This window comes from Gossypium arboreum, chromosome 8 (assembly GCF_025698485.1).
Source record: "Gossypium arboreum isolate Shixiya-1 chromosome 8, ASM2569848v2, whole genome shotgun sequence".
NCBI classification, from domain to species: domain Eukaryota; kingdom Viridiplantae; phylum Streptophyta; class Magnoliopsida; order Malvales; family Malvaceae; genus Gossypium; species Gossypium arboreum.
In genome coordinates this window covers 85,547,840-85,836,197 of record NC_069077.1, presented here as the reverse complement: position 1 = coordinate 85,836,197, position 288,358 = coordinate 85,547,840, and the positions used below count along the sequence as shown (strand labels likewise).

The window sequence follows — 288,358 nt, the reverse complement described above, 5'->3', positions numbered from 1 at the left end:
TTGTTCCCAAAGCCTATTGTAATTTCTTCCAAAACCTCAAGGTAAACCTTGGGCCTCTGTCTGAAATAATCGACAAGGGCACTCTATGAAGTATCACAATTTCGAAAATGTGCAAGTCAGCTAGTTTATCAAGTGAGAAGTCTGTACGTATTAGGATAAAGTAAGCCGACTTCGTCAGTCAATCAACCGCAATCCACATGGTATTTTTCTTCTTTGGGGTTACTGACAAACCCGTCACAAAGTCTATAGTAATCCGATTCCACTTCCACTCAAGGATCATAATAGGCTGACAAAAACTTGAAGGTACTTGGTGTTCGGCTTTCACTTGCTGACAAACTAGACATTTAGAAACAAACTCAGAAATATCTTTTTTCATCCCCGACCACCAGTACATTTTCTTCAAGTCGTTATACATTTTCACACTACCCAAGTGGATAGACAAACAACCACTATGTGCCTCTCGTAAAATCTTTTGAATGAGCTCATTATCCTTGGGTACACAAATTTTGTCTCAGTACATCATACAACCGTCAGTACCAATACCAAACTCTGATTCATTTCCCGCCTCACACTGAGCCATTTTAGCTTGCAAGTCCCTATCACCTTTCTAAGCCTCACAAATGTCTTAAAGCAACATCAGTCTAGCCTTTAACTCTGTTAAAATCGAACCATCCTCTGACAAGGCCAATTGGGCGTTCATTGCTCTCAAAGCAAATAAGGATTTCCTACTCAATGCATCAGCGATCACGCTCGCCTTTCCCAAATGGTAGTCGATAATCAACTCATAATTCTTTATCAGCTCTAGCCACCTTCGTTGTCATAGATTCAACTCTTTCTGAGTCATCAAATACTTGAGGCTTTTTATGGTCTGTGAACACTCGGCATCTTTCACCATACAAATGGTGTCTCCAAATTTTTAAAGTGAACACGATAGCTGCTAGCTCCAAATCACGAGTCTGGTAATTCTTTTCGTATGGCTTTAGCTGTCTTGAGGCATAGGCTATCACCTTGCCTTCTTGCATGAGCGCATACCCTAAACCATTCAAGGATGCATCATTAAACACCACAAATTCTTTTCCTGGTTCTGGTTGCACTAAAACTAGGGCTTTGGTCAACAAAGCCTTTAGTTTCTCGAAATTATGTTGGTACCTCTCTGACCATTCAAACTTGACATCCTTTTGTAACAACCTTGTCATCGGAGTAGCTATTATCAAGAACCCATTTACAAATCTTTTGTAGTATCCAGCCAAGCCCAGAAAGCTTCGAACCTCTGTCACATTCCTCAGTAGTTTCCACTCAACGATAGCTGAGATCTTACTCAGATCAACTCTGATATCGTCACCCGACACAATGTGTCCCAAGAATCTGACCTCTCGTAGCCAAAATTCGCTCTTACTGAACTTGGCGTATAACTACTTATCTCTCAAGGTTTGTAGAACTGTTCTCAAATACTCAGCATGCTCACTCTCATCACGCGAATAAATCAATATGTCATCGACAAAAACCACCGTGAACTTATCTAAATACTGCCAGAAAATAGGATTCATCAAATCTATAAACACAGTAGGGGAATTTGTTAAACCGAAGGGCATAACAAGAAACTTATAGTGCCCATACCTCGTCCTAAATGCGGTTTTCGGTACATCTTGATCCTTAACCGTTAACTGGTAGTAGCCAGACCTTAAGTCGATATTAGAAAACACAGTGCCTCCCTTCAACTGATCAAACAAATCATCGATCCTTGGCAAGGGATACTTGTTCTTCACAGTCACCTTGTTGAGTTGTCGGCAGTCTATGCACAATCTCATCAATCTGTCCTTCTTCTCACAAAAAGTACCGGAGCACCCCACGGTGAATAGCTCGGTCTCACAAAAACTTTATCTGTTAACTCTTGTAATTGAGTCTTCAACTCCTTCAACTCTGTAGGAGCCATTCTATACGGAGCAATTAAAATGGGTGTCGTACCAGGGACTAACTCGGTACCAAACCCAACTTCTTTAATAGGAGCCAATCCGGGCAACTCTTCCGGAAACACATCCAGATACTCACATAGCATCGTCACCGTCTCAATTTTCACTTCAGACTCTTTGGTGTTCAACACAAATGCTAAGTAGGACTCATACCCTTTTCTCAAATATTTCTCGGTAGTCAAAGTCAAGATCAGTACTGGTGAGTTATCCAGTTCACCTGATTCAACCCAAATAATATCCCCATTCTCACATTTCAATTCAATGAACTTGCTACCACAATTCACTATCACATCATAAGTAGGCAACCAATCCATGCCAAGAATTAGATCAAATTCATCAAATGGTAGTAGATGAGGTTAGCCGAAAAACAATGACCTCTAATCATCAAAGGACAACCTCTACACACTTTATCAACTATCACATGCCTACCTAATGGGTTTGTCATTTTTATCACAAATTTGGTAGACTCAACAGACATATTCGTACTGGGTACTAATTTCATGCAAACATAGGAATGAGTAGAACCCGGATCAATCAAAGCAATAACAGAAATATCGTGGAGAGAAAAATTACCCATAATTACATCTGGTGAAGATGCCTCTTCGCGAGCGCGAATGGCATAAGTCCTTACAGGCACTCGGCCCCCGGACCTCACAGCTGAATCTCTAAGAGCTCCTCTACTGCTAGCCCACTGCCTGGGTTCTTCTGTGGTCTACCCCTCGTAGGAGCATTACTCGCCCTCACATCTTGATTTTTCTCTTTCTCATCTAATTCAAGGCAGTCTCGAATGAAGTGGTCCAAAGATCCACATTTAAAGCAACCTCTTTCATTCCCTTGGCACTCGCTGAAATGACGTCTTCCACACTACGAACACTCCGGCTTATTTGGCTGAGCACTATCGATACTCACGATAGAAGTGGTCTGGGCCTTAGAAGTCGTATTCTGCTTATTTTTACTCTTATTTGAGAATCCCACTGACGCATTCGATCGGGTAGGAAACTCTCTCGATCTCTTGGATGAGGTCTGTTGTGATTTCCCCATTTGTCTTTTCCTTGAGTCTCGGGACTCAATGTCAGCTCTTCTCTTCTCTTTGGCCAATTCCTCGGCCTTACATGCTCTCTCCACAGGTACTACAAATTCCCTCAATTCTAAAATGCCACTAATAGACAGATATCTTTATTTAGACCATCTTCAACCTCTTGCACATGATGGATTCTGTAGATACAAACTCTCGTGCATATTTTCTGAGTCTCACAAACTCATGCTCGTATTCAGTCACCATCCTACAACCTTGCTTCAGCTCTAAAAACTCTTTCCTTTTCTGGTCTATAAACTTTTGGCTAATACACTTCTTTTGGAACTCTTCCTGAAAATATTCCCATGTTATCCGCTCTCTTAGTACGATTGACACGAGAGTATTCCACCATTGATAAGCTGAATCTCGTAGGAGTGACATTATGCACTTCATACACTCCTCCGGCGTGGTCGATAATTTATCGAATACTCTAATGGTATTTTTCAACCAAAACTCGTCCCTTTCAGGGTCATCATCAATATTTGCCCGAAATTCTTCAGCCCCATGTTTACGGATTCTGTCTACTAGAGGTTTCTCTCTCTTAGCCATCTCTGCTCCTTGAGGAGCTATATGAATGGGTTGAGGAATTGGGGGAGGTGGGGGTGGTGGAGTATTCGGATTCGCACGAATGAACTCCGAATACCACGCGTCCATCATGTGGAGGTAAGCTTTCTTAACTCCTCTGCCCTGACTCATTGTCACGGGTCCAGTATCTACTAGCGTGGTCCCTTCAGCGGGAGTCGGTGCATTACTCTCTACATCATCCACCGTAGCTACGTAAGGATCCATTTACTATATAAATAAAAACACAATTTATCTCGTCAGAAGTCGTCACACTATCAATATACAGTTATGGCATGTATAGTTAGACTCATACTCAAGCTAGGTTAGTCCTAGAATAGATAAAACTATAGCTCTAATACCATTAAATGTAAGACCCCTTACCTGAGTCCGAGGCCGAGACTGGGCACTAGGCATTACCATACTTAATCACATACATACAATCGTTTCTGAGTCACCAAGACTTGATCAAATTTAAAGCTCTTTCAAACTTTATTTAAACTCCTAAATGTAGGCCTACGAGGCCTCAAACTTTCATTGGAATCCATTTGGAACCAACTCGGTTCCTTAAACAGACTAAATAAAAATAACTCTTGAAACAGGGCACATGCCCGTGTAGAAGGGCAACACGCCCGTGTGGTCATTATAACATGGTCGTGCTAATGGCCTGAGTGACACACATGGCCTAGGAATCTAGGGATACACTCGTGCCCTATACACGTGTGAACTAAATTCTAAATTCGAACCTACAGGGCACGACCTGACACACTCCCGTGTCTTTGGCTCGTGTCCCTCCCACAGTCATGACACGCCCGTGTCTAGAAACCGTGACATTCTGTTTCTAACGTCAGCACCCAATTTGGGGCACAAGACCAAGGCACACGCTCGTGGTTAGAGGCCGTGTCCTCCACACGGCTGAGACCCACGGTGGTGTCTCTGCCCGTGCGTTTACTACTATCCATTCTAACATGCAAATTTTATGTGCAGGGGACATACGGCCGAACGACACACCCATGAGGCTGACCGTGTGTCATACACGGCCTAGACACACGCTCGTGTGCACAATATAAGGCTATCTACCAAGCCTTTGCCACCCTGAAACAAAATCTTAAATCAACCAACGCATCAAAGATTAACTTAATATGATTTCTCAACCAAACAACCATAGTTAAGACCTATATACATTACATATATTCAACTATGCCAACAATTTAAAATTCATGAAAGGCTAGCTTGCATTCACATAATAACTTCAATGTTAGCCATTTTCCATGGCCTTATACAAAATAAATCAAATACGAAAGTAAGCTAACATATTTGGCCAATTAACAATGACACAAAACTCAAAAGTCAGAGTCTTATACATGCCATAATCAAAATAAAAGATCTAACTATACCAAGTGCTTCGATTGATAGTGTGATCGATGCCTCCGAAGTCCGTTGATCTACGAGCTAATTAGGCAGCACTATAAGAAAATGGAAAGAAATGGGGTAAGCATAAAGCTTAGTAAGTTGCATGAAAATAAACAACAACTACTTATCATAAAGCAATATGCTCATAACCTTTCATAGTTTATTCATGAGTACCATAATTAAATGTAAGTACAACTTACTCATCACCATCCAATACAACTCATATTGCATCATTGAGCCCATATCTTATACATTTCAATTAGGTACCTGTACCACTCATCACATGATCATAATTTTTTTAATTTTGATATAAATCATAAATTTTTTATTGAACCATTTGGAATACTGTCGTATACTCAATAGCTCTAACATGAGTTAAGATGCTGACGCCATGTCCTAGACATGGTCTTACACTAGCTTTCATATAGTGAAGCCGATACCATGTCCTAGGAAAGTCTTACACTGGTTCTCATCTATCGGTGTCGATGCCATGTTCTAGACAAGTCTTACACTGACACACCACAAGCTGATTTTAGTTTAGTTAATTAGTTTAGATAAACAAACCCCTTAATTTTTAGGCTAGATAATAAAAAAGGAAGTAATTACTAGTACTCTTGGTTCCTTTGGGTTTGATAATCCGGTTTTGCTAAAGCTATACTACTGTTCGATAGGTACACTTGCCTTCATCGTGATAATAGTTAGTTTTAAGAATGATTAATTATAAATCTTTAAAACCTGTCGCGAATATCACATATCAAGTTTTTGGCGCCGTTGTCGGGGAACTAAGATATTAGGAACACTCGATTTTTATTACTTTAGCCATTTTACTTTATTTGCAATTTAAATTTTTATTTTCTTTTCTAATTTTTCTTTTATTCGTTCCTGGCAAGTTTTTATAGTGTATGACTAGAAGAAACCCGTCAGGACCATTACTGTTTGATAGTGAGATCGATCGCACAGTTCACAGAAATTGAAGAGAAATAATGCGAAGCTTACGATACACAGAGGGAGAGCAAGAGGATGATACTTCAATCATAAGTGAGGAGATGGCTGAAAACCAGGAAAATCTGTTACCTCCTGCGATTGCCACTGATCCAGTAAATTAGAATCCTTCTCTGCATACTATGTATGATTATGCTAAACCTTCTTTAACAGGAACTGAATCGAGCATAGTTAGGCCTGCTGTTGCTGTGAATAATTTTGAACTGAAACCTAACACCATTCAAATGATCCAACAGTTTGTTCAGTTTGATGGTTTGCAGGACGAGGACCCAAACGCTCATTTGGCGAATTTCTTAGAATTTTGCGACACATTTAAAATCAATGGCGTTTCTGATGATGTCATTCACCTTCGGTTATTCCCTTTTTCATTGAGAAACAAAGCTAAATAGTGGTTGAACTCGTTACCACGAGGGTCAATCACTAGAATAAATGACCGAAAAGTTTTTATTAAAGTATTTTTCACCAGCTAAAACGGCTAAATCACGTAATGATATCTCTTCTTTTGTACAGATGGATTTAGAAACACTCTACGATGCATGGGAGAGATACAACGACCTTTTGCGAAGATGCCCTCACCATGGGTTACCACTCTGGCTACAGGTTCAAACGTTTCACAATGGCCTGAATCCTTTAAATAGATAGATGATTGGCACAGCTGCTGGTGGAACTATCAATAATAAGACACCTGAGGATGCTTATGAATTTATAGAAGAGATGTCACTAAATAATTATCAATGGCAAGTCATGAGGACAAAACCAACAAAAACAGCCGGCGTTTTTAACATCGATTTGATCACCATGCTCTCTAATCAGGTAGAACTTTTGAATAAAAAAATTGACGGTTTTCTTGGTTCTTCACAGATTCACCCAGTAATGCAGTGCGAAGCAAGTGGAGGTGGATCAAGCAATTCAGAATACCCATCCTATGGCCACAACATGGAGAACGAGCAGTTAAATTACATGGGTAATAATCCTCAATCTGAAAATAATCCTTATAGTAATTCTTACAATGCAGGTTGGAGGAACCACTCAAATTTCTCATGGGGAGGCCAACGGAATCAGAGACCACCACCTCCAGGCTTCCAACAACCACCCTACCAACAAGAGAAAAAGCCGAACCTTGGGGAGATGCTAACAAAATTCATCTCGGTGTTAGAAACTCATTTTTAGAATACCGAGACAACAGTTAAGAATCAACAAGTTTCGATCCAAGGGCTTGAAACTCAGATAGGATAGCTCGCCAAATTAATATCTAAATGACCACAAGGTATCCTGCCGAGTAACACTGAATATAACCCAAGGGAACAACTCAACGCAATTATCATCCAAGACAAAGAAGGGTTAGTGGAACCTGAACTAGAACCGAGACAAGAAATTATGGTAAGTAAAAGCAGAGGTGAGGAAGACCACAGTGAACAAACACCGGTAAGTAAAGAGTATAGACCTTGTGTGCCATATCCCAATGCAACAAGAAAAGACCACACAGATGAACAATTCGGTAAATTCCTTAAATTATTAAAGAAATTAAATATTAACTTACCGTTTATTGAAGCTCTTTCACAGATGCCAAACGCAGTCAAATTCTTAAAGGAGATTTTAACAAATAAGCGGAAGTTGGATGAAGCGTCACATGTGGAGCTAAATGCGGTTTGCTCAGCCATACTACAGAATAAGCTGGCCAACAAATTAAAAGATCCAGGGAGATTTACAATTTAATTGGTAGCTTAGATGTTAATAATGCTTTGGTTGATTTAGGGGCTAGTATCAATGTCAAGCCTTACAAAATGTTTAAGCAACTAGGTCTTGGGAAACCCAAACAAACTAGGATAAGTATTCAATTAATCGATAAAACAATTAGATTTCCTAGGGGTATTATTGAAGATGTACTCGTTAAAATTGACAAATTTATATTCCTAATTGATTTTGTTGTTTTAGACATAGAAGAGGATAGTAATGTTCCTTTAATTTTAGGGAGGCCTTCTTTAGCAACTGCTAGAACAATAATTGATGTTGGCACAGGTGAACTCACACTTCGTGTGGGAGATGAAACAATCACCCTTCAAGCTCGTAATTCGAGTAACACATCAAAAATTGAAGGTGGTGGTATAAATCATCCTACTAAAACTAACCATGTGGTGCAACTTACTCTGCAGGAAATAGGTTCGAAGAACATACATGAGCCATGTTCAAGCAATAACAAAGGACCTATCTATGAAGAACGAAGGCTACAAATCGATAAGCTATATGAATGGCGGAAACATACACTGAAAACACACGATAAACCAAAACCACGCCATGACAAGCTAAATTTTTCCCCAAATCAACTTAAGGTTGGAGACAAAGTGCTATTAGACGCAACAGACCCTCGTATTACCACTTCTGAACTGAATGAAAAAATCCCTGTTACGGTACTTAGCATTTTTCCATATGGTACAGTCGAGGTAATTCATCCGAAATTCGGCACGTTCAAGGTAAATAGTACTCGTCTTAAACCTTATGTTGATAAAACTGATAGTAGGGATGAGGAGTGTAAACTCCTCGAACCACCATGACCACACAACAAGAGAGGTAAGTCGAACTTAGACTATAAATAAGCGCTTCTCGAGAGGCAACCCAAGCACTAACAGTATTGATTTCTTTAAAAATTTAGTTTTTAACATCTATCCACTAACTGAGTCCTTGAAACATAGGTTTTCTAATCCACACGGCCAGGCACACGGGCGTACCTTAGGCTGTGCTCACACCACGGGAGGAGACACGATCGTGCAAAAATAGGGCAAAATTTTTCCCCAACACGAGATGCAATAAGTTGCCACGGCCGTGCGACGTGGCCATGGGTGGGTCTGTCAAAACAACACGGGTGTGCGACATGTTTGTGTCGAGAAACCGTGGTTGAAACAAAAAATTTAGCAAGAGCTTGTCGCCCACCACCCGTGCTCAAGACTGATAAAACAACATGGGGGTACACCTATACACACAGACGTGGGAGAAGCGAATGAAGTAGAACACGGTCGTGCGACACGGTCGTGTCCATCGACACGCCCAAAGAACACAGGCGTGTGACAAATTTTAGACGCACGCAAATTCAAAATTGCAAAACACACGGGCTAAAATAAGGGCACACGGGCATGCCCCATGGTCGTGTGCCCCAAAATCTATATAAACCCCTCACTATTCATCACCTCCTTCGCTAAAATCCCTAACCCTAGCCGCTGCAACTTCACAAGCCCTACTTGCCATGCCCGTGCGTCGACCATAGCACCACGTTCGACGACCAAAAGCTCTTCCCTCTTGCATTTGTTTACTATTTCCTCTCTATTCTCTTCAAATATTTTACTTATTTCATGATCATTTTTGTTTTATTTGATTATTTTGAGTAAATGTTCATAGTTATAATAATACTTATGCTCTTTGTTAGAAATTTTCCATTTTAGTCAATACATTAGGATACATTAATCCATTTCTTTTGTGTTTCCATGGATTTCATATTTTCGTTTGCATGACTCTCATAGTTCTATTCATAATAATAACTTGATATATCTGCTTTGGTTGTTTTAGTCTAGTACGTGAGCCCCATGAAATATTCTTATTCAGTTTTAGCACACGTACATTCTTGGGGAGTATTTAACTTCGACTTTTCATTGTAGGTATACAATGTCAACCTCACGTGGTGAGAAAACTGCTGTCCCCACCTCGAAGAAAAGGAAAGGAGCAGTGTCATCCTTGAGTCCTACAGCGGAGATTTGGCACCCGTTCCTCCAGTTTCCCTCGGGACCCCAGGAGGAACTATTTCAGATATTACGGATCCGACCTCTAGGTGTGGCTACTGCATTGACCGGATCGCACTTGAACAAATTCAAATGGCTGACGTGGTCCGAACCTTCCTGACGACTGAACCGTGGGGGCTCTTCTTTGAAATCATCAAGCCGACATACCTTGAGCTCACAATGGAACTCTACTCGACCTTCTATCTTCAGGTCGTCATGACAAAGTTCGACGATCCTAGAACGGTCCAGTTTCGCCTTGGTGGTCTAGTGCGCCAGTTGAGCATACCAGAGTTTGGAATTGTGCTAGGGCTGTAAACGAAGGAGTTCATGGACGATAATGAACTCGACACACTCCATCGCCACATCCACTACTCTCCCTCAAAGTGCTGGAAGGACTTCGTCCCTACCTCAACCACCTATGATCCTAGCTACTCTAAGGCATCAGCCCTCGCCCCATCCCTGCAATACCTACAAGCCATCTTAGCCCACACTCTGACAGGGCGACGAGAGAGCACAAGCATCATCAACACTCACGATGCCTATATCCTGTGGAGCATGACGAACGAACACATCTTCAACCTTGCCTATTTCATTGTCCTCACCATCCGCCATTAGACGGAGCGCCATAGGAGAGGAGTCATCTCTATCGGGCCCTATGTGACTCAATTGGCTCAGCACTTTAGGTCCTCAACATAGCGGCACAATCATCCTCCCTCACTCTCATCAGCCAGATGTCCCCATAAGGCATCTTGAGCATGCTACATATGAGGATGATCGAGAAACGACGTGGAACCTACCCACCTCAGTACCGCCTAGTCCAATTCACCAAGAAGGAGGATCCAGAGGACATTACTGATGATGTCCCTCCATGTCATGAGGACCCACCATCTCAGCCACCACCTATCCCTCGTCCAGTTCATGCGGCAGCTTCATACTCTGACATCTCTGAGTGCCTTACTCGATTTGAGCAGCAGTGTTTTTAGTGTTTTGATCACATTGATGCTACTCTTCATCAGACTTGTCAGCACCTTCACATCTCATCACCACCACCACCTCACGAACCATCCAGCAATGATGATGTTTAAAGACTTTTAATTTTTTATTTTTATTTCCACTTTTATCTTTAGTTATCTTCTTTAAGTACTTTTTATTTTATTTTCCTTTAATATTATTTTAATTTTAGGTTCTATAATTTTTAGTTTCGGCTATTTCATTACGAGTAATTACGCTTCCTAATATTTTCTAAAGAGTTCTTGATTTTATCACAGTTATAAATAACTCCAAAGCTCATCATCACTTAGGAACTAAAAACTCCACTAGAAAAGGTTCTCCACGACTGCCATGTCCTGCTCGACCACGACCATAGCTACTACTAGATATAATATTCTTTTGGTGCAGAACTTATGGACTAATGAAACTCTACCACCACCGGAGTATCCTCCTCCACTCTCATCATTGCCTTGGCCGATTATTCTCCATAAATCCAATTCAAGGAGTTCATTCATCATTCAGGAAGTTTCACTGATCTCCCTATCTTATGGTTATATATCTATATTTTTCAATATATCTATCTTTGTACATTGAGGGCAATGTACATCTTAAATGTGGGGGGTCTTTTATATCATTATCAGAAATCCCTGAATTTTGTCTTATTCTCATGTGATCTTCTCATACCACTATTAGAATGAATTTTGATTAAGTTATGATTTTTATTGATATGTCTTGAATTAAAACATAGGCATTTATGCATTGATCGTTTAAACTTTAAGACATTAGGGAATCAAGCATGATAAGTTGATTTTTGAGAATTAAAAATTTTTAGGTTGTTTCCCCAAGTTTAGATATGATCTTGAGTTGAAATTCTCAAGTTCAAACATCAAAAAGCCATAATTTTTGTGAGATCTTGAGCCTTTAAGTATATGTTATTTCTTTCATGCTCACTTTTATTATGAGTGCGTCAGTATTGATTTGTTATTCTAGAACTTGCTTGATTATGCATGTCAAGACCACACCATTTGATTTAATATGTCGAGATGATAAAGGCACTTAGGTGTAACCTACTCACTCCACAAAAGCCTACCTTCATAATTAACCCTTACTGAACCCCTTTGAGCCTAACAAGCCATCAATTGATTTACCCTCAATATTAACCCATAACCCATTATTGTTGAAATCCCCTAATTTGATCTCTATTTTTGTCGAGATTTGATTTGAATCAATTGTGTAACACCCCTTACCCATGTTCTTAGCCGGAACAAGGTACGGAATATTACAGATCACGAAAACATGAATTCACACATTTACCTGATCTTACGTAATTAATTCCTCTAGCTTGAACAAAAATAGATAAGATTAACAGATATACATAAGTACAAGTAAATTATCAAATTTTAAAAATTAATATTTTAAAACAAATTAATTATGACACATAACAAAATAATTCAGCCCTCTATACATGCCATAATTCAAAAATAGTGTTTAAAAAATACCAAAAAGTATTGATAGTGTGGATGGGTCTCCGACGATCTCCAAATCTCAAGCTGGCTTAGTAATTCTATAAGACAAGAAAAAGGAAAGAAGGTAAGCATATAGCTTAGTAAGTAAGTACGAAATTGATATTCAATTTATCAAAGTAAAACAATCATACTAGTATATAATCACATATTCAAGACAGGCTATTTTCTGGAGTCCCGGTTTAAAAAAATCATATCTCCAGCTAAAAAACTTGAAATCCAATTCCATAAATTTTCCCTGAAACTAGACTCATATGTCTACTTACTAATTTTTTTTCTAGAATTTTTGGTCCAGTCAATTAGTACAGTTTATTAGTTAAAGTCTCCCCTGTTTCAGGGTTCGACTACTCTGACCCCTGTGCACTACGAACCAAATTTCTCCCTGTACAGAATTCCAACGACCATGTCGTTTGTTTCCCTTAAAAATAGACTCAATAAGGAATCCATGCATGTAAATTATGATGCTTAATAATTTTGGACAATTTATGGTGAATTTCTAAAGTTAGAACAGGGGATCTCAAATTCATTCAGACACTGTTTCACAAGAATTCAAATATCACACAATATAGAATTCTTTTTCTTCCTATGTTTCTTTTATGTGAAAATATACTCATTAAGCTTTATTTTAATATATCATTTTCATTTTTATTCACCTTCCACAATTTTTGATAAATTTTTAAAATCATGTAACTGCTGCTGTCCAACACTGTTTTATTTCTAACATTCACTCTTGCATAATTTCACCTAGTCCTTTTTGTTATACCAAAATTCACTCAATTATCGAGCACATAGCTCCTAACTTTTCATAAACATAAATTTTCACATATCCATCTTATAATAACTTTCACATATTATCACTTTATCGATTTTCCCCGTTGAACTCAACAGAAAAATAACAAATATACCATTGTTTACACATATTTCCCCTTTCCACACTTATAGCCGATGCTATCTGATACGCATAGTAGCCTGTACTTAGTACTACACATGAGACCAATAATCCGGTACACGTAGTAGTCTGCACTTAGTACTACACACGTGACCTCACCATCTAATACACGTAGTAGCCTACACTTAGTACTACACACATGATCGAAGTCATTGAGTACCCATAGTAGCCTGCACTTAGTACTACAAATGCGACTTAACAGTATGGTACACGTAGTAGCCTGCACTTAGTACTACACACGTGTATTCACAATGGGTCATTCGTATTGTTCCTGTTCTGAGGGTTCAACCGGAAAATCTTTCTTTTTTCACCGTTAACACTTATTCATAATCTAATTAAATTTGCAAGTTTCCATCATTTAATCATTCTATGGACAGTCACCAATTCATATGATAACAACATAAAATAACATAAAAAATTGATAAATTATTCATGTACAAACTTACCTCGATGCAAACTTTAGAAATGTTATAATTTAGTCCGAAAGCTTTTCTTTTCCCCGATCACGATCGATTCTACGGCTTTCTTGATCTATAACAACATATTTACCTCATTTAACACTCATACTCTTTATTTCAATCCAAAAATCACATTATGGAAAAATTACATTTTTTCCCTCTAACTTTTACAAAATTACAATTTTGCCCCTAGGCTCGGAAATTTAATTTCAGCCCTTATTCTTATTTTTTATGCAATGCTAAACATTTTTATCTTCTATGGAAACATCAAATTCCTACTCTAACATGTACTTATGAACATTAGGTATTTTTACCGATTAAGCCCTTTTACTTGTTTTCACTCAAAACCGAGTAGCACAAGTTGTCTAACATAATTTAAAACCTCATATTCTATCATAAAAAACCAAAACACAGAAATTTCACCTATGGGTATTTTTCCAAATATGAACCCTAGGCTGAATTATTCCTAACATAAGCTAAATCGAGCTACCGGGATTTCAAAAACATAAAAATCATTAAAAACGGGGCTTAAAATCACTTAGTATGAAGCTTGAAAATTGAAGAAATCCTAGCTATGGAGGAGAGCAAAATTCGGCAGCAACTAATTGAGAAGATGACCATTCTTGTGTTATTTTTCCCATTTTATTTCATTTAATATGCAAATGACCAAAATGCCCTTACTACTAAACTTTCCAAAAATTCCATCCATGTCCAATTTTTGTCCATAAACTTAGAAATTGGTCAAATTGCTTTTTAAGACCACCTAATTAATATTCCAAAGCAATTTCATACTAAAAACTTCTAGAGCAAAAGTTTTGCAAATTATTCGATTTAGTCCGTAATCTCAACTTAAGCACTTAATGCATAGAATTTCATCACAAAATTTTCACTCAATCATGAAATCATATCATAAACCTCAAAATAATTATAAAAAAATTATTTCTATCTCGGATTTGCGGTTACGAAACCACTATTTCGATTAGGCCCTAATTCGGGTTGTCACAATTCTCCCCCCTTTAGGGATTTTTGTCCCCGAAAATCTTACCGGTAAAGAGGTTCGGGTACTGTTTCCTCATAGCTTCCTCAAGTTCCCACGTAGCCTCTTCTATTCCATGTCTGTGCCACAATACTTTCACTAAGGCCATACCATTCCACCAATATATTTTCTTTAAGTCGTTGTACATTTTCGTACAACCAGGATGAACTTGCAAACAACCATTGTGTGCCTCATGTAAAATCTTCTGAATCAACTCAGCATCTTTCGGTACACATACTCGATCACGGAAAATTAAGCAATCCTCTAATCTGATTCGAAAATCTAAGTTACAATCCAATTCACAATGAGCTCGCTTGGCTCGTAATTCACTGTCATTCTTCTGAGCTTCACAAATTTGCTGAAGAAATAGTGGCCTAACTCTTAATTCGGCCAAAATCAAACCATCATCAGACATAGCCAAATCTGTACCCATAGCTCTCAAAGCAAACAAAGATTTTCTACTTAGGGCATCTGTAACTACATTCGCTTTCCCGGGATGATAATCATTTATTAATTCATAATCCTTTAATAATTCAAGCCATCTCCGTTGTCGTAAATTCAAATCTTTTTGATTCATCAAATATTTCAAACTTTTGTGATCAAGAAAGATTCGGCATTTCTCATCAGATAAATAATGACGCCAAATCTTCAAAGCAAAGACAATGGCAGCCAACTCTAAATCATGTGTCGGGTAATTCTTCTCGTGCAATTTCAACTGTCTTGAGGCATAAGCTACTACTTTACCTTCTTGCATTAAAACACAACCAAGACCAATTGATGACGATCATTATAGATCACAAATTCTTTCCCGACTGGGTTGCACTAACACCGTGCTTTGGTCAACCGCTCTTTCAACTTCTCAAAACTTTGTTGACACTCTTCAGTCCAATTAAACTTAACATTCTTTTGCAACAGCTTAGTCATAGGAGAGGCGATCATCGAAAATCCCTCGACAAAGCGTCGATAATATCCAGCTAAGCCCAAAAAGCTTCTAACCTTAGATACATCCTTCGGCGGTTTGCAATTAACAATTGCCGAAACTTTGCTCGGATCAACCCGAATACCATCACCCGAAACTACATGTCCCAAAAATTCGACTTCATAAAGCCAAAATTCACTTTTACTGAATTTAGCAAACAATTTCTTTTCTCTTAAAATCTGTAATACCATTCTTAAATGTTCAGCATGCTCGGACTCGTTTCGAGACAAAATCAGGATATCATCTATGAACACAACCACAAACCTATCCAAGTATGGCCAAAAGATTCGATTCATCAAATCCGTAAAGATAGCTGGAGCATTGGTTTAACCGAAAGGCATCACAAGGAATTCGTAGTGTCCATACCTCATTCTGAAAGCGGTTTTTGGCACATTCGACTCTTTAACTCTCAACTAATAGTAACCGGATCTCAAATCAATCTTTGAAAACACTGTTGCCCCTTTTAACTGGTCAAACAAATCATCGATTCTCGGCAACAGATACCTGTTCTTTATGGTCACCTTGTTGAGCTATTGATAGTCAATATAAAGTCTCATGGATCCATCATTTTTCTTTACAAACAACAGGGGGCACCCCGGAGAGAGAAACTCGGTCTTACAAGCCCCTTATTTGTTAACTCTTGCAACTAAGCTTTTCATTCTTTCAATTCAGTCAGAGCCATTCTGTATGGAGAGATCAAAATTGGTGCAGTTCCAAGTAATAAATCAATAGCAAACTCTACCTCTCTGATCTAAGGCAACCCTAAGAATTCTTCTGGAAATACATCCGGGAACTCGTAGACTACCGGTGCTGATTCAAGTTTCGACTCAGACAATTTAGTATTTAATACATAAGCAAGATAAGCTTCACACCCTTTTCGCATATATCATTGAAAGGTATATATACTGAAATCACCATAGGCAATTTATTTGATTCATTTGCTTCCACCCGAAGAATTTCACCATTTTCACATTTCAACTCAAGAGTTTTCTGTCTGCAATTTACTCTGGCATCATGTAGTATCAACCAATCCATACTCAAAATGATATCAAACTCATCAAATGGTAGCAACATTAGATTAGCCAGAAAACAGTGACCTTGAATCATCAAAGGGCAATTTTTGCAAACCTTATCTACTAACACATATTTGCCTAAAGGGTTTGACACTTTAATCACAAATTCAGTAGATTCTACAGGCAAGCTCTTACTAGATACCAAATTCACACAAACATAAGAATGAGTAGATCCCAGATCAATCAATGCAACGACAATAGTATCATAAAGAGAAAATGTACCAGTGATCACATCAGGAGATGACGCCTCTTCTCGAGCACGTATGGTATAAGCTGTAGCAGGTACTCTAGCTTCCAGTCTCCTAGTTGATTCCTTTGTCACACTTCCACTGCTAGCTCCATTTCCAGTATTTCTCGGAGGTCTACCTCTATTAGCAGCAGTAGTTTGTCTGGCACTCTGAAATTTTTCTTCTTCAACCCTTTTTGGGTAATCTTTAATATAATGTTATCGGGAACCACATTTGAAACAAGCCCGGCTAATCATCCAACACTCCCCGAAAAATCGTCCACCAACTCTTTCAACTCTAAAATCCCAACTAGTAGCTTGATGTCTTCATTTAGCCCATCCTCGAACCTCTTACACATAATTGCTTCGGTGGACACACACTCCTGGGCAGACTTGCTGAGTCTGACAAATTCATGTTCATATTCTGCCATAGACATTCTACCTTGTTTCAGCTCAAGGAACTCTTTCCATTTTTGATCAATGAACCGCTGGCTTATATACTTCTTTCTAAACTCCTTTTGGAAGAAATCCCATGTAACCATTTCTTTCGGAACCACAGATACCAATGTCTTCCACCAATGATATGCCGAATCCCTTAGTAATGATATAGCACATTTCAAATATTCTTCGGGAGTGCAAGAAAGCTCATCGAATACCCTGATAGAATTTTCAAGTCGAAACACTGCTTTCTCAGGATCATCATCTATATTAGCCCTAAATTCTTCAGCCCCTTGCTTTCAAATTTTATCAACTGGGGGTTTGCTCAATCTTACCATTTTGGCACCTTGAGGAACTACGGGAACTGGTTGAGGAATAGGAGGTGGTGGAGGAGGCTGAGCGTTCGGATTTTCCCGAACAAATTCTGTGTACCAATTACTCATCATATGGAGAAAGGCTTCCCGGGCCCCATCTCCCTGATCATGTGTCTCATGCTTGCTCTCAACTGGCGCAGTCCCTTGTGCGAGAGCCGGCGCATTACTTTCTACATCATCAACTACAGCTCGATCGGGATCCATTTACTATATAAAAACACGATTTAAATTGTCAGGAGTCATCACTCTATCATAATAATTATAGTATGTATAGATAGACTTCCACACACAGTAAGTAAATTTGAGAACTGCCTAAACCTTAGCTCTGATACCAATAAATATAACACTCCTTACGCATGTTCTAAGCCGGAACAGGGTACGGAATATTATAGATCACGAAAACATGAATTCACACATTTACCTGATCTTACGTAATTAATTCCTCTAGCTTGAACAAAAGTAGATAACATTAACATATATACATAAGTACAAGTAAATTATCAAATTTTGAAAAGTAATATTTTAAAACAAATTAATTATGACACATAACAAAATAATTCAGCCCTCTATACATGCCATAATTCCAAAATAGTGTTTACAAAATACCAAAAAGTATTGATAGTGTGGATGGGTCTCCGACGATCTCCAAATCTCAAGCTGGCTTAGTAATTCTATAAGACAAGAAAAAGGAAAGAAGGTAAGCATATAGACTAGTAAGTAAGTACGAAATTGGTATTCAATTTATCAAAGTAAAACAATCATACTAGTATATAATCACATATTCAGGCAGGTTGTTTTCTGGAGTCCCGGTTTAAAAAAATATCATATCTCTAGCTAAAAAACTCAAAATCTAATTCTGTAAATTTTACCTAAAACTAGACTCATATGTCTACTTACTAATGTTTTTCTAGAATTTTTGGTCAAGTCAATTACTACATTTTATTAGTTAAAGTCTCCCCTGTTTCAGGGTTTGACTACTCTGACCCCTATGCACTACGAACCAAATTTCTCCCTGTACAGAATTCCAACGACCATGCCGTTTGTTTCCCTTAAAAATAGACTCAATAAGGAATCTATGCATGTCAATTATGACTATTAATATTTTTTTACAATTTATGGTGAATTTCTAAATTTAGAACAGGGGATATCAAATTCATTCAGAACCTGTTTCACAAGAATTCAAATATCACACAATATAGAATTCTTTAGCTTCCCCTGTTTCATTTATTGAAAATAGACTCATTAAGCTTTATTTTCATATATCATTTGTATTTTTATTCAACTTCCATAATTTTTGGTTAATTTTTAAAATCATGTAACTGTTGCTGTCCAACACTATTTTATTTCTAACATTCACTCTTGCATAATTTCACCTAGTCCTTTTTGTTATACCAGAATTCACTCAATTATCGAGCACATAGCTCTTAAATTTTCAGAAACATAAATTTACACATATTCACCTTATAATAACTTTCACATATTATCACTTTATCGATTTTCCCCGTTGAACTCAACAGAAAAATAACAAATGTACCATTATTTACACATATTTCCCCTTTCCACACTTATAGCCGAAGCTATCTGATACACATAGTAGCCTGGACTTAGTACTGCATATGCAACCAACAATCCAGTACACGTAGTAGCCTGCACTTAGTACTACACACGTGACCTCACCATCTGATACACGTAGTAGCCTGCACTTAGTACTACACACGTGATCGAAGTCATTGAGTACGCATAGTAGCCTGCACTTAGTACTACACATGCGACTTAACAGTATGGTACACGTAGTAGCCTGCACTTAGTACTACACACGTGTATTCACAATGGGTCATTCGTATTGTTCCTGTTCTGAGGGTTCAGCCAAAAAATCTTTCTTTTTTCACAGTTAACACTTATTCATAATCTAATTAAATTTGCAAGTTTCCATCATTTAATCATTCTATGGACAGTCACCAATTCATATGATAACAACATAAAATAACATAAAAAAAATTGATAAATTATTCATGTACAAACTTACCTCGGTGCGAACTCTAGAAGTGTTATAATTTAGTCCAAAAGCTTTTCTTTTCCCCGATCACGATCGATTCTACGTCTTTCTTGATCTATAACAACACATTTACCTCATTTAACACTCATACTCTTTATTTCAATCCAAAAATCACATTATGGAAAAATTACGTTTTTGCCCCCTAACTTTTAAAAATTACGATTTTTCCCCTAGGCTCTGAAATTTAATTTCAGCCCTTATTCTTATGTTTCATTACATGCTAAACGTTTTTCTCTTCTATGGAAACATCAAATTCCCACTCTAACATGTACTTATGAACATTAGGTATTTTTACCGATTAAGCCCTTTTACTCGTTTTCACTCAAAACCGAGTAGCACAAGTTGTCTAACATAATTTAAAACCTCATATTCTATCATAAAACACCAAAATACACAAATTTCACCTATGGGTATTTTTCCAAATATGAACCCTATGTTGAATTATTCCTAACATAAGCTAAATCTAGCTACCGGGATTTCAAAAACATAAAAATCATTAAAAACGGGGCTTGAAATCACTTACTATGAAGCTTGAAAATTGAAGAAACCCTAGCTATAAAGGAGAGAAAAATTCGGCAGCAACTAATTGAGAAGATGACCATTCTTGTGTTATTTTTCCCATTTTATTTCATTTAATATACAAATGACCAAAATGCCTTTACTACTAAACTTTCCAAAAATTCCATCCATGTCCAATTTTTGTCCATAAACTTAGAAATTGGTAAAATTGTTATTTAAGACCTCCTAATTAATATTCCAAAGCTATTTCATACTAAAAACTTCTAGAACAAAAGTTTTATAAATTATTCGATTTAGGCCCTAATCTCAACTTAAGTGCTTAATGCATAGAATTTCATCACGAAATTTTCACTCAATCATGAAATCATATCATAAACCTCAAAATAATTATAAAAAAATTATTTCTATCTCAGATTTGTGGTCACGAAACCACTATTCTGATTAGGCGCTAATTCGGGTTGTCACAATTCTCCCTCCTTTAGGGATTTTAGGCCCCAAAAATCTTACCTGTAAAGAGGTTCGGGTACTGTTTCCTCATAGCTTCCTTAGGTTCCCACGTAGCCTCTTCTATTCCATGTCTATGCCACAATACTTTCACTAAGGCTATACTTTTATTTCTCAACTGTTTAATTTCCCGAGCCAAAATCATTATTGGTTCCTCCTCATAGGTAATATCCGGTCGAATTTCAATTTCTGTTAGAGGAATCACATGTGAAGGATCAGAACGGTAACGTCACAGCATCGACACATGAAACACATTATGAATCTTTTCCGACGCAGTTGGCAAGGCTAGCCGATAAGCCACTGGTCCAACTCTTTCAATAACCTTATAAGGCCCAATGAAACGCGGACTCAACTTGCCTTTTCAAGCCAAACCTTAAAATTTTCTTCCACGGAGATACCTTTAGAAAAACTTTATCACCCATTTGGGAATCGATCTCTTTTCTCTTCAAATCCGCATATGACTTTTGTTGATCTGAAGCAGCTTTCAGACAATCACAAATCACTTTCACTTTCTCTTTAGTTTCTCTAATCAAGTCAACTCTTTGAATCTGTTTCTCATTGAGCTCGGTCCAATACAAAGGAGTCCGAAACTTGCGACCATACAATGCTTCGTACGGTGCCATCTGTATGCTCGATTGAAAATTGTTGTTGAAGAAATATTTGACCAAGGGTAAATATTTCTCCCAACTGCCCTGAAATTCTAAAACACAATATCGGAGCATATCCTCGAGTACCTGAATTACTCCTTCGGATTGACCGTCAGTTTGTGGATGAAATGCGGTACTGAAATTTAATTTCGTACCCAAAGCTTCTTGCAACTTTTTCCAAAACCTCGAAGTAAATCTCAGATCTCTATCCGAAATAATAGACATAGGTACTCCGTGTAATTTCACAATTTCAGAAATATATAATTTAGCCAACTTATCAAGAGAATAATCCGTACGTACCGGAATAAAATGAGCTGATTTAGTCAGTCTGTCAATTATTACCCATATGACATTTTTCTTTTTCGGAGTCAGAGGCAACCCTGTCACAAAATCCATCATAGTTCTATCCCATTTCTACTCGGGAATCATCACTAGTTGAAGTAAACCTGAAGGTACTTGGTGTTCAGCTTTCACTTGCTAACAAATCAAGCATTTTGCTACAAACTTAGAGATATCTCTCTTCATACCATTCCACCAATATATTTTGCTACAAACTTGTTGTACATTTTCGTACTACCAGTATGAACTTGCAAACAACCACTGTGTGCCTCATGTAAAATCTTCTGAATCAACTTAGCATCTTTCGGTGTACATACTCGATCACGGAACATTAAGCAATCCTCTGGTCCGATTCAAAAATCTGAGTTACAATCCAATTCACACTGAGCTCGCTTGGCTCGCAATTCACTGTCATTCTTCTGAGCTTCACAAATTTGCTGGTCACAAAGCGGTTTTTGGCATCACAAGGAATTCGTAGTGTCCATACCTCATTCTGAAAGCGGTTTTTGGCACATCCAACTTTTTAACTCTCAACTGATAGTAACCGGATCTCAAATCAATCTTCGAAAACACTGTCGCCCCTTTTAACTGTCAAACAAATCATCGATTCTTGGCAACAGTTACCTGTTCTTTATGGTCACCTTGTTGAGCTGTCGATAGTCAATACAAAGTCTCATGGATCCATCCTTTTTCTTTACAAACAAGACTGGGGTACCCCAGGGAGAGAAACTCGGTCTCACAAACCCCTTATTTGTTAACTCTTGCAACTGAGCTTTTAATTCTTTCAATTCAGTCGGAGCCATTCTGTATGGAGAGATCAAAATTGGTGTAATTCTAGGTAATAAATTAATAACAAACTCTACCTCTCTGATCCGAAGCAACCCCGGCAATTCTTCTGGAAATACATCCGGGAACTCGCAGACTGTCGGTACTGATTAAAGCTTCGATTCAGACATTTTAGTATTTAATACATAAGCAAGATAAGCTTCACACCCTTTTCGCATATATCGCTGAGCAAACATATACGAAATCACCATAGGCAATTTATTTGATTCATTTGTTTCCACCCAAATAATTTCACCATTTTCACATTTCAACTCAAGAGTTTTATGTCTGCAATTTACTCTGGCATCATGTAGTATCAACCAATCCATACCCAAAATGACATCAAACTCGTCTAATGGTAGCAACATTAGATTAGCCGGAAAACAAAGGACCTTGAATCATCAAAGGGCAATTTTGCAAACCTTATCTACTAACACATATTTGCCTAAAGGGTATGATACTTTAATCACAAATTCAGAGATTCTACAGCAAGCTCTTACTAGATACCAAATTCACACAAACATAAGAATCAGAGATCCGGATCAATCAATGCAATGACAATAGTATCATAAGAGAAAATGTACCATGATCACATCAGAGATGACGCCTCTTCTCGAGCACGTATGGTATAAGTCAGAAGTGTACTCTAGCTTCCAGCCTCCTAGTTGATTCCTTTGTCACACTTCCACCGCTAGCTCCATTTCCAGATTTCTGGAGGTCTACCTCTATTAGCAATGAGTCCGTCTGCACTCAAAATTTTTCTTCTTCAACCCTTTTGGGCAATCCTTAATATAATGTTCTCGAACCACATTTGAAACTACCTGCCTAATCGTCCAACACCGCTGAAATGTTTTTTACCTCGGTCTTTGACACTCGGTCTATTAGATCTCACATTACCTAGACTCGCCATTGAAGTAGCTTGAGCTTTAGAACCCGAATATAATCTCCGGGATCCCAATACTGAATGTCCAGTTGAAACAGTTAACCGAGGATTCATTTCTTTAGACTTCTTTGACTGAGATTTGAATGACTTACTCATTGGCCTCTTTCTTGCTTCTCTAGCTTCATTCACAGCTTTTCTCTCCTTGTTGCTCAGCTCTTTAGCTTTACAAGCTCGATCGACCAACACCACCAACTCTTTCAACTCTAAAATCCCAACTAGTAGCTTGATGACTTCATTTAGCCCATCCTCGAACCTCTTACACATAATAGCTTCGGTGGACACACACTCCTAGGCATACTTGCTGAGCCTGACAAATTCACGTTCATATTCTGCCACAGACATTCTACCTTGTTTCAGCTCAAGGAACTCTTTCCGTTTTTTATCAACGAACCGCTAGCTTATATACTTCTTTCCAAACTCCTCTTGGAAGAAATCCCATGTAACCCTTTCTTTCGAAACCACAAATACCAATGTCTACCACCAATCATATGCCGAATCCCTTAGTAATGATGTAGCACATTTCAAACATTCTTCGGGAGTGTAAGAAAGCTCATCGAATACCCTGATAGAATTTTCACGCCAGAACTCTGCTTTCTCAGGATCATCATCTATATTAGCCCTAAATACTTCAGCCCCTTGCTTTCGAATTTTATCAACTGGGGGTTTGCTCAATCTTACCATTTCAGCACCTTGAGGAACTATGGGAACTGATTGAGGAATAGGAGGGGGTGGAGGAGGCTGAGCGTTTGGATTTGCCCGAACAAATTCTGTGTACCAATTACTCACCATATAGAGAAAGGCTTCCCGGGCCCCATCTCCCTGATCATGTGTCTCACAAGGAATTCGTAGTGTCCATACCTCATTCTGAAAGCGGTTTTTGGCACATCCAACTTTTTAACTCTCAACTGATAGTAACCGGATCTCAAATCAATCTTCGAAAACACTGTCGCCCCTTTTAACTGTCAAACAAATCATCGATTCTTGGCAACAGTTGCCTGTTCTTTATGGTCACCTTGTTGAGCTGTCGATAGTCAATACAAAGTCTCATGGATCCATCCTTTTTCTTTACAAACAAGACTGGGGTACCCCAGGGAGAGAAACTCGGTCTCACAAACCCCTTATTTGTTAACTCTTGCAACTGAGCTTTTAATTCTTTCAATTCAGTCGGAGCCATTCTGTATGGAGAGATCAAAATTGGTGTAATTCTAGGTAATAAATTAATAACAAACTCTACCTCTCTGATCCGAAGCAACCCCGACAATTCTTCTGGAAATACATCCGGGAACTCGCAGACTGTCGGTACTGATTAAAGCTTCGATTCAGACATTTTAGTATTTAATACATAAGCAAGATAAGCTTCACACCCTTTTCGCATATATCGCTGAGCAAACATATACGAAATCACCATAGGCAATTTATTTGATTCATTTGTTTCCACCCAAATAATTTCACCATTTTCACATTTCAACTCAAGAGTTTATGTCTGCAATTTACTCTGGCATCATGTAGTATCAACCAATCCATACCCAAAATGACATCAAACTCGTCTAATGGTAGCAACATTAGATTAGCCGAAAAACAGTGACCTTGAATCATCAAAGGGCAATTTTTGCAAACCTTATCTACTAACACATATTTGCCTAAAGGGTATGATACTTTAATCACAAATTCAGTAGATTCTACAGGCAAGCTCTTACTAGATACCAAATTCACACAAACATAAGAATCAGTAGATCCGGGATCAATCAATGCAATGACAATAGTATCATAAGAGAAAATGTACCAGTGATCACATCAGGAGATGACGCCTCTTCTCGAACACGTATGGTATAAGCTGTAGCAGGTACTCTAGCTTCCAGTCTCCTAGTTGATTCCTTTGTCACACTTCCACTGCTAGCTCCATTTCCAGTATTTCTCGGAGGTCTACCTCTATTAGCAACAGTAGTCTGTCTGGCACTCTGAAATTTTTCTTTTTCAACCCTTTTTGGGCAATCCTTAATATAATGTTCTCGGGAACCACATTTGAAACTACCCTGTCTAATCGTCCAACACTGCCTGAAATGTTTTTTACCTCAGTGCTGACACTCGGGTCTATTAGATCTCACATTACCTAGACTCGCCATTGAAGTAGCTTGAGCTTTAGAACCCGAATATAATCTCCCAGGATCCCAATACGAATGTCCAGTTGAAACAGTTAACCGAGGATTCATTTCTTTAGACTTCTTTGACTGAGATTTGAATGACTTACTCATTGGCCTCTTTCTTGCTTCTCTGGCTTCATTCACAGCTTTTCTCTCCTTGTTGCTCAGCTCTTTAGCTTTACAAGCTCGATCGACCAACACCACCAACTCTTTCAACTCTAAAATCCCAACTAGTAGCTTGATGACTTCATTTAGCCCATCCTCGAACCTCTTACACATAATAGCTTCGGTGGACACACACTCCTAGGCATACTTGCTGAGCCTGACAAATTCACGTTCATATTCTGCCACAGACATTCTACCTTGTTTCAGCTCAAGGAACTCTTTCCGTTTTTTATCAACGAACCACTAGCTTATATACTTCTTTCCAAACTCCTCTTGGAAGAAATCCCATGTAACCCTTTCTTTCGAAACCACAAATACCAATGTCTACCACCAATGATATGTCGAATCCCTTAGTAATGATGTAGCACATTTCAAACATTCTTCGGGAGTGTAAGAAAGCTCATCGAATACCCTGATAGAATTTTCACGCCAGAACTCTGCTTTCTCAGGATCATCATCTATATTAGCCCTAAATACTTCAGCCCCTTGCTTTCGAATTTTATCAACTGGGGGTTTGCTCAATCTTACCATTTCAGCACCTTGAGGAACTATGGGAACTGATTGAGGAATAGGAGGGGGTGGAGGAGGCTGAGCGTTTGGATTTGCCCGAACAAATTCTGTGTACCAATTACTCACCATATAGAGAAAGGCTTCCCGGGCCCCATCTCCCTGATCATGTGTCTCATGCCTGCTCTCAACTGGAGCAGTCCCTTGTGCTAGAGCCGGCGCATTACTTTCTACATTATCAGCTACAGCTCAGTCGGGATCCATTTACTATATAAAAACACGATTTAAATTGTCAGGTGTCATCACACTATCATAATAATTATGGATGTATAGATAGACTTCCACACACAGTACGTAAATTCGAGAACTGCCTAAACCTCGGTTCTGATACCAATAAATGTAACACCCCTTACCCATGTTCTAAGCCGAAACAGGGTACGGAATATTACAGATCACGAAAACATGAATTCACACATTTACCTGATCTAACGTAATTAATTCCTCTAGCTTGAACAAAAGTAGATAACATTAACAGATATACATAAGTACAAGTAAATTATCAAATTTTGAAAAGTAATATTTTAAAACAAATTAATTATGACACATAACAAAATAATTCAGCCCTCTATACATGCCATAATTCCAAAATAGTGTTTACAAAATACCAAAAAGTATTGATAGTGTGGATGGGTCTCCGACGATCTCCAATTCTCGAGCTGGCTTAGTAATTCTATAAGACAAGAAAAAGAACAGAAGGTAAGCAAATAGCTTAGTAAGTAAGTACGAAATTGGTATTCAATTTATCAAAGTAAAACAATCATACTAGTATATAATCACATATTCAGGATAGGCTATTTTTTGGAGTCTCAGTTTAAAAAAATATCATATCTCGAGCTAAAAAACTCAAAATCCAATTTCGTAAATTTTCCCTGAAACTAGACTCGTATATCTAATTTCTAATTTTTTACTAGAATTTTTGGTCCAGTAAATTAGTACAGTCTTGTAGTTAAAGTCTCCCCTATTTTAGGGTTCGACTACTCTGACCCCTGTGCACTACGAACCAAATTTCTTCCTGTACAGAATCCCAACGACCATGCAATTTGTTTCACTTAAAAAGAGACTCAATGAGGAATCCATGCATATAAAGTATGACTCTTAATAATTTTGTACAATTTATGGTGAATTTCTAAATTCAGAACAGGGGATCTCAAATTCATTTAGACCCTGTTTCACAAGAATTCAAATATCACACAATATAGAATTCGTTTGCTTCCCCTGTTTCTTTTATTTGAAAATAGACTCATTAAGCTTTATTTCCTTATATCATTTGCATTTTTATTAAACTTTCACGATTTGTGGTAAATTTTTAAAATCATGTAACTGCTGCTGTCCAACACTGTTTTATTTCTAACATTCACTCTTGCATAATTTCACCTAATCCTTTTTGTTATACCAGAATTCACTCAATTATCGAGCACATAGCTCCCAACTTTTCATAAACATAAATTTCCACATAACCACCTTATAATAACTTTCACTTATTATCACTTTTATCGATTTTCCCCATTAAACTCAATAGAAAAATAACCAATAGACCATTGTTTACACATATTTCCCCTTTCCACACTTATAGCCGAAGCGATCTGATACGTATAGTAGCCTGCACTTAGTACTACACATGCAACCAATAATCTGGTACACGTAGTAGCCTGCACTTAGTACTACACACGTGACCTCACCATCTGATACACGTAGTAGCCTGCACTTAGTACTACAGACGTGATCGAAGTCATTGAGTATGCATAGTAGCCTGCACTTAGTACTACACATGCGACTTAACAGTATGGTACACGTAGTAGCCTGCACTTAGTACTACACACGTGTATTCACAATGGGTCTTCGTATTGTTCCTGTTCCGAGGGTTTAACCGGAAAATTTTTCCTTTTTCACCGTTAACACTTATTCATAATCTAATTAAATTTGCAAGTTTCCATCATTTAATCATTCTATGGACAGTCACCAATTCATATGATAACAACATAAAATAACATAAAAAAAATTGATAAATTATTCATGTACAAACTTACCTCGGTGCAAACTTTAGAAATGTTATAATTTAGTCCGAAAGCTTTTCTTTTCCCTAATCACGATTGATTCTATGTCTTTCTTGATCTATAAAAATACACTTAGCTCATTTAACACTCATACTATTTATTTCAATCCAAAAATCACTTTATGGAAAAATTACGTTTTTGCCCCCTAACTTTTACAAAATTATGATTTTACCCCTAGGCTCGAAAATTTAATTTCAGCCCTTATTCTTATGTTTTATTACATGCTAAACATTTTTCTCTTCTATGGAAATATCAAATTCTCACTCTAACATGTACTTATGAACATTAGGTATTTTTACCGTTTTAGCCCTTTTACTCGTTTTCACTCAAAATCGAGTAGCACAAGTTGTCTAACATAATTTAAAACCTCATATTCTATCATAAAACACCAAAATACACAAATTTCACCTATGGGTATTTTTCCAAATATGAACCCTAGGTTGAATTATTCCTAACATAAGCTAAATCGAGCTACCGGGATTTCAAAAACATAAAAATCATTAAAAACGGGGCTTGAAATCACTTACTATGAACCTTGAAAATTGAAGAAACCCTAGCTATGGAGGAGAGCAAAGGTCGACAGCAACTAATTGAGAAGGTGACCATTTTTGTGTTATTTTTCCCATTTTATTTCATTTAATATACAAATGACCAGAATGTCCTTACTACTAAACTTTCTAAAAATTCCATCCATGTCCAATTTTTGTCCATAAACTTAGAAATTGGTCAAATTTCTATTTAAGACCTCCTAATTAATATTCCAAAGCAATTTCATACTAAAAACTTCTAGAACAAAAGTTTTGCAAATTATTCGATTTAGTCCCTAATCTCAACTTAAGCACTTAATGCATAGAATTTCATCACAAAATTTTTACTCAATCATGAAATCATATCATAAACCTCAAAATAATTATAAAACAATTATTTCTATCTCGGATTTGTGGTCACGAAACCACTATTCCGATTAGGCCGTAATTCGGGTTGTCACAAATTGCTTAGCTATGTTTTATTCTTCGTTGCAACAATTAAGTTCTATGTTATTTGACTTATTCTTAAAAAAAACAAAACTTACATACATATTAGAAGTAATTCATCATTTTTGAGCTTGAGTGTTAATTCCAAATTCTGAGAAGAAGCTCACTGGTATTCAACTGATAATTAGTTATTTTTTCTAGTTAGGTGATTTCTTTAATTCAATCTCGATTCTAACCTTTTCTTTCAAGCTTGTGACCACACCCCTTAACCAAACCAGGTTACAACCCTCTAAAGACCTTTTTGATTGATGTATCATCTCAATATATAGTGGTGGAAATTTGATTTTCATGCAAGCCTATGGTAATGACTTTTCATATTGACTAATAAGTGCTTTATTTGATACCCTTAAACACCTCGAGTTATTTGAGTGAATATTTAGTGAGAATGTTAAACTCTGTGATATTTTGATCAAAGGTGATTAATTAGATGAGGGGGGACACCTATGTTTTCATGATAAAATGCTCAACTTGGAATATTTGAAACTTTGATGTACTTTTAGTTGAATTTCAATGTATGATTACTTATGGATTATTTTGAGATATTATTGATAGGGATTATAAATTGAGAAGAATTTATTTTTATTGTGAGTTGAGGATTTTGCTTGAGGACAAGCAAACGCTTAATTGTGGGAGTATTTGATAAACCGTAATCTATACATATTTTTATCCCATGCTTAGGACATTTATAGATGGTTTCTCCTTAGATTTGGTGAATTCAATGCTCCTAACTCTTTAATTTCATGTTTTATACTTAGGTGAGCATAGGAGAGTAAAAAGAGTGAAAAACGGCCCAAAAACGAAGAAAATGGACCCACATGGGAAATCAACACTGCTTGGGCTTTCTCAGACGGGTAAGCCACACGGCCGTGTCCATTTGGTAGGATCAAAGCCCGACTTACACGGGTAGACTACACGTCCGTGCCTATTTAACAACCTTGACCATGGGCTGGAGCAATCGCACACAGGCGTGTCCCTGTCAAGCCCAAGTATAATCCTATTCGGAAAAGTCCACTTTTGAGGGCTCTTAGGCATTCTAAAGCCTATTTAAACACCTGAGGAGGCACTTAGAACAGAAACACGGAGTAAGAGGCAAGGAATTACTCAAGGGAAGCCGATTGATCCATCTCAGAAGTCGGATTCATCGTCAAGACTGAAGATCTCCCTTCAATTTCCATTCAGGGGTTTTGGGTTTTCTTTATGTTTTGTTATCTTTATTCTTTTGAGATGTTTTCTTTCATAAGTATGAACTGAACCCCCTAAATACCTAAGGGGAATGAAACCTAAGACAAATCTTGTTATTATTATCTGAATTGTATGATAAATATTTAACTTGTTCTTAATTATGTGTTCTTAATTCTTGTTTTAATATTCTAGGATATTGAATCAAGTTAATGCTCTTATTCAGAGGAGGAAAAGACCCTATCTAAGAGTAAATTTGTCGTAATTAAGTGGAGTTGATTGCACACCTAGAGACAGGGTGATAAGATTTTGTCGGATTAGGGTGAAACCTAATAAAGGGATCCATAGATCGAGTTAATACAACACTAGGGCATTAATTAGAAAGAGATTTCAATTAATCAACCTAGGGTTAGACGTTATTAGTCTCGAGAGAGATAATAGTATAACTTAGGGATTTCTACAGATCAAGTCAAATGAATAAATCGTCTGATTCAGAGTCAAATAACAAGTGAAGTCTAGGTGGATTTTTCCTTGGGTATTGTCTTAATAAATCGAATTTTCCCAAAAGCTTTTCCCAATTTCTCTCTGTTCATCCTTAGTTTAGTTAATTAGTTTAGATAAACAAACCCCTTAATTTTTAGGCTAGATAATAAAAAGGAAGTAATTACTAGTACTCTTGGTTCCTTTGGGTTCGACAATCTGGTCTTGCTAAAGCTATACTACTATTCGATAGGTACACTTGCCTTCATCGTGATAATAGTTAGTTTCAAGAATGATTAATTATAAATCTTTAAAACCTGTCGTGAATATCACGTATCAAATCCATATGTATCAAAAAGATATTTTGTAGATATATAAGTGTGTATTCGGCATATAACTTAAATATGTATGTGATTATTAACCTTTGATTTATGAATTTATGTATATATAAGTATATGTGTATTTGGTATGATAAAGATGTTTTGGCTTAGCCATTGAATGATAGTTTGTTAATATAAGTGTTCATTCGGTCATTCTACGCTTATGCATATGAAGCTATATTTTAATTTATGAGTATAGGTATATTTGTATACATGTACGTGGTCACTAAATAATTGTGCTTTGAAACCGAAAGATGCTTTGGTAATATATATATATATATATATATGTATGTATACAGCCATAAATAAGTATATGTGAAAGTATAAAATAAGTGTTAAGTCATAAGATTGAAGTTTAATTTGACCATTATAGTATAATTTTGGTATAGTTAAATTTATGAATTAAGTCCTTGAATTGTTTATTTGCTTATGACTTCTTAAGCTATAAAAGCTTACTCTGCATGTTTTGTTTTATAGATTATGGATCCAAGTTACGAGCTCGGGAATCATCAAAGGAGCTTATCACACTATCGACAATCTTCGGTATCTTTGAAGTGAACTTTCGAACTATGTCATGTATACTGGGTTTTACTTTTGAAATGTTTGATTTTGGTTAATGTAACCATGAGCCATGCGAAAATGGCTTAATAATTTTTTAGGCTCAAATTTAATGCTTCGTTTTGGTGATAGTTGTGTTTAGTTGCGATTTTGGTGATTTAGCCTGTTATATTTTCATGTGAACCATAGTCGCATATAATGTTAATGGTTGTGTGGATATTTGGCCTTGGTTTGAGCTTATATTGGGAGTGTGTCTAAGGTATATGATGTTTGTGAAGCTTGTTTATGTGTCTCTGCCGTATGACGTATAATGGTTATAAAATGAACTGTTGTATATCATATGTTAGTTAGATAAAAATCAAGATACGTACATGGATATTTATATAGGGTGTTCTTTAATTGACAATAATAGTGATATGTATAATTCATGATTGGTTGATATGGTCTAAGTTTATTTGGTTATAATGTTATACGTCAAATATGGAAGGTATTTGTGATATGTGCTTCATAAATTAAATGTGTTTGATGACTTTGGATATGATAAGATTTGTTTTGACCATAGTATATTTACAAGTATGTTTTAAGCTTGCTATGATATTTGTGATGGAATGATTAGGCTATAGTGCATGCATAGATAGACATGTATGTGAATTGGTTCCTAAGAGTATTCGGCTATATTCTAATGTGAATAGGATTTATTTAGGCTTAGGTAATATATGATATGTTTATATTTGAGAATGTTTTACTAATCTTGGCTTAATATTGAAATAAAATAATTACGATATGTATATATATTTTAATTGGTATTAGTTATTTAAATTCAGTGGCTATAGTAATGAATAAGCGTATATACATGTGTGCATAAGTCATGGTTATTAATATAATGAATTGGCCAAGTAGCGACAAGTTGGATATGTTTTTTAGACTTATATTTATATACTACTTTGTGGTTCGGCAAATGTGATTAAAATAGGTCACAATGTGCCACTTGTAAGCTCGTGTGGTATTTACGGTTAAGTAATATGTATCACAAGCTTTAATAATATTTAATAAATGAAGTGGACATTGTGATATATGTTATTTATATAAAGCAAAGTGACGTATAAAATTATTAATTAAAGTTGGTGTGTATAAATTATAAGTTAATAGATTAATTCGTATGTAAACCATTCGTATATTTTAATATTAAATTTACATATATGATTTGAGTATAAAATGGATTATATTTAGTTTCTATGATTAATTATTTGTACTATATTAGTAGTAATTTGAATAATTAGATAAATGTTATGATCGAGACATGTTAATTTGGTTTTTTTTTCAAATAATTTTATTAGATGGTTCACTTTGTAATGAAAGTCTGTTTGAATTGTCCTATGATCGGTAATACCTCGTAACCCTATTTCGACGACAGATTCGGGTTAGGGGTGTTATATTACTACCTATAGTAGTTTTAGAATATACTATCCATAACAGTTTTAGTTTAAAACAAATCACAGTTCAGAATACTTACAGGATCGGCGTCGAAGACTCGGTGCACCACTTATTCAGGAAAAACATTTCAAATCATTTGGAAATCAATCAATTTTTTGAAAGCCCATTTTTAATAAAACCCATAATCCAAAACCGAGTTTTGTAACCTGGCTCTGATACCACTAAATGTAACACTCCAAACCCGCCCTAGACATTATGGTCGTATCTGGCAATGTCACACAATAGTGTTTTTGAAACCTCGTTATTACGATGAAAGCATTCTATGTTATTATCTTTAGTAAACCTTTGTTAGAACTTAGGAAGTCGTCTTTATTCATTTAAAACATTTGTTTTGAAACATCCCTCGTTACGGAAGCTTTAATAAAACAGTCTAAGTGATCATAAGTTTAGAAAATATTTTAACTTTTTGAAAACCGAACTTCCTATGACCAGTAGGTATAAATCCATAAAATAAAATAAATAAATAAATAACCCAAATTTAAAACTCAAGTCTCAGATGGTCCTTAAATTACAACCCAAATAATCAATAATAATTAAATTATAAATCGTAAATTGAAAACCATGAAGCCCAAAAATTACTGTTGACACCGCTGAGTCCTCTGTCGCACCTATCCGTCTAAGTCTGGGGATTACATGTGTACATTAAACAAAAAGGGTGAGTTTACGTAAACTCAGTGTGTAATCCTGCAGAAATAAACAAACAATCAGTATTCATAGTGCACAATTGAATAGTTTGGGTCTTAGCCTATCTCAGTACAGTGTCAAAAATGCAGTAGCGCCTTAGCCCATTACAATGTCGATGCGATATGCTTATGCAAGAGCAAAATCCTACCCATCCAGCCTCTACACACCATCTTTGTCTAACCCTACACTCCATGTGGGGATACAATCAACCCACCCATCCCTACGCTCCAAGTAGTACTGAATACGACACAAAACAGTAATTTGCAGCTGAGCTGCCAGTAAATTAGGCTTAAAGCCTTTCAGTACACTTCCTCCGAATAACAACCCGCAACCCAATGGAATGCAACATATAATGGATGATATGCTATTATGCAATTTCATTACATATATTCAGTTCAGATATTAACATGCTCAGTAAAGATATCATTCAGTCAATTTCACACATTTAGGGGTCTAAGTAGTGTTTACCGACCTTACAGTAGGTTCACTGTCGACTTGGGCGACCCGTGCAACCATAAAAACATTTCGGTAAAAATGGGCTCACACGACCATATGATCTGCCCGTGTGGGCCCACATGCCTGTATGGCCCACTCGGCCCAAATTGGCCTTGGCCGTGTATCCATTTTTAATGTAACCCATGCTAGTTAAATATTCATATATGTTTTCACTATTTACTTATATGTTCATTCAAAGCTATCTACTTAAGTCATTGTCACTAATTTATTTATATCTTGAGCTACAAAATTCCAAATTAAGATCTGCTTGATGTTTTTGAAACAAGACTCAAATACCTTTCTACCATAAAATTTTCAGAATTTATAGTTTATCAAATAAGTACAGTAAAATCTTCAAATTTATCCCTATTCTACTATTTGACAACTTCAACCTTTCCTTACTAAAAAATATTTATCTCTTAGTACGAAATTTGGATGATGTTTCCATTTGTTTCTCTTGAAAATAGACTCATTAAGGATTTAAACATATAAATTTAAGGCCCTAATTAATTTTTTTATAATTTTGATGATTTTCCAAATTTCAGATCAGGGAACCCAAAATCATTCTGACCTTGTCTCACAAAATCTATTATATCTCATAATTTACAATTTCATTGCTTACACTGTTTCTTCCATGAAAAACTAGACTCAATATTTTATTCAACATCTAACTCAATTTCTATTATTCTTGATTATTTTTCAAAAGTTAGACTACTGCTGCTGTCCAAAACTATTTTAGTGCAAAATGTTGATTTCCAAGTTTATAACACCTTTATTTCCTTTCTCTACAATTTTTTTCGCATAATTTTCTCTTATTTCTCTTATTTCTCGACAGCAAGCAATTTTGGATTTTCACCAAATCTCATTTTCTGCATTTCGGGTACACACCTGGTATCGTTTCTAATGCATAAGCACTCCTAAGCCTCCAGAACCTAAAAATCGATCAACATATCTCTAGATTAATCACTTAATTCATTTTTTATCAACCAATTTCGGAAGGAACTCGACTAAAAACCTAACAAAACCCTTACCTCGCTTAAGTAACTATGACTTCGCACAATCACAGCGTCGATTCAAAACCACCAGCCCCTTGATTAACTCCTAAACACCAAAAAGGATCCCCCTTTTAGAGATTGACCAAGAACAATTAACAATAGACAAAATCGTTACTTATTGAACATGCGCAACTAACGATGAACACCTGAATCAATTGGAAAAAAAAAAAAGAAAGTGACGAAGGGGAAAAAATAATGGAAATTTTGGCAGCAACTAAAGGAAAAAATCAGCAGATGAGAGAAAAAGAAGAAGAAGAAGAAAACGTCAGAAAAAGTTAGGGGAATTGGAGAGAAAACCAAAACTCTATTATTATTTTTTTTGCAACAAAAAGATAATCAGCCATCACAGAGAATTGAACTCAAGACCTCCAACACTCCAACACTTCACTTAACCATTAGACCAGCAGGCCCATTTTGATATAAACTTACCAACAATTAAACATAAGCCCTTTGCACAAGGTTAAGGCTTTATTTATAAAAAAACCAAAATTTTCCCAAGTAAGGCTTGAACTTAGGACCTCTTACACACACCCAAAACACTTAACCACTAAAGCAGACAAATATTTGTGTCTCACACATAGACAAAATCAAAAATTAAAATTTTGGGGCGTTACAGATCTTGTTTATTATAAATCTTTTTTGAGTTGATTTTGAGTGCTTGTTGTCCTTCTGAGGCAGGGAGTTTGCAATAGTTTGATTAGTGTGAAATCCACTTGTGAATTATCTTCATGAACTCAAGGGTGTTTGGGTTTTGTAAATTGACTACATATTGCAATGATTTGATGTGAATGAAAATTGCTTCTTTTTGAACATATTGGTAACCCTACTCTTCCACCCATATTAATATCATCCATAAACAGCCAAATTGTTCTGCAATGGTTCATACACTTCAAATAACTCTTACAACTTAACATATCAAAGGAACAACCTCCTTTATGCATACAAAACAAAACACCAGCTTTGAAAACTTCTTCTGCTAGCCAATAATCACAAACTATACCCGTAACATACATTCCAATTTATGTAGCAACAACGAAAGATAGGGTTTCTCAACAGGTATAATCTAAAAATGAAAATAAAATCACAGTTCCTTTGCTGATTCCTACACCTAAATAGATTCATTATTGAGGATAAAAAAGGCTCCCATGTCATCTAGAACATTGTCAAGATATGTTCTTAATAGCAGAACAAAGCAATCAAAGAGGGGGAACACTTACACGTTACACCTAATATCAAACAAACAATGTTCCTATGCCTAAATGAAGATTACAATGAGAAAACTAGGATTTGGAGCAAATTTCATTAAAGAAAAGAACAAAGCTACATTTAGTCCAAAAAAAGAGGCAAAAGCTATAGCAAATTAGGATGCACTATTGTTATCACTCAATAATAAAGTAGGTTGTATATAATTTGTATAATATATTATTATTAATTCATATTTTATTAATAATTATAGTAAAAATGTTATTAAATTAATGTTATTTTATAAAATTGTATGTAATAATAATTGTGTTAAGATATGATAAAATTATTTTATTTTTATTTTTATTAAATTATATTTAATAATAATCTTATTAAAATTTAATAACAATAATAATAACTTGTACCTAAAAAAGTTTTGCTAAGGGTACGTTGGTAATTTAAGCCTTTTTCCTTATGTTATTACAATATCCTTCTATTCAATCAACCACAAGAATACTATTATAGCTCTATCCCATTCCATTAAACCAAACAATTGAATTACTGATTACAGCTTTATTTTATTACAACTCTATTCCATTACAGCCCTATTCTATCCACCCCAACCAAACGTGGTGTAAGTGATGGAAAACTTTAGTAGGATGCAACCAAATGTGCCATGATGACACATGACATGGATATGTTAAGGCATAGGACTTGGGAGTTGAAATAAACCTGTACTGGGTAGATATCCTCGGGATATTGTAATGGCCACATAAGCTTTCAACCAAATGAGGTTCCAATATGGCGAGCCCTCTTTCAGCTCACTACTTTGGAACTCCGGGTAAGGCATGCTATATATGGGCAAGGTGAATTTCTTATGGGTGATCTCTCCTTTTAAGTGGAGCAAGCTTGGTTATATATAATAATTGTCTCCCTAGTCGAGAGATCTATTATAGAGTGACATTTCCCAGATATTTGTTTGACATAGTTGATTGAGTGATATCATGCTGTCTTTTGTAGAGAGATTTCTTTTCAATATTAGAAAATTTTCTTCTTTTTGTGGTTATTGAAGAAATGCTTAGGTGTGTGTAACTTGAATCACATGTAACACCTATTCGTTTTTGCTTTTTTGATATGTATTTAATATGATATGCCTTATTGAAGCCTGGAACAGTGTGACTTTTGTCCCTCCATGTGTTGTTGGTTGATTTGAGGGCCATTTTTTATCCTTTTGATTTTTTAAGAGGCATTTCATTTTAGCGCCTATAAGTACGGTCATTTTATTTTTGAATTTTCAAGTTCTTTGGGAGTTTCTTGTGTTAATTATTTTTGGTTAAGTATTTTTACTTTTACTTCTACCTCATTTTATGGTTAGATTGTAGTGATTAGTTATTAAGTTTGTATGTTATAGCTTGTAAAGGTAGAGAAAATTGTGGAAGAGAAAGAATCAGTCATTCTCCCAACATTGTTTTTTATAGGAAATTTGGTGTTCTTATAGTAGGCAATTCATGGGATTGTATCACTGAAGGAGAAACAATGGTGGTGCTAGGGCTTCTAGGCATTAGGTTGCTACACCATAACTATACTTTCCTTGTCCTCTCTAGGGGTAGGAGAAAATGGGAAAGGGTTCTTTTTACCTTTACTTGTTTCAAGACTAGGTTCCATCTTCCTTCGCGTTTCTAATTTATCACGACATTGGTTGAGTATGGAATCACTCAAATCTAATTGTTGAGAACTTCATGGTGTATCTTGCTTGCATTCTTCTTTTATTATAGGAGAAGGGGCAAGGTATCTAGCCTAGACTGTTTTCAAACTTTGTATTGGCTTCAATATTCGAGCAAGCAACAGTTTGGAAATGTGTTATTTGTGGCGCATCTCCATATTCCTCCAATTGAATTTGTATAAAATTTCTTATATCTTGATCGATAAAAGTACTTTTTTATAACAAATGCTGCAGAAGATGGTTTCTTATTTACCATGGGGTGGATGTGACCTTTGTCTAAATTTTGTAGCTATAAAAACAATTTATATGGAAAGACTATACGAGATCAATATTGTCGTAATAAAATTGGGAGCCTTTTAAAGGTAGGGAGCTTGTTGACTTTGAATAACTTTTGGTTGTACCAAGGGAAGTTCTAATGGGAACTTATGGCCAATAGTTGTTAAATATAACTTCGGCTAGATAATGATTGGTGAACCACTTGAGCCTCAAGGTTATGTGTGTCAGTCTGTAGAAAGTTATGTAGCATTGAGACATAATTGTGATTCTTTAGACATTACACAAGGATATCATCAAATGGTGTGATAGTTGGCAATGTTAGAGCCTTCAGTGAAGATGAGGTTGGTGTCTGTAATCGATGTCTTTTCTTATTATTAAGGTTTAAGTAGGAAATTTCTTGATAATGAAAGATTCTTTGGATCCTTGTGAGTGATGGGTTCTATGTGTTGGTCTAAAAGTTGACTTTTTATTTATGTTCTTTTTGTATTTGTAGTGAGTTCACCATCTATGCCAAAAGATAAGATAGACCACTCCATGATGATCTAGAAAAGTGGACCTGAGCAAATTTGTTTTCTCCAGATCATGCTCTCAAGAGGCCTAATATTGATTCTTGCAGTGAGAACCAACGTGAGAATTTTTATCTTTTCACATCCTCATTTAGGGGTATAGCATTTCATGAAAGGGTGAATCTTCTTGAATATCTACTTTTGCTACTAGCTTGGGTTTTGAAGAGAAGAAATAGTTGCTTTAGGGGTGATGATAATGCTTCCCTGATGAGGTTTTTCCCTTAGGGAGAGGATTTACGTCCTAAATAGTTTCCGCTAAATGTGGATAAGGTAGGCGTAATTGTAACAACCCAATTTTGATGAAATCGGAACAGTGGTTTTGTAACATCCCAAATTTAGCTCCAGAAAATTTAGAAATATATCATTAGGGAATTGACCTAATGGCTAGTCATTAATTGTAAAAGCTTGAAAGTTGGTTGGAGGTCCCAAATTCAAGTCTCAACTCTTACAAAATAAATTATTTTTTTTTTGCAAATTCCCTTGTTTTTTTTTTTTTGTGTGTTGGCATCCAAGCTTAGTAAACCTAGGTATAAATACATGCTTTTATCAAAATAATCAGCCTTTTAACCTATTTTCTTTTGCCTTAGCCGTCCCTAACCCCCTCCCCCTCTCTTCACCTTTATTTTTTTTCTTTTCCCTTTTTCCTCCATTGTTGTCGTTGCCTACACCTCCCCTTTTATCATCTTCTTCTTCTTCATTTTCCATCAAGATTGTGTACCATATCCTTTACTATATTGCTTCAATTTTTCCTCAATTAAATCAACCCCAAATCTGGAATTTTGAACTCCAAGATTGATCTCAAACATCACCTAGAAAGTGCCATTGTCGTTTCTCTCGACTAGCTTGTGTAAGGTCTCTTCTCTCTTCAATTTATTAATTGGTCTTGTCCATAAAAAACCTAAATTTCCATATCTATAATTTAGGTATTTTAAATGTTTTTAAATGTATTTTTCCAGATTTTAATGAGTTTTCAAATCATTTTAAAATTCAGCCCCAATTTCGGCCACCATGTGCGGTGGTGCATGCACATATGTGTAGAATAAGGGGTTGTTTTGTTTCTTGAATCTTGCCCAATTAATTCCAACCTTGATTTGAGTTCTTGAACCCTCCTAATCATCTATTAAACCCATGTCAATTAGGGAAAATTGATCGTTTGGGCATTTGAATCTCATAAATTGGGAAGCGTAAGTGCGGTTAAGTGTAAAATTAATTGTCGCTTCGACATAGTTGTAGGGTAAATATTATGGATTGATTAAATGAAAGAATTGAATAATTATTAGCTACTGATTTTCCAGTATATTATGGAATTAGGTGCTAATCCAAATGCCTCGAGTCAACCGTAAAGCCGAAGAACTATCATACGTACGGTTCGCATTGATACAAGGTAAGAAATCGAACTAGTTGAATTCATAAAATAGTTATTAGTCTGAAAATTGGTTTGAATCCAAAAGCGGGTAAATGGGAGTTGATTAAGTGTTAAATTGATTTAGTTTATACTGAATTTTGGTTTAGGATCGTATAAAGGTTTAGTAAGGAAAATCTGCGAGAAAGCAAAAAAGAAAATAAGGTATGGGTCCTAAACTTGTAAACTTTGTTTGATAATGATAAATGCTATGTTATATTTGATAATTAGCTTGCTGATTGGTTTGGCATAGTAGCCAAAATATTATTTTTGCCAGTGGCCGAACCAGGTACGTTTCGAACCTTAAGAGATTGGTATGTTGGCAAATTGCTAGTTTAACTGTATGAATGTGTAACTGAGATTTTTATGCATAGTTATATTATGTGGTATGAGAATGTTTGATGGTATGGTATGAATTGTTGAAATATTAGTTTTATGCATGAAATATTTACTATGATATATATATATATATATATATATACGTGAGGTTGCTAATGATGCACAATGAAATTCGTAAAGCATGTGAATTGAACGATATTGATAAATATCGTCTTATTTTCTCTACCTGCTAGTCGATCTAACATTTTATTCATTAAAGTACGTTGCCTTTGGTCAACTTGCTATAGTCAATATAGATTCTCCTACCCCTGACAATTGTTGTCGAGATTAACTCATTACATTCATTCTCGACAATCATGATTCCCCCTTTATTTGGTACACATTGTACCTGACTTACCTAAGAACTATCTAAGATGGGGTAGATAATTCCCACATCTAACCATTTGATCACCTCCTTCCGTACCACTTCTTTCATGATAGGGTTAAGTCTCATTTTCCCATCAATTCTACCTCGATCATCTTCGTATAAAATAATCTTATGCATATAGAAAGAAGGGCTTATACCTCGTATGTCACCTATGGTCCAACTAATTACCTTTTTAAATTTCTTTAAAACAATAATCAATTGCTCCTCTTAATGTTCTTTCAATTCTGCTGAAACAATCACAGGCAAAGTAGAACTGTTACCTAAATAAATGTATTTTAAATGGGACAGAAGTACCTTTAGTTTAAGCTTAGGCGGTTCCTCGATTGACAAAAGTACCTAAATAAATGTATTTTGAATTGCAGTGGTTGAACATAACTCATCGGATTGGCTTCCATGAAATCTATACATTCATTACCTTTTTCATCTTCCAAGGGTTCAAACCTTAAAGTGTTCTCCAACGTGTCTTCTTCAGAATTACTCTTGCATTCCATAGAAAATAAGGTTTCTAATTCCTCTATTACTGAACATTCCTCTGTAGGATTAAGAAATTTCATGGCCTTCAAAACGTTAAATGTTTCCTTATCGTCTTGAACTTGCATGGTAAGTTCTTCTTTTTTCTTATCTATCAATGTTCTTCCCATGGCTAACAAAGGTCTCCCTAGGATGATCAAAACTTCTTTATCTCCTTCAAAGTCTAACACAATAAATTTAGCAGGAAAAATTAACTTATCAACTCTTACCAAAACATCCTCGATCTCTCCCTCAGGATACACTAACGAACGATCCACAAGTTGAAGTGTCACAGTAGTAGGTCTTACTTCACTAATTCCCAATAGTTTGAAAATAGATTTGGGCATCAAGTTGATGCTTGCTTTAAGGTCGCACAAAACTTTCCAGTAGTAAGATTTTACAATGTTACAAGGTATCATAAAGCTTTTAGGGTCTTTCAGTTTCGAAGGTAGCTTGTTCTGTAAGAACACACTGCACTTTTTCACTAAAGCAGTACTCTCATACTCACAAAGTTGTTTCTTCTTGGACAGAATATCCTTCATAAATTTCACATAGTTGGGCATCTCTTCTAAAGCCTTCACCAACGGAATGTTGATGTGTAATTTTTTTAAAACATACAAGAACTTATTGAAATGTAACTCTTTTTTTTTTTGCTTATTCTGCTAAAGTCTTTGAGGATATAGAACTTTAGGTTGATACAAACAAATTTTCTAAGGAGGTAAATCTGCAAAAAAAGGTGTTAGCTTTTTAGAATTTACTAGGTTAGGGTTTACCTCATCAGATTTTTCAGCATCCAATTTTTTCAGTGTAGGAACTTCAATTGTTGGTTGACTTTAGTCCTTCTCAGTATGCTCATATTCAATCATAACTTCCATAGGTCCTAAAATCTTACCACTTCGTAATGAAGCCAATTTGTAATGCTTCTTACCAGAATTCCTTGGATTTTTTGTATCACTTAACAAGGCTCATTGCTGTCTACTACGAAGCTCAATAGCTAACTAACCTATTTGGTTCTCTAGATTTTTCAATGTTGTTGCTTGACTTTTAATCAAGGCGTCATTTTTCATCATGTACGCCTTCAACAAGTCCTCAAAAATGTTTAATGACTCAGCTTGAGGTGGTTTTAGAGCTTGTTGATTAAACCCTTGAAATTGGTTGGGTGTATATTGAATACGAGTGTTTGGTCCATTCCTTGGTTACTCTAGGAAAAGTTCAGATGATTCCGCCATGATGAATTGTAGAAATTGAACTATGGTCCTTGTCCACTTCTCTTTTGATACTGATTCCTTACATAACAAACAAACTTAGGGTTAAAAGGAAAATTCTTGAAAGAATGACCATCCCTACAGTATATGCAAGAAACAACATCATACTAACTTGATGATTGAGCTGCAAAATTATTCAAACCATTAGTGGTAAACTATTTTAACATTGAGAACATAGAGGATGCCTGGGTAGAAAGTAAAGCCAGTGCGTCCACGTCATGCACTTCAGCTACTCGTCTTATGAAAACTACTCGATTTGTTTGCCATTGTTAATTATTTCTAGTGATCCTTTCATGATCTAGTAAGTCATTATAAGACTTACACAAAACCGCACCATACACAAAAGCATCAACCATTAATCTTGTATGTGCATTGAGACCGTTATAAAATGTCTCCAACTGAATACAATGAAGAACCCCATGATGAGGACACTTACGAATCAAATCTTTGAATCTTTCCCACACCTCGTATAAGGACTCGTCATCCAATTGTTGAAAAGTATTTATCTCATGTTGTAACTTTGCATTCTTGCTCGGTGGAAAATACTTTACCAAAAACCTTTCTGTTGATTCTTGCCTTGTAGCTATTGAACTTGGTGGCAATGAATTCAACCATGCTCGTGATCTATCTTGTAATGAGTACGGAAATAGCTTCAACCTTAATGTATCTTGAGTCAAATCGCTTATCTTAAATGAATCACCCACCTCAATGAATAATCGATGGTGAAGATGTGGATCTTTTGTGGGCATACCACTAAACTGGCCCACTGTTTGGAGCATTTGAAACATCACTAGTTTCAATTCGAATTGGGGTGGCTTGATATCCGACCTCCTAATTCCCAAATTTAATTTATTGAAGAGTGGCACATTGTATTATCTTATGGCACGTTCCCAATCATCAACAATAAGAAATGGGTTGTGCATATGATTGATTCCATTACCTTATCATCATTTTGATTTCCATGGTCCATCTCGACTTGTCTTTGAGCAAATCTTTCACGTCTTCTCTATTTGAATGTCCGTTCAATTTTTAAGTCTGCAAGTAATAGATCAGTGATTCAATCTATGCTCATAAACACATGATAAATAAATCACAAATAAAAAATAAAAAATAAAAAATAAATTAGTAAAGTTAGAAATTAAATGAAAATAAAACTAGAAAAATAATTTTACAATGAAAGGCAACAGTCCTCGACAATGGCGCCAAAAACTTGTAACGTAGTTTGTGCAAGTGTACACAATCGTTCAAGTGATAAGTAAGTAAAATGAGTTATTGTTTCCAAAAGGACTATGTATGTTAATCAATTATTTGTAAAATTATAAATTCACAATTTGGTATAAAAATACAATAATTTGAATGGTGATGTTTAGACTAAGTGAAATTAACTAGATGCAAAGAGTGATCCCTAATGCAATTTTATTCTACATGCAGTTTAACTAAATGTAGGAATGAATGACTTTAGCAACAAAAACAATCAACATTAAATTGGCTAGGATAATTATATTAATCAATTGAATTTACTTTATCATGCTTAACAATGTTCAGAAATACTTCCATGGCAACTCGATCTTTCATGAGTTTGGAAACAAAATTAAGTCCTATCGGATATTTTACTTAGTGAAATATGCATTTTACTGATCATATTAGATTGAGGGTTTCAGAGCATTTATGTGAGGTTACAGGGACTGTAACACCCCAAACCCATCCCAGACGTTATGGTCGGATCCGACGTGTCATATTGAAGTTTTTAAGAAAATCCATGCCTCTTTCAACGTCCTTCTTAGTGTTTTAAAAGATAGTCTTTGCTAAGTTAATAAACTGAATGGAAGCTGTGCACCAGGTAGGTATCCAAAACAGAGGAGGTGAGCCATGAAGGCTGCCTAAGTACCAAGCTCTTGATTGGATCCAATCCTAGACATGCCCACAACCATTGCCACACTTTGGTGCTAGGTTAGGTTTTGAGAAAAACGAGTTGGAATTCATTTAAGTAGATATTTTTGATAAACCGATTAATTGTATCATTGCGTTATTTTGAAAACAATTATCATTTTGGAAACGTGCCCTAGGTTTAACTCATATTGTTATCAGAAAAATATAGGGTATAAAATAAAATAATCCCAGAAAAATAATTAAAATGGCCTTATTACAACCCAAAACCAAATAATAATATTAGTAAGATAAAACTTATAAAGAAATAAATCGGCTACTTATTGCAATTAAAAGAAACAGAAACAGTAGTGTGGCCATCTCCGAGTCCCTCGCAGCTCCAAACCATCTAAGCTTAGGGATTACCTACACAGTTAGAAACGGGGTGAGTTTACGAAAATTCAGTGTATAATCCCAATAACAAACAAACTGTGAAAACACAGTATCAGTACAATCTGGGCCAAAGCCCTATTTAGTCTTGACATATACTGGGCCAAGCCTTTATTGTAAACGGTATGGCCCTTAGGCCCATTTCAATATCACATGTAATGTCAATGGATGTATGCAAGCCCATTTCAATATCACATGAAATACCAATGAATGTATGCAAGCCCATTTGGGGAGACTACTCGACCCACCATCCGCTACTCTCCACCCGTACCAACCAAGCTCTCCATGTGGGGAATAACTCAACCCACCCAACCAAAATCTCCACTGGCAACATAGCTGCTTTATCATATAACTGGAGGCCTAGCCTATTTTAATAATTGGGGCAAAGCCCTTTCGATAAATCAAGGCGAGCCCTTTTCCGTAAACCAAGCAGAGCCCTTTTAGCACTTCCTCCATCAATATAACCCATATCCCATGCAATATGTCATGTACGCAGAATGTCATGCCCATATTTGAATCAAACAATCACAGTCAAGTCACTCATATCACCAACATATATTCACAATCATATCCGTCAACCACACAGTCCAAGTCAGTCACTTGCCCGCAAGGGCAAAACAGTCATTTTTCATATTATAAGGGTATTTTCATAATTTTACCAAATATCAGGGATTTCATTGTTCATTACAATTGTCAATATTTTCGAGTGTTTAAACAATGATCTTTAACCCACTTTATCAAATTCGGGCTTTTGGGCCCAAAACCCCGAATGGGCCCTACGAATGCTAATTTAGCCCACTCAGCCTGCTTAACCAAATTTTACAACAGTACTAACTGTGTTAACATGCAACTTTCCAGTTTCCATTTTCTATCAGTTTTACCCAAATGGGCCCGAAAGCCCATTGGGCCCAATTTCAGCCCATTAAGGCCCAACTTACCATCGTGCACAAAATTGTGCTCTTACCTGCTCCATCGATCCAAACACCGATCATATCGTATCTATCGCATCTTTAAGCAAAGGCAAAATCACAAGTTCCCAAAATGCTGAAATTTTAGCATTTCGGCTTTTATGCGAATATTAATCTAAGCTACTGTGAGGGTTATTACACACCTGTTATGGGTTGAAGTTGAAACGTTTCCAAAATCAATCACCTACGATAACCACCACCTATCACTCAAACTTAACTAATCCAATATAAATATATGTAAATCCTAAGCACATCAGTCATACGGAATATAAGGGCATATTTGTCATTTTACCATACAGGGGTATTACGATCACTTTACCCTACAGGGGCTTTACGGTCTTTTTACCTATTAGGGGTATTTTAGTCATTTCATCCAGCAAGGGTGTTTTGGTAAATCTACAAACCAAGCGTATTTCAGTAATTTTGTAAACCAATGGTATTTCTATAATTTTTAGAAAGTCAAGGGTATTTCTGTAATTTTGTAAATCAGGGTATTTTGGTAATTTTACAAATTGAGGGTATTTCGGTAATTTCACAAACCAGTGGTATTTTGGTTATTTTACAAACTAGGGATATTTTGGTAATTCTACCTTATAGGGGTATTTTAGTAATTTCACAATCGAGGGTAAAACGATAATTTTGTAAATCGAGGGTAAAACAGTAATTCTGTAAATCAAGGGAAAAACAATAATTCTATAAATTGAGGGTACTTTGGTAATTTTACAAGTCGAGGGCATTTTTGTAATTTGTAAACTAAAGTATTCTAAACATGGATAACAATACAAATGGCCCTAAAGCCCATTCTCAGCCCAAATGGGCCCACACGCTCGTGTGGCCCTTTTAGCCCAAATCTAGCAACAAATATGATATTCACCTAGCCTAGTCCAATATTTACTACACAATCAAACAACTTATCCAATTGGGCCTGTAGGCCCATTGGGCCCACAAGACCCCTTTCGGCCCATCGTAGCCCGAAGTAGCCATCCTATAGCTAGAGTAGTGAGAAATACACACCTAATAGGAGACTGGAGTTAATCCACGCTTTGAGCACTCTTAGTCAACGCCCAACCTAAACGAGCACGCCATACGGCGAAAGGGATCATCCAAGAAAGGTACCTTTACTTTCCTCATGGTTCCCTCTATTTAAAGCTAGCTTCGCATCCACTCTTATGTTAGCTTCCCGATGTGGGATCCCTCCAACATCAGAGTTTAAATTCAACACCAACTCTTGCCGCCCCCTGTTAGCAAAATAAATGCTCATTGCTTGCCATGAGATTCGAACCCATGCCTCCCCTCAGATGTTCCACACGCTACTTGCCACTAAGCCACAAGGCTTTTTGTGTCATATTTTATCCCCAATTAATTATAAGGTCTAAAGGCCAAAGCCCAGATTCCCTTAAAAAAACCAAAATAAATTGCAAGAGCCAAGGCTTGAACCCAGGCTCCCATACAACCTTAATGACGCCACAACCACTAGACTACAAGCTTCCTTGTGTCATTTATTTAACACAATAATTTAAAAGCCCTCATCCAAGCATCCAGGTTTTTTTTCTCTTAATACCAAAATTTTTGATAAAGCCCAAGTTTGAACCCAAGATTTCTCTAACACTTCTCAGGGCCATTAACCACCAAAGCATACATTTAATTATGTCACTTCATTGCATAATTAAATACCTATATACAACCTCCTTACGGACCCACACTCAAGGCCCAATACTTCTAGGCCCAAATTCAGGGTGTTATAGGGACATTTACGTTTGCAACAATTTAATCACATAAACCTAAAAACTATGTAAGATAATAGAGCTAAGTGAAGATATTATGAACCTTAACTTAGTCGGGTTTAAGGATCTAAATTGAGCATGCAGTTTTCAATTTTGTGTCTACTAGTTGTCATCTAGTTAGGATCGCTAAGCTAATCTGAATGCACCCAATCACATATGAATGAAATACATCATGATATTAATTGAAAACATGATTGACTGAGGCCCAAAGATATTAAACATGAATATTGAATTAATATAATCATCCTAGCAAATATGATTTAAAATACCATAGCTGATGTCAAATACAATAAACTTAAAGCAAACCTAATTAAAATAAATAACAAGAGGAAAGGTAAACTCTATTCAATTCAGCAGCCTTTTGGATCTATTCTGACTGATGTGCTCCTCTATTCTGATTGACGCTTTTTTTGCTGAAGGTTTCAAGGTGGCCGGCCAAAGAATGCTTTTGGCAAAGCTTATGTTGGCTAAAGGATGGAAAGGGAGATGGTGGCTATGCAAGGGAAAGGAAAAGGGAAATGAGAGAGAATGATGAATGAGAGAATGAATTAGAGATAAGTGTTGAGGGATGTTTTGAGAAGTGAGATTTGTATGGTATTTATAGGTGAAGGTAAGGGGTAGTTTTGCTAAAAACAAAATTTAAACTCCTTTATTTTCTTTCACATATGATCGGGCATAATTCATGGAAAAGGGGATGACTTAGTCTCCTCATTTTGAATTCAAACCAAGTCTATTAATAGCCATAGGGTGGACGGTTTCAATAGTAAAGTTGTTGGGCTAATTTCTGATTATTTTCCAACTATAAAGACCTCCAATTAAATACCCCAATGCTTGCTTTTGGGCAACCATATACTTGTGCTACAATTGGGCTTTAATTACCCCTTGTTGGATGGTTTCCTAGTCCAATAATTAATTAGACATGTCCATCTTTTAGTACATCTTTTACAGGGTCAAATTATCAACCTCATGACCTAGTTTGCATGGTCTTGCCATCCGCATGAACTGATTTGTGCATATGCATATTTCATTCATATTAATCACATGTTTAATGGTCCTCCTACATAGTGAAAAATTACATATTAATAAATTAACATGAAATGATATAAAATATGTACAAAAATCATGTAATTAAGCAAGCGGGCGCATTCCATTATATGTGTGTAAGATAATGGTGGTTTGATATCATATTTCCAAGTTTGTTGGAGTAGGATTTAGATAAGTAAAAAGGTATTGTGAAAAGAGTTCATGCCTAAGGGGTAGTGCACCCTTTTATTTGTAGCACTATGCAAGTTAAGTTACAACGTAAGTTGGTTAGGAACCAACTAGATGTAAATTAGGGTACTCAATTAGGTTTCTCAAAAGTTATAAACCCTTGGAAAAGACCATTCAATAAAGATGTGACACATGTCAGGTTCCACTATGAGAACATAGGTCATAAACATGTATTATGATATGGACTTAAGAAAAAGAAGAGTTTCCTCTTTTCTTTATTCCATTTAAGAAAATAAATATATTGTTGTGATTTCCTTGAAGGTGAGTATACTTCTCTCTTCTTAAGCTAAAACTATGTATTTGAGTTCATTCAGAAGGTTGTTTCATATCCTAGATAAGCATTATAGTCTTACATGTTACCTCTAAAAAAGTAAGTTTGTTTTATGTGATTGAATAGTAAAATGAAGAAATATAGCTTTGCATGGGGATCATCCATGGTTGAGATGATGATATATATTATTTGAATAAGTTTTAATGGTGTTTCTATGTTTTATATGCAGTTGTGGCTGTAGTTACTTGTTGGAAGTTGAATCTAGAGTTCAAGATACTATTTAAGGTGGTCAGGTGAGTCTTGATACTGACTCTTGCATAGGTATTGTTCATACCATGATATCTATGGCATATTGATTGAATGGGATCTTGAAGGATGTAGTATGATATGGATGATTTATGAGTAATGTAGAGTGAATTATGGTTGTATCTAAATGTCTGGACTGTATAATATAAGATGTCTGTTATGTTGGTTGGATATTAGTAGATCTAGATGATTATGCTTAGTTTGTTTCGATGCATGAAGAGTCTATGTCTATTCTCTGCAAAGTTGTCTAAATGGGGTCCATCAAGATTCTAAATATGAACTCTGAAGGAAAAGTCCATGTCCATGGCACCATCTGAAAGGAATTAAAGGATGGTGATTACCCAAGGGGGTTCTCTACGTGTCCCAAGACAATGATGGGCAAACCTCATGTATTGTGAGTTTAGGCAAATCCATGTCATAAACATGATAATAAAGAATAAGCCTTTGTGGCGAATTATGAAAGAGTAAGCCTTGTGGTGAATTATGAAAGAATAAGCCTTTGTGGTGAATTATTAAAGAATAAGCCTTTGTGGCGAATTATGAAAGAATAAGCGTTTGTGGCGAATTATAAAATAATAATCCTTTGTGGAAAATTACGAAAGAATAATCCTTTGTGGCGAACTATGAAAGATTAGCTTTTGTGACGGACTCCGTATGAAGCGATGTGGCGTATCCCACATGACCTTTAATCATGAACAGAAAGACTAGAATAAGCTAGAGTGTTTGATTATTTCAAGGTAAGGACCAAGTAAATTTAAGAAACAATTGAAGATGATAGTTTGAAGAAATAATGATATGGATGAGCTTTCATTTGAAAGAACAAAACTAAATAATGGTTGCGTTTGATAAATTGAAGAATGGCATTTGTCTGTAAATAATAATAGAAAGAGTAGTAGAAGATAACGCTAGGTATGAAAAACAATTTTGAGCAATGGTTTACAAAGAATACAGGTAAGGATCCATGACCAAGATAAGTTGAAGGAGATTCCTGAGAAAATGAAGTTATTAATATATGATGGATTCAGACTAGGATATAACAGATAGAAGGAATGAAAATTTTTTACAATGTATGTGACACTCATTGTGAGGATGATGAAAGAAGAGAAGCTAACAGTGATGAACTATCTGGAACATTATGGAAACGACGACTAAGGTACAAGAGATTATTTTTCACAGAGTTCTTATGAATTTATAGGAGTTACACTTTATGTTTTAGGCTAAATGAGAGTGTGTGCCAGGAGGGACGATGCTAAGACTACACCGAACGAAATGGTGTATTGGGTTATTATGTAAGATCCCAAACCCATATCTGTCGCCGGAGTAGGGTTACAAGGTATTATCGATCAATTCACAACATATAGCATATATTTATCAAACATAAATCATTAATTCTCATTAATCATTCAATACAATCACATTGTCCCTTATAAGGGCTTACAAAACCTTAAACATGCTTTAGAAGTAGTTCAGGACTAAACTAATAACATATGAAAATTTTTGAATACTTAGAAAAAATTTAGTCATACGGGGTCACACGCCCGTGTGAACAGGCCGTGTGCTTCACACGACTCTAGACACGCCAGTGTCTCAGGCCGTGTGGAAATAGGGCATACATACTGACTTGTATCACACGGCCGAGGACACGATCGTGTGCCTGGCCATGTGAAAATTGGAGAGTATACTGACTTATGCAACACGGCCAAGTCACACGCCCGTGTGCTAGGCCGTGTGCCAATTAGGGGGTATATTGACTTTATAACACCCTAATTTTGGGCCTAGTCGGAACAGTGGTTTCGGGACCACAAATCCGACGATGAAAATTTTATTTTTTATTATATTTTTATGGTCTACAATTTCACTGAATAATTTCATGAAAATTTCGTTCGAAAATTTTGACATTCGGGCACTTAATTTAGTCAAAAGGACTAAATCGTAAAAAAGTGCAAAAGTTGAGTTCTACGTACTAGAGGTGTCCAATTGTTATGAAATTTTAAATTGAGGGTCCTTAAATGGTAATTAGTCCATTGGTTAATTGCTGGACAAAAATAGACATGAAATGGGTGTAATAAAATATTTTTAAATTAGGGGTATTTTGGTAAACTAATACTTAAAAGAATTAAAAAGGGAAATAAGCCAAATTAGATATCATCTTCTTCATTCAACCATTTCAACCAGCAGCAGCCATAATTAAGGTTTGTTCAAACTCCCAAGCTCGATTGTAAGTGCTCCTTAGCCCCGTTTTTAACGTTCTTTACATTTTTGAAATCTCGGTAACTTGGTTAAGCTTATTCTAGCAATAATTTAACCTAGGGTTTATATTTGGAAAAATACCCATAGGTGAAATGTGTTTATTTTGATATTTTATGGTAGAATATGAAGCTTAAAATTGTGTTAAACAACTTTTACTAAGCGATTTTACGTGAAAACGAGTAAAACGACATAATTGATAAAAATACCTAATGTTCATAAGTACAGGTTAGAGTGTGAATTTGATGTTGCTATAGAAGAGAAAAATGATCAGCATGTCATAAAACATAAGAAAATAGGATGAAGTTTAATTTACAAGCCTTGGGGCAAAAATGTAATTTTGACAAAGTTTAGGGGCAAAATTGTAATTTTTTCAAATGATTTTTGGGACAATTTGAATAATGTGAGTCCTAATTAGGCTATATTTGTAATGATAGAGCAAGGAAAATTGAAATTTGGGCTAAAATCGGTAAAATACCAAGTTTTGGACAAAATGTTAAAAATGGTCATTTTCGTATACGAGGTAAGTTCGTGTGTTAATAATAATGCAATACCGTACTTGAATTGTAATTTTCTATTGTTATGACCTAAATTGTATGATTTAATATGTTTAGGAGAAGTTGATGGATGGTGTGTATAATATGGAAAATGTGATGCTTGTTGTGTCATGTGAAATTGAATGGCAAATTATTGTTACATGAATTGAATGTTAAATTACTATTACATGGGTTGTACCTGATGAGATTTTGACAAGTTTGTACGTAAATAATTTATCTATTCTTTTTATTTTATTATATTTTGTTATCATATGAAATGTGGCTGCCTATAGAATGATTATTTGTTGTAAATTGCGAATTGAAAAAGGACTATGAATAAATTTGTAACATGTTGGAAAGTGAGGAATTTCCCGATTGAGCCTTCGGAATAGAAACGATACGAATGATCTATTGTGAGGTCACGTGTGTAGTACTAAGTGCAAGCTACTACGTGTACCGAATAATTGGTCGCATGTGTAGTACTAAGTGCAGGCTCCTATGCGTACCCGATAACTTTGATCACGTGTGTAGTACTAAGTGCAGGCTACTACGTGTACTGGATAATTGGTCGCATGTGTAATACTAAGTGCAGGCTACTACATGTACCTGATAATTGGTTGCATGTGTAGTATTAAGTGCAGGATACTATGCGTACCAGATAGCCTTTTCTACAAGTGTGAAAATATGTGCAGGCAACTGAGTATCAGTTATTATTCCGAAGAGTTCAACGGGAAAATCGATTAAGTAAAAATACATGTGAACATGATTATATGATGAATAAGTGCAGGTATATTTTTATGAAAATTATGAGCAATGTGCTCGATATTTGAGTGAACTTCGATAAGACAAAATGGATTAAGTGAAATTATGTAAGAGTGAATTTTAGTAGTAAAACAGTATTGGACAGCAGCAGTTACGTGACTTTGAAAATTCACCAAAAATTGTGTAAGTTGAATTAAATTAAAAAAATTCATGGAATTAAATATTAATGAGCCTATTTTCATATAAAAGAAACAGGGGGAGCAAAAGAGTTCTATATTATGTGATATTCTAATTTTTGTGAGATAGTGTCAGAATGAATTCGAGATCCCCTGTTTTGACTTTGAAAAATCGTTAAAAATTGTAAACAAATAATTATGAGTTATAATTTATATGAATAGAATCACAAATGAGTATAATTTTAGGAGGAATGAATGGGAACATCATCTGAGTCCCAAAATATGAGATAAATAATTTTTAGTGAAGAGAGGTCAGAACTGTTGGACAGCAAAACAGAGGAAACTTTAATGAATAAACTGTACTAATTTGATTAACCAAAATTTCTGTAAATTTTATGCGAGAAATTTATATAAGTCTAGTTTCAAGGAAAATTAACGAAACTAAATTTGGAGTTTTGTAGCTCTAGATATGAATGATTTAGTAACTGTAACTCGATAAAATAGCTTAACCTGAACATGTGTAATTGTACAATTAACCTGAACATGTGTTTTATCTTGAAAAACATGTTAGTAATTGCTTATTAATTTCATATGGACTTTCTAAGTGTAAAGCTTACCCAGCCTCTCCATTTATTTAGTATTGGCAGGTCGGCTCGGTGTTGGAGATTGTTAGAGGCAAAATCACACTATCAAACTATCATTTTTGGGAGAATTAATTCAAATATTAGAAATATCAAGTGAGTGACATGTATAGGAAGTTGGTTTGTGATATGTATTATTATTATGACTTTGACCACACGTATTAGTCTGCATTGAGTTATCGTATATGATCATGAGATGTGGTCCTTATCCATTATGGTTTATAAGTTTAATTAATCATGCCATGTCCTATGTTTTGATGTGATTATATAGTTAGCTTTGTTTGTTATGCATGATTGGTAATACATCAGGTAAGTTAAATGCAGGCCAGTGGATCATGAATTAAATGGAAATGAGTAATGTTGCCTTGAATATGGATGTTTAATGGACAAATTGGTAACTACATTATGAAGGTATAAAATGAGAATAAGATTTAGCATGTCTAGTTCTAGTTAATGTAAGAATGTATATTATATACAGGATGGTAAGCAAATATGTTTAAAGTGAATGACATGTTATTGCATGATTATGGATGTGTAAGTGCTCATTTATGCCACTTTATATGTCTTTAAATATGAGTCTATGCAAGTGTTCGAAAAGTTTTGAATTAAATTAAATTTTATGGCTCGATTTTCGTCTATGTGTATGGTTAAGTCTGGTAATGCCTCGTGCCCTGTTTCTGCCTTGGATACGGGTAAGGGGTGTTATAGACGGTCGTGTGTGAGACTATGTGGAGTATACTGATTTCAATTCAATTTCAACACCAGGGGACACATGGCCGTGCAACATGACCATGTGTCACACACAGCTAAGACAAACGCCCATGTCTCTACCCATGTGGACAAAAATAGGCCATTTACCAAGCTATTTTGCCACCCATTTTGCACATACCTATACAAGATTAATTGGTACCATTTTAAGACATAAATATGCAGCCAAAAGTCATCAACCAATACACAATCATACTATATCCATTTTAACCAATTCAATACTCAATTCAATGCCATTTACCTATTCAAATACCTATTAATTCAACTTGCCTTACTATACATAATTCACATATATATATTTCATTTAGTTAAACCATTCCAAAGATACATTATCAAGCACCAATTCACAAGCATTTAACTTCCCAAATTATCAACTTCAATGACACAATATAAGTCAATTTGCCAACTCAAAATAGAACCATTTGCACATATATAAACATCATCAAGTTCATCATCCTATGCCAACTCGAATGGCTAAATACATGTCCCTCAAATGTACCAAAATGACACAAGCCTATACATGCCATATACCATATTTACATAACTCAAAAGTACCAAATATATGTCTGATTGTGCGATGAAGTCTCTAACGATCCACAGATCCGAGTATAGCTTCATAAAACTATAAAACATTGAACATTAAACAAAGTAAGCTATAAAGCTTAGTAAGCTCATATGTAAACATGAAATAATCACAACATTCATTAACATTTCAAAATGGATAACATAATGAACATTTAAAGCTTCAATCAATAAGCTAACATAAAGTTTAACCATATCATAACTCATAAAACCTCAACTTCTTCTATCTCGTTACATGTATAGTTTTTAGTACATACCTATACCGATACATATCTATTTATCACCAACTCCCTTGCCAAATCACTTTGAGCTTACAAATGCTTATGATACAATACTTTGATTTTTTGATGCAATAGTCCAACTATAGTCTTACACATTCGTTGCCAAGGCCCTGCCGTTGTAACACCCCTAACTCGTGGCCGACGCCGGTGTCGGACACGAGGGGTTAACGGCCAAACCCTCTCAAGATACCAACCAATTTGACATTACCAGTCAGGCTGGAAAACTGCGTCCCCGTCGCCTTAAAAATCATATCTCGAGTTTCAAAACTCGGAAACTGGTTTCGTAAATTTTCCCTGAATTTAGACTCATATACCCATCCATGGATTTATTTCTAGAATTTTTGGTCGGGCCAATTGGTACAGTTTATTAGTTAAAGTCACCCATGTTACAGGGATCGACTGCTCTGACCTCCGCGCGTTACAACTTGAATATCTTTCTGTACAGGGCTTTAATACTGGTGCCGTTTGTTTCTAATGAAACTAGACTCAAAATGGAATCTGTACATATAAGGCATGACTCCTAATTCTTTCTGGATAATTTATGGTAAATTTTCAAAGTCACGACAGGGGACCCAGAAATCGTTCTGGCCCTGTCTCACGAGAACTTTAATATCTCCCAGTATACTGCTCATATGGTCGTTTCGTTTTGTCCATATAAAAATAGATTCATCAAGGATCAGTTCCATAATTTACTCACTATTTAATTCTACTTATACTATTTTTAGTGATTTTTCAATCTCATCTCACTGCTGCTGTCCGCGACAGTTACTGCAGTAGACTATGCCAATTTCATGAATCTTTCCTTGGCCTTAATCATCCATCATACATGACACAAATTGTGGCCACCTTATCAAAATTAGAGTTTCTAAGACTCGTGGCTATAGGTTCTAGCATCCCACTCGACGACCACATAGGCCATTTTCACATGGCTTAAAGTTTACAACCCACAATTCGACAAAATATAATAGCCTATACATGCCAAATGTTCTTCAACAACAAAAAAAGTAATACCACAAGATTTCAGCGGTGTGATGACTTCAACGACGGTTCCGAGCACACAACAAGACGAGTCCCAGTGACCTAAAATGGGTGACAAGAAAACACTGAGTGAGTTTACAACTCAGTAAGTCATAAGCATTTATCAATCCACTAATAAAGTCACTACAACATGTACAAAAAACGAGGCTAGGTACTCATCCATATCGAATCTATACCATAATACCTCGGACCTTTCGGTCCAATCTCGCATCAAGTCATACATCCACATTTCATATTCTACACAACAAGATAATCAAGCATTTTTACACATTAACTCATTTTCCAGCACAACCATACGATTTCAATCATCACATAGATTTAAGGCTTACCAATTCAACCCCAAGCATGGACGTATTTTCTATTCATCATGAGCTCGAGGTACTTACCCGATCCGCTGTCCGTGATCAACTCGATAATATCGCACACTCAGTGCCAATAGTGATGCAAAAGCATATAATAAGTCCGCACACTTAGTGCTATATAATCAGCTCGCACACATAGTGCTATATAATCAAATTCGCACACTTAGTGCTGTACAAATTTTAAATCCGACACTTAGTGCCAATCTTGTCACCGTGTCCATTTATACCCGCACACTTAGTGCCAAGACCAATACGTTATGCATTTTACTACCTTTATACATTCAACAATGGCATCATTCCATACACATACATTTCCACTTACACATCAATTCATTAAACACAATTGCATATATATATATTATGATCATTTAAATCAATGCCAAATATATGCTTTATGACTTACCTTATATTGATGAAACGATTTCCAATCGACTACTCGATTATCTTTCCTTTGCCTTTGCTTGATTCTCCACCTCTAGCTTCTTGGGCTAAATTTAACAAATAAATTGGTTTTATCATTTGAGCATCGGAAGAGGAATTCAAGATGCCTAGCCAATATATAAATATCTACTCATTAGGCATCAAAGTCGCATATGTACAAAATCATGAATCGAACTCAACACCTTAGTTAGTATTCCTCTTAGCGAATTTTCTAAGCCAAGAATAGGCATCAATATGCTTGCCTCTAACCGAATGCATGCACACCAATTTCCCCTCATGTGGCCGAATATGCATGCCCATGTTGAGGCCGATTATGCACTTAATACCACACAAAACAGCATGCATTTTACTAACTAACGATTACATATTGTAGCTCAATACACATCTCTCATGTACTACATAACCGAAAACATCATCCCAAGCAAATATATACCTTGAAATAGTATATATGTCATACCAATTCATCATGTGCAAACACATATTCAAAGCTCAAATCTTACCTACCATGCAACATGCATGAATCATACTTGTGGATATACCATGACCGAATACATCACAACACCATCATTTTGGTCATGATTAAGCAAAGAACTTAATGTCTCACTCAAAAATACTAAAAAGAAAGTCCAAGAGCCATCAATCCCCAACACATACACCATTAACAAGCTTCATATTTAACATGCAATGGCATTAACACAAAATCCACCTTGGCCAAATACCATTTCCATGGCATAACAAGGATTTGAACCATGGCTAACATGCACATCAAGTTAGCAACCAAAACAAGCATGAATCTCATGACACAACCTCAAACATACCTTAATCTTGATGCAAGTATAGCCAAATCTCCTTCTAGTTCTCTTCTAAACCAAGCATGAAGCAAAAATCCTCCCTTTTTCCTTAGTATTTTCGGCCAAAGAAGAGAAAATGGATGAACAAAATTTTCTTTTCTCTTCCACAATGCACTGCAAGGGGGGGTTTCACTCACACACACACATTTTTTTTTCTTTCTTTATTACCCATACTCATTTGTTTATTGTTTCTCCTAGTGCACCAACAAAACATGTTTCATGACATGTTTAGCCCATGATTCCTTGTCATGGCCGGCCACTTCATGTTAGGGGGAATTTGACATGCAAATCCCTTATTTTTGCATGCATTATAAACTAGTCATCCCACATTTCCCCATCATACTTTCAATGTTTACTACTAGGCCCTTTCTAGTGAAATTCACATTTATAACTCTAAATCGAAACATCAAAATGTCACACATGAATTAACACATATTATAGGCATCAAAATAAATTATAAATTATTTTTATGCCTCGCTTTTGTGGTCCCGAAACCACATCCCGACTAGGGTCAATTTTGGGATGTCACAACTCTCCCCACTTAAGAAATTTTCGTCCCCAAAATCTTACCGGTAAATAGGCTCGGTATCGCTCTTTCATAGAGTCCTCAAGTTCCCAAGTGGCTTCTTCAATTCGTGTTTATGCCACAACACCTTCACTAACGGGATTTTCTTATTGCGTAACTCTTTTACTTCACGCATCATAATGCGAACCGGTTCCTCTTCATAGCTCAAATTAGGTGAATCTCAATCTCGGATGGAGCAATTACGCGCGATGGATCGACCTATATCGTCAAGCATCGAGACATGAAAACGCTAGAATCCTTTCGAGCTCGGGGGCAAAATTAATCGATATGCGATCGCCCAACTCGTTCGGATACTTCATATGGCCCGATAAACCTCGGACTCAATTTGCCCTTACGACCAAATCTAAGCACCTTCTTCCAAGGTGAAACTTTGAGAAAGACCTTGTCTCCAACCTGATATTCAATATCTTTTCTTTTCAAATCCGCATACGACTTTTGGCGATCCGAAGCAGCTTTCAAACTTTCACGAATTACTCGAACTTTTGCTCGGCATCCTTAACCAAATCAACCTCAAGAATTTACCTTCACTAAGTTCACCCGAATAATGGGTACGGCATTTACGACCGTATAAAGCCTCGTAAGGCGCCATCTTAATGCTTGATTGAAAGCTATTGTTGTAGGCGAATTCAATCAAAGGTAAATACCGTTCCCATGAACCACTAAACTCAAGGATGCAACATCTCAACATATCCTCGAGTATTTGAATTATCCGCTCGGATTGACCATCGGTTTGGGGATGAAAAGCGGTGCTAAAATGCAGCTTGGTACCCAAAGCATCTTGCAATTTCTTCCAAAATCGCGACGTGAATCTTGGGTCTCTATCCGACACGATAGAAATAGGCACCCGTGTAATCTCACAACGAGAAACGTACAATTCCGCTAATTTGTCCATTGAAAATCCGTGACGACGGGGATAAAGTGAGCCGACTTAGTTAGTCTATCGACAACGACCCAAATCGCATCCTTCTTACTCATCGACAATGGCGGTCCGGATACAAAGTCCATTGTGACTCGATCCCATTTCCATTCGGGTATCATGATCGGTGAAGTAATCCCGATGGCACTTGATGTTCCGCTTTCACTTGTTGACATATCGACACCTTGAAACAAATTCGAAATGTCTCGTTTCATACCGGCCACCAAAATTGGCGTTTGGTCATTGTACATTTTAGTACTACCCGGTGGATTGACATTCGACTACAATGGGCTTCATTTAGAATCATCGAAATAAGTTCAATTCTTTGGAACACACGACGACTTCTAAACCTTAAACAATCGTCATCATCAATTTGAAACTCGATTCCTTGCTCGTAACACACTCAAATTCGCTTTGCAAGCAACTCCTCATCAACTTTACGAGCTTCCCGAATTTGATGAGCCAACAATGGTTTGGCCTTCAATTCGCTACTAACACATTGTCGGGTAGAATAGACAAGTGTACATTCATCGTCAGAAAAACAAGCAGTGATTTCGACTTAAGGCATCCGCAACCACATTGGCCTTTCCGGTGATAATCAATAACGAGTTCGTAATCTTTTAACAACTCGAGCCATCGTCTTTGTCGCAGATTTAAGTCTCTTTGAGTCATCAAATATTTGAGACTTTTGTGATCCGAATACACATGGCACTTCTCACCAAATAAGTAATGTCGCCATATCTTTAAGGCGAATACGATGGCAGCCAATTCGAGATCATGGGTCGGATAATTTTTCTCATGTGGCTTTAATTGTCTCGACGCATAGGCCACAACTCGCCTTTCTTGCATCAATACGCAACCCAACCCAAGTAGGGATGCGTCACTATAAATGACAAACTCTTTGCCCGATTCGGGTTGCACTAGAATTGGGGCTTCACTCAAATAAGCTTTCAGTTGATCGAAACTTTTCTGACATTTCTCCGTCCATTCGAACTTAACATCCTTTTGGAGTAGCTTCGTCATTGGCGTGGCTATCGTCGAGAAACCTTTACAAATCGTCGGTAATAACCGCAAGCCCCAAAAGCTCCTAACTTCGGTAACATTCCTTGGTGGTCTCCAATCGACTATGGCGAATTTTGTTCGGGTCCACCGATATTCGATGCGGACACCACGCGCCCCAAAAGCTAACCTTTCTCAACCAAAATTCACATTTATGAACTTTATGATAATCGCTTATCTCGTAAGATTTGCAACACTAGCCTCGGTGTTCAAGATGCTCGGTTTCATCTCTCGAATAGACCAAAATGTCATCGATAAATACAACTACGAACCGATCCAAGTATGGCCTGAAAATTCTATTCATTAAATCCATAAACACCGTAGGGCATTAGTGAGCCCAAACGGCATCACCAAGAATTCAGTAGTGACCATACCTCGCTCTAAAAGCGGTTTTGGGTATGTCCGATTCTCGGACCCTCAACCGATAGTACCCGACCTCAAATCTATCTTTGAAAACACCGAGGCTCCCTTTAATTGATCAAACAAATCGTCAATTCGTGGCAATGGATATTTATTCTTTATCGTCACTTTATTGAGTTGACGATAGTCGATGCACAACCTCATGGTTCCGTCCTTCTTCTTCACAAACAATACAAAAGCCCCATGGAGAAAAACTCGACGAGCGAAACCTCTATCCGTCAATTCTTGCAATTGAACCTTCAATTCCTTTAATTCCGTTAATGCCATACGATACGGGGCTATTGAAATCGGCGTAGTACCGGTACAACCGATGCGAATTCCACTTCTCGAACCGGTGGCAATCCCAGAACTCCTCGGAAAAACATCCGAATACTCACAAACCACTGGTACCGATTCGAGTTTCCTTTCCGTCTCTTTACTTCCAAACACATACGCAAGGTATGTTTCACACCCTTTTCACATATCTTCGACGGTCATAGAAGATATTATTGCGGCACTCCTTTAAATCAAGAGACTCGACTCGGACTACCTCATTATTTGCACTCCTCAAATTAATGGTTTTCCTTTTGCGATCCACCACCGCATCATGTACGGTCACCAATCCATACCAAGAATAACATCGAATTCATGAAATGGTAGAAGCATCGATCGGCCGGAAAACAGATTCTGGGGCCTACCTCCACCGTCGTTCCACTAGGTCTTGCACCTTGCGCCTTATTCCTCTCATCTAGCTCCGTGCAATCTCTAATGAAGTGGTCCTTCGAACCGCATCCATAACAGCCCTATTAATGACTTACCCCAACATTCACCTAGGTGTCGTCTTCCACATTGGGGGCATTCGTGTCTCTCTTGACGATTATTGCCCACACTAGCTACTCAAGTAGCTCGGAGTCCGTCAATGGTCGGGCTCTCTGAAATTCCCGCAATGTCCTCGACTTCTTGGTGTCCTCCCGAACCTCTCTACAGCCGAGAACGGAGCTTTACTCGTCGATCTTTTACGGTAATCTCTTGCTTCAAATTCAGCCTTCTTCTTCTCCTTCCCAAGTTCTTCCGCCTTGCGTGCTCGTTAGACTAGTGTCACGAACTCCTTTATCTCCAAAATTCCCACTAGTAACTTTAACTCTTCATTCAATCCTTCTTCAAATCTTTTGCACATCGCAACCTCATCAGCCACACACCCCGAGCCTACCGATTAAGTCTTACGAACTCATGTTCGATTCGAGATCTGATCATACGGCCTTGCTTGAGTTCCAAGAACTCCTTACGCTTCGATCAATGAACCGTTGACTAATATATTTCTTTCAAATTCGTTTGAAAGAAATCCCAAGTAACTTGTTCCTTTGGGACTATGGAAATCAAGGTCCTCCACCAATAGTAGGTGAGTCTCGAACAAAGATATAGCACACTTAAGACATTCATCGGTGTGCATGACAATTCATCAAACACTCTAATGGTGTTATCAAGCGAACTTCGGCCCTTTCGGCATCGCTTCGGTAACTATGGCCTTAAACTCCTCGCCCCACGCTTCCTAATCAAGTCCACGGTGGTTTACTCAGCCTCACAGGATCGAGAATCGATGGCATTACGGGCTCTTGGGGTGGAGTATTTAAATTCGAAATGGTTGGACAGCCGGTCGGTTCGGGCATATTGCGCGACCCACTCATTCATCATGGTGAAGAAGGCTTGTTTCGCCTTCATTTTGATTATTCGCGGATGATCGAGGCTCAACAGGCGGTGTCCCTTGTGCGGAGCAGCCGCTACACCTTCAACGTCATCCGCCAAGGGTCTCTATCCGGGTTCCATTGCTATTTAAAATAAAAATTTCAACCGTCAAGTCATCACATTATTCAGCACTAACAATTTGGCATGTATAGCTAGACTCACACGCTATGGTAGTCCTAGAACCGACTAAACCATAGCTCTGATACCAATAAAATTGTAACACCCTAACTCGTGGCGACGCCGGTGTCGGACACGAGGGTTAACGGCCAAACCCTCTCAAGATACCAACCAATTTGACATTACCAGTCAGGCTGGAAAACTGCGTCCCGTCGCCTTAAAAATCATATCTCGAGTTTCAAAACTCGGAAACTGGTTTCGTAAATTTTCCTGAATTTAGACTCATATACCCATCCATGGATTTATTTCTAGAATTTTGGTCGGGCCAATTGGTACAGTTTATTAGTTAAAGTCACCCATGTTACAGGGATCGACTGCTCTGACCTCCGCGCGTTACAACTTGAATATCTTTCTGTACAGGGCTTTAATACTGGTGCCGTTTGTTTCTAATGAAACTAGACTCAAAATGGAATCTGTACATATAAGGCATGACTCCTAATTCTTTCTGGATAATTTATGGTAAATTTTCAAAGTCACGACAGGGGACCCAGAAATCGTTCTGGCCCTGTCTCACGAGAACTTTAATATCTCCCAGTATACTGCTCATATGGTCGTTTCGTTTTGTCCATATAAAAATAGATTCATCAAGGATCAGTTCCATAATTTACTCACTATTTAATTCTACTTATACTATTTTTAGTGATTTTTCAATCTCATCTCACTGCTGCTGTCCGCGACAGTTACTGCAGTAGACTATGCCAATTTCATGAATCTTTCCTTGGCCTTAATCATCCATCATACATGACACAAATTGTGGCCACCTTATCAAAATTAGAGTTTCTAAGACTCGTGGCTATAGGTTCTAGCATCCCACTCGACGACCACATAGGCCATTTTCACATGGCTTAAAGTTTACAACCCACAATTCGACAAAATATAATAGCCTATACATGCCAAATGTTCTTCAACAACAAAAAAAAGTAATACCACAAGATTTCAGCCGGTGTGATGACTTCAACGACGGTTCCGAGCACACAACAAGACGAGTCCCAAAGACCTAAAATGGGTGACAAGAAAACACTGAGTGAGTTTACAACTCAGTAAGTCATAAGCATTTATCAATCCACTAATAAAGTCACTACAACATGTACAAAGAACGAGGCTAGGTACTCATCCATATCGAATCTATACCATAATACCTCGGACCTTTCGGTCCAATCTCGCACCAAGTCATACATCCACATTTCATATTCTACACAACAAGATAATCAAGCATTTTTACACATTAACTCATTTTCCAGCACAACCATACGATTTCAATCATCACATAGATTTAAGGCTTACCAATTCAACCCCAAGCATGGACGTATTTTCTATTCATCATGAGCTCGAGGTACTTACCCGATCCGCTGTCCGTGATCAACTCGATAATATCGCACACTCAGTGCCAATAGTGATGCAAAAGCATATAATAAGTCCGCACACTTAGTGCTATATAATCAGCTCGCACACATAGTGCTATATAATCAAATTCGCACACTTAGTGCTGTACAAATTTTAAATCCAAGACACTTAGTGCCAATCTTGTCACCGTGTCCATTTATACCCGCACACTTAGTGCCAAGACCAATACGTTATGCATTTTACTACCTTTATACATTCAACAATGGCATCATTCCATACACATACATTTCCACTTACACATCAATTCATTAAACACAATTGCATATATATATATTATGATCATTTAAATCAATGCCAAATATATGCTTTATGACTTACCTTATATTGATGAAACGATTTCCAATCGACTACTCGATTATCTTTCCTTTGCCTTTGCTTGATTCTCCACCTCTAGCTTCTTGGGCTAAATTTAACAAATAAATTGGTTTTATCATTTGAGCATCGGAAGAGGAATTCAAGATGCCTAGCCAATATATAAATATCTACTCATTAGGCATCAAAGTCGCATATGTACAAAATCATGAATCGAACTCAACACCTTAGTTAGTATTCCTCTTAGCCAATTTTCTAAGCCAAGAATAGGCATCAATATGCTTGCCTCTAACCGAATGCATGCACACCAATTTCCCTCATGTGGCCGAATATGCATGCCCATGTTGAGGCCGATTATGCACTTAATACCACACAAAACAGCATGCATTTTACTAACTAACGATTACATATTGTAGCTCAATACACATCTCTCATGTACTACATAACCGAAAACATCATCCCAAGCAAATATATACCTTGAAATAGTATATATGTCATACCAATTCATCATGTGCAAACACATATTCAAAGCTCAAATCTTACCTACCATGCAACATGCATGAATCATACTTGTGGATATACCATGACCGAATACATCACAACACCATCATTTTGGTCATGATTAAGCAAAGAACTTAATGTCTCACTCAAAATACTAAAAAGAAAGTCCAAGAGCCATCAATCCCCAACACATACACCATTAACAAGCTTCATATTTAACATGCAATGGCATTAACACAAAATCCACCTTGGCCAAATACCATTTCCATGGCATAACAAGGATTTGAACCATGGCTAACATGCACATCAAGTTAGCAACCAAAACAAGCATGAATCTCATGACACAACCTCAAACATACCTTAATCTTGATGCAAGTATAGCCAAATCTCCTTCTAGTTCTCTTCTAAACCAAGCATGAAGCAAAAATCCTCCCTTTTCCTTAGTATTTTCGGCCAAAGAAGAGAAAATGGATGAACAAAATTTTCTTTTCTCTTCCACAATGCACGGCAAGGGGGGTTTCACTCACACACACACATTTTTTTTTTCTTTCTTTATTACCCATACTCATTTGTTTATTGTTTCTCCCTAGTGCACCAACAAAACATGTTTCATGACATGTTTAGCCCATGATTCCTTGTCATGGCCGGCCACTTCATGTTAGGGGGAATTTGACATGCAAATCCTTATTTTTGCATGCATTATAAACTAGTCATCCCACATTTCCCCATCATACTTTCAATGTTTACTACTAGGCCCTTTCTAGTGAAATTCACATTTATAACTCTAAATCGAAACATCAAAAATGTCACACATGAATTAACACATATTATAGGCATCAAAATAAATTATAAATTATTTTTATGCCTCAGTTTTGTGGTCCCGAAACCACATCCCGACTAGGGTCAATTTTGGGATGTCACAGCCGTGGTCTTACATTCACATGCCATAACCTGGTTATGGTCTTATTATCCGATTGCAATAGCCCAACTATGGTCTTATTGTAATGGCTCAAATTCTGGGCCTAGAAGAAATAGGCTTCGAGTATCAGAGCAATTGGAATTTAGTTGTGCAATAAAATTTTACAAATGGATTGTCTGTTGTAATGGCTAAGTGTTTGGGCATATTTAAGAGTGTTAGAGAAGCCTAGGTTCAAGTTCTTACTTTTGTAAAAGTTTTAGTTTTTGCTCTTAAGTGAATCTGGATGTTAGCATTTAGACCTTATATTTAAATGTGAGGGGTTTTCGTCACAAAAAGCCTTGTGGCTTGGTGGCAAGTGGAGTGACTTGGTAGCTGGGAGAACTTGGGTTCGAATCCCATAGCATATAATATATATTTATTTTATTGCCATGAGGTGAGAGAGGTAGAGTTTGATTGAAATTCTACTAAGATGGTTGTAGACTTGGTCAAAGTGAGAGAATCAAGGGTTTGGATGATGTTTGTTATGGCTATGGAGGAGATTTTGGTCGAGAAAATCGTGGAGTTTTCCAAGGGGTGGAATTGGACGAATTTGGGAGTCTATGGGTGCCTATTCAGTTTTGACTTAGTGCCCTTTTGGTAAGGGTAAAAACATAGGAACTCGGCTAGGTGGGTTCTTTTTCACTTTTGGTCATTTTATTTATTTCTGAATTTCTAAGTTCCTAATCTCCTTTTCTCTCTAGTGCCGAAATTGCAAGTAACCATTTGTGCCTTTTCTTTTTGTTTCATTGAGATCCTATTATTTTGCAACTATTCAGCAAATGTGCCGAAACCTTTAATTGTCAAAATACCGAAGCCTTGTGTTGTTTTGCCCAAGTCTCTTTCTTTTTGTTTCAATCCTTGCCAAATCACTCAATTTTGTTTCTCCTCTTGACTGAGTGCTTTGTTCACTGTTTTCTCTCAGTCAATTTTTTTTGTTGGCTGAATATTACTGGTAACTATTTCTTCAATATCGGGTTCTTCTCTTTTTCTCTTTACCGATGCTCATCTTAATTTTCTCTTCGATAGGGTCTTATTCCGTTAACACCTTCTTGTTTTGTCGTTGCTCGAACAGGGATACACTCGGTGCGTGTTGTCTCTACTATTTCTAATATGTTTGGTTTAAGCTTGTGAAGGGGGTGTAGTCCGAATCATCCTTTCATAAAATCTTGGACAATTGTGTTGTTTGTAAGTGTTGAATCGATTGGTATTTTCTTTTTGGATAAGGGTTTTCATGTTCTTTCGTTAGACTATTATCTGTTTAACCATGATTATAGTCAATAACAATGGATGGATTGCACTTGTGATTCAGTTAATCGGCAAGGGACATGTGGGTAGTTATAGTTAGTGGCCTAAGGCAAACAAATCGATTTTTAGCCGATCAAGTGGATCTGAGCTCAAGTTTGTATACAAGTGTGTAATCGTACATCATTCAATTACTACCAAAGCCAAAAGAGGAGTGTAATCACACCCCTGGCGAAATGTCGGCAATCAAGGCCTCACGAGCGTACGAATGCACGTGGGGTGATCCAAACCCAAAAAATATGGGTGATAAGCTGAAGAGGCCACGACGTGCGTTTCCATAGACTTGGGTCTTTATGGGCCCCGATGGGTCGAAATGGGCCGTGTGGGCCTAATGGGCTTGTAGGCCTCATACGAGTAAAATCTTCAGCAAGAGACAGTTAATGGATTGGACTATAAGGCTCGCATTATCGTGTCTGAATTTGGGCTAGATGGGCTACACGAGCGTGTGGGCCCACTTAGGCCCAATAGCGGGTTTTGGGCCCATATACACTATTCTGGCCATGTAGGTTATCTGAGTCACTCGAGGCAATGGTAGACACACTAGGAGGTCGTAATATGTACTGAGACTCCAAAATTAGCTAAATGACCAAAATACCCCTAAGGGGTAAAATTGCCATTTTACCCCTAATTATCGAAATGACCATTATACCACTAGACGTAGGTTGACTAATGAGTATTTGGTATAGGCATGACTGGTTCGAGTATGATTTTTTGTATGCACAATATATTTATGACATGACATACTGCATGGGGTTGGGGACTGATTTGGAGGAAGTTCTGTACTAGTGGTTTTGCCACGTATTCTAATTATGGTGGCTCCGCCATGTTTTCTGTTATTAGCAGCTTCGCTGTCTTATCGGTGTGTTGGCTGGGTGGGTTGATCGAATCCCCACATGATGTGTTGGCTGGTACGGGTGGTGTGCTGGTTGGATTGGGTTGGGATACTTATTTGCTCTATATTGATTCTGTTATGGGCTTGGGCCCACTCTGCTACTGTATAGGGCTAAAGCCCAAACTGCTCTGTTACTGAATAAGGCTACGGTCCAAACTCTTTTGCATATTCTGGTTTTGTTCTCTGTTAGGGGATTACACATTGAGTTTCGTATACTCACCTTTAGACGATTTGGAGCTGCGAGGGACTCGGAGGTGGCCACATGAATACTGCTATTTGGAATTGATTTTAATTATTTCAAAATTTTAGTTTGGGTTTTTAATTTTGTAATAAGGCATCTCTAAATTTTCTAGCTTTTAATTTGGGACTTTTGATTATTATGTTTTATATCTGCTAAGAGTTGAACGCGGTTTTCCAAAATGATAACTATTTTCAAAACACTACGTTTTCGCAACACTTATGAAATGCTTCCGTTACAAACAATGTTTTAAAGGTAATGACAATTTAAAATGAATAACGAATTTTAAAATTATTCGAGTTCTAACAAAGAGGTTTTAAATTTCCAAACGGGTTGTCGTCAGTAAGAGTAAGTCTTCGAAAAGCACTCCAATGTGACACCGCCAGATTTGGCCATAATGTCTAGGCCGGGTTTAGGGTGCTACATTTAGTCATATTAGAGCCAAGTTACAAAACTCAGCTGTGGAATGGGTTTCTGAAAACTTTTCTCAAAATTGGGTTTTTAAAAGTTTTTCTAAACCTTGGTTTTTGAAAGAGATGATTTTCAAGAATTTGGATTGTTTTAAAATGTTGACACTGGAGGTGTGGCACACTAAGTCTCTGGCACCAAATCTTTAAGTTTTCTGACACCGTTTACTATTTTAGACTGAAATGTTATGCTATAGGTAGTGGTACTATGCTGGAAACCCTAGAGTCTGAGTTAACTGAGACTGTAGGAAAACTGAGACTGTAGAAGACTAAAAACTGCAGTGAGATTCTGCTCTACGAAAACTAAAACTTTAACTACTGCTTGATCTAAAATATCCGTTAATAATTACTGGAATTATGAACTGATTCATAAGACTCTTAAAGCAAATAATACACTATAATGATATGAGCACAAAAGGTACTCGCAGAAGGGGTACGCATGGCCGCGACAGAGCCCGAAAAAGTGTTAGGGCTGGGTCTTCAGCATCAGGTCACATGCCTACTAGGGAGGCACCAGCTTCATCAGAACATGAGATGGCTCAGGAGACAGAAGTCAGGATAAGTCTGCCAACTTCGGGTAGCGATAACCCAGAGCTTGGTACTGAGGCGCTAACCGGGTTAGTAAGGGAAGTGCTAGAGGAAGTTAAGGAGATTAGTGAAACGCTCTGGGCTAGGAGCATGGAATGTAACAAGAAGAGAGATCGTAGTTCTCTAGGGTGGGAGCCTCATTCTGTGAAGCAAGTTAAATTGCATCTGAACTTTTTGACTTGCAAGCATTGCAGAAGGTGTCATCCGGGCGAATGCTAGAGGAAGTCAAGAGCATGTCTCAGATGCGGATCTAAAGAACATCAGGCTCGGGATTGCCAAATCACTTTTAAGTCGCGTATGTTTGGTTTAAGCGTGATGATTTGGACATAGAAATTGTATGCGTGTGATGCCTATCAGCTTTAGTGGGTAGGTGTTTTGGGTGTGTGTAAGAGGTTCCAAGTCCAAGGTAAAGTGTGTTAACGTTATTGGAATCAGAGTGCGCAGTGAGAGCATAGTGGTGTAGTTGTTACGCAACTACCCTACTAGTTGGAAGTTTTGAGGATGAAATTTCTTTAAGGAGGGCTGAACTGTAATGCCCCAAATTTTGGGCCTAGAACAAATAGGCTTTGAGTATCGAAACAATTGGAATTTAGTTGTGCAAGAAAATTTTCCAAATGGATTGTCTCCTGTAATAGCTAAGTGTTTGGGCATATTTAGGAGTGTTAGAGAAACCTGGGTTCAAGTTCTTGCTTTCGCAAAAGTTTTAGTTTTTGCTCTTAAGTGAATCTGGATGTTAGCGTTTAGGCCTTATATTTAAATGTGAGTGGTTTTTGTCACAAAAAGTCTTGTGTCTTGGTGGCAAGTGGCATGACTTGGTATTGGGTTCAAATCCTATGACATACAATGTGTATTTATTTTATTGGCATGAGGTGAGAGAGGTAGAGTTGGATTGAAATTCTACTAAGGTGGTTGTGGACTTGGTCAAAGGGAGAGAATCAAGGGTTTGGATGATGGTTGTTATGGATATGGAGGAGATTTTGGTCGAGAAAATCATGGAGTTTTCCAAGGGGTGGAATTGGACGAATTTGGGAGTCTATGGGTGCCTATTCGGTTTTGACTTAGTGCCTTTTTGGTAAGGGTAAAAACATAGGAACTCAGCTAGGTGGGTTCTCTTTCACTTTTGGTCATTTTATTTATTTCTGAATTTCTGAGTTCCTAATCTCTTTTTCTCTCTTTTCTCTTTAGTGCCGAAATTGCAAGTAACTATCGTGCCTTTTCTTTTTGTTTCATTGAAATTCTATTGTTCTGCAACTATTCAGCAAATGTACCGAAACCTTTAATTGTCAAAATACTGAAGCCTTGTGTTGTTTTGCCCAAGTCTCTTTCTTTTTGTTTCAATCCCTGCCAAATCACTCAATTTCGATTCTCCTCTTGACTGAGTACTTTGTTCACCGTTTTCTCTCAGTCAATTTTTTTTGTTGGCTAAATATTACTGGTAACTATTTCTTTGATATCAGGTTCTTCTCTTTTTCTCTTTATCGATGCTCATCTTACTTTTCTCTTCGATAGGGTCTTATTCCGTTAACACCTTCTTGTTTTGTCGTTGCTCAAATAGGGATACGCTCAGTGCATGTTGTCTTTACTATTTCTAATACGTTTGGTTTAAGCTTGTGAAGGGGGTGTAGGTCGAATCCTCCTTTCATCAAATCTTGGACAATTGCGCTATCTATAAGTGTTCAATCGATTGGTATTTTCTTTTTGGAGAAGGGTTTTCATGTTCTTTCGTTAGACTATTATCTGTTTAACCATGATTATAGTCAATAACAATGGATGGATTGCACTTGTCATTCAGTTAATCAGCAAGGGACATGTGGGCAGTTATAGTTAGTGGCCTAAGGCAAACAAACCGATTTTTAGCCGATCAAGGGTTCGAATCTCGTGGATCTTAGCTCAAGTTCGTATACCGGCCACTCAATTACTGTCGAAGCCAAAAGAGGTGTGTAATCACACCCCTGTTAAACTGTGATTTGGCAAAAGCCGAAAAGGCGAAATGCCGAATGGTCGGCATTCGAGGCCTCAAGAGCGTACGAACGTACGTGGAGCAATCTGAACCTACAAAACGTGGGCGGTAGGTTGAAGAGGCCACCAGGTGCGTTTTCGTAGACTTGGGTCGTAATAGGCCCCGATGGGTCAAAATGGGCCGTGGGCCTAATAGGCTTGTGGGCCCCACACGAGTAAAATCCTCGGTAAGAGATAGTTAATGGATTGGACTATGAGGCTCGCGTTATCGTGTCTGAATTTGTGCTAGATGGGCCATAGGAGCGTGTGGGCCTATTTGGGCCTAATAGCGAGTTTTGGGCCCATATACACTATTCTGGCCATGTAGGTTATCTGAGTTACTCGAGGCGATAGTAGACTCTCTAAGAGGTCGTAATATGTACCGAGACACCAAAATTAGCTAAATGACCAAAATACCCCTGAGGGGTAATTTTACCCCTAATTGTCGAAATGACCATTATACCCCTAGAGGTAGATTGATTAATGAGTATTTGGTATACGCATGATTGTGTCCGAGTATGATCTTTTGTATGCACAATATATTTATGACATGACATTCTTCATAGGGCTGGGGACTGATTTGGAGGAAGTTCTATACTAGTGGGTTTGCCACGCATTCTGATTTTAGTGGCTCATACGTTTTCATATTAGTGACTTATTGCGTTATTGGTGTGTTGGCTGGGTGGGTTGATTGAATTGCCACATGGTGGGTCGGCTGGTACGGGTGGTGTGATGGTTAGATTGGGTTGGGATACTTATTTTCTCTTTATTGATTCTGTTATAGGCTTGGGCCCACTCTGCTACTATATAGGGTTAAAGCCCAGACTGCTCTTTACTGAATAAGGCTATAGTCTAGACTATTTTGCATATTCTGATTTCTATTGTCTGTTAGGGGATTACACACTGAGTTTTCGTAAACTCACTTTTTCTTTTAAACTGTACAGGTAATCCCCAGCCTTAGATGATTTGAAGCTGCGAGGGACTCGGAGGTGGCCACATGAATACTGCTATTTGGAATGATTTTAATTATTTCAAAAATTCAGTTTGAGTTTTTAATTTTGTAATAAGGCCTCTCTAAATTTTCTAGCTTTTAATTTGGGATTTTTGATTATTATGTTTTATATCTGCTAAGAGTAGAATGTGGTTTTCCAAAACGATAACTGTTTTCAAAACACTACGTTTTCGCAATAGTTATGAAATGCTTCTGCAACAAACAATGTTTTAAAGGTAATGACAATTTAAAATGAATAACATATTTTAGAATGATTCGAGTTCTAACAAAGAGGTTTTAAATTTCCAAATAGGTTTTCGTTAGTAAGAGCAAGTCTTTGAAAAGCACTCCAATGTGACATCACCAGATTTGGCCATAACGTCTACGCCGGGTTTGGGGTGTTACACTTATATAGTACCTCATTTACTTTAACCGTACATTAAATTTAATATCTCCATATTTATCTATTATAATAAATACTATCTCAATTTCATCCATCAAATAAATAGATACACATTTAAGTTCAATTATACGAACTTACCTCGTATACAGAAATAACGGAACAGACCGACTATTAATTACTTTGTCTTCTCCCCGATCTAAGTCTGAATTCCTCCTTTCTTGATCTATATATAATCAAAATTAACTTATTTAATAAATTATTCATTCAATTTAGTCCAAAACATAGTTTAAGGTATTTTTACACTTTTGCCCCATATATTTTACATTTTACACAATTTAGTCCTTATTTCATAAAATCACAAATTAATGAAAATTCACAATAGACTCATGATAGCTGTATTACCATAATTCCCCCAGTAGCCCATAATTTTCATTTATTTCACATTTTAACCACTAACTTTAACTTTTCTCAATTTAATCCCTATTTTGCACTTTTACTAAAAAACACTTAACAAAACTTGTATATCTATCAACAAGAATTCATAATCTATCAAGAAACTTCAAAATACACATGTATTCATCAATGGCATCATTTAAAATCTTTAACAGTTTTGCAAAATAGTCCCTAGGCTAGCCAGACCTACCTGCAACGATCTCAAAAATATAGAAATAATTAAAATTCGAACAAAAATGGACTTACAATTGAGCTAAGCAATGACTGAACCCTAAATGTCTCCCATGGCTTCTTCTTCTTTTGATTTTTGGTTTTAGAAAGAATGATGGACACCATTTATTATTTTGTTTTTATTTATCTTATGTTATTTAACATTTTACATAATTAACCTTAGTTAATAAACATTAAAATCACATATTAAATGTCCAATATTGTCCACTTACCAATAAAATGGTCTAATTTCAACATAAGGACCTTACCATTAAGGTTATATAGCTATTAGATACTTTTAGCTAATAGAACTCCACTTTTACATTTTATGTGATTTAGTCCTTTCTCTCAAATTGAGCAATTAAACGATAAAATTTCTTAACGAAATTTTCACACCAACATGATATTATTCTGTAAACATTAAAATAATAATAAAATAGTTATTTTGACCTCAAATTTGTGATCCTGAAACCTTTGTTTTGAACTGACTAAAAACGAGTTGTTACATATTATGCATATAGAGCAACTTTGGTGGCGTGTTCAAAGTCTGAAAAGTAACTTAGAAAACCATATCTTGGGAGAATTGTAATAGATTAGGATTTCGAATTAGATATACTTGTAAATAAATCATCATATGCTACAGTTGTATCTACCTATTTTACATATCTATATGTGTAATTTAGTTTGAATTCGTATGATGTTAACTTATGAAGTAATTGTAATGTGTATAAGTAGAATAAGCTATCTGTATTTGTGTGGTAATACCGAGATCCAAATCCATAAAATTTGATCAGGTTGAGGGTGTTACATATTACCGGAGGCTACACCCTGAGTGTTATCGTTGTTAACATGATTTGCCTTTTACCCTACAGGATGTATCACATAAGATATTTACTCTTTTAACATTTAATACATTTACCTTGATTCGTCCACTCACCTGACTAATTCATACTCTTCTGTACCTAACTCCATTTGTTTTAATACCACACATCTTTTTCGTCATATGTTTCATTTATAAACATGCAACAACTTCATGACATTTCACACACGTTACTCACACCAAACATTCGACTTTACATCAACATATGAGTTTCCTTCGTAAATCAACATGTATGAACCAGATCAAATACTCACCTGAAACTCACCTATACTGTAGCTCGGAGTTCAAAACTTAATTGTCCTTCCCTAACCAGCAACAATAATTGCTTAAAAGAACATGAAATTACCATTAAAAACCCATTTACAACCAATTTGCTATCATCTCAAATATAGACAACCCCCATTGTAACACCTTGAACTCGACTCAAATTACAGGGTACAGATCTCGAGTGTTACTACCTATAATACATAATAAAATTTTGAAACAATTGTCACAACTCATTACAACACAAAGAAATTATAAAGACTGACTGTTAGGGTGAAATCTTACAATACGCCACTTTTTCACTATATGCATAATAACCTAGTTCACTGCTACCTTGGTGTAATCTTGGCATCATCCCTCCTGGCGTGTTCTCTTACTATACTACCTGAAACATAAACATAACTTTTGTAAGTCTAGGAGAACTTAGTGAGAGTTAATACAAAATACCTTGGAGGATACTTTTATAGTATCTAAAGAATATTTGTGTAACGCCCCGTACCTGAGACCATCTTCGGAGTCGAACACGAGGTGTTAACAGACTTAATTCATTACTTAAATAGCTCAAACAATTTATTTTTAAAATTTTTAGTCAAGCTAGCAATCTGTGTCACAGTCGCTTAAAAATTTATATCTCGAGATTCGAAAATCAAAATCCAATTCTGTAAATTTTTCCTAAAACTAGACTCATATATCTATTTACTAATTTTTTTTCTAGAATTTTTGGTCAAGCCAATTAGTACAGTTTATTAGTTAAATTCTCCCCTGTTTTAGGGTTTGACTGCTCTGACCTCTGTATATTACGAATCAGATATCACTCTGTATAGAATTTCAATGACTATGAAGTTTGTTTATATTAAAACTAGTCTCAATAAGGAATCTGTACATATAAATAATTACTTCTAATTATTTTTTTACAATTTATGATGAATTTTTAAAGTCAGAAAAGGGGATCCAGAAATCACTCTGGCCCTGTTTCACAAAAATTCAAATATCTCATAAAATATAATTTATATACATGTTTTGTTCAATCCATATGAAAATAGACTAATTAAGCTTCAATTTCATAACTTACTAATCATTTAATTCCATTTCTACTATTTTTAGTGATTTTTCAAATTTACATAACTCTGCTGTCAGATTCTGTTTTATGGCAAAATTCACTTTACTAAGGATTTTCATGGACTAAATAGCATTTTAAACATACATAACATCAAATATGACTTAGATTGGCCATTCCAATGGCTAATCATTTACAAACCCTTTTCTTACAAAACCATAGCCATATCATAAGATCAATTACACAAAGTTAGTGTTTTGCCATACATGCCACATTCAAAATACACAAGCCATTTTACCAATTTAAGCCTTCGGATAGTGTGAACGAGTCTTCGACCTATCCCGATTCTCAAGCCGGCTTGTCAAAACTACAATGAAAGAAAAGGAGGGAGTAAGCACAAATGCTTAGTAAGTTCACATGCAAATAGCAAGCAACATAATCACACAATCTCACATAAAACATCATTTGCATAAACAACACCAAGACATTCATGTTTCATTTACATTTAATATCTTTCTAAGATTTCATCATACCAAGTTTTCAACCTGAGGGTTTAAGCACATACCTGTCAAATTTTCTCATTTACCACACTTACCAACATGTCACCTTCGTTTTAGGCCTTCTTCTTATTCACTTAAGATTCACCCGTTGAACACATCAGAATATAATTCGAATACGCATATCTCATGAACATAAGAGCCATACCCGCAGCTAGACAAACTCAATAGCCTGCGAAACTTATGTAGCCAAGATACCATGTAACCCACCCATAAGTGAACTGGACTCAACTCAACGAGCTCGGGCATTCGCATCCATAAGTGAACTCGAACTCAACTCAACGAGCTCGGATGCCTAGTTACATCTCACGAACTCGGACTCAACTCAACGAGTTCGGAACTCAACCATCCTAGTGACATGTCACTTGTATTATAATCTATTCCCAAGGTTCAAACAGGTGTCTTCCTTGATCACACATCTTTGGCGTCTTCCACGGAATATCGAAATCGATACTTCGATGATAGTTCATACTCATCAAGTAATTCACATAATTACATATTATTCAACAATAACCACAAAGCATAATATTTCATGATAATAATCAGCATCATATCATATAAACAACATTAAATTGCTTAAAATGACAATTATGTTACTACATTTACACATGAACTTACCTCGGTACAAAATTATTAGCAATCGATTCTATTCTTCGTAAACTTTGTTTTTCCCTCGATCGCGACTTGAATCTCGTTTCTCTTGATCTATAATGCAAAATTAATCTTATTTAATACATACATTCATCAAAATAGCATTTAATACAAACTTTGGAAAAATTACATTTTTGCCCCTAAACTTTTGCATAATTACACTTTTGCCCCTAGGCTCGGGAATTAAACTTCATCCCTTATTCTTATGTTTTATGACATGCTGATCATTTTTCCCTTCTATGACAACATCAAATTCACACTCTAACATGTACTTATGACTATTAGGTATTTTTACCGATTAAGCCCTTTTACTCGTTTTCGCTTAAAACCGAGTAGTACAAGTTGTCTAACATAATTTAAAACCTCATATTCTATCATAAAACACCAAAATACAAAAATTTCACCTATGGGTATTTTTCCAAATATGAACCCTAGGTTGAATTATTGCTAGCATAAGCTTAATCGAGCTAACGGGATTCCAAAAACGTAAAGAACATTAAAACGGGGCTTGGAATCACTTACTATGGAGCTTGGAAGCTTGAAACAAACCCTAACTATGGAGAACCCTTGAAATTTCGGCCTAATGAAGAACATGGACAAAAATTGGCTTTTAATTTTGTTTTTAATTCATTTTAATAACTAAATGACCAAAATGCCCTTACTACTAAACTTTCCAAAAATTCCATCCATGTCCAATTTTTGTCCATAGACTTAGAAATTGGTCAAATTTCTATTTAAGACCTCCTCATTAATATTCCAAAACAATTTCATACTCAAAACTCCTAGAATGCAAGTTTTGCAAATTATTCGATTTAGTCCCTAATTTCAATTTAAGCACTTTAGGCATAGGATTTCATCACAAAATTTTCACACAATCATGCAATCATATCATAAACATTAAAATAATTATTTCTATCTTAGATTTGTGGTCACGAAACCACTATTCTGATTAGGCCCTAATTCGGGATATTACAATTTGTGCGTCAACTACCATTCCCAACATCTTACTTCTATTTCGACAAATGGTTTCACAATTATAGGCTTACACTTACATGCTAAATATCATACTGTTAGTGTACTAGTTCTCTCTTAACTACCTAACTAACTTAATATCCTTCAAGACGTTTCATTAATCTCTTCTTTCTCTTGAGATGACAAAAAAAGTTCTCAAAAGAATATACCTTTAGAGCCCACTTCATACGAACCATCACTTCACTTATACACTTATTCCAGGATGGCTATTCATGGATACTATTTACTGGAGGATTCTTACACCTTGACGGATTCCCATGATGAGTTGGATATCATCAATTTTCTAAATTAAGTCATTTTCTACTTCAAACTCAATACTTGCCTATATTGATAATGAATTATCCATATCGTTAAGAATAATTACCTATATCATGGTTAAAAAACACAAATATACCCGAGGTACCAAATAGCTCAGATTCCATAAGATTTTAGAATAAGACATAATACTATTCTCATGTGTAACACCCTGAATTTGGGGCCTAGAAGAGTTGGGTTTTGAGTCTAGAATTCGGATAGAAGAAAACCTGAATAATTAAGAAGTTTTAAATATTATCGTTTAAGAAAAAAATTGAATTAAATTACTACTAGAAAATTTTACAGATTTATTATTACGAGATATTTTAAATTTTTATGAAATTTTAATTAGTATTATGAGATAAAATTATTATTATTAGAAAAATATTCTTGTATGTATGTTTGAAAAATTTTATGAAAATTATTATTATTACTTACTGTATTATTGATATTTGAAATTTTTATTATTAGATATATTTATAAAATTATTATTATTATCATCTGATGCATGGGACTGGGTTATTGATGGAGGAAGTACTGAAAGTGGCTTGTCCACGTACTGGAGGCTTTGCCTCAACTTACTGATATCTGAGCAACAATGCTACAACTGTGGAGTGTAGGGCTGGGTGGGTTGAGCTATTCCCCACATGGAGTGTAGGGCTGGTACGGGTGGAGTGTAGCGATTGGTTATAGGCTGGGTTGGGCTTGCATACACGAATATGTCTGTTATGCTCTAGAATGGGTCTATGGGCCATACTGTTATCTACAAAGGGGCTAAGGCCCAGTTTACTATCTTCTAAAAAGGGCTTCGGCCTAGTACCCGTTGATATCTGAATAGGGTTTAGGCCCAATGGGCTTGAGCTAACTTGGGCTTTGGATGGGTTTTCCATACACACTGAGTTTTCCAAACTCACCCCCTTTCTCTCCCATCCTTGCAGGTGAGCCCTAATTGGTGGACTTGGAGCTGGGCGGGATTCAGAGTGGCCACGAAGATTAAATTTCTAGTTTTTTTTAAATAAGTTCAAGTAGCTTCCTTTTAAATTTCGCATTTATTTTTGATTATTTCTATTTTGGTTAAAGTTGTAATAAGGCCACTCTATTATTTTTATTTTGGGTTTTTAAATTACTTAAATTGATTCACATCACTTAAATTATTTTTAAACTTGAGATTCACATCACTTAAATTGATTCCTTAAAATTGGATAGCCCTAGGGCGCGTTTTATAAAAGTTACTTATTTTCAAAATATCACGATAACCAAGCTAAGCTTTCGCAACGTAAATGTTTTCAAAGGAAATAAATATTTTAAATAGACTTAAACTTAATTTGTTGTTCGTGGACAAGTAATAAGCTTAAAGTGTGGCAATGGATATGTGCATGTCTAGGATTGGATCATGGAAGAGCTAGGTACTTAAGCAGTCTAATTGACTCACCTCCTCTTTTCTTGAATCCTACCTGGTGCGTAGTATCCATTCACTTTAAGCCATAACAAAGAAGGTTTGATTTTTTTTCGATACTTAACTGTTTTTAAAATAACATGTTCCTGCCACTACAAAGGTTTACAAGTTTAAACGGTAAAAGTTTCTAACCATCAAGAAGGGTTTTTCAATGAAAACATGGTTTTCGAAAAACACTTCAATGTGACACACCAAACTTGGCCATAATGTCTGGGCTGGGTTTCGAGTGTTACATTTAGTGGTATCAGAGCCCGGTTGCAACAAGTCGGTTGTGGATCGGGTCCAAAAAGGCTTTCGAAAATTTTTAAACCCAAGAAGGGTATTTTTGGAAAAAAATCTGATTTTCTGGAAAATTTTTGTTCTAAAGAGACTTTTTTTTACTTTCAAACTTGTTTTCTTCAAAATACACATGTTTTGAGGATTTGATTTTAAAAAGGTTAGATTCTTCTAAGTTTTCGAAATCGATGTAGCACAATTGAATCCCCAAGCACCAAGTCTGCATGCGTACTTTTGCCTTAAATCTTGTCTTGTATTAAAACCTTCTTGTAGATAGGATTGAGACTTTACTATGATATCTGTAGCTAGGTTGATCTGAAACCATAGAGACCGAGATAGTAGGAACTAAAACCCAAAAGATTGAGGCGTAGCTAGGCTATGATTCAAGAAAGAACAAAAACTCTAAAATACTATCTCAAAGATAAGACATATGAGTAAATAGTAAAATTTTTGAGATCTTTGTAGTTAATTGATATGTGTCTTGGTAATGTAGAGTATTGATATGGATTCGAGGGTAAGCAAAGTCTGCCAACTTCGGGTAGCGGTAACTCAGAGTCGGGTCTTGAGGCACTGGCCGAGTTAGTAAGGAAAGTGGTAGAGGAAGTATTGGATACCAAAATTAAGGAAATTAGGGAAACGCTTCAAGTAGGGTTCTTGGAGTGTAAGAAGAGGAAGGATTCTAGTTCTCACATAACAGAGCCTCGTTCTGTGAAACATGCTAAGACACGACCAAACTTTTCAACTTGCAAGAACTGCAACAGGCGTCATCTGGGTGAGTGCCATAGGAAGACAGGAGCATGCTTTAGCTGCGGGTCACGGGAACATCGAGCTCAAGATTGCCAAGCTTATTCTAGTTAGGAGTGCGTGATGTTTGCGTACGAATTGTATACGTGTGCGATAAAGTGTTTATTTATTTCGGTAATTAGATGTTCTGGGTCATATTAAAATTATTTAAATCAGAGTGCGCAGCGGTAGCGTAGTAGCATGTGTTACACGATTATTTTAGTTTTGGAAATTTTGAGGACAAAATTTCTCTAAGGAGGGTAAAGTTGTAACACCCTGAATTTGGGGCCTAGAAGAGTTGGGTTTTGAGTCTGGGATTCGAATAGAAGAAAACCTGAATAATTAAGAAGTTTTAAATATTATCGTTTAAGAAAAAATTTGAATTAAATTACTAGTAGAAAATATTTATTGTATTTATTATTACGGATATTTTAAATTTTACGAAATTTTAATTAGTATTGTGAGATAAAATTATTATTATTAGAAAAATATTCTTGTATGTATGTTTGAAAAATTTTATGAAAATTATTATTATTACTTATCGTATTATTGATATTTGAAATTTTATTATTTGATATATTTATAAAATTATTCTTATTAGATAGGAAAAAAATATATATAGTTATAAAAGTATTGTTGTTTTGGTGTTTAAACTCTAGGAAAAAAATGTTTTAATTTTTGCCTCATAGAGGGAATCTGGGCATAAGGATTATAAAATAAATTGGGCAAGACTAGGCTTGAAGAAGCATACCTGGCCCAGTGGTTAGCATGCTAGGTAGTGGGAAGGAGAGCTCGGGTTCGACTCCCAGCATGTGCAAAAGTGTTTTATTTTTCTTTATATCAGGGAACAACACAGGGAAGCCTTATATATAGTTAGGGTTAAAAGGTAACACAAAGGGAAGTTCAGTCAGTGGCAGAGGCGCTGGAAGTGTGGTATAGTGCCTTGGTTCAAGGGTTGGTGCACGCAAAGGCTTGTTTTTATTTTAGAAGCCAGGTCGCACTAATGTAAGGTTTAAGAATAGTTGTGACCGAATTATGCTACAAGGGCGCTTGTGGCGCAGTGGCAGTAGGGTGCTAGGAGTTCCACAAGGGCACAGGTTCGAGTTGCGTGGAAGGAAAAATTCCCCTTTTATTTTTAAGCGGACCAAAGCTTCAGCAGGTAAGGTTTATAATTAATTGTAACCATATATTAGTAATGGAGAAACGTGGTGCAGTGGCCAGTAGCTCGGGTGAAGGCGCAAGGGCGCAAGGCGGACGGAGGTCTAGGGTTCGAGCTTCATCTCGCACACGCAAGGTTAGGATTTTTTTTTGCATGCGTGGGGAAGGAGTTGGGGTCTGATCAGGACTCTTGGCAGCATGCTGATGTGGTGCAAACGGTGGGCTGAACGGTCAAGAGTTTGAATGGAATTCAAACATTGAATGTGGCCAAAAATAAAGGAGCAATTCAGGGAATTGGAATTTAGGAAGAATTCCTATGCCGAAATACACTCACTCGGCCATAGCTATTAAGTGCCGTATATTTTGGCCTTTGGGATTCAGTTTTTTCTTCTTCTATTTTCTTTTCTTTTCTCCTCTCTTTATCTACTTCCTTCCTTCTTCTTCTTTCCCTTCTTTTCTTTTCTTTTCTCTTCATCTACTTTCTCTTCTTCTTTAACCCCATAGTCGAATCCTTCTACTATTTTACTTATCTCCACTTTCTAATCATTTGTTCCTAAGCTTTGTACACAAAAGCCGAAATCCCGAAAGCTTATATTTCTTCTGTGCTGATTTCTCCTAGCCAAACCCTCTGATTCTTCTCCATCTTGTGGCCGATTCTTTCTTCTTCTAAGCCCTAAAGTTCTGTCGACAAAGCCACTACAAAACTCTCATATCTCATCTTCTTCACTATTTCAAAAAGCCGAAAACCCCATAGTTTAGGGGCATAGCCGAACCTTTAGATCAGAAAAGGGCCGACTTGTCCTAGGGTTTGAAGGTTAGATTTACATCAGAATTGAATAAGAACTAAAGTGGAATCATTGGCTGAAGGAACCGGTGGTAAGTTTTCGAAACTATTTCTTTATTTCGGGAGTTAAGAAAAGCCGAAACCCTTATTGGTGGCTAGCGTTTTGGACTAAGGGTTTTATGCCTTTTTCTGTTTGGTTGTGTAAGCGTTAGCATGGACAAGGGGACGTATAGCAAAGGGCTTGAAGACTAATTCGGTTGGCTCATCAAATCTAACCCATATTTCTGCAAAAGGTAAAGAACTCTGGGATCTAAGGCTGTGTTGGCCGAATATGGTAAGGGGTTAAATACGTAGTTCATTTTCAATATTTAGATTGATGTGTTAGTAATCTAATTGTAGGCAGTTTGTGTGAGGATCTCACCAATGTACCGTTCTAAATCAGGTGTGTATCGAACACCCTCTTAAAGTTCAATTCGGCAAAAGCCGAAATGTTGAAATTTCGGTATTCCGTGGGCTTGTGAGTGTGCGAGTGCTCACAAGACGGTTAGAAATCATTAGATCTGAAATCACAAAGTGGTAAGTTAGTCATGTGTGAAATTTCGAATACTTCAGTAACTGGGCCTCGATAGGCTAAAACTAGGCCCAACGGGCTCGCGGGCCCATACGGGTAAAATAATAAATAAAAATGGATAATAATAAAAAACTAGGCAATAAGTATGTTCTGTTAGACTGTGGAGTCGAAACTGCTTAAACCGATAAACTGGTCATAAACCTTGAATTAAATGGGCTTAAATTGCTACTGGACACTGTAGGGCCCATTAGGGGTTTTAGGGCCCAATGGCTGAAATTGTGAAATTAAGACAAATAAATTATTGCGATGACAATTGGGCTGGTAAGGATAGTAACATTCGTGAGAACCCTTAAAACTGATAAAAGTACTGAAATACCTTTATAGGTGGAAAATTTACAAATTTACCCCTAGGAGCAAAATTACTGATATACCCCTAGGGTTAAGGTTGACCTGAATGCATGTTTGACTGTTACTATTTACTGCAAGCCATGTTATTATCATCTAATGCATGGGACTGGGTTATTGATGGAGGAAGTACTGAAAGTAGCTTGTGCACGTACTGGAGGCTTTGCCTCAACTTACTGATATTTGAGCAGCAATGTTGCAACTGTGGAGTGTAGGGCTGGTACGGGTGGAGTGTAGCGGTTGGTTATAGGCTGGGTTGGGCTTGCATACATGAATATGTTTGTTCTGTTCTGGAGTGGGCCTATGGGCCATACTGTTATCTAAAAAGGGGCTAAGGCCCAATTTACTGTATTCTGAAAAGGGCTTTGGCCTAGTACCCGCTGTTATCTGAATAAGGTTTAGGCCCAATGGGCTTGAGCTGACTTGGGCTTTGGATGGGTTTTCCATACACACTGAGTTTTCCAAACTCACCCCTTTCTTCCATCCTTGCAGGTGAGCCCTAGTTGGTGGACTTGGGTCAAGGGGATTCAGTGTGCCACGAAGACTAAATTCTGGTTTTTTTTAAATAAGTTCAAGTAGCTTCCTTTTAAATTTCACATTTATTTTTTATTATTTCTATGTTGGTTAAAGTTGTAATAAGGCCACTCTATTATTTTTATTTTAGGTATTTAAATTACGTAAATCGTTTTCAACTTGAGATTCACATCACTTAAATTGATTCCTTAAAATTGGATAGCCATACGGCGCGTTTTATAAAAGTTACTTATTTTCAAAATATCATGATAACCTAGCTAAGCTTCCGCAACGTAAATGTTTTCAAAGGAAATAAATATTTTAAATAGACTTAAACTTAATTTGTTGCTCGGGGACAAGTAATAAGCTTAAAGTGTGGCAATGGATGTGTGCATGTCTAGGATTGGATCATGGAAGAGCTAGGTACTTAAGCAGTCTAATTGACTCACCTCATCTTTTCTTGAATCCTACCTGGTGCGTAGTATCCATTCACTTTAAGCCATAACAAAGAAGGTTTGATTTTTTTTTCGATACTTAACTATTTTTAAAATAACATGTTCCTGCCACTACAAAGGTTTACAAGTTTAAACGGTAAAAGTTTTTAAATATCAAGAAGGGTTTTTCAATGAAAACATGGTTTTCGAAAAACACTTCAATGTGACACACCAGACTTGGCCATAATGTTTGGGCCGGGTTTGGGGTGTTACATTTAGTGGTATTAGAGTCTGATTGCAACAACTCGACTATGGATCGGGTCCAAAAAGGCTTTCGAAAATTTTTAAACCCAAGAAGGGTATTTTTGGAAAAAATTATGATTTTCTGGAAAATTTTTGTTTTAAAGGGACTTTTTTTTTCTTTAAAACTTGTCTTCTTCAAAATACACATGTTTTGAAGATTTGATTTTAAAGAGGTTGGATTCTTCTAAGTTTTCTGAAATCTGATGTGGCACACTGAATCCCCGGCACTAAGTCTGTAAGTACTTTTGCCTTAAATACTGTACTGTACTAAAACCTTACTGTAGATAGGATTGAGACTTTACTATGATACTGTAGCTAGGTTGATACTGAAACCATAGAGATTGAGACAGTAGGAACTAAAAACCCAAAAAGAGTGAAAATGTAGCTAGGCTATGATTTTGTAAAGAACAAAAACTCTAAAATACTATCTCTGCATAAGACATATGAGTAAATAGTAAAATTTTTGAGATCTTTGTAGTTAATTGATATGTGTACTTGTAATGTAGAGTATTGATATGGATTCTGAGGGTAAGCAAAGTTTGCCAACTTTGGGTAGCGGTAACTCAGAGCTTGGTACTGAGGCACTGGCCGAGTTAGTAAGGAAAGTGGTAGAGGAAGTATTGGATACCAAAATTAAGGAAATTAGGGAAACGCTTCAAGTAGGGTGCTTGGAGTGTAAGAAAAGGAAGGATTCTAGTTCTCAGAGAACAGAGCCTTGTTCTGTGAAACATGCTAAGACACGACCAAACTTTCCGACCTGCAAGAACTACAACAGGCGTCATCCGGGTGAATGCCATAGGAAGATAGGAGCATGCTTTAGATGCGGGTCACGGGAACATCAAGGTCAAGATTGCCAAGCTTATTCTAGTTAGGAGTGCGTGATGTTTGGGTACAAATTGTATACATGTGCGATAAAGTGTTTATTTATTTCAGTAATTAGATGTTCTGGGTCGTTTTAAAATTATTTAAATCAGAGTGCGCAGCGGTAGCGTAGTAGCATAGTGTTACACGATTATTTTAGTTTTGTAAATTTCGAGGACGAAATTTCTTTAAGGAGGGTAATGTTGTAACACCCTGAATTTGGGGCCTAGAAGAGTTGGGTTTTGAGTCTGGGATTCGGATAGAAGAAAACCTGAATAATTAAGAAGTTTTAAATATTATCGTTTAAGAAAAAATTGAATTAAATTACTACTAGAAAATTTTCTTGTATTTATTATTATGGATATTTTAAATTTTTATGAAATTTTAATTAGTATTATGAGATAAAATTATTATTATTAGAAAAATATTACTGTATGTATGTTTGAAAAATTTTATGAAAATTATTATTATTACTTCTTGTATTATTGATATTTGAAATTTTATTATTAGATATTTTTATAAAATTATTATTATTAGATAGGAATATATATATATATTTATTTATTTATAAAAGTATTGTTGTTTTGGTGTTTAAACTCTAGGGAAAAAATTGTTTTAATTTTTGCCTCATAGAGGGAGTCTGGGCATAAGGCTTATAAAATAAATTGGGCAAGACTGGCTTGAAGAAGCGTGCACTGCCTAGTGGTTAGCATGCTAGGTAGTGGGAAGGAGAGCTAGGTTCGACTCGGCATGTGCAAAAGTGTTTTATTTTTCTTTATATCAGGGAACGACGCAGGGAAGCCTTATATATAGTTGGGGTTAAAAGGTAACACAAAGGGAAGTTTGGTCCAGTTGCAGAGGCGCTGGGACTGTGATATAGTGCCTAGGTTCGAGGGTTGGGACACGCAAAAGCTTGTTTTTATTTTAGAAGCCGGGTCACACTAAAGTAAGGTTTAAGAATAGTTGTGACCGAATTATGCTACAAGGACGCTTGTGGCACAGTGGCAGTAGGGTGCTAGGAGTTCTACAAGGGCACAGGTTTGAGTTGCGTGGAAGGAAAAATTCCCCTTTTATTTTTAAGCAGACCAGAGCTTCAGCAGGTAAGGTTTATAATTAATTGTACCCATATATTAGAAAAGGAGAAAACATGGTGCAGTGGCCAGCAGCTGGGGCGAAGGTACAAGGGCGCAAGGCGAACGGTGGTCTAGGGTTCGAGCTTCATCTCGTTCACGCAAGGTTGGGATTTTTACTGCATGCGTGGGGAAGGAGTTGGGGTCTAATCAGGACTCTTGGCAGCATGCTGAGGCGGTGCAAACGGTGGGCTGATTGGTCAACAGTTTGAATGGAATTCAAACATCAAATGTGGCCAAAAATTTAGTAGCAATTCGGGGAATTGGAATTTAGGAAGAATTCCTATGCCGAAATACACTCACTCGGCCATAGCTAATAAGTGCCGTATATTTTGGCCTTTAGGATTCAGTTTTTTCTTCTTCTATTTTCTTTTCTTTTCTCCTCTCTTCATCTACTTCCTTCCTTCTTCTTCTTTCCCTTCTTTTCTTTTCTTTTCTTTTCTCTTCATCTACTTTCTCTTCTTTTTTTCCCCCATAGTCGAATCCTTCTACTATTTTATTTATCTCCACTTTCTAATCATTTGTTCCTAAGCTTTATACACAAAAGCTGAAATCCCGAAAGCCTATATTTCTTCTGTGCTGATTTCTCCTAGCCAAACCCTCTGATTCTTCACCATCTTGTGGCTGATTCTTTCTTCTTCTAAGCCCTAAAGTTCTGTCGACAAAGCCACTACAAAACTCTCATATCTCATCTTCTTCACTGTTTCAAAAAGCCGAAAGCACCATAGTTTAGGGGCATAGTCGAACCTTTAGATTAGAAAAGGGCCGACTTCTCCTAGGGTTTGAAGGTTAGATCTACATCAGAATCGAATAAGAACTAAAGTGGAATCGTTGGCTGAAGGAACTGGTGGTAAGTTTTTGAAACTATTTCTTTATTTCAGGAGTTAAGAAAAGCGGTAACCCTTATGGGTGGCTAGCTTTTTGGACTAAGGGTTTTGTGCCTCTTTTTGTTTGGTTGTGTAAGCGTTAAGCGTCTTGCAGGGACGATAGCAAAGGGCTTGAAGACTAATTCGGTTGGCTCATCAGATCTAACCTATATTTTGGCAAAAGGTAAAGAACTCTGGGATCTAAGGCTGTGTTGGCCGAATATGGTAAGGGGTTAAATACGTATTTCGTTTTTGATATCCAGATTGACATGTTAGTAATCCAATTGTAGGCAGTTCGTGTGAGGATCTCGCCAACGTACCGCTCTAAATCAGGTGTGTATCGAACACCCTCTCATAGTTCAATTCGGAAAAAGCCGAAATGCCAAAATTCTAGCATTCCGTTGGCTTGTGAGTGTGCGAGTGCTCACAAGATGTTTAGAAATCATTAGATCTAAAATCGCAAAGTGGTAAGTTAGTCGTGTGTGAAATTTTGTGCACTTCGGTAATTGGGCCTCGATAGGCTAAAACTGGGCCCAATGGGCTTACGGGCCAGTACGGGTAAAATAATAAATAAAAATGGATAATAAAAAAATAGGCAATAAATATGTTCTGTTAGACTGTGGAATCGAAACTGCTTAAACCGGTAAACTGGTCATAAAACTTGAATTAAATGGGCTTAAATTGCTAATGGACACTGTAGAGCCCATTAGGGGTTTTAGGCCCCAATGGCTAAAATTGTGAAATTGAGACAAATAAATTATTGCGATGACAATTGGGTTAGTAAGGACAGTACATTCGTGAGAACCCTTAAAACTGATAAAATTACTGAAATACCTTTATAGGTGGAAAATTTACAAATTTACCCTTAGGAGCAAAATTACTAATATACCCCTAGGGTTAAGGTTGACCTGAATGCATTTTTGATGTTACTATTTACTGCATGTCATGTTATTATCATCTGATGTATGGGACCGAAGTTCTTGATGGAGGAAATCTTCAAACCGGCTTCTCCACGTCTTGGAGGCTTGCCTCAACTTCTCGATATCTGACGACAATCTTTGCAAATCAGAGAGTGTAGAAATTTGGGTGGGTTGAGCTATTCCCACATGGAGTGTAGGGCGTCTGGTGGAGTGTAGCGGTTGGTTATAGGCTGGGTTGGGCTTCCATACACGAATATGTCTGTTTTGTTCTGGAATGGGCCTATGGGCCATACTGTTATCTAAAAGGGGGCTAAGGCCCAGTTTACTGTATTCTGAAAAGGGCTTCGACCCAGTACCCGCTGTTATATGGATAGGGTTTATTCCCAATGGGCTTGAGCTGACTTGGACTTTGGATGGGTTCTCCATACACATTGAGTTTTCCAAACTCACCCCTTTCCCTTCCATCCTTGCAGGTTAGCCCTAGTTGGTGGACTTGGAGTTGGGCGGGATTCAGAGGGGCCACGAAGATTAAATTTCTAGTTTTTTTTTTAAATAAGTCCAAGTAGCTTCCTTTTAAATTTCACATTTATTTTTGATTATTTCTATTTTGGCTAAAGTTGTAATAAGGCCGCTCTATTATTTTTGTTTTGGGTTTTTAAATTATTTAAATCATTTTCAACTTTTGATTCACATCACTTAAATTGATTCCTTGAAATTGGTTAGCCCTAGGGCGCGTTTTATAAAAGTTACTTATTTTCAAAATATCACGATAACCGAGCTAAGCTTCTGCAACGTAAATGTTTACAAAGGAAATGAATCTTTTAAATAGACTTAAACTTAATTTGTTGTTCGTGGACAAGTAATAAGCTTAAAGTGTGGCAATGGATGTGTGCATGTCTAGGATTGGATCATGGAAGAGCAAGGTACTTAAGAAGTCTAATTGACTTACCTCCTCTTTTCTTGAATCCTACCCGGTGCGTAGTATCCATTCACTTTAAGCCATAACAAAGAAGGTTTGATTTTTTTTTTTGATACATAAATATTTTTAAAATAACATGTCCCTGCCACTACAAAGGTTTACAAGTTTAAACGGTAAAAGCTTCTAAACATCAAGAAGGGTTTTTCAATGAAAACATGGTTTCGAAAAACACTTCAATGTGACACACCAGACTTGGCCATAATGTTTGGGCCGGGTTTGGGGTGTTACATTTAGTGGTATCAGAGCCCGGTTGCAACAACTTGACTGTAGATCGGGTCCAAAAAGGCTTTTGAAAATTTTTAAACCCAAGAAGGGTATTTTTGGAAAAAAATCTGATTTTTTGGAAAATTTTTGTTTTAAAGAGACTTTTTTTTTTTCAAACTTGTCTTCTTCAAAATACACATGTTTTGAGGATTTGATTTTAAAGAGGTTAGATTCTTCAAAGTTTTTTGAAATCTGATGTGGCACACTGAATCCCCGGCACCAAGTCTGTAAGTACTTTTGCCTGAAATACTGTACTGTACTAAAACCTTACTGTAGATAGGATTGAGACTTTACTATGATACTGTAGCTAGGTTGATACTGAAACCATAGAGACTGAGACAGTAGGCACTAAAAACTCAAAAAGATTGAGCCTGTAGCTAGGTTATGATTTTGTAAAGAATAAAAACTCTAAAATACAATCTCTACATAAGACATATGAGTAAATAGTAAATTTTTTGAGATCTTTGTAGTTAATTGATATGTGTACTGGTAATGTAGAGTATTGATATGGATTCTGAGGGTAAGCAAAGTCTACCAACTTTGGGTAGCGGTAACTCGGAGCTTGGTACTGAGGCACTGGCCGAGTTAGTAAGGAAAGTGGTAGAGGAAGTATTGGATACCAAAATTAAGGAAATTAGGGAAACGCTTCAAGTAGGGTGCTTGGAGTGTAAGAAAAGGAAGGATTCTAGTTCTCAGAGAACAGAGCCTCGTTCTGTGAAACATGCTAAGACAAGACCAAGCTTTCCGACCTATAAGAACTGCAACAGGCGTCATCCGGGTGAGTGCCATAGGAAGACAAGAGCATGCTTTAGATGCGGGTCACGGCAACATCGAGCTCAGGATTGCCAAGCTTATTCTAGTTAGGAGTGCGTGATGTTTGGGTACGAATTGTATACGTGTGTGATAAAGTGTTTATTTTTTTCGGTAATTAGATGTTCTGGGTCATATTAAAATTATTTAAATCAGAGTGGGCAGCGGTAGCGTAGTAGCATAGTGTTACACGATTATTTTAGTTTTGTAAATTTCGAGGACGAAATTTCTTTAAGGAGGGTAACGTTGTAACACCTTGAATTTGGGGCCTAGAAGAGTTGGGTTTTGAGTCTGGGATTTGGATAGAAGAAAACCTGAATAATTAAAAAGTTTTAATTATTATCGTTTAAGAAAAAAATTGAATTAAATTACAACTAGAAAATTTTCTTGTATTTATTATTTCGGATATTTTAAATTTTTATGAAATTTTAATTAGTATTATGAGATAAAATTATTATTATTAGAAAAATATTCTTGTATGTATGTTTGTAAAATTTTATGAAAATTATTATTATTACTTCTTGTATTATTGATATTTTAAATTTTATTATTAGATATATTTATAAAATTTTTATTATTATAAAATTATTATTAGATAGGAAAATATATATATATATATATATTTATAAAAGTATTGTTGTTTTGGTGTTTAAACTCTAGGGAAAAAATTGTTTTAATTTTTGCCTCATAGAGGGAATCTGGGCATAAGGCTTATAAAATAAATTGGGCAAGACTGGGCATGAAGAAGTGTGCCTGGCCTAGTGGTTAGCATGCTAGGTAGTGGGAAGGAGAGCTGGGGTTCGACTCCCAGCTTGTGCAAAAGTGTTTTATTTTTCTTTATATCAGGGAACGACGCAGGGAAGCCTTATATATAGTTGGGGTTAAAAGGTAACACAAAGGGAAGTTCGGTCCAGTGGTAGAGGCACTGGGAGTGTGGTATAGTGCCTAGGTTCGAGGGTTGGCGCACGCAAAGGCTTGTTTTTATTTTAGAAGCCAGGTCACACTAAAGTAAGGTTTGAGAATAGTTGCGACTGAATTATTCTACAAAGACGCTTGTGGCGCAGTGGTAGTAGGGTTCTAGGAGTTCGACAAGGGCACAAGTTTGAGTTGCAGGTAAGGTTTATAATTAATTGTAACCATATATTAGTAAAGGAGAAAACGTAGTGCAGTGGCCAATAGCTCGGGTGAAGGCGTAAGGGCACAAGGCAGACGAAGGTCTGGGGTTCGAGCTTCATCTCGCGCACGCAAGGTTGGGATTTTTGCTATATGCGTGGGGAAGGAGTTGGGGTCTGATCAGGACTCTTGGCAGCATGCTGAGGCAGTGCAAACGGTGGGCTGATCAATCAAGAGTTTGTATGGAATTCAAACATTGAATGTGGCCAAAAATCAAGGAGCAATTCGGGGAATTGGAATTTAGGAAGAATTCGTATGCCAAAATACACTCTCTTGGCCATAGCTAATAAGTGCCGTATATTTTGGCCTTTAGGATTTAGTTTTTTCTTCTTCTATTTTCTTTTCTTTTCTCTTCTCTTCATCTACTTCCTTCCTTCTTCTTCTTTCCCTTCTTTTCTTTTCTTTTCTTTTCTCTTCATCTACTTTCTCTTCTTCTTTTCCCCCATAGCCGAATCCTTCTACTATTTTACTCATCTTCACTTTCTAATCATTTGTTCCTAAGCTTTATACACAAAAGCGAAATCCAAAAGCCTATATTTCTTACATCTGATTTCTCCTAGCCAAACCCTCTGATTCTTCTCCATCTTGTGGCCGATTCTTTCTTCTTCTCAACCCTAAAGTTCTGTCAACAAAGCCACTACAAAACTCTCATATCTCATCTTCTTCACTGTTTCAAAAAGTCGAAAACCTTATAGTTTAGGGGCATAGCCGAACCTTTAGATCAGAAAAGGGTCGACTTCTGCTAGGGTTTGAAGGTTAGATCTACAACAAAATCAAATAAGAACTAAATTGGAATCGTTGGCTGAAGGAACCGGTGGTAAGTTTTCAAAACTATTTCTTTATTTCGGGAGTTAAAAAAAGTCGAAACCCTTATGGGTGGCTAGCGTTTTGGACTAAGGGTTTTGTGCCTCTTTCTGTTTGGTTATGTAAGCGTTAGCATGGACAAGGGGACGTATAGAAAAGGGCTTTAAGACTAATTCGGTTGGCTTATCAGATCTAGCCCATATTTCGGTAAAAGGTAAAGAACTCTGGGATCTAAGGCTATGTTGGTCGAATATGGTAAGGGGTTAAATACGTAATTCGTTTTCGGTATTTAGATTGACGTGTTAGTAATCCAATTGTAGGAAGTTCGTGTGAGGATCTCACCAACGTACTGTTCTAAATCAGGAGTGTATCGAACACCCTCTCATAGTTCAATTCGGCAAAAGCCGAAATGCTGAAATGCTGAAATTCCGACATTCCGTGGGCTTGTGAGTGTGCGTGTGCTCACAAGATGTTTAGAAATCATTAGATCTGAAATCGCAAAGTGGTAAGTTAGTCGTGTGTGAAATGTCGTGCACTTCGGTAATTGGGCCTCGATTGGTTAAAACTAGGCCTAATGGGCTTGCAGGCCCATACGGGTAAAATAATAAATAAAAATGGATAATAATAAAAAATAGGCAATAAGTATGTTCTATTAGACTGTGGAATCGAAACTGCTTAAACCGATAAACTGGTTATAAAACTTGAATTAAATGGGCTTAAATTGCTAGTGGACACTGTAGGGCCCATTAGGGGTATTAGGGCCCGATGGCTAAAATTGTAAAATTGAGACAAATAAATTATTGCGATGAAAATTGGGCTAGTAAGGACAGTAACATTCGTGAGAACCCTTAAAACTGAAAAAATTATTGAAATACCTTTATAGGTGGAAAATTTACAGATTTACCCCTAGGAGCAAAATCACTGATATACCCCTAGGGTTAAGGTTGACCTGAATGCATGTTTGACTGTTACTATTTACTGCATGCCATGTTATTATCATCTGATGCATGGGACTGGGTTATTGATAGAGGAAGTACTGAAAGTGGCTTGTCCACATCTTGGAGGCTTTGCCTCAACTTCTTGTATCTGACGACAATCTTTTATGTGGAGTGTAGGGTTGGGTGGGTTGAGCTATTCCCACATGGAGTGTAGGGCTGAATGCGGGTGGAGTGTAGCGGTTGGTTATAGGCTGGGTTGGGCTTGTATACACGAATATGTCTGTTCTATTCTGGAATAGGCCTATGGGCCATACTGTTATCTAAAAAGGGGTTAAGGCCCAGTTTACTGTATTCTGAAAAGGGCTTCGGCCTAGTACCTGCTATTATCTGAATAGGGTTTAGTCCCAATGGGCTTGAGCTGACTTGGGCTTTGGATAGGTTTTCCATACACACTAAGTTTTCCAAACTCACCCCCTTTCTCTTCCAACCTTGCAGGTGAGCCCTAGTTGGTGGACTTGGAGCTGGGCGGGATTCAGAGTGGCCACGAAGATTAAATTTTTGGTTTTTTTTAAATAAGTTCAAGTTGCTTCCTTTTAAATTTCGCATTTATTTTTGATTATTTCTCTTTTGATTAAAGTTGTAATAAGGACGCTCTATTATTTTTATTTTGGGTTTTTAAATTACTTAAATCGTTTTCACCTTGAGATTCACATCACTTAAATTGATTCCTTAAAATTGGATAGCCCTAGGGCGCGTTTTATAAAAGTTACTTATTTTCAAAATATCACGATAACCGAGCTAAGCTTCCGCAACGTAAATGTTTTCAAAGGAAATAAATATTTTAAATAGGCTTAAACTTAATTTGTTGTTCGTGGACAAGTAATAAGCTTAAAGTGTGGCAATGGATGTGTTCAAGTCTGGGATTGGATCATGGAAGGGCTAGGTACTTAAGCAGTCTAATTGACTCACCTCCTCTTTTCTTGAATCCTACTTGGTACATAGTATCCATTCACTTTAAGCCATAACAAAGAAGGTTTGATTTTTTTTTCGATACTTAACTATTTTTAAAATAACATGCTCCTGCCATTACAAAGGTTTACAAGTTTAAACGGTAAAAGTTTCTAAACATCAAGAAGGGTTTTTCAATGAAAACATGGTTTTCGAAAAACACTTCAATGTGACACACCAGACTTGGCCATAATGTCTGGGCCGGGTTTGGGGTGTTACATCATGTGGCAGATATTAGATACTCAGATTTCAACACTATATATATATCACAGATGAACTTAAATAGACAATTTCTTATTTCTTTCTGGACTACGGTTACTCCCATATTCACAATTAACATATTACCATGGTGGATACCATTTATGAACATATAGATACACACTTCATTTTAAGAACTTCCCTTAAAGCTTATTCAATTATATCATAGATCTAAATCAACTAAATTAACTTCGGATGTATAATAACCTTATCATAGCATTATCTATCATAGAACCAATAAAATTTATCTAGAACTTACAATACGAGCGAATAATCACATTCAACCATATATACTTAGCTGAGTACACCACAATAGCCAAATAGGATATACCATAAGGGCAACATACAGAATTCATGTGTTCACTTTCCTGATAAACTTTCATAGAAGCTGCCATAGGTTTCTCCCTGATGGACGTATACATAAATTTCATGTTTCGTGATCTGCCAATTTGATCTACACATTATCAAAGGCCATACCATGAGCAGTCATACAATCATATCTTTCCATGGGTCTCAGCCACATTGATTTGCACACTTTCATGTATCGTGATCTGCCAATCTAGTATTCATTTTACTGGAGGATACACCATGAGTGTTTTCATATCATATATTGCCATGGGTCTAAACGACATGGTCTTACATTTGTTTTCATATTGTGATTTGCCATCCTGGTAGGCATTATATCTGTCCTACCAGAGGCTTCACAAAGGGACATTATGTTGGGAAATGTGTCCATATTGTATTAAACATGTAACTGTTTCCTATTTATTTGAACGATGAATAAATAAATAAAGTTAATTTCACATTTCACTATTATGTCTTTTGTATTTATGTCTTTTATATTTTTCATGCATAACAAAATTGTGACAAGAAAATATTAGTTCATTGATTGTCTAAAGTTCAAACTAAAGATAAGTGACATTGTAAAGAACGTTTACATTGTGAGAAAGACAACTTACTTCAATATATAATCTAAATAAGTCTGTAATCCCGTAAAAGAATCAAAGTGAGCATTTGATTCATATACTGAGAAGGAATATTATGTCATCTACAATTCCAATTGGGGAGATGGCTAGTCTTGGCTATCAGAGCAGTTAACTCCATGAGTAGAGTGTAACTGTAACACCCCACACCCGACCCAGACGTTATGGCCGGATCTGGTACATCACATTGAAATGTTTTAAAGACAACCTTGTTTTCATTGAAAACCTTCCATGAAAAAAAATATATGAAACCTTAATAAACTTATTAAGCTCTCCTTTCAATCACAAAAACCTGTTTATAACATATGATTTTATGAAAACCTATGAAAACCTGTCATTTTGAAATTTAGTTGCAGAAACGTAGTATAAAAAAAAACTAAGGTTTAGAAAATCCATGTTCAACTTCTCGTAATTACAATGAGAATAATAATAACTCAAGTAATAATAACATAATGAAAACCTTATTACAATCTGATCTGAACATACTTAAAAAGAAATAAATACTTAAATACTTCAAAAAAAAAAACCAAGTCTGAGTTATCTTGCTAGCCAGCCACCCAGAGTCCCTCTAAACATCGAACCTTCTACTGAGCATCACCTAAAAATAAAATAAAAGAAGGGGTGACTTTTCGCAAACTCAGTGTGTACAACCCTCATTGAAAAACAAGCATTCAAAGAGAAATCATCAAACATGCAATGCAATCCCATCCAAATTATCCATCCGTTACACACTAGCTCCGTCCCCTATCACACCATGTGGGGATATAAATATCGACCCACCCAGCCCACACACCAGTGGTAGCCCGGTTGCGAAACTACCTTCACTTACATATTGGGCTTTAAAAGTCGTCGGTGGATCCAGATTGTCAGGAAACCATGCGATCCTCATATACTTCCTCTGTTCCATAGTTCCCACCTGATATGCAGCCTAAGCAGAACATCATATGTATGCATGTCACATCCATAAAACTTACATTCACATCTAGGGGTATTTTAGTCATTATCGCCCTTAGGGGCGTTTCGATAATTTTCCCTTAATTATGGTTTCCACTTACCTTGGCCCGTTAACAAGTCCCGCGAGCTAAGATGAACAAATACTATGCACCAGGTAGGATTCCAGAGAAGAGGAGGTGGGTCATTAAGACCGCTTAACTACCAAGCTCTCCCTAGATCCAATCCTAGACATGCATATACCCGTTGCCACACCTTAACCCTTTGACTTGTCCATGATCACAATATATTAATTAAGTCTTATTTAGTTATCATATACTAGGCCCAAAACCCCTTACAAAGCCCAAATAAAATCACATACTTATATCTGGCCCATTAAGCCCAATCATATTCTTATGGTCCATTAGGCCCAAATCACCTGTATATGGCCCATTAGGACCAAATCACATTTATATGGCCTGTTAGGCCCAGTCACATTCATATTCATGCTCACATACAAATTCATATCACATAGCATCAATATTCAGTTTTTTCCTATTATGGGCCCAACAGCCTATCGGGTCCACTTAGCCCATTCTGGCCCGTATGGCCAAATCACAACCCAAGTCCACTGAATCGCCCGTGGGTCTCAGGCAACCTATTGTCTCCCCCTTACGAGTGTTCGCGCACTCGCAAGACTATTGTAGCCAAACCTTCAGCTTTTTTGCATTTTGGCTTTTCGGCTTTTGCCGATTCATAGTGTGTGTCCAGTCTATGTACACACTTCGTAAGCAAGCGTGCTGCGATTCCCTTGTCATCAACCTACAAACGACATCACCCTTTAATTAATCGTATGCTTAATACATATTTTACCCAAAAACTGAAACCTCACCTTAACCTTACCTTGAACACCAATCCTTAATAGCTTTTCCTTGATCACATACTACCTAGATCTGCATTAATCTTACTCATTAAAACCAAATACTAGGGGACTAGCATCCAACATAATTCACCCCCTTATCTCACTTAAGACCATTCGACCAACCTTAGCCAATAAGATAGGAATACTTACCAAAATCGCAAAACACCTAAAGAGCAATTCGGTAGAGAGCTAAAATCCGAGATCCTATACTAATTCCCCACCAAAGTTGATTAAAAACAGTAAGGGAGGGGAGTAATCGGTATTAACAATACTAGCCAAAAAAGAGATAAGGTACTTACCCCAAAAGAGTGATCGACCCAAGGGAGATTCGGCTTTTCGGCTTTCAAACTAATATGGTGAATAAGGTTTATTTGGCACAAATTAGAGAAGAAGGGTAGAAGAAGGAATCGACTAACCCAAAGGGTAAAACAAAAGAGATCTGAGGAGAGAAAGAATGGCTAAAGAATCATCTAGCAAAGATAGAAAAGCCAATCGGCACTTAAAGAAAGAAATGAAAATTTTGGCATTAGCCTAGGATCCCAAACTCAACAAATATTTATAGCCTCTAGCCAAACTACCTGCCATTTCCAACCTTCTAGAAGGCCAAAATTGAACTCTTAACTATACTAAGCAAGGATTCGAACTTCGGATCTCCTTGCTAGCCATTAACGCCACCTCCCTACACCCTAAGTGGAATCACTTAGCCAATTCACCACAAGGCCTTTTTTATGCCATTTTCTTCTATTTTTATTTAAAAGCTCAACTACTCCCAACCCTGATTCCTTTAATAATTAAATAAAAATTCCTCTTCCACAAAACTTGAACCCAAAACTTCTCCAACAAACCTAGACACTTCAAATTTCTTAAACCCTTAAAGCCAACATGTCTTTTGTCATTTCTTGCTCACTTAAAAATTTTATGAAACCCAAAGCCCAAAGTCCAATTCATCTAGGCACAAAATTCCAGGCGTTGCAACTCTACCCCCTAAAAGAAATTTTATCCTCGAAATTCCCAACTATTAGTCTAGCTGCATAACATAGACTACCACACCACGCTCTCGCTGTGCACTCTGATTCCAGACTAAGTAAATAGCACATTATGGTGAAAGCACGTACCAATATTCGCCTCTAAAGCGTCTCTTTCCTCTCGATGACATGCTGCATAGACCAACGTTGGCTGTCTCCCCTCAGTATGGCCTGCATTTCTGCCTAGTGCTCCACATCATTGTCCATTTCTGTTACCGTCCCTGGCCTGTCCACGACCCCTTGGCTGCAGCTAACCACCCTTTGGTGGCTAAGCACCACCTTGGCCCACTACTGGCTCTTGACCTAGCATTCGAGGGCAATCCTTGATCCTATGCCCCATAGACCCACAAGTGAAACAAGCTCCCATTCTCTTCCAACACTCGCCTCTATGGCTTCTTCCACAATTAGCACAAGGTGTTACCCCTAGATTAGTAGCAAGGGGCCCTACTCCAACTGGCCCATTAACTCTGGCCCTAGCCCTAGGCCTCTGCCCAAAACTAGGAGCCTCAGCCTCCCTCTTACTCTTACCCCTTTCCTTTTCTCGATTCAGGCACTCTGTGCGTTTCACCTCCTCCACTATCTTTGCTTTCTTCACCAATTCCGACAAAACTCGCTCCTATTTGTGGAGCTATCAATACCCTAAGGCTATCTCTTAGCCCATCCTCAAACCTAATGCAACGCTCGTAGTCCATTGCTACCATAAGTCTTGCATACCTACTAAGGCATAGAAATTCTACCTCATACTCCGCCATCGATTTGTTTCCCTGGGTCAAGTTCAGGAACTCCTTCCTTCTAGCATCCACATAACTCACTCTTGCATGCTTCCCTTGGAGCGCAGCTTTGAAGAACTCCCAGGTGACCTACTCGGGTTGAGTGCCCCTCTTTAACTGTTAGCCACCACTGGTAAGCTTCTTCCCTAAGCAGTGAGACTGCCCCTTTCAGTTTTTGTTCCAGTGAACAATCCAAATCCTCCATTATCCTTTCTGTGGCCTCCAACCAATATTCTGCCACGTTCAGAGCCACGCCAGCCACGCCATTAAAGATCTCAGCCCCGTTCGATCGAAGTCGCTCTGGAATGGACCCTCGATTTCTAGTGCCATTATTGGGCCCACCGACCCTTTCCAAAATCCTTAGCATTGCCTACGGCAATGCATCATCCCTCGCGGTCCTATCGTACTGTCCATTCCCAACCACAGGTGAGGCCGGTGTCTCCTCTACTCCAACATTGGGCATATGGTCCGATGCCGACGATTCAACCCTAGCACGTCTGCGACCTCGACGCCTCGACCATGGCCTCTTGTGCCTTTTCTAGTACTCATCGCCGTTTCATGTATTTTCTAGATTAAAAATTTTATGAAGTCTTAGTTAATTTAATAATTAAACTGATGTTTTATGAAAGTATTTAAACAGAGAGTTATTTTCGTAAATCCTCTACAGTTTCAAGATCCTGCGGGCTCAGTTCCTTTCTACATAATTGTCTAAAGTACCCGGAGACTCGGTGTGCCGCTCAGCAAGACTTCCCATTTTCCAAAACATTGTAATTAAATCAAAACTACATATATATATTTAAAAAAAATAAATCAAGTAATAAGGCCCACTTCACAGCCCGCGTTTTGCAACCTGGGCTCTGAAACCACAAAATGTAACACCACACACCCGGCCCGGACATTATGGCCGGATCTGGCGCATCACATTGAAGTGTTTTAACGAAAACCTTGTTTTCATTGAAAACCCTTCCTTGAAAAAAAATATATGAAACCTTAATAAACTTATTAAGCTCTCTTTTCAATCACAAAAACCTATTTATAACATATGATTTTATGAAAACCTGTCATTTTGAAATTTAATTGCAGAAACGTAGTATAAAAAAAAAACTAAGGTTCATAAAATCCATGTTCAACTTCTTGTAATTATAATGAGAATAATAATAATAATTCAAGTAATAATAATATAATGAAAACCTTATTACAATCTGATCTGAACACACTTAAAAATAAAAAAATACTTAAATACCTAAAAAAAACCAAGTCTAAATTATCTTGCTAGCCAGCCACCCAGAGTCCCTGCAAACATCAAACCTTCTACTGAGCATCACTTGAAAATAAAATAAAAGAGAGGGTGAGTTTTCGTAAACTCAGTGTGTACAACCCTCGATGAAAAACAAGCATTCAAAGAGAAATCATCAAGCATGCAATGCAATCCAATCCAAATTATCCATCCGCTACACACCAACTCCGTCCCCCGTCACATAGGATTCCAGAGAAGAGGAGGTGGGTCATTAAGACCGCTTAAGTACCAAACTCTCCCTAGATCCAATCCTAGACATGCATATACCCATTGCCACACTTTAACCCTTTGACTTGTGCACGATCACAATATATTAATTAAGTCTTATTTAGTTATCATATACTAAGCCCAAAAACCCTTACAAAGCCCAAACAAATTCACATACCTGTATCTGGCCCATTAAGCCCAATCATATTCATATGGCCCATTAGGTCGAAATCACCTGAATATGGCCCATTAGGCCCAAATCACATTTATATAGCACATTAGGCCCATTCACATTCATATTCATGCTCACATACAAATTCCTATCACATAGCATCAATATTCAGTTTTTGCCTATTATGGGCCCAACAACTCATCGGGCCCACTTAGCCCATTCTGGCCCATATGGCCAAATCACAACCTAAGTCCACAGAATCGCCTGTGGGACTCAGGAAACCTATTGGTCTTCCCCTTACAAGTGTTTGTGCACTCGCAAGACTATTGTAGCCAAACTTTCGGCTTTTTGGCATTTCAGCTTTTCGACATTTCGGCTTTTGCCGATTCATAGTGTGTGTGCTGTGTATGTACACACTTGGTAAGCAAGCGTGCTGCGATTCCCTTAGTCACCAACCTACAAATGATATCACCCTTCAATTAATCGTATCCTTAATACATATTTTACCCAAAATTTGAAACCTCACCTTAACCTTACCTTGAACACCAATCCCTAATAGCTTTTCCTTGATCATATACTCCCTAGATCTGCATTAATCTTACTCATTAAAACCAAATACTATGGGACTAGCATCCAACATAATTCACCCCCTTATCTCACTTAGGACCATTCGGCCAACCTTAGCCAATAAGAGAGGAATACTTACCAAAACCGCAAAACACCTAAAGAGCAATTCGGCAGAGAGCTAAAATCCGAGATCCGATACTAATTCCCTACCAAAGTTGATTAAAAAGAGTGAGCGAGGGGAGTAATTTGTATTAACAATACTTTTCGAAAAGGAGATAAGGTACTTACCCCAAAAGAGTAATCGGCCCAAGGGAGATTCAGCTTTTCAGCTTTCAAACTAATATGGTGAATAAGGTTTATTTGGCACAAATTAGAGAAGAAGGGTAAAAGAAGTAATCGGCTTACCCAAAGGGTAAATCAAAAGAGATCTGAGGAGAGAAAGAATGTCAAAAGAATCAGCTAGCAAAGATGGAAAAGCCAATCAACACTTAAATAAAGAAATGAAAAATTTGGCATTAGCCTAGGATCCCAAACTCAGTACATATTTATAGCCTCTAGCCAAATTGCCTAACCCTCAATTCCTAATTCAGCTCCATCACTTCCCCTTTCTTATCTCCTCGTTTTTCTCATTGATAACTCCCCAATCTATTTCCTAAATTTTCTCTTCTGAACACTCCCATTGGAGTCCATCTTCACGCCACTTCCAACCTTCTAGAAGGCCAAAATTAAACTCCTAAAAATACTAAGCTAGGATTCGAACCTCGGTTCTCCTTGCTAGCCATTAACGCCACCTCCCTACACCCTAAGTGGCGTCACTTAGCCACTTCACCACAAGGCATTTTTTATGCCATTTTCCCCTATTTTTATTTAAAAGCCCAACTACTCCTAACCCTGATTCCTTTAATAATTAAATTAAAATTCCTCTGCCATAAAACTCGAACCCAAAACTTCTCCAACAAACCTAGACACTTCAAATTCCTTAAACCCTTAAAGCCAACATGTCTTTTCTCATTTTCTTGCTCATTTAAAAATTTTATGAAACCCAAAGCCTAAAGCCCAATTCATCTAGGCCCAAAATTCGGGGCGTTATAGTAACACCCCTAACCCGTCTCTGCCGCCAAATTAGGGTTACGGAGCATTACCAATCAACTATAAAACATTTATCATCAAAATATTACATAAATTAACCTTAATAAAAACCAACCAATCACATGTATTTTGTCCCTAAAGTGAGCCTTCGAGTCCCTAAAAATAGCTTAGAAGTAATACGGGACTAATTTGAAAACAAATCAGAAACTTTTAGGAAATATGAAAAATTTCTAAAATAGGGGACACACTGCCGTGTAACTTTTGAAATAGGGACACACGACCGTGTCTCAGCCCATTAACTCATTGAGTTGGGCCACACAACCGTGTGCCAGACCGTGTAACTCTTTGACTTGTGACACATGACCGTGTTGCAGGCTGTGTGCTAAGCCGTGTAACACACTGACTTAATACATACGGCCAAGTGGCACTCCTAAGCCATGTGCACCTAAATGAACCTTAAATGTCAAGTTTACCATTTCAAGATTTCTTGGACACTAAGTAATGTATTTACAAACCTTTAAACCTATACAAAATAACATTAATCAAGCTCAAATCATGCTATTTCAACCATCCTAAGTGACTAACCAATGTACCCTCATTGGTACCAGAAGTATACATACTTATACAACAATATGAATCATCAACCAAAACATGTCAATTTACACAACTTAACACCCAACCAATATGCCTATCATAGGCACCTGAAATCACAACATTTTAAGAGATACCATTTAGTCATACATTCACTTCAAGTTAATGTCCAAAGCACCTTCCATCATTCATAATTCATAACAAGTCATTAACTAAACATTGGTCAAGTAAATATTATGATCGTTGTAGAGATACTCATATTATCAACTTGCATTTAGGCTTATTCTTTATATATATACATACCAAAACAAAGGTAATGATAAAACAAGTCTATTACTTGCAATATAATCCAAAATAAATTTTCAAAATCTACCAAAAATAGATGAATAGTGTGACTTGAGTGTTGATTCGACTATCCAACCTTCAAAAGTATCTACAAGAACAGAAATTAACACAAGTAAGCTTATTGTAGTTTAGTAAGTTCGTTGTATGGAAACAATAAATCTTACAAAAGTAAATACAACAATTCAATCAAAAATAACTCGACTTAAATACAACAATTCAATCAATAATAACTCAACTTCAAGTGTTTCTTGCCATCCACAAAGTCATCTGGTGAACTGCATAGTTCAAATCCAAGCTTAACAATAATATCTGGTAAAATATATATATCCATAATAGAATCAATTCTAGATATCATTTACTGTCAAGCCATTCCAAGTCATTATATAAGTTATAATACAATAATTTATGATCTGATGAACGACTTACAGATATGAGTGCACAAGTAATCCAACCAAAATACACCAAACATTCATAAGAGCTAATCCAACCAATAACACGCCAAATGCTCATAAGAGCAATACATCCACCCCCATAACACGCCAGAACAAGATAGTACAACACAAGAGCTCGCAACAAATGTTGAACCTTGACATACTCGGGAAATATATATAAATCAAATGACATCAATCTCCACTCTAATCCCCACATAACATATCGTCATTCAATTATACTCTATCTCGCGTTCATCCGATCCAAATATCAAAATTCAATAACATTTCTCAAAAAACTTTACATTATAAATAAAACAATTAATATCCATTATATCATATTATAACATCAAACAATTCTATAGATATTAAATTATAAACCGTACGAACTTACTTGGACTAAGTTGTAATAGTTGCAGAAATTCAGAGACTATTCCTTAATTTTCCCTTTTCCACATAAATCAACAGGGTCTTGATCTAAAATATAAAATGTCCAATTATTAGCTTACATTTCATATTCCAATGTACTTTACATTTTATACCCTTTTATTTTTCAAAGTTACCCAATTGCCCCTAAGTTTTACAACTTTTGCAATTTAGTCCTTTAAACTGAAAATCATCAAATTAACCATTTTCACAAGTTAAAATTTATAGCCAAATATTTAAGTCTTCTAAATAGTCCAAAAAACCCCTCTTATTCACCATTTAAACCTTGAAATTTTGACATTTTAACAATTTAATCCTTAAATCAAAATCTAACAAAAATCATATCACAAAAAAACAAAATATCACAATCAAAGCTTCAAACACATAGTTATCATAAAAAACATTCAAGATTCATCAACGAAAGCTTCTAAAACTTTTAACAGATTCAAAAATGAAGGTACAGGCTAACTAGACCTAGTTGCAACGATCTCAAAAACATAAAATTCATTAAAAACGAGCTCAAAAACTTACTCATGCAAAGGGATGAACTAACCGAAACTCCAAACTATGTTTCCATGGTGTTTTTAACAAAGATGAAGAGAAATGAACAAGAAAATGTCTTATACTTCATTTAATTTTGTTTTAAATTTATAATATTTACCATTTTGCCATTAAAACATGTATTATTTTATGATTTTCATCCATAATGCCGCCTAATATTAATACTATGGAATAATTGCTACATAGGTCTTTCCTAATTTAGTAATTAAGCTATTTAATCACTTAAATGTAATAATCACTAAGTTTTACACCTTTTTCAATTTAGTCATTTTTCTTAAATTAACTACCTAAACGATAAAATTTCCTAACCAAATTTTAATACGACTCTAATGACTCCATAAATATTCTATAAATAATATTCTGCAAATACTGTTTAGTGCCACAACCAGTGCTATATTCTGGAGTGTAGGGATGGGTGGGTTGGTTTAATCCCCACATGGAGTGTAGGGCTGGACAGAATGGAGTGTAGAGGATAGATGGGTAAGACTTCTGATTTGCAATTCTGTTACTGCTACTGAATTGGGCTAAGGCCCACACTGTTAATGATACTGTATTAGGCTAAGGCCCTAAGTGATACTGATACTGTATTGGGCTAAGGTCCTAACTGATATTGGACTGTCACTGAAGCGGGAAATTACTCACAAGAGGAAAGAAGTAATTGTAAAAATCAAATATGCAAATCAGCAAGATACCTGAAAGGGGACCTAACTGTATTTGGCCAGAAGACAAAAGGAGACCATCCAGGGCAATTAGAAACCGAAAGTTAGAGAGAAAACCCACCTTAGCCAAACTTCTTGAGTGCCTACAAACCCAAATCAGCATAATACTTCCTCTCACTTCAACTTCCCACAATTTTCTCCTAAATTCTCTCTTCAAAACCCTCCTCAAATCCCTCAACAGATCACTCCTCTATCCATATCCCATATTTCCTCCTAAAATCACTCCAACCTTCCCACTATTCGGACTTTCAATGAAACACAAACTCTAGCTGTCCAGCACTGTAAAATTTAAATCCCTTTGCACATGCAAGGATTCGAACCTCAAACCAACAAGCCTTTTTGTTATAAAATGCCCACATTTATTTAAAAGCCTATGACTAGAGACAGTGGTTTATCCATTAAAAACAAAACATTTTGCACCAGCCCAGGCTCTAAGACTTCTCAGGCACTTCCTAGAACACTTAACCACTGAAGTAGATACTCAATTATGTCATTTTCTTCCACAACTAAACATTTATGAACAGCCTTCTAACTATTCCCATGCTCAAGACCTAATACTTCTAGGCCCAAATTCAGGGCGTTACAATTAACCCCTATTTATAGAAATTTCGTCGCTAAAATTTCCAACTATGAGATCAGTCGTATAACACAAACTACACCACTACGCTCCTACTGCGCACTCTAGCACCAAAACATTACCACATTTACTCTTGAGTGTTTCCTACACATTCTGTAGGTAGACTGGGTCCAATACTCGACCACACTAGGGGTGACACCAGCAATACCCCTAAAAATCTCAGCTCCATTGGGCTGGAGTTGTTCCGACCGACCCTCGACCCCCAGATCCAATATTGGGATAGCACGTCACCCCAGCCGCATGATCATGACACCCAGTCTCAGTCTCAGGAGAAACCAGTGCCTCCCTAGCTTCAACATTAAGCATGTGGCTAAATGATGAAGACCCAACTCAAGAAACTCCACGACCTCCATCGCGGCCTCTTGTACCCCTTTCGCGAGTGCCTCTGGAGCTCATATCGAATTGCATTTTATCTTGTTAACAGTTTTATGCAAATAAATTCATAGTTCTAGTGTTTATTAACAAATGTTTTATGGAGACAGTATCAAAAGTATAAAGTTTTATTTTCACACAACGCAGTGTCTAATGGTGTCTACTGGTTTATTACAGTTCCAGTATACACTACTAAAGAGTTTGCAGTATAGTATACTATCTTCAGTAGTCTTAGTAATCCTACCTATGGTAGTTTTAGTCAAAATTAAAACACAATTTTTAGAGAGAACTTATAGGATCGGTGTGGAGACTCGGTGTACCACAAATTCAGTAAAACATTTCAAAATACTTCAAATCATTTGAAGTAGTTCTTTTTAGCAAGCCCAAGTTTTTAAAAGAAACCCAAAACCATAGCCGAGTTTTGCAACTCAGCTCTGATACCACTAAATGTAACGCCCCAAACCCGGCCTAGACGTTATGGCCGAATTTGGCATTGTCATTGAAGTGTTTTTGTAAAGCGAGATATCATTGAAAAACTTGTTCTATATTTAATCTCTTTCTGTGATTCTAATGGAGATTCTGAGATGTGTCGTTCATTTGAAAACTTGTGTCACTATCCAAAAGTATTTACTTTAAAATCATTATTCATTTCCAAAATATCATTTTATAGCTAAAGCTTTTTAAAACAGTTACGTACTTGCATTTACTTTGTAAAAACATTGTTTCTTTTGAAAACTCGTGTTTTCCTATCTCTAGTAGTTATAAACCAAAGCAAATAAAAACCCAAATTAAAGTTAAAATCCATAGAGGCCTTATTACAGTAAAAATATCCAAAATAAAATTACTTATAAAAATAATGCAATTATGATAGTAGATGCGGTTGTGTGGCTGCCTTTGAGTCCCTCGCAGCATCGATCCCCCTCAGCCTGGGGATTACCTGTATAGATAAATAGATGGGTGAGTTTACGAAAGCTCAGTGTGTAATCCCATATAAGCAAACAGTTAGAAAACAAGCATAATCTGGGCCATAGCCCTTTTTAGCAATCATGGCAATCTCAGTTTAGGCTTTAGCCCATCTTAATACAGAAACACCTATGTGTTTGTGCCTTGGCCCATTTTAGTAATAGTAAACAGTGCAGTAACTATTTAAACAATATGCAGGTCCTACCCATCTAGCCTCTACACTCCATCTCCATCCAACCCTACACTCCATGTGGGGATATAATCAACCCACCCATCCCTACACTCCAAGTACCACCGGTTGCTGTACAAAATAGTATTTGTAGTAGAGCTGCCAGTATAATAGCCTTAGAGTCGTTAGTGATTTGCAGCAGAGTTGCCAATATAATACACTTCCTCCAATCATAATAAACCTATCCCCATGCAATGGGTCATACAATCATGTCATGACATATCATAGAATCATACATGTATTCATTACAATTTAAAATAGCATGCTAAAATACGGTCATACATGTACATGAAAACATATATACATCACATAGGGGCAACACAGTCATTTTACCACATAAGGGCAAAACATCCATTTTACCATATAAGGGCAAAACAGTCATTTTACCTCATAAGGGCAAAATAGTCATTTTGCCACATAAGGGCAAAACAGTCATTTTACCATATAAGGGCAAAACAATCATTTTACCACATAAGGGAAAAATAGTCATTTTACGTTTTAAGAGTAAAATAGTCATTTAATTAACATGTGGTCTAGGCATACTTGCAAACCTAGTAGTAGGTCCACGGTCGTCTCGGGAGACCCGTGCAACCTTATAAATCAAACAGAGAAAATGGGCCTAAGGCCTATTTTGTAGGCCCTTGTGGGCCCACATAGCCTAGAAATGGCCTTGGCCGTGCAGATTACACAACCTCGCCCGATCATCTCTACACGTCCGTATGGTTTATCTATGTGGGGCCCACATACTCGTGGAGCCCAACATGGCCCAAAACGGCCTAAGCTTATGAAATCGCTCATGGTCGGCCTCTACAATATTACGCCCACGCTTAGGCGTTCAGATTACCACACGAGGGATCGCACGCTCGTGTAGTGTTAATGGTCATATTTCCTAGCTTTTGCCGATTTCCAAATTTGAACAGTGTTTACACACACCTTGCTTCTATTTGCCGAGAGAAAAGAATGCCCACACTTCTGAATCCTACACTTAAACAACAGTATTCAGTTACACACTTAATCTAATACCCAATCGCATATACACCATTATCCTAATCGTTAAACTCACACAACAACATGCCTTCATACTAGTCACGAGGAGAGATCCGTCCACTCTATGCCAACTAAGGACCTTTTCCTTCTCCTTCGAAAGTTCCTATGCACCAATCAGACATAGGTAAACACTTAATCAACCAGCATCAAATAACACTATACTAATACACTAAAACATTCAATTGATACTTCTTACCTTGACTAAATCAATTGAAGCCCTTTTCACCTTATCATTCGAGAAAAGACGATCACTCAAGCCCTCGGATACAACCGAATGTAAAGTCGAGCACTTGCAATTGCCCCAAAATTGAAAAAGATCAAAAGGAAAGGAGAGATGCATTAAACAGTCAAGGTACTAAGATAAATGGATAGCAAGAAGAGAGCGTTGAGAAAGAGAGGAGAAAAGAAAAGTGTATTCGGTAAGTAAACAAAATGAGAAGAGATGACAAGGGAAACGATTAGAGAGGGAAAAGAGCAAAGAAGGGAAGAGAAGTATTCGTCCAAACAACACATTGAATGAGGGAGAAAGAAGATGGAGTAGTCAGTCAAGAAGGGAACTGAGAGAAGAACTTGTCAAATCCTGAAAGTGTTAAGAGGGAAATGACTGAGGGTTCGACCAAAGAGAGCAGGAAATTACGCACAAGAGGAAAGAAATAACTGTAAAAATCAAATATACAAATCAGCAAGATATCCGAAAGGGGCCCCAACAGTATTCAACCACCAGACAAAAAGAAAACATCTGGTGCAATCAAAAACTGAAAGTTAGAGAGAAAACCCACCTTAGCTGAACTTCTTAAGTGCCCACAAACCCAAATCGGCATACTACTTCCTCTCATTTCAACTTCCTACAAATTTCTCCAAAAATCTCTATTCAAAACCCTCCTTAAATCCCTCAACTGATCACTACTCTATCCACATCCCATATTTCCTCCTAAAATCACTCCAAACTTCCCACTATTCAGACTTTTAATGAAACACAAGAACTAGTCATCCAGCACTACAAAATTTTAATCCCTTTCTGCATACAAGGATTCAAACCTCAAACCTCTTGGACCAGTCCACACGCTCCTATCCACTAGACCAGCAAGCCTTTTTTTTTATAAAATACCTACCTTTATTTAAAAGCCTACTGACTAGAGACAGTGGTTTATCCATTAAAAACAAAACTTTTTGCACCTGCCCAAGCTTGAACCCAAGACTTCTCAGGCACTTCCCAGAACACTTAACCACTGAAGCAAATACTCAATTGTGTCACTTTCTTGCACAACTAAACATTTAAGAACAACCTCCTAACTGGTCCTATGCTCAAGACCTAATACTTCTAGACCTAAATTCAAGGTGTTATAATAACAGGATAATGCATGATATCAGGCTTAAATAAAAATGTAACACCCCGAACCCGAGACCATCGCCGGTGTCGGACACGAGGGGTTAACAAGCCAAGTTCACTTGTTTTGCCCATCCATTTGACATTTCCAGTCAGGTGGAAAACTCCGTCATTGTCGCCTTAAAATCATATCTCGAGTTTCAAAACTCGAAACTGATTTCGTAAATTTTCCTGAATTTAGACTCATATATCCATCCATGGATTTATTTCTAGAATTTTGGTCGGGCCAATTGGTACATTTTATTAGTTAAAGTCACCCATGTTACAGGGATCGACTGCTCTGACCTTCGCGCGGTATAACTTTAATATCTCTCTGTACAGGGCTTTAATGCTGGTGCCGTTTGTTTCTAATGAAACTAGACTCAAAATGGAATCTGTACATATAAGGTATGTCTCCTAATTCTTTTGGATAATTTATAGTAAATTTTAAAGTTGCGACAGGGAACCCAGAAACCGTTCTGGCCCTGTCTCACAATAGCTTTAATATCTCTTAACATGTAACTCCTATGACCATTTCGTTTCTTCCATATGAAAATAGACTCATCAAGGTTCATTTACATAGCTTATTCACTAGTTAATTCCATTCCTACGAATTTTGGTGATTTTTCACATTCACGTCACTGCAGCTGGCAGCATCTGTTTTTAAGGTAGGTCTTACCTATTTGGTAGTCTCCATGAACCAACTAGTCTTGCCATACATAGGTTCATATATGATCATTTTAACCATGCCAATGGCTGATCATATGACCAACATTCCCATTTCCAAGCCATAGCCACATCATGACACCAAATATATACATACAAACCACAATTAGTCTAAGTCGATACTTCACTTTTACGAGCCATTTTCGCATGGCCGTACATATATACATCACAACATATTCAACCAACAAGGGGTAGTCCTATACATGCCATTTCAAAGTTCAACCAAAATTTATACCAAAATAGAGGCGTGGATAGTGTGGATGACTTCGACATTATTGATCCCGAATCCAATTGCTATCGAGCGAAATCTATAAAACAGAGAGCCAAAGTAACGGTGTAAGCATTTTTTTATCCTTAGTAAGTCTCAAGGAATATAATCAACTCTAATTACAGCAATACATTCACATAGCCAAATGCATCATTTCATTAATACACATTCTTACTTCACACTTCATCATTATATACTTTCACAAAGTATCAATCAATTCAATAACTGAAATTCATTAGTCGATTGAGCGAATGTTGCTCAAACATGTCGACTTTCCAATGCACATATAACGTACCTTATCCTTTGGGCTTTTCGAGTGTACTAATTGAATTCATTACAGCAACCAACACTCACCTCCAGCCCAAGATTCTTGAATATAACCGATATAATCACGTGCACAAATGCCTTGGTCTTAGCCCGATAGAATAACTCATACGAATGCCTTGGTCTTAGCCCGGATATAGTCACTAGCACAATTGCCTTGGTCTTAACCCGGATATAATTTCAGCATAATTGTCTTCGGGGCTTAGCCCGGATATCATTCAATTTCTCATGTACACATACATCAATAATCATTGGACATACATATTTCATTTTCATTACTAAGGCTCAAACGCACATATATTCACAAGCATATTCGCCTTCGGGACTTAGCCTGGGTATCATTCAATTTCTCATACACACATAAATCAATAATCATACACATCCATACTTCATCTCACATAATTCAAGTAAGGTCACTTCTTGAGGACTTACCTCGGATGTTGTCGAATGGCTTTTTCGGCTATTCGATCACCTTTTCCTTCCCCTTGTCCAATTGTGGCCCTCTTAGCTCTTGAGCTAATTCAAACAAATTCAATTTATTAAAACCTCATTGTGCTTGCTTATGGCCGAATATGACAAGGAGTTTAAATGGTCATATGGCCACTCTTTAGCTTGAATACACAATGGTCATGCACATTTTATACTACATCAAGCAATTCAATACAATTTATTTGAGCATCAAGGAAAAGCTAAGGCCTTCAATAGGCTACCCAAGGCCGAATATTCATGTACATGTTGAGGCCAATTTTGCACTTAATACCTCACAAAACAGCATGCATTTTACTAGTTAATGCTTTGCACATTGTGGCAAAAACTTGTAATATAGCATCAAGCACTTATATGTGTGCTAGGCGAATTGTGCTTGCAATTTCACAAGCATTCTTCCACATCTTTTCTTTAAACCAATATATTCATCACTTACTTCATAGCCAAAACATCATGTGCAAACATATATATACAATATGAGCATGGCGAATTTCAAGGTGTCCATAGCCATCCAAAATACAAATTTTAACTAACATGCAAGAAGCATGAACCATGCTCATGAATGCATCATGGCGAATATGACAATCATGCTCCATTCAACTTCAATCATGGTTAAACACAAAAGAAAACTCAAAATCTTACTCAAGAGTAGACAATCCATCATTGCATGCATCATCATCAAGCTTCACACTTAGCATGCAATGGCTTTATCACCATAACAACTTTGGCCAAATACCATTTCCATGGCATAACAAGGATTTGAGCCATGGCTAACATGCACATCAAATTAGCAACCAAACCATGCATGAAACTCCCAACACAACCTCATACATACCTTAATCTTGATGCAAACTTAGCCAAATCTCCTTCTAGGTCTCTTCCAACCCAAGCATGAAGCAAAAATCCTCCCCCTTTTCCCTTAGTATTTTCGGCCAAGAAGATGAGAAAGGATGAACAAATTTTCTTTTCTTTCTTTAGGACATTCGCCAAAGTGTTTAGAATGGATGAACAATTTTTTTTCTTTAATGCTAGTCTTTATTTTATGACTTCCTACATACACCACTAGCAAAACATGTTGGAAACATGTTCCCTTGCCCATAACCTTGTCATGGCCGGCCACTCCTCCTTAGGAAGGGATTATTTGACATGCAACTCCACCTTTTGTTAACATGTACTAACAAGCCATTTAAAATTAGCCTATCATATTTCACCATGTTTCACTTTGATCCCTATTTAATACTTTCTCATACAAATGGGTAAAATTAGAGAATGAAATTTCCACATATGCATGCACACACATAGTAAGCATAGAATATAACAATTAATTATTTTTATGACTCGGTTTAGTGGTCCCGAAACCACATTCCGGCTAGGGTCTATTTTGGGCTGTCACAACTCTCCCCCACTTAAGAAATTTTCATCCCCGAAAATCTTACCGGTAAATAGGTTTGGATATCGCTCTTTCATAGAGTTCTCGGTCTCCCAAGTAGCTTCTTCTATCCCGTGCTTGAGCCATAACACTTTCACTAGCGGAACCCGCTTGTTTCGCAACTCTTTCACTTCTCGTGATAGGATACGAATCGGTTCTTCCTCATAACTCATATTAGCTTGAATTTCAATTTCGATGGACTAATCACGCACGATGGATCGGATCTATAGCGTCAAGCATCGAAATGTGAAAGACATCGTGAACCTTTTGAGTTCGGGGGCAAAATCAGCGATATGCCACCGGACCGACTCGCTCGATATCTCATATGGCCCAATGAACCTCGGGCTCAACTTGCCCTTACGGCCGAACTCGAGTATCTTTTTCCAAGGCGATACCTTGAGAAACACTTTATCACCCACGATACTCGATATCCTTACGCTTCGAGATCCGCGTCGACTTCCGACGATCGGAGGCTATCTTTAGACTTTCACGGATTACTTTCACTTTTGTTCAGCATCCCTAATCAAATCCACCGAAAATCTTGCTTTCACCGAGCTCGGTCAAAACAATGGTGTACGGCATTTACGACCGTACAAGGCCTCGTAGGGTGCCATCTTAATACTTGATTGAAAGTGTTGTTGTAAGCGAATTCAATCAACGGCAAATACCGTTCCCATGAACCACTAAACTCGAGGACGCAACATCTTAACATATCCTCAAGTATCCGAATTATCCGCTCGGATTGACCATCGGTTTGGGGTGAAACGCGGTCTTGAAATGCAACTTGGTACCCAAAGCTTCTTGCAACTTATTCCAAAATCGCGAGGTAAATCTCGGATCTCTATCCGACACGATGGAAATAGGCACCCGTGTAATCTCACAATCGAGAAACGTACAATTCCGCTAATTTGTCCATTGAAAATCCGTGCGTCGACGGGGACAAAGTGGGCCGACTTAGTCAATCGATCTACCACGACCCAAACCGCATCCTTCTTACTTGCGACAATGGCGGTCCGGATACAAAGTCCATTGTGACTCGATCCCATTTCCACTCGGGTATCGTGATTGGTGAAGTAATCTCAAGGCACCTGATGTTCCGCTTTCACTTGTTGACATATTAAACATCTCGAAACAAAGTCGGAGATGTCTCGCTTCATACCATGCCACCAAAACCGACGTTTCAAATCATTGTACATCTTCGTACTCCCCGGGTGGATTACCATTCGGCTACAATAGACTTCATTCAGAATTATCGAAATGAGTTCTGAATTCTTTGGGACACACAGACGACTTTTGAACCTCAAACAATCGTCATCGTCGATTTGAAACTCCGAGTCCTTGTTCGGAACACACGCAGCCCGTTTTGCAACCAACTCGTCGTCGACTTTCTGAGCTTCTCGAATTTGGTGTGTCAATAATGGTTTGGCTTTCAATTCAGCCACTAACACACTGTCGGATCGGACAGACAAGTGCACATTCATCGCTCGTAAAGTGAATAACGATTTATGACTCAAGGCATCCGCAACCACATTCGCCTTTCCCGGGTGATAGTCAATGATCAGCTCATAATCCTTTAACAGCTCGAGCCAACGTCTTTGTCGCAGATTTAAGTCTCTTTGGGCCATCAAATATTTGAGACTTTTGTGATCCGAGTATACATGGCACCTTTCACCAAATAAGTAATGTCACCAAATCTTTAAGGCGAATACGATGGCGGCCAATTCGAGATCATGAGTCGGATAATTTTTCTCATGTGGCTTTAATTGCCTCGACGCATAGGCCACAACTCGACCTTCTTGCATTAATACGCAACCTAACCCAAGTAGAGAGGCGTCGCTATAGATGACAAACTCCTTGCTTGACTCGGGTTGCACTAGAATTGGGGCTTCAACAAATAAGTTTTCAGTTGATCGAAACCTTTTGGCATTTCTCCGTCCATCGAACTTAACATCCTTTTGGAGTAACCGTCATCGGCGTGGCTATCGTTGAGAAGCCTTTTACATATCGTCGGTAATAACCGCAAGTCCCAAAAGCTCGAACCTCGATAATATTTCTCGAGGCTTCCAATTAAGTATGGCTGAAATTTTATTCGGTCGACTCGAATACCCGATCGAATACCACATGACCCAAGAAGCTAACCTCTCTTAACCAGAACTCACACTTGCTGAACTTAGCATATAATTGCTTATCCCGTAAAATTTGCAGCACTAACCGCAGGTGTTCAGCATGTTCGGTCTCATTTCTTGAATAAACCAAGATGTCATCAATGAACACGACTACGAATCGATCCAAATATGGTCTAAAGATCCGATTCATTAAATCCATAAATACCGCAGGGGCATTAGTGAGCCCAAACGGCATCACTAGGAACTCATAGTGACCATATCTCGCTCAAGGCGCGTCTTGGGTACGTCCAATCTCGGATTCGCAATTGATAATAGCCCGATCTCAAATCTATTTTCGAGAACACCGAGGCTCCCTTCAGTTGATCGAACAAGTCATCAATACGTGGCAACGGATATTTGTTCTTTATCGTCGCTTTATTAAGCTGACGATAGTCGATGCACAGCCGCATGGTTCCATCCTTCTTCTTCACGAACAATACTGGCGAGCAAAACCTCTATCCACCAATTCTTGCAACTGAGCTTTCAACTCCTTTAATTCCGTTGGTGCCATACGATACGGAGCTATCGAAATTGAGTGGTACCGGTACCAATTCGATGCCAAATTCTATTTCTCGAGCAGGTGGTAAACCCGCAATTCTTTGGGAAAACATCCGGTATTCACAAACCACGGGCACATTCGAGTTTCTTTTCGATTCCTTGTCATCGAGCACGTCGCAAGGTACGCCGCACCCCTTTTCTTACATATTTCGGGCCAACATCGCAGATATTACGGTGGCAACCCTTTAAGTCCGTAGACTCAACCCGAATTATTTCATTATTCGCGCACCTCAAATCGATAGTCTTGCTCTTGCAATTTACAACCGCATCGTGCATGGTCAACCAATCCAAACCAAGAATAACGTCGAACTCATCGAACGGCAAAAGCATCAAGTCCGCCGAAAAACAAGAACCTCGGAACACTAGGGGACTTTTCTTGCACACTTTGTTGACAAGCACGTAATGACCCAAGGGGTTTGACACCCGAATTACAAACTCAGTAGACTCAATGGGCAAAGTCTTACTGGATGCTAAGGTTTCACATATATACGAATGAGTAGAACCAGGGTCAATCAAAGCAATCACATTTGTATTGAAAAGAGTGAAAGTACCGGTAATAACATCTGGAGAGGCAGCATCCTCGCGTGTGCGTATGGCATAAGTCCTAGCAGGAGCACGAGCCTCAGATCTGATGGTAGCATCTCTAGATCCTCTCTGACCGCCACTGACATTGCCCATATTTCTAGGTGGCCTACCTCGAGCAGTGGTAGCACCCGGGTTTGCACTCTGACTTACATTCTGTTCATGCATCCTCGGGCAATCCTTCATAAAGTGGTCGGCCGATCCACACTTATAGCAGAGCGATCACGAAACCAACAGCTCCCCGAATGCCATTTGCCACAATGTGGACACTCTGCCCTCTCTCGGCGATCATTTCCACCACCGGCGATCGAGGTGACTCGTGTGGTCACAGGGGGTCGATCGCGTCCTCGTCTAGAAAAGCCCGAAACGCCTCTAGACCGGCTCACATCATCTCGAAATCTCTTCGATGCTTGTTGAAGAGACTTTCCCGAGGACCTCTTTCGGAATTCTCCAGTTCCCACATCAGCTTTTTGTTTCTCCTTTCTAAGCTCTTCGGCTTTACAAGCTCGCTCAACAAGTACTACGAACTCTCGTATCTCGAGGATGCCAACAAACATCCTTATATCATCATTCAGCCCATCCTCGAAGCGTTTACACATAATAGCTTCGGACGAAATGCATTCTCGCGCGTACCGGCTAAGCCTCACAAATTTTCGTTCGTAGTCGGTAACTGACATCGAACCTTGCTTAAGATCAAGGAATTCCCTCCGCTTTTGGTCGATGAATCTCTGACTGATATACTTTTTTCGGAACTCGGTTTGAAAGAATTCCCAAGTCACTTGCTCTCTAGGCACCACAGAAGTCAGAGTACTCCACCAATAGTAGGCGGACTCGCGTAGCAAGGAGATGGTACACTTTAAGCACTCATCGGGTGTACAGGACAGCTCATCAAGCACCCGGATAGTGTTATCTAACCAAAATTCAGCTCGCTCGGCATCATCATCATCCGTAGCCTTAAATTCAGTGGCCCCATGTTTTCGAATCCTATCGACTGGGGGCTTACTTGACCTTATTTGGTCAGTCACCGGAGGTATTGTAGGTGCGGGGGTTGCATTTGTCGGGAATGGAGGTTGTGGAACAGTCGTGTTGGTTCGAATGTATTGATTAAACCATTCGTTCATCACACTATAAAAGGCTTGCCTAGCCTCGTCATTAGGATTGCTGGCCATAGGTTGAGAGTCCGCCGGCGCTGTCCCTTGCACGGGAGCAGGCGCCACACTCTCCACATCATCAGCTATCGCTCGGTTGGGATCGGAATCCATTGCTATAAACAAACACAAAGTCAAATTGTCAGAAATCACCACACTATCGATTCATCATTTAATGGCATTTATAGCTAGACCCCAAACACATCACGGTAGTCCTAGAATCGACTAAACTGTGGCTCTGATACCAATAAAATTGTAACACCCGAACCCGAGACCATCGCCGTGTCGGACACGAGGGTTAACAAGCCAAGTTCACTTGTTTTGCCCATCCATTTGACATTTCCAGTCAGGCTGGAAAACTGCGTCACTGTCGCCTTAAAAATCATATCTCGAGTTTCAAAACTCAGAAACTGGTTTCGTAAATTTTCCCTGAATTTAGACTCATATATCCATCCATGGATTTATTTCTAGAATTTTTTATCGGGCCAATTGGTACAGTTTATTAGTTAAAGTCACCCATGTTACAGGGATCAACTGCTCTGACCTTCGCGCGGTATAACTTGAATATCGCTCTGTACAGGGCTTTAATGCTGGTACCGTTTGTTTCTAATGAAACTAGACTCAAAATGGAATCTTTACATATAAGGTATGTCTCCTAATTCTTTTTGGATAATTTATAGTAAATTTTTAAAGTTTCGACAGGGAACCCAGAAACCTTTCTGGTCCTGTCTCACAATAGCTTTAATATCTCTTAACATGTAACTCCTATGACCATTTCGTTTCTTCCATATGAAAATAGACTCATCAAGGTTCATTTACATAGCTTATTCACTATTTAATTCCATTCCTACGAATTTTGGTGATTTTTCACATTCACGTCACTGCAGCTGGCAGCATCTGTTTTTAAGGTAGGTCTTACCTATTTGGTAGTCTCCATGAACCAACTAGTCTTGCCATACATAGGTTCATATATGATCATTTTAACCATGCCAATGGCTGATCATATGACCAACATTCCCATTTCCAAGCCATAGCCACATCATGACACCAAATATATACATACAAACCACAATTAGTCTAAGTCGATACTTCACTTTTACGAGCCATTTTCGCATGGCCGTACATATATACATCACAACATATTCAACCAACAAGGGGTCGTCCTATACATGCCATTTCAAAGTTCAACCAAAATTTATACCAAAATAGAGGCGTGGATAGAGTGGATGACTTCGACTTTATTGATCCCGAATTCGATTGCTATCGAGCGAAATCTATAAAACAGAGAGCCAAAGTAACAGGGTAAGCATTTTTTTATGCTTAGTAAGTCTCAAGGAATATAATCAACTCTAATTACAGCAATACATTCACATAGCCAAATGCATCATTTCATTAATACACATTCTTACTTCACACTTCATCATTATATACTTTCACAAAGTATCAATCAATTCAATAACTGAAATTCATTAGTCGATTGAGCGAATGTTGCTCAAACATGTCGACTTTCCAATGCACATATAACGTACCTTATCCTTTGGGCTTTTCGAGTGTACTAATTGAATTCATTATAGCAACCAACACTCACCTCCAGCCCAAGATTCTTCGGAATATAACCGGATATAATCACGTGCACAAATGCCTTCGGGTCTTAGCCCGGATATAGTCACTAGCACAATTGCCTTCGGGTCTTAACCCGGATATAATTTCTAGCATAATTGTCTTCGGGGCTTAGCCCGGATATCATTCAATTTCTCATGTACACATACATCAATAATCATTGGACATACATATTTCATTTTCGTTACTAAGGCTCAAACGCACATATATTCACAAGCATATTCGCCTTCGGGACTTAGCCCGGGTATCATTCAATTTCTCATACACACATAAATCAATAATCATACACATCCATACTTCATCTCACATAATTCAAGTAAGGTCACTTCTTGAGGACTTACCTCAGATGTTGTCGAACGGCTTTTTCGGCTATTCGATCACCTTTTCCTTCCCCTTGTCCAATTGTGGCCCTCTTAGCTCTTGAGCTAATTCAAACAAATTCAATTTATTAAAACCTCATTGTGCTTGCTTATGACCGAATATGACAAGGAGTTTAAATGGTCATATGGCCACTCTTTAGCTTGAATACACAATGGTCATGCACATTTTATACTACATCAAGCAATTCAATACAATTTATTTGAGCATCAAGGAAAAGCTAAGGCCTTCAATAGGCTACCCAAGGCCGAATATTCATGTACATGTTGAGGCCAATTTTGCACTTAATACCTCACAAAAACAGCATGCATTTTACTAGTTAATGCTTTGCACATTGTGGCCCAAAACTTATAATATAGCATCAAGCACTTATATTTGTGCTAGGCCGAATTGTGCTTGCAATTTCACAAGCATTCTTCCACATCTTTTTCTTTAAACCAATATATTCATCACTTACTTCATAGCCAAAACATCATGTGCAAACATATATATACAATATGAGCATGGCAATTTCAAGGTGTCCATAGCCATCCAAAATACAAATTTTAACTAACATGCAAGAAGCATGAACCATGCTCATGAATGCATCATGGCGAATATGACAATCATGCTCCATTCAACTTCAATCATGGTTAAACACAAAAGAAAACTCAAAATCTTACTCAAGAGTAGACAATCCATCATTGCATGCATCATCATCAAGCTTCACACTTAGCATGCAATGGCTTTATCACCATAACAACTTTGGCCTAATACCATTTCCATGGCATAACAAGGATTTGAGCCATGGCTAACATGCACATCAAATTAGCAACCAAACCATGCATGAAACTCCCAACACAACCTCATACATACCTTAATCTTGATGCAAACTTAGCCAAATCTCCTTCTAGGTCTCTTCCAACCCAAGCATGAAGCAAAAATCCTCCCCTTTTCCCTTAGTATTTTCGGCCAAGAAGATGAGAAAGGATGAACAAATTTTCTTTTCTTTCTTTAGGACATTCGCCAAAGTGTTTAGAATGGATGAACAATTTTTTTTTCTTTAATGCTAGTCTTTATTTTATGACTTCCTACATACACCACTAGCAAAACATGTTGGAAACATGTTCCTTGCCCATAACCTTCTCATGGCCGGCCACTCCTCCTTAGGAAGGGATTATTTGACATGCAACTCCACCTTTTGTTAACATGTACTAACAAGCCATTTAAAATTAGCCTATCATATTTCACCATGTTTCACTTTGATCCCTATTTAATACTTTCTCATACAAATGGGTAAAATTAGAGAATGAAATTTCCACATATGCATGCACACACATAGTAAGCATAGAATATAACAATTAATTATTTTTATGACTCGGTTTAGTGGTCCCGAAACCACATTCCGGCTAGGGTCTATTTTGGGCTGTCACAAAAAATTGATATGTTCCCTAGTTTCCACAGCATTGCTGTAACACCCCTAACCCGTATTCGACGCTGGAATAGGGTTACGAGGCATTTCGAATAACATACTTCATTCACATAAATTTATGCAATCATAATAAAAATCCATTCATATGAATCACGTTGTCCCTTATAAGGTCTTATAAGACCTTAAAACATGCTTAGAAGTGGTTCGGGACTAAACCGATAACATTTGCAAACTTTGGGTAACTTAGAAAATTTTCAAAACATTTAACGGTCACACACCCCTGTGAATAGGCTGTGTGCCTCACACGGCTACTAGACACGCCCGTGTCATAGGCTGTGTGAAAACAGGGCATACATACTGAGTTGCACCACACGGCCGTGGACATGCCTGTGTTCTAGGCTGTTTGAAATCTAAGAGGGTTAATGACTTGGCCATACGGTTGACCACATGCCCATGTGTCAAACCCGTATGCCATACAGAGTCAGTAGACACGCCCGTGTATCTAGGCCGTGTCAAAATTGTAGGGTATGCTAACTTAATTCGAATGGGTACCTCAGGGGACACACGGCCATGTAACATGACCGTGTGTCATACACGACTGAGGCACACGCCCGTGTCTCTGCCCGTGTGGACAAAATAGGCCATTTGCAAAGCCAATTTGCCACCCTTTTTCTCATGCACACTTAGCCATCAAAATAGTATCATTTCAACACATATATAGGCAACCAAAATATGCCAATTCAATCACATATCATGCTATCTATCATCAACCAATTCAACTACTAAATTCCATATTCAAAACATACCAAATCAAAATGCCACAATCATCAAACTTACATAACTCCAAAATGAATTTTCTTACCTTTCTATCAACCAATTCATGCTTCTCAAATATATCAATTCATTATCCTCAAATCATACCAAAATATACCAAATTCCAAGCAATAATACCACAACATATAACTATCCAAAAGAGCATCCATACAACCATTCCAAACAAGCCAAAACTTAGGACATTATATACACCACATATATCATTTATCAACCATATTCCAACATTTACAAGCCAAATCTCATGGCTATAATCACAACTCAAAACATACCAAAATGACGATAGCCTATACATGCTATATACCATACATACAAAGCTCCAAAAGTACCAACAAGTAGATCGATAGTGCGATGATGGTTTCTGATGATCCCCGATGTCTGAGCTAGCTTTGGTAATCTATAAAACATGGAAAGAACACACAAAGTAAACTTTAAAATCTTAGTAAGTATACAAATAAATTTACCGTATGAATCACAACATTTCTATCAATAAGCCAAATACAAATAAACACATATAGATACACAAACCTTTCTCAATGAATACATATTCAAATTCACCTGTAATTTCATCAACCACTTCTCTTTCCAATTCTCGTATGAATCTCGTATGCACCTGAGTCGTTAAACTTATTAACTCATTCTTTCTCAACTTGTCTTTACCCGTTGAACCATTCGGAACCGTTAAGGATAGTCGGAATCACATAAAGCTCATAAATGCCATATCCCAGATATGGTCTTACATGTATCACATATCGATGCCTCTGTCCCAGGCAAGGTCTTACACAAAATTAAATAATGATGCCAATGTCCTAGGCATGGTCTTACACGTATTTATAATACAATGCCAATATCCCAGACATGGTCTTACATGTAATCACATCTCGATAACCAAATGTCATGACATTCGTATCGTATCCTATACTATTCCTAAGGTTCGTACGGGACTTTCAGATATCGAAACTTCATTGTTTCTTTCTCGTATTTGCTATAATGCCCCAAATCTTAAGTGATTAAATTTGTGCGTTATGTTGCATAATTGCTTGCTTGCTTTAATGGTTAAGTGTCTTGAGAAGTGTGGGAAGTCTTGGGTTCAAACCTTGGCTCTAGCAAAATTTTATTTTAATTGATTAAAAACCTTGCTGCTAGATAGTGGGTTCTTAAATAATCATGGGTAAAATATGGTATAAAAAGCTTGCTGGTCTAGGGGATAAGTGGCATGTCACCTATGTCTGAGATCTGGGGTTCGAGTCTTGGATTTCGCAATGGATTTTATTTTGCTACAAGTGTTGTGAAAGTGTCCTAGGTCGACCAAAATTGAGGTGTTTGATTGGAGTTTAAATGGGTGGTTGAGGAGATTATGGTGGAGAAATTCAAGGAGAGAGTTAAGGGAGGAAAAAGTGGAATTTGAGGCGTGGTAGAGTTGTGTTGAAATTAGGAAGTGGGCATAGGGATTTTCGGCTGAATTAGCTATTCTCTGGAGCTTTCGATTTTGTCTGCTTTTTGGGGTTCTTTTCTCTCCTTTCTTCTATTGAGGTTTCAGCAAGTTGTAGTTCTTTTCATTTTGTTACGAAAGCCGAGTGGTGGTTTTGAGTACCTTTTGGATTTGGTAACTTTCGGTTTTACTCTTCTCTCTAACCCTTTTGTTCACAGATTTTCTTCTCCATCACACTTTTACCCAAATGATTTATTCCTTCTTGGACAAATATCTATTGCCTTTCTATCTCTCAAACTCTTTTAGTCTTAGCCTGGAGTAACCGATTCTGTTCTTCTTTCTTCTTCTTTCCTTTCCTAGTTGGCCGAATATTTCTTTTTCACTTATCTTATTTGTGTCGACTTTTCCTTTTTCTTCTTTAGATTTTGTTTTCATCCTTTTATCTTCCTGCCATATCTATAGTTCTCACCTAACACCTTCTTTTCCGGCAGACTATTGCTAAGGGTGTGATTGCGCTAGTTCTACCTTTGTTGTAGCGATGATCTTTTTGGGGATAGTGGACTGCTTACTTCCCACCCTTAGTTTTGGCTTTACACTTTCGATAAGTGGTGGTGCACTTGGTTTAATTTATGTGCGTATACTGTGTTAGTTATTAAGTTCATTTGAAACGTAGGTAATCTCTAAAAGAGTTCATAATCGGCCTCGTGTATCGGTTTAAGGGTGGAATCTTCATTAGTTCAGCAAAGGCAAGTATTAGTGAAAGCTTTGCGATAAGTAAGAGGAAGATGTTAACCCTATTGTCATTAATTAATGGAATATTTTGATTGAATGTAGGCTTTGGGCTCGTGGATTACTCGCGCACTCTTTGTTTAAGGTGCGTAATCACACTGCTAATCATAAATCGGCAAAAGCCGAAAAACATGACTAGTGTCACTACACGAGCGTGCGCTCTCTCGTGTGGTGAATCAAAAGTACAAAATGAGGGCATCCTATCGTATTGGCCACCATGAGCGATTTCATAGGCTTAATCCATTTTGGGTCATGTTGGGCCGAAATGGGCCATGCAAGCCCCACAGGCTTGTCGGTTCCACACAGGTAAACCACACGGACATGTGGAGATTAATGGGCCAGGCTGTGTAGTTCGCACGGCCAAGGCTATTTTTGGGCTTATTAGTCCATACAGGCGTGTGGGCCTACATGGACCGTATTATGGCCTTTGGGCCAATTTTCATTGATTGACTGTTAAGGTTGTACGGGTCGCCCAAGACGACTGTGGACCTTTTGTTGGGTCGTTAAGTACACTCAGACCCTATACTAATGAAATGACCGTTATACCCATATGAGGTAAAATGACTGATATACCCTTACGTTATGCATAACTGTATTTGAGCATGACATTTATGCATACACGTATGATATTATGACATGACATGTTGCATGGGGTGGTTTGATAATTTGGAGGAAGTGTACTGTACTGTACTGGCAGCTTTGCTGCATATACTGTTATTGCTGCAACCAGTGCTATATTTTGGAGTGTAGGGATGGGTGGATAATTTTATCCCCATATGGAGTGCATGGCTGGACGGAGTGGAGTGTAGAGGATGGATGGGTAGGACTTTTGATTGCATTTTTGTTACTATTACTGTTATTGTAATGGGCTAAGGCCCACACTTTTACTGATACTGTATTGAGCTAAGGCCCTAACTATTATTGGACTGTTACTGAAACGGGCTTAGGCCCAGATTGTATTTGCCTATGGTGTGACTGATTGTTTGTTTAATAAGGGATTACACATTGAGCTTTCATAAACTCACTATTCTGCTTTCCTGTGTAGGTAATCCTTAGGCGGGTCGGTGTTGCGAGTGACTCGATGGATGTAACACCCTTAACCTGTATCCATCGCCGGAACAGGGTTTCAGAGCATTACCAAAATTTACAGAGCATTTAACAGAAATTTCGCTTCACATAACATTTATGCCTGTAATTAATCAAATTAAATCATAGTGTCCCTTAGGTGAGCCATCGAGGCTCAAAATATATATTAGGACTTAACCAAAAACTCGGAAACCTTTTTGAAAATATTTAAAATTTTTCAACACTACAGGGGTGACACGGCTGTATGGCCAAGTCGTGTGGTTCAGACAATACTCATGAAACTATATACATCAATTTACACGGTGAAAAAAATCCACAGCATCACTTATACATATCATCTCTAGCTTAGTAAGATTTTAAATAATTTTAACTCTTCCTAGTTTCATTATTTTCATAAGTATCTCTTTACTTTCCACACTCATTCCTTATGTATAACACACCAGTCATAAGCATACTATACAATTATAACCAGAAGCTAGTGCAGCTGAACATAACTCCTTTCAATTAATCATATGATAAGCCATTTCATAAGATATTGCGTATTTTAAAACTTGTCACTCTCTCACGATCACAAGTACATTTTCATTTGAGAACTTGCCCTTTTAACACATCATATAAATAAACATATTACCATTTAACTAATAGCTTGGCACTTGTCTAAGCATCAACAGTAACACTTGTTAGCATACTTAAACATATTCATATAAATTCAACATAGATAAACTTATTTTCTCATCATATTACACTTGAGTTTTTTGCTCATCTCAACATACATAATTCCCTTGTAGCTACATATCAAAGATAATCACATTTTTACATGTCATGATACCTATCATTCTTTTGTTGTTTCTTTATAAACATATATCATTCACTTCATTATATCAATATTTCACGCACCATCCTTTCCATATATTTTAGGTATGCACCTGTGATAATTCATTTCGAACTCATGTTATCTCATATCAGAACTTTACCCATTGAATCATTTAAATATCAATGGTACACTTATTTTAGATCAATATTAATAATAACCATAAGTCTTCCAATACTACTTTCATATGTCACTTACCAATCTTTGTCAAATAAGAGAAGGTCACTTACTTCTTTCGGAATAACTTTTACAGTAACACATGCAAGACCTCATTTATAAGGGTAATCGCCTGTCCAATTGGAATTCAATATTTGAACAGATTCTTGTACCCTTTTTATCAATCACATATATCATATGTTAACATTTTCATGCTACATATTCATGTCATTTACATATCTTAATTCTCACAAGTCAATAATCAAATTAATACATTTTCATACTTAATTAAGTTATATGAGCTTACCTGGCTAAATTACAGAAATATCAAGATTTAGGGGCATTTTGGTAATATTTTATTTTTCTAGATTTTTCACCTGATCTTGATCTAAATTAATAAGTTCATTCAATTTATTAATTTAAACGCTAAAACGATTCATTTTCTTAATTTTGGTCCTTTTTGACATTTTTACAAAATTACACCTGAAGTTTTACTCTTATTCAATTTAGTCCATGAACCTAAAACATGCAAATTAGCCATGCTAGCTGAATATTCATACATATTTTGCTCCTCCTCCTCTCCATTTCACATCCTTAATATACAAAACTTGCTATAAATAACATTATCAATAATTTCACTATTTACTTATATGTATGTTCAAAACTGTCTAGTTGAGTTATAGTCCCTAAATTATTTATATCTTGAGCTACAGAACTCAAAATTAAGATCTTATAGTTTTCCCTAAAAGTAGACTTACATATCTTCTTACCATAAAATTTTCATAATTTTTGATTTAGCCAATAAGTATATTTTATTCTTTAAAGTCACCTCTATTCTGCAGTCTGACAGTTCTGACCCTTCTTCACTAAAAATTAATTATCTCCTTGTACAGAATTCGAATGATGTTCTTGTTTGTTTTTATTAAAAATAAACTCATTCATAATTATAAAAATATCAATTCAAACCACTAATTATATTTATCCAATTTTTGATAATTTTCCAAAGTCAGAACAGGGGAACCCAAAATCAATCTGACCTTGTCTAATTCATTGCTTACAACATTTCTTCTATGAAAAACTAGACTCAGTAAAATTTAATTTCATATTTTATTTAACTTCTAATTCAATTTCCACAATTTTTTGCGATTTTTCAGAGTTAGACCACTACTGTTGTCCCAAACTGTTTTAGTGCAAGATATTAATTACCATGTTTATAACACCCTTATTTTCTTTCTCTACACTATTTCTCATCACTTTCTCTTTTTTTCTCTTCACTAACATATCAAGAACATAGGACCATATGTAAGGAAACTCTACATTAACATCAATCCCATGCTTTTTCAATAATATCAAACTTAAAAATATATTGATATCATGATGTTCTTACCTTGTTCTAATCTTCATCTTTATTTTCTCTCTCCTCCAGCTTCTATTCCTTGAATCCAATTTGATATTCTAACTCCCCATAGTCTCTTTAACATTTTTCTCCCTTGGTAGCTATGGAAATCCTTTTGATTTCTAGGTGAAAATAGTAAATTTTTGGTGGAAGGACTAAATTATAAAAAAAAGAAAATTTTCTTTCTTTTCTTCTCTTCTAACATTTGCATGCATGAAATGGAAAGATGATGTGAATTTTTATATTTCCTTCCTTATATAGTAAATAAATAATAAAAAATAATAATAAATATCTCATTAAAAATTAATAAAATAATATTTATCTAATTAATTAATTTAAAATATCATCAACATAATCATGACATTCTAGAATTCTCTTGCTTACTAATTGATCATTTTTCCCTTCATGATCTTTTAGAATTTCATCCTTGAGTCATCACTTAATTTGGTAAAATTATCATTTAGTCCCTCATAATTTTTCACCTATTCAATTTGGTCATAAATCATCCATTTTCCTTAGTTTCTAGATCATTCTACCTTTAAAATATGTTCACTATTGGTCCTTTGACTTTTTCATATTTATACTTTAACCCATCAAATTTTGAGTATTTACTCTTGTGCAACAAGACTTTTCTCATCTTTACAATGTAGTCCTTTCTTGAATTAATATATCATAATATACTTCCCAAGGTTGACACAACTGAAAATTTTCATTTTTGTCACTTTATTTTCTTATTTTACTATATCAAGGTTAATATCTTACTGTAAAAATTATCGGGGTATTACATTTCTCTGCCCCTTAATATAATTTTCATCCTCAAAATTTCCTTGTTTTCTTTTTGATCATGAACTTCATTGTTTCTTTGATTCCATAGTTTCTTTCTGCACATATTTATCCAACCTTTCCATATAATGATTATAACATCTAAACATGAACAGTTGCATATGCCTTTGAAAATATCAGTACATATAAGACACCCATATAAAATCCCAAACATTTACTATAATATACCTAATTATAACGACTATATTCAAATATTTTTGCAATTTATTCACCAATCTATTGACTAGTATAGTCATTGATAATTTCACATCATTCACTTTACTAAAAAAAAACTAATTCGGAAGAAATTTTCAGTTAACTATTCTGTAAATACCATATTTGAATAAATCGATTTTCCCATAAATAACTTCTTTCTTTAACAGCGATACTGTATATCTCAACTAGTTTAAGAAAAATCTGATATCTCTATTCAGAACCCATCTTTACTTATTAACTCATTCTCAGTTCCGACTGCATTATCAATTGTTCAGCTATTGAAATTTTTCACTTTCACACTTCTGAACTTAATTAATACAAATCTCATGAATTTCATTGTATATAACTGTACTGGCAAGGGGTAAAGATCGAAAAGCCTCATAATTTAATTTTCATGTATTTACTCATATAACATCACATTTATCATTCTCAAGTTTTATAAAACATTTATTCGTACCTTTATAGGTTCTGTTTCATCATAATCAACTTTCTACTGATATAGTTGAGTATCGTTTTTAGCATTATCAAAATTAGCTCAATTGGAAAATATTTCTGTCTTTAAGTAAAACAAATCTCATCAGAGTCAGAAGATATCACACAAACACAATTTATATAATGGCATGTATTTCTAGACTTCAAATATGCTATGTTCGGTCCGAGAACCGACTAAACCGTAGCTCTAATACCACTAAATGTAACACCCTTAACCCGTATCCATCGCCGGAACAGGGTTTCAGAGAATTACCAAAATTTACAGATCATTTAACAGAAATTTCACTTCACATAACATTCATACCTGTAATTAATCAAATTTAATCATAGTGTCCCTTAGGTGAGCCATCGAGGCTCAAAATATATATCGGGACTTAACCGAAAACTCAAAAAAAATTTTGAAAATATTTAAAATTTTCCACTGTGTGGCCAAGCCGTGTGGTTCAGACAATACTCATGAAACTATATACATCAATTTACAAGGTGAAAAAAATCCACAGCATCACTTATACATATCATCTCTGGCTTAGTAAGATTTTAAATAATTTTAACTCTTCCTAGTTTCTTTATTTTCATATGTATCTCTTTACTTTCCACACTCATTCCTTATGTATAACACACCGGTCATAAGCATACTATACCATTATAACCACAAGCTAGTGCAGTTGAACATAACTCCTTTCAATTAATCATATGATAAGCCATTTCATAAGATATTACGTATCTTAAAGCTTGTCACTCTCTCATGATCACAAGTATATTTTCATTTGAGCACTTGCCCTTTTAACACATCATATAAATAAACATAATACCATTTAACCAATAGCTTGGCACTTGTCTAAGCATCAACAGTAACACTTGTTAGCATACTTAAACGTATTCATATAAATTCATAGATAAACTTATTTTCTCATCATATTACACTTGAGTTTATTGCTCATCCCAACATACATAATTCCCTTGTAACAACATATCAAAGATAATCACATTTTTACATGTCATGATACCTATCATTCTTTTGTTGTTTCTTTATAAACATATATCATTCACTTTATTATATCAATATTTCACGCACCATCCTTTCCATATATTTCAGGCATGCACCTGTGATAATTCATTTCAAACTCATGTTATCTCATATCAGAACTGTACCCATTGAATCATTTAAATATCAATGGTACACTTATTTTAGATCAATATTAATAATAACCATAAGTCTTCCAATACTACTTTCATATGTCACTTACCAATCTTTGTCAAATTAAAGAACGTCTTTGCGAATTTGAGTCCATTGTTTGCTCCGTGCCATGATTCACAACTCAGTATGGAAACATCATACCTACGTTTCACAACTCGGTATGGAAATACCACACCTACATTTCACACTTTGCCATGGATCAACCATGGTCTTATCCGTCAATTCATCACTGATCACTGAACACTTTGCTATGTTTGGCACACTATATCACTTTGCCATGATTGACACACTTTTTCACTTTGCCATAGTTCAACTATGGACTTGTACTTCCACAATTTTCACTTGTCACTGATCAGATAAGTGTAGCTAAAGCTACCACTTTTCACTTGTCACTTGTAGCCGAAGCTACCACTATTCACTGATCAGGTAGCTGGAGCTACCACTTTTGACTAATCAGGTAGCCGAAGCTACTACTTTTCACTGATTAGGTAGCCGAAGCTACCACTTTTCACTGATCAAGTAGCCAAAGCTACCACTTTTCACTGATCAAGTAGCCGAAGCTACCACTTTTCACATTATACGCACAAGGCATACATTTCCTTTTCAAGTGTATACACAAAGTGTATGTTTCCTTTTTAAGTTGTACACACACAGTGTATATTTCCTTTTCCAGTTGTACCTTTTAAGTACATGTATCCTTTTCAAGTGTCACCCTTTCAGGTGAAATTCCTTTTTATAATGAGATCATAAGATTACTCCTTTCAGAATAACCTTTACAGCAACACATGCAAGACCTCATTTTTAAGGGTAATCACCTGTCCCATTGGAATTCAATATTCGAACGGATTCTTGTACCCTTTTTATCAATCACATATATCATATGTTAACATTTTCATGCTACATATTCATGCCATTTACATATCATAATTCTCACAAGTCAATAATCAAATCAATACATTTTCATGCTTGATTAAGTTATATGAGCTTACCTGGCTAAATTACAGAAATATCAAGATTCAGGGGCATTTTGGTAATATTCTATTTTTCTAGATTTTTCACCCAATCTTGATCTAAATTAATAAGTTCATTCAATTTATTAATTTAAACGCTAAAACAATTCATTTTCTTCAATTTGATCCATTTTTGATATTTTTACAAAATTACCCCTAAAGTTTTACTCATATTCAATTTAGTCCATGAACCTAAAACATGCAAATTAGCCATGCTAGCTGAATATTCATACATATTTTCCTCGTCCTCCTCTCCATTCCACATCCTTAATTTACATAACTTGCTATAAATAACATTATCAATAATTTCACTATTTACTTATATGTGTGTTCAAAACTGTCTATTTGAGTCATAGTCACTAAATTATTTATATCTTGAGCTACAGAACTCAAAATTAAGATCTTATACTTTTCCCTGAAACTAGACTTACATATCTTCTTACCATAAAATTTTCAGAACTTTTTATATAGCCAATAAGTACAGTTTATTCTTTAAAGTTGCCTCTATTCTACTGTCTGACAGTTCTGACCCTTCTTCACTAAAAATAAATTATCTCCTCGTGCAGGATTCGAATGATGTTCTTGTTTGTTTCTCTTGAATATAGACTCATTTAGAATTCTAAAAATATCAATTTAAGTCCCTAATTATTTTTACCCAATTTTTAATGATTTTCCAAAATCAGAACAGGGGAACCCGAAATCAATCTGACCTTGTCTAACTAAATTTGTTATATCTCACAATTTACTATTTCATTGCTTACACCATTTCTTCTATGAAAAACTAGACTCAGTAAAATTTAATTTCATATTTTATTCAACTTCTAATTCAATTTTGACATTTTTTGTGATTTTTCAAAGTTAGACCACTGCTGCTGTCCAAAACTATTTTTGTGTAAGATATTAATTACCATATTTATAACACCTTTATTTTCTTTCTCTACACTATTTCTCATCACTTTCTCTTTTTTTCTCTTCACTAACATATCAAGAACATAGGACCATATGTAAGGAAACTCTACATTAACATCAATCCCATGCTTTTTCAATAATATCAAACTTAAAAATATATTGATATCATGATGTTCTTACCTTGTTCTAATCTTCATCTTTATTTTCTCTCTCCTCCAGCTTCTATTCCTTGAATCCAATTTGATATTCTAACTCCCTATAGTCTCCTTAAGATTTTTCTCTCTTGGTAGCTATGAAATCCTTTTGATTTCTAGGTGAAAACAGTAAATTTTTGGTGGAAGGACTAAATTGTAAAAAAAATAAAATTTTATTTATTTTCTTCTCTTCTAACGTTTGCATGCATGAAATGGAAAGATGATGAGAATTCTTGATCTTTCGTTCCTTATATAGTAAATAAATAATAATAAATATCTCATTAAAATATTAATAAAATAATATTTATCTAATTAATTAATTTAAAATATCATCAACATAATCATTACATTCTAGAATTCTCTCTCTTACTAGTTGATCATTTTGCCCTTCATGATCTTTTAGAATTTCATCCTTGAGTCATCACTTAATTTGGTAAAATTGCCATTTAGTCCCTCATAATTTTTCACCTATTCAATTTAGCCCTAATTCATCCAATTTCTTTAGTTTCTAGATCATTCCACCTTTAAAATATTTTCACTATTGGTCCTTCAAATTTTTCATTTTTACACTTTAACCCCTCAAATTTTGAGTATTTACTCTTGTTCAACAAGACTTTTCTCATCTTTACAATTTAGTCCTTTCTTGAATTAATATATCATAATATACTTCCCAAGGTTGATACAATTCAAAATTTTCATTTTTGTCACTTTATTTTCTTAATTTACTATATCAAAGATAATATCTTACTGTAAAAATTGTCGGGGTATTACAATGGAGGCCACACAACTACTTTTGCTACTGTTCTAAACTTTTATCCTTTAACCTATTTAATTTGGGTATTTACTTTGTAATAAGGCCTCTTTAAATTTTTACTTTAATTTGGGATTTAATTATTTTTATTTATATCTGCTAGTAGTAGGACGCAAATTTTCAAAAAGATAAATATTTTCCAAAACAGCACGCTATTTCAACATATTTCAAAAAGCTTCCGCAACAAACATTGTTTTTTAAAAAGTAATAACAAACCCAAAATGATTAACTTTTGCTAAACCTACGTGAGTTTTCCACAACAATCAAGATACCTATAAGTTGTAGAAGATTACTACAAAGGTTTTTGATTCAATACAGACTTTTCAAGTGGAACAATACTTTTCAAGACACATTTCAATGTGACATCGCAGATTCAGCCATAACGTCCAGGCCGGGTTTGGGGTGTTACATTTGCTTATTCCACATTCATAACAATTCAATTTAAAGACATTTGCGTATGAGATTACCTCGTAGTCGGAATAGACGAATCGAATCGATTACTCAATAACCTTTGATTTCCCTCGATCTAAATCCATTTTCTTACTTTCAAGGTCTATATGAATCAAAAATTAACTCATTTAATCACTTATTCATTCAATTTCATCCAAAAATACCTAGTTGGGCATTTTGCACTTTAGCCCCTAAAGTTACACATTTATTCAATTTAGTCATTATTTCATAAATACACAAAATTACACAATTTCTTTCAAATACATGCTAGCCAAATTTCTATAAGCTTCATAGCAGCCCATTTTTTCATTTATTTCACACATTTAACCACAGATTTTACACTTTTCACAAATTAATCCTATTTAGGCATTTTCACTCAAAATCATTTAACAAAACATGTTTATCAAACACCAAGCTTTCATATTTCATCGTCAAATATCTACAAACACATGAATTCATCAATGGCAACTTTCAAAATCATCAACACTTTCAAAAATTTAGGCATGGGCTAGCTAGTACTCAAAGTAACGATCACAAAAACATAAAAATCATCAAAAACCAAGCTAGAATCATACCTTAATCAAAGATCTATATTGCCGAACCCTAGTTCAATGTAAAAGCTTTCTTTTCTCTTCAATAATCGGTTATGGATGATGATAATGGAGCTTCTTTTCACTTTGTTTTGTTTTAATTAACATTAATAACCAAATTACTATTTTAACCTTAATTAAAACATTAACAAAACATTTAGTGGTTGGCCATTTATGTAAAATTCCACTAATCATGGTCTAATATCAACATAAGGACCTCTCATTTAATGCCTCATAGCAAATAGACACTTTTAACATATAGAATGCAACTTTTACATTTTACGCGATTTAGTCCTTTTTCTCAAATTGAGCTATTAAACGACAAAATTAGCTCACAAAATTTTCACACATGCATATTCACATACTGTAAACACCAAAAATAATATTAAAATAATTTTATAACCTCAAATTTATGGTTTTAAAATCACTATTTCGATTTAGCTAAAATTGGGTTGTTATAATTGCAAAGGAATTATTTTTGAAAAACAAATAGATACGGCAACTAAGTTTCCAAAATGACTTGAAAAATGGTTTTTCTGCTACATTAGTTTAACATCGAGATTTTTTTTTCTTAAAGAAGGCGACAAGAAAACTGTTTTTCTAAGACAACACTATCAATAATAAAATGAATCCTAAGTATACATGATCTAATGAATGAATGCTTTTAAGCTAACTCAAAGTACAACTATTTTTCTTTAAAATGAGTTTATTTTAGGTCTTCAAAAGTAACGTAAGTTAGCTTAGCCTTTTCGGTGGCTAATATAGCCTTCTCAATCTAGCCATAACGTCTAGGCCGATTTTGGGAGGTTACACAATTGCTAATACTTATTCGATTAATTTAATAACACTATTATAGATTGAACTTTGAAGCTTATTTTCTTTTTTGTTTGTGATTTAAATTGTCATTTCCATAGAAAATTTTGTTGAATCATAAATTTAAATCAATTTTTTTTTCTTTAAAACATTGTACGGGTTTTTTTTCTAGCTATTAAGATTATAGAATGATTTACAAACTGGTGGACTAACTTGCTCTTTACCATCCCCTTAGTAGCTAACTTAATTATTTGGTTAATGAATCCATATTTTATAACAAGGACAATATAGTAAAATATGTTTTTAGACAATCTTAGATTTCATTTGTAACACCCCTAAACCCTATTCGTCTCCAAAACTGGGTCACGGAGCATTACCGGAGTTTACAAATCAATTACAGAAAATTTCATATCATTTACTATTCATATTCAAAATCATTCATATCGTCTCTTAATTGGGTTCTCCATGCCCAAAATACACGTTAGAATCAAATTGGGACTAAACTGGAAACTTAGAAAATTTTTCTTAGGTACAAGGGACATGCCCGTGTGATCAGGCCATGTGGTTCACACAGTCAAGTGACACACTCATGTATTAGGTTGTGTGGACATTCGATGTGAAGCACATGACTGTGTCCCAACCCGTGTTCATATTAGGTTAGCTATTGACTTGGGCCACATGCCTATGTGTTAGGCTGTATGGATAATTTAATTTTCAAAATTTAGGTGCATGATTCACATGACCAAGACACACGCCCATGTGTTAGACCGTGTAATTCACACAGCTGAGACACACGCCCGTGTCTCTGCCAGTGTGACCAATTCTCAGTATTCTGGTTCTAAATTTTTAAGATGCAGGGGACACACGGGCAAACCACATGCCCGTGCATATGATCATGTGTCACACACGGTTGAGACACATGCCCTCAACCGTGTGGACAAAATAAGCCCATTTCCAAGCCTTATTTCTCACCAAAATTTTAACTTGTACCTACATTGACATTTTAATACATTTCCAAACCAATTCAAGTCATTTGAATCAAGGAAAAGACAAGTATTGTGTTTAACATAGTAGCATATATGTTTGAGTGATTAAACTTGCCAAGTTTGCACTTATGTTTATATGTAAAATTTATCAATTATACTAATTCAAATCCATTCATCATATGGTTTATGTACCTTTTGCCATAAAACCATTTTTTATCACACATCAACCATGATAAGGCCTTATATAATTACATCAAAGTATGTTTAACATTAGCCATTCCAATGGCTAGTTACAACCAAACTATTTTATCATTTAATCTATTTAACCTATACATGCCATTATATCAAAAGTTAGCTTATTTCATATACCGAGATATCCAAGGTATAGTGTGATGTGTTACGACCAATTCCAACCTTCATGAGCCTCTGAGTACTATAAAACAAATAAGAATAAAACAAAGTAAGATTTAATGCTTAGTAAGTTCACATAACGGGAATTTAACTTACCATTCATTTACATTTAAAGTAAGCATACAAAAATGCATCCAAGCAATTTAGCTAATAGCCTAAAATACACAACTTGATCAAACATGTTAGTCATTATTCGACATAAATTTCAATAATCAAAGATGAGCCCATCATATAATAATTTTCACATTACATGTCTATTTCCATAATAGATCATTTCAAATTCAATTTAGCCATGTCAAAACTTTACCTGTTGAATTTATTTGGAATATCGATGGATATGCTCATGTAGTACACTTAAAGTGTACAAAACTGAAAATCTGTCAATTCATATCTAGGGGTACCCATTAGGGCACATAATTAGGAAGCACTCTCTCGAGCCATATAACAGGAAGCTTTTCCGAGCTATAATAGGAAAATTGTAAGAGTTTAAAATAGGAAGCTTATTGAGCTTAATAGGCAACTAGAAAGAGCTATTATTAGGGAGCTCTGGATAGCCATATAATAGGAAGTTCAAGTGGAACATATCAGGAAGCGCAAAAAGAGCCTATATCAGGACGCTCATAAAAATCTGCATTTATATATACGCAGGATCAGTACCGATCAGGATGCTCGCAGGAACCATATAATAGGAAGCTCGAGAGGGCTTATAACAGGATGCCTGTAAGAGCTGTGGTGTGTCCGCAACATATGCAGGACCACAACTGATTGGGAAATCCTGTATCCATCGAATTCCATTATTCAAACTGGATTTAATATTTATCGAGCTTTGTCTAATATGTAACCAATTTCATGTATATGACATTTATACAATTCACATGCACAACATTCAATTCATAGACACTTTAGTTACACGAACTTACCTCGATAAACATTCGCATACAAGGATATACTAATTCGATACTTTTTATTTTCCTTGATCCAACTTTGTACTAGGTCTATCTGAATTTATGTAAATGAATTTAACATCAATTAAATCCATTTCGTACTCAATAGAATTCAATTCACACCCTAGGCAAATTTACCATTTTCCCCTATACTTTTTATAAATTACGATTTTGTCCCTAGGCTTTGAAAATGAAATTCATGTGAAATTTAATCCTTATTCCAAGCCTAACTGATTTTTATATATAACATTTACAGAACATATATTTCATAAAAATAAAAAATGTAACACCCTTCGCCCGTATCCCTAGTCGGAACAGGGTTCGAGGTGTTACCCGACTTAAACTCAATCAATAACACAAAAATCGTGCCATAAAATTTCAACCAATTTAAAACTTTTCTTTTCACATGCAATCTGTCCCATATATGGGCTTACGAGGCCCAAAACATACCTCTGGGGTGGTTCGGGACCCAACCGAAACTCATGAAAAACTTAGAAAATCTCTTGCATCAAAGCTTCACACGCTAGTGTGGGTATAGAGCACACGTCCGTGTGCTACTACCATGCATACAAACTTGAAAAACTTAGGTGCAGGGGAAACACGGTTGGACAACACACCCATGGGGGCAGACCGTATGCCACACACGGTCTAGACACACGCCCATGTGTCTACCCGTGTGGACAATTACAAGGCTATTTTCCAAGCCATTTGTCACCCTCGCAACATGTGCACATATACTTATCCAATAACATACAACATGGCATAAATGAGCTCTTAAAAATTTACAAATGTTATGCTCAAGTCATTTTATTATGCAATAAATACCATAGAATTTGCTCACATCACAAGAGATAGTATCATACATATATATGAATAAACATTTAGGTCCACAACATCATTAGCCAACATAGGCCAATTCACATGGCCAAAACACTTTATCAATACAAGCCAACACCTTTTGCTAGATTATAATATCACATACTCAACATTAAAACCCCTGACATGCCATAGACTCGAAACACTAGGATTTACTTACACCAATAGCGTGAACTCGACAGTGTGATAATATCTCTGATGGCCTCCAACCCGAGCAAATCTAGCAACCCTAGAGAACATGGGAAAAAAGGGGGGTAAGCTTTACGCTTAGTAAGTTCTTAAGAAAACAATTAGCAGCTCATTTATATGTTTTATCAATGTTTACAACATATACTCAAGTTCACAACAAGCTGTCTTCCTGAGCAACAATCACTAAATTATTTAAAACTGGAGCTACGAAACTCCAAATCAATTGATGTTAATTTTCCATGAAAATAGAATCATATATCTTCTATCCATAAAATTTTCAGAATTTTTTGTTTCGCCAATCAATACCAGATATTTCTTAAAGTTTCCCCTGTTTCACTCTTTGACTAATCTGACCACTGTCCACTACAAGTACAATTTATCATTTTACAGAATTTAAAATATGTTCTCAATGATTTCATTTGAAACTAGACTCATTAAGGAGTCTAAGAATATAAACTTTATCTTATAACCATTTTTGTACAAATTTTAATGGTTTTCTAAAAAGAGAATAGGGGACCCCGAAGTCATTTGATTCTGTCCCACGCCACTTCAAATATCTCATTATCAGAAATTCTTTTGCTTACACGGTTTCTTTTACAAGAAACTAGACTCATTAAGATTTAATTACATAATTTATTCAGCTTCTAACTCAACTCCCACAATTTATGGTAATTTTCCAAAATCACGTTACTGCTGCTATCCCAAGCAGATTTATTACAAATTTACTCTTTCACACATTCTTTGCATTCATATTATTTAAACATGTATATCACCAATCAATTTCATCACATATCTACTATACTTTTATTTAAGCATAATCTCAATACAATACATCATGCTCAATGATTCACACACAACCATTCAAATTAGATATTATAAGGTGGTTCTGCACATAGCCCACCCTTATCGATAATTTACGATGGTTTTACCCTTACTCACATATATGACATAGGCATTTTCACCTATGCTTCTCAATTCACATTTGTGATTCAATTCCAATCGATCTAACATGCATAAGTACATATCGCATACCTGGCCAACTTAATGTATTGAACGAATTCAATTGTCGATTTAACACAAGGTCTCATAGTTGAACATAAACATGAAACCATTTCTCATATGTTCGATTCACATCAATCATCAAATTCATTTAATTCACATGTACATAATTAGGTTGTTCATACCTGAATAATTTACTTTACAAAATGAATCCACATATCGTATTAGCCCATAGTCTTATAGCACCACACTTTTAATAGTTCACTGGCAATTTGCCTGCTAGGTAATAACCTAATTTCATCACCGGCCATAAGCCTGCTAGACCTTTAAGTCTGAATTCATTCACCGGCATTTCTCCTGCTTGGCTTGAAGCCCGATATCATTTCACCAGCATTATAGACTGCTAGGCCCGAGGCCCAATATTATCTCACCGGCATTATAGCCTGCTAGGCCCGAAGCCCGATATCATTTCACCGGCATTATAGCCTGCTAGGCCCAAAGCCCGTATATCACATTTTGATGAACAATTCACCTGTTCTTTCACACTTTCATAACTTATACTTCAATTACGTATAACTGAAACACATATCTATGAACAAATATTTTCATCCTTTCAACCACATAGGGTTTAATTTCCACATTGGAACACATATCTTAGTACATCATTTAATAGTATCAAAGTCGACTAGATATGCTAGTCACATACGGCTCATAACTTTAATTTAATTGTAACGCCCCATACCCGAAACCGTTTTCGGAGTCGAACGCGAGGTATTAACGGACTTAATTCATTTACTTACATAGTTCATTTTAAAATTTCCAGACAAGCTGGCTAACTGCATCACAGTCACTTTAAAAATGATATCTTGAGTTCCAAAACTCGAAAACCGATTCCGTAAATTTTTCATGAAACTAGACTCATATATCCATCTACAATTTGTTTTTTAAAATTTTTGGTTTGGCCAATTAGTACAGTTTATTAGTTAAATCTCCCCTGTTTCAGGGTTTGACTACTCTAACCTTTGTGTCTTACGAATTAGATATCTCCCTGTACAGAGCTTCAATGACTATGCCGTTTGTCTCTAATAAAACTAGACTCAATAACAAATCTGTACATATAGATCATGACTTATAATTATCTTTGTAAAATTTATGGTGAATTTCCAAACTTATAACAGGGGATCTAGAAATCGTTCTGGCCCTGTCTCACAAAAATTAAAACATCTCACAAAATATAGCTCATATACCTGTTTTGCTTCTTCCGTATGAAAATAGACTCATCAATCTTCGATTCCATATTTTATTCATTATTTAATTCCATTTCTGCTATTTTTAGTGATTTTTCAGACTCACTTCACTACTGCTGTCTGAAAAATGTTTTGTGGTAAATTTTACCTATTTCATGGTTTCCATGGATTAGCTAGTAACTTGACATACATAGGACCAAATATGATCATAATTAGCCATTCCAATGGCTGATCATTTACCTAACATTTCCATACCACTCAATAACCATATCATAAGACCATGCATATAAACACAAAATGATTTTAATGCCATACTCAAATTATACGAGCCATTTTCGCATGGCTATACACACATACATTACCAAAAGGTATTTAATTAACAACAAAAGTCAACCCTATACATGCCATTATCAAAGTTCAACTAAAATATACCAAAAGGGCTTAGATAGTGTGGACGACTTGACTTTGACACTCCAGAGTCTAATAGTCGATTTAACAAAATCTATAAAACAGAGAATTAAAGCAAAAGATTAAGCACTTCGATGCTTAGTAAGTTTAAGTAATGAAATCATTTAAAAGAGTGGCATAATAATATCAAAGTTTACTTGTACCATCATTTGGCCAAATAGTAACATAATTAAGGTACCATTTTTTTTTTATTCATAGCACAAAGGTAAAATCAATATATCCAATAAAATTCAATCTATAGCCGAATCCATTCATCTCAAATTTCTATGTCAATCTCATGCATATACACATACATCTCATGTTTGTGAAATTGAACTCTCTAATTTGGAACTCATACATCATGATTAGATCGTAAATATTTGAATGATTTTAACAATGGTCTAAGCATACCTACCGAGTTGCGTAGTCGTAATTTAAAATCAATCGTATTCTCAACGAGAGTGAGTTACTTACCTGGTTATCTTACAGTAAGTAGCACATGTGATTAAAATTATTCCAACATGTATTATATGATTTCTCGTATGAACACTTATGGGTTTTCACCCTCAAATATTATGCTGGCACAAACATCCTTCGGAATCAAGCCCGATTCTTAGCACTGGCTCAAAAGCCCTTCGAGACCAAGCTCAGATTAGACCACTGGCTCGAAGGAACTATGTCCGGTTATGACACTGGCTCTAAAGCCCTTCGAAACTAAGTTCGGTTATTAGCACTGGCTCAAAGGCCCTTCAAAACCAAGCTCGGATTTAAACCTCGATTAGCATTCACACATATATGCATATATATATATATCTATCATATCACATCTGGATATCATTCCTGATACTCGAATACAATTACAGCATGTTTACTAACCGTACATCGTTCGATTAATTAATCCTAAACAAATAACATGATCCCGTTTCGTTAATCCACAAGATTTCCATAACCATTCGGCTACAAGTAAATACCTTACTTATTTATTTTGTCATGTAATTCAAGTAGAATCGTTAGGTCACAAGTTAATTATTATGCTCATAGATAAATAATTGCCTTATTAAATCATAAGCTAAATTTCATTACTCAAAGACTTACCTCGAGTATAATTTGGGCAGTTACGGATAGACTACTTGACTGCTTTCTCCTTTCCTTTATCTGATTTTGATCCCCTTAGCTCTTCTCTTGATTCCAAAGGCCGAATGTCCCCCCCTCTTTTTTCTTCTTCTTGTACGGCTAAGAAGAACAAGGTGATACTTTGTTTTCTTCACCCTTCATTTCCTTATTTTAATTACTTTTCCTTTTTATTTATTTATGTTATAAAATATAAAGCTACTAACTAATAATTAATACATTTTATATGTATATAATCCCATCATGGCCGGCCACTACTTATCATAAATGGAAATTTGACATGCAAACCCATCATTTTTATTACATGCATTAATAAGTCACTTCAACATTTGCCTAACACATTTCTAAATTTTCTCACATAAGTCCTATTTAATAATTTCGCATACAAATGACAAAAATTGAAGCATGAAACTTTCACACATGCCTTTTTCACATACGATAAACACAAAATTTAATGGTTAATTATTTTTACGACTCGGTTTTGTGGTTCCGAAACCACTTTCCGACTAAGGTCAAATTAGGCCTGTCACAATTCTCCCCCACTTAAAGAATTTTCGTCCCCGAAAATCTTACCAGTGGATAAATTCGGGTATCGATCTTTCATAGAGTTCTCGGTTTCCCAGGTAGCTTCTTCAATCCCGTGTTTGAGCCATAACACCTTTACTAACGGAACCCTTTTGTTTCGCAACTCTTTCACCTCGCGAGCTAAGATACGAATCGATTCTTCTTCATAACTCAAATTAGATTGAATTTCAACCTCCGATGGATTAATTATGTGCGATGGATCGGATCTATAACGTCGAAGCATCAAGACATGAAAAACATTGTGAATCTTTTCAAGTTCAGGGGGTAGAATCAATCAGATGCGATCGCCCAATTGCTCAGATATTTCATATGGCCCGATGAACCTCGGACTCAATTTACCTTTACGGCCAAATCTAAGCACTTTTTTCCAAGGTGAAACTTTAAGAAACACTTTGTCTCCGACCTGATATTCAATGTCTTTTCGTTCTGAATCCACATTCGACTTCTGACGATCTGAAGCTGCTTTCAGATTTTCACGGATTACTTTTACTTTCTGTTTAGCATCTTTAATCAAATCAACCCCGAAGATTTTACTTTCACTAAGCTCGGTCCAAAACAATGGTGTACGGCATTTACGACCGTACAAAGCCTCATAAGGTGCCATCTTAATGCTTGATTGAAAACTATTGTTGTAAGCGAATTAAATCAAAGGTAAATACCGTTCCCACGAACCACCAAACTCAAGGATGCAACATCTCAACATATCCTCGAGTATCTGAATTATTCGTTCGGATTGACCATCAGTCTGAGGATGAAAAGCAGTGCTAAAATGTAATTTGGTACCTAAAGCTTCTTGCAATTTCTTCCAAAACCGCGATGTGAACCTCGGATCTCTATCGGACACAATAGAAATGGGTACTCCATGTAGCCTTACAATCTGAGATACATACATTTCAGCTATCCTGTCAAGGGAATAATCCGTACGTACAGGAATAAAATGAGCCGACTTTGTCAGTCTATCAACAATAACCCAGATCGCATCTTTCTTACTTGATGACAATGGCAATCCAAACACAAAGTCCATTGTGACTCGATCCCACTTCCATTTGGGTATCATGATCGGCTGAAGTAATCCTGAAGGCACTTGATGTTCCGCTTTCACTTGTTGACATATCAAACACTTCGAAACAAAGTCAAAAATGTCTCGTTCCATACCATGCCACCAAAACTGACGCTTCAGGTCGTTGTACATTTTCGTACTCCCCGGGTGAATTGACATACGGCTACAATGTGCTTCGTTCAGAATCATCGAAATAAGTTCTGAATTTCTTGGAACACACAATCGACTTCTGAACCTCAAACAATCGTCATCATCTATTTGAAACTCGGCTCCATATTCAAATACATTCAGCCCGCTTTTGCAACCAATTCATCATCGACTTTTCGAGCTTCACGAATTTGATGAATCAACAATGGTTTAGCCTTTAATTACGCTACTAACACATTATCGAATAGAATGCATAAGTGTACATTCATCGCTCGTGAAGCAAACAAAGGATTTACGACTTAAAGCATCCACAACCACATTAGCCTTTCCCGGTGATAGTCAATGACAAGCTCATAATCTTTTAACAACTCAAGCCAACGCCTTTGTCGCAGATTCAAATCTCTTTGAGTCATCAAATATTTGAGACTTTTGTGATCGAAAATACATGGCACTTCTCACCAAATAAGTAATGTCGCCATATTTTCAAAGCGAATACGATGGCGATAATTCAAGATCATGGGTTGATAATTTTTTCATGCGGCTTCAATTGCCTCGACGCGTAAGCTACAACTCGACCTTCTTGCATCAACACACAACCCAACCCAAGTAAGGATGCATCACCAGTAAATGACAAACTCTTTCTCGGATTCGGCTGTACCAAGATCAAAGCTTCACCAAATAAGTTTTCAATAGATCAAAACTTTTCTGACATTCTTCTGACCACTCAAACTTAACATCTTTCTGGAGTAGTTTCGTCATTGGGGTGGCTATCATCGAGAAACCCTTTACAAAGCGTCTGTAGTAACCGGCAAGTCCCAAAAAGCTCCGGTCTTCAGTAATATTCCTTGGGGGCTTCCAATCAAGTATGTTTGATATTTTTCCCGGATCAACTCTAATACCCGATGCAGATACCACGTGTCCCAAAAAGCTAACTTCTTTCAACCAGAACTCACATTTACTGAATTTAGCATACAACTGCTTATCCCGTAAATTTTGTAACACTAATCTCAGGTGCTCAGCATGTTCGGTTTCATCTCTCGAATAGACCAAAATGTCATCGATAAACACAACTAAAAACCGATCCAAATATGGTCTGAAGATCCGATTCATCAAATCCATGAATACCGCAGGGGCATTAGTGAGCCCAAACGGCATCACTAAGAACTCATAGTGACCGTATCTCGTTCTGAAAGTAGTTTTGGGTATATCTGAGTCTCTAACTCGCAACTGATAATAACCCGATCTCAAATCTATCTTCAAAAATACAGAGGCTCCTTTCAGTTGATCGAACAAATCATCAATACGCGGTAACGGATATTTATTCTTTATTGTAACTTTATTCAACTGACGATAGTCGATGCACAGTCTCATGGTTCCGTCCTTCTTTTTCACAAACAAAACTGGTGCGCCCCAAGGTGAGAAACTCAGTGAGTGAAACCTCTATCCGTCAACTCTTGCAACTGAGCTTTCAATTCCTTTAACTCGGTTGGTGCCATACGATACGGAGCTATCAAAATCGGTGTAGTCCCAGGTACAAGCTCAATACCAAACTCTACCTCCCGAACAGGTGGTAAACCCGGTAATTCTTCGGGAAAAACATCCGGATATTCACAAACCACCTGCACAGATTCAGCCTTCCTTTCTAACTCTTTGTCATCAAGTACATACGCAAGGTATGCTTCACACCCCTTTCTTACATATTTCTGAGCCAACATCGATGATATTACAACTGGCAACCCATTCAAGTGAGTAGACTCAACTCGGATTATCTCGTTATTTACACACCTCAAATCAATGGTTTTTCTTTTGCAATTTACAATTGCATCATGTACGGTAAACCAATCCATACCGAGGATAGCATCAAATTCATCAAATGGTAAAAGCATCAAATCGGCCGGAAAATAGGAACCTTGGATTACTAGGGGACATTTCTTACACACTTTGTCAACAAGTACATAACGACCCAAGGGATTCGATACTCGAATTACGAACTCAGTAGACTCAACAGGTAAAGTCATACTGGATGCTAAAGTCTCACATACATATTAATGAGTAGAACCAGGGTCAATCAATGCAATCACATTAGTATCAAAGAGAGTGAAAGTACCGGTAATAACATCTGGCGAGGAAGCATCCTCTCGCACGATATCATAGGTCAGAAGCAGAGCACGAGCCTCGGATCCGTTGTAGCATCTCTAGATCCTCTCTGACCGCCACTAGGATTTCCCATATTTCTAGATGGTCTACCTCGAGTAGTAGTAGCACCCGGTTTCCCAGTCGATTTACATTCTGCTCGCACAATCTCGGGCAATCTTTAATAAAGTGGTCACTGATCCACACTTATAACAGAGCGGTCATGGAATCTACAACTCCCGAATGCCATTTACCACAATCGGCACTCTGTCTGTCCCGACGATCATTTCCAACACGGCAACCAAAGTGACTCACAGACTCACGGGAGGTCAATCACGATCTCGTCTGGAAAAACCCGAAGTGTCTTTAGATCGGCCTAAATCATCTCTAAATTTCTTCGATGACTGTTTAAAGGGCTTCCCCGAAGATCTCTTATGAAACTCCTTTGCTCCCATCTCAGCTTTTCTTTTCTCCTTACTGAGCTCTTCGGCTTTGCAAGCTCGCTCGACAAGTACTACAAATTCTCTGATTTCTAAAATGCCAACATACAGTTTTATATCTTCGTTCAGTCCATCTTCGAAATGTTTACACATTACAGCTTCTGAAGAAATGCATTCTCGAGCGTACCGGCTAAGCCTCACAAACTTTCGTTCATAATCAGTAACCGACATGGAACCTTGTTTAAGTTCAAGAAATTCTTTCCGTTTTTGATCAATGAATCTCTGGCTGATATACTTTTTTCGAAACTCGGTTTGGAAAAACTCCCAAGTTACTCGCTGTCTGGGCACAACAGAAATCAACGTATTCCACGAATAGTAGGCAGAATCACGTAGCAAGGAGATAGTACACTTTAGGCATTCATCGAGTGTGCAAGATGGTTCATCAAGTACCTGAATAGTGTTGTCCAACCAAAATTCAGCTTGCTCGGCATCGTCGTTGTCTGTAGCTTTAAATTCAATAGCCCCGTGTTTTCGGATTCTGTCAACTGGGGGCTTATTTAACCTCATCTGGTCAGTCACCGGAGGTATCGCAGGTGCAGGGGTTGTATTAGTCGGGAGTGGGGGTTGTGCAACAGCCGTATTAGTTCGAATATATTGATTGAACCAATCATTCATTACGCTATAAAAAGCCTGTCTAGCTTCATCGTTCTGATTACTAGCAATAGGTTGAGAGTCCACTAGCGCTGTCCCTTGCGCGGGAGCAGGCGCTACACTCTCAACATCATCAGCTACCGCTCGGTCAAGATCGGGATCCATTACTATAAGTAAACACATTTTTAACTGTCAGAAATCACCACACTATCAAATAAACATGTAATGGCATGTATAGCTAAACTCAAACGTATTACGGTATTCCTAGAATCGACTAAACCGTAGCTCTGATAAAAATAAAATTGTAGTGCCCCGTACCCGAAATCGTTGCCGGAGTCGAACACGAGGTATTAACGGACTTAATTCATTTACTTACACAGTTCATTTTAAAATTTCCAGACAAGCTGGCTAACTGCATCACAGTCACTTTAAAAATGATATCTCGAGTTTCAAAACTCGAAAACCGATTCCGTAAATTTTTCCTGAAACTAGACTCATATATCCATCTAAAATTTGTTTTTTAAAATTTTTTGGTCAGGCCAATTAGTACAGTTTATTAGTTAAAGTCTCCCCTGTTTCAGGGTTTGACTACTCTGACCTCTGTGTATTACGAATTAGATATCTCCCTGTAAAGAGCTTCAATGACTATGCTGTTTGTCTCTAATAAAACTATACTCAATAAAAAATCTGTTCATATAAATCATGACTTATAATTATCTTTGTAAAATTTATGGTGAATTTCCAAAGTTATAACAGGGGATCCAGAAATCGTTCTAGCCCTGTTTCACAAAAATTAAAACATCTCACAAAATATAGCTCATATACATGTTTTTCTTCTTCCATATGAAAATAGACTCATCAAGCTTCGATTCCATATTTTATTCATTCTTTAATTCCATTTCTGCTATTTTTAGTGATTTTTCAGACTCACTTCACTACTGCTGTCTGAAAAATGTTTTGTGGTAAATTTTACCTATTTCATGGTTTCCATGGATTAGCTAGTAATTTGACATACATAGGACCAAATATGATCATAATTAGCCATTCCAATGGCTGATCATTTACCTAACATTTCCATACCACTCAATAACCATATCATAAGACCATGCATATAAAGACAAAATGATTTTAATGCCATACTCAAATTATACGAGCCATTTTCGCATGGCTATACACACATACATTACCAAAAGGTATTTAATTAACAACAAAAGTCAACCCTATACATGCCATTATCAAAGTTCAACTAAAAATATACCAAAAGGGCTTAGATAGTGTGGACGACTTCGACTTTGACACTCCCGAGTCTAATAGCTGACGAACAAAATCTATAAAACAGAGAATTAAAGCAAAAGATTAAGCACTTCGATGCTTAGTAAGTTTAAGTAATGAAATCTTTTAAAAGAGTGGCATCCTAATATCAAAGTTTACTTGTACCATCATTTGGCTGAATAGTAACATAATTACGGTACCATTTTTTTTTATTCATAGCACAAAGGTAAAATCAATATATCCAATAAAATTCAATCTATAGCCGAATCCATTCATCTCAAATTTCTATGTCAATCTCATGTATATACACATACATCTCATGTTTGTGAAATTCAACTCTCTAATTTGGAACTCAACATTGTGACAGCCCTAAAGTGACCCTAGTTAGGAAAGCGATTTCGGGACCACTAAACCGAGTCACCAAATTATTTGAATGTGATAATTATTGTCTAAAATATGTGAATATGAATGTGTGAAAGTTTTAAGCTTCGATTTAGTTAATTGCATGTGAATTTAGTTAATAGGACTTATGTGAGAAAATTTAGAAATGTGCTAGGCAAATGTAAGTGGCCTATTAGTGCATGTAATCAAAAGGGTGGACTTGCATGTCAATTTTCCCCCCTAATTAGTAGTGGCCGGCCATGAGCATGAGGATGGACAAAATGTTATGGCTAAAACATGTCATAAACATGTTGGGTTAATGATTTATGTTAGGAATAATAAAATAAAGAACATGGGCAATAAAATATTAGTGTTAGTAGGAGGAGAAACAAAAAAATGTGTGTGGTTGTTTCCCCATTGCCGTGACTTGAAGAAAAAAAAAGAAAGAAAGAGTTCTCATGTTGTTCAACTTGGCGAATAGAAGAAAGAAAAGAAGGAAAGAGCTTGGAGAAAATCGGCTATGGTGGTTCATTAGACTAAGGTATGTTTGATGATGTTCCATGAGATGCATGCATGTTTTAGTTGTTAGCTTATGTTCTACCTAGCCCATGGTCGAAATCTTGCCATGTGATGGAGATGACACTCGCCATGGATGTATCATTATTGCTTGGTATTGATGTTGTGTTGATGAGATATCAAGTTATTTTTGTGACCCAAGTTGAGATTTGGATTTTGGAATGAGTAAGGTTTTCGCTATGGTAATTATAAGGGTGATGGATGTTGTTTCATGCTAAATCTAGATGAACAATGGTAGTGCTTATATCTCGATATTTATGAGTTTCTTTCTTGGTTCTACCTTAAACCCATGAAGTATTTTAAATTGGTGTTGTTGGAGGTTTCGGTCATGGGATTATAAGCTTGTTAGTTTTGATGGTGAAATTTGTGCCTTGTAAGGGTGAATGGTTCAAAGGAACATTCGCCATGATGTAAAAAAATTATGGTGAAGTGATGTTAAATGCTTTGAATATTGAGTATATATATATTGTTATAAGTTGAATTTAAGGTTTGCTAAATTGTCTTTGTCATTGCCGAATGTGTGTATAGTTAAAGAGAATTTGTTTAAGTGCTTAGTTAATTGATATTGAGTTAATGATATGTGTATTCGGTCATAAAGTTGCACATGAGGAAATGTTAGATTAATGGTATTAAATTGCTTAATGTGATTAAAATGCGTATGACCATTTTGTATTTGAGCTAAAGGTGGCCATATGACCTATCAAATTCATTGTCATATTCGCCATAAGATAGCATAATGAGACTTTAATAAGTTAAATTTGTTTGAATTAGCTCAAGAGCTTAGAGGACCAAAGTTAGATAAGGGAAAGGAAAAAGTGATCGAATAGTCATTTAAATTGTTCGACAACATCCGAGGTAAGTTTTCGAGTAATGAAACTTAGTTTACGATTTGATTAAGTCATGACGTAAGCATAACAAATATACGGTGATATAATGATTCTACTTGAATTATATGTTGAGTTAATTAGTCTATACGTATGATGGGTAACCGTATGTGCATAGAAATCATGTCATGAAGCAAGCTGAATCATGCTGTTCGTATGTGGCTATTGAGCCGAAAATGGGAATGCTTAATAATTGATTTGTGTTTGAATTCTAGTTATGAAAATGAAATAAAGATGTGTCATGATTTCTTGATATGTGCATGAATATCCGGATGCTAACGGGTCAAGTCCCAAGACATTTGTGCTAGTGATTAATTCCTGCTAAGTCCCAAGGCATTTGTGCGAGTTACTACATCCGGGCTAAGTCCCGAAGGCAATTGTGTGAGATACTAATTACGGGCCAAGTCCCGAAGGCATTGGTGTGAGTTACTAATTCCGGGCTAAGTCCCGAAGGCATTTGTGCGAGTTGCTATATCTGGGCTAAGACCCGAAGACATTTGTGCTAGTGACCATATCCGGGCTAAGACCTGACGGCCTTGTGCGAGTGGTTATATCCAGCTAAATCCCGAAGATACTTGGGTTTGGGAATAAGCGATCTTGCTGTAATAATTCCAATTAATACGCTCGTAAAATCCCAACGATGAGGTATGTTTCGTATGTGCATTGAGATATTTGATTCCTTCTAAATAGTATTCGCTCAATCGATTAACAAGCTTCCGACTTTTAGTCAAGTTGATTCCTTATGTATGGATATAAGGGTTGGAAATGTGAAGTAGGTATGATTGTGAGAATATGTGTATATGAAATTATTCGTTTAGTCGTATGAATGCTATACCTCGCCAGTGCATGATTTCATTGCTCAAAACTTACTAAGCATTAAATGCTTATTCCGTTTCTTTGATTCTCTGTTTTATAGATTTTGGTTCGTCAGCTATCGGACTCGGGATTGTTGAAGTCGAAGTCACCCACACTATCAAAGCCCTTTTGGTACACTTTTGGTTGAACTCTGAAAATGGCATGTATAGGACTACCCTTTTTGTTGTTGGTCATGTACCCTTTGGTTTTGTATAAATTTGGATAGCCATGCGAAAATGGCTTATATATACTTTGAGCATAGCATTAAAAATCATTTTGTATGTTTTTCATTGAGAGGTATGGAATGTTTGGCCACGATTAGCCATTGGAATGGTTAATCATGATCATTTTGGTGCTTTGTATGACAAATTCTAGTTGATTCATGGAAAACCATGAAATAGGTAAAGTTCACCTGAAAAACAGATGCTGACAGCAGCAGTGGTGTGGATTTGAAAAATCACTAAAAATAGTAGGAATGGAATTAAATAGTGAATAAATTATGTAATCGAACCTTGGTGAATCTATTTTCATAAGGAAGAAATGAAATGATCATATGAGTGGTATGTTAGGAGATATTTAAGTCTTCGTGGAACAGGGCCAGAGCGATTTCTGGATCCCCTGATCTGACTTTGGAAATTCACTATAAATTAACCAATGATAATTAGAGGTAATACCATATATTTATAGATTCATTTTTGAGTCTAGTTTCGTTAGAAACAAACGACATAAGTAATGAAGCCCTGTACAGGAAGATATATAAGTCATAATGCATGAAGGTCAGAGCAGTCGAACCCTGAAACAGGGGAGACTTTAACTAATAAACTGTACTAATTGGCTTGACCAAAAATTCTAGAAAAAAATTTGTAGATGGATATATGAGTCTAGTTTCAGGTAAAATTTACAAAACAGATTTTCGAGTTTTGGATCTCAAGATATGATTTTTAAGGTAAAGTGACGCAGTTAGCCAGCTTGTCTGGAAAAATTTTTTTGGACTGTGAGAATCAATGAAATAAGTCCGTAAATACCTCGTGTTCGACTCCGGCAACGGTCTCGGGTACGGGGTGTTACAATTTTATTGGTATCAAAGCTACGGTTTAGTCGATTCTAGGACTACCGTAATACGTTTGGGTCTAGCTATACATGCCATTATGTGATTATTTGATAGTGTGGTGATTTCTGACAATTGAAAATGTGTTTATTTATAGTAATGGATCCCGATCCCAACCGAGTGGTAGCTGATGATCTTGAGAGTGTAGCGCCTGCTCCCGCGCAAGGGACAGCACCGGCGGACTCTCAACCTATTGCTAGTAATCCGAATGATGAAGCTAGACAAGCTTTCTATAGCGTGATGAATGATTGGTTCAACCAATACATTCGAACTAATACGGCTGTTCCACAACCTCCATTCCCCACTAATACCACCCCCGCACCTACAATACCTCCGGCAACTGACCAAATAAGGTCAAATAAGCCCCCAGTTGACAGAATCCAAAAACACGGAGCTACTGAATTTAAAGCTACGGACAGCGATGATGCTGAGCAAGCTGAATTTTGGTTGGACAACACTATTCGGGTACTCGATGAGCTATCTTGCACACCCGATGAGTGCCTAAAGTGTACTATCTCTTTGCTACGTGATTCTGCCTACTATTGGTGGAATACGTTGACTTCTATTGTGCCCAGAGAGCAAGTGACTTGGGAGTTTTTCCAAACCGAGTTTCGGAAAAAGTATATCAGTCAGAGATTCACGGATCAAAAACGGAAGGAATTTCTTGAACTTAAATAAGGTTCCATGTCGGTTACTGACTACGAACGAAAATTTGTGAGGTTAGCCGGTACGCACGAGAATGCATTTCTTCAGAAGCTGTGATGTGTAAACGTTTCGAAGATGGATGAATGATGATATAAAGCTGTATGTTGGCATTTTAGAAATCCGAGAATTTGTGGTGCTTGTCGAGCGAGCTTGCAAAGCCGAGGAGCTCAGTATGGAGAAAAGAAAAGCTGAGATGGGAGCAAAGGAGTTTCGTAAGAGGTCTTCGGGGAAGCCCTTCCAACAATCATCGAAGAAATTTAGAGATGACTTAGGCCGGTCTAGATACACTTCGGTTTTTCTAGACGAGATCGCGATCGACCCTCGTGAGTGCACGAGTCACTTGATCGCCAAAGGTTGGAAATGATCGTCGAGATAGAACGGAGTGTCAATATTGTGGTAAATGGCATTCGGGGAGTTGTAGATTCCATGACCGCTCCTGTTACAAGTGCGGATCAGCTGACCACTTTATTAAAGATTGCCCGAGATTGTCTGAACAGAACGTAAATCAGAGTGGGAAACCTGGTGCTACTACTGCTCGGGGTAGACCATCTAGAAATACGAGCAATGCTAGTGGAGGTCAGAGAGGATCTAGAGATGCTACAACCAGATCTGAAGCTCGTGCTCCTACTAGAGCTTACGCTATACGCGCACGCGAGGATGCTTCCTCGCCAGATGTTATTACCGGTACTTTTACTCTCTTTGATACTAATGTGATTGCTTTGATTGACCCTGGTTCTACTCATTCTTATATATGCAAAACCTTAGCATCCAGTAAGACTCTACCTGTTGAGTCTCCTGAGTTTGTAATTCGGGTGTCAAATCCTTTGGGTCGTTACGTGCTTGTCGACAAAGTGTGCAAAAATGTCCCTAGTAATCCGAGGTTCCTGCTTTCGGCCGATTTGATGCTTTTACCGCTTGACTAATTCGATGTTATCCTCGGTATGGATTGGTTGATCAGTACATGATGCAATTGTAAATTGCAAAAGAAAACCATCGATTTAAGGTGTGTAAATAACGAGGTAATCCGAGTTGAGTCTCTTCGACTTGAATAGGTTGCCACCGTAATATCATCGATGTTGGCTCGAAAATATGTAAGAAAGGGTGTGAAGCATCCCTTGCGTATGTACTTGATGACAAAGAGTTAGAAAAGAAGCTTGAATCATGCGCTGGTTTGTGAATACCGGATGTTTTTCCCAAGAATTACCGGGTTTACCACTGTTCGGAGGTAGAGTTTGGTATTGAGCTTGTACAGGACTACACCGATTTCGATAGCTCAGATCGTATGGCACCAACCGAGTTAAAAGAGTTGAAAGCTCGGTTGCAAGAGTTGACGGATAGGGTTTCGCCGACCAAGTTTCTCACCTTGGGGTGCACCAAGATTGTTTGTGAAGAAGAAGGACGGAACCATGAGGTTGTGCATCGACTATCATCACCGAATAAAGTGACAATAAAGAATAAATATCCGTTATCACGTATTGACGATTTGTTTGATCAACTAAAGGGAGCCTCGGTGTTTTCAAAGATAGATTTGAGATCGGGTTATTATCGATTCTAATTCGAGATTCGGATATACCCAAAACCGCTTTCAGAACGAGATACGGTCACTACGAATTCTTAGTGATGCCGTTTGGGCTCACTAATGCCCCTGCGGTATTTATGGATTTGATGAATCGGATCTTTAGACCGTATTTGGATCGGTTTGTAGTTGTGTTTATCGATGACATCTTGGTCTACTCAAGAGATGAAACCGATCATACTGAACACCTGGGATTAGTGTTGCTGTAATATCCTGATTTTGGGCCTAGTCAGAATAGTGGTTTCGTGACCACAAAATCTGAGATAGAAATAATTATTTTATGATTATTTTAAGGTCTATGATATGATTGCATGATTGTGTGAAAATTTCGTGATGAAATTCTATGCCTAAAGTGCTTAAATTGAAAGTAGGGACTAAATCGAATAAGTTGCAAAACTTGCATTCTAGAAGTTTTTAGTATGAAATTATTTTGGAATATTAATGAGGAGGTCTTAAATAGCAATTTGACCAATTTTAAGTTCATGGAAAAAATTAGGACATGGAAGGAATTTTTGGAAAGTTTAGTAGTAAGGGTATTTTGGTTATTTAGTTATTAAAATGAATTAAAAACAAAATTAAAAGCCAATTTTTGTCCATCTTCTTCATTAGGCCGAAATTTCAAGGGTTCTCCATAGCTAGGGTTTGTTTCAAGCTTCCAAGCTCCATAGTAAGTGATTCCAAGCCCGCTTTTAATGATTTTTACGCTTTTGGAGTCCCTAGCTCAATTAAGCTTATGCTAGCAATAATTCAACCTAGGGTTCATATTTGGAAAAATACCCATAGGTGAAATTTGTGTATTTTGGTGTTTTATGATAGAATATGAGGTTTTAAATTATGTTAGACAACTTGTGCTAGTCGGTTTTAAGTGAAAACGAGCAAAAGGGCTTAATCGGTAAAAATACCTAACAGTCATAAGTACATGTTAGAGTGAGAATTTGATGTTGCCATAAAAATGATCAGCATGTTATAAAACATAAGAATAAGGAATAAAGTTTAATTCCCGAGCCTAGGGACAAAAGTGTAAATATGCAAAAGTTTAGGGGCAAAATTGTAATTTTTCCAAAATATGATTTTGGGTCAATTTGAATAATGTGAGTCCTAATTAGACTATATTTTAAATGATAGAGCAAGGAAAACTGAAATTGGGCTAAAATGGGGAAAATACCAAGTTGTGGACGAAATGGTAAAAGTAGCCATTTTCGCATACGAGGTAAGTTCATGTGTAAATGTAGTAACATAATTGTTGTTTTAAGGAATTTAATGTTGTTTATATGATATGATGCTTATTATTATCATGAAACGTTATGTTTTGTGGTTATTGTTGAATAATATGTAATTATGTAAATTACTTGATGAGTATGAACTATCACCGAGTATCGGTTCCGATATTCCGTGGAAGACGGAAAAGATGTGAGATCGAGGAAAAAAAGCCCGTTTGAACCTTAGGAATAGATTAGGATACAAGTGACATGTCACTAGGATGGTTGAGCATCCAAACTCGTTGAGTTGAGTCTGAGTTCACTTATGGATGCGAATGTCCGAACTCGTTGAGTTGAGTCCGAGTTCGAGAGATGTAACTAGGCATCCGAGCTCGTTGAGTTGAGTCCGAGTTCACTTATGGATGCAAACTCCCGAGCTCGTTGAGTTGAGTCCGAGTTCACTTATGGGCGGGTTACATGGTAGCTTGGCTACATATGTGGCACTTATGTGCAAACTTTCCATGTATCCGAATTATATTCCGATGTGTTCAACGGGTAAAGTTCTACTGAAATGGAGGAATACTCAAGATGAAAGGGACGTATTGGTAAGTGTTGTGAAATGGATACTTTGAATAGGTATGTACTTAACCCTCGGGTTGAAAAATCGATATAACAAGAATATGGTAAGATGATAAATGAAAATGTGATATGAATATCTTGGTGATGATTATGCAAATGATGTTTTATGTTTGCTTATATGGTTATGTTACTTGCTATTTTCATGTGAACTTATTAAGCATTTATGCTTACTCCCTCCTTTTCATTCCTTGTAGTTTTGACAAGCCAGCTCGGAAATCGGGAACGGTCGGAGGCTCGCTCACACTATCCGTATACCATCTTGGCATAATGGCTTGTATATTTTGAGTATGGCATGTATAGCATTATAATCATTTTGTATATATGGTCTTATGATATGGTTATTGAGTGGTATGGAAATGATTGGTAATGATTAGCCATTGGAATGACTAATCATGATCATATTTGGTGTTATGTATGCTAAATTGCTAGCTAATCCATGGAAACCATGAAATAGGTAAAATTTACCATAAAATAGATTCAGACAGCACCAGTGACGTGAGTTTGGAAAATCACTAAAAATAGTAGAGATACAATTAGATGATGAATAATATATGGAATTGAAGAATTATGAGTCTATTTTCATATGGATGGAACAAAACAGGTATATGAGTTATATTTTATGAGATGTTTAAATATTTGTGAAACAGGGCCAGAGCGATTTCTGGATCCCCTGTTCTGACTTTGTAAATTCACCATAAATTTTACAAAGATAATTAGAAGTCATGCTTTATATGTACAGATTCCTTATTAAGTCTAGTTTTATTAGAGACAAACGGCATAGTCATTGAAGCTCTGTAGAGGGAGATATCTGATTCGTAATACACAGAGGTCAGAGTAGTCAAACCCTGAAATAGGGGAGACTTTAACTAATAAACTGTACTAATTGGCCAAACCAAAAATTCTAGAAAGAAATTAGTAGATAGATATATGAGTCTAGTTTCAGGAAAAATTTACGGAATTGTATTTCGAGTTTCTGAACTCGAGATATGATTTTTAAAGCGACTGTGATGCAGTTAGCCAGCTTGTCTGGAAATTTTAAAATGAATTGTATGAGCTGTTTAAGTAATGAATTAAGTCTATTAACACCTCGTGTTCGACTCCGGAAATGGTCTCGGGTACGGGGCGTTACAGTTGCAAACTTTACGGGATAAGCAATTATATACTAAGTTCAGTAAGTGTGAGTTCTGGTTAAGAGAGGTTAGCTTCTTGGGTCATGTGGTGTCTGCATCGGGTATTCGAGTTGATCCGAACAAAATTTCAGCCATACTTAACTGGAAGCCTCCGAGAAATATTACTGAGGTTTGGAGCTTTTTGGGACTTGCCGGTTGCTACCGACGGTTTGTAAAAGGTTTCTCGATGATAGCCACACCAATGACGAGGCTATTTCAAAAAGATGTTAAGTTCGAATGGACGGAAAAATGTCAGAAAAGTTTTGATCAACTGAAAACTTATTTGACTGAAGCTCCAATTCTAGTGCAGCCCGAATCAGGCAAAGAGTTTGTCATTTATAGTGATGCCTCCCTACTTGGGTTGGGTTGCGTATTAATGCAAGAAGGTCGAGTTGTGGCCTATGCGTCGAGACAATTGAAGCCACACGAGAAAAATTATCCGACCCATGATCTCGAACTAGCTGCCATCGTGTTCGCCTTGAAAATATGGCGACATTATTTATTTGGTGAGAAGTGCCATGTATATTCGGATCACAAAAGTCTCAAATATTTGATGACTCAACGAGACTTGAATCTGCGACAAAGGCGTTGGCTTGAGTTGTTGAAAGATTATGAGCTTGTCATTGATTATCACCCGGGAAAGGCTAATGTGGTTGCGGACGCCTTAAGCCGAAAATCACTGTTTGCTTTACGAGCGATGAATGCACACTTGTCTGTTCTACCTGACAATGTGTTAGTAGCTAAATTAAAGGCCAAACCATTATTGATTCATCAAATCCGTGAAGCTCAGAAAGTCGATGATGAATTGGTTGCAAAACGGGTTGAATGTGTTCCGAATATGGAATCAGAGTTTCAAATTGATGATGACGATTGTTTGAGGTTCAGAAGTCGTTTGTGTGTTCTAAGGAATTTAGAACTTATTTCGATGATTTTGAACGAAGCTCATTGTAGTCGAATGTCAATTCACCCGCGGAGTACGAAAATGTACAACGATCTGAGACGTCAGTTTTGGTGGCATGGTATGAAACGAGACATTTTCGATTTTGTTTCGAAGTGCTTAGTATGTCAACAAGTGAAGGCGGAACATCAAGTGCCTACGGGTTTACTTCAGCCGATCATGATACCTGAATGGAAATGGGATCGAGCCACGATGGATTTTGTATCTGGGTTGCCAGTGTCGGCAAGAAAGAAAGATGCGATTTGGGTTGTTGTTGATAGACTGACTAAGTCGGCTCACTTTATCCCCGTACGCACGGATTTTTCGTTGGATAAACTAGCTGAATTGTATGTTTCTCAGATTGTGAGACTACACGGGGTACCTATTTCTATTGTGTCGGATAGAGATCCGAGATTCACCTCACGATTTTGGAGGAAATTGCAAGAAGCTTTGGGTACCAAGTTGCATTTTAGCACCGCTTTTCACCACCAAACCGATGGTCAATCCGAGCAGATAATTCAGATACTCGAGGATATGTTGAGATGCTGCATCCTTGAGTTTAGTGGTTCATGGGAACGGTATTTACCTTTGATTGAATTCGCTTACAACAATAGTTTTCAATCAAGTATTAAGATGGCACCTTATGAGGCTTTGTACGGTCGTAAATGCCGTACACCATTGTTTTGGACCGAGCTCGGTGAAAGTAAAATTTTCGGAGTTGATTTGATTAAAGATGCTGAGCAGAAAGTAAAAATAATTCGTGAAAGTCTGAAGGCAGCATCAGATCATCAGAAGTCGTACGCGGATTTAAAACGAAAGGACATTGAGTATCAGGTGGGAGATAAAGTGTTTTTTTAAAGTTTCACCTTGGAAAAAGATACTCAGATTTGGGCGTAAGGGCAAATTGAGTCCGAGGTTCATCGGGCCATATGAAATCTCTGAACGAGTTGGTCCAGTTGCATATAGGTTGCTTTTACCCCCTGAACTTGAAAGGATCCACAACGTTTTTCATGTTTCAATGCTTCGACGTTATAGATCTGATCCTTCGCACAGAATAAGTCCTTCCGAGGTTGAAATTCAAGCCGATATGAGTTATGAAGAAGAACTGATTCGTATCCTGGCTCATGAAGTGAAAGAGTTGCGAAACAAAAGGGTTCCGTTAGTAAAGGTGTTATGGCTCAAACACGGGATCGAAGAAGCTACTTGGGAAACCGAGAACGCCATGAAAGAACGATACCCAAAACTATTTGCCGGTAAGATTTTCGGGGACGAAAATTTTTTTAAGTGGGGGAGAGTTGTGACAGCCCTAAAGTGACCCTAGTTCGGAAAGCGGTTTCAGGACCGCTAAACCGAGTCACCAAATTATTTGAATGTGATAATTATTGTCTAAAATATGTGAATATGAATGTGTGAAAGTTTTAAGCTTCGATTTAGTTAATTGCATGTGAATTTAGTTAATAGGACTTATGTGAGAAAATTTAGAAATGTGCTAGGCAAATGTAAGTGGCCTACTAGTGCATGTAATCAAAAGGGTGGACTTGCATGTCAATTTCCCCCCCTAATTAGTAGTGGCCGGCCATGAGCATGAGGATGGACAAAATGTTATGGCTAAAACATGTCATAAACATGTTGGGTTAATGATTTATGTTAGGAATAATAAAATAAAGAACATGGGCAATAAAATATTAGTGTTAGTAGGAGGAGAAACAAAAAAAAATGTGTGTGGTTGTTTCCCCCCATTGCCGTGACTTGAAGAAAAAAAAAAAGAAAGAAAGAGTTCTCATGTTGTTCAACTTGGCCGAATAGAAGAAAGAAAAAGAAGGGAAAGAGCTTGGAGAAAATCGGCTATGGTGGTTCATTAGACTAAGGTATGTTTGATGATGTTCCATGAGATGCATGCATGTTTTAGTTATTAGCTTGAGTTCTACCTAGCCCATGGTCTAAATCTTGCCATGTGATGGAGATGACACTCGGCCATGGATGTATCATTATTGCTTGGTGTTGATGTTGTGTTGATGAGATATCAAGTTATTTTTGTGACCCAAGTTGAGATTTGGATTTTGGAATGAGTAAGGTTTTCGGCTATGGTAATTATAAGGGTGATGGATGTTGTTTCATGCTAAATCTAGATGAACAATGGTAGTGCTTATATCTCGATATTTATGAGTTTCTTTCTTGGTTCTACCTTAAACCCATGAAGTATTTTAAATTGGTGTTGTTGGAGGTTTCGGTCATGGGATTATAAGCTTGTTAGTTTTGATGGTGAAATTTGTGCCTTGTAAGGGTGAATGGTTCAAAGGAACATTCGCCATGATGTAAAAAAATTATGGTGAAGTGATGTTAAATGCTTTGAATATTGAGTATATATATATTGTTATAAGTTGAATTTAAGGTTTGCTAAATTGTCTTTGTCATTGCCGAATGTGTGTATAGTTAAAGAGAATTTGTTTAAGTGCTTAGTTAATTGATATTGAGTTAATGAAATGTGTATTCGGTCATAAAGTTGCACATGAGGAAATGTTAGATTAATGGTATTAAATTGCTTAATGTGATTAAAAATGCGTATGACCATTTTGTATTTGAGCTAAAGGTGGCCATATGACCTATCAAATTCATTGTCATATTCGGCCATAAGCTAGCATAATGAGACTTTAATAAGTTAAATTTGTTTGAATTAGCTCAAGAGCTTAGAGGACCAAAGTTGGATAAGGGAAAGGAAAAAGTGATCGAATAGCCGTCGAAATTGTTCGACAACATCCGAGGTAAGTTTTCGAGTAATGAAACTTAGTTTACGATTTGATTAAGTCATGACGTGTAAGCATAACAAATATACGGTGATATAATGATTCTACTTGAATTATATGTTGAGTTAATTAGTCTATACGTATGATGGATAGCCGTATGTGCATAGAAATCATGTCATGAAGCAAGCCGAATCATGGTATTTTGGTTCGTCAGCTATCGGACTCGGGATTGTTGAAGTCGAAGTCATCCACACTATCAAAGCCCTTTTGGTACACTTTTGGTTGAACTCTGAAAATGGCATGTATAGGACTACCCTTTTTGTTGTTGGTCATGTACCCTTTGGTTTTGTATAAATTTGGATAGCCATGCGAAAATGGCTTATATATACTTTGAGCATAGCATTAAAAATCGTTTTGTATGTTGTTCATTGAGAGGTATGGAATGTTTGGCCACGATTAGCCATTGGAATGGTTAATCATGATCATTTTGGTGCTTTGTATGACAAATTCTAGTTGATTCATGGAAAACCATGAAATAGGTAAAGTTCACCTGAAAAACAGATGCTGACAGCAGCAGTGGTGTGGATTTGAAAAATCACTAAAAATAGTAGAAATGGAATTAAATAGTGAATAAATTATGTAATCGAACCTTGATGAATCTATTTTCATATGGAAGAAACAAAATCATAATATGAGTCGTATGTTAGGAGATATTTAAGTCTTCGTGGAATAGGGCCAGAGCAATTTCTGGATCCCCTGATCTGACTTTGGAAATTCACTATAAATTAACCAGAGATAATTAGAGGTCATTCCATATATGTATAGATTTATTTTTGAGTCTAGTTTCGTTAGAAAGAAACAGAATAAGTAATGAAGCCTTGTACAGGAAGATATATAAGTTGTAATGCATGAAGGTCAGAGCAGTCAAACCCTAAAACAGGGGAGACTTTAACTAATAAACTGTACTAATTGGCTTTACCAAAAATTCTAGAAAAAAATATGTAGATGGATAAATGAGTCTAGGTTCAGGTAAAATTTACAAAACCGGTTTTCAAATTTTGGAGCTCAAGATATAATTTTTAAGGTAACAGTGACGCAGTTAGCCAGCTTGTCTGGAAAATTTTTTTTGGACTGTGAGAATCAATGAAATAAGTCCGTAAATACCTCGTGTTCGACTCCGGCAACGGTCTCAGGTACGGGGTGTTACATACATCATGATCAGATCGTAAATATTTGAATGATTTTAACAATGGTCTAAGCATACCTACCGAGTTGCGTAGTCGTAATTTAAAATCAATCGTATTCTCAACGAGAGTGAGTTACTTACCTGGTTATCTTACAGTAAGTAGCACATGTGATTAAAATTATTCCAACATGTATTATATGATTTCTCGTAGGAACACTTATGGGTTTTCACCTCAAATATTATGCTGGTACAAACATCCTTCGGAATCAAGCCCGATTCTTAGCACTGGCTCAAAAGCCCTTCGAGACCAAGCTCGGATTAGGCCACTGGCTCGAAGGCCCTTCAGAACTAAGTCCGGTTATGACATTGGCTCTAAAGCCCTTCGAAACTAAGTTCGGTTATTAGCACTGGCTCAAAGGCCCTTCAAAACCAAGCTCGGATTTAAACCCCGATTAGCATTCACACATATATGCATATATATATATCATATCACATCTGGATATCATTCCTGATACTCGAATACAATTACAGCATGTTTACTAACCGTACATCGTTTGATTCATTAATCCTAAACAAATAACATGATCCCGTTTCGTTAATCCACAAGATTTCCATAACCATTCGGCTACAAGTAAATACATTACTTATTTATTTTGTCATGTAATTCAAGTAGAATCATTAGGTCACAAGTTAATTATTATGCTCATAGATAAATAATTGCCTTATTAAATCATAAGCTAAATTTCATTACTCAAAGACTTACCTCGAGTATAATTTGGGCAGTTACGGATAGACTACTCGACTGCTTTCTCCTTTCCTTTGTCTGATTTTGATCCCCTCAGCTCTTCTCTTGATTCCAAAGGCCGAATGTCCCCCCCCTCTTTTTTCTTCTTCTTGTACGGCTAAGAAGAACAAGGTGATACTTTGTTTTCTTCACCCTTCATTTCCTTATTTTAATTACTTTTCCTTTTTATTTATTTATGTTATAAAATATAAAGCTACTAACTAATAATTAATACATTTTATATGTATATAATCCCATCATGGCGGGCCGCTACTTATCATCAATGGAAATTTGACATGCAAACCCATCATTTTTATTACATGCATTAATAAGTCACTTCAACATTTGCCTAACACATTTCTAAATTTTCTCACATAAGTCCTATTTAATAATTTCTCATACAAATGACAAAAATTGAAGCATGAAACTTTCACACATGCCTTTTTCACATACAATAAACACAAAATTTAATGGTTAATTATTTTTACGACTCGGTTTTGTGGTTCCGAAACCACTTTCCGACTAAGGTCAAATTAGGGCTGTCACATTAATATTCATTCAACACAAAGAACATATGTATATATATACATATATACAATCAAACATTTCTTAATTATGATTATTCAACTCTTAAGCATATAACATGATCAAACACAAACACTTAAGAACTTACCTTGGATTTTATCAAATAACTACGGATTGACTAATCACTAGTTTCGCTTTCCCTTTATCCAAAATTGGCTCCTTATGCTCTTGAGCTTGAATTAAACAAATTTAACTTATTGTTAATCAACTAATCAAGCATTGTATCATGAGTATATTCGGCTTTCACACATTTTAAACATAGTAATAATCATGCACATTAAAATCAAAGTGCAATTAATCCCATACACAAAAATATACGACACTTCATTTCCATCTACTTATATACACGTATCACATAAGACCATTTCATACTTTCTATCACCTAAATAAACACCAAATTTTCCAATTAATTTCTTAAGTCCACATTCGGCATCTATATCCACAAAAACACATTAGCCGATTACTATAAATCATCTAAACATTTTTCACGTAAATCACACATACATATCATGCTAGCACATAACACCATGATTTTGTCCTAATTTGGACAGCCAATAATTTACTGATATTACAGAAGATATTAATTAGCTAAGCACCATAAATTTGTCCTAATTTGCACAGACCAATAATTTACAAACATTACAGAGAGCAAATTAATTAGTAATAAACTATCTTAAGTTCAATTTAACTCCTCATGCAAGAATCAACAACAGCATGCAAGTTACCTTCCAACATTCGGTCAAAGCATTTAAATAAAAGAATATGCATGCTAAATTTCTAGCATTTGGACAACATTTCAACTTGAAATTTTCTAGCTTTTCACCTTCAATATTTCGAATATTCAAAAGCAAAAAGAAGAGTACAGTTAATCAATTAAAATTTTTGAACATAATTCAGTGTATATGTTCAACTGAACATTCATGTTAACTCATAATCAATAAGGTATTAAGTAGAAAATAAAACATTATTAGCATGCATGCTATCTACATACAACAACCATTCAACTTCCATCTATTATCAACCCTCAATACACAAAACATCAAAAACAACATCAAAGAAATATAAACATCCATGACCGAATGTCATCTTCATCAATTTACAAAAATTTTGCCATGAGCTAACTTCTATACTTGATGACCACTCCAAATATACAAAGATTTTCAATGAAGGAGCATTAAACATACCTTAATCTATACATTCCCCATAGCCAAATGCCTTAGCTTCATTTTCTTCTTTTCTTTATGGTTTTGGCAATAATTGGGAGAAAGGATGGGTGTAACTTTTTTATCACCATTTTCTATTATAAAATTCATATTTCATCCTATTAATCTATTAAACACTTAATTCTTTAATATAAAAGACATGAAATGCCCATCATCCACTAACTATTATAATGCTAAAATAAAATGCATATATTATTTGCACCATACTTAAGTTATAATATAAAATGCACATATTGCTTATCATTCCCATCATGGCCGGCCACTACAACTAAAGTGGGAAGTTTGACATGCAAATCCTCCTATTTGCACTACAATTTATTTGGCCACTACAAATTAACCTATCACATTTTCAAGAATTTTCTCATAAGTCCTATTTCATAATTTCACTCAGAAATGACAAAATCAAAGCATGAAATTTTCACACATGCACTTTCACATATAATAAGCACAGAATATAACATTTAATTATTTTTGTGACTTGGTTTTGTGGTCCCGAAACCATTTTTCGACTAAGGCCAAATTAGGGCTGTCACAACTCTCCCCCCTAAAGGAATTTTCGTCCCCGAAAATCTTACCAACGAATAAATTAGGGTATCGTTCTTTCATTAGAACACAATTCAAACTGTTTATTAACATATGGTTGAAGATCATAAACTCATTATTCAACTCAAACTAAACCAGAACTGACATTTCGGTGCAAAAAGAAGCTTCAACAATTGAACTAACTTTAACTTTTCTCATAGAATTGCTCCGATAGATAATTTTTTTTTTACCAAATCTTCACGAATTCAGATTCTTCTTTTAGACTATCCCTCAAATCACATCTTTCTTCTTATTAGAAAGATAACCTCCGAAATATCACTATACAGATTTAATCTTGATCTTCTATCATTTTCACTTTAATGATGTCGAACCTTTCACAATAACTAGGAAACATTTTATAATAAAATTGTCTCAACCCTATAATAAATATTATCCCGATTGTTAATGAAACATTTGAACACAGAAGAGAATCAAATATGGTTTAAACAACAACCAATGCAGAATCACAACTTCTATAATTCTGGTGACGATACCACTATACTGTCACATTTCAAGTCAGAAATTATAATCATAATAAACATAATCAACTCTGTCAAATAAATATTTCTTACAGATAATCACATGAAATCATAAGAAACCGATATAGCAAAATTTCAATGTTTGTAGTTACATAGAATATCAGTAAATTACCACCCATATAGAATGATATCAATTCCGATGATATTCCAGAAAATGTCCAGAAAGAACAATGTCACTCATAATTACTGAAATCCATAATAACAGAGACAATATACTCTTCACAATATTCAACCGAACAATAATCAGTAGAAACAGATTATTAGCATCACACATATTTTCCTGTTGATTTTTATATTCACATATGGGAATAAATACCAAAGAAAGACATAACAATGTCGAACATAACCCAAACAAACCAACGATGCTTTTGTTTATTAGTATGCTGAACTAATGTTCTCATATGACAAAAATTCCTTCTGGAATTAAACCGTCACATATACTTCTGAAGATAAATGTACACATAGAATACCCAGAAGAAGTCATAATAACTGCCCGACTATAACTACTGCACTCAATCATCAATATAATTCAATCATGACTCAATCGTCTAATTCTGTTTTCACTAATCCCATACTATTACACTATTGTACTCTTTAATTTCACTTTTACAAACTCATGCAATGTATCTCTCGAGAATCTCACTGTATAACTCTATTCTGGTAAGGGGCGAAAATTGTAAAACCTTTAAAATTTTGACTTTCAAGCAAGTGCACATTCAACAACAACATAGCATTACGCACATTGATTCAAACATTTCAAATTTCCAACTTATTATGAACACGTTTTCATACATCTCAGTAATACATGCAACTTTATTTCCTGTGAATGTCAGCAAAACATAAGTGAATTTATCGCAATTCAAACTTTCATTTCTTTTACCCAAATTACCAAAAATTTCTTATCAAGTTTCCACGTCTAATCTTGATCACTTGTCACTATTTATCAAATTGGAGAATGTCTTATGGTTTTGAGTACATCGCCTATTTGATGACATAGTCCAACTATGGTCTTATACTAGCTCTGCTATTGTCGTGCCGATGCTTATCCTAGATAGGTCTTACGCTTAACACAAGTTGAGCCGATGCCACGTCCCAGACGGGTCTTACACTAGCTCCTCTGTCTCGGTGACAATGCCTGTCCCAGACAGGTCTTACACTTGCACCTACGAGGCCGATGCATGTCCCGGACATGTCTTACACTGGCTTTCCTATTTCATGTATTGCCATAGTCCAACCATGGTCTTTTCCGTCAATTTATTAGAAAACGATCGTACTCATTCCCTGCGTTCCACCCAATTTGATCTTTCATTACAATTTTCATGCTATTATGATATTTATGAATCTGTAACTAAGATTATAAAGCATAACATTACGACATCTTGACTTCATTAGTCTAGACATAAATGTCAATCTCATGCATATACTGATTATTAACCAGGCAATAAAAGCATTTATTCATACATTCTGTCATTTCAAACAAATTTTCTCCTCATAATTACTAAGCTAAGTGAGTTAGGTACGTATCATCATGTGAATACTGACATGTACGAAAGAGCTTATCACAACTTAACTTTCATTTCATTCCACGTTTCCCTATTCTTTAACTCATTAGTATCACAAAATGAGTACTAGTTCATGTAAAAAGAATCATAAATTTCTTTTCATACCTTTCCCATTTTCAGCATATCACAAGCATGATTCATTAATATCAATTTTACTCTTATCTCTATCAAGATTTGCTCGGTTGGAACTCATTCCTGTCTTAACCAATAATTTTGTTAGGGCCGGGAGATATCAGACTATCACGAGTAATATTATTGCATGTATAGCTAGACTCTCTTAAGCTAGGTTAGTCCGAGAATTGACTAAATCATGCTCTGATACCACTAAATGTAACACCCTTCGCTCGTATCCCTCACCGGAACAGGGTTCGAGGTGTTACCCGACTTAAACTCAATCAATCACACAAAAATCGTGCCGTAAAATTTCAACCAATTTAAAAGTTTTCTTTTCACATGCAATCTGTCCCATATATGGGCTTACGAGGCCCAAAACATACCTTTCGGGTGGTTTGGGACCCAACCGAAACTCATGAAAAACTTAGAAAATCTCTTGCACCAAAGCTTCACATGCCAGTGTGGGTATAGAGCACACGTCCGTGTGCTACTACCATGCATACAAACTTGAAAAACTTAGGTGCAGGGGACACACGATTGGACAACACGCCATGGGGGCAGACCGTATGCCACACACTGTCTAGACACACGCCCATGTGTCTACCCGTGTGGACAATTACAAGGCTATTTTCCAAGCCATTTGTCACCCTCGCAACATGTGCACATATACTTATCCAATAACATACAACATGGTATAAATGAGCTCTTAAACATCTCCAAACGTTATGCTCAAGTCATTTTATTATGCAATAAATACTATAGAATTTGCTCACATCACAAGAGATAGTATCATACATATATATGAATAAACATTTAGGTCCACAACATCATTAGCCAACATAGGCCAATTCACATGGCCAAAACACTTTATCAATATAAGCCAACACCTTTGGTTAGATTATAATATCACATACTCAACATTAAAACCCTATACATGCCATAGACTTGAAACACTAGTATTTACTTACACCAATAGCGTGAACTCAACAGTGTGATAATATCTCTAATGGCCTCCAACTCGAGCAAACCTGGCAACCCTAGAGAACATGGGAAAGAAAGGGGGTAAGCCTTACGCTTAGTAAGTTCTTAATAAAACAATTAGCAGCTCATTTATATGTTTTATCAATGTTTACAACATATACTCAAGTTCACAACAAGCTGTCTTCCTGAGCAATAGTCACTAAATTATTTATAACTAGAGCTACGAAACTCCAAATCAATTGACGTTAATTTTCCCTGAAAATAGACTCATATATATTCTATCCATAAAATTTTAAGAATTTTTGGTTTGGCCAATCAATACCAGATGTTTCTTAAAATTTCCCCTGTTTCATTGTTTGACTAATCTGACCACTCTTCACTATGAGTCCAATTTCTCATTGTACAGAATTCAAAATATGTTTTCGTTGATTTCATTTGAAACTAGACTCATTAAGGAGTCTAAGAATATAAACTTTATCTTATAAACATTTTTTTACAAATTATAATGGTTTTCTAAAAACAGAATAGGGGACCCCAAAGTCATTTGATTCTGTCCCACGCCACTTCAAATATCTCATTAACAACAATTCTTTTGCTTACATGGTTTCTTGTATAAGAAACTAGACTCATTAAGCTTTAATTACATAATTTATTCAGCTTCTAACTCAACTCCAAAAATTTATAGAGATTTTCCAAAATCACATTACTGCTGCTGTCCCAAGCAGATTTATTACAAATTTACTCTTTCACACACTCTTTGCATTCATATTATTTAAACATATATATCACCAATCAATTTCATCACATATCTACTGTACTTTTACTTAAGCATAATCTCAATACAATACATCATGCTCAATGATTCACACACAACCATTCAAATTAGAAATTATAAGGTGGTTCCGCACATAGCCCACCCTTATCGATAATTTACGATGGTTTTACCTATACTCACATATATGACATAGGCATTTTCACCTACGCTTCTCAATTCACATTCGTGATTCAATTCTAATCGATCTAACATGCATAAGTACATATCGTATACCTGGCCAACTTAATGTATTGAACGAATTCAATTATCGATTTAACACAAGGTCTCATAGTTGAACATAAACGTGAAACCATTTCTCATATGTTCGATTCACATCAATCATCAAATTCATTTAATTCACATGTACATAATTAGGTTGTTCGTACCTGAATAATTTACTTTACGGAATGAATCCACATATCGTATTAGCCCATAGTCTTATAGCACCACACTTTTAATAGTTCACTAGCAATTTGCCTGTTAGGTAATAACCTGATTTCATCACCAGCTATAAGCCTGCTAGACCTTTAAGTCTGAATTCATTCACTGGCATTTCGCCTGCTAGGCTTGAAGCCCGATATCATTTCACCGGCATTATAGCCTACTAGGCCCGAGGCATCTCACTGGCATTATAGCCTGCTAGGCCAGAAGCCCGATATCATTTCACTGGCATTATAGCCTGCTAGGCCCAAAGCCCGTATATCAAATTTCGATAAACAATTCACCTGTTCTTTCACACTTTCATAACTTATGCTTCAATTACGTATAATTGAAACACATATCTATGAACAAAGATTTTCATCCTTTCAACCACATAGGGTTTAATTTCCACATTGGAACACATATCTTAGTACATCATTTAATAGTATCAAAGTCGACTAGATATGCTAGTCACATACGGCTCATAACTTTAATTTAATATTCATTCAACACAAAGAACATATGTATATATATACATATATACAATCAAACATTTCTTAATTATGATTATTCAACTCTTAAGCATATAACATGATCAAACACAAACACTTAAGAACTTACCTTGGATTTTATCGAATAACTACGGATTGACTAATCGACTAGTTTCGCTTTCCCTTTATCCAAAATTGGCTCCTTATGCTCTTGAGCTTGAATTAAACAAATTTAACTTATTGTTAATCAACTAATCAAGCATTGTATCATGAGTATATTCGGCTTTCACACATTTTAAACATAGTAATAATCATGCACATTAAAATCAAAGTGCAATTAATCCCATACACAAAAATATACGACACTTCATTTCCATCTACTTATATACACATATCACATAAGACCATTTCATACTTTCTATCACCTAAATAAACAACAAATTTTCCAATTAATTTCTTAAGTCCACATTCGGCATCTATATCCACAAAAACACATTAGCCGATTATTATTAATCATCTAAGCATTTTTCACTTAAATCATACATACATATCATGCTAGCACATAACACCATGATTTTGTCCTAATTTGGACAGCCAATAATTTACTGATATTACAATGACATATTAATTAGCTAAGCACCATAAATTTGTCCTAATTTGGACAGCCAATAATTTACTGACATTACAGCAGCAAATTAATTAGTAATAAACTATCTTAAGTTCAATTTTAACTCCTCATGCAAGAATCAACAGCATGCAAGTTAACTTCAACATTCGGTCAAAGCATTTAAATAAAAGAATATGCATGCTAAATTTCTAGCATTTGGACAACATTTCAACTTGAAATTTTCTAGCTTTTCACCTTCAATATTTCGAATATTCAAAAGCAAAAAGAAGAGTACAGTTAATCAATTAAAATTTTTGAACATAATTCAGTGTATATGTTCAACTGAACATTCATGTTAACTCATAATCAATAAGGTATTAAGTAGAAAATAAAAACATTATTAGCATGCATGCTATCTACATACAACAACCATTCAACTTCCATCTATTATCAACCCTCAATACACAAAACATCAAAAACAACATCAAAGAAATATAAACATCCATGACCGAATGTCATCTTCATCAATTTACAAAAATTTTGCCATGAGCTAACTTCTATACTTGATGACCACTCCATATATACAAAGATTTTCAATGAAGGAGCATTAAACATACCTTAATCTATACATTCCCCATAGCCGAATGCCTTAGCTTCATTTTCTCTTCTTTTCTTTATGGTTTTTGGCAATAATTGGGAGAAAGGATGGGTGTAACTTTTTTTTATCACCATTTTCTATTATAAAAATTCATATTTCATCCTATTAATCTATTAAACACTTAATTCTTTAATATAAAAGACATGAAATGCCCATCATCCACTAACTATTATAATGCTAAAATAAAATGCATATATTATTTGCACCATACTTAAGTTATAATATAAAATGCACATATTGCTTATCATTCCCATCATGGCCGGCCACTACAACTAAAGTGGGATGTTTGACATGCAAATCCTCCTATTTTGCACTACAATTTATTTGGCCACTACAAATTAACCTATCACATTTTCAAGAATTTTCTCATAAGTCCTATTTCATAATTTCACTCAGAAATGACAAAATCAAAGCATGAAATTTTCACACATGCACTTTCACATATAATAAGCACAGAATATAACATTTAATTATTTTTGTGACTCGATTTTGTGGTCCCGAAACAACTTTTCGACTAGGGCCAAATTAGGGCTGTCACAAAAATTTTTTCATGAATTTTACATCTTTACAATTTAGTCCTTAAATCACAATTTCATGAAAATTCACTTTATAAAAGTTGTTTATCTATCAAAAACCTTTCAATTTCTACCAGAAATTTCAAAATTTCAGCATATTCATCCATGAAAAAAATTTAATACTTTGATAACTTTACAATTTGATCTCCAAAATAGCTAGATTAGTTATTCTGATCTTAAAAATATAAAAATTACTAAAAACAACACAATATTACTTATTCAATTAGGCTTGTTTGATTTTCTTTCAATTAGGCTTGTTTGATTTTCTTTCTCTTTCCTAGGGTTTCCATAGAATTTGGGGAAGAAGATGATATATAATGATGATATTAGATATTTATTTTATTTATCATCTTTTATTTTTTCAATTTCCAATTTAGTCCTTTTCTTTTTCTAATTTTTCACGGATGAATCATCAAAAATATCTACTAACTTTTCTTAATGGTCTAATTACCATATTAGGACCTCAAATTTTGAATTTCATAGCTATTTGATACTTATAGCTACTAGAACTCAACTTTTGCATTTTATGCAATTTGCTCCTTTCCATAATTAAACACAAAATCGGTAAATTTTTCTTATCAAAATTTTCATACGTCTTTCCTATCATGATGCAAACCATGCAAAAATTTTAAAATAAATTTTCCTTTTCACTCAAATTTGTGGTCTTGAAACCACTGTTTTGATTTCATTGAAAATGGGTTGTTACATCATCAACCGAACACTTGAATCTCATGTTTAATCTAAATGAATCAAATAAGGAAATCTCACATTCCACCTGTAATATTACATTCTAGTAGTCCTATTACAGAACGTAATCTAAGATTCGATGAACCAAACACACCCTTATAGTGTTTTAGAAAAAATCTGAATTTTTTCCTTCATGTAAAGATAATTCTCTCTCATATAAAAATATATTTATTATGTCTACCTTCCTAATAAACCTAACTCAACATTTATTGGCCAATTTATATTTTCTCTATCTAAATTCACTTTATTACTTTTCACAATTCAAATATAAATTTTATAATTTCCCATTTTGAATATCATTTTCTTCTTTCTTTTTTTTTAATTCGATATAAACCCAAGTCTATTTCTCTCTACATGACAACATGTTATGGGATTTATAAAATTATTTGACAATTTTAAAATTATTTTTATTCGATATTTCCTAAAGAAAATTTTAAACAAAATATTTATAAACATTAATATTTTTAAAATGATATGTTTTGAAAAATATATATTTTTAATTTTAAAATTTTCCATCTAAAACAACATTAGAGTGCAACATTTTCAACGAAAATAATTAAATTAAAATAAAAATACCATTTAATCTTAATTATTGTTATAGAAATATATATTAATATTGAAATGTATATTAACAAAAATTATAAATTCAATGATAAAAATAAAAAATAAAATACATTACTTTACATTGTTCCATTGGTTCTATAATTGTTTGTAATAATGAAAAATTTTAATAAACTCAAAGTTCGTTGCAATAATAAATAGCACAAAAAAAGAATGCGAGAAGAAGTAAGGTAAGGAAAGAAGAAAAGACAAAACCAATATTTGTTTAGGCAGTTTAGACACAACAATCCTACATCCGCAAAGCCTCGCTCAGAGAATGATTTGGTTCAATAATTTGTCTGATCAACTATTAACTAAAACTCAAACTATTTACACACATAAATATTTGCAACCCCATAGTCAAACCCAAATCGTTACAAATCACTCTTCCAAATACCTAAAAATACAACCAACAAAACTCTCCAAAGAATACCTAAAAGAGCATCACCAATAAACCGCAAAAAATATAACAAAGCAGTCTACAAAGACACTCTAAAACTGCCCCCAGTGTGTGGCACAAAATAGTTTATTCATAGGCATCTTCAATTGTTCAATCAATAGTGTTTTGATAGGCTTGAAGCACTCATTTAAAATCTAAAATTATCTCATTAATTATCTTCAATACTTATCTCATAATAACCTTCATAAACTAGTTCATCAACAGCTTCAAACACTTTAAAAGATGAGGGTAAGTACTCAATCCTTATCCGATAGATCCATAGTGTAACACCCCCTTACCCAAGACTGTTGCCGGAGTTGAGCACAAGGCTTTAACAGACTTAAATTATCACTTAAACAATTTCAAACAATTTATTTCACCTTTCGTAATAAACTGCCCATCTGCGTCACGGTCGCTAAAAAAAATCATATCTCGAGTTACGAAACTCAAAATTAAATCCGTAAATTTTCCCTAAAACTAGACTCATCTATCTATTTACTAATTTTTTTCCAGAATTTTTTGTCAGGCCAATTAGTACAGTTTATTAGTTAAATTTTCCCTTATTTTAGTATTTGACTGCTATGACCTCTATTCACTACGAATCACTTTTCTCCCTGTACAAAATTCAGATGACTATGCCGTTTCTTTCTCTTAAAAGTAGACTCAATAAGGAATCTATAAATATAAAGCATGACTACTAATTATTTTTTTACAATATTTAGTGAATTTATAGAGTCAGAACAGGGGATTCAGAAATAGCTTTGACTCTGTTCTACCAAAACTCAAATTTCTCATAAACTACAACTCATTTACCTATTTTATTTCTTCCATATGAAAATAGACTCAATAAGCTTCAATTTAATATATTATTCATCATATAATTCTGTCTCTACTATTTTTAGTGATTTTTCAAACTCACGTCATTGATGTTGTATGATACTGTTTTATAGAAAATTTCACCTTTTTATGAATTTCCATGGATTAGATAGCACATTAAGTATACATAACACCAAATATGATCTTGATTAGCCATTCCAATGGCTAATCATTACCAAACATTTTGTTACCACCCAATAGCCATATCATAAGATCATATACACAAAATGATTATAATGCTATACATGCCATACTCAAAATATACAAGCCACTATACCAAAGTGGTCCACGGATAGTGTGAGCGAGCCTCTGACAGTTTCCAATTTCCGAGCTGGCTTGTCAAAACTACAAAGAATGGAAAGGAGGGAGTAAGCATAAATTCTTAGTAAGTTCACATGTAAATAGAAAGTACCATAATCATGCAATCCAACATAAAACATTTGTATAAATATCACCAAGACATTCATGTTACATTTGCATTTACTATCTTACCACGATTTCATCATACCAAGTTCTCAAGCCGAGGGTTTAAGCATATACCTGTCCAAATTTTCTCATTCACCACACTTACCAACATGCCACCTTCATCTTAAGTATTCTTCTTATTCACTTATGATTCACCCGTTGAACACATCGGAATATAATTTGGATACACGGAGCACATAAGTTCCATACCCGTAGCTAGACGAACTCAATAGCCTACAAAAATTATGTAGCCTAGCTACCATGTAACCCGCCCATAAGCGAACTCGGACTCAACTCAACGAGCTCGAGCGTTCGCATCCATAAGTGAACTCGGACTGAACTCAACAAGCTCGGATGCCTAGTTACATCTCACGAACTCGGACTCAACTCAACGAGCTCGAAACTCAAATATCCTAGTGACATCTCACTTGTATCCTAATCTATTCCCAAGGTTCAAACGGGATTTTCCTCAATCACACATCTTTGTTGTCTTCCACGGAATGTTGGAACCGATACTTGATAGCATTTCATATTTATCAAGTAGCTCACAAAATTTGCATATTACTAAATAATAATCCACAAAGCATAATATTTCATGATAATAATCATCATATCATATAAATAACATTAAATTACTTAAAATGACAATTATGTTACTACATTTACACCTGAACTTACCTTGGTACAAAATGTTAGAAATCGAGCTTATTCCTCGTAAACTTTATTTTTCCCTCGATCACGACTCGAATCTAGTTTCTCTTGATCTAAAATAGAAAATTTAGCTTATTTAATACTCACATTTATTAAAACAGTCCTTGACTCAAACTTTGGAAAAATTACATTTTTGCCCCTAAACTTTTTCATATTTACACATTTTCCCCAAGGCTCGGAAATTAAACTTCATCCTATTTTCTTATGTTTTATGACATGCTGATCATTTTTACCTTCTATGGCAACATCAAATTCTGACTTTAACATGTACTTATGAACATTATGTATTTTTACCGATTATGTGGTTTTACTCGTTTTCACGTAAAATCACTTAGCAAAAGTTGTTTAACACAATTTAAAGCTTCATATTCTATCATAAAACATCAAAATAAAGACATTTCACCTATGGATATTTTTCCAAATATAAACCTTAGGTTAAATTATTGCCAGAATAAGCTTAATCAAGTTACCGGGACTCCAAAAACGTAAAGAACATTAAAAATGGGGCTAAAATGGACTTACAATCGAGTTTGGAAGCTTGAAAAACCCTAGATATGTCTTCCTCATGTGAAATTCAGCCAAGGGGTTGAAGATGGACAAAAATTGTGTAACACCCCAAACCCGGCCCAGACGTTATGGCCGAATCTAACGTGCCACATTGGAGTTGAAAACCCATGTTCCGTTTTAGTGTTTTAAAAACCATATATCTTGTTGAGTTAACAAAGTGAATGGAAGCTGGGCACCAGGTAGGTATCCGAGACAGAGGAGGTGAGCCATGAAGGCTGCTTCAGTACCAAGCTCTTCGATTGGATCCAATCCTAGACATGCCCACGACCATTGCCACACTTTGTTTTATCGAGTTTAAATTTGTTTAAGTGGACGTCTTTGATAAATCGAATAATTGTGGTGTTGTGATATTTTGAAATCGAGTATCATTTTGAAAACATGTCCTAAGTCTTGCCCATTTGTATAATTATCAACCAATTTTAAAGTTAAAAATAAAATAATCCCGAAAAGAAGTAAAAGAAAAGTTAAAATGGCCTTATTACAACCCAAGAATAAATAATAATTAAAGGAAATTTAAAGAAAACCAATGCTTATTTAAAAGCCCAAAGGCGATCACCATGGCCACTCTGAATCCCCTCGGCTCCAAGTCCCCACATCAAGGCTCACTTGCAAGGTTAAGGAAAGGGGGTGAGTTTGGAAACTCAGTGTGCAACAAGCCTCTTTCAGAGCCCAAAACAATATCAGCCTGCTGGGCCTTAGCCCAAGTCCAATCTCAATATGTATATACTGGGCCGTAGCCTTTTCATAAATCATATAACTGGGCCGAAGCCTTTCACTGTAAACGGTATGGCCCATAGGCCCATTTCAATATCACATGTATCGTCAATGAAAAAACAAATGAATGCAAACCCATTTGGGGAGACTACTCGACCCACCATCCGCTACTCTCCACCAGCACCAACCAACACATAATGTGGGGAATAACTCAACCCACCCAACCATAACTCTCCACTGGTAGCATAGCTGCTTTATCATATAACTAGAGGCCTAGCCTCTTTCAATAACTGGGGCAAAAGCCCTTTTGATAACTGGGTCATAAGCCCTTTTGCACTTCCTCCATCCATATAAAAACCCAACCCAATGCATATATGAATACATCATGTGCATATCATACATATCATGTGCATATCATACATACCATGTTTATCAAAATCCCATGTATTAAATTCATATATAAACCCTAGGGGTATAATGGTCATTTTTACCTAGGGGCAAAATGGTCATTTTCATGTTATAAGGGTAATCCTGTAATTTTATCAAAAATTAGGGTTTCCATATTCATTAACGGTTACTAACAATTCATGGGTGCAAATAGTGATTCTGGCCCATTTTTAGCGAAATCGAGTTATTGGGCCTAAAACCCCTAATGGGCCCTACTTAGCCGATTTTGTCATCTAGGCCCATTTAGCCTATATTCCATAACGGTTTTATCAGTCTCGATGTGCAATTTAGCAGGTTTTCCTTTCCTACCAATTTTTTTACAAATGGGCCCGAAAGCCTATTGGGCCCCACTTCGGCCCCTCGAGGCCCAACTTACCGTGAACGTCAAAAATCATGCTCTTACCATTTCCAATGTTCCCAATCATCATCTCAACGAATCTAACTAACTAATGAGTGTTCGCTTGCTCACAAGTCCTCAAAATGCCAGAATTTCGGCATTTCAGCTTTTCGGCATTTATCGCTTTAAGCTATGAAAAAGGGTTTGTTACACACCTGTTTTTAGATATTCCTCGACGAGATCTCCTACACGATTTCTCCTATAATCAACCCTTAATAAATCAGCTCACAATAATTGAACCAAACCAAGAACCATCTAATATTAACACTTACACATTCGGCCACCATCCATAATGGCCTTAGGCACCTTACCTTTGCCGAGATTTATGACGAGATCTAGCAACTCTGGTGATCCAAGCTAATCCAAATTGACACCATGCCTTGCTACTCCTCCACTATAGAAACCATAAAAATATCAAAAGAAGACCCCATAAAGTCTATACCCATATTCGGCCACCTCCCTAAACTAGAGGGGTTTCGGCTTTTAGCCAATAGTTACTCTAGGAATCGTTTAGAGTTCAAGCACATACCGCAGTATTTCTCCTCTTGAATTTGTTATGCCTAAAAGATAAGGGGATTGAACACCAACAATGAAAAGGAAAAGAGAGTTGCTGGTCAACAAAGATTCGGCACCCCCCTAACTTCACTGATTACGGCTTTGCGGTATTTCGGCAGAAGTAGAGATAAAAGAAAGAAACAATGGATGAATGGAGGGAAATAGTGGGCTGGTTTGAAAGAAGGGGAAGGAAGAAAGGGTGAATGGTAAGATATTAGATTCGGCTGCAAAAAGAAAAAAAAGAGAGAAAAGACTCACCTAAAGGGAGAAAACGGCACACAAATACCTAAGTGCCAAAAATCCCTAACAAATCCCCTCTGCCGAAAATCCCTTCTCCAATCTCCCTTATTCTGCCAACTCCATCTCCATATCAAATCCCTAAAATCTCTCCCCTTATCCCTCCTTAATCCATGCACTTGACTAATTCAAACTCCTCTAACAGAATCCACCTGGGTTCCATCACCTACCCTTCCTGCTCATAAAAATAAATAACCTCATTTGCCAACACAGGGAATCGATCCCATGTCTTCCCTTAAGCTCCACACACCACCTTTTTAGGAGCTTAGTGGCATCACCCTTACCACTTTACTACAGCTCTTTTTGTGATACATTTCTCCCACAACTTTACATAAGGTCACCTAGCCAGAACCCCTAACTCTTAAGTCCAAATTTTGAAACTTCTACCGGGTTTTGGCCAACACATGGGCCTTCCATAAGCCCATTTACACACTCAAATTATGAATTCCATCATCACATACAAAATTTTAGAAACTTACTTAAAATATCAAGAATCGTGAAAAACTCGAAAATCAGGATTTTACAACTCCACCCTCCTTAAAGAAATTTCGGCCTCGAAATTTACCTGATCCAAATAGCTGAGGGTATTGTTGACGCATTGCCTCTTCGGTCTCCCAAGTAGCTTCTTCCTTGCCATGGTTCCTCTAAAGTACTTTCACTAATGGGACTGACCTCCTTCTCAACACCTTGACATCGCGATCAAGTATTTGCACAGGTTCCTCTTCGAAAGTCAAATTTGACCGTACTTCAATTTCTGCAACTGCCACGATATGAGTTGGGTCAGAACGATATCGCCTTAGAATGGACACATGGAAAACGTCGTGAATACGATCCAGCTCTGGAGGTAACTCTAACTGATAAGCCACTGGCCCTATCCGCTTAATAACTCGGTAAGGCCCAATAAATCGTGGGCTCAACTTACCCTTCTTACCAAATCTCAATATCTTCTTCCAAGGCAAAACTTTCAAAAAGACCATGTCCCCTACAGCATATTCAATATCCTTACGTTTTAGATTAGCATAAGACATTTGCTGATCCACTACCTCCTTTAACCGATTCTGGATCACCTTAATCTTGTCTTCAGTATCTGCTACCAACCTTGACCCAAGTATTTGCCTTTCCCCCACTTCTGCCCAACAAGTAGGCGAACGGCACCTTCGCCCATACAGTGCCTCATAAGGAGCCATCTGAATACTTGCTTGGTAACTATTCTAAACTCAATAGCACAACCCCTCAACATATCCTCTAAAATCTGAATAACCCTCTCTGACTGCCCATCCGACTGAGGGTGAAAAGCCGTATTGAAATCCAATCGTGTTCCCAATGCCTCATGCAACTTCTGCCAAAGCTGAGATGTAAACCTTGGGTCTTGGTCTGAAATTATCAATACTGGCACACCATGCAACCGCACTATCTCCACCACATACAACTTTGCCAACTTCTGAAGTGAGTAATCGGTTCGGACAGGTATGAAATGAGCAAATTTCGTGAGCCTATCCACAATCACCCAAACCGAATCCTTCTTAGAAGGTATCAACGGCAACCCACTCACAAAGTCCATAGTTACCCTTTCCCACTTCCAAAGTGGTATCTTTACCGGCTGTAACAATCCCGAAGGTAGTTGATGCTCGGCCTTCACTTGTTGACATGTCAAACATCTCCTTACAAATTCGGTCACTTCTCGCTTAAGCCCAGGCCACCAATATAGCTCTCGCAAGTCTCGATACAGCTTACTCCCTCCTGGATGCATAGCACAAGGTCCATTATGTGCCTCTTTCAAAATCATCAATATCAAGTCGGAGTTCTTCGGCATACAAATTCTCCCTCGAAAATAAAGAACTCCCTCACTATTTAACCCAAAGTCTGGATTCTCCTCCTTCTCAACTTGCTGAAACCGAGGAACCAACGACTCGTCTTCCAACTGGTGCTTCTTAATCTGTTCTACCCAAGTCGGACTCACTTGTAACTCAGCTAATAAACTTCCGTCGTCATACAAACTTAGATGAGAAAACATCGCCTTCAACTCCACCACAGCCCTTCGACTTAGCGCATCAGCCACAACATTTGCCTTACTTGGATGGTACTCAATCGAACAGTCATAATCCTTTAACAACTCTATCTACCTTCGTTGCCTAAGATTCAGCTCCTTCTGATTCAGTAAGTACTTAAGACTCTTGTGATTCGTATAGATGATGCATTTCTCCCCATACAGGTAATGCCTCCATATCTTAAGTGTAAAGATTATCGATGCCAATTCCAAGTCATGCGTAGGGTAGTTCACCTCGTGCGGCTTAAGCTGTCATGAAGCATAAGCGACCACTTTACCCTCTTGCATCAACACGCAGCCCAAACCTACATGTGATGCATCGCTGTACACAGTGAAATCCTTACTAGACTCTGGCTGAATCAACACTGGCGCTTCTGTCAAAACCTTCTTCAACTTCTCAAAAGCCTCCTGCTGCTTATTTGTCCAAACAAAAGGTGCTCCCTTCCTTATAAGTTTCGTTAACGGTGCTGCCAACACAGAAACCCCTTCCACGAATCTCTGATAATAACCTGCCAACCCTAGAAAACTTCGCATCTCTGTTACCGACTTTGGTGGCTTTCATTCCAAAATTGCCTCAATCTTTCGAGGGTCCACCTTGATCCCCTCAGCAAACACAACATGCCCCAAGAAGGTAACTTCTTTCAGCCAAAACTCGCACTTACTAAATTTTACATACAGTTGCTTTTCCCTTAACACTTGCAGCATTACACGAAGATGCTCATCATGCTTCTTTTCCGTTTCCGAATACACCAAGATGTCGTCAATAAAAATGACTACGAACCGATCCAAGTATGGCTGGAACACCCGATTCATCAAATCCATGAATGCTGCCGGTGCATTAGTCAAACCAAAAGGCATTACCAGAAACTTGTAATGACCGTATCGAGTCCTGAACGCCGTCTTATAAATATCCACTTCTTTAACTCTTAATTGATGATATCCTGACCGAAGGTCGATCTTAGAAAATACTGAGGCTCCTTTTAATTGGTCGAACAGATCGTCGATTCTTGGTAACGGATACTTGTTATTGATAGTCAATTTATTCAACTGCCGATAGTCAATACACATACGCATAGTCCCATCTTTCTTCTTTACAAACGAGACTTGGTGTTCTTGCGGGAAACACTTGGTCTTATAAACCCTCTATCCAACAGTTCTCAGATTCGAGCTTTCAATTCTACCAACTCCTTTGGTGCCATCCTATAAGGCGCAATGGACACAGGAGCTGTTCCAAGTAATAAGTCGATTCCAAACTCGACTTCTCTGTTTGGGGGTAATCTAGGAAGTTCATTTGGGAATACATCTTGAAATTCCTTAATGGTCCTAACCGACTCCACCGTTATCTCCTCAAGTCTGGTTTGACTTACAAAGGCCAAGTACGCCTCACAACCTTTCCGAATCAACTTCTCGGCTCTTAAAGCTGAAACAACATTGGACAAATAATCCCTTCGTTCCCCTATGACCATTATCTCCTCATCTTCGGTAGTTCTTAGTACCAACCGCTTTGCAGCACAATCCAACGCCGCCTTGTGTTTAGTTAACCAGTCCATTCCCAAGATAAGATCAAAATCCCCAAATGGCAGCTCCATCAAATCTCTTTCAAAAGTTTTATCTTGTGTCATTAAAGGCACTACCCTAAAAAGTTTATCTACCTTAACTGAATGTCCCAAAGGGCTTATCACCGATACCCCACTCACAGTCTCCTCAGGAAGCACATCCAAAGCCCCAGATACATCACAAGCAACATACGAGTGAGTGGAACCCACATCAATCAAAGCAGTGTAAGGCGTGCTATGAATGAGGAACGTACCAGTTATAATATTAGGAGCGTCACCCTCCTCACGATGTCGTGCAGCATAAACCAACGCCGGTTGTCGAGCTTCAGTGTGTCCAGCACCCCTGCCAGGTGCCCCACGTCCTCGTCCATTACCATTGCCATCTCTACCTTGCCCACGACCCTTCTGTGGTGGTGGTCCTCCTCGCCATGGTTGGACATCCCTTTGCTCTACAGCTAGCTCCTGAGCTGTCCTCCGAGGACACTCCCTGAACTTATGCTTCTTAGACCCACATCGAAAACATGCTCCAGTTCATTTCCAGCACTCCCCCATATGCACCTTACCACAGTCCCTACAAGCCTGCGGTCTATAAGTATTTATTAGAACTGCTCGAACTGGTTTCTCCATCCTTGCTCTTTTAACATTTTGATTCGTGGCACTTGAGGGTCTAAATCCCTCTTAAACCTGGGTCGATCCTTCTCACGACTCTGCTGCTCAGTCAGCTTCACCTCCTCCGCTATCTTAGCTTTCTCTACTAGTGCAGCAAAACCACGCTCCCTCTGTGGAGCTATCAATATCCTAAGCTCATCGCGGAGGCCATCCTCAAATCGAACACTGCGCTCATATTCAGTTGCCACTATCCCGCTGGCATATCGACTCAACCTCAAAAATTTTGCCTCATACTCCGCTACAGTCTTATTACCCTGTGTTAGATTCAAAAATTCCTTCCGACGAGCATCCACATAACTAGCTCCAACATACCCCCCTTAAAAGTAGTTTTGAACAATTCCCAGGTTACTTGCTCAATTGAGGTACTCTCCCTTACAGTGATCCACCATCGGTATGCCTCGTCATGTAGCAGTGACACGACTCCTTTTAGCTTCTGCTCCACTGAGCAGTCTAGATCGTCCATGATCTGTTCTGTTGCCTCTAGCCAATATTCTGCCACATTTGGGGCTACTCGAGATACACCCCTAAATACTTTTGCTCCGTTGGCCCTGAGTCACTCCGATATGGACCCCCTATTCACTGTCCCAGTGCTAGCTCCAGCAACCCTTTCCAAAACCCTTAACATGGCTTGAGACAAAGCGTCATCCCCTGCAGCCCGATCATAAGACCCAGTCTCCGTTGCTTGTGGCACAGATGCCTCATCAGCTGGCCTATGCCCTGAGGATGAAGATTCAGCTTGCACCCTTTCGCGACCACGTCCGCGGCCTCGTCCACGAGTTCCTCTTGTACTCATATCGAATTATCTGGTTACGAGTTTTATGATATTAGTATAATGTTTACCAAGCTCTTCGATTGGATCCAATCCTAGACATTCCCACGACCGTTGCCACACTTTGTTATATCGAGCTTAAATTTGTTTAAGTGGACGTCTTTGATAAATCAAATAATCATAGTGCTGTGATATTTTGAAATCAAGTATCGTTTTGAAAACACGTCCTAAGTCTAGCCCATTTGTATAATTATCAACCACTTTTAAAGTTAAAAATAAAATAATCTCGAAAAGAATTAAAAGAAAAGTTAAAATGGCCTTATTACAACCCAATAATAAATAATAATTAAAGGAAATTTAAAGAAAACCAATGCTTATTTAAAAGCCCAAAGGCGATAACCGTGGCCACTCTGAATCCCCTCCGGCTCCAAGTCCCCACATCAAGGCTCACCTGCAAGGTTAAGGAAAGGGGGTGGGTTTGGAAACTCAGTGTGCAACAAGCCCCTTTCAGAGCCCAAAACAATATCAGCCTGCTGGGCCTTAGCCCAAGTCCAATCTCAATATGTATATACTGGGCCGTAGCCTTTTCATAAATCATATAACGGGGCCGAAGCCTTTCACTGTAAATGGTATGGCCCATAGGCCCATTTCAATATCACATGTATTGTCAATGAAAAAACAAATGAATGCAAACCCATTTGGGGAGACTACTCGACCCACCATCCACTACTCTCCACCAGTACCAACCAACACACCAGGTGGGGAATAACTCAACCCACCCAACCATAACTCTCCACTGGCAGCATAGCTGCTTTATCATATAAATGGAGGCCTAGCCTCTTTCAATAACTTGGGAAAAAGCCCTTTTAATAACTGGGGCATAAGCCCTTTTGATAACTGGGGCATAAGCTCTTTTGATAACTGGGGCATAAGCCCTTTTGATAACTGGGGCATAAGCCCTTTTGCGCTTCCTCCATCCATATAAAAACCCAACCCAATGCATTTATGAATACATCATGTGCATATCATACATACCATGTTTATCAAAATCCCACGTATTAAATTCATATATAAACCCTAAGGGTATAATGGTCATTTTTACCTAGGGGCAAAATAGTCATTTTCATGTTATAAGGGTAATCCTGTAATTTTACCAAAAATTAGGGTTTCCATGTTCATTAACGGTTACTAACAATTCATGGGTGCAAATAGTGATTCTGGCCCATTTTTAGCGAAATCGAGTTATTGGGCCTAAAACCCCTAATGGGCCCTATTTAGCCGATTTTGTCATCTAGGCCCATTAGCCTAAATTCCATAACAGTTTTATCAGTCTCGATGTGCAATTTAGCAGGTTTTCCTTTCTTACCAATTTTTTTACAAATGGGCCCGAAAGCTCATTGGGCCCCAGTTCCGCCCCTCGAGGCCCAACTTACCGTGAACGTCAAAAATTACGTTTTTACTGTTTCCAATGTTCCCAATCATCATCTCAACGAATCTAACTAACTAATGAGCGTTCGCTTGCTCACAAGTCCTCGAAATGCCGAATTTGGCATTTAAACTTTTAAGCATTTATCGCTTTAAGCTATGAAAAAAGGTTCGTTACACACCTGTTTTGCGATATACCTCGATGAGATCTCCTACATGATTTCTCCTATAATTAACCGTTAATAAATCAGCTCACAATAATTGAACCAAACCAAGAACCATTTAATATTAACACTTACACATTCGGCCACCATCCATAATGGCCTTAGGCACCTTACCTTTGCCGAGATTTATGACGAGATCTAGCCACTCCGCTGATCCAAGCTAATCCAAATCGACACCATGCCTTGCTGCTCCTCCACTATAGAAACCATAAAAATATCAAAAGAAGACCCCATAAAGTCTATACCCATATTCGGCCACCTCCCTAAACTAGAGGGGTTTCGGCTTTTGGCCAATAGTTACTCTAGGAATCGTTTAGAGTTCGAGCACTTACCATAGTCTTCCTCCTTTTGAATTCGTTATGCCTAAAAGATAAGGGGATTGAACACCAACAATGAAAAGGAAAAGAGAGTTGCTAGTCAACAAAGATTCGGCACCCCCTAACTTCACTGATTATGGCTTTGCGGTATTTCGGCAGAAGTAGAGATAAAAGAAAGAAACAATGGATGAATAGAGGGAAATAGTAGGCTGGTTTGAAAGAAGGGGAAGGAAGAAAAGGTGAATGGTGAGATACTAGATTCGGCTGTAAAAAGAAAAAAAGAGAGAAAAGACTCACCTAAAGGGAGAAAACGGCACACAAGTACCTAAGTGCCGAAAATCCCTAACAAAACTCCTCTGCCGAAAATCCCTTCTCCAATCTCCCTTATTCTGCCAACTCTATCTCCATATCAAATCCCTAAAATCTCTCCCATTATCCCTCCTTAATCCATGCACTTGAGTAATTAAAACTCCTCCAACAGAATCTACCTGGGTTCCATCACTTACCCTTTCAGCTCATATAAATAAATAACCTCATTTGCCAACACAGGGAATCGATCCCATGTCTTCCCTTAAGCTCCACACGCCACCTTTTTAGGAGCTTAGTGGCGTCACCCTTGCCACTTTACTACAGCTCTTTTTGTGATACATTTCTCCCACAACTTTACATAAGGTCACCTAGCCAAAACCCCTAACTCTTAAGTCCAAATTTTGAAAATTCTACCGGGTTTTGGCCAACACATGGGCCTTCCATAAGCCCATTTACATACTCAAATTATGAATTCCATCATCACATACCAAATTTTAGAAACTTACTTAAAATATCAAGAATCGCGAAAAACCCGAAAATCAGGATGTTACAAATTGGCTTTTAATTTTGTTTTTAATTCATTTTAATAACTAAATGACCAAAATGCCCTTAATTAAAAACTATGGTGTTTTATCTTCCTTTAGGTATTTTTGTCCAAACTAGTATAATGGTCTAATTATTATCCAAGGACCTCCACTTTAAAAACCCATTACTCACAAGTACTTAGTACCTTTGTTAACTAGAACACACATTTTACAACTTTTGCAATTTAGTCCTAAATATCTATTGGACCCTCTATCGATAAAATTTCTAAAAGAAATTTTCACACAATCATGAAATCATGCCATAGACCTTGAAATGATAATAAAATAATTATTTCTATCTCAGATTTGTGGTCCCGAAACTACTATTTCGATTAGGCCCTAATTCGGGATATTACAACTCTCCCCCCTTTAGGGATTTTCATCCCCGAAAATCTTACCGGTAAACAGGTGTGGGTATTGATTCCTCATAGTTTCCTCGGGCTCCCATGTAGCCTCTTCTACCCTGTACATTTTCCACAATACTTTCACGAGAGCGATACTCTTATTTCTTAGTTTCTTGACCTCCCGAGCTAAATTCTTAATTGGTTCTTTATTGTAAGTCATATCCGGTTGTAGCTCAATTTCCATCGGTGAAATTACACGTGAAGGATCCGAATGATACCGACATAATATAGATACGTAGAACACATCATGAATCTTCTCTAATTTAGGTGGTAATGCTAATCGATATTGTAATATCCTGAATTAGGGCTTAATCGGAATAGTGGTTTCATGACCACAAATCTGAGATAGAAATAATTATTTTACAATGATTTTGATGTTTATGATATGATTGCATGATTTTGTGAAATTTCGTGATGAAATTCTATGCCTAAAGTACTTAAATTGAAAGTAGGGACTAAATCGAATAAGTTGCAAAACTTACATTCTAAAAGTTTTTAGTATCAAATTGTTTTGGAATATTAATGAGGAGGTCTTAAATAGCAATTTGACCAATTTTAAGTTCATGGACAAAATTAGGACATGGAAGGAAGTTTTGGAAAGTTTAGTAGTAAGGGTATTTTGGTCATTTAGTTATTAAAATGAATTAAAAACAAAATTAAAAGCCAATTTTTGTCCATCTTCTTCATTAGGCCGAAATTTCAAGGGTTCTCCATAGCTAGGGTTTGTTTCAAGCTTCCAAGCACCATAGTAAGTGATTCCAAGCCCGCTTTTAATGTTCTTTACGTTTTAGAATCCCTAAGCTCGATTAAGCTTATGCTAGCAATAATTCAACCTAGGGTTTATATTTGGAAAAATACCCATAGGTGAAATTTGTGTATTTTGATGTTTTATGATAGAATATGGGGTTTTAAATTATGTTAGACAACTTGTGCTACTCGATTTTTAGTGAAAACGAGTAAAAGGGCTTAATCGGCAAAAATACCTAATAGTCACAAGTATATGTTAGAGAGAGAATTTGATGTTGCCATAGAAGGGAAAAGTGATCAGCATGTTATAAAACATAAGAATAAGGAATAAAGTTTAATTCCCGAGCCTAGGGGCAAAAGTGTAATTATACAAAAGTTTAGGGGCAAAAGTGTAATTTTTTTAAAGTTCGTATTAAATGATGTTTTGATAAATGTATGTATTAAATAATATTAATTTGATATTATAGATCAAGAAAAACGAGATTCAAGTCGTGATCGAGGAAAAGAAAAGATTGTGGACTGAATTGCAAAATCTTTATATTTTGGTACCAAGGTAAGTTCATGTGTAAATAATGTAGCATAAATGTTATTTTTAAGTTATTAATGTTAATTATATGATATGCTGATTTTTAATCGTGAAATATTATGCTTTGTGGTTAATGTTGAGTAATATGCAAATTATGTTTACTACTTGATAAATATGAATTGCTACCGAGTATCGATTCGATATTCCATGGAAGACGGCAAATGTGAGATCGAGGAAAAGCCCGCTTGAACCTTAGGAATAGATTAGGATACAAGTGACATGTCACTAGGATGGTTGAGCATCCGAACTCGTTGAGTTGAGTCTGAGTTCACTTATGGATGCGAATGTCTGAACTCGTTGAGTTGAGTCCGAGTTCGTGAAATGTAACTAGGCATCCGAGCTCGTTGAGTTGAGTCCGAGTTCACTTAGGGGCAGGTTACATGATTTCTTGATTACATATGAGGCACTTATGTGCAAATTATCCGTGTATCTGAGTTGTATTCCGATGTGTTCAACGGGTGAAATTTCTAGTTTAATGGAAGAGCACTTAAGATATAAGTGACGTTTTGGGTAACTGTTGTGAAATGGACACTTTGGACAAGTATGTTCTTAACCCTCGGGTTGAAAATAGATACAACAACGATAAGGTGGTAAGATGATGAGTGATGTTTAAAGATGTGATATATGTTTTGGTGGTACCATGCTAAAGTTGTTTAGTATATTTATATTGTTATGTTACTTGTTATTTACATATGAACTTACTAAGCATTTATGCTTACTCCTTGCTTTTCATTCACTGTAGTTTTGAACAAGCTGACTCAGGAATCGGGACAGGTCGAAAGTTCGATCACACTATCCAAAGGACTTTTATCTTGGTAAATGGCTTGTACAACTACTTAAGTATGGCATGTATAGCAAAATACCTATTTTGTGTAAATAATTTTATGATGGCCATGTTTGGTTGAGAAAATGTTTGATATTGATAAGTCATGGTGATGGATAATTTAGATCATGTTTGATATCATGGAAGTTTAACAGGTTATCTAGTTCATAAAAATTCATTGAAAGATGAAACTTGCCTTAAAATGAATATTGCTGCAGCAATGACATGAATTTGAAAAATCACTAAAATGATATAAATAGAACTAAATGATGAGTAAGTTATGAAATTGAAGCTTAATGAGTCTATTTTCATATGGATTGAACAAAACAGAATATAAATTATATTTTATGAGATATTTATACTTTTGAAAGAGAGCTAGAGTGATTTCTGGATCCCCTATTATTACTTTAAAAATTCATAATAAATTTTACTAAAATAATTAGAAGTTTTATTTATATGTACAGATTCCTTATTTAGTCTAGTTTTAATAGAAACAAACCTCATAGTCATTGAAATTTTGTATAGAAATATATCTGATTCGTAATACACAGAGGTCGAGCGAATGAACCTCAAACAGGGATACTTTAATTAATAAACTGTACTAATTGGCCCAATAAAAATTCTAGAAAAAATTAGTAAATAGATATATGAGTCTAGATTTAGGAAAATTTACGGATCTTGATTTCGAGTTTCGTAACTCGAGATATGATTTTTCTTGTAACTGTGACGCGAGTAGCTAGAAAGCTGTGAATGTAGAAACAAATGATTTAAAGTTCTTAAATTGATAAATTATGTTCGGTAACCCCTCAAGCTCGACTCCGGTGATGGTCTCGGGCGTGGGGGCGTTACAGATATGCTACCAGTCTAACTCTTTCAATTATCTTATACGGTCCGATAAAACGCGGACTCAACTTGCCTTTCCGACCAAATTTAAGAACTTTCTTCCATGGAGACACTTTTAAAAATACATTATCTCCGACTTGAAACTCGATTTCTTTTCATTTCAAATCCGCCTAGGATTTTTGTCTATCAGAAACAGCTTTCAAACAATCTCGAATCACTTTCACTTTTTCTTTGGTTTCTTTAATTAGTTCAACTCCGTAAATCTGATTTTCTTTGAGTTCAGTCCAATATAATGAAGTCCGACACTTCCGACCGTACAATGCTTCATAAGGTGCCATCTTCAAACTCGTTGATAACTATTATTCTAGGAAAATTCTACCAACGGTAAGTATCTTTCCCAACTACCTTGGAATTCCAATACACAACATCTGAGCATGTCTTCAAGAATCTGAATTACTCTCTCTGATTGTCCATCAGTCTGTGGATGGAAGGCAGTGCTAAAACTTAACTTTGTACCTAATGCCTTTTGCAACTTTTGCCAAAATTGCGGTGTAATTCTCGGATCTTTATCCGAAATGATCGAAAAAGGTACTCCGTGAAGTTTAACAATCACACTGATATACAATTCAACCAACTTATTAAGAGAATAATCAGTACATACCGGAATAAAATGAGCCGATTTAGTCAATCTATTGATTATTACCTAGATGGCATCTTTCTTCCTCGAAGTTAACGGCAACCCTAATACAAAATCCATAGTAATTCGATCTCACTTCCACTCGAGAACCATGATAGGCTGAAGTAGTCCCGAAGGCACTTAATGTTCAGCTTTCACTTGTTGACAAATTAAGCATTTCGATATGAACTCGGAGATATCTCTTTTCATTCCATTCCAGCAATACATTTTCTTCAAGTCATTATACATTTTTGTACTGCCTGGGTGAATTGACAAACAACCACTATGTGCTTCATGCAAGATCTTTTGAACAAACTCATCATTTTTCGGTACACAAATCCAATCTTTAAACATCAAGCAACCATCAGAACTTATTCTGAAATCTGATCCTGCATCAGACTCACATTGCTTCCTCTTGGCTTGCAAATCTTTGTCATTTTTCTGAGCTTCACAAATCTCTTGTAAAAACATCGGTCTTGTTCTCAACTCTGCTAGAATCGAACCATCGTCAGACACTGTCAACTGAGTATTCATAGCTCTCAAAACTAACAACGACTTTCTACTCAAAGCATCGACAACCACATTTGCTTTTCCTGGATGGTAGTCAATCACAAGCTCGTAATCTTTCAATAATTCTAACCATCTCCGCTGTCTCAAATTCAAGTCTTTTTGTGACATCAAGTACTTGAGACTTTTGTGGTCGGTATATACTCTGCACTTTTCACCATACAGATAATGTCGCCAAATCGTCAAAGCAAACACTATAGCAACCAGTTCCAAATCATGAGTTGGATAATTCCATTCGTGAGGTTTCAACTACCTCGAAGCATAAGCCACCACTTTTCCTTCTTGCATAAGTACACATCCCAAGCCATTTAGAGAAGCATCACTATACACCACAAATTCTTTACCTGACTCGGGTTGTATTAACATTGGTGCCTCAGTCAGTAACTTTTTCAATTTCTCAAAGCTTTGTTGACATTCTTCCGTCCATTCAAATTTAACATCCTTTTGGAGTAGTCTGGTCATTGGAGTAGCAATTATAAAAAATCCATTTATAAATCGTCGATAATAGCCAGCTAGGCCCAAGAAACTTCTAACCTCAATTACATTCTTCAACGGTTTCCAATCAACAATAGCAGAAATTTTATTGGGATCAACCCGTATACCATCACCTGAAACAATATGGCCCAAAAATCCAACTTCTCAAAGCCAAAATTCACTCTTACTAAATTTGGCATACAACTGCTTATCTCTCAAAGTTTGCAAAACTATCCTCAAGTGCTCAGCATGCTCTATCTCATCTTTCGAATAAATTAAGATATTATCAATAAATACCATAACGAACTTGTCAAATATGGCCGAAATATGCGATTCATTAAATCTATAAACACAGCAGGAGCATTTGTTAAACCGAATGGCATAACTAAAAATTCATAATGGTCGTACCTTGTTCTAAAAGCAGTTTTAGGCACATCTGACTCTTTTACTCTCAGCTAGTAATAACCAGACCTCAAGTCAATCTTTGAAAACCATGTTGCTCCTTTCAGCTGATCAAACAAATCATCAATTCTCAGCAACGGATACTTGTTCTTGATTGTTACCTTATTTAACTGTCGATAGTCTACACACAATCTCATAGAACCATCCTTCTTTTTCACAAACAATACGGGAGCACCCCAAGGTGAAAAACTCGGTCTCACAAAGCCTTTGTCAGTCAACTCTTGCAACTGTAACTTTAATTCTTTCAAATCTATTGGTACCATTCTATATGGAGCAATCGAGATTGGAGTTGTTCCCGGTATCAACTCAATACCAAATTCTACTTCTCTGATAGGAGGTAAACTCGACAACTCTTCTTGAAACACATCAGCGAATTCACATACAATTGGCACTGATTCAATTTTCTTCTCAAATTCCTTTTTATTCAAGACATAAGCCAAATAAGCTTCATAACCCTTTCTCAAAAATCTCTGAGCCGACATCGAAGAAATCACACGAGGCAATGCCTCTGATTTGTCTGATTCAACCCGCAGAATTTTACCAGTTCACATTTTAATTCAATTACTTTTTGTTTACAATTTACTATTGCATCATGCAATGTCAACCAATCCATACCCAAAATAACATCAAATTCGTCAAACGACAACAACATCAAGTCGGCCGAAAAATAATGACCTCTAATCATCAAAGGATATTTCTTGTATACTTTATCAACTATAACATATTTGCCTAACAGGTTTGACACTTTAATCATAAATTCTGTATACTCAATAGGTGTACTCATATTAGACACCAATTTCATGCACACATATAAATGAGTAGAACCGGGGTCAATCAAAGCAATAACGTTAACATCATAAAGAGAGAAAATACCAGTGATCACATCAGGAGATGAAGCATATTCACGCGCCCTTATGGCATGAGCTCTATCTAGAGCTCTAGCTTCAGATTTAAACACTGAATCTCTGACTACATTCTTGTCGCTTGCCTCATTCCCAGCATTTGTCGAAGATCTTCCTCTCGAAACTGTACCACTAAGTTTTGCACTCTAAAATTTTTCTTTCTCAATTCTCTCGGGACAATCTCTAATAAAATGATCTAGAGAACCACACTGGTAACATTCGTTAGTTCTACATGGAACAAGGTGACTTCTACCACATCGTTGACACTTAGGTCTAACAAATCTCGAATTTCCCACACTAGCCACAGAAGTAGTCTGAGATTTAAAACTCACATTTTTCTTCTTACGATTCCCATACGAATGTCAGGCCAAAACATGAGAACGAGAATACATATCTTTGGATTTTCTAGATTGCGGTAGGAATGCACTGCTCATCGGTCTTTTCTTCAAATTTCTAGTCTTAGCCTCTGCCTTTCTTTTTTCTTTAATTAGTTCTTCAGCCTTGTAAGCCCGATCAACAAGTACTATGAACTCTTTCAACTCTAGAATTCCCACAAATACTTTGATGTCTTCATTGAGTCCGTCTTCAAATCGTCTGCACATTTAGCCTCTGAAGGAATACATTCTCTAGCATACTTACTCAACTGAATGAACTCCCTTTCATACTCAGTAACTGTCATGTTGCCTTGTTTCAACTCGAGAAACTCTTTACACTTCTGTTCAACAAATCTTTCACTGATGTATTTCTTCCAAAATTCTTCTTGAAAGAACTCCCAAGTCACTTTCTCTTTCGGTACTACTGAAATCAATATCTTCCACCAATAATAGGTTGAATCTCTCAACAAGGATATAGCACATTTTAAGCACTCTTCAGGTGTAGAAGACAATTCATAAAATACCCAAATAGAATTCTCAAGCCAAAATTCTGCTTTCTCGGCATCATCATCAACATTTTCCCTGAATTCTTCAGCCCCTTACTTGCGGATTCTGTCAACTGGGGTTCTATGAAATTTCATCAGATCCATACCTTGAGGCATCGAGGGTATAGGTTGAGGAATCGGGGGAGGTGGGGGAGGTTGTTGAGCATTCGGGTTTGTATGAACGAACTCTATGTACCATGCATTCACCATCTGGAGAAAGGCTTCCCGAACCCCTTTTCCTCCGCCTTGACTGATAGTAGGAGGTCGATTTTCAGTCGGCACTGCCCCTTCACCAGGAGCTGGCACATTGCTCTCTACATCATCGGCCACAGTGGATCGGGATCCATTTACTATAAAAAAATCATTTTAAAGGTCAGGAGTCATCACACTATTACAATATATATAAGGCATGTATAGTAAAACCCGTACATACGTCACGTTAGTTCAAGAACTGACTAAACCGTAGCTCTGATACCACCAAATGTAACACCCCCTTACCCGAGACCATCGTCAAAGTCGAGCACGAGGTGTTAACAGACTTAAATTATCACTTAAACAATTTCAAACAATTTATTTCACCTTTCATAATAAACTGCCTATCTGTGTCACAGTCGCTAAAAAAAATCATATCTCGAGTTATGAAACTCAAAATTAAAATCCATAAATTTTCCCTAAATCTAGACTCATATATCTATTTACTATTTTTTTTCTAGAATTTTTGGTCAGGCCAATTAGTACAGTTTATTAGTTAAAGTTTCCCCTATTTCAGTGTTTGACTGCTCTAACCTCTGTTCACTACGAATCACTTTTCTCTCTATGCAGAATTCAGATGACTATGCTGTTTCTATTACAAGTAGGCTCAATAAGAAATCTATACATATAAAGTATGACTCCTAATTATGTTTTTAAAATATTTAGTGAATTTCTAAAGTCAGAACAGGGGATTCAAAAATTGCTCTGACCCTGTTCTACCAAAACTCAAATTTCTCATAAAATACAACTCATTTACCAGTTTTGTTTCTTCCATATGAAAATAGACTCAATAAGATTCAATTTCATATTTTATTCGTCATCTAATTATGTCTCTACTATTTTTAGTAATTTTCAAACTCACGTCATTGCTGTTGTATGATACTGTTTTATAGCAAATTTCACCATTTTATGAATTTCCATGGATTAGATAGCACATTAAGTATAAATAACACCAAATATGATCTTGATTAGCCATTCCAATGGCTTATCATTACCAAACATTTCCTTACCACCCAATAGCCATATCATAAGATCATATACACAAAGATTATAATGCTATGCATGCCATACTCAAAATATGCAAGCCACTATACCAAAGTGGTCCACGGATAGTGTGAGCGAGCCTCTGACCATTCCCAATTTCTGAGCAGGCTTGTCAAAACTACAAAGAATGGAAAGGAGGGAGTAAGCATAAATGCTTAGTAAGTTCACATGTAAATAGCAAGTAACATAATCATGCAATCCAACATAAAACATCATTTGTATAAATATCACCAAGACACTCATGTTACATTTGCATTTACAATTTTACCACAATTTCATCATACCAAGTTCTCAACCTGAGGGTTTAAGTGCATACCTATCCAAATTTTCTCATTCACCACACTTACCAACATGTCACCTTCGTCTTAAGTATTCTCCTTATTCACTTAAGATTCACCCATTGAACACATCGAAATATAATTTGGATACACGGATTGCATGCACATAAGTGCCATACCCGAAGAGCCTGTGGAAATTATGTAGCCAAGCTACCATGTAACTTGCCCATAAGTGAACTCAGACTCAACTTAACGAGCTCGGGCATTCGCATCCATAAGGGAACTCGGACTGAACTCAATGACCTCAGATGCCTAGTTACATCTCACGAACTCAGACTCAACTCAACGAGCTCGGAAATCAAATATCCTTGTGACATGTCACTTGTATCCTAATCTATTCCCAAGGTTCAAATGGGATTTTCCTCAATCACACATCTTTGCTGTCTTCCACAGAATGTCGAAACCGATACTTGATAGCATTTCATATTTATCAAGTAGCTCACATAATTTGCATATTACTAAATAATAATCCACAAATCATAATATTTCATGATAATAATCATCATATAAATAACATTAAATTACTTAAAATGAAAATTATGTTACTACATTTACACCTGAACTTACCTCGGTACAAAATGTTAGAAATCGAGCCTATTCCTCGTAAACTTTATTTTTCCCTCGATCACGACTCGAATCTTGTTTCTCTTGATCTAAAATAAAAAATTTAGCTTATTTAATACTCAAATTTATTAAAACAGTCCTTGACTCAAACTTTGGCAAAATTATATTTTTGCCCCTAAACTTTTACATGTTTACACGTTTTCCGCAAGGCTCGAAAATTAAACTTCATCCTATTTTCTTATGTTTTATGACATGCTGATCATTGTTCCCTTCTATGGCAACATCAAATTCTCACTCTAACATGTACTTATGAACATTAGGTATTTTCACCGATTATGTCATTTTACTCGTTTCCACGTAAAATCACTTAGCAAAAGTTGTTTAACACAATTTAAAACTTCATATTCTACCATAAAACATCAAAATAAACACATTTTAACTATGGATATTTTTCCAAATATAAACCCTAGCTTAAATTATTACTAGAATAAGCTTAATAAAGTTACCGGGACTTTAAAATGTAAAGAACATTAAAAATGGGGCTAAAATGGACTTACAATCGAGCTTGGAAGCTTGAAAACCCCTAGTTATGTCTTCCTCATGTGAAATTCGACCAAGGGGTTGAAGATGGACAAAAATTGGGTTTTAATTTTGTTTTTAATTCATTTTAATAACTAAATGACCAAAATGCCCTTAATTAAAAACTATGGTGTTTTATCTTCCTTTAGGTATTTTTGTCCAAACTATTATAATGGTCTAATTACTATCCAAGGACCTCCACTTTAAAAACCCATTACTCACAAGTACTTGTACCATTGTGAACTAGAACACACATTTTACAACTTTTTGCAATTTAGTCCTAAATATCAAATTGGACCCTCTATCGATAAAATTTCTAAACGAAATTTTCACACAATCATGAAATCATGCCATAGACCTTAAAATGATAATAAAATAATTATTTCTATCTCGTATTTGTGATCCCGAAACCACTATTCCGATTAGGCCCTAATTCAGGATATTACACATAGTTTTGTCAAGAATATCTACTGAAAGGTTAGAGAGTCCTAGCCAAAAAATAATGTTTTTCCACATATATATCCATTTTCTAGACCATAATCAGCTATCAACGACCGACTTGAAAGCTTTCCATGGCTTAAGTAGAAATTTATTTTTGTTTTAACAGAAAACGGAACAAGTAACGACCAAAAACCCAACAATATCCCCTTGGAATTTTTGAAAAAACCATGTAGGAAATGATTAGCTCACAATCCAAACAAGTCACATACAGGGAAATTAGAATATGTCTCCTCTTAAAAGGTAGAACCATCCTTGACCATACACTCTACATATTAATGTGCTTAGTCATTTTATATAATTATTGGATAAAAAATGATGTATGCACACCCGGGGCTCCCTCAAGTGCGAATCAATGTCCTATCGAGCTGCCAAAAGGTCCCATGACTCGAGCTCCTCTCCAGCTTCCCCAGCTTAATTCAGCTCTAACTAGCTCACTTGAGCTTGTTTCAGCTCGTTTTAGCTCGTTTTAGCTTCTTTCCAGCTCGTTTCTTATTCTATTTTAATAAACTAAGTTTTAATTTTGTTTTAACTTAATTTGCTATAGCTCATGCTGAATTCCTTAGCTCAAATTAGTTCATTAATTGTTTTTGTTTATTTGAGCTAGCTGAATTTAATATGATAGTTAATTTTTAATTTAATGTGTCCGAAATTAGTTGGTTGTTATTTAGGTTGTTAGTTCCTGTTTAAATATGATTAAATGATATAATTAAATGTGTTCATGTCTTTGTAGGGTCAGTCTAATGTGGAGATACATTAATGGCTAGGTGCATGTACGAGTTTGTTCAATGAATGAGTAGGTTCATGCACGGCCTGGTTCAATGCTTGGAGGAATTAAGTTCATGTACATGGGAGGTTAATTACATACATTTGGGTTGAAAAGATACATTCACTTTGGATGGCACACATGCATACATTCACTTTGGATGGTACACATGAATGAATGAAGAGAATTTAATGAATGTTCATGTACGGCCAGATTCAAGCTCCCTTCTAGTTCTATGCATAGCCGATTGTATGTGGGTGAAATACATGAATTGTTTGCTGTCCAAATGACTTCTTAGGTGTCTATTCGGCCAAGAGAGACTTTTTGAATGTTTCATTCATCCCATGGTTGAATCTAGACAAGCTATTAAGCTCCCAAGACTTCACATTCATCAAAGATACTTTGCTTACACATGAAGTTGTCCAATGGAGTTCACAACAGCCGAACCTAGCCTTAGCAAATTAAACAACTTGTTCTAGATTATTCTAGTTGATTTCTAGCCGAATTTACTTAGTCTTTAAGCTAGCTAATTTGTCCATTCGGCTACACATGTTAAACTATAAATACTTTTCTCATTTCTTTGTAAAAGGACTTTTGCCAAATTTTTAATGAAACTCTGTTTCTGTGAGGTTGCTTCCTCTCATATCTCGTACAAGTTTCGAAGACTTATCTAGTTTGTGCTAGTGGAGTCTACTGATCTTGTTTGAACTTATCACCATTCTTGGTGTGGCGTTCACCTATTCTTCTATTCCATTTATCCACCTTAACAATATAGGAATTGGGGTGACACTTTTTAGTGTTGAATCATTCCTGACATTAAGTTCGTTAATCCATCCACATCTTTCAAATTTCTTTCTTATACCCAAACCACCTATCCAACATCCATCTTTGTCACCTTAGCCGAACCTATTACTTCCCTATTCACTTCTTTGAGTCTCTTCCGCTTTAATCAAACCTATCCATTAAACTGCTACATCCAAGACCGAGGCACGAGTGACTCTTCTCGTTTAGGATCGGGCAACTATGTGAACTCGACTCAATCTCCCGAGCCAAATCACATCATTTGGTATCAGAGCTTGAAAAATGAGAGGTGCCGACGTTCGTATCAAGATCAAAATAGGTTTGTTGTAAAAAATTTTTGAAAAAAACAAAAAAATTCAAGTTGTATTTTCGTTTTCCTATTGTAGTAGCATAATTCTAAAGTAAAAAAAAAAAGAAATACGAAATTATAAAAAAAGGTGAAGTGTTTAAAAATTCTTCTCTGCTGCTTATACCTTTGTTTCGAACGTCAAGTGTTCATTTCATTAACTTTGTACCCCCTTCTTTTTCAAAACGCCACACTATATCAAAAAAATTTTCTTTTAGCCTACCCGTACACCCATACATCTTATCCCTTGTAACCATTTTGAAGCTGACCCCAAAGCACCAAGACGAGTCAATGAAACAAAATACGAGGTTACAAGAGTAAGTTTGAGTAATAAAAGGATAGAGAGTGTGAGAGCATTTGAGAGTTAAAAAATCCTAAAAAAAAGCAAGTGAAACACGAGTGGAGTGCACTTATTTCTTCCCGAGCGAAATAGTGAGGTTTGTTGTAACACCCCGCACCCGAGACCATTGCCGGAGTCGAACACGAGGTGCTAACAGACATAATTCATTTATTTTCACAGTCCATTTTAAAAATTTCCAGACAAGCTGGCTAACTGCGTCACTGTCACCTTAAAAATCATATCTCGAGTTCCAAAGCTCGAAAACTGATTCCGTAAATTTTCCCTGAAACTAGACTCATATATCCATCTACAAATTTTTTTCTAGAATTTTTGATCAGGCAAATTAGTACAGTTTATTAGTTAAATTCTCCCCTGTTTCAGGGTTCGACTACTCTGACCTTCATGCATTACGACTTATATATCTTCCTGTACAGGGCTTCATTACTTATGCCGTTTGTTTCTAAAGAAACTAGACTCGAAAAGGAATCTGTAAATATATGGAATGACTTCTAATTATCTCTGGTTAATTTATAGTGAATTTCCAAAGTCAGAACAGGGGATCCAGAAATAGCTCTGGCCCTGTTCCACGAAAACTTAAATATCACTTAAAATACGACTCATATGATCGTTTCGTTTCTTCCATATGAAAGTAGATTCATCAAGGTTCGATTACATAATTTATTCACTATTTAATTCCATTCTTACTATTTTTACTGATTTTTCAAATCCACACCACTGCTGCTGTCAGCATCTGTTTTTAAGGTAAACTTTACCTATTTCATGGTTTTCCATGAATCAACTAGAATTTGTCATACAAAGCACCAAAATGATCATGATTAACCATTCCAAGGGCTAATAGTTACCAAACATTTCCATACCTCTCAATGAACAACATACAAAACGATTATAATGCTATACTCAAATTGTATATAAGCCATTTTCGCATGCTATCCAAATTTATACAAAACCAAAGGGTACATGACCAACAATAAAAAGGGTAGTCCTATACATGCCATTTTCAGAGTTCAACCAAAAGTGTACCAAAAGGGCTTTGATAGTGTGGACAACTTCGACTTCGACAATCCCGAGTCCGATAGCTGACGAACCAAAATCTATAAAACAGAGAATCAAAGAAACGGAATAAGCATTTAATGCTTAGTAAGTTTTGAGCAATGAAATTAGGCACAATTGAAGTATAGCATTCATATGACATACGGATAATTTCATATACACACATTCTCAAAATCATACCTACTTCGCATTACCAACCCTTATACTCATACATAAAAGATCAACTTAACCAAAAGTCGGAAGCTCATTAAACGACTGAGCGAATACTATTTAAAAGGGATCAACAATCCAATGCATATACGGAACGTACCTCATCGTTGGGATTTTACCAGCATATTAATTGATATTATTACAGCAAGATCGCTCATTCCCAAACCAAGTACCTTCGGGATTTAACCGGATGTAGCTACTCGCTCAAATGTCTTCGGGACTAGCCCGGTTATAGTAACTCGCACAAATGCCTTCGGGACTTAACCCGATTCATGATAACTTCGCACAAATGCCTTCGGACTTAGCCGGATATAGTAACTCGCACAAATGCCTTCGGACTTAGCCGGATATAGTAACTCGCACAAATGCCTTTGGGACTTAGCCCGAATATAGTAACTCGCACAAATGCCTTCGGGACTTAGCCCGGAATTAGTCACTAGCACAAATGCCTTCATTATCATCCGAATATTCATGCACATGTCAAGAATCATGACACATCTTTATTTCATTTTCATAACTAGAATTCAAACACAAATCAATTATTAAGCATTCCCATTTTCTACTCAATAGCCACATACAAACAGCATGATTTGGTTTGCTTTGGGACATGATCTCTATGCACATACGGCTACCCATCATACGTATAGACTAATTAACTCAACATATAATTCAAGTAGAATCATTATATCACCGTATATTTGTTATGATTATACGTCATGACTTAATCAAATCGTAAACTAAGTTTCATTGCTCGAAAACTTACCTCAGATGTTGTCGAACGATTTCGACGGCTATTCGATCACTTTTTCCTCCCTTTATCGGATTTAGTTCCCCTTTGCTCTTGAGCTTAATTTAACAAATAAATAGATTTAATCATTTGAACATCAAAAAGAGAAACTCAAGGTACTTAACCCATATATACATTAGACATTAGAGTCGAATATATATGAAATCATGAATCAACTCAACATATTAGCCCACACTCTCTTTTAGCCGATTATCTAAGCCAAGATAAAAGCATCAATATGCTTGCCTCTAACCGAATACATGCAACATCAATCTACCTCATGTGGCGAATATGCATGTCTATGTTGAGGCCGATTCTATACTTAATACATTCTACAAATATGGTTACTTGTAGTGACTAAATACCATTTTGTTTCAAGTTCAAAACTCATTAATACCCATATGTACACTAGCAATCAAATACTAACATTTGTACTTCACCTTAATAGCTAGCTTAGCAAACCTTAATTTAACATATAATTGTTCATAACACAATTAAAGCATCCTCTCCATTCCATCAATTCAAAACACATACATTAACCTAATATCAATTAACTAAGCACTTTAACAAATTTTTTCTTTAACTACACACATTCGGCAATGACTAAGACAATTTAACAAACCTTAAATTCAACATATACTCAATATTCAAAGCATTTAACATCACTTCATCATGCTTTTACATCATGGCCGAATGCTCCTTTTAACCCATTTACCCTCACAAAGCATGAATTTCATCATCCAACTTACAAGCTTACAATCCCATGAATTTTAACCTCATAATATCAATCCAACTCTCACTCATTAGCTTCTATCATCAATCTCCAACAACACTAAATAAAAATATACTTCGTGGGTCTAAGGTAGAACCAAGAAAGGAACTCATAAATATCAAGATGTAAGCAACTACCATTGTTCATCTAGATTTAGCATGAAACAACAACCATCACCCTTATTAATCTCCATAGCGAAAACCTTACTCATTCCACACTCAAAATTTCAACATGGGTTACAAAAATAACTTGACATCTCACTCCATATCAACTAAAATTTCAAGAACTAGTATAAACTTTCTTACCTTAATATTGACCTAGGATAACCGAATGCTTCACTCCTTCTTCCTCTTTTCATTTCGCCAAGAAAAACTGATTTCTTCTTTTCTTTCTTCCTCAAGTCACGGCAATGGGGGAACATGGATGAGACAACTTTGTTTTCATCACCCTCCTTTTCATTACTTTATTACTAACCTTTTATTTTATTCTTTCTCTCATAAAACACTAACACCAAATGTTTATAATAGGCTTTAACTTATAGCATGGCCGGCCACCATCTTGTTCTTTGGTTAATTTGACATGGAAGTACAATTATTTTGCAACATGCATAAATAGGCCACTTTACATTTGCCTAGCACATTTTTAAATTTTCCCACATAAGTCCTATTTAATAAAATTCACTTACAATTAACAAAATTCCAATATGAAATTTTTATACATGCATACATACATATAATAAGCATCAACTATGACGGTTAAATATTTTTTTATGACTCAGTTTAGTGGTCCCGAAACCACTTTCCGACTAGGGTCACTTTAGGGCTGTCACAACTCTTCCCCACTTAAGAAATTTTCATCCCCGAAAATCTTACTGATAAATAGGTTTGGGTATCGTTCTTTCATAGAGTTCTCGGTCTCCCATGTAGCTTCTTCCATCCCGTGTTTGAGCCATAACACTTTTACTAAAGGAACCTTTTTGTTTCGTAACTCTTTCACTTCATGAGCCAGGATACGAATCGGTTCTTCTTCATAACTCATATCGGGTTGAATTTCAACCTCTGATGGATTAATTATGTGCTATGGATCAGATCTATAATGTCGAAGCATCGAAACATGAAAGACGTCGTGAATCTTTTCAAGCTCAGGGGGCAAAATCAATCTATACGCAACTGGACCGACTCTTTCGGATATTTCATATGGCCCAATGAACCTCGGACTCAATTTGCCCATACGCCCAAATCTGAGTATCTTTTTCCAAGGTGAAACTTTAAGAAACACTTTATCTCCCACCTGATACTCAATGTCCTTTCGTTTCAAATCCGCGTATGACTTCTGACGATCTGATGCTGCCTTCAGACTTTCACGAATTATTTTTACTTTCTGCTCAGCATCTTTAATCAAATCAACTCCGAAAATTTTACTTTCACCGAGCTCGGTCCAAAACAATGGTGTACGGCATTTACGATCGTACAAAGCCTCGTAAGGTGCTATCTTAATACTTGATTGAAAACTATTGTTGTAAGCGAATTCAATCAAAGGTAAATACCGTTCCCATGAACCACTAAACTCAAGGATGCAACATCTTAACATATCCTCGAGTATCTGAATTATCCGCTCGGATTGACCATCGGCTTGGGGATGAAAAGCGGTGCTAAAATGCAACTTGGTACCCAAAGCTTCTTGCAATTTCTTCCAAAATCGCGAGGTGAATCTCGGATCTCTATCCGACACAATAGAAATGGGTACCCCGTGTAATCTCACAATCTGAGAAACATACAATTCAGCTAGTTTATCCAAAGGAATAATCCGTGCGTCACGGAATAAAATGAGCCGACTTAGTCACCTATCAACAACAACCCAAATCGCATCTTTCTTACTTGTCAACAATGGCAACCCAGACACAAAATCCATAGTGACTCGATCCCATTTCCATTCAGGTATCATGATCGGCTGGAGTAAACCCGTAGGCACTTGATGTTCCGCTTTCACTTGTTGGCATATTAAACACTTCGAAACAAAATCGGAAATGTCTCGTCTCATACCATGCCACTAAAACTGACGTCTCAGATCGTTGTACATTTTCGTGCTCCCCGGGGGGATTGACATTCGGTTACTATGAGCTTCATTCAGAATCATCGAAATAAGTTCTGAATTTCTTGGAACACACAAACGACTTCTGAACCTCAAACAATCGTCGTCATCAATTTGAAACTTTGACTCCCTATCCGAAACACATTCAGCCCGTTTTACAACCAATTCATCATCGACTTTCTGAGCTTCACGAATTTGATGAATCAATAATGGTCTAGCCTTTAATTCTGCCACTAACACATTGTCGGATAGAACAGACAAGTGTACATTCATCGCTCGTAAAGCAAACAGTGATTTATGACTCAAAGCATCCGCAACCACATTAGCCTTTCTCGGGTGAAAGTCAATGACAAGCTCATAATCTTTTAACAACTCAAGCCAACGTCTTTGTCGTAGATTCAAGTCTCTTTCAGTCATAAAATATTTGAGACTTTTGTAATCCGAATATACATGGCACTTCTCACCAAATAAGTAACGTCGCCATATTTTCAAAGCGAATACGATGGCAGCCAGTTCGAGATCATGGGTTGGATAATTTTTCTCATGTGGCTTCAGTTGCCTCGACGCATAAGCTACAACTCGACCTTCTTGCATCAATACACAACCCAACCCCAGTAAGGATGCATCACTGTAAATGACGAACTCCTTGCCTGATTTGGGCTGCACTAGTATTGGAGCTTCCGTCAAATGAGTTTTCAATTGATCGAAACTTTTCTGACACTTTTCTGTCCATTCAAACTTAACATCTTTCTGAAGTAGTTTCGTCATTGGTGTGGCTATCATTGAGAAACCTTTTACAAACCGTCGGTAGTAACCGGAAAGTCCCAAAAAGCTCCGAACCTCAGTAATAATTCTCGGAGGCTTCCAGTTAAGTATGGCTGAAATTTTGCTCGGATCAACTCGAATACCCGATGCGGATACCACATGACCCAAGAAGCTCACCTCTCTTAACTAGAACTCACACTTACTGAACTTAGCATATAACTGCTTATCTCGTAAAATCTACAACACTAATCTCAGGTGCTCAGCATGCTTGGTTTCATCTCTTGAGTAGACCAAGATGTCATCAATAAACACAACTACAAACCTATCCAGATACTGTCTGAAGAACTGATTCATCAGATCCATAAATACCGCAGGGGCATTAGTGAGCCCAAACGGCATCACTAAGAACTCGTAGTGACCGTATCTCATCCTGAAAGCTGTTTTGGGTATATCCGAATCTCGAATTCGCAACTGATAATAACCCGATCTCAAATCAATCTTTGAAAACACTGAGGCTCCCTTTAGTTGATCAAACAAATCGTCAATGCGCGGTATCGGATATTTATTCTTTATTGTCACCTTATTCAGCTGACGATAGTCGATGCACAACCTCATGGTTCCGTCCTTCTTTTCCACAAACAATACTGGTGCACCCTAAGGTAAGAAACTTGGTCGAGCGAAACCTCTATCCGTCAACTCTCTCAACTGAGCTTTCAACTCTTTTAACTCAGTTGGTGCCATACGATACAGAGCTATCGAAATCGGTGTAGTCCCAGGTACAAGCTCAATACCAAACTCTACCTCCCGAACAGGTGGTAAACTAGGTAATTCTTCGGGAAAAACATCTGGGTATTCACAAGCCACCGGCATAGATTCAAGTTTCCTTTCTGGCTCTTTATTATCAAGTACGTATGCAAGATACGCTTCACACCCCTTTCTCACATATTTTTGAGCTAACATCGAGGATATTATTGTTGGCAATCCATACAAGGCAGTAGACTCAACTCGGATTATCTCATTATTTGCGCACCTCAAATCAATAGTCTTGCTTTTGCAATTCACAACCGCATCATGCACGGTCAACCAATCCAAACCGAGAATAACATCAAACTCATCAAACAGCAAAAGCATCAAGTCCGCTGGAAAACAGGAACCTCAAATTACTAGGGGACATTTCTTACACACTTTGTCGACAAGCACGTAACGACCCAAGGGATTTGACACCCGAAGTACAAACTCAGTAGACTCAATAGGTAAAGTCTTACTGGATGCTAAGGTTTCACATATATAAGAATGAGTAGAACCAGGGTCAATCAAAGCAATCACATTAGTATCAAAGAGAGTAAAAGTACCGGTAATAACATCTAGCGAGGAAGCATCCTCGCGTGCGCGTATAGCGTAAGCTCTAGTAGGAGCACAAGCCTCAGATCTGGTTGTAGCATCTCTAGATCCTCTCTGACCGCCACTAGCATTGCCCGTATTTCTAGATGGTTAACCCCGAGCAGTAGTAGCACCAAGTTTCCCACTCTGATTTACGTTCTGTTCAGACAATCTCGGGCAATCTTTAATAAAGTGGTCAGCTGATCCGCACTTGTAACAGGAGCGGTCATGGAATCTACAACTCCCCGAATGCCATTTACCACAATATTGACACTCCGTTGTGTCTCGACGATCATTTCCAACATCATGATCAAGTGACTCGTGCACTCACAAGGGTCGATCGCGATCTCGTCTAGAAAAACCAAGTGTATCTAGACCGGCCTAAGTCATCTCTAAATTTCTTCGATGATGTTGGAAGGGCTTCCCCGAAGACCTCTTACGAAACTCCTTTGCTCTCACCTCAGCTTTTCTTTTCTCCATACTGAGCTCCTCGGCTTTGCAAGCTCGCTCGACAAGTACCACAAATTCTCGGATTTCCAAAATGCCAACATACAGCTTTATATCATCATTCAGTCCATCCTCGAAACGTTTACACATCACGGCTTTTGAAGAAATACATTCGCAAGCGTACCGGCTAAGCCTTACAAACTTTCGTTCATAGTCGGTAACCGACATGGAACCTTGTTTAAGTTCAAGAAATTCCTTCCGTTTTGATCCATGAATCTCGACTGATATACTTTTTCCGAAACTCGGTTTGGAAAAACTCCCAAGTTACTTGCTCTCTGGGTACAACAGAAGTCAACGTATTCCACCAATAGTAGGCGTAATCACGTAGCAAGGAGATAGCACACTTTAGGCACTCATCGGTGTGCAAGATAGCTCATCGAGTACCGAATAGTGTTGTCCAACCAAAATTCAGCTTGCTCGGCATCATCATTGTCCGTAGCTTTAAATTGATAGCCCTGCTTTTTGGATTACATCAACTGGGGCTTATTTGACCTTATTTGGTCGATTCTTGGAGGTATCGTAGGTCTTGAGGTGGTATTAGTCGGGAAGGGAGGTTGTGGAACAGTAGTATTAGTTCGAATGTATTGGTTGAACCAATCATTCATCACGCTATAAAAAGCTTGTCTAGCTTCATCATTCGGATTACTAGCAATAGGTTGAGTGTCCGCCAGCGTTGTCCCTTGCGTGGGAGCAGGCGCTACACTCTCAAGATCATCAGCTACCGCTCGGTTGGGATCAGGATCCATTACTATAAATAAACACATTTTCAATTGTCAGAAATCACCACACTATCAAATAATCACATAATGGCATGTATAGCTAGGCCCAAACGTATTACGGTAGTCCTAGAATCGACTAAACCGTAGCTCTGATACCAATAAAATTGTAACACCCCGCACCCGAGACCGTTGCCGGAGTCGAACACGAGGTGCTAACAGACATTATTCATTTATTTTCACAGTCCATTTTAAAAATTTCCAGACAAGCTGGCTAACTGCGTCACTGTCACCTTAAAAATCATATCTCGAGTTAAGAAGCTCAAAAACTGATTCCATAAATTTTCCCTAAAACTAGACTCATATATCCATCTACAAATTGTTTTCTAGAATTTTTGATCGGGCCAATTAGTACAGTTTATTAGTTAAAGTCTCCCCTGTTTCAGGGTTTGACTGCTCTGACCTTCATGCATTACAACTTATATATCTTTCTGTACAGGGCTTCATTACTTATGCCGTTTGTTTCTAAAGAAACTAGACTCGAAACGGAATCTGTATATATAGGGAATGACTTCTAATTATCTCTGGTTAATTTATAGTGAATTTCCAAAGTCGGAACAGGGGATCCAGAAATAGCTCTGGCCCTGTTCCACAAAAACTTAAATATCTCTTAAAATACGACTCATATGATCGTTTCCTTTCTTCCATATGAAAGTAGATTCATCAAGGTTCGATTAAATAATTTATTCACTATTTAATTCCATTCCTACTATTTCTAGTGATTTTTCAAATGCTGTCAGCATCTGTTTTTAAGGTAAACTTTACCTATTTCATGGTTTTCCATGAATAAACTAGAATTTGTCATACAAAGCACCAAAATGATCATGATTAACCATTCCAATGGCTAATAGTTACCAAACATTTCCATACCTCTCAATGAACAACATACAAAACGATTATAATGCTATGCTCAAAGTGTATATAAGCCATTTTCGCATGGCTATCCAAATTGTAACACCCCGAACCCGAGACCGTCGCCGGAGTCGAACACGAGGTGTTAACAGACTTCAAACCACTTATTGAGAATTTTCCAGACAAGCTGCCAATCTGTGTACTAGTCGCTTCAAAAATCATAACTTGAGTTTTACAACTCAAAAATCAGTTTCGTAATTTTTCCCTAAAACTAGACTCATATGTCCATCTACATATTTTTTTTCTAGAATTTTTGGTCGAGCCAATTAGTACAGTTTATTAGTTAAAGTCTCCTATGTTACAGGAGTCGACTACACTGACCTTCGTGCTTTACAACTGGAATAACTCCCTGTGTAGGGCTTCAATATTGATGTCGTTTGTTTCTATAGAAACTAGACTCAAAGAGGAATTTATAAATATATGGTATGACTCCTAAATATCTCTGGTTAATTTATAATGGATTTTCAAAAATGGAACAGGGAATCCAGAAACCGTTCTGGCCCTGTCTCACGAGATCTTGAATATCTCTTAAAATACAGCTCATATGGTCGTTTCGTTTCGTCCATATGAAAATAGACCCATAAAGGTTCATTTACATAATTTATTCACTATTTAATTCCCTTCCTACTATTTTTAGTGATTTTTGACATCCACGTCACTGTTGCTGCCAGCATCTATTTCTAGGGCAGACTTTCTCTAACACATAGTTTCTATGATTCAACCACCCCTTTTTCATATATAGTCCAAAATATAATCATGATGACCCATTCTAATGGCTGGTCGTTGCCAAACATTTCCGTACTTCTTAATGAGCATATACATACCAAATGATTATAACATTGTGCTCAAAACATTTATAAGCCATTTTCGCATGGCTATTCAAAATATTTACATACCAAGTTCAAACAAACATAATAGCCTATACATGCGAAATGTACTCCAAGACCAACTACGAAGAAAATACCAAAAGTTGTTAGCCGGTGTGATGACTTCGTTGACGGTTACGAACACCCAAAAGGGAATGAGCCCAAGGAACCTAAAATGGGTGACAAGAAAACACCGAGTGAGTTTATAACTCAGTAAGTCATAAGCATTCCACAACCATCCATTAATAACATTATCATAAAATGAAATAATGAAACAAGGCCAAGTGTGCTAGCCGTACCGAACTATACCATAGTTCCTTAAATCCTTCGGATCAATCTCATACCAAGTCATACATTTACATTTCATATACTATTCAATAGGATATTTGAAGCAATTTCCATACATCATTTCATTTCATAACCATCATGCAATTGAAATCATCACATAGATTTAAATCTTACCACTCCACCCCGAGCATGAACATAGCATCTATTAGCCATGAACTCAAGGTACTTACTCTTTCCGCTGTCCATACTCATCTCGATAGAGTCACGCCTCCATATAAATATTCACTCGGAGATATATGTAGAGTTCGCACACATAGTGCTTAATACTCAATCACGCACACTTAGTGCCACGTGATTCAAGCCCGCACACATAGTGCCATATAGTCCCAACTCGCACACTTAGTGCCGTACATTACAAGCTCGCACACTCAAGTGTCAATCTCGTCACCGTACACATCTATTTCTCGCACACTTAGTGCGAAGCATACTTCATACACATTTCACTATCTCTTTTACGTTCAACAACATCATCTTTTCATACACATACATTTGTATATATTTCATCTCATTAAACACAATTGCATAGATATTACAATCATTTAAGCAATATCAAATATATGCTTAATGACTTACCTTGTGTTGGGTAAAATAGTCCAAGTCGGCTACTCGATGACCTTCGCCTTTCCCTTGCTTGATTCTCCTTCTTTAACTCCTTGAGCTTAATCAATAAATCAACTAGTTTAACCATCTTGCTAAACATTCATAATTCAATTACACATGCTTATGTATGTTTGTATATTCGCAACCATCCTCACTTATTACCCATTTAGTCAACAATCTAAGCCAAGATAAGGCTTCAATATGGTTGCCTCTAACCAAATACATGCACACCAATTTCCCTTCATGTGGCGAATATGCATGTCCATGTTGAGGCCATTTATGCACTTATTACCACACAAAAACAGCATACATTTTACTAACTAATACCTTTCCATATTGTAACTCAATACACATCTATCATTTCCTTCATAACCAAAACATCATCATAAGTAAGTATATACCTTAAGATAGTATATACGTCATACCAATACATCATGCTCAAACATATATACATATATGTATGCTAGAGCCGAATCTCAAGTTGATTGTAACTAAACATGAACATGATTTGAAACACAAATCTTACTCTCCATGCAAAGAGCATAAATCACACTTGGGGATGTACCATGGCGAATACATCACAACACCATAATTTTGGTCACGATTACACAAAGAACTTAGTATATCATTCAAAAATGCTCAAAGAAAATCTAAGAGTCCTCAATCCACCATCACATGTATCATCATCAAGCTTCATATTTAACATGCAATGGCATTAACTCAAAATCCACCTTGGCCAAATACCATCCCCATGATATAACAAAGATTTGAACCATGGGCTAATAAGAACATCAAGTTAGCAACCAAAAACATGCATGAATCTCATGGCACAACATCAAACATACCTTAATCTTGATGCAAATATAGCCAAACCTCTTCCTAATCCTCTTCCAACCCAAGCATGAAGCAAAATTCCTCCCTTCCCCTCTAGTATTTTCGGTCAAGAGAGAATGGAATGGATGAGCAAAATTTTTTTTCTTTTCTTTTCTTCCATGTACGGCAATGGGGGGGGTTCACTCACACACACATTTTTTTTTCCTTTCTTTACTACCCATGCTTATTTGTTTATTATTTCCCCCTAATGCACCAACAAAACATGTTTCATGACATGTTTAGCCCATGATTCCTTGTCATGGCCGGCCACTACAACTTGGGGAGGGGAATTTGACATGCAAGTCCTCCCCTTTGACTACATGCACTATTAGGTCCTTATAGATTAGCCTTTCACTTTTCAAAAGTGTCACACAAGTCCTACTAACTGAATTCACATGCAATCGGCTAAATCAGAACTTGAAATTTTCACACATTCATAATTACATATTCTAGACAATAAATATTACATTCAAACATTTCGGTGACTCGGTTTAGCGGTCCCGAAACCACTTCCCGACTAGGGTCAATTTTGGGTTGTCACACAAATTTATACAAAACCAAAGGGTACATGACCAACAATAAAAAGGGTAGTCCTATACATGCCATTTTCAGAGTTCAACCAAAAGTGTACCAAAAGGGCTTTGATAGTGTGGACGACTTGACTTCGACAATCCGAGTCCGATAGGTGACGAACCAAAATCTATAAAGCAGAGAATCAAAGAAACGGAATAAGCATTTAATGCTTAGTAAGTTTTGAGCAATGAAATTAGGCACAATTGAAGTATAGCATTCATATGACATACGGATAATTTCATATACACACATTCTCAAAATCATACCTACTTCGCATTACCAACCCTTATACTCATACATAAAAGATCAACTTAACCAAAAGTCGGAAGCTCATTAAACGACTGAGCGAATACTATTTAAAAGGGATCAACAATCCAATGCATATACGAAACGTACCTCATCGTTGGATTTTACGAGCATATTAATTGAAATTATTACAGCAAGATCGCTCATTCCCAAACCAAGTACCTTCGGGATTTAACCGGATGTAGCTACTCGCTCAAATGTCTTGGGACTAGCCGGTTATAGTAACTTCGCACAAATGCCTTGGGACTTAACCCGATTCTGATAACTTCGCACAAATGCCTTGGGACTTAGCCCAGATATAGTAACTCGCACAAATGCCTTCGGGACTTAGCCCGGATATAGTAACTCGCACAAATGCCTTCGGGACTTAGCCCGGATATAGTAACTAGCACAAATGCCTTCATTATCATCCGAATATTCATGCACATGTCAGTAAATCATGACACATCTTTATTTCATTTTCATAACTAGAATTCAAACACAAATCAGTTATCAAGCATTCCCATTTTCGGCTCAATAGCCACATACAAACAGCATGATTTGGTTTGCTTTGGGACATGATCTCTATGCACATACGGCTACCCATCGTACGTATAGACTAATTAACACAACATATAATTCAAGTAGAATCATTATATCACCGTATATTTGTTATGATTATACGTCATGACTTAATCAAATCGTAAACTAAGTTTCATTACTCGAAAACTTACCTCGGATGTTGTCGAACGATTTCGACGGCTATTCGATCACTTTTTCCTCCCTTTATCGGATTTAGTTCCCCTTTGCTCTTGAGCTTAATTTAACAAATAAATTGATTTAATCATTTGAACATCAAAAAGAGAAACTCAAGGTACTTAACCCATATATACATTAGACATTAGAGTCGCATATATATGAAATCATGAATCAACTCAACATATTAGCCCACATTCTCTTTTAGCCGATTATCTAAGCCAAGATAAAAGCATCAATATGCTTGCCTCTAACCGAATACATGCAACATCAATCTACCTCATGTGGCCGAATATGCATGTCTATGTTGAGGCCGATTCTATACTTAATACATTCTACAAATATGGTTACTTGTAGTGACTAAATACCATTTTGTTTCAAGTTCAAAACTCGGCTAATACCCATATGTACACTAGCAATCAAATACTAACATTTGTACTTCACCTTAATAGCTAGCTTAGCAAACCTTAATTTAACATATAATTGTTCATAACACAATTAAAGCATTGTCTCCATTCCATCAATTCAAAACACATACATTAACCTAATATCAATTAACTAAGCACTTTAACAATTTTTTTCTTTAACTACACACATTCGGCAATGACTAAGACAATTTAACAAACCTTAAATTCAACTTATAACAACATATACTCAATATTCAAAGCATTTAACATCACTTCTGTAACACCCCAAACCCGTGACCGTCACCGGATTTGACCACGTGGTGTTACCGGGCTTACTTCCCTTATTTCTCTCTTTGAAATAATTGATTTCTGTTCCAGGCAGGCTAGCTAACTGCGTCACTGTCACCTTAGAAATCATATCTCGAGTTCCAGAACTCGAAAATCAGTTCCGTAAATTTTCCCTGAAACTAGACTCATATATACATCCCTGGATTTATTTCTAGAATTTTTGGTCTGGCCAATTGGTACAGTTTATTAGTTAAAGTCGCCCATGTTACAGGGGTCGACTACACTGACCTTCGCGCATTACGACCTGGATATCTTCTCGTACAGGGCCTCAATGTTCATGTCGTTTGTTTCTAATGAAACTAGACTCAAAGGGGAATCTGCACATATAAGGCACGACTTCTAATTCCTTCTGGATAATTTATGGTAAATTTTCAAAGTCGAGAAAGGGGATCCAGAAACCGTTCTGGCCCTGTTTCACGAGAACTTTAATATCTCTCAGTATACTGCTCATATGGTCGTTTCGTTTCGTCCATATGAAAATAGATTCATCAAGGTTCAATTTCCTAATTTATTCACTATTTAATTCTACTTCTACTATTTTTAGTGATTTTTCAATCTCATATCACTGCTGCTGTCCGCAACAGATACTGCAGTAGACTATGCCAATTTCATGAATCTTTCCTTGGCCTTACTAATCATCCATCATACATGACACAAATTATGGCCACCTTATCAAAATTAAAGTTTCTAAGACTCGTGGCTATAGGTTCTAGCATCCCACTCAACGACCACATAGGCCATTTTCACATGGCTTAAAGTTTACAACCCACAATTCAACAAAACATAATAGCCTATACATGCCAAATGTTCTCCTAGTTCAACTACGAAGACAATACCAAAAGATTTCCAGCCGTGTGATGACTTCAACGACGGTTCCGAGCACGCAACAATACGAGTCCAAGAGACCTAAAATGGGTGACAAGAAAACACCGAGTGAGTTTATAACTCAGTAAGCCATAAGCATTCATCAACCATCCATTAATAAAATTTTCACAACATCAAACAATAAACAAGGCTAGGTACTTCATCCATATCGAAACTATACCATAATTCCTCGGACCTTTCGGTTCAATCTCATACCAAGTCATACATCCACATTTCATATTCTATACAATAAGATATTTGAGGCATTTTACACACCAACTCATTCACACCACAATCATACAATTGCAATCATCACATAGATTTAAAGCTTACCAAGCTCAACCCCGAGCATGAACGTATTGCCTATTCGTCATGAGCTCAAGGTACTTACCCGATCCGCTGTCCGGGATTAACTCGATAATGTCGCACACTCAGTGCCAATTGTAATGCAAGAGCATATGGTGAATCCGCACACTTAGTGCTATATATTTTCAGTTCGCACACTTAGTGCTATATAATTTTCAGCTCGCACACTTAGTGCTATATATTTTCAGCTCGCACACTTAGTGCTATATAATCAAACTCGCACACTTAGTGCTGTACAATTTTAAACCCGCACATTTAGTGCCAATCTTGTCACCGTGTCCATTTATACCCGCACACTTAGTGCCGAGACCAATACCTTATGCATTTTGCTGCCTTTATACATTCAACAATGGCATCATTCCATACACATACATTTTCATTTACACATCAACTCATTTAAACACAATTATGTATATATTATGGTCATTTACATCAACACCAAATATATGCTTAATGACTTACATTATGTAGGGTAGAACGGTTCCAATTCGCTACTCGTTTGCTTCCTCCTTTCCTTTGTCCGATTTAGTCCCCTTTGCTCGAGCTAAATCAAACAATTCACCTCTCCATCAAACACAAACATACGGCATTCATATACATTATTATGATTATTGCGAATACTTAACACAACTAAGCTAAAATTTACTCAATCTCATCTTAATTTATTGCTACTTATTCATCAAATTCCCAATACAAGGTATTTAACACCTATGCAACAAAACCGGATTAGCAAACACCCATAGCCCATGGCCGATTACAACTTAAACACAAGTCAACAAGATCTCATGATTTCAAATCAAGCTCTTCTCAAGAATGCACCATGTCGAACCCTTAGATGATTAAACATCTAATTTAGACAATCTTAGAACATCTAAACGACACTTGTTCAAGGCATTAAACCACTACATGTTCGGCTATTACCTTAGGTGCATTAGAAATTTATACTATCAATAAGCTCAACTTTTGCAACAACAATTTCTTCCTCAAGGTTTAAAGGCTAAAATCAAATTATTCTCCCATTAACCATAAACGAATGTACCATACCTCCATCAAGATTTCAAGATTCTTTTGGCTTGGGTTAAGTAAGAAGCAAGATGATTAACCTAAAACAAGCTTGAATTTCAAAACAAATCTAACACTTTTCACTAACCTTTCTTCTCCTTCCATGACCGAAAGTCTTTCTCCCTCTTCCTCTTTACATTCGCCAAGAAGAGCTTAAGTTCCAAGCTTTGTTTTCATCACCCTCTTGCTAGCTAAAGAAGAATGCCGATTTGCTTTAGGGAGATTTCCCCTATTCCTTCATCTTTTCAAGTCATGGCAATTGTAACAAAAATGAGGAAGGATGAACAACCAATTTTCTTCCCCTTTTTTTTCTTTGTTTTGTCACGGCACAAGAGTATCCATACACACATTTTTCTTCATCATTTTCCCTTTTTTTTTTCATTTCTTTATTTCCGTTCCATAATGCACTAAGCCAACATGTCTAGGACATGTTTTCTTTGCCCATCATCATGTCATGGCCGGCCACTAACCTTAAGAAATGGGTTATTTGACATGCAACTCCACCTTTGTGTTAACATGCACTAATAAGCCATTTAAAATTAGCCTATCATATTTCACCATGTTTCACATTGATCCCTATTTAATAATTTCTCACAAAATTGGTAAAATTAGAGAATGAAACTTCCACATATGCATGCACACACATAGTAAGCATAGAATATAACAATTAACTATTTTTATGACTCGGTTCAGTGGTCCCGAAACCACTTTCCGACTAGGGTCAATTTAGGGTGTCACAACTCTCCCTCACTTAAGAAATTTTCGTCCGAAAATCTTACCGTAAATAGGCTCGGGTATCGCTCTTTCATAGAGTCCTCAAGTTCCCAAGTGGCTCCTTCAATTCCGTGTTTATGCCACAACACCTTCATTAATGGGATTTTCTTATTAGCAACTCTTTTACTTCGCACATCGAATGCGAACCGGCTCTTCTTCATAACTCAAATTAGGTGAACCTCGACCTCGGATGGAGTAATTACGTGTGTCGGGTCGACCTATATCGTCAAGCATCGAGACATGGAAAACGTTGTGGATCCTTTCGAGCTCGGGGTAAAATTAATCGACGCTCTCGCCCAACTCGTTCGAGATATTTCATACGGACCGATGAACCTCGGACTCAATTTGCCCTTACCAAATCTAAGCACCTTCTTCCGGGTGAGACTTTGAGAAATACCTTGTCTCCAACCCGATATTCAATGTCTTTTCTTTTCAAATCCGCATACGACTTTTGGCGATCCGAAGCGACTTTCAAACTTTCACGAATTACTCGAACTTTTGCTCGGCATCCTTAACCAAATCAACCGAAGATTTTTCCTTCACTAAGTTCATCCAGAATAATGGGATACGGCATTTACGATCGTATAAAGCCTCGTAAGGCGCCATCTTAATACTTGATTGAAAGCTATTGTTGTGCGAATTCAACCAAAGGTAAATACCGTTCCCATGAACCACTAAACTCAAGGATGCAACATCTCAACATATCCTCGAGTATTTGAATTACCGTTCGGGTTGACCATCGGTTTGGGGGTGAAAAGCGATTGCTAAAATGCAGCTTGGTACCCAAAGCCTCTTGCTATTTCTTCCAAAATCGCGATGTAAATCTTGGGTCTCTATCCGACACGATAGAAATAGGTACCCCATGCAATCGAACAATTTGGGAGACGATAATTACGCCAATTTATCAGCGAAAAATCCGTGCGGACAGAATAAAATGAGCGGACTTGGTCATCTATCAACAATGACCCGCATCGAGTCTTTCTTATTCGAGTCAATGGTAACCTGCACACAAAGTCCATTGTTACTCGATCCCATTTCCATTTGGGTATCGTGATCGGATGAAGTAATCCTGAAGGCACTTGATGCTCCGCTTTCACTTGTTGACATATTAAACATCTCGAAACAAAGTCAAAGATGTCTCGTTTCTTACCATGCCACCAAAACCGACGTTTCAAATCATTGTACATCTTCGTACTCCCCGGGTGGATTGCCATTTGGCTACAATGGGCTTTGTTCAGAATTATCGAAATAAGTTCCGAATTCTTTGGAACACACAGACGACTTCTGAACCTCAAACAATCGTCATCATCGATTTGAAATTCCGAGTCCTTGTTCGGAACACACTCAGTCCGTTTTGCAACCAACTCATCGTCGACTTTTTGAGCTTCACGAATTTGACGTATCAATAATGGTTTGGCTTTCAATTCAGCTACTAACACATTGTCGGGTAGAAACAGACAAGTGTACATTCCTCGCTTCATAGCGCAAATAGTGATTTACTGACTTAAGGCGTCCGCAACCACATTAGCCTTTCCCGGGTGATAGTCAATGACCAGCTCATAATCCTTTAACAGCTCGAGCCAACGTCTTTGTCGCAGATTTAAGTCTCTTTGAGTCATCAAATATTTAAGACTTTTGTGATCCGAATACACATGGCACTTCTCACCAAATAAGTAATGTCGCCATATCTTTAAGGCGAATACGATGGCAGCCAATTCGAAATCATGGGTCGGATAATTTTTCTCATGTGGTTTTAATTGTCTCAATGCATAGGCCACAACTCGACCTTCTTGCATCAATACGCAACCTAACCCAAGTAGGGAGGCGTCACTATAAATGACAAACTCTTTGCCCGATTCGGGTTGCACTAGAATTGGGGCTTCAGTCAAATAAGTTTTCAGTTGATTGAAACTTTTCTGACATTTCTCTGTCCATTCGAACTTAACATCTTTTTGGAGTAGTTTCGTCATCGGTGCAGCTATCATCGAAAAACCTTTTACAAATCGTCGGTAATAATCGGCAAGCCCCAAAAAGCTCCTAACTTCGGTAACATTCCGCGGAGGTTTCCAATCGACTATGGCCAAAATTTTGTTCGGGTCCACCCTGACACCCGATGCGGACACCACGTGCCCCAAAAAGCTAACCTCTTTCAACCAAAATTCACATTTACTGAACTTTGCGTATAACTGCTTATCTCGTAAAATTTGCAACACTAGCCTCAAGTGCTCAGCATGTTCGGTTTCATCTCTCAAATAGACCAAAATGTCATCGATAAATACAACTACGAACCGATCCAAGTATGGCCTGAAAATTCTATTCATTAAATCCATAAATACCGCAGGGGCATTAGTAAGCCCAAACGGCATCACCAAGAATTCGTAGTGACCGTACCTCGTTCTAAAAGCGGTTTTGGGTATGTCCGATTCTCGGACCCTCAACTGAAAGTACCCCGACCTCAAATCTATCTTTGAAAACACTGAGGCTCCCTTTAATTGATCAAACAAATCGTCAATTCGTGGCAATGGATATTTATTCTTTACTGTCACTTTATTGAGTTGACGATAGTCGATGCACAACCTCATGGTTCCGTCCTTCTTTTCACAAACAATACAAAGTCGCCCCATGGAGAAAAACTCGGTCGAGCGAAACCTCTACCTGTCAATTCTTGCAATTGAACCGTCAATTCCTTTAATTCCGTTAATGCCATACGATACGGGGCTATTGAGACCGGCGTAGTACCCGGTACAACTTCGATGCCGAAATCCACTTCTCGAACCGGTGGCAATCCCGGTAACTCCTCAGGAAAAACATCTGAATACTCACAAACCACTGGTACCGATTCGAGTTTCCTTTCCGTCTCTTTACTTTCAAACACATACGCAAGCAATGTTTCACACCCCTTTTTCACATATCTCCGAGCGGTCATAGAAGATATTATCGCTGGCACTCCTTTTAAATCAGCAGACTCGACTCGGACTACCTCATTATTTGCACTCCTCCAATCAATGGTTTTCCTTTTGCAGTCCACCACTGCATCATGTACGGTCAGCCAATTCATACCAAGAATAACATCGAATTCATCAAATGGTAGAAGCATCGATCGGTAGAAAAAAGGATTCTCGAATTATTAGGGGCATCTCTTGCACACTTTATCAACGAGTACGTCTTGACCCAAAGGGTTTGACACCCGAATTTAACTCGATGAGACTCAATAGGCAGAGTCTTACTGGATGCTAAGGTTTCACATACATATGAATGAGTAGGTCAATCAATGCAATCACACTAGTATCAAAGAGAGTAAAAGTACCAATGATAACGTCAGGGGAGGATGCCACCTCTCGTGCGCGGATGGCATATGCTCTAGCAGGAGCACGGGTCTCGGATAGAACGGTAGTATCGAGGCTCCTCTCGATTACCACCCCTACCTCCGAAATTCTCGGGGCCTACCTCTAGCCGTCGTTTCACTAGGTCTTGCACCTTGCATCTTATTCTTCTCATCTAGCTCGTGCAATCTCTAATGAAGTGGTCCTTGAACCGCATCCATAACAGAGCCCTATTAATGACTTACCCCAACATTCACCTAGGTGTCGTCTTCCACATTGGGGCATTCAGGGTTTCTCTTGACGATTATTGCCCACACTAGCTACCGAAGTAGCTCGGGATTCCGTCAATGGTCGGGCTCTGATGGAAATTCCCGCAGTCGCCCTCGACTTATTAGTGTCCTCCCTGAACCTCTTTACAGCCGAGAATAGATCTTTACCCGTCGATCTTTTACGAAAATCTCTAGCTTCAAATTCAGCCTTCTTCTAATCTCTTGCACATAGCAACCTCATCAGCCACACACTCCCGAGCATACCGACTAAGTCTTACGAACTCATGTTCGATTTAGATCTGATCATCCGCCTTGCTTGAGTTCCAAGAATTCCTTACGCTTCGATCGATGAACAGTTGACTAATGTATTTCTTTCAAAATTGGATTGAAAGAAATCCCAAGTAACTCGTTCATTTGGGATTATGGAAATTAAAGTCCTCCACCAATAGTAAGTCGAGTCTCGCAACAAGGATATAGCACACTTAAGACATTCATCGGTGTGCATGATGTTCATCTAACACTCTAATGGTGTTATCGAGCGAACTTGGCCTTTTCGGCATCATCGGTAACTATGGCCTTGAACTCCTCGGCCCCACGCCTCTAATCAAGTCCACAGTGGTTTACTCAGCCTCACGGGATCGATGAATCGGAGGCATTACGGGCTCTTGGGTGGAGTATTTAAATTCGTGAATGGTTGGACAGCCGATTGGTTCGGGCATATTGCGCGACCCACTCATTCATCATGGTGAAGAAGGCTTGTTTCGCCTTCACTTGATTATTCGCGGATGACCGAGGCTCAACAGGCGTGTGTCCTTGCGCAGAACAGCCGCTACACTTTCAACGTCATCCGCCAAGGGTCTCTCTACCGGGTTCCATTTGCAAATCAAAACAAAAACTTCAACCGTCGAAGTCATCACATTTCTAAGCACTAACATTTTGGGCATGTATAGCTAGACTCACACGCGCTATGGTAGTCCTAGAACCGACTAAACCATAGCTCGATACCAATAAATGTAACACCCCAAACCCGTGACCGTCACCGGATTTGACCACGTGGTGTTACCGGGCTTACTTCCTTATTTCTCTCTTTGAAATAATTGATTTACATTCCAGGCAGGCTAGCTAACTGCGTCACTGTCACCTTAGAAATCATATCTCGAGTTCCAGAACTCGAAAATCAGTTCCGTAAATTTTCCCTGAAACTAGACTCATATATCCATCCCTGGATTTATTTCTAGAATTTTTGGTCGGGCCAATTGGTACAGTTTATTATTTAAAGTCGCCCATGTTATAGGGGTCGACTACACTGACCTTTGCGCATTACGACCTGTATATATTCTCGTACAGGGCTTCAATGCTCATGTCGTTTGTTTCTAATGAAACTAGACTCAAAGGGGAATCTGCAAATATAAGGCATGACTTCTAATTCCTTCTGGATAATTTATGGTAAATTTTCAAAGTCGAGACAGGGGATCCAGAAACCGTTCTGGCCCTATTTCACGAGAACTTTAATATCTCTCAGTATACTGCTCATATGGTCGTTTCGTTTCGTCCATATGAAAATAGATTCATCAAGGTTCAATTTCCTAATTTATTCACTATTTAATTATACTTCTACTATTTTTAGTGATTTTTTAATCTCATATCACTGCAGCTGTCCGCAACAGTTACTGCAGTAGACTATGCCAATTTCATGAATCTTTCCTTGGCCTTACTAATCATCCATCATACATGACACAAATTATGGCCACCTTATCAAAATTAAAGTTTCTAAGACTCGTGGCTATAGGTTCTAGCATCCCACTCAACGACCACATAGGCCATTTTCACATGGCTTAAAGTTTACAACCCACAATTCAACAAAACATAATAGCCTATACATGCCAAATGTTCTCCTAGTTCAACTCCGAAGACAATACCAAAAGATTTCCAGCCGGTGTGATGACTTCAACGACGGTTCCGAGCACGCAACAATACGAGTCCAAGAGACCTAAAATGGGTGACAAGAAAACACCGAGTGAGTTTATAACTCAGTAAGCCATAAGCATTCATCAACCATCCATTAATAAAATTTTCACAACATCAAACAATAAACAAGGCTAGGTACTTCATCCATATCGAAACTATACCATAATTCCTCGGACCTTTCAGTTCAATCTCATACCAAGTCATACATCCACATTTCATATTCTATACAATAAGATATTTGAGGCATTTTACACACCAACTCATTCACACCACAATCATACAATTGCAATCATCACATAGATTTAAAGCTTACTAAGCTCAACCCCGAGCATGAACGTATTGCCTATTCGTCATGAGCTCAAGGTACTTACCCGATCCGCTGTCCGGATTAACTCGATAATGTCGCACACTCGGTGCCAATTGTAATGCAAGAGCATATGGTGAATCCGCACACTTAGTGCTATATATTTTCAGCTCGCACACTTAGTGCTATATAATTTTCAGCTCGCACACTTAGTGCTATATATTTTCAGCTCGCACACTTAGTGCTATATAATCAAACTCGCACACTTAGTGCTGTACAATTTTAAACCCGCACACTTAGTGCCAATCTTGTCACCGTGTCCATTTATACCCGCACACTTAGTGCCGAGACCAATACCTTATGCATTTTGCTGCCTTTATACATTCAACAATGGCATCATTCCATACACATACATTTTCATTTACACATCAACTCATTTAAACACAATTGCGTATATATTATGGTCATTTACATCAACACCAAATATATGCTTAATGACTTACATTATGTAGGGTAGAACGGTTCCAATTCGCTACTCGTTTGCTTTCTCCTTTCCTTTGTCCGATTTAGTCCCCTTTGCTCGGAGCTAAATCAAACAATTCACCTCTCCATCAAACACAAACATACGACATTCATATACATTATTATGATTATTGCGAATACTTAACACAACTAAGCTAAAAATTTACTCAATCTCATCTTAATTTATTGCTACTTATTCATCAAATTCCCAATACAAGGTATTTAACACCTATGCAACAAAACCGGATTAGCAAACACCCATAGCCCATGGCCGATTACAACTTAAACACAAGTCAACAAGATCTCATGATTTCAAATCAAACTCTTCTCAAGAATGCACCATGCGAACCCTTAGATGATTAAACATCTAATTTAGACAATCTTAGAACATCTAAACGACACTTGTTCAAGGCATTAAACCACTACATGTTCGGCTATTACCTTAGGTGCATTAGAAATTTATACTATCAATAAGCTCAACTTCTTGCAACAACAATTTCTTCCTCAAGGTTTAAAGGCTAAAATCAAATTATTCTCCCATTAACCATAAACGAATGTACCATACCTCCATCAAGATTTCAAGATTCTTTTGGCTTGGGTTAAGTAAGAAGCAAGATGATTAACCTAAAACAAGCTTGAATTTCAAAACAAATCTAACACTTTTCACTAACCTTTCTTCTCCTTCCATGACCGAAAGTCTTTCTCCCTCTTCCTCTTTACATTCGCCAAGAAGAGCTTAAGTTCCAAGCTTTGTTTTCATCACCCTCTTGCTAGCTAAAGAAGAATGCCGATTTGCTTTAGGGAGATTTCCCTATTCCTTCATCTTTTCAAGTCATGGCAATTGTAACAAAAATGAGGAAGGATGAACAACCAATTTTCTTCCCTTTTTTTCTTTGTTTTGTCACGGCACAAAAGTATCCATACACACATTTTCTTCATCATTTTCCTTTTTTTTCATTTCTTTATTTCCTTCCATAATGCACTAGGCCAACATGTCTAGGACATGTTTTCTTTGCCCATCATCATGTCATGGCGGCCACTAACCTTAAGAAATGGGTTATTTGACATGCAACTCCACCTTTGTGTTAACATGCACTAATAAGCCATTTAAAATTAGCCTATCATATTTCACCATGTTTCACATTGATCCCTATTTAATAATTTCTCACAAAATTGGTAAAATTAGAGAATGAAACTTCCACATATGCATGCACACACATAGTAAGCATAGAATATAACAATTAACTATTTTTATGACTCGATTTAGTGGTCCCAAAACCACTTTCCGACTAGGGTCAATTTAGGGCTGTCACAACTTCATCATGCTTTTACATCATGGTCGAATGCTCCTTTTAACCCATTTACCCTCACAAAGCATGAATTTCATCATCCAACTTACAAGCTTACAATCCCATGAATTTTAACCTCATAATATCTATCCAACTCTCACTCATTAGCTTCTATCATCAATCTCCAACAACACTAAATAAAAATATACTTCGTGGGTCTAAGGTAGAACCAAGAAAGGAACTCATAAATATCAAGATGTAAGCAACTACCATTGTTCATCTAGATTTAGCATGAAACAACAGCCATCACCCTTATTAATCTCCATAGCCGAAAACCTTACTCATTCCACACTCAAAATTTCAACATGGGTTACAAAAATAACTTGTCATCTCACTCCATATCAACTAAAATTTCAAGAACTAGTATAATCTTTCTTACCTTAATATTGACCTAGGATAACCGAATGCTTCACTCCCTTCTTCCTCTTTTCATTTCGGCCAAGAAAAACCGATTTCTTCTTTTCTTTCTTCCTCAAGTCACGGCAATGGGGGGGGAACATGGATGAGACAACTTTGTTTTCATCACCCCTCCCTTTTCATTACTTTATTACTAACCTTTTATTTTATTCTTTCTCCCATAAAACACTAACACCAAATGTTTATAATAGGCTTTAACTTATAGCATGGCCGGCCACCATCTTGTTCTTTGGTTAATTTGACATGCAAGTACAATTATTTTGCAACATGCATAAATAGGCCACTTTACATTTGCCTAGCACATTTCTAAATTTTCCCACATAAGTCCTATTTAAAAAAATTCACTTACAATTAACAAAATTCCAATATGAAATTTTTATACATGCATACATACATATAATAAGCATCAACTATGACGGTTAAATATTTTTTTATGACTCGATTTAGTGGTCCCAAAACCACTTTTCGACTAGGGTCACTTTAGGGCTGTCACATTCGTGGTGAGGATTTCATCTTTCTATTTTAATCATTTTTTTTCTAAATCATGTTGCGAGAAGAATTTTTAGAATTTGAATTTCAATATTTGTTGAAAGAGATGGAGTGCATGCTCAACCGAAAAATCAAGCCCATCTAAGAAAAGCAAGATCATCGAGCAAGAGCCCAACGGGAGCAAAGTCGATGGATGGATTCAAGATTATCAAGAAAACAATCGTCCAATGACTATTTTGGAAAAGACCTATATCGTGATTCTTTTTCATCAAGGAATTCGAATTGAAATCAAACAAGTTTCGAGTTGAAGCGTATAATGGTGGAAAACAAGAAAGCACAAGTCGATCTTTGTGTACACCAAGTTATTCATCCATGAAGAATCAATCTCGAAGAGATGATCGTCATTTGTATGAAGACCCCTCTTCTCATTTTCAACGAAAAGTCTCTCCTTCTAATTCCTTCTTGTATTCTTCCTCTTATAATAAAATCGAAAAAACAAATGAGAAAGAATTTGAAAGAAAAAAAGAAACAAAAGAAAAAGAGTGTGAAAGAAAGCAAAAAGAGAATAAGAAAAAGAAAAAAGAAAGTGAAAAAGAAAAAGAGATCGAGAGTGAAAAAGAATGTGAGAAGAAAAAGAAAATTGAAAAAGAAATTGAGTCTGAAGAAAGAAAAGATATTGAGCAAGAAACGAGTGTTGTCGATGAAAAAGAAATGAGAAAAAAAAATGCAAGAGAGCAAGAAAAAGTGAGGAGTGTTCCTACTAACCTACACGTGAGATTTCCTCGTGTTGTTCCATTTCAAGTTTCTGAATATCCGAGCAAAGAATTTCGACTTCAATACCTTTCTGAGGAGAAAAAGTTTACGTTGACTAAAAGAGGTAACATTTTCAACGATCCTTGTTCACCTTTGCCAAAAGGTAAGCAAGGTATGAGTTTTGAAGTCTATAAAACATATCAGCAGGGTTTGAGTTTTGAAGTTTTTAAAACACATCAGCCTCATTTGATTGTTGACAGAAAATTTATTAATGTTTTGGATTTTGAAAAGCATTTGTATCATGGCATGGTTGATTATTCTTTCTTGATTAGTAATGATTTGTTTGTTTCAAGTGTTGATAACAAAAACTTTACTCATAAAGAATGTGTTGTTGACGAGTATGTTGGTGAAGTAATCATTAATTGGAAATTCCAAGGTTTGGTTATGCAAGATAATGAGCTATATAAACTTTTTTGTTTGCTTGATTTTGGAGAAAATGTGTGGATGAGATTTGAAGCTTATGAATTTTTGAAAACATGCATGTCTAATTTGTAAATGATTCGAATGTTTGATAACTTGTTGACGTGTAAAATGCCTAGTTCATTTAATTTTGATGGTGGTTGTTTAATGCTATGGTCCAAGGGGTTCGAACATAATTTGCATACTCATAACTTTAGTTTGCTTCATGTTCTTACCATGCTGACAGCTAATAAATATTCAAGTCAACGTGAAATGGTAAGCAAAAACTTCGTTTTGGATCCCGATGATTATTATTTTTTATTGATGATTAAGGGAATTGATTGAAGGATTTTTGATTTTCGAAATTCTAACTGTCGAAAGATTTGTTACTCTGGATCATTATTAATTGAAATCAAGCCTTTTGAATTTCGTATGAATGGATGTGTAAACCATTTGTGCTTATTTAATGTTGTCTTTAAATCTAAACACAAAGTTGTGGATTTGTGAAAAGTTGCAAATGTTAAATCCAAATTTTGAATTTATATCGTTGTTCATAGAATTTGAGTCATGTACTTTTGTTGTTAAAAATTTTGAGTCACGAATGCTTCATGGTTCTAGTTTGCTTTCAACAAAGAACAAGGTAAGATCCACTTTTATTTTTGATCCCGGCATTAGTTTATTTTCCCAAGTTTGGATTAAGCAACTGGAGCGAGATTTTATGTTCTTAATTTAGTGTGTCCCTAAACTTCTTATTTATTTTTTTGTTGATACTTTGAAATGGCCTATCCAAAAAAAGGAAGGACTTGTAACTACTACTTTGTCTTTCCAAGTTGTGCGTGTGAATTAAGTCTTTGTGAGCCACTCTATCCCAGTCGGCCACCAAGGGTTTTGTAATGATGAATAATTTGATGTGAACAACTGGCTCGACTTGAGGACAAGTCACTTTGAAGACGGAGGGAATGACGAATGTACACCTGGGGCTCCTTCAAGTATAAATCAAGATCCTATCGAGCTACAAAAAGGTCCCATGACTCGAGCTCGTACCAAGCGACTTCAAGAAGCTTTAACAGCTTTGTTGACTCGAATTTGGGATGAAACAAGCCCCTTGACATTGGAGAAGTTGTGGAAATCTCTTTAAAGACTCAATGCACTCTTTTGCAAACCGACTTTAGCTCCTCTCCAGCTTCCCCAGCTCAATTCAGCTCCAACCAGCTCACTTGAGCTTGTTTCAGCTCGTTAGCTTCTTTCCATCTCGTTTCTTATTCTATTTTAATAAACTAAGTTTTAATTTTGTTTTAACTTAATTTCCTACAGCTCATGCTGAATTCCTTAGCTCAAATTAGTTCATTAATTGTTTTTGTTTATTTGAGCTAGCCGAATTTAATATGCTAGTTAATTTTTAATTTAATGTGTTTGAAATTAGTTGGTTTCTATTTAGGTTGTTAGTTTCAGTTTAAATATGATTAAATGATATAATTAAATGTGTTCATGTCTTTGTAGGTTCAGCCAAATGTGGAGGTACATTAAAGGCTAGGTGCATGTACGGGTTTGTTCAATGAATGAGTAGATTCATGCACGGCCTGGTTCAATTCTTGGAGGAATTAAGTTCATGTATATGGAAGGTTAATTACATGCATTTGGATTGAGAAGATACATTCACTTTGGACGGCACACATGCATGAATGAAGAGCATTTATGTAACACCCCAAACCCGGCCCAGACGTTATGGCCGAATCTAACGTGCCACATTGGAGTTGAAAACCCACGTTCCGTTTTAGTGTTTTAAAACCATACATTTTATTGAGTTAACAAAGTGTATGGAAGCTGGGCACCAGGTAGGTATCCGAGACAGAGGAGGTGAGCCATGAAGGCTGCTTAAGTACCAAGCTCTTTAATTGGAACCAATCTTAGACATGCCCACAACCATAGCCACACTTTGTTATATCGAGTTTAAATTTGTTTAAGTGGACGTCTTTGATAAATCGATTAATCGTGGTGTTGAGATATTTTGAAAACAAGTATCATTTTGAAAACACGTCCTAAGTCTAGCCCATTTGAATAATTATTAACCAATTTTAAAGTTATTAAAATTAAAATAATCCCGAAAAGAAATAAAAGAAAAGTTAAAATTGGCCTTATTACAACCCAAAATAAATAATAGTTAAAGGAAAACGAAACCAACACTTTATTTAAAGCCCAAGACGATCACCGTGGCCACTCTGAATCCCTCCTACCCAAGTCCCCACATCAAGGCTCACTGCAAGGTTAAGGAAAGGGGTGAGTTTGGAAACTCATGTGCAACAAGCCCTTTCAAAGCCCAAAACAATAACGACTGTTGGGTCTAAGCCCAAATCCAATCTCAATCATGCACTTTGGTCAGTAGCCCTTTTATATTTCATATTTCATAATCTTGGGTCAAGCCTTTTTATATTTCATATTCTTGGGCCAAAGCCTTTTCATATTTCATATTCTTGGGCGAAGCCTTTCTCAGAAACAGGTATGGCCCTTAGGCCCATTTCAATGTCACATATAATTTCAATGAAAGAATGCAACCCATTTGGGAGACTACTCAACCCACCATCCGCTACTCTCCACCTGTACCAACCAACACACCATGTGGGGATTAACTCGACCCACCCCGCCAAACTCTCCAATTGGCAAAGATAGTTTGCTTTATCATATAACCGGAGGCCTAGCCTCTTTTAATAATCGGGCAAAAGCCCTTTCAATAAGCGGGGCATAAGCCCTTTTATAATCGGGGCATAAGCCCTTTTGATAATCGGGCATAAGCCCTTTTCACTTCCTCCATCCATATAAAACCCAACCCAATGCATTTATGATTACCTCATGTGCATATCATACATATCATGTGCATATCATACATTTCATGTGCATATCATACATACCATATTTATTAAAATCCCACGTATTAAAATCATACATAAACCCTAGGGTATAATGGTCATTTTTACCTAGGGGCAAAACGGTCATTTTCATATTATAAGGGTAATCTCGTAATTTTATCAAAAATTAGGGTTTCCATGTTCATTAATGATTACTAACAATCCATGGGTGCAAACAGTGATTCTGGCCCATTTTTAGCGAAATCGAGTTATTGGGCCTAAAACCCCTAATGGGCCCTACTTAGCCAATTCTGTCGTCTAGGCCCACTTAGCCTATATTCCATAACGGTTTTAACAGTCTTATCATGCAATTTAACAGATTTCCGTTTTCTACCAATTTTACCCAAATGGGCCCGAAAGCCCAATGGGCCCCACTTCGGCCCCTCGAGGCCCAACTTACCAAGAACGCCAAAAATCACATTCTTACAGTTTCCATTGTTCTCGATCACCGTCTCATCGATTCTAACTAACGATGGCGTTAAACTTGCTCACAAGTCCTCGAAATGCCGAATTTGGCATTTACGCTTTTGCATTTTATCGCTTTAAGCTATGAAAGGGTTCGTTACACACCGATTTGCGATATTCCTTGACGAGATCTCCTATGGGATTTCTCCTATAATCAATTGTTAAATAGATCAGCTCGCAATAATTGAACCAAATCAAGAACTTTCCAATATTAACACTTACACATTCGCCACCATCCATAATGGCCTTAAGCACCTTACCTTTGTCGCGATTGATGACTAGGCCTAGCTACTCCGTGATCCAAGCTACTCCAAATCGACACTACACCTTGCTGCTCCTTTAATAAATAAACCAAAAATATTAAAAGAAGACCCCATAGAGTCTATGCCCATATTCGCCATCTCCTAAACTTGGAGTTTGACTTTTGACCAAAGCTACACTAGGAATTGTTTAGAGTTTGAACACTTACCACAGTCTTTCTCCTCTTGAATCCGGATGCCTAAAAGGTAAGGGAATCGAACGCCAACTATTGAGAAGGAAGAAAAGGTTGCTGGTCACAAAGAATCGGCACCCCTATCTTCATCGATTCGCTTTTTGCGGCACTTGGCAAAAATAGAGATAAGGAAAACAATGGTGAATGAAAGGAAATAGTGGGCTGATTTGAAAGAAAGAAAAGGAAGAAAATTGAGTAGAAGGGAGGTAGATTAAATTGGAAAAGAAAGAGAGAAAAGCTACACACCAAAGAACAAAATCGGCAAAACTAAGACCCTAATGCCGAAATTACTAACCTAATACCCTCTGCAAAAATCCCTCTCCAAACTCCCTTATTCGGCCAACTCTATCTCCATATCACATCCCTAAAATCTCTCCCCTTATCCCTCCTTAATTTATGCATTTGACTTGATCCAACTCTCCTCTTACAGAATCCACTTAAGTTCCAACACTTACCCTTCCTGCACACAAAAATAAATACTCTTATTTGCCAACACAGGAATCGAACCTGTGTCTTCCTCTATGCCCACACGCCACCTTTTAGGAGCTTAGTGGCGTCACCCTTGCCACTCTACCAAAGCTCTTTTGTGATACACTTTACCCACAACTTAATATAAGGGCACCTAGCCGTAACCCCTAACTCCTAAGTCCAAAATTTAAAAATTCTACTGGGTTTTGGCCAACTCATGGGCCTTCCATAAGCCCATTTACATACCCAAATTATGAATTCCATCATCACATACCAAATTTTAGAAATTTACTTAAAATATCAAGAATCGCGAAAAACCCGAAAATCAAGATGTTACAACTCTACCCTCCTTAAGGAAATTTCGGCCTCGAAATTTACCTGGTCCAAACAGTTGAGGGTACTACTGACGCATTGCCTCTTCGGTCTCCCAGGTAGCTTCTTCCTTGCCATGGTTCCTCCAAAGTACCTTTACCTATGGGACTGACCTCTTTCTCAACACCTTGACATCACGATCAAGTATTTGCACAAGTTCCTCTTCAAAGGTCAAATCGATTGTACCTCAATTTACGCAATCGCACGATATGGGTTGGGTCGAACGATATCGTCTTAGCATGGACACATGGAAGACATCGTGAATGCGATCCGATTACGAGGTAACTCTAGTGATAAGCCACCGCCCTATCCGCTTAATGATTGATAAGGCCCAATAAACCGTGGGCTCAACTTACCCTTCTTACCAAATCTCAAGATCTTCTTCCAAGGCAAAACTTTCAAAAGACCATGTCTCCTACCGCATATTCAATATCCTTACGCTTCAGATCGGCATAAGACTTTTGTCGATCCGCCGCCTCTTTAACCTCTTCACGATTACCTTAATCTTGTCTTGATGATCGCCACCAACTCTGGTCCAAGTATTTGCCTTTCCCCAATTACGCTTGACAAGTAGGCGAGCGACACCTTCGCCCATATAGTGCCTCATATTGAGCCATCTCAATACTTGCTTGATAAGCTGTTGTTATCGCGAACTCCGCTAAGGGCAAATGGTCCTCTCACCGCCTTTAAACTCAATAGCACAACCCTCAACATATCCTCTAAAATCTGAATAACCCTCTCGATTGCCCATCCGATTGAGGGTGAAAAGCCGTCTTGAAATCCAATCGCGTTCCCAATGCCTCATGCAACTTCGCCAAAACCGAGATGTAAACCTTGGGTCTCGATGCGAAATTATATATACCGGCACACCATGCAACCGTACTATTTCCGCCACATACAATCGGCCAACTTCAAGTGAGTAATCGGTTCGGACGGTATGAAATGAGCGATTTCGTGAGTCTATCCACAATCACCCAAACCGAATCCTTCTTAGAAGGTGTCAACGGCAACCCACTTACAAAGTCCATAGTTACCCTTTCCCACTTCCAAAGTGGTATCTTTACCTATTGTAACAATCCGAAGGTAGTTGATGCTCGGCCTTCACTTGTTGACATGTCAAACATCTCCCAACAAATTCGGTCACTTCTCGCTTAAGCCCAGGCCACCAGTATTGCTCTCGCAAGTCTCGATACAACTTACTCCCTCTTGGATGCATAGCACAAGGTCCATTATGTGCCTCTTTCAAAATCATCAATCTCAAATCGGAGTTCTTCAGCATACAAATTCTCCCTCGAAAACAAAGGACTCCCTCACTATTTAACCCAAAGTCAGGATTCTCCCCCTTCTCAACTTGCTGAAACCGAGCAACCAACGACTCATCCTCCAACTGTTGCTTCTTAATTTGTTCTACCCAAATTGGTCTCACCTGTAACTCTGCCAACAAACTCCCGTCGTCATACAAACTTAGACGAACAAACATCGCCTTTAATTCCGCCACAGCCCTTCGACTTAACGCATCGGCCACGACATTCGCCTTACCTGGGTGGTACTCAATCGAACAATCATAGTCCTTTAACAACTCTATCCACCTTCACGCCTAAGATTCACTCCTTTTGAGTCGCAAGTACTTAAGACTCTTGTGATCCGTATAGATGATGCATTTCTCTCCATACGGTAATGCCTCCATATCTTAAGTGCAAAGATTACCGCCAATTCCAAGTCATGCGTAGGGTAGTTCACCTCATGTGGCTTAAGTCGTCGTGAAGCATAGCGACCACTTTACCCTCTTGCATCAACACGCAGCCCAAACCTACATGTGACGCATCATCAGACACCGTGAAATCCTTACCGGACTCTGGTGAATCAAAGCGGCGCTTAGTCAAAACATTCTTCAACTTCTCAAAAGCCTCTTCGCTTATCTATCCAAACAAAAGGTGCTCCCTTCCTTATAAGTTTAGATTAATCGGTCTTGCCATCACGTAAAATCCTTCCACGAATCTCAGATAATAACACCGCCAACCCCGAAAACTTGAATTTACATTCGACTTTGGTGGCTTCCATTCCAAAATGGCTTCAATCTTCGAGGTCCACCTTGATCCCTTCAACAGACACAACATGCCCCAAGAAGGTAACTTCCTTCACCAAAACTCGCACTTACTAAACTTTGCATAAAGTTGCTTCTCCCTTAACACTTGCAAGATTACTACGAAGATGCTCATCATGCTTCTCTTACATTTCCGAATACACCAAGATATCATCAATAAAAACGACTACAAACCGATCCAAGTATGGTGGAATACCCGATTCATCAAATCCATGAATGTCGGTGCATTAGTCAACCCAAATGGCATTACCGAAACTTCGTAATGACCGTATCGAGTCCCGAACGCCGCCTTATAAATATCCCCTCTTTGACTCTTAATTGATGATATCCAATCAAAGGTCGATCTTAGAAAACACCGAGGCTCCTTTTAATTGGTCGAGCAGATCATCGATTCTCAGATAGCGGATACTTGTTCTTGATAGTCGACTTATTCAACCGCCGATAGTCAATACACATTCGCATAGTCCCATCTTTCTTCTTTACTGAACAGCCTTGGTGCACCCCACGGAGAAACACTTGGTCTTATAAACCCTCTATCCAAAGCAGACTCTTGAATCGAGCTTTCAATTCTACCAACTCCTTTGGTGCCATCCGATAAGGCGCAATGGACACGGGAGTCGTTCGGTAGTAAGTCGATTCCACACTCGACTTCTCTGTTCGGGGTAATCCAGAAGTTCATCCGGGAATACATCCTGAAATTCCCTAATAGTCCTAACCGACTCCACCGTTATCTCCTCAAGTCCCGTTTGACTTACAAAGGCCAAGTCGCCTCACAACCTTTCGGATCAACTTCTCGGCTCTTAACGCAAAACAACATTGGATAAATAATCCTTCGTTCCCCTATGACCATTATCTCCTCATCTTGACGACGCTTAGTACCATTCTCTTTGCGGCACAATCCAACGTCGCCTTGTGCTTAGCTAACCAATCCATTCCCAAAATAAGATCAAAATCCGAAATGGCGGCTCCATCAAATCTCCTTTAATGATTTTATCTTGTGTCACTAACAAGATCGCCTAAAATTTTATCTACCTTAACCGAATGTCCCAATGGACTTATTATCGATACCCCACTCACAGTCTTCTCGGGAAGCACATCCAAAGCCCGGATACATCACAAGCAACATACGAGTGGGTGGAACCCACATCAATCAAAGCGATGTAAGGCATGCTATGAATGAAGAACGTATCAGTTATAACATCGAGGCGTCACCTCCTCACGACGTCGTGCCGCATAAGCCAACGCCGGTTGTCGAGCTTCAAGATGACCAGCACCTCGCCAGTGCCCCACGTCCTCGTCCATTACCATTGCCACCTCTACCTTGCCCACGACCCTCTGTGGTGGTGGTCCTCCTCGCCGTGGTTGGACATCCCTTTGCTCTGCCGCTAGCTCTGAGCTGTCCTCCGAGGACACTCTCGAACTTATGCTCCTTTGACCCACATCGAAAACATGCTCCATTCGTTTCCGGTCCTCGCAAGCTGCGGTCTATAAGTATTTATTGGAACTGCCGAACCGGTTCCTCCATCCTTGCTCTTTTAACACTTGATTCGTGGCACTCGAGGGTCTGAAATCCTCTTGAATGGGTCGATCCTTCCCACGATTCGCTCGCTCACTCACTTCACCTCCTCGGCTATCTTAGCCTTTTCTACCAATGCAAAAAACCACGCCCCTCCGTGGAGCTATCAATATCCTAAGCTCATCGCGAGACCATCCTCGAAGCGGACCTTTGCGCTCATATTGATTGCCACTATACCACTAGCATATCGACTCGGCCTCAAAATTACGCCTCATACTGCTACATGGTCTTATCACCTTGAGTCGATTCAAGAATTCCTTTCGACGAGCATCCACATAGCTTGCTCCAACATACCTCCCTTTAAAGCGGTTTGAACAATTCCCGTGTTACTTGCTCAATTGGGGTACTCTCCTTACGGTGATCCACCATCGGTATGCCTCGTCACGTAGCGACACATAGCTCCTTTCACTTTTGCTCCACCGAGCGCCTAGATCGTCCATGATCCGCTCTGTTGCCTCTAGCCAATATTCGCCACATTTGGGGCTACTCCAGATACACCCCTAAATACCTCTGCTCTGTTGGCCTGGAATCGCTCCGTTATAGACCCCCTATTCACCGTCCCAGTACTAGCTCCAGCCACTCTTTCTAAAACCCTTAACATGGCTTGGGATAAAGCGTCATCCCCGCATGACCCGATCATAAGACCCAGTCTCACACTTGCGGCACACAATGGCTCCTCGGTGGCCTATGCCCCGAGGATCAAGATTCAGCTTGCACACTTCCGCGACCACGTCTGCGGCCTCGTCCACGAGCTCCTCTAGTACTCATATCGAATTATCTGATTTATGAATTTTATGAAATTAGTATAACGTTCCACTGTTTATTAAGAAAATGTCTTATGTAGATATAGCAGTTCAAGGATTTTTCAGATCATCGTAGCCTAGCTACAGCCTCATTCCTACTGCTTACTGACTCTACCCTAGCTAAAGTCTCATAGTAGGGTCTCAAGACTATTCATAATATCATATCAATATCATATATTGTAAGGAAAATATACTTACAGACTTGGTGCCGGGATTCATGCGCCACTTCTTTCTCCAATCCATTTAGAACTAAAAACCATGTTTTTGATTATCGAAAATAGAAATTCAAAACTTTGATTTGAAAACTCCCTTTATTTTGAACTCTTGATTAAAAGAGAAAAGATCGGTACCTTTTAACATATATTTTCCATAAAACATCTTTAAAATGAACTTTTCGAAACCATTTCCAAAATACCCTTCTTAGGCCTAAGTTTAGAAAACATTTTGGACCCGATCCACAATCGAGTTGTTGCAACTTAGCTCGATACCACTAAATGTAACACCCCAAACCCGCCCGACGTTATGGCGAATCTAACGTGCCACATTGGAGTTGAAAACCCACGTTCCGTTTTAGTGTTTTAAAACCATACATTTTATTGAGTTAACAAAGTGTATGGAAGCTGGACACCGTAGGTATCCGAGATGAGGAGGTGAGCCATGAAGGTCGCTAAGTACCAAGCTCTTTAATTGGAACCAATCCTAGACATGCCCACAACCATAGCCACACTTTGTTATATCGAGTTTAAATTTGTTTAAGTGGGCGTCTTTGATAAATCGATTAATCGTGGTGTTGAGATATTTTGAAAACAAGTATCATTTTGAAAACACGTCCTAAGTCTAGCCCATTTGAATAATTATTAACCAATTTTAAAGTTATTAAAATTAAAATAATCCCGAAAAGAAATAAAAGAAAAGTTAAAATTGGCCTTATTACAACCCAAAATAAATAATAGTTAAAGGAAATTAAACGAAACCAACACTTTATTTAAAGCCCAAGACGATCACCGTGGCCACTCTGAATCCCTCCGCCCAAGTCCCCACATCAAGGCTCACCGCAAGGTTAAGGAAAGGGGGTGAGTTTGGAAACTCATGTGCAACAAGCCCTTTCGAGCCCAAAACAATAACGGCTGTTGGGTCTAAGCCCAAATCCAATCTCAATCATGCACTTTGGTCAGTAGCCCTTTTATATTTCATATTTCATATCTTGGGCAAGCCTTTTTATATTTCATATTCTTGGGCCAAAGCCTTTTCATATTTCATATTCTTGGTCAAGCCTTTCTTTATCAGAAACAGTATGGCCCTTAGGCCCATTTCAATGTCACATATAATTTCAATGAAAGAATGCAACCCATTTGGGGAGACTACTCAACCCACCATCCGCTACTCTCCACCCGTACCAACCAACACACCATGTGGGATTAACTCGACCCACCCCGCCAAACTCTCCATTGGCAATAGTCTTTATCATATAACCTGAGGCCTAGCCTCTTTTAATAATCAGGGCAAAAGCCCTTTCAATAATCGGGGCATAAGCCCTTTTATAATCAGGGCATAAGCCCTTTTGATAATCAGGGCATAAGCCCTTTTCACTTCCTCCATCCATATAAAAACCCAACCCAATGCATTTATGATTACCTCATGTGCATATCATACATATCATGTGCATATCATACATTTCATGTGCATATCATACATACCATATTTATTAAAATCCCATGTATTAAAATCATACATAAACCCTAGGGTATAATGGTCATTTTACCTAGGGGCAAAACGGTCATTTTCATATTATAAGGGTAATCTCGTAATTTTATCAAAATTAGGGTTTCCATGTTCATTAATGATTACTAACAATCCATGGGTGCAAACAAGTGATTACGGCCCATTTTAGCGAAATCGAGTTATTGGGCCTAAAACCCTAATGGGCCCTACTTAGCCAATTCGTCGTCTAGGCCCACTTAGCCTATATTCCATAACGGTTTTAACGGTCTTATCATGTAATTTAATGATTGCTTTTCTACCAATTTTACCCAAATGGGCCTGAAAGCCCAATGGGCCCCACTTCGGCCCCTCGAGGCCCAACTTACCAAGAACGCCAAAAATCACATTCTTACCGTTTCCATTGTTCTCGATCACCGTCTCATCGATTCTAACTAACTAGTGAGCGTTCGCTTGCTCACAAGTCCTCGAAATGCCAGAATTTCGGCATTTCGGCTTTTCGGCATTTTATCGCTTTAAGCTATGAAAGGGTTCGTTACACACCTGATTTACGATATTCCTTGACGAGATCTCCTATGGGATTTCTCCTATAATCAATTGTTAAATAGATCAGCTCGCAATAATTGAACCAAATCAAGAACTTTCCAATATTAACACTTACACATTCGGCCACCATCCATAATGGCCTTAAGCACCTTACCTTTGTCGCGATTGATGACTAGGCCTAGCTACTCCGTGATCCAAGCTACTCCAAATCGACACTACACCTTGCTGCTCCTTCAATAAATAAACCAAAAATATTAAAAGAAGACCCCATAGAGTCTATGCCCATATTCGCCATCTCCCTAAACTTGGAGTTTGACTTTTGACCAAAGCTACACTAGGAATTGTTTAGAGTTTGAACACTTACCACGTCTTTCTCCTCTTGAATCCGGATGCCTAAAAGGTAAGGGAATCGAACGCCAACTATTGAGAAGGAAGAAAAGGTTGCTGGTCACAAAGAATCGGCACCCCTATCTTCATGATTCGACTTTTTATGACTTCGCAAAAATAGAGATAAGGAAAACAATGGTGAATGAAAGGAAATAGTGGGCTGATTTGAAAGAAAGAAAAGGAAGAAAATTGAGTAGAAGGGAGGTAGATTCGGCTGGAAAAGAAAGAGAGAAAAGCTACACACCAAAGAACAAAATCGGCACAACTAAGACCCTAATGCCGAAATTACTAACCTAATACCCTCTCCGAAAATCCCTCTCCAAACTCCCTTATTCGCCAACTCTATCTCCATATCACATCCCTAAAATCTCTCCCTTATCCCTCCTTAATTTATGCATTTGACTTGATCCAACTCTCCTCTTACAGAATCCACTTAAGTTCCAACACTTACCCTTCCCGCACACAAAAATAAATACTCTTATTTGCCAACACAGGAATCGAACCTGTGTCTTCCTCTATGCCCACACGCCACCTTTTTAGGAGCTTAGTGGCGTCACCCTTGCCACTCTACCAAAGCTCTTTTGTGATACACTTTACCCACAACTTAATATAAGGGCACCTAGCCGTAACCCCTAACTCCTAAGTCCAAAATTTAAAAATTCTCTGGTTTTGGCCAACTCATGGGCCTTCCATAAGCCCATTTACATACCCAAATTATGAATTCCATCATCACATACCAAATTTTAGAAATTTACTTAAAATATCAAGAATCGAGAAAAACCCAAAAATCAGGATGTTACAATTTAATGAATGTTCATCTACGGCCAGATTCAAGCTCCCTTCTAGTTCTATGCATCGCCGAATGTATGTGGGTGAAATACATGAGTTGTTTGCTACCCAAATGACTTCCCTAGGTGTCTATTTGGCCAAGAGACACTTTTTGAATGTTTCATTCATCCCATGGCCGAATCTAGGCAAGCTATTAAGCTCCCAAGACTTCACATTCATCAAAAATACTTTTCTTACACATGAAGTTGTCCAATGGAGTTCACATCAACCGAACCTAGCCTTAGCAAATTAAATAACTTGTTCTAGATTATTCTAGTTGATTTCTAGCTAAATTTACTTAGTCTTTAAGCTAGCTAATTTTTCCATTCAACTACACATGATAAACTATAAATAGTTTACTCATTTTTTTTAAAGGACTTTTGCCAAATTTTTAATGAAACTCTTTTTCTGTGAGGTTGCTTCCTCTCATATCTCGTACAAGTTTAAAAGACTTATCTAGTTTATGCTAGAGGCGTCTGCTGATCTTGTTTGAACTTATCACCCTTCTTGGTGTGGCATTCACCTATCCTTCTATTCCATTTATCCACCTTAACAATATAAGAACCAGGGTGACACTTTTTTAGTGTTGAATCATTCCTGATGTTAAGTTCGTTAATCCATCCCCATCTTTCGAATTTCTTTCTTGTTATCACCAAACCCGAACCACCTATCCAACATCCATCTTTGTCTCCTTAGCCGAACCTATTACTTCCCTTTTCACTTCTTTGAATCCCTTTCGCTTTGATCAAACCTATCCATTCAACTGCTACATCCAAGATCGAGGCACGAATGACTCTTCTCGTCTACGATTGGGCAACTACGTGAACTCGACTCAATCACCCGAGCTGAATCACGTCAAAAGAAGTCTTTAAAAGAATCATAATCATCTCCTTTTTTGACAAAGTGAAATGCTACAACCATAAACATAAGCCATCACTAGATTAGTAACATTTACATTTCATTTGTTGCTACCGTTTTTTCATTTTCTCCCTATTTTTGGTGAGATGCCAAATGTGCTCCCCCTTACCAAGAGATCTTTTCAGCGAAAAATGACCATTTAGGCACCAACCTTTAAATAAGACCAATAATAACAACCAAAAATATTAGTTTTGAAGCATTAATTTAGAATATAGAGACATCAAAATCAACCATACGTGAAAACAATGTAGATAAAATCACTAAAACAACATCATTACTCCTATTTACTTTATTCATCCCTTATTAACTTGCATCATGTTGTTTAGAAGGGATGAAATCAAATGCTACCTTATTAACAAGAGTTGTAGGTCAAGGAACAACAATAGTCTTTCCACAAAACCTAGACGACATTTTACAACGCTTGATAAATATTCAACATGATCGTTATTAGTTGCAACTTCATGTTTCATAGAAGCAACAATCAAATGTTGATCTTTATTACTCAAACATGCTTGATCCTTTATTACCCAAATCTGCTTAGGTTGTGCTCTGATTGTTCCATTCATTGTTCTAATAGGTTTTGTAGCTAAAGTGAACTTCTTTCAATCTTACATCATTCTATAGCTGTAGGGTTTAATATGTCCAACTTTCCCATAGTAATGACATACAAATTTCTGACATTCTTATTCCCTGCCTCATAACAAGAAGAAGAACCTACATCTTTAGCTTTTACAAAACTTGTAGGAGTAATAGGTTCCTTACCTTTATTGATGTAACTAAGTCTTCCATGTTGGAAAAAATCCAATTTGAAAATGGTTTTCTTGCACAACAAAAAACTAAGATTTTGAAAAATGACCTGGTTTCTTATATTTATATCAATAAACCTTAGACCTAAACCATACCTATTTTTTCAGATAAACGAACCCTTCATGTTTTCTGACATTTAACCAAACGATCTTCTATGCTATTCTTGTGCCACAAACTACTTCGAGTGTGGGCTTGAACTAATTAAATCAAAACACATAACTAGAAAAAGTTTGATTTTCTTTTGGGGTGAAAACAAAAATTCTCTCAGTTTTCATAGAAACTGGTAAATTTGTTATTCTAGAAAAGTATATTTAATAGTTGAGAATAAATTCTCATTATTTTTCAATAAAGAAACAATCTCTCAAAGTTGTGTTAATAGTCCTATCGGTGTCATCTATTTATCGGAAAAGAAGGTAGAATCTTTATTGAATTGTAGAGGTTTATTTCAACTAGAAAAATAACTTCCTACTTAGAGTAGGAATAGAGTGGATGACATACCCTAGTATTCCTACTAGGGTTGCCACTCTTTCATATTCCATGAGGGGTTTTTGGGCCTCTCTCACATCAGGTCCAATTACGAGTACTTCTCGGGCGTTTCAACCCAATACTTTGTAATTTGATCCAACCCGATTTTGTTTTTCTAATTCCCAAAATAAACTCCAATATATTTATATTAAATAATTTTCTTATCTCAATTTTACCCCAATAAAATTATGATGATTCTACCCTTAATAAAATTTATGAAAAATATTTTTAATATTTTGCAATTAAACTTGTTCACTATGATTAAATGGTTTATTTTCATTTTTGGCTTTAAAATAGCTTAAAAACAAAAACTCATTCTATCAGTCATTTTTAACTAATTCATCTACATTTGCAAATGAATCATTTCTCATTTTCATTTCAATTTCCATTTTGAGAAAACCACATTCATTTCCAAATGATTCTATTTCTCCATATCAAAGAAAACCATCATCATTCTTGAATGTTTTTCATTTCTCTATTTCTATTCATTTCATTTATTTTTTTTCAAACACGTAATTCATTTTTGGTTTCAACGAGCTAGTGGATGGACTAATTGGACATATGCAATTAGGGTTCAAATAATTTATAATTAAGTTTTGACGTTTCGCCTATTAATTATAAACTCATTTAGTCACGAAGTCATTCCACTATAGTATTATGAATGAGCTCTCCCTAACGACATACCATTACGAAGGCATTATTTAGCGTTTGTCCAATGACCTTGTCATAAGTGTGTTACCTTCACAGGATATCCTTAATATTTTTATGAGAATATCCACTCTCCTAATATGATCCTATTTTATCTCATGATAATCGTTACATCTTCCTTCATGAAAAGTCAATTACTATCAAATAGTAATTAAGTCATTCTCACAAAGATGAATGACTCTTGGCCACATTTACTTTTCATAAACCATGTAATGCCAACAAGAGGATATCATTTACCCACGTCTCAAGCTATAAATTTCATTATTGTGAATGACGCTACATACTGTAAAAGTCGTACACCCAACGCACCAGCTATCAGTTACTTATCTATTCGAAGTCAAGCTTTTAGTTACATTAAAGTGTACGAGTCACACATACATATGTCTGACCTTATCAGAATGTCTGAAGTATAAAATGTGCTTAGGACCTTATCGATATAAACCTGATTATAATCTTATACCTTAAGTCAATCACATGGCATGCTAACTATACCCGACCCTACTCGAGATTGTTAATAGGGTAACCAATATTTCAAACACATATATATTCATGATCTCATATTATATTTCAATACAATATTGATTTATATCATACTCAATCCAATTCAATTGATTTCATATTATAATATCTTTCACAAGTTATCAACCATGTAATACTTGCCAAATTCATGAGACAAGTGGATGCATTACTTCAATCAAGCTAGTTTGTAGCAAGTCATATGAATATATGTACATGTATTGAATTCAAATCATGGAAGCATAAACTCTATTAGCTACTCATCTACAGCTCTTCCCTTTCCTTTCTCCTGGGACGACTCGATGTTGTCGTTAGCTACATTTGATAATTCAATTATAAAAAAATATAATTTTATTCATTTTGGTCTTTATATTCAAAATACTTATATTTTTAATATTTAACATCATATCAAAATCCATTTTCATATCCTTTCATTAGTGACCTTGTATATTTAATCTATAACATAATTTCCTAATAATTTTTACTTTATTCAATTTTGTCCATAGTGTAAAAAACAACTTTATAACTTAATTAAATTTATAATTAAATTACAAAATTTTCCTTTACATTTCAACTTAATCCTAACATGCCCAAATTCATACTGTTAATTGTCATCCAAATAAAGTCTAATTTCCCATAATGATACCAATAGTAACTTAGCATGTACTTAACAGTTTGAAAATCTACACCTTGGATATGATAATCTAAGCTTAAATAATAAAAAATCTATAAAAATAATGAAGAAAGGATCTAATCACCTTCTTTAATTTGGACCAAAATGTAATAGAAATCAAAAGGAAATTTCTTCTTTCTTTCAACCTTGGAGGGAACAATTTGAGATGAAAGATGAATGTTTTATCGTCCCACTAACTTGTTATACTTAGATTAATAATGTGTTTAAGCTTAACCAACCTAACCTTTTTGATCATTAAATTTCCTTAATTTGCTAATTAAGCAAGCTTAATGAAAGGTAAGTGGATGACATTAAATTCCACTTATTCACACAAAGTTAATGGTTAAATAAACATTAACCCCTTTGGTTAATTGCTTTAGACTCTTAAGCATTTTCCAAATTAAAATTTAATAGTGATTAGACTTTTACATTTTAGTCCTTGGACTTTAATTAACGATTTTCAAGATTTTATTTCTTAATCAAACATTAAGATATTTTCATACTAACTTTGTAAATCCTCCTATTATGATCTCACAAACTCTATTTATAGAACTGGGTTCCGAAATTGCCTTTTTTGATACAAACTAAAGTTGGGTCATTACAAAATATCACATAATCTTTCATAAATATTAGAAATACTTTCATTTTCAAACATTTTTAAGATTTTGAGCCTTATTGTTAAAATCTAAAGTTTTGACATGTGTACGACATCGTTTCCTTCATGTTGGTTTAGCAAGATCGTCTATGCCTCCTTAACAGATTCATATATAAAAATAACTTTAAGTTTGTGTAAGTCAACTCCACTAAAAAAGACATTTAGGGTTTAGTTAATTTGCATGAGAAGCCCTTTCTTTTCTGCCTCAGTGTGTTTGCTTCTTTCTATAGGGCATGTGGTGTCATTAGTAGCAGTTACAATGGGTCAAGTTCTGTAACAACCTATACCTGACCCAATTTCCAAGTTGAGGTACCCAGCGTCACAATTAACCCAATATAGTTAACAAAATTTCTATCCAGTTATTTACAAACTTAGTCCATATTAAAGTAAGAAATCATTGCTACAAAACCTCTCTCCACCAAATCCACAGATAATGACCAATTTAAATTTTGATTTCAGTTATATTCTATATCATACAAGTGTTCAGTCTCTACAATCATTCTTCCTTGTTAGGTACGAATAATTAATTAATATCCGCTTGAGACTCAAGACTTTGATACATATACACTAAAGTAATTTCCCCTGAGGTGTAACCTTTTAGGCTACCTCTCTTCATACATGATACAGTTTTGGTGCCTCTTGCACAACTTGGTGGTGCCTAGCTTGGTCCCTCCATGTTTCTTGAGTCACTTATTAATCATGCATTTAGAGTAGTACAAAAGTAAGTCCAGATGAACTTAGTGAGGTTTTATGCAATAGTATTCATAGAAAACTCTTGATTTGATGGGTAAATAAGAATTAATGCACCAAGATAAGACTCCCAAAGTGACTTAGGAGATTTCACAAATTTGACATGGCGTCTTTGACACCTTTCCATGTTTTGAACTAACCATAGGCAAACATGTCAATGAGTGTAGTCATAACCATACTATAACATCCCTAACCGGGCCTAGACGTTATGGCCGAAATCTAAAGGCTACATTTTCATCGAAAATGAACTAAATTAAACTTTTTTAATTTTCAAATGTATTTTGAAACCATTGGCCTTTTCGTTCAAAATTGGTTAAATAAAATGTTTACCTTAATTTCGTAAAATCAAGATAATTTTAGAAAAAATGATAGATTGAGTATTTCATTTTATATAATTTGATCATTATTCAAAACTAATTTGGATTTTTATAAGAACTCGTCTATCAATATTGGAGCGAAAAAATATGGTGTTGACAAATTTTAATTCAAAATCGATTTTATGCATAAACATTTTAAATATAAATTTTAAAAAATAAAAAAAAACTCTAAAATCATGCAATCAAATAATCCCAAAATAGAGACTGATGTCATAGTCCAAATAAAATTAATACAATCTTAAAATAAATAATAGAATTAAGTTTTAAAATACTTTAATAGCAAAAAATCCGAGTAGCTACTCTGACAATCGAATAAATCCTAACCTCAAGGATTATTTAAAATTAAATTAGAAAACTAAAGAGTAAGCTAATAAGTTTAGTGTGAGTCATAACTCCAGTAAATAATAATAGTCAGTAAATATAACACTCAAGCAAGTGAATATACAGAGTATTAAAAACAGTACAAAATTCATAATTTGTCATGCATGAACATGTCAAAGTAGTATTTTAAGAAAAGTTTCTACCCAACTCCGTTACACACCATAATAAGAGGTCCCCAAAACTCATCCAGCCAAAAACACACCAATTTTTGGTCAAGCCACTAGTATTTGCAGTTAAACTGCCAATATTGTGGACAAGCCACAAGTATTTCAAACAAGTTTCCAGTAATGTGGACAAGCCACCAGTGCTGTAGACAAGCTGCCAATAATGTGGACAAGCCACCAGTGTTGCAGATAAGCTGCCAATAATGTTTACAAGCCACCAGAATTGCAGACAAGCTGCCAATACTTCCTCCTTACATAATCGTCCCAATCCCAATGCAGTATGACATGCTTTATCAATAACATAAATAGTACAGTAGGCATGATTTGAACATGCAATCAATGACAGAAACAGTGGCATGAATTCTCATGGATTTAGTTAAATAGTATAATGAGCATAATTAATGATGCTTTCAATAATATCGGTATCAATAAACACATTTTTAACATGTGATTAAAATATTAGTAACAATATATGTGATTTATCACATAATTAGAACAATAGAGGTAACAAACTTGCTTACATCACAAAATGTGCAAATTAGTATGACATATATAATATCATATCACATTAATGACCAACATAATATTTTAAGATTAGGGTACTTACATTCAACCAACCCTGAAATATGCCATAGATTTCATTTAAATATCCTTCCAAAGTCATTATCGATTAGTCATAGTTAAAAATATAGTTTTACACAAATTTCATTAGTCACACAAAGATACTTAGTTATAACACACACCTTGTTATGTATGCTTGAATCGTGCTACATCTAAACCTAAGTACTCTTTCCTTACAGATCTAGTCATATCTAGTCTAGATCTGATCATTGAACGATAAGACATACATCAATACATGTATGAGTTTTGGCTAAAATTGTATTTAGATCCTTTTGAAAATGAAGACAACCTACTTATACTATTTTCATTTATAGCCTTGATACGATAGCACTTCCAACAACTCAAATTTGATTGAAAGAATCTAAACCTGCACCTTGATCGATAAATACACATAGAAAAATCTTAAGTTAGATTCTGCTAAACTTAATCCAAAATGATATTTATAATTTCGATTAAAAACTTAGAAAGATAGAGATTAAACATGGAGGATATTCTTACACTTTTCTTATCATTAAGTTTGATGAAGATGAGAGGATAAAGAGAACAATGTTTCTGTCAAAGAAGTAAAATGAAAAGAAAGGAGAGTAAAGTAGATTTGGATATAATAAAAAAGAGTAAGAGAGGAGAAGAAATGGAGGAAAATGGGTGGCAATGGTGGTGGGGGTGGAGGTCTAGTGGTGGAGTAGTGGTGGCACAAGATGGGTAAAGAGGAAAGCGTGGTGGTGCAATGGTAGTTATGTGGTGATCTAACGGTGGTAAAATGAAATAAAGGTGGTGGCACAAGCTTGTGGAGAAAAGAAAATAGAAAAGAGGATAAAAGTATGAAAAGAAAAAAAAATTGAATAATGGTGTCTATGGTGATAGGGGCAGCATAACCAATTCAAATGAGAGGAAAAAGCAAAAGGAGAGAAACAAGGGGAAGGAAAGGAAAGGAGGGGAACATTGGGAATAAAAATGGGAGTAAGCATGGAAGGAGGGAGGAAGAATCTTAAGTATACGATAAAAATTTTTTTTTGGGTGGCAAAAGGGTTGGCTAAAGAGGGTTTGCTGGAATTTTTTTTAAAAAAATGTAGGAGATGTGACTTGAACTTGGGTCTCAAAGGTAGCTGTGCTTGTTCTTAACCACTAGGCTAGCACAAACTTCTTAAAAAAACTAATGATAGCTAAATTAAAAAAAAAGTGTGACACATACTTTCCTAGACACCCCATTTTCTTAGGTTTTGACCCCATCTAACTTCAGCTCAAACTTCAATATTTTCTTTCTTGATTTGACTAATCATAGAGTAACACTAATGCCTTAAACCCAAGCCAATTCACCAATCCAAATTTTGGGTATAACATTACTATTACAGACCTATACATGCTGTAGACATACAAATTTTCAAAGGAATACCTCTTATTTAGTAATACTGCCCAGCAAAGTTACATTTGGGCGTACATTATGTGCAAAACTTAGAAAGATAATTGTTCATCACATTTCCTTATATTGTCTCACTTATTTAACCTCTAAATAATATTACTAACTTAAAGTATTTCACCAACACAACTAAGTAATCCTAAGGCTTATAAAAAAATTTTCGAGACTTGGTCGAAATGTTTCTATCGGATTGTCCAACCCCGCTCTATATGCATAAGTGCCCACTTCATGACCCTGTTGGTGCAGTCCTGATGTTGTCCCTCATGGTGCCTCCTTTACTTGAGACATAAAACATAGAGGGGTAAGTTCAATAGAACTTAGTGTGACAACCCTCTTTTACCTAGGCCCTTATTCAAGGATTTCATGATTTGTTTGTCGTTCATAACTTTGACCCTATCGAGTGTACAGACTTCAACATAACCTTCCATACTGGCTTTTCTTTGAGAGCTAATCCACACTTGCTAAATTCTAAGAATATCGTGTTTGGTATTAATTCAGAGTCTGCCAATAGGCGTTGTCTTCTAATGGTTATCACGAGAACCATTTTTTAAATTATGCCATGAAGGTGTTCCTTTCCAAAGATAACTACATATGCTTTCCTTTCAGAGTCTAGCCACAAAGGCGTCCTTTTAATAGAGTTTGCCACAAGACATTCACTTAGCTGAGATAGCCACAAAGACATCATTTGAACAAAGATAGCCACAAAGGCAGTTTTAATAGAGATCACCATAAAGGTTTCCTTTTAACATAGATTGCCACAAAGGTGTCCTTTTACAAAAATTGCCACAAAAGAACTTCTTAAGGTTACATCACAAAGGCGTCTCATTTGTAATAGTCCAGTTTAGACCCTAGTCGGAATAGTAGTTTCAGGACCACAAATTTGAGTCAGAGAAATGTTTAAATATTATTTTCTATGTTTATGATGTGTGAATTAGCATGTGTGAAAGTCTCGTATGAAAAATTGAATGGTTGTGTGCTTAATTTAGAAAAAAAAAAGAACTAATCGTGTAAAATGTAAAAGTTGCCTGCTATATGTTACAAGTGCCTAATTAATTTGGCTTTATTTATGAGAGGTCCTTATATGGCAATTATGCCATTTACATGGTTAATGGACATATATGGCCTTATTACAAATGATTTTTATATGTATTAATAAAAGGAAAATTTGGTATTTGATTAATAATACAAGTTAAATAAAACAAAGCTTAAAATGAACTCAATTTCTCATGTTCATCAACTGAAAATCATACATAAAAGAACAGGAAAGGATAGCTAGGGTTTGGCCATTGAATTTGTGACAGCCCAAAACTGACCCTAGCCGGGAAGTGGTTTCGGGACCGCTAAACCGAGTCACCGAAATGTTTGAATGTAAAATTTATTGTCTAGAATATGTAATTATGAATGTGTGAAAATTTCAAGTTCCGATTTAGCCGATTGCATGTGAATTCAGTTAGTAGGACTTGTGTGACACTTTTGAAAAGTGAAAGGCTAATCTATAAGGACCTAATAATGCATGTAGTCAAAGGGGAGGACTTGCATGTCAAATTTCCCCCCCCAAGTTGTAGTGGCCGGCCATGACAAGGAATCATGGGCTAAACATGTCATGAAACATGTTTTGTTGGGCATTAGGGAGAAATAATAAACAAATAAGCATGGGTAATAAAGAAAGAAAAGAAAAAAAATGTGAGTGTGAGTGTGAAACCCCATTGCCGTGTATTGTAGATGAAAAAAGAAAAAAATTGTTCATCCAACCTTGCATTCTCTCTTGACCGAAAATACTAGAGGAAGGAAGGAATTTTGCTTCATGTTTGTTTTGGAAGAGGATTAGGAAGAGGTTGGCTAAACTTGCATCAAGATTAAGGTATGTTTGAGATTGTGCCATGAAATTCATTCATGTTTTTAGTTGCTAGCTTGATGTTCTTGGTAGCCCATGGTTCAAATCTTTGCAATGTCATGGGAATGAAATTCGGCCAAAGTAAATGTGGTGTAAATGCCATTGCATGCTAAATATCAAGCTTGATAATGATACATGTGATGGGGGGGATTGAGGACTCTTAGATTTTCTTTTAGCATTTTCGAATGAGATGCTAAGTTTTTTATTTAATCATGACCAAAATTATGGTGTTGTGATGTATTTGGCCATGGTACATCCAAAAGTGTGATTTATGCTCATTGCATGGAAAGTAAGATTTGTGTTTTGAAATTTTGTTCGTGTTTAGTTACAATCAACTTGAGATTCGGCTCTAGCATATATATATGTATATATGTTGTACATGATGTATTGGTATGACATATATACTATTTCAAGGTGTATATTTGCTTGTGATGATGTTTCGATCATGAAGGAAATGATAGATGTGTATTGAGTTACATTATGGAATGCATTAGTTAGTAAAATGTATGCTGTTTTTTTGGTGTGGTATAAAGTGTATAATTGGCCTCAACATGGACATGCATATTCGCCACATGAGGGAAATTGGTGTGCATGCACTCGGTTAGAGGCAAGCATATTGATGCCTATTCTTGGCTTAGAAAATTCGCTAAGAGGAATATTAACTAATGTGTTGAGTTCGACTCATGATTTCGTACATATGCGACTTTGATGCCAAATGAGTATATATATTGGCTAAGTACCTTGAATTCCTCTTCGATGCTCAAATGATTAAATCAATTTATTTGTCAAATTAAGCTCAAGAGCGGAGGGAGCTAAATCCGATAAAGGGAAGGAAAAAGTAGTCGAGTAGCCGTCGAAATCGCTCGACAACATCCAAGGTAAGTTCTTGAGTAATAGAGCTTAAATTCGAAATGATTAGATCATGTTTAAAGCAAATTAAAATCATGCTCTTTGTGTGTGGCTATTGAGCCGAAATTGCAAGTGTAAAAGTGCCTTGTGTTTGAGTTTTGCTATTGAAAATGAAATCTGAATGTGTCATTATTTATTGACAATTGTGCTCGGTTATTCAATGATGTCCGGCTAAGTCCCAAGGCTTTGTGCTAAGTGACTATATCCGGACTAGGATCCAAGGCATTCGTGCGAGTTAATAAATCCGAGCTAATCCCAAGGCTTTGTGCAAGTTACTAAACCGGGTTAAGTCCCAAGGCATTCGTGCAAGTCGCTATAACCAAGCTTCGTCCCGAAGGCATTTGAGCGAGTCGTTATATCCGGTTAAATTCAAGGTACGTGATTCTAGAATAAGCAATCTTGCTGTAAAATTTCAGTTAATGCGCTTGAGAAAAATTCCAGCAATGAGGTATGTTCATATGAGCTTGAATCAGTTGATTCCTTGAATAATATTCGCCAATCGAGTAATGAGATTCCGTATGTGACTAAGGTGATCCCTTATGTATGATCATAGGGGTTGAAATGTGAAATGAGTATGATATTGAGAGTTTGTACATATGAAATTATCCGTTAGCTTTATGAATGCTAAGCTTTTGTTGTGCTGGAATTTCTTGCTCAAACTTACTAAGCATAAATTGCTTACTCCGCTTCCTCTGCTTCTCTGTCTTATAGATTTTGCTCGTTAGCTATCGGATTCGGGATCCTTGAAGTCGAAGTCATCCACACTATCAAACCCCCATTTTGGTACTCTTTTAGTTGAACTTTGGATATGGCATGTATAGGACTACCCTCGGTTGTTTTCAAGTGCTTTTGTGATGTATATATGTACGGCCATGCGAAAATGGTTCGTAAAAGTGAGTACGGAATTAGACCATTTGTGGTTTGTAATTTTATATGGTTTCATGATGTTATTATGGATTGGAATGGGAGTGTTGGTCACATGATCAGCCATTGGAATGGCTAAACATGATCATAGGAGGACCTATGTATGACTAGACTATAGTTGGTCCATGGAAACTACAAAATAGGTAAGGCCTACCTTAAAAACGGATGCTGCCAAGTTGCAGTGACGTGGATGTGAAAAATCACCAAAATTTGTAGGAAGGGTATTAAATTGTGAATAAGTTATGTAAACTAACCTTGACAAGTCTATTTTCATATGAAAGTAACGAAACGATCATATGAAGAGTATACCGAGAGATATTAAATTTCTCGTGAGACAGGGCCAGAACAGTTTCTGGATCCCCTGTCGTGACTTTGAAAATTTACTATAAATTATCCAGAAAGAATTAGAAGTCATTCCTTAGATGTGCAGATTCCATTTTGAGTCTAGTTTCATTAGAAACAAACGGCACCAGTATTAAAGCCCTGTACAGAGAGATATTCAAGTTGTAACGTGCGAAGCTCAGGGTAGTCGACCCCTGTAACATGGGTGATTTTAACTAATAAAATGTACCAAATGGCCAGACCAAAAATTCTATAAATAAATCCATGGATGGATATATGAGTCTAAATTCAGGGAAAATTTACGGAATCAGTTTCTGAGTTTTGAAACTCAAGATATTATTTTTAAGGCGACGGTGATGCAGTTTTCCAGCACATTGAAATGCCGAATTGGTCGGTACTTTAAGAGGATTTGTCTCGTTAACCCCTCGTGTCCGACACCGTCGATGGTCTCGGGTTCGGGTGTTACAATTTTATTGGTATCGAGCTACGGTTTAGTCGATTCTAGGGCTACCGTGATATGTTTGGGGTCTAGCTATACATGCCATATAGAGATAAATTGATAGTGTGGTGATTTCGACAATCAATTTGTGTTTGTTTATAGCAATGGATCCCGATCCCAACCGAGCAATAGCTGATGATGTGGAGAGTGTGGCGCTGCTCCGCGCAAGGGACAGCGCCAATGACTCTCAACCTATGGCCAAGAATCCGAATGATGAGGCTAGGCAAGCCTTTTATAGTGTGATGAATGATTGGTTCAACCAATACATTCGAACTAACACTACTGTTCCACAACCTCCATTCCCGACTAATGCAACCCCGACCTACAATACCTCCGAATCGACCAAATAAGGTCAAGTAAGCCCCCATTCGACGAGATTCAAAACATGGGGCCACTGAATTTAAAGCTACGGATGATGACGATGCCGAGCAAGCTGAATTTTGGTTGGACAACACTATCCGGTGCTCGATGAGCTATCTTGTACACCGATGAGTGCTTAAAGTGTACCATCTCCTTGCTACGCGATTCCGCCTACTATTGGTGGAGTACTCGACTTCGTGGTGCCTAGAGAGCAAGTAACTTGGGAGTTCTTTCAAACCGAGTTCAAAAAAGTATATCGATCGAGATTCATCGACCAAAAGTGAAGGAATTTCTTGATCTTAAGCAAGGCTCTATGTCGATTCACGACTCTGACGAAAATTTGTGAGGCTTAGCCAGACGCAGCGAGAATGCATTTCGTCCGAAGCTATTATGTGTAAACGCTTCGAGGATGGGCTGAATGATGATATAAGGATGTTCGTTGGCATTCTCGAGATACGAGAGTTCGTAGTACTTGTTGAGCGAGCTTGTAAAGTCAAGAGCTTAGAAAAGAGAAACAAAAAGTTGATGTGGGAACCGGAGAATTTGAAAAGGTCCTCGGAAAGTCTCTTCAACAGCATCAAGAGATTTCGAGATGATGTGAGCCGGTCTAGAGGCGCTTCGGGCTTTTCTAGACGAGATCGCGATCGACCCCCTGTGACCACACGAGTCACTTCGATCGCCAGTGGTGGAAATGATCGCCGAGAGAAAGCGGAGTGTCTGCATTGTGGCAAATGGCATTCGGGAGTCAGAGGTTCCGTGATCGCTCCTGCTATAAGTGTGGATCGGCCGACCACTTTATCAAGGATTGCCCGAGGTTGCTTGAACAAAATGTAAGTCAAAGTGGAAACCCGGGTGCTACCACTGCTAGAGGTAGGCCATCCAGAAATGCGGGCAACGCTAGTGGCGGTCAGAGAGGGTCAAGAGATGCTACAACAAGACCCGAGGCTCGTGCTCCTGCTAGGACTTATGCCATACGCGCACGCGAGGATGCTGCCTCACCAGATGTTATTACCGGTACTTTCACTCTTTTCGATACTAATGTGATTGCTTTGATTGACCTGGTTCTACTCATTCTTATATATGTGAAACCTTAGCATCCAAAGAAGACTTTGCCTATTGAGTCTCTCGAGTTTGTAATTCGGTGTCAAACCCTTGGGTCATTACGTGCTTGTCAACAAAGTGTGTAAGAAAAGTCCCCTAGTGTTCCGAGGTTCTTGTTTTCCGCGGACTTGATGCTTTTGCCGTTCGATGAATTCGACGTTATTCTTGGTTTGGATTGGTTGACCATGCACGATGCGGTTGTAAATTGCAAAAGCAAGACTATCGATTTGAGGTGCGCGAATAACGAGATAATTCGGGTTGAGTCTACGGACTTAAAGGGTTGCCACCGTAATATCGCAATGTTGGCCCGAAATATGTAAGAAAAGGGTGCGGCGTACCTTCCATATGTGCTCGATGATAAGGAGTCGAAAAAGAAACCCGAATCTGTGCTAGTGGTTTGTGAATACCGGATGTTTTCCACGAAGAATTGCGGGTTTACTGCTGCTCGTGAAATAGAATTTGGCATCGAATTGGTACCGGTACCACTCCAATTTCGATAGCTCCGTATCGTATGGCACCAACGGAATTAAAGGAGTTGAAAGCTCGGTTGCAAGAATTGGTGGATGAGGTTTTGCTACTTTGAGTTTTTCGCCTTGGGTGCGCCGGTGTTGTTTGTGAAAAGAAGGATGGAACCATGAGGTCGTGCATCGACTATCGTCGACTTAATAAAGCGACGATAAAGAACAAATATCCGTTATCACGTATCGACGATTTGTTCGATCAACTGAAGGAACCTCGGTGTTCTCGAAAATAGATTTGAGATCGGGCTATTATCAATTGCGAATTCGAGATTCGGACGCACCCAAAACGCCTTGAATGAGATATGGTCACTACGAGTTCCTAGTGATGCCGTTTGGGCTTACTAATGCCCTGCGGTATTTATGGACTTGATGAATCGGATCTTGACCATATTTGGATCGATTCGTAGTCGTATTCATTGATGACATCTTGGTCTATTCAAGAAATGAGACCGAACATCTTGAACACCGAGGTTAGTGCTGCAAATTTTACAGGATAAGCGGTTATATGCTAAGTTCAAGAAGTGTGAGTTCGGATAAGAGAGGTTAGCTTCTTGGGGCATGTGGTATCTGCATCGGGTATTCGAGTCGACCGAACAAAATTTCAGCCATACTTAATTGGAAGCCTCGAGAAATATTACGAGGTTCGAGCTTTTTGGGGCTTGCCGGTTATTACCGACGATTTGTAAAAGGTTTCTCAGTGATAGCCACGCCAATGATGAAGCTACTCCAAAAGGATGTTAAGTTCGAATGGACAGAGAAATGTCAGAAAAGTTTCGATCAACTGAAAACTTATTTGACTGAAGCCCCAATTCTAGTGCAACCCGAATCGGGCAAAGAGTTTGTCATTTATAGTGACGCATCCCTACTTGGGTTGGGTTGCGTATTGATGCAAGAAGGCGAGTTGTGGCCTATCGTCGAGACAATTAAAGCCACATGAGAAAAATTATCCGACCCATGATCTCGAATTGGTCGCCATCGTATTCGCCTTAAAGATATGGCGACATTACTTATTTGGTGAGAAGTGCCATGTGTATTCGGATCACAAAAGTCTCAAATATTTGATGACCCAAAGAGACTTAAATCTGCGACAAAGACGTTGGCTCGAGTTGTTAAAAGATTATGAGCTCGTCATTGATTATCACCCGGGAAAGGCTAATGTGGTTGCGGATGCCTTAAGCCGGAAATCACTATTTACTTTACGAGCGATGAATGAACACTTGTCTATCTTACCGACAATGTGTTAGTAGCCGAATTAAAGGCCAAACCATTGTTGGCTCATCAAATTCGGGAAGCTCAGAAAGTTGATGAGGAGTTGCTTGCAAAACGAGCTGAGTGTGTTCTGAACAAGGAATCGGAGTTTCAAATTGATGATGACGATTGTTTGAGGTTCAGAAGTCGTCTATGTGTTCCAAATAATTCGGAACTTATTTCGATAATTCTGAACGAAGCCCATTGTAGCCGAATGGCAATCCACCCGGGGAGTACGAAGATGTACAACGATTTGAAACGTCGGTTTTGGTGGCATGGTATGAAACGAGACATCTCCAACTTTGTTTTGAGATGTTTAATATGTCAACAAGTGAAAGCGGAACATCAAGTGCCTTCAGGATTACTTCAGCCGATCACGATACCCGAGTGGAAATGGGATCGAGTCACAATGGACTTTGTATCCGGACTGCCATTGTCAGCGAGTAAGAAGGATGCGGTTTGGGTCGTGGTAGATAGATTGACTAAGTCGGCTCACTTTGTCCCCGTACGTACGGATTTTTCAATGGACAAACTAGCCGAATTGTACGTTTCTCAGATTGTGAGATTACACGGGGTGCCTATTTCCATCGTGTCGGATAGAGATCCAAGATTTACCTCGCGATTTTGGAAGAAGTTGCAAGAAGCTTTGGGTACCAAGTTGCATTTCAGCACCGCCTTTCACCCCCAAACCGATGGTCAATCCGAGCGGATAATTCAAATACTTGAGGATATGTTGAGATGTTGCATCCTCGAGTTCAGTGGTTCATGGGAACGGTATTTGTCTTTGATTGAATTCGCTTATAACAATAGTTTTCAATCAAGTATTAGGATGGCACCTTACGAGGCTTTGTACGGTCGTAAATGCCGTACACCATTGTTTTGGACTGAGCTCGGTGAAAGCAAAATTTTCGGGGTGGATTTGATTAGAGATGCTGAATGAAGTGAAAGTAATCCGTGAAAGTCTCAAGATAGCCTCGATCGTCAGAAGTCGTACGCGGATCTGAAACGTAAAGATATCGAGTATCAGGTGGGAGATAAAGTGTTTCTCAAGGTTTCACCTTGGAAAAAGATACTCAGATTCGGCCGCAAGGGCAAGTTGAGCCCGAGGTTCATTAGGCCATATGAGATATCCGAGCGAGTCAGTCCAGTGGCATATCGTCTGATTTTGCCCCCTGAACTCGAAAAGATTCACGACGTCTTTCATGTTTCGATGCTTCGACGCTATAGATCTGATCCATCGCACGTGATTAGTCCATCAGAGGTTGAAATTCAAGCCAATATGAGTTATGAGGAAGAACCGATTCGTATCCTGGCACGTGAAGTGAAAGAGTTGCGAAACAAGCGGGTTCCGCTAGTGAAAGTGTTATGGCTCAAACACGGGATAGAAGAAGCTACTTGGGAAAACGAGAACTCTATGAAAGAGCGATACCCAACCCTATTTACGGTAAGATTTTCGGGACGAAAATTTCTTAAGTGGGGAGAGTTGTGACACCAAAACCGACCCTAGCGGGAAGTGGTTTCGGGACCGCTAAACCGAGTCACCGAAATGTTTGAATGTAAAATTTATTGTCTAGAATATGTAATTATGAATGTGTGAAAATTTCAAGTTCGATTTAGCCAATTGCATGTGAATTCAGTTAGTAGGACTTGTGTGACACTTTTGAAAAGTGAAAGGCTAATCTATAAGGACCTAATAATGCATGTAGTCAAAGGGAGGACTTGCATGTCAAATTTCCCCCAAGTTGTAGTGGCGGCCATGACAAGGAATCATGGGCTAAACATGTCATGAAACATGTTTTGTTGGGCATTAGGGAGAAATAATAAACAAATAAGCATGGGTAATAAAGAAAGAAAAGAAAAAAAATGTGACTGTGAGTGTGAAACCCCATTGCCGTGTATTGTAGATGAAAAAAGAAAAAAATTGTTCATCCAACCTTGCATTCTCTCTTGACCGAAAATACTAGAGGAAGGAAGGAATTTTGCTTCATGTTTGTTTTGGAAGAGGATTAGGAAGAGGTTGGCTAAACTTGCATCAAGATTAAGGTATGTTTGAGATTGTGCCATGAAATTCATGCATGTTTTTAGTTGCTAGCTTGATGTTCTTGGTAGCCCATGGTTCAAATCTTTGCAATGTCATGGGAATGAAATTCGGCCAAAGTAAATGTGGTGTAAATGCCATTGCATGCTAAATATCAAGCTTGATAATGATACACGTGATGGGGGATTGAGGACTCTTAGATTTTCTTTTAGCATTTTGAATGAGATGCTAAGTTTTTATTTAATCATGACCAAAATTATGGTGTTGTGATGTATTCGCCATGGTACATCCAAAAGTGTGATTTATGCTCATTGCATGGAAAGTAAGATTTGTGTTTTGAAATTTTGTTCGTGTTTAGTTACAATCAACTTGAGATTCGGCTCTAGCATATATATATGTATATATGTTGTACATGATGTATTGGTATGACATATATACTATTTCAAGGTGTATATTTGCTTGTGATGATGTTTCGATCATGAAGGAAATGATAGATGTGTATTGAGTTACATTATGGAATGCATTAGTTAGTAAAATGTATGCTGTTTTTTTTGGTGTGGTATAAAGTGTATAATTGGCCTCAACATGGACATGCATATTCGCCACATGAGGGGAAATTGGTGTGCATGCACTCGGTTAGAGGCAAGCATATTGATGCCTATTCTTGGCTTAGAAAATTCGGCTAAGAGGAATATTAACTAATGTGTTGAGTTCGACTCATGATTTCGTACATATGCGACTTTGATGCCAAATGAGTATATATATTGGCTAAGTACCTTGAATTCCTCTTCGATGCTCAAATGATTAAATCAATTTATTTGTCAAATTAAGCTCAAGAGCGAGGGGAGCTAAATCCGATAAAGGGAAGGAAAAGTAGTCGAGTAGCCGTCGAAATCGCTCGACAACATCCAAGGTAAGTTCTTGAGTAATAGAGCTTAAATTCTGAAATGATTAGATCATGTTTAAAGCAAATTAAAATCATGCTCTTTGTGTGTGGCTATTGAGCCGAAATTGCAAGTGTAAAAAGTGCCTTGTGTTTGAGTTTTGCTATTGAAAATGAAATACGAATGTGTCATTATTTATTGACAATTGTGCTCGGTTATTCGAATGATGTCCGGGCTAAGTCCCGAAGGCTTTGTGCTAAGTGACTATATCCGGACTAGGATCCGAAGGCATTCCTGCGAGTTAATAAATCCGGGCTAATCCCGAAGGCTTTGTGCAAGATACTAAACCCGGGTTAAGTCCCGAAGGCATTCGTGCAAGTCGCTATAACCGGGCTTCGTCCCGAAGGCATTTGAGCGAGTCGTTATATCCGGTTACATTCCGAAGGTACGTGATTCTAGAATAAGCAATCTTACTGTAAAATTTCAGTTAATGCGCTTGAGAAAAATTCCAGCAATGAGGTATGTTCATATGAGCTTGAATCAGTTGATTCCCTTCGAATAATATTCGCTCAGTCGAGTAATGAGATTCCGGTATGTGACTAAGGTGATCCCTTATGTATGATCATAGGGGTTGAAATGTGAAATGAGTATGATATTGAGAGTTTGTACATATGAAATTATCCGTTAGCTTTATGAATGCTAAGCTTTTGTTGTGCTGGAATTTCTTGCTCAAACTTACTAAGCATAAATTGCTTACTCCGTTTCTCTGTTTCTCTGTCTTATAGATTTTGCTCGTTAGCTATCGGATTCGGGATCCTTGAAGTCGAAGTCATCCACAATATCAAAGCCCCATTTTGGTACTCTTTTAGTTGAACTTTGGATATGGCATGTATAGGACTACCTCGGTTGTTTTCAAGTGCTTTTGTGATGTATATATGTACGGCCATGCGAAAATTGTTCGTAAAAGTGGAGTACGGAATTAGACCATTTGTGGTTTGTAATTTTATATGGTTTCATGATGTTTTTATGGATTGGAATGGGAGTGTTGGTCACATGATCAGCCATTGGAATGGCTAAACATGATCATAGGAGGACCTATGTATGACTAGACTATAGTTGGTCCATGGAAACTACAAAATAGGTAAGGCCTACCTTAAAAACGGATGCTGCCAAGTTGCAGTGACGTGGATGTGAAAAATCACCAAAATTTGTAGGAAGGGTATTAAATTGTGAATAAGTTATGTAAACGAACCTTGACGAGTCTATTTTCATATGAAAGTAACGAAACGATCATATGAACAGTATACCGAGAGATATTAAAGTTCTCGTGAGACAGGGCCAGAACGGTTTCTGGGTCCCCTGTCGCGACTTTGAAAATTTACTATAAATTATCCAGAAAGAATTAGAAGTCATTCCTTATATGTACAGATTCCATTTTGAGTCTAGTTTCATTAGAAACAAACGGAACCAGTATTAAAGCCCTGTACAGAGAGATATTCAAGTTGTAACGCACGAAGGTCAGCGTAGTCGACCCCTGTAACATGGGTGACTTTAACTAATAAACTGTACCAAATGGCCCAACCAAAAATTCTAGAAATAAATCCATGGATGGATATATGAGTCTAAATTCAGGGAAAATTTACGGAATCAGTTTCCGAGTTTTGAAACTCAAGATAAGATTTTTAAGGCGACGGTGACGCAGTTTTCCAGCCTGTCTAGAAATGCCGAATTGGTCGGTACTTTAAGAGGATTTGTCTCGTTAACCCCTCGTGTCCGACACCGGCGATGGTCTCGGGTTCGGGGTGTTACAGAATTTCTTGATTAAGGTATGGATTTTGTTTGATTTTTTATTATTTCTACGTTTTTGTAATTGTTGCTTCACATATTATCGAACCCATGCCTCAATTTTTGATTTTGTTGAAAATTTTGAAATATGACATGGATGAATTCATGAGCTTTGTGATGTTATATGTTGAAATATGAAAGCTTGATGTTGGGTTTTATATGTTTTGTCTTTGGATTTTTGATGAATTTGAGTAATTTGGGCTAAATTGTAAAAATGTTATTTTGAGGGACTAAAATATGAAATAAATATGGACTTTTATAAAAGCTATGAAAATTCGGTTAAGCTTGTATGCAAGCAAACTTTGTGTATTTTGTGATTTTGTGAATTAGGGACTATAGTGTCGAAATGCGAAAATGTGAGGGCTAGTTTGCAAAATGCCCTAAATATGTGTCTATGGACTGTTTTGAATAATTTAATGAATAAAAGGGTTAATTTTGAATACTTGTAGATTAAGAAAAGAGGAATTTGGACTTAGACCGAGGGAAGTCGAAGATTATAGAGTAGATGATCCGAGTCGATAATTTTGAGACGAGGCGAGTTCGTACGTAAAACATGATGTTATAAATATGTTTTGATTCTTTGTTTATACATAGATGGTATATACATTTATTTTGGATGAATATGATGATAAACCAATGGTATTTGGCACTAAGAGTGCGATTTAAACTAGCTTCGGCTATATGAGGCACTAAGTGTGCGATACCGAGATAGCTTCGGTTAATTGAGAAAGCACTAAGTGTGCGAAATTATTATAGCTTCGACTAATCTTTAAAGCACTAAGTGTACGAATGTTTAAAGTATTGGTAATCTTCGAAAAGTCTTAAAATATCCGAACAAGAGGTGAGAATGAAAATGAATGAATACGGGAATGATCAGGTAAGTTTAATACCTATGTGGTAGATGGAATTATAAAGTTTATTGAATTGGTGTAAACATAAGGATGATGTTGACATGAAATTGATAGATGAGTTGAGAATTTATAAGTACTTATGTGTTGATGTTTCATATTTTATATACTGCTGATGATTATGGTACGAACTTACTAAGCTTTTGAAAGCTTACTTTGTGTATGTGTTTGCATTGTTTTATAGATATCGAAGCCACTGTGAGCTCGGGGATCATCAAGGATCATCACTACACTACCGAACCTAATTTTGGCACTTTGAAAATGTATATATTAAAGTATGGCATGTATAGGTTAGAAGTTGTGGAATTATGTTTTGTGATGTATATATTTAGCCGCGTGATATGGCTTGGCATGGTTGTAGATATGTCATGGTTTTGGTATAAGATATGTAACACCCCCAAAATCCCAAACTTCCTTTTTATGATGGTTTTGATAAAAGGTGTGCTTAATATTCCTAGTCTTGTGTTATTTATGTGATGAAAAAACCTTGATGGCAAGTAGTTTGGGTTTTAAATAAATAAAGGAGGAACTGGACACAAGGAGCCTTGTGTTGGAGTAGAAAGTAGCACCACATATGGGGCTTAGAGGTGGCGTCACATGCATGGCAAGGAGGTTTGGGGTTCGAATCCATCCTTGCTCAAGAGAAGGATATATTTTTGCTCAATAAATGGCCAATAGTGGTGTTGGATGTGAACTTTGAATGGAGTGGTAAGAGGATAAATTTAAGGAAGGGATTAAGTAGTTATCAAGGAGAAAAGTTAGGAGATGAGGGGTGCAGAGAAGTGGAGCCGAATAGGGAATTCGGGGATAGGTAGATTCGGCTATAGTATATATAGGTGTCGATTTTGGGGATTCTAGGGTAATGCCAAAATTTCTTCTCTTTCTTTAGCCAAATTCCTCATTTTTTTGGGTTACCAAAACACTTTTCTCTCTAAATTCTCAGAAGCCGAATTCCTTGTTCCTTGCTTGCCAATTTTCCATTCTTTCTCTTCTCAAATTCTCTTTTGATTCACATTTGGTTTTAGCCAATTCCTTCTTCTCTTCTTCTTATTTGTGCCGAATAACCCCTTTCACCATACAAATCTCAAGAGCTGAATACCTCTTTGGCTGAAGACCCTCTGTGCTGCCACTACTCCCTCTACTTCGCTCTATTCTTGTGTAAGTTCTTTGCTCTTTCAGTCATTTTTCCTGGTACCGAGATCTTCTCTCTTTCACTCTTTCAAAATTGGTTTGGTAGGGGATTAGTATCGAATCTCTGATTTTAGATCTCTGTCAAATTGCTCCTTAGGCATTTTGGGGTTTGGATTTAAGGAATACTCATGATTAGTGATCGAGGAAGGTCTGTAAGGCTTGTCGTTCAAGGTAAGGCAAAGGTGAGATTTTTGGCTTTTGGTGAGGGTATTTGATAAGTGTGTGATTAATTATTGAGTGATATCGTTTGTAGGTTCGTGGCTAAGGAGATCACAACATGTTTAGTACCAGGTGTGTACATACACTGCACACACAGAGTAGATCGACAAATCCCGAAATCTTGAAAAGCCGAAATACCGAAAAGCCGAAAGTTTGGCTACAATAGTCTTGCGAGTGCGCGAACACTCGTAAAGGGGAAACTGATAGGATATCAGAGGCCCCATGAGTGATTCCATGGACTTGGGCCGTGTATTGGCCAACTGGGCCAGAATGGGCTAAATGGGCCCGATGGGCTGTAAGGCCCATAATAAGCAAATTGGCAATTTGATGCCATGTGATGAAAAATCATATGATTTCATGACTATGAATGTGATTGGGCCTGACGGGCCATATTCGGCCTGATAGGCCATATGAATGTGATTGGGCCTGATAGACCATATGAATGAGATTGGGCCTAAATGGGCCAAAATGAATAAGTATGGATCTGCTAATGTTTAGTAAGGGGCTGTGGACCCATTTTTTTGGTAACTATTCAATCAGGCATAAAACTTAAATAATTAATTAATTGCGACCGTGGACGAGTCATAAGGTTAAGGTGTGGTAATGGGTATATGCATGGCTAGGATTGGATCTATGGAGAGCTTGGTACTTAAGCGGTCTTGATGACTCACCTGCTCTTCTCTGGAATCCTACTTGGTGCATAGTATCTGTTCACTTTAGCCAACAAGGACTTGTTAATGGGCCAAGGTAAGCAATAAAACCATAATAAAGAGAAAGTACCGAAATGCCCCTTAGAGCAGGAATGACTAAAATACCCCTATGTGTTAAATGTAAGATTTATGGATGTTGCATGTGTACCTGCTACATTCATATGATATTCTATTTAGGTTTCATATGGGTTGGGAATTATGGAATGAAGGAAGTATATAAGGATCGCATGGTTGCTTGACGACCGTGGATCTACCGATGGCTTTTTAAGCCTAATATATGATTAGCAGCTTTGCTGCAACGTTAGGTAGTACCACAACTAGGCTATCATTAGAGTGTATCGGATGGGTGGATCGATATTTATATCCCTACATGGAGTGTATCGTGGGATGGAGATGATGTGTAGCAGTTGAATTGGTGGGATTTGTACATATTTGATTGCTTTACTTCTGTTTTGATATTGAATTGGGCTCAGGCCCAAAAAGACTTGCTATTTCATGCTTTCCTATTTGCCGAGGGTTGTACACACTGAGTTTTTGAAAACTCACCCCCTCTTTTATTTTTCTTAAGTGGTCCTCAGTAGGTGGTTCGACGGTAGGAGGGACTCAAAGATGGCCAGCTAGCAAGACGACTTGGACTTGTTTTCTTAAACATATAATTTCTAGTATTTAAAGTTATTTCAGTTCGGAATGTAATAAGGCCTTTCCTTTGGTTATTATTTCAAATTAGGACTATTATTATTTTTATGCTTTATATTTGTTAGAAGTAGAACATGGTTTTCCTAAACCATAACTGTTTTTAAATACTACATTTCCACAACTTAATTTTTAAATGACAAGTTTTCATGGATCATCTGTTTTAAATAAAGCTTCGGCAACTGAAAAGAGATTTTACAAAGTGATTATTATCTTACAAGAAGGAATAGTTATTTTTAAATACACTTTGCTTTGAAAGTAACAAATACAAGCTGGGATTTTACTCAAAGTTTTTATTTTAAAAAAGGGTTTTCAATGACAACAAGGTTTTCAAAAAACACTTCAATGTGACACGCCAGGTTCGGTCATAATGTATAGGCCGGGTTTGGGGTGTTTCATTTAGTGGTATCAGAGTCAAGTTGCAAAACTTGGGCTATGAAGTGGGCCTTATTATTTGGGTTTTTTTTTTTAAAAAAAGAATTGGATCACAATGTTTTGGAAAAAGTTCTTGCTGTACGGTACACCAAGTCTCCGACGTCGAACCAAGTAAGTTCTTTTATTATTAAGCTTGTTTAATTTGTTATACTGTAGACAGTTAGTGGGCTACTTTAAATGATTATACTGAGGCTTTTAATTAGGTGGAACTAAAGCCCATAGGACATTGAAACTGTAGAGGATTTATGAAAACAACTTTCTTTTTAATACTATCATAAAACATCGGCTTAATTATTGAAACTAACTAAAACTTCATAAAATTTCTAATCCAGATAATACATGAATCAATGATGAGTGTTAGAAGAAGTGCAAGAAGTTGTGGCCGAAGTCGTGGAAGTGTTAGGGCTGAATCATCAGCATCGGGCCATGTGCCCAATCACCGTATGATTGGGCCGCGAGGGATGATGCACTGTCGCAGCAATGCTGAGGATTTTGGAAAAGGGCGCAAGGCCCAATAATGGCACGGGAAATTGGGGGTCAATTCTGCAGAGACTTCGATCAAATGAGGCTGAGATTTTTAAGGGCGTGGCTGGTGTGGCTCCTAATGTGGCTGAATACTGGTTGGAGGCCACTGAAAGGATAATGGAGGACTTGGACTATTCACCTGAACAAAAGTTGAAAGGGGCAGTGTCACTGCTTAGGGAAGAAGCTTATCAGTGGTGGCTGACAGTGAAAGAGGGCACCGAACCTGAGTAGGTCACTCGGGAGTTCTTCAAAACTACGTTTCAAGGGAAGTGTGTGGGTGCGAGTTATGTGGATGCTAGAAGGAAGGAGTTCTTGAACTTGACCTAGGGAAACAAATCTGTGGTGGAGTATGATACAAAATTTCTACGCCTTAGTAGGTATGCAAGAGTTATGGTGGCAACGGACTATGAGCGTTGCATTAGGTTTGAGAATGGTCTTAGGGATAGCCTCAAAGTATTGATAGCTCCACAAAGGGAGTGAGTTTTCTCAGAGTTGGTAGAGAAAGAAAAGATAACAGAGGAGGTGAAGCACGCTGAGTGCCTGAATCAGAAAAAAGAAAGGGGTAAGAATAAAAGGGAGGTTGAGACTCTTGGTGTTGGACAGAGGCCTGGGGCTAGGGCCAGAGTTAATGGGCCAGTTAGAGCAGGGCCCCCGGCTGTCAATCTAGGGGTGTTGCCCTGTGCTACTTGTGAAAAAAGTCATGCAGGAGAGTGCTGGAGGAGAACAGGAGCCTGTATGAGTTGTGGGTCCATGGAGTATAGTCTCAAAGACTATCCTAGAAGACTGGATCAGAGGCAAGTCTTTCGTAGAGGTAATGGATGGCCATCGAAGGGTGATCAGCAGCCTCCTGGAGGCTGTGGTCAGGCCAAGGGTGGAAACAGTTTGGGTCGTGGAGCACCGGGCAAAGGTACTGGTCATGCTCAGGCGAGACAGCCAACATTGTTCTATGCAGCACGTCGTTGAGAGGACAAAGATGCTCCAGAGGTGAATACTGGTGCGTACTTTACCCATAGTGTGCTATTTACTTAGTTTGGAATTAGAGTGCACAGTGGGAGCGTGGTGTGGTAGTCTGTGTTATGCAGCTATACTGATAGTTGGAAACTTCAAGGACGAAATTTCTTTTAGGGGGTAGAGTTGTAATGCCCCATAAATATCAAACTTTCTTTTTATGATGGTTTTGATAAAAGGTGTGCTTAATATTCCTAGTCAAGTGTTATTTATGTGATAATAGGCCTTGGTTAAGTTTAGAGTTCGAACTTTGGGGTGAAGGAAATTATAGTCTAATAATTAAAAAAACCTTGATGGCAAGTGGTTTGGGTTTTAAATAAATAAAGAAGGAACTGGACACAAGGATCCTTGTGTTGGAGTGGCAAGTAGCGTCACATATGGGGCTTAGATGTGGCGTCACATGCATGGCAAGAAGGTTTGGGGTTCGAATCTGTCCTTGCTAAAAAGAAGGATATATTTTTGCTCAATAAATGGCCAGTAGTGGCGTTGGATATGAACTCTGAAGGGAGTGATAAGAGGAGAAATTTAAGGAAGGGATTAAGGAGTTATCAGGGAGAAAATTTAGGAGATAAGGGGTGCAGAGAAGTGGAGTCGAATAGGGTATTTGGGGATATGTAGATTCGGCTATAGTATATATTGGTGCTGATTTTGGGGATTTTAGGGTAATGCTAAAATTGCTTCTCTTCCTTTAGCCAAATTCCTCTTCTTCTTTTTTTGTGTTGCCGAAACACTTTTCTCTCTAAGTGCTCAAAAGCCAAATTCCTTATTCCTTGCTTGTCGATTTTCCATTCTTTCTCTTCTCAAATTCTCTTTTGATTCACCTTTGGTTTTAGCCGATTCCTTCTTTTCTTCTTCTTATTTGTGTCGAATAAACCCTTTCACCATACAAATCTGAAAAGTCGAATACCTCTTTGGCTGAAGACCCTCTGTGCCTCCATTACTCCCTCTACTTCGCCCAATTCTTGTGTAAGTGCTTTACTTTTTCAATCGTTTTTCCTGGTACCTATTTCTTCTCTCCTTCACTCTTTCAAAATCGGTATGGTAGGGGATCAGTATCGAATCTCTGATTTCAGATCTCTGCCGAATTGCTGCTTAGGCGTTTTGGGGTTTGGATTTAAAGACTACTCGTGATGAGTGATCAAGGAAGGTCTGTAAGGCTTGTCGTTCAAAGTAAGGCAAAAGTGAGATTTTCGACTTTTGGTGTTTGTATTTGATAAGTGTGTGATTAATCATTAAGTGATATCGTTTGTAGGTTCGTAGCTAAGGAGATCGCAGCATGTTTAGTACCAGGTGTGTACATACACTGCACACACACAATAGATCAACAAATCTCGAAATGCCGAAAAGCTAAAATGCCGAAAAGCTAAAAGTTTAGCTACAATAGTCTTGTGAGTGCGTGAACGCTCGTAAGTAGGAAACTGATAGGATATCAGAGGCCCCATGAGCGATTCCATGAAATTCGGTCGCGTATTGGCGAACCGGGCCAGAAAAGGCTAAATGGACTCGATGGGCTGTAGGGCCCACAGTAGTCAAAATTGGCAATTTGATACTATGTGATGAAATATCATATGATTGCATGACTATGAATGTGATTGGGCTTGACGGGCCATATGAAAGTGATTGGGCTTGATGGGCCATATGAATGTGATTGGGCCCGATAGGCCATATGAATGAGATTGGGCCAAATGAATAAGTATGGATCTGTTAGTGTTTAGTAAGGGGTTGTGGACCCATTTTTTTGGTAACTACTAAATTAGGCATAAAACTTAAATAATTAATTAATTGCGACCGTGGACAAGTCATAAGGTTAAGGTGTTGCAATGGGTATATGCATGTCTAGGATTAGATTTAGGAAGAGCTCGGTACTTATGCGGTTTTGATGACTCACCTCGTCTTCTCTGGAATCCTACCTGGTGCATAGAATTTGTTCACTTTAGCCAACGAAAACTTGTTAACGGGCCAATGTAAGTAATAAACCCATAATAAAGAGAAAGTTTTGAAATGCTCCTAAAGGCGAGAATGACTAAAATACCCCTATTTGCTGAATGTAAGATTTATGGATGTTGCATGTGTACCTGCTGCATTCATATGATATTCTATTTAGGTTACATATGGGTTAAGAATTATGTAACGGAGGAAGTATATGAGGATCGCATGGTTGCTTGACGACCGTGGATCCAGCGATGGCTTTTTAAGCCGAATATATGATTAGCAGCTTTGCTGCAACGTTAGGTAGTACCAAAATCGGGCTACCTTTGGAGTGTATCGGATGGGTGGGTCGATATTTATATCCGTACATAGAGTGTATCGTGGGATGGAGATGATGTGTAGCGGTTGGATTGGTGGGATTCGTACATATTTGATTGCTTTACTTCTGTTCTGATATTGAATTGGGCTCAGGCCCAAAAAGACTTTCTATTGCATGTTTTCCTATTTTCCAAGGGTTGTACACACTGAGTTTTCGAAAACTCACCCCTTCTTTTATTTTTCTTAGGTGATCTTCAGTAGGTGGTTCAACGGTAAGAGGAACTCTAAGGTGGCCAGCTAGCAAGATGACTTGGACTTGTTTTCTTAAACATATAATTTCTAGTATTTAAATTTATTTCAGTCCGGAATATTATAAGGCATTTCCTCTGGTTATTATCTCAAATGATTATTATTATTTTTATGCTTTATATTTGTTAGAAGGAGAACATGGTTTTCCTAAACCATAACTATTTTTAAATACTACGTTTCCGCAACTTAATTTTTAAATGACAAGTTTTCATGGACCATCTGTTTTAATTAAAGCTTCCGCAACTGAAAAGAGATTTTACATAGTGATTATTATCATACAAAAAGGAGTAGTTTTTTTAAAATACACCTCGCTTTGAAAGCAACAAATACAAGTTGGGATTTTACTCAAGGTTTTTATTTTAAAGAAGGGTTTTCAATGAAAACAAGGTTTTCGAAAAATAGTTCAATGTGACACGCCAGGTTCGGCCATAACGTCTAGGTCGAGTTTGGGGTGTTACAAGATATTGGATGCAATATGATATATTTGATATGTCTTAGTTGGACAAAAGAAATGGTAAATGTTGGTAAGTTGGGCAAGTTTTAGCATGAAATTGAATGATGTATAGAAAGAAATGTTTTAACAAGCTTTTGACTTATGTTTTGATATAGATTGGTAAGTCTTATGAGTATGTATTTGATTGGAATTGATATGTCATGAGTGGCTTATGTTTCAGTTTGGAATTTGGCTGAATTGGTTGTGCATATATGCTTATTTCTTTGCTTGTAGGTTGACCCAAATTGGGGTGGCAAATTGGCTATTCAAATGGCCTATTTTTGTCCACACGGGCAGAGACACGGGCGTGTGTCTCAGCTGTGTGCGACACACACACGATCACGTTACACGGCCGTGTGTCCCCTAGGGTACCCTACAAATTAAAAGCAGTATACCCTCCAATTTGACACGGCCTAGACACATGGGAGTGCCTACTGGTCGTGTGTGGCACATAGGTTAGCACACGGGCGTGTGGTCAGCCATGTGGCCAAGTCAGTAGCCTCTCTATTTTTCATACGACCTGGCACACAGGCGTGTCTTGTGGCTGTGTAGACAAGTCAGTATGCATGTACTGTTTCACCACGGCTTAGGCACACGGGCGTGTAACCTTTTAAAAGTTGAAAATTTTTATAAGTTTTGAAAATTTCACATGTTATCGATTTAGTCCTAAATGCATGGATTATACCTTGTATGCTCGGTTTAAGTTCGTAATGAGCATGAATGAATGGTGTTTTATTGAATTAAGATGGTATTTGATATTTGGTTGTTTTGATCTAAGTTACGAGTCTAGTAATGCCTCTTAACCTATTCTGCCGACGAATACGGGTTAGGGGTGTCACATTTTATTGGTATCAGAGCTATGGTTTAGTTGGTTCTATGACTACCATAGTGTATGTGAGTATAGTTATACATGCCATATTTATGAACTGTGATAGTGTGACGAATCCTGACATTGAAATGTGCTTTTAGATAGCAAATTGATCCTAAAAGAGTCATAGCGGATGATGTTGAAAGCAATGTGCCTGCTCCCGCACAAGGGAGCCATCTGATTCTCGACCCGCTACGAGTAGTCGTGATGGTGAGGCTAGACAAGCTTTCTATCAGATGATGAATGATTGGTTCACCTAATATATTAGAACCAATTCGGCTGTACAACAACCTCCACCCTTGGTTAATTATCCTCAAACTCCTGTTATGCCACCAGTGAATCTGATTCAGTTAAGTAGACCACCAGTCGATAAGATTAGAAAATATAGGGCTGAAGAGTTTCGAGCTACAACGAGCGATGATGCTGAAAAAGTCGAGTTTTGGCTAGAGAACACGATAATAGTGTTTGACGAATTATCATTCAATCCTAAAAGATGGATAAAATGTGTTGTTTCCCTGCTGAGAGATACTACGTACCATTGGTGGAAGACTTTGACATCTGTGGTTCCGAGTGAACGAGTTACTTGGGATTTATTCCAAGCTGAATTTCGAAAGAAATATATTAGTCAGAGATTCATCGATCAGAAACGTAAAGAGTTTTTTGAGCTTAAACAAGGTCGTATGTTTGTCACAAAATGCGAGCGGGAATTCATAAGATAAAGTCAATATGCTTGTGAATGTGTATCTACGGAAGCAATAATGTGAAAAAGATTTGAGGATGGCTTAAACGAAGATATTCATCTGTTAGTCAAAACTGGAAATCAAAGAATTTATTGTGCTTGTTAAAGAAGCATGTAAAGCTGAAGATCTCGGAAAAGAGAAAAGAAAAGCTTTAAAGAAATTCTGATAGAGATTATCAGGCAAGTCATTGTAGTCTGCATCAAAGAAATTCTGAGATGATAATAGCAGTTCAAAGGCTACTATGGGACATTCGGATAGAGATCGTGCTAGATTGCAATAAAGCTTTAAAGCTCCGGCTACGTCTGTTGCCAGTGTTGGTAATGCAAAGAATGAAAAACCTGAGTGTGATCAATGTGGAAGATGACATTTTGGAGAGTGCTGGGGAAAGAGTAATAACTGAGCTTGATACAATTGTGGTTCATGAAATCATTTTATAAAAGATTGCCCAGATTTAGCTGAAAAAGATAATGTTCAGAATTCAAGGCTGAGTGGCAATGCTTCTCATGGTAGACCTCCCAGAAATAAGAGAAATATAAGCAGTAGTCAAAGAGGAACAAAAGATACAACTATTAGATCCGAGGCTTGTGAACCTGCCAGAGCCTATGCTATCCGAGTTTACGAAGAAGCTTTATTGCTAGACGTGATTACAGGTACATTTACTCTTTATGATACTTCTGTGATAGCTTTGATAGATCTTAGATCAACACATTTGTATATATGTAAGAACTTAGTGAACAGTAAGACTTTTCCTGTAGAGACTACTGAATTTGTAATTAGAGTTTCGAACCCCCTAGGCAGATGTGTTTGGCAAGAATTGTCCGTTAATGTTTTGAGACACTTGCAGCTAATCTGATGCTGTTACCTTTTGATGAATTTGATATAATTCTGGGTATGGATTGGTTAACTTTGCATGATGCTCTTGTGAACTATAAACAAAAAGCTATTGATTTGAGATGCAAGAATGATGAAATAGTCAGAATTGAATCTAGTGATTTGAATGGATTGTCTGCTGTAACATCTTCGATAAAAGCTTTGAGTATGGTGAGAAAGGGTTGAGAAGCTTATTTTGCATATGTGATTGATTCGAGAATGTCAGAAAAGAAAGTTGAATCTCTGCCTATTGTTTGTGAGTACCCTGATGTGTTTCCTGAATTTTGTGAGTTCCCTGATGTGTTTCCTGAAGAAATTTTGAGATTACCTTCGGTTAGAGAAGTAGAATTTGGCATTGAATTGGTACCTGGTACTACTCCAATTTCGATAGCTCTGTATAGAATGGCTCTGACTGAACTAAAAGAATTAAAGTCTCAATTGCAAGAATTGATCGATAGAGGACTTGGTAGACCAAGTTTCTCATCTTGGATACTCTGGTTCTATTCGTGAAAAAGGAAGATGGAAAAATGAGAATGTGTATAGATTATAGTCAGTTGAACAAAGTGACTATGAAGAATAAGTATCCTCTGCCTCGAATTGATGTTTTGTTTGTTCAGTTGAAAGGAGCTGTTGTGTTTTTGAAAATAGATTTAAGATTAGACTATTATCAGTTGCAAGTGAGAGACTCAAACATTCTAAAAACTACTTTCAAAATGAGGTACGGTCACTATGAATTTTTAGTTACGCCTTTTGGATTGACTAACGCACTGCTATTTTTATGGATTTGATTAATAGAATTTTCAGACCGTATTTAGATCAATTTGTTGTTGTATTCATTGATGACATATTGATTTATTCGCGTGATGAACCCGAATATGCTGAGCAGTTGAGATTAGTGCTACAGATTCTGTGAGATAAACAGTTGTTTACGAAGTTCAGTAAATGTGAATTCTGGTTGCGAGAAGTTGGTTTTCTGGGTCATATTGTATTAGCCTCTGGCATCTGAGTTGATCCGAGCAAAATTTTAGCTATTTTGGATTGGAAACTTCCAAGGAATGTCTCTGAAGGCTACAATTTTTTGGGACTTGCCGGTTATTATAGGAGATTCGTAAAAGGTTTTTCGATGATTGAGACTCTGTTGACAAAACTGCTTCAAAAAGATGTGAAATTTGTGTGGTCATGTGAAATTTGTGTGGTCTAAAAAGTGTTAGAACAGTTTTGATTAGTTGAAAACTTTGTTGACTGAAGCTCCGGTATTATTACAACCCTAATCGGGTAAAGAATTTGTGATATGCAGTGATGATTCATTGATTGGTCTGGGATGTGTTTTAATGTAAGAAGGTAAATTCATTGCTTATGCTTCAAGACAGTTGAAGCCACATGAAAAGAACTACCCGACACACGATCTTGAATTAGCTGCGATTGTGTTTATTCTAAAGATATTGCGCCACTACTTGGTCGGTGAGAAATGTCATGTATATTCTGATCATGATAGTTTGAGGTATTTGATAACTCAGAAAGATCTGAATCTACGACAAAGAAGATGGTGAGAACTGCTAAAAGACTACAAACTTGTGATTGATTATCATCTGGGAAAAGCAAATATTATTGCTGATGCCTTGAGTCCAAAATCGTTGTTTGATTCGCGTGCAATGAATGCTCATTTGGTTCTGTTCGATGATGGTTCAGTTTTAGCTGAATTGAAAGCAAGACCTTTGTTCTTACAGCAGATTATTGAAGCTCAGAAGACGGATAATGAGATTTTAGCCAAAAGAGCTCAATGTGATGTAGAGTCTAATTCAAAATTTAGAGTTGACAAAGATGATTGTTTGAGATTTCGAGATCGAATTTATGTTCCTAGAAATTCAGAGTTAATTCAGAAAATTTTGAGTGAAGCTCACAATAGTCAATTATCTACGCATCCGGGTAGTACAAAAATGTATAATGATCTAAAACAGCATTACTGGTGGTTCGGAATGGAAAGAGACATCTCTGACTTTGTTTCTAAATGTTTGATCTGTCAGCAGGTTAAAGCTGAACTTCAGGTGCCATCTGGTTTGTTATAACCGATTATGGTTCTGGAGTGGAAATGGGATCGAGTGACAATGTACTTTTTTATAGGTTTGCCTCTATCTCCGAGAAAGAAAGATGCTATCTGGATTGTAGTTGATCGATTGACGAAATCAGCCCATTTTATTCCAGTTCGATCCAATTACTCGCTTGATAAATTAGCTGAGTTATACATTTCCAATATTGTAAGATTGCACGGTGTGCCATTATCTGTAGTATCAGAAAGAGATCTGAGATTCAAATCACGATTCTAGAAGAAATTGCATGATGCTCTGGGTACTAAGTTGCACTTTAGTACTACTTTTCACCCGCAAACGGATGGTCAATTCGAGCGGATTATTCAGATACTCGAAGATATGTTGACATGTTGCATTCTTGAGTTTGAAGGTACGTGGGAACAATATTTGCCTTTGATTGAATTCGCTTATAATAATAGTTTTCAATCGAGCATTAAAATGGCACCATACGAAGCTTTATATGGTCGTAAATGCTGTACACCTTTGTATTGGACGGAACTCAGCGAAAATAAGATTCACGGGGTTGATTTGATAAAAGAAACGGAACAGAAAGTGAAAGTGATCCGAGATAGTCTGAAAACAGCTTCTGATCGTCAAAAATCTTATGTAGATTTGAACAGAAAAGATTTTCAGTATGAGATCGGTGATAAAGTGTTTTTCAAGGTATCTCCGTGGAAGAAAGTGCTTCGGTTCGATAGAAAAGGTAAATTAAATCCGAGGTTCATTAGGCCGTCTGAGATTATCGAGTGTATTGGGCCAATAGCGTATAAATTGTTGTTGCCACCAAAGCTAGAAAAAATTCATAATGTGTTTCATGCATTGATGTTTCGACGATACAGATCAGATCCGTTGCATGTAATTCCTTCGTCTGAGATAGACATTCAGGCAGATATGACTTACGAAGAAAAGTCGATCCGTATCTTAGCTCAAGAGGTTAAAAAATTACAAAATAAGAAAATTTTGTTAGTAAAAGTGATGTGGCATCGAAAATGAATTGAAGGGGATACATGGGAGCCTGAAGATATTATGAGGCAGCAATATCTGAATCTGTTCAATGGTAAGATTTTCGAGGACGAAAATCCCTAAGGGGGGAGAATTGTAACAATCCGGTTTAGACCCTAGTCGGAATAGTGATTTTGAGACCACAAATCTAAGTCAGAGAAATGTTTAAATATAATTTTCTGTGTTTATGATGTGTGAATTAGCATGTGTGAAAGTCTCGTATGAAAATTTGAATGGTTGTGTGCTTAATTTAGAAAAAGGACCTAGTCGCGTAAAATGTAAAAGTTTCCTGCTATATGTTAAAAGTGGCTAATTGATTTGGCTTTATTTATAAGAGGTCCTTATGTGGTAATTATGCCATTTACATGGTTAGTGGATCTATATGGCCTTATTACAAATGCTTTTTATATGTGTAACACCCTTTACTTGAGATCGTCGCCAGAGTCGAGCACGAGGCGTTACCAGACTTATTTGACCTGTTCGAGGCATAAAAAAATTTACTTTTAAAAAAAATTAATTTGCTCACATTCATCCAATAAATCCCTAAAAAGGGCCCTTGAGGCCCTAAAACGTGCAATTGGAACGGTTCGAGACCAAACCTGGAACATAAAAAAATTTCCTATTACTTACACAAATCAAAATAATTTATTTCACTATTCATAATAAAACTGTCCATCTGCGTAATAGTCACTAAATTAATTATAACTCAAGTTACGAAACTCAAAATTTAAATCCGTAACTTTTCCCTAAAACTATACTCATATATTTTCTTACCATAATGTTTCCAGAATTTTTGGTTTTGCCCATTAGTACAATTTATTCATTAAAGGTTCCCCTGTTTCACAGTTTAGCAAACCTGACCTCTCTTCACTAAAAATCGATTATCTCATTATAAGAAAGTATAATAATGTTTTTGTTTATTTCTAATGAAAACATACTCACTAAGAAATTTAAAAATATAAGCTATGACTTATAATTCTTTTTGTAAAATTTCCAGTGATTTTTTAAATTTGGAATAGGGGATCACAAAGTCACTTTGAACCAGTCTTACAAAAATTTAAATATCTCTGAATATAGACTTCCTTTGCTTGCTCTGTCTCTTTCCTATGAAATTAGACTCAATAAAATTTAATTATATATCTCATTAACCATTTAATTCTATTTCTACAATTTTTAGTGATTTTTCAAAACCACGTCACTGCTGCTGTTTCCTAACTGTTCCATGGCCAACTCTTACTCCTTCATAATTTCTTTGCATCAAACCTCATTTAGGCATACTTAATACCAAAACATGTTCTTATTTAGCTATATCATAAGCTAATCATTATCAAGTATTATTCACATGTCATTCTTTAGTCATATCATAAGGACATATACACACAACAGCCAAGTCCCTATACATGCCATAACTTAAATTATTTTTACTCACAAAATCCCGAGATAGCTCGTTGATAGCGTGAGGATCTCCGACGTCCTTACGATTTTCTGAGTGGGCTTTGCGATACTATAACAAAGGGAGATGAGAAAGGGAGTAAGCATAAAGCTTAGTAAGTTTGCATGTAAAATAACAAAATTCTAAAAGAATTATCAAGATAACCTGAACTTTTTGAACATGGACTTATCTTATCTTCCATTTGGTACACTCTTTAAACTTTCTGTTGAACCACTTGGAATACTAAGGATACACGGGTACCTTTCCTTTTTAAACTTACCATTTTTATGTCTTGACATGGTCTTACGTGGTATCCTTGCCTTATGAACTCACCATTGCCTTGCCTTGGCATGGTCTTACATGGGATCTTTGCCTTATCATAGTTTATCAATGCCATGTCTTGACATGGTATTACATGATTTCCTTGTCTTGTAAAACTTACCAATGCCATGCCTTTGCATGATCTTACTTGGTATCCTTAAACCCTAATGTCATGACATTTGTATCCTATACATTCCTACGGCTCAACCGGGACTTTTAAGTATCATTTCTCCGTCAATTTTTGCTTGAATCATCAAGGAATAAATTTACAAAATAAATATATAGATGCTGAAAAATAACATCATTAATTATAAATAATAAAACATTGCATTTATTTACCGTAAACTTACCTCAATACGGTATACGATCAAATATTTTGATTAGTCCTCAACCTTTTTCTTTCCTCGGTCTAACCTTGAATTTCGTTCTTCTTGATCTATAATAGAAAATTTAACTTATTTAATATTCACATTTATCAAAACAGTCCTTAACTCTAACTTTGGTAAACTTATGATTTTGCCCCTAAACTTTTGCATATTTACACTTTTTCCCTAAGGCTCGGAAATGAAACTTTATCCTTAATTCTTATGTTTTATGACATGCTTATCATTTATTTATCTACGGCAACATCAAATTCCCACTCTAACATGTTCTTATGACCATTAGGTATTTTTACCAATTATGTCGTTTTACTCGTTTTCACTTAAAATCGCTTAGCTCAAGTCATTTAACATAATTTCAAGCTTCATATTCTTCCATAAAACATCAAAATAAACACATTTCACCTATGGTTATTTTTCCAAATATGAACCCTAGGTTAAATTATTGCTAGAATAAGCTAAATCAAGTTATCAGGACTTCAAAAACGTAAAGAACATTAAAAACAATAAGTTCATACATGATCGGAATGACATTGAATTCTCTATATCTTGCACACTAAGTGCTGTATATAGCCGAAGCTATTTCAAATCGTACACTAAGTGCCATACATAACCGAAGCTATCACATTTCTCGCACACTAAGTGCCATATGTAGCCGAAGCTATCTCATTCTTGCACACTAAGTGCCATATGTAGCCGAAGCTATGCCATTCTCGCACACCAAGTGCCATATATAGCCGATTTTTTATCAAACATAACTGTAGTCCCGTATATACAATTTATGCAATATTAGAGCATTAAAAGTATAATTGTAACAATGCTTATTACTTGTGAACTTACCTCGTACGCTAAAATAGCGAATCGAGTCAATTAGTTGATAACATTATCTTTTCCCCAGTTCAAGTTCGTATTTCACTTTTCTTGATCTAATTATATTCAAAATTAACATATTCAATAATCTACTCACTCAAATTAATCCAAAACATACTTTAAAACACATTTACACTTTTGCCTCACAAATTTCATATTAATCACAATTTTGTCCTTATTTCACAAAATCACAAATTAATGAAATTCAAGAAAAACCCATGCTATCCAAATTACCATAGTGCCCCTAGCAGCCTATAATTTTCATTTATTCACACTTTTACCCACATAATTTTACTATTTCACAAATTAATCCCTTTTTGTCATTTTTGTTAAAAATCACTTTACAAAACTAGTTTAACTATCAACAACTATTCAAAATTCATCATCAACCACCAAATTACTCAAGCATTCAACAATGGCAACATGTTAAATCTTTAAAAATTTCGAAATCTAAGGTATGGGCTTGTAACACCCCTTACCCGAGACCATCGCCGAGTCGAGCATGAGGCATTACCAGACTTATCATACTTGTTCGGGGCATAAATTTTTTTCTTTTCAAAATTAATTCACTCACATTCATCCAATAAATCCAAAAAAAGGCCTTTGAGGCCCTAAAGCATGCAATTGGAATGGTTTAGGACCAAACCTGGAATATTAAAAATTTTCCAATTACTTACACAAATCAAAACAATTAATTTCACTATTCATAATAAAACTATCCATCTGCGTAGCAGCCACTAAATTAATTATAACTCAAGTTATAAAACTCAAAATTTAAATCTGTAAATTTCTCCTAAAACTATATTCATATATCTTCTTACCATAATATTTCCAGAATTTTTGGTTTAGCCAATTAGTATAGTTTATTCATTAAAGGTTCCCTTATTTTTCAGTTTAGGGACCTGACCTCTCTTCACTAAAAATCGATTATCTCATTAAAAATAAGTCAGATAATGTTTCCATTTGTTCTTAATGAAAATAGGCTTACAAAGGAATCTAGAAATAAAAACTATGATGTATAATTCTTTTTGTACAATTTCTAGCGATTTTCCAAATTTTAAATAGGGGATCATGAAGTCACTCTGGACCAAGTCTTACAAAAATTTAAATATCTCAGAATATAGACTTCCTTTGCTTGCTCTCTTGCTATTCTATGAAAAATAGACTCAATAATATTTAATTCTATCTCCCATTCACTATTTAATTCCATTTTTACAATTTTTAGTGATTTTTCAAATCCACATCACTGCTGCTGTTTCCTAACTGTTCCATGGCCAACTTTTACTCCGTATTTTCTTTGCATCAAACCTCATTTTGGCATACATAATACCAAAACATGTTCTTATTTAGCTATATCATAAGCTAATCATTACCAAGTATTCACATGCCATTCTTTAATCATATCATAAGGACATACACACAAAATAGCCAAGTCCCTATACATGCCATAACTTAAAGTATTTCTAGTCACAAAATACCGAGATAGCTCGTTGATAGTGTGACGCGATCTCCGACGTCCTTACAATATTCCGAATTGGCTTTGCGATACTATAAAAGGAGAGAAAATAAAGGGAGTAAGCATAAAGCTTAGTAAGTTTGATGTAAATAAATAACAACATTCTGAATGAATTATCAAGATAACCTGAACCTTTCAAACATGGACTTATCTTACCTTCCCTTTGGTACACTCTTTAAATTTTCTATTGAACCACTTGGAATACTAGGGATACATGGGTAACTTTGCTTTTTAAACTTACCATTGCCATGCATTGGCATGGTCTTACATGGGATCTTTGCCTTATCGTAGTTTATCAATGCCATGTCTTGACATGATATTACATGATTTCCTTGCCTTATAAAACTTACCAATGCCATGCCTTGGCATGGTCTTACTTGGTATCCTTAAACCCTAATATCACAACATTTGTATCCTGCACATTCCTAAGGTTCAATCGGGACTATTAAGTATCATTTCTCTGTCAATCCTTGCTTGAATCATCAAGGAATAAATTTACAAAATAAATATATAGATGCTGAAAAATAACATCATTAATTATAAATAATAAAACATTACATTTATTTACCGCAAACTTACCTCGATACAAAATACAATCAAATATTTTGATTTAGTCCTCAACCTTTTTCTTTCCTCAGTTTAACCCCAAATTTCCTTCTTCTTGACCTATAATAGCAAATTTAACTTATTTACTATTCACATTTATCAAAACAATCCTTAACTCTAACTTTGGCAAAATTATAATTTTGCCCCTAAACTTTTTCATATTTACACTTTTTCCCCAAGACTCGGAAATGAAACTTTATCCCTAATCCTTATGTTTTATGACATGCTGATCATTTATTTACCTACGGCAACATCAAATTCCCACTCTAACATGTACTTATGACATTAGGTATTTTTACCGATTATGTCGTTTTACTTATTTTCGCATAAAATCGCTTAGCTCAAGTCGTTTGACATAATTTCAAGCTTCATGTTCTACCATAAAACATCAAAATAAACACATTTTACCTATGGGTATTTTTCCAAATATGAACCCTAGGTTAAATTATTGCTAGAATAAGCTAAATCAAGTTACTGGGACTTAAAAAAACATAAAGAACATTAAAAACGGGGCTTGGAATCACTACTATGAAGCTTTGAAGCTTGAAAAAACCCTAGCTTTGAAGAACCCTTGAAATTTCAACCTAAAGAAGAAGATGGGAAAGTTTTTCCATCTTTTTCCCTTTTTTAATCTTTTAATTACCAAATGACTACAATACCCTTCATTAAAACTTTAGTTATTTTTATCTATGTATGTCCAATTTTGTCCAGGAAAACCTAATGGTCTAATTACCATTTAAGGACCTCTACTTCAATTATACTCTTCAATTTAATCCTTTAGCATCTAAAACTCATAGTTATCAACTTTTGTAATTAAGCCCTAGTAGGTAAATTAAGCATGCTATCTATAAAATTTTCCATCGATACTCTAACACATGCATCTAATCACTCAGTAAATTATAAAACTTAATCGCAATAAACTTTTCTATCTCGAATTCGTGGTTTTGCAACCACTATTCCGTTTAGGCCCTATTTTGGGATGTTACATTTCTCCCCCTTTAGGGATTTTCGTCCTCGAAAATCTTGCTTGTGAAAATATTTGGATATTGTTTTTGCATAACCTCTTCAGGCTCCCATGTAGCCTCATCTACCCCATACATATTCCATAATACTTTCACAAGTGCTATACTTTTTTTCCTTAGTTGCTTGACCTCTCGAGCTAAAATCTTTAGCGGTTCTTCACCATAAGTCATATCTTGCTGAATCTCAACCTCTGTCTGTGAAATCACATGTGAAGGATCAAAACTGTAACGACGTAACATGGACACATGGAACACATCATGAATCTTCTCTAACTCTAGCAGCAAAGCTAACCGATATGCTAATGGTCCAACTCTTTCAGTCACCCCAAGAGGTCCAATAAAATGTGGACTTAGTTTGCCTTTCTTGCCAAATCTAAAGACTTTCTTCCACGGGGATACGTTCAAGAACACTTTTTCACCAACTTGATACTCAATCTCTTTTATTTTCAAGTCTACATAAGACTTCTGTCTATCTAAAGCTGCTTTCAAGCAATCTCTGATAACTTTCACTTTCACTTTAGTTTTTTTAACTAAATCAACCCCATAAATCTGATTTTCTTTAAGCTCTGTCCAATACAAAGGTGTAACATCCTGATTTTTCGGATTTATTCGTGGTTTTCAATATTTTATAAAGACTTTAGATTATTGTATTTGGATGTGAAATTAATATTTTGAGTAAGTAAATGGGCTTATGGAAGGCCTATGAGTTGGCCAAAACCCAGTTGAATTTTTGGAATTTTAGACTTAGGAGTTAGGGGTTCTGGCTAAGTGGCCCTTAAGTAGAGTTGTGGGTAAATTGCATCAGAAAAAGAGCCTTGGTAAAGTGGCAAGGGTGACGCAACTAGGCATCTAGAAAAGTGGCGTGTGGAGCTTTGGGGAAGGCATGGGATCGATTCCCTGTGTTGACAAATAGATGCATTTATTTTTAAGTGCAGGAGGGGTAAGTGTTGGAGTTCAGGTGGATTCTGCTAGAAGAGAGTTGGATCAGTTTAAATGCTTGGATTAAGGAGGGATAAGGGGAGAGATTTAAAGGATTTGGATGAGGCTAGGAGTTGGCCGAATTATGGGAATTGAAGAGGGAAAAATCAGTAGGGGGTATTAGGTTGGTATTTCAGCACTTAGGGTATTGAGTGGTGCCGTTTTTCTTCTACTTTAACACCTTAGAGTTGTTTTTCCTCTCTTTTTCCTCTCTAGCCAAAACTACCACCTCCCCTATTCTTCTTCTTCTATTTTTCTACTTCAAAACTATTCATCATACCTGCTATTCATCAATACTTTTATCGAAATCACAAAAGCTGAAAACCTGTGATCACTGCTTGTGTCGATTTCTTCAAAGCCAGGTTTTTCTATGTTCTTTGTTTTTATTAATCTACGATTATCTTTTCTTAATCCTAGATACCTGACAGCAATTCTACTTCAAGGTTATAGTTCCACATTATCATCTTCTTCACCCCCAAAAGCCGAAAGTACTATAGATTTGGGGGCTTATAGTCGAAACTTCAAGACTTTGGGAATCGAGTTCTATCGTCGTTTGATAGATAGATCTGCACCGGATTGCGAGGAAATCAAGTAGGAGTAAGGGGTAAGTACTTATCATCTCAGATCTGTTCTTATTTTGCAAAGTTAAGAAAAGTCGAAATCCCTAAAATATAGAGAGGCTGTCGAATTGGGCATGTGGCTCTAAAGGTTTTTAACTGACATTTTCTGTCAATGATTAGTGTCTTTTTAAGTGTTGGATTAAAGGCGTGGGTTTTTGGAGCAATCGGATTCGGAGCTAGCTATCGATTTTGGAAAAAGGTAAGATTTCAAAGGCTTGTAGGGACATGGTTCGATCATGGGTGAGTAAGTTTTGGAGTTTAGTGATTATGGTTTGTAAATAAGCACTGTGCTAATCAATTGTAGGATATCGGAAGAGATCTCAATAGCAGTCGTCGCAAATCAGGTGTGTACCGAACACCTTTTCTTAGTTCAATTCGGTAAAAAGCCGAAATGCCGAAATTCTGGCATTTCATAGGCTTGTGAGTATGCGAATGCTCTCAAGACATAGAGTAATTGTTAGATCTAGCACTACAAAGTGGTAAGTAAGTTTGTGTGACGTTTCAACGTACTTCGAAAATAGGGCCTCGATGGGCCAAAACTGGGCCCAATGGGCTTACGGCCCAATATGGGCAAGAGGTGGGCAAAGTAGCCTGTCAGTTAGATGGGAGAATCAAATTGCATATGATTGTTAAGAATTACTGGAATAACGTGTGTAGTTGCGTAAGTACAAAATTACCCTAAAGAGCATAATTACCAAATACCCCTAGAGTTTAAATTGGTTAAACCGCATGATTGATTAATGCTGTATTTTACATGATATGCATTTATTAATATCATTGCATGGGATTGGGGTATTGATGGAGGAAGTCTTGAATGTGGTTCATCCACGTCGGAGGCTTTGCCTCAATCGATCGATAATTGAGCGGCGTTGCCACCGTGGAGTGTAGGTGGGTGGGTTGAGATATTCCCCACATGGAGTGTAGGGTGATGCAGGCGATGTAACGGTTGGTGGGTTGAGTAGTCTCCCAGTTGGGCTTGCATTCATTCTTGATATTGTTACATATGTTCTTGAATCGGGCCTATGGGCCATCTTGTTATGTTAAAAAGGGCTAAGGCCTTGCTACTGTATTCTGAAAAGGGCTTTGTTCTACTGTGTACTGTTATCTGTTTAGGGCTTAGGCCCAATGGGCTCGAGCTGATTTGGGCTTTGGATGGGTTTCTGTATACACTGAGTTTTCCCAAACTCACCCCTTCCTCTTCCATCCTTACAGGTGTGCCCTAGTTGGTGGGCTTGGAACTGGGCGGGATTCGGAGTGGCCACACGTTTTCTGCAAATTCGTTTTCTTCTGGTGAACTAGATTTTCCACATATTCGTTTATGGTTTGGGTTTTTGTAATAAGGCCGCTAATTATTTTATGGTTTGGGTTGTTTCTTTATTATTTAACTCGATTATGATAAATCTGAACTATGATAATTAACGGAATGGATTAGCTTTAGGACGCGTTTTCAAAAATGTTAAAGTGTTTTCAAAATATCACGAACACAAGTAAGACTTCCGCTAAGCAAACGTTTTCACCTTAACCACTCTCTTAAGATAGACACAACAAAACGGTTTTCTCAAAATTATACGAGATGTTAGAGTGTGGCAATGGCGGTGTGCATGTCTAGGATTGGATCCGAAGGAGCTTGGTACTTAGCGGTCCGACGGACTCACCTCCTCTTCTTCCCGGTTTCCTACCGGTGCATGACTTCCGCTCACTTTAACCTACTTTTAAAAGTACCTTTTACAACACCAACTAAGTTTTTCCAAACTAAGTAATACTGAGAATGTTTTGAACGCTCGATGTGGCGATCGATCTGGTCATATCGTCTAGGCCGGGTTTGGGGTGTTACATTTAGTGGTATCGAGCCTGGTTGCAACAACTCGGTACGTGGATCGGTCCAAAATCTTTAAAAAAAAATTATAAGTTTTTCAAAGATGTTCAAAATTTTTCTATTGAACGAGGTTAAATCAATAGTTTTAAAATGAAAGTGTTTTCAAATGAAATCTTTTACTTTCAATAAACAAAACATGGGTTTTTTATGGACTGATAATGAAGTGGCACACTGAATCCCCGGCACCAAGTCTGTAAGTGTTCTTTTTCTGCTTTAAATATTTATATAGAACTGGACTGGAAATAATACTATAGATAGTACTGAGCCTTAGGGATAGCGCTATTGATGATGTAGTATTAGGACTACAAGATTGGAACTGTAGCTAAACTGTGATTGCGCAAAAATAACTCTGAAACTCTATCCGTTCATAAGACATTCTGTAATAAACAGTGAAATCAGTACACTAATGTAGTAAAATTCGTAATCAGATAAATCGTTATGAGTACAAGGGCTACTCGAGGAAGAGGCCGTGGTCGAGGCCGAGGTAGCACTCAAGCTGGATCTGCGTCATCTGAACACATGCCTGCTGGGCGAGGTACGTCCACCACCGGTTAATGAAAATGGGCCATATGACCGGGCCGCAGGGGATGACGCTCTGTCTCAGGCTATGTTGAGGGTTTTTGAAAGGGTGGCCGGAGCTAACGTCGGGCCCATGAATAGGGGGTCCATTTTTGAACGACTTCGGGCCAACGGAGCTGAGATTTTAGGGCGTGTCTGAGTGGCCCCAAATGTGGCGAGTCTTGGTTGGGAGCCACAGAGCGGATCATGGATGACTGGACTTTCAAGAGAATGAAGTTGAAAGGGCGGTGTCGTTCTTTGCGGGATGAAGCGTGTCGATGGTGGATTCTTGTGAGAGAGGTACCCACCGAGAGGGTAACATGGGAGCTGTTCAAACAGACCTTTAAGGCAAAATATGTTGGAGCTAGCTATGTGGATGCACGCAGAAAGGAGTTCTTGAATCTGACTCAGGGAAATAAGACCATTGCTGAATATGAGGCGGAGTTTCTACGATTGAGTCGGTATGCTAATGGCATCGTTTCCACTGAATACGAGCGTAGCGTTCGTTTTGAGGATGGTCTTAGAGATGAGTTAAGGGTGCTCATAGCTCCGCAGAGAGAGCGAGATTTTGTTGCACTGGTAGAGAAGGTTAAGATAGCCGAGGAGGTGAAACAAACCGAACGGAAGAATCGTGATAGGGATCGGAATCGGTTCAAGAGGGATGCTGGACCAGCGGGTGCTGCAAATCGAAATGTTAAGAGAGCTAGGATGGAGGAACCGATTTGAGCAGTTCCAGTGAACACGGGTAGAC

The 288,358-nt window shown here is 37.0% G+C and overlaps 2 non-coding genes across 2 annotated transcripts; one reads left to right on the top strand and one right to left on the bottom strand.

The window, feature by feature from the left end:
* Positions 1–6,499: 6,499 nt before the first annotated feature.
* On the bottom strand, positions 6,500–6,605 carry LOC128280072 (small nucleolar RNA R71). Its single transcript, XR_008270253.1, has one exon. It is a non-coding gene; the product is annotated as a small nucleolar RNA R71 (small nucleolar RNA).
* A 37,452-nt stretch (positions 6,606–44,057) lies between these two features.
* LOC128280185 (small nucleolar RNA R71) lies at positions 44,058–44,163 on the top strand. The gene has a single exon (XR_008270365.1). It is a non-coding gene; the product is annotated as a small nucleolar RNA R71 (small nucleolar RNA).
* The last annotated feature ends 244,195 nt before the right edge of the window (positions 44,164–288,358 follow it).